Source organism: Salmo salar, chromosome ssa16 (assembly GCF_905237065.1).
Source record: "Salmo salar chromosome ssa16, Ssal_v3.1, whole genome shotgun sequence".
NCBI lineage: Eukaryota > Metazoa > Chordata > Actinopteri > Salmoniformes > Salmonidae > Salmo > Salmo salar.
The window spans coordinates 9,288,954-9,577,311 of NC_059457.1; the positions used below are offsets into that span (position 1 = coordinate 9,288,954).

Genomic DNA, 288,358 nt, shown 5'->3' on the forward strand with positions numbered 1-288,358 from the left:
CAAATTTAAAAAAGGACGCAAAAGGACTAATTTCATGGAACAGACCAGAAGATGCCATGACAGTAGCTTACTTTTTCTTTAATATTCTCCAGACTAACTCCAGCATCTAATCTTATTCTGATACATTGCTTGGAGCCCATTGCTTGAAAACCCAGATGTAACTGGGTTTTCTGAAGGACATATTCATTCTAACAAATGAATGAGATCGCATACCCTTTTGATTCAAATAAATTGACATAATTGCAGAATAGGTGATTTCTTTGAAACCTGCCTGCTAACAAATTGGTGCGCCATTATAGATGTAGTCGTTTATGTCTCCGCAAATCGGGTTGCCACAATATGCAACCCGTGTAAGTTTTTGAAGAGGCTTGTCAGTATGGAAATGACGCACTCCGGGATGTTTGGAGAGTCCATAAAGGATTCTCTCTCGCTAACCAACGTGTTCTCATTGTCGGGATCAAGGCAAGGACAAGACAGCCCATTTGCTGCGGTCTGTGTTGTGTGCGCTACATTGTGTGATAGTTGTTTGGATAGTGGTCGCAGCTCCGGCTTGGAGACAATTTCACACCAGTGACATCACCTCTGCTCTGCGCATTTCCAGTCGGCACAAGCTGGGACAGTCAGAACAGAACTAGCGGTCATCCTCGAGAAAAGGGGAAGCGATAGGACACAGGTGCAGTGAAATAAAACTGGCGGTGCTCTTAGGATGCAGAAGTCACCCGTGGAAGATGCAAACTTCCTCTCCAAATATTTCTTCTGGTAAGGAATGATATGTTTTCTTCATATATGTCGTAAATAAACACTTGAATGGTTTGCCAGAGGCTGTTGCCAGATATGGAGAGCGCATTGGTGAAAGGAGACAGTCAGTTTTTCGACAAGTCAGGTCACAGGAATCGTATTATTTTATAAAGGTTTCAATGTTGACTTTTAGTAGATTCTTGTAAATGCTAAATACGAAAGTGCAAATATGCTCCAAGGACAGTTTCTGTGTGTTTTGCTCCGAGATGAAATTCCAGCAGCCCTTTGCGCTCCATCTTTCAATTATGATATCTTTGTATGAAATGAGTCAATGATACTGAACATCTCTCGTCATTTGTCCTGCCTGTTAAATACATATATAGTGTCATGTAGGCTACAATACTCACCACACGCGTCCTGTCATGGGAAAAGCCCATGTCATCCCAAAACTCATTATGTAACAGATTTAGTATTCCTTATATTATTATTATTTTTTACAAATTATGCAGCTATCTAAATTGTAAACCTAGGCCTAATTATCCTGCTACATGCATGCAGCTGATATATTGCTGTATGATTTTGCCACCCTATATGACTGCATGGGCGTTTGGTTAATAAGATGTATTCATTTCTTGAGTAGGCTTATCTGTGGTCAACTTCAGAGGAGATTGGTCTACTGTAGGTACCTCAGAAGCAGGGGCGGTTCTGGGGGGGGAGGGCCAGTGCCCCTGTGACAACAATTTTGGACCCCCTTGTGGCCCCCCTAAATGTGGAGTAGGAAATATTTTTTACATAACTAATTTTTGCTATCTTTCTTTTTTTTACATCTGTTATTAGACAGTGGCAACGCGGAACACTAATGATTATGAACATGGTCTTTTGCCTGCTAATGCCTGCAACGCAGTGAAGAAAACGATATGGCAACAATAACGTCTAATGTAACTGGCCCCTCTAACAGTACAACTGGCCCCAGCTTGGCCCCCCCCCCCAGTTGAAATGGTCTAGAACCGCCACTGCTCAGAAGTAGGCTATATTATATACTTGTTACCAACCAAACCTCCCATACTCATCCATTCTGTTGTTTTGCAGGTGGACATCTCCACTGTTGAGGAAGGGCTTCAGAAAGAAGTTGGATTTGACAGATGTTTATAAAGCACCGTCGTTTGATCTCGCAGACAATCTTTCTGAACGACTTGAAAGGTTTGCATCAGCCAAAGTTTCTCCCTTTATGAACATTTAAGGCATGTTGAACACACCTGTGCATCCTTGGAAGTTACTCAATTCTAAATTACTTTCTTTTTTTAAATTCCACACATGTTCGCACATACTGTACTTTGATTGCCTATTTTAACCACTGTCCAAATTTGATTCCAGCCATTTCAATGATATAGAACACAAACAAATGTCATAAAGGATCAGCCCCAGGCTATAACAATAGATCAAAGTGCTCCTGTTGGTGTTGTTGGTCCCTTCTTTGTTGTTGTCTTGTTGAGTTGAGAGAGTTGAGAATGGATGTTTCTTACTGCCCTTCAGGGCTAAAGTGTATTTACTGTTATAACCCCCCATTCAATGATCGCAATGATTAGCTAAGGAACTGGAAATTCTAGATTACCCACGGTAACCTAAAATATGGGATGGCCTTTGGTTGGAAGTGGGCAGACAAACATAAACCTTGGCATGTCCCAAACCAACACACCGGAGACGGGATGGGGCAGGCTGGGCCCTCTCTGTAGTGTCCTCTCTCTCTCAATCTCACTCTCTCTGCTTTCGCTCTCTCTTCTCTCAATCTCTATGCACTTTTCCTATTTTTCAATCTCATTCTCTTTCTCTCATTCCTCTCACCACTCTCTTTCTCTCTCTAATTCATTCGGTCAATTTCTCCTCTCAATCTCTCTGGCCCTTTCTCTGTCTCTCCCCTTTCCCTTCACTCTATGTCCTTTCTGCTCTGTCCCCGTTCTGTAATGTGTGTAAATGTCACACCTTTGAAAGGATTGTAGAAAGAAAAAAGGGAAGGATCTTAGGCCACCTGTTATATGCCACGCGTGTTTTTGTCCCCGAAACGAAATGCACACAACCATGTCCCATGCTGGGCCACTAAGGGGTGAGGGTAGGGGCAGTGTCACAGTAAAGTGTGCCAGCGGCCCTCTGAATGGGTGTAAAAGTTGACCTTTGAAAGGGCCAGATGTCTGGAGGGTGCTGAATCTTTTTTAATCTGCCAAATTCTGCTGGTAGCTGCATGGGAATTTGAACTTTACCTTGAATTAACAGGTTGGTAAGGTCCCTCCATCTATCATGCACAACCACACATTCTCTTACCCTCTCTCTGTCTCTGTCCCTGTCTCTCTCTCTCTCATCACCTTTTTTTCTCCTCCTTCTGCTTTTTTCCCTCCCTCCGCTCTCTTTTTCTCACAAATTCTCAAATTTCTCTCTTACCTCTTTTTGTCCCTCGTTCGTCAAGGTCTCTGCACTCCGTTTAATAAGTCAGCCAAATTGCCCAGGTTATACACCAGTGCCCTGAACAATGTGCCCCTACTTTACTTTTGCTGTGTGTGTGTGTGTGTGTTTTTTTTTTAATAGATTCTAACTTCTCTGCTATGTTTTCCTGGTGTAGAGAATGGGACCGAGAAGTGGCATCGGCCAAGAAGAAGCCTCGGCTCCTGCGGGCGCTCTCCCGTTGTTTCCTCTGGCCTTTTGTGTTCTACGGAATCCTGCTGTACTTTGGGGTGAGTCCATCTCTCCACATAAAGCACAGGTGTCCTGGTTGCAGCTTACGGTTGCAGTTATTAAAAAAAAAAATGTGTTTCTCTAGTCTAACTAACCCACATCAGTCAAACTCTATATAAAACCGAATAACAATCTATTTGATCAGGTGTATTAGAGCTTGGCTAGAGCAAAAGCCTGCACACATTGTGGGCTCGCCACAACCGGAGTTGGCCACGATTATTATAAAGGCCTGCATACTTTATTACTACAATACCAGATGATGAACAACCTTGTATTTAAATGTGGGTCACCATTTGGGTGTTATTATAGTGTTATTTTGCCCCTTTTAAGTGCATCTGTCTCTCAGACAGTATCCCTCATATGAGAACATATCATATATTGTGACAACAGAGGTGTTATGCCGTTGATAGGGTTGTGTGTGCAGTCAATTCCATTTCAATTCAGGAAGGGAATGGACGTTCCAATTCTAGAATAAAAAAAACGGGACCTTTTGTCAATGGGGAGTTTCTGTTTCTCATTCAACACATGAACTGAGTTCAAATTCAGTTTGTGAATTGGAGGGAATTGGAACCGGAATGAAACTGAACTCAACCCAACCTAGGCTAGCTGTTAGCCTGTTCTGACCTGCACGCGTGTGGTACTTACTAGTGAATTAGCGGCATGACCATAGTATGGAGAAGAAGCATGTTTCACTGCAGTGTGAGTATCCCAGTTTCCTCCGCTCGGTGAGGAAGTTTGACGTCAGCAGCAGGTCTTGCGTAACCTGGTGGTGTGAGGTGATCCCCATGGAACCTTCTAGGAACGCCCATCAGTTCAGGGCTTATGGGAGATTAAGAGTAGAGGTATCAAGGTATATCATTAAGATCATGATATCAAAGTGCCACCAAATTCAGTTTTGTAGGGCAACTTTTTCCCCCCGCACCCCTCCCCCATACTGGATATGTTTTTCATTATACAGGCTACTTCAGATTTCCAGGAACACACTGATCATTATAGCATGATAGATATATTTTTTTTCTCTCTTTTCTTCCAGGAGGCGTCGAAGACAGTGCAGCCCCAGCTCCTGGGTCGTATCATTGGCTCATTCGACCCATTTCATGCCCCGGAGCGGGAGCAGGGCTACTACTTGGCCCTGGGTCTCAGTCTTCTCTTCATTGCTCGGTTCCTGCTCCTGCAGCCAGCCATCTTCGGACTGCACCACCTGGGCATGCAGATACGCATCGCTCTCTTCAGCCTCATCTATAAGAAGGTGCGTGTGGTAGGGAAGTGGTGTGTGTGTGTGGGGGGGAGGAAGTGATGTGTGTGGGAGGGGGAAGTGGTGTGTGTGGGGAGGAAGTGGTGTGTGTGGGAGGGGGAAGTGGTGTGTTTTTGTGTGCATCTGACATGCCACCACCTAGGCATGCATGCAGATCCACATCACCCTCTTCAGTGTAGCCACTCTCTGGTGTGAGGGTCAGCTATGTAGCTGCTACATCCTCTTAGTGTCACACTGCAGCCTCTCCTGTGTCACGTTTTTAACCCTTTGTGTCCGTCCTAACCCCTGACCTTCAACCCCCAAGACTCTGAAGCTGTCCAGCCGGGTCCTGGACAAGATCAGCACAGGTCAGCTGGTCAGCCTGATGTCAACCCACCTCAACAAGCTGGATGAGGTAAGAACCACCCAACTCATCTGCTGTACTAACCCTAACCTCAACAATATGGATGAGGTAAGAACCACCCAACTCATCTGCTGTACTAACCCTAACCTCAACAATATGGATGAGGTAAGAACCACCCAACTCATCTGCTGTACTAACCCTAACCTCAACAATATGGATGAGGTAAGAACCACCCAACTCATCTGCTGTACTAACCCTAACCTCAACAATATGGATGAGGTAAGAACCACCCAACTCATCTGCTGTACTAACCCTAACCTCAACTATATGGATGAGGTAAGAACCACCCAACTCATCTGCTGTACTAACCCTAACCTCAACAATATGGATGAGGTAAGAACCACCCAACTCATCTGCTGTACTAACCCTAACCTCAACTATATGGATGAGGTAAGAACCACCCAACTCATCTGCTGTACTAACCCTAACCTCAACAATATGGATGAGGTAAGAACCACCCAACTCATCTGCTGTACTAACCCTAACCTCAACTATATGGATGAGGTAAGAACCACCCAACTCATCTGCTGTACTAACCCTAACCTCAACAATATGGATGAGGTAAGAACCACCCAACTCATCTGCTGTACTAACCCTAACCTCAACAATATGGATGAGGTAAGAACCACCCAACTCATCTGCTGTACTAACCCTAACCTCAACAAGCTGGATGAGGTAAGAACCACCCAACTCATCTGCTGTACTAACCCTAACCTCAACAATATGGATGAGGTAAGAACCACCCAACTCATCTGCTGTACTAACCCTAACCTCAACAATATGGATGAGGTAAGAACCACCCAACTCATCTGCTGTACTAACCCTAACCTCAACAATATGGATGAGAACTAAGGACCCAAATCATTTTCTTACACTGAACAGAATAATAAAAACGCAACATGTGACAATTTCAAAGGCTTTACTGAGTTACAGTTCAGAAAATGAAATCAGTCAATTTAAATCAATTAATAAATTCCTAATCTATGGATTTCACATGACTGGGAATACAGACATGCATCTGATGGTCACATATACCTTTAAAAAAAAGGTAGGGGTGGGGATCAGAAAACCGGTCAGTATCTGGTGTGACCAACATTTGCCTCATGCAGCACGACACATTTCCTTCGCATACTGCAGAGTTGATCAGGCTGTTAATTTTATCCTGTGGAATGTTGTCCCACTCCTCTTCAATGGATGTGTGAAGTTACTGGATATTGGCGGGAACCAGAACACGCTGTCGTACATGTCGATGCAGAGCATCCCAAACATGCTCAATTGGTGACATGTCTGGTGGTAGGCCATAGTAGAACTGGGAAATGTTCACCTTCCAGGAATTGTGTACAGATCCTTGCAAAATGGGGCCGTGCATTATCATTCTGAAACATGAGGTGTTGGCGGCGGAAGAATGACATGACAATGGCCCTCAGGATCTCGTCACGGTATCTCTGTGCATTTAAATTGCCATCGATAAAATGCAATTGAGTTTGTTGTCTGTAGTTTATGCCTGCCCGTACCATAACCCCACTGCCACCAATGGGCACTATGTTCACAATGTTGACATCAGCAAACCGCTCGCCCCCACGGCGCCATACATGCCATCTGTCCTGTACAGTTGAAACAGTGATTCATCCGTGAAGAGCACACTTCTCCAGCATGCCAGTGGACATCGAAGGTGAGCATTTGCCCACTGAAGTCGATTACAACGCCAAACTTCAGTCAGGTCAAGACCCTGGTGAGTACGACGAACACATAGATAAGCTTCCCTGAGACGGTTTCTGGCAGTTTGTGCAGGAATTTTTCGGTTGTGCAAACCAAGTTTCATCAGCTGTCCGGGTGGCTGGTCTCAGATGATCCCACAGGTGAAGAAGCCGGATGTGGAGGTCCTGGGCTGGCGTGGTTACAAGGAGTCTCCGGTTGTGAGGCTGGTTGGACATACTGCAAATTCTCTAAAATGACGTTGGAGGTGGCTTATGATAGAGAAATGAACATTAAATTCACTGGAAACAGCTCTGGTGGACATTCCTGCAGTCAGCATGCCAATTGAACGCTCCCTCAAAATTTGAGACATCTGTGGCATTGTGTTCTGTGCCAAAACTGCACATTTTAGAGTGGCCATTATTGTCCCCAGCGAAAGGTGCACCTGTGTAATGATCATGCTGTTGAATCAACTTCTTGATATGCCACACCTGTCAGGTGGACATATTATCTTGGAAAAGGAGAAATGCTCACTAACAGGGATGTAAGCTTTTTGTGCGTATGGAACATTTCTGGGATCTTTTATTTCAGCTCATGAAACATGGGACCAACACTTTACATGTTGTGTTTATACACTGAACAAAAATATAAACACAACATGTAAAGTGTTGGTCCCATGTTTCATGAGCTGAAATAAAAGATCCCAGAAAAGTTCTAAACACACAAAAAGCTTATTTCTCAAAAAATGTTGCTCACAAATTTGTTTACATCCCTGTTAGTGAGCATTTCTCCTTTGCCAAGACAATCCATCCACCTGACAGGCATGGCAGGGTAAATACATTTGAATTCACTTTTTGACAGCATTTACATTTACGTCATTTAGCAGACGCTCTTATCCAGAGCGACTAGCATCCCTTTTGATTTAAACAAAACTTTCCATACATGTTCACCCATGTAAGAAGTGGTCAGAAAGTGACTTTTTGGACCTGAATGCCAAAAACATTCAGAAGATAAAGGTGCTCAAAGTTGACCCATTTTGCATAACCCACCATACCATAAGACATCCACGTCTTCATCACTGTTGAATTTGATATCACTTAAAAGCTTACAAACAGTATTGTGTTCCTGCATCTCTCTTCATCCATTCATGTGTGTTGCAGAGCCTTGGCCTGGCCCACTTTGTGTGGATCACCCCTCTGCAGTGTATCCTGTGTGTGGGTTTGATCTGGGAGCTGATAGAGGTGAATGGTTTCTGTGCCCTGGCTGCCCTCACCCTGCTGGGCATTGTACAGGCCTGCCTCTCGCAGAAGATGGGGCCTCACAGGTAGGTACTGGACTAACATTCTACCGCTAATAAGTAACATTGCATCGTTAAATGCGCATCAATTGACACAAAATAGTAAGAAAAATGTAATCAATATGGTGGGTTTGATATTGGACACACAGATAACAGAAAGAAACTGATCAATTCAGACAAGGTTTTTTTTCCACTGCCTGGAAAGTCTTCTTCTTCGGTGGAGTTTAACGGCGGTCGGCATCCAATATATTGCATTACCGCCACCCAACTGAAGTACAATATACAACCATTCAACTTGACCCTACCCCAGGCCAACGACCAGTGTGGACCAGACACTACCACTCAACACACCCTGTAACTCTTCTGAGGTCAAATCTCGTACTTCTCTGCAGCTGCCACCACAACATCTATTTTCTGTGACATACGTTCCATCTCTGCGGTACAGTTGATATCCATTGCTATTGAATGCTAAGAAGCCAACCTTACTGAAACATATATCACTCATTGGCCTATCCCTCTGTTCTGACACAGATCTACTTTTCACAGGGATCCTCTCAGAATCTCTCACCCTTGATCCACCCTCCTCTGCTTTCTTCACTGCCTCAGCATACAATATCTTCTCCACTACTCTGACCCTGGCCACCTCATCCTGCCTCTCTCGCACCGGACACCTCTGATCCCCCAAAACATGGGCACCCCTACAGTTGACAACTTTTTCCACCAAAACTACACCTTCCTCTGTCCCATGTCCTCCTGCACACATCAAGGAATCTCCCTCCTACACACTGCTGTGACATGCCCATAAACGTGACACCTATAACGTCGCAGTGTATTCGGCACAAAAACTTTTTTTTACCCAGGAATAAATCATGTTAATTAACAGGCAGACTCATCAAGTTTGGATGTTTATGCTCAGCCATCTCTCTGAACTTGGAAATTCATTTTAACATCTGGCGTGTGTATCTGTGTGTGTGTGTGTGTGTGTGTGGGGGGGGGGGGGTCCTATAATCAGGCAGAAAAGAGCAGGGATGATCAGTCGTCGCCTGGCTCTGACCTCAGAGATCGTAGAGAACATCCACTCAGTGAAGGCCTACGGCTGGGAGGAGGTGATGGAGACTATCATCAAGAACATCAGACAGTAAGACACACACACAAAACCCTCCATAACCTAACTACAACCTAATACTGTACATCGGGGGTGTCATACTCCACGGCGGCCGAGTGTCTGCAGGTTTTTGTTTTTTCCTTTCAATTAAGACCTAGACAACCAGGTGAGGAGAGTTCCTTACTAGTTAGTGACATTAATTCATCAATCGAATACAAGGGTTGATGAAAACTTGCAGACATGTGGCCCTCTGTGGAATGAGTTTGACACGTGCTGTACATCAACAGAGCCAAGTGACCTAACGAGCAATTTTTAAGGCAATTCAGCAAACATGACTCCATTGGCCCCATGTTGGTATTCAGTGGGCAAGGTGGGCACTGGCTAGCCCACACCAGCCCGACACAGGCTATCCAACAACAAGCCCAACACAGGCTAGCCCACACCAATCCCACACCAGCCCAACACGGACCAGCCCACACCAAGCCCAGCATGGGTTAACTCACACCAAGCCCAGCTAAAGGCGTTTTGGTGGCGTTTTCTGCACAATTATTTTTGCGCAATCATTACTGAGTGTGTCATTCCAGTTTTGGTGTTCTAAATAGTAATTAAATAAATTCCTATTAAATAGAAAAAGTACATCGGCCCAATCTGGGCACCCTACATGGGCCCACAGTATTAGCATGCATTGGGCTCACATTGTGTCACTTTACAATAAATGTCGAGGGTCTTATACTGGTGACAGGATGGTCGATGCTTGACTGCCGTTTGACAAATAAAAATAATCTAGCTCTTTTGTCCACAATAATCTCATTATATAGGCTTATTCAGTTGAAGTCGGAAGTTTACATCACTTAGCCAAATACATTCAAACTATTAAACTACTACTAGAATTATTTATTTCAACGTGTATTTCTTTCATCACATTCCCAGTGGGTCAGAAGTTTACATAGTCGTGGCCAAAAGTTTTGAGAATGACACAAATATTAATTTTCACAGTCTGCTGCCTCAGTATGTATGATGGCAATGTGCATATACTCCAGAATGTTATGAAGAGTGATCAAAGGAATTGCAATTAATTGCAAAGTCCCTCTTTGCCATCCAAATGAACTGAATCCCCAAAAAACATATCCACTGCATTTCCGCCCTGCCACAAAAGGACCAACTGACATCATGTCAGTGATTCTCTCGTTAACATAGGTGTGAGTGTTGGCGAGGACAAGGCTGGAGATCACTCTGTCATGCTGATTGAGTTCGAATAACAGACTGGAAGCTTCAAAAGGAGGGTGGTGCTTGGAATCATTGTTCTTCCTCTGTCAACCATGGTTACCTGCAAGGAAACACGTGCCGTCATCATTGCTTTGCACAAAAAGGGCTTCACAGGCAAGGATATTGCTGCCAGTACGATTGCACCAAAATCAACCATTTATCGGATCATCAAGAACTTCAAGGAGAGCGGTTCAATTGTTGTGAAGAAGGCTTCAGGGCACCCAAGAAAGTCCAGCAAGCGCCAGGACCGTCTCCTAAAGTTGATTCAGCTGCGGGATCAGGGCACCACCAGTACAGAGCTTGCTCAGGATTGGCAGCAGGCAGGTGGGAGTGCATCTGCACACACAGTGAGGTGAAGAATTTTGGAGGATGGCCTGGTGTCAAGAAGTTCAGCAAAGAAGCCACTTCTTTCCAGGAACAACATCAGGGACAGACTGATATTCTGCAAAAGGTACAGGGATTGGACTGCTGAGGACTGGGGTAAAGTCATTTTCTCTAATGAATCCCCTTTCCGATTGTTTGGGGCATCCAGAAAAAAGCTTGTCCGGAGAAGACAAGGTGAGCGCTACCATCAGTCCTGTGTCATGTCAACAGTAAATCATCCTGAGACCATTCATGTGTGGGGTTGCTTCTCAGCCAAGGGAGTGGGCTCACTCACAATTTTGCCTAAGAACACAGCCATGAATAAAGAATGGTACCAACATATCCTCCGAGAGCAACTTCTCCCAACCATCCAGGAACAGTTTGGTGACAAACAATGCCTTTTCCAGCATGATGGAGCACCTTGCCATAAGGCAAAAGTGATAACTAAGTGGCTCGGGGAACAAAACATGGATATTTTGGGTCCATGGCCAGGAAACTCCCCAGACCTTAATCCCATTGAGAACTTGTGGTCAATCCTCAAGAGGCGGGTGGACAAACAAAAACCCACAAATTCTGGTAAACTCCAAGCATTGATTATGCAAGAATGGGCTGCCATCAGTCAGGATGTGGCCCAGAAGTTAATTGACAGCATGCCAGGGCGGATTGCAGAGGTCTTGAAAAAGAAGGGTCAGCACTGCAAATATTGACTCTTTGCATCATCTTCATGTAATTGTCAATAAAAGCCTTTGCCACTTATGAAATGCTTGTAATTATACATCAGTATTCCATAGTAACATCTGACAAAAATATCTAAAGACACTGAAGCAGCAAACTTTGTGGAAATTAATATTTGTGTCATTCTCAAAACTCTTGGCCACGACTGTACACTCAATTAGTATTTGGTAGCAATGCCTTTAAATTGTTTAACTTGGGTCAAACATTTCAGGTAGCCTTCCACAAGTGTCCCACAATAAGTTGGGTGAATATTGGCCCATTCCTACTGACCAAGCTGGTGTAACTGAGTCAGGTTTCTAGGCCTCCTTGCTCGCACATGCTTTTTCAGTTCTGCCCACACAGTTTCTATAGGATTGAGGTCAGGGCTTTGTGATGGCCACTCCAATACCTTGACTTTGTTGTCCTTAAGCCATTTTGCCACAACTTTGGAAGTGTGCTTGGGGTCATTGTCCATTTGCGACCAAGCTTTAACTTCCTGACTGATGTCTTGAGATGTTGCTTCAATATATCCACATCATTTTCCTCCCTCATGATGTCATCTATTTTGTGAAGTGCACCAGTCCCTCCTGCAGCAAAGCACCCCCACAACATGATGCTGCCAACCCTGTGCTTCATGGTTGGGATAGTGTTCTTCAGCTTGCAAGCCTCCCCCTTTTTCCTCATAACATAACAATGGTCATTATGGCCAAACGATTATATTTTTGTTTCATCAGACCAGAGGACATTTCTCCAAAAAGTACGATCTTTGTCCCCATGTGGACTTGCAAACCGTAGTCTGGCTTTTATATGGCGGTTTTGGAGCAGTGGCTTCTTCCTTGCTGAGAGGCCTTTCAGGTTATGTCGATATAGGACCCGTTTTACTGTGGATATAGATACTTTTGTACCTGTTTCCTCCAGCATCTTCACAAGGTCCTTTGCTGTTTTTCTGGGATTGATTTGCACTTTTCACACCAAAGTACGTTCATCTCTAGGAGACAGAATGCGTCTCCTTCCTGAGCGGTATGACAGCTGCGTGGTCCCATGGTGTTTATACTTGCGTACTATTGTTTGTACAAATGAAGTGCGAGGGACAGCTTTGTACGCGTCTTTGTGTGTGGAGTAAAGGTGGTCTAGAATTGTTTTCCCTCTGGTTGCACATTTAACATGCTGATAGAAGTTAGATAAGTGGTCATGCTTTGACTCTAACACAGGGATGGGCAACTCCAGTCCTCGGGTGCCGGAGTGGTGTCACATCTTTTCACCATCCCTAGCAAACACATCTGATTAAACTCATTTCATTCTAAACTGAAGATCGTGTTTAATTGATTATTGGAGTCATGTGTGTTAACTGGGGCTGGGGCAAAAGTGTGACACCAATCAGGCACCTGAGGACTGGAATTGCCCACCCCTCCTCTAACGTATAACTCTAATGCTCTGAGGTGAAGGGTCATGGTAGGAACACCATCCCATCCACCAGAGATCTTCTGGGAATCAAAAACTGTTAGCTGGGATAGATGACCTGTGATTTTCATTAATAAATAAGGTTCCCATCAAGATATTTTCACTTAAATTCCGTTAAATATGAGCCGAAGCTCAAAGGGAGGATTAATTGCCGTCTATGATCATGACACATGACATTCACAAACAAAGCCAATCAGAGAAACACTCCTGCATTGTGTAGTCTAGTCAATCCTTGAGTCAATTGCCAATGTTCAATGTTTAATCCCTGTCTGATTTGGGTGAATTGGGCCTAAATGCATAATTGGATTCCCCTGTTGATGTCTGTCCACCTATTGATGGCTCTGCGTCAAGACCTTTGACAAGACGTCTTGTGACCTTGGCTTTCTTGTCTAGGCAGAATTTGGCATAAACAATGTTTTTTCAATGAGAAAACCGAATAATTCCATTGAATTAGAAAATGATTTAAGATACAAATGTAAGAGAGGTTACATAATAGTAAGTATTCTATAAAATGAATCCCCCCACCTCTTACAGGGATGAGATGTCATTGACGAGGAAGATTGGCTCTCTGCGTTACTTCTACAGTGCCTCCTACTTCTTCTCTGCCATCCTGGTCATTGTGTCAGCCATTGTGCCACACGCCCTCAGCAAGGTACTTTTTCCACTGGCCTTTATAAATGTATATACATTTTTATTTACTTGTGATGTTTTTTATGAGGTGAGTATTTGTATTGTTTGTTATTTGCTATGACAAAGTACGACCAATGAATTTCCCCTTGGTGATTAATAAAGGACATTTTCTTATCTGTTTTACTTCAAAACATAGAAGTGCACCATTTTCACATACACTGCATTCGGAAAGTATTCCCACATTTTGTTAGATTAAAGACTTGTTCATTTTTTAAAATCAATCTACACACAATACCCCATAATGACAAAGCAAAAACAGGTTTTACATTTATTTTGCAAAACAATTTATAAAAAAAAGACCCTTTAACTCAGTACTTTGTTGAAGCACTTTTGGCAGCGATTACAGCCTCGAGTCTTCTTGGGTATGACGCTACAAGCTTGGCACACCTGCATTTGGGGATTTTCTCACATTCATCTCTGCAGATCCTCTCAAGCTCAGTCAGGTTGGATGGGGAGCATCCACTCAAGGACATTCAGAGACTTGTCCCGAAGCCACTCCTGCGTTGTCTTGGCTATGTGCTTAGGGTCATTGTCCTGTTGGAAGGTTAACCTTCACCCCAGTCTGAGGTCCTGAGCGCTCTGGAGCAGGTTTTCATCAAGGATCTCTCTGTAGGGCTTCCCAAGTGGCACAGCGGTCTAAGGCACTGCATCACAGTGCTTGAGGCATCACTTCGATCTCGGGCTGTCACACAGACGGCCGCGACCGGGAGACCCATGAGGCGGCGCACAATTGGCCCAGCGCCGTCCGAGTGAGGGGAGGGTTTGGCCGGCCGGGATGTCCTTGTCCCGTCACACTCTAGCGACTCCTGTGGCGGGCCGGGCGCATGCACGCTGACACGGTCGCCAGTTGTATAGTGTTTCCTCCGACGCATTGGTGCAGCTGGTTAAGCGAGCAATATGTCAAGAAGTAGAGCGGCTTGGCAGGGTTGTGTTTCGGAGGCCACATGGCTCTCGACTCTCGCCTCTCCTGAGTCCGTATGGGAGATGCAGCGATGGGGCAAGACTGTAACTACCAATTGGGGAGAAAAAGGGTAAAATAATAATGGGTGTAAATAATCATTTTAAAAAGTATCTCTCTGTACTTTGCTCCGTTCATCTTTGCCTCGATCCTGACTAGTCTCCCAGTCCCTGCCGCTGAAAAACATCCCCACAGCATAATGCTGCCACCACCATGCTTCACCGAAGACATGACGCTTGGCATTCAGGCCAAAGAGTTCAATTTTGTTTTCATCAGACTAGAGAATCTTGTTTTTCATGGTCTGAATCCTTTAGGTGCCTTTTGGCAAACTCCAAGTTGGCTGTCATGTGCCTTCTACTGTGGAGTGGCTTCCGTCTGACCACTCTACCATAAAGGCCTGATTGGTGGAATGCTGCAGAGATGGTTGTCATTCTGGAAGGTTCTCCCATCTCCAGAGAGGAACTCTGGAGCTCTATCAGAGTGACCATCAGGTTCTTGGTCACCTCCCTGACCAAGGCCCTTCACCCCTGATTGCTCAGTTTGGCCAGCTCTAGGAAGAGTCTTGGTGGTTCCAAACTTCTTCCATTTAAGAATGATGGAGGCCACTGTGTTCTTGGGGACATTCAATGCCGCAGGTATTTTTTTGGTACCCTTCCCCAGATCTGTGCCTCGACACAATCTTGTCTCTGAGCTCTACAGACAATTCCTTCGACCTCATGGCTTGGGTTTTGCTCTGACATGCACGGTCAACTGTGGGACGTTATATAGACAGGTGTGTGCCTTTCCAAATCATGTCCAATCAATTGAATTTACCACAGGTGGACTCCAATCAAGTTGTAGAAACATTTCAAGGATGATCAATGGAAACAGGATGCACCTGAGCTCAATTCCGAGTCTCATAGCAAATGGTCTGAATACTTATGTAAATAAGGTATTTCTGTTTTTAATTTTTAATAAATGAGGCAAAAAAAATCTTAAAACCTGTTTCCGCTTTGCCATTATGGGGTTGTGTGTGGATTTGATGAGGAAAAACAACTATTTAATGAATTTTAGAATAAGGCTGTAAAATAACATGTAGAAAAAGTCAAGGGGTCTGAATACATTCCGAATGCACTTTATGTAAACTCTGACATTGTGCTGGACATTGAGGTTAAACTCTGACATTGTGCTGGACATTGAGGTTAAACTCTGACATTGAGGTTAGCAATCTGTGGAATACTCCCAATGGGGATTAATAAAGTACAATCTCAATGTGATCTCTACAGGGCATTATCCTGAGGCGGATCTTCACCACTGCCTCCTACTGCATGGTGCTCCGTATGACCCTCACTAGACAGCTGCCCGGCTCCATACAGATGTGGTACGACACGCTGGCGCTGGTCACAAAGATAGAGGTGAGGCGCTTTTGTGTACTTGGGCACGGGAGTAAATGAGGGAGTGGGAAATGGGGGAAGGATAGGGGGAGGGGAGAAGGATGGATGGGATTTGAAGGTTCATCTAGATGTGGTACAGTACACTGGAACTTTGAGTCATTGTCGAATTGGGCATTTTACTTGGGTGAAATCTGGTCGAGGGCTGTAATGGTTGGGATTGGGGGAAAACTAAATGAAGACGTTGGATGGAGTTGGGTTGGAGGAGCACCTGTTGTAGTCATTGATACTGTATGTAATGTACATTTGCCTGTGGAATGTACAGACTTGAGGAGAGGAAGTGGAGGGGAGAGGAGTGCTTGTTAACATAGGTTGATGATAACTCTGGTTTTGTTAATGAGCAATTTCTTTAAACATTTTTTACATTTGGTGGTTATGTAAGTTATTCTCATCATGTCTGAAGAAGCCAATAATTGGCTTATACAAACACACCCACATCCTCACACCAGACCTGGGTTCACATACATTAGTATTTGAGTACATGATTATTTGGACTCATCTTCTCAGTCCAACATCTGGAATCCAAAACACGCCCAGCCCCCCCTCCCCACCCCGACTGCACCCCAAGACACACACATGCCCTTCACACCGCCTTGCCGTAAGGCACATCAAGAAATAGACAGAGAGACAGACACACATGTCATCCTCAGCCAAAAAGGCCATCACAGTACCAGTTGTTGTATCAATCTTATCAGTAATTCCTCTCGGTCTCCTGAACATGCTGTCTATTCTGTCTTTATACTGTACAGGACACTACCGTCGGACAACACATGCTTTGCATTCGTCTTACACTACTGTTTATATTTATACCAAGAATAAGGGTGTGTGTGTGTGTGTGTGTGTGTGTGTGTGTGTGTGTGTGTGTGTGTGTGTGTGTGTGTGTGTGTGTGTGTGTATTGACTTGAATTGTTGTTGCCAAGATAATGTTCTTGTTTTGTTATCCATTGTCTATCCTGTAGGAGTACCTCTGCAAAGAGGAGTACAAAGTATTGGAGTACAACCTGACCACAACTGAGATAGAGTTGGTGAACGTGACCGCCTCCTGGGATGAAGTACGTGTGTGTGTGTGTGTGTGTGTGTGTGTGTGTGTGTGTGTGTGTGTGTGTGTGTGTGTGTGTGTGTGTGTGTGTGTGTGTGTGTGTGTGTGTGTGTGTGTGTGTGTGTGTGTGTGTGTGTGTGTGTGTATTCTATTCTTCCTGAGAATGATCCTACTACTATGTAGGAAAAAGGCAATTCATTACCACAGAATAACATTATCAGTTTGAAATGTCACAGGCAGTATATTTCATTTTATGGATACATTTTATGACCATCCCAAGTAGGCAGAAAATCTTTTGTGTTCAAACACTGTGCACTAATTTAGATAAGCAACAACAATGCTATGCTAGACGGTGGTAAACTATTCTAAACCCAACCAATTTCTATGCTGGGAAAATCACTACCCCATAAAATGTCACCCAGGTCAATGATTAAACAAACCACCCACTCAGCCACCCACCCTCGCACGGCAAGTCTATTTCTATGGGCACAAGCACCGTTCATGATACAAACTATTCACACCCCTCTTTTCGGCGGAGAGAACGTTTTGCAGGTTTAAAGCTAATTATATTGCAATTTTGCCGTGTCTAAAGTGTATGCATGTGATACAGCAACATCTATGGACTAAAAAACCTAGCTAACTTCGTTAGGTGACATGGGCTGGTTGATCTGGACATTTCTGACAAGTTCTAAATAGCTCTCTATGGTACACAAGGACTGACATGACAAGAGGAACACTGATGATGCACCACCCAATTTACAACTACCCAACTATTGCAACTTTCGCACTAGGGGGAGGGCATGCCCCACAGTTTACGAACCACTGTCCTACAGAAGTCTCACTCTCACCAGTGATTTGATTCCAATGGAAATGTTGATGGATTAGGGGGCTATAATGACATTTGAGTAATATACTGGCAAGAGTCTCCTATTTCTCAGTGATTCCCAGAATATTGAAAATGTTCTCGGCCGCATTTCAGCGTAAAGCCTTCGTTAGAGCATTTTCTCACCAGTCTGTTTTCCACTTTATGCCCAATTAGTATTCCTATTACAGCCAGAACTGTATGCACGTGAGCTCACTTTTTCAGACAAGCTGGTCTAGTCATATTGTATGAGAGAAAATTCGATGTAATATAAAGCTCTTTCTCACCCTCTCTCTCTCTCTCTCTCTCTCTCTCTCTCTCTCTCTCTCTTTCTCTCTACCCCCTTCTCTCTTTCGCACCCTACTCTCTCCCCCCCCCCTCCAGGGTATCGGGGAGCTCTTTGAGAAAATTAAGCAGGAGAACAAGGCTAACGGCCAGCCTAACGGTGACGCAGGGTTGTTCTTCACAAACCTGTATGTCACACCCGTCCTCAAGAACATCAGCCTGTACCTGGAGAAGGGACAGATGCTGGCCGTGGCTGGATCCACAGGCTCTGGGAAGGTACCACCACCACTCACTTTCTGGGAACACTGGGGTGGACGAACAAGGTCTGGGGCTTTGTTTATTTGAATTGGCAGGAACAATGTACATGAATCAACATTTCTGTAAATGTGCCAACTGTAGTCCCTGTAACGGCCCTGCTACACTACAGCCATCGGCCATCAGCCATTGAGAGAATGCTTACTTTTAAATCGACGAAAGCTGCTATACTGCTTGAGTTGGTGGCCTCCGTTGGTGGCCTCCAATGGCAGCGTCCAAACTCAAGAATCGCAGAGGTTCAATTCTTGATGGCTGATGCACGCATGTTCATTCTATCTTGTGAATTAAAATGGTTTGGTTTCCGTGTAGCAGGTAGAACATCACAACAGAGTGTGCACTTTGATGTAATGTAGCTGAAGTGTGATTCTCATATCTCGCTATGTCATAGGGTGTTTCAATATGTTTCCCTTTACTAAGGATCCACAGGCTCAGGGAAGGTATTGGACCACTCACTGTCTGGGAAGAATGACAGGGGTGGATGGAGTGTGGGGTGTGGGCTCCTCATGTCTCAATGGGTCATACTGTGTCTTAATAATATTATTGAGACACAGGAGGCACCTTAATTGGGGAGGACGGGCTTGTGGCAATGGCTGGAGCAGAATGAGTGGAATGGTATCAAATACACTACATGACAAAAGTATGTGGACACCTGCTCATCGAACATGGGCATTAATATAGAGTTGGTCCCCTCTTTGCTGCTATGACAACCTCCACTCTTCTGGGAAGGCTTTCCAGTAAATGTTGGAACATTGCTGCGTAATCTGGCTTCCATTCAGCCACAAGAGAATTAGTGAGGTCGGGCACTGATGTTGGGCGATTAGGCCTGGCTCGCAGTCGGCGTTCCAATTCATCCCAAAAGTGTTACATGGTGTTGAGGTCAGGGCTCTGTGCAGGCCAGTCAAGTTCTTCCAAACCGATCTCGACAAACCATTTATGTATGCTTTGTGCATGGGGGCATTGTCATGCTGAAACAGGAAAGGGCCTTCCCCAAACTGTTGTCACAAAGTTGAAGCACACTGTAGAGTTAAGATTCCTCTTCACTGGAACTATGGGGCATAGTCCGAACCATGATAATCAGCCACAGACCATTATTCCTCCAACCACCAAACTTTACAGTTGGCAATATGCATTCGGGCAGGTAGCGTTCTCTTGGCATCTGCCAAACCCAGATTCGTCCGTTGGACTGTCAGATGGTGAAGCGGGATTCATCACTCCAGAGAACGCGTTTCCACCACTCCAGAGTCCAATGGCGGCAAGCTTTACACCACTCCAGCCAACACTTGGCATTGTGCATGGTGATCTTAGGCTTGTGTGCAGCTGCTCGACCATGGAAACCCATTTCATGAAGCTCCCAACAAACAGTTCTTGTGCTGACGTTGCTTCCAGAGGCAGTTTGGAACTCAGTAGTGGGTGTTGCAACCGAGGACAGACGATTTTTACGCGCTATGCGCTTCAGCACTCAGAGGTCCCATTCTGTGAGCTTGTGTGGCCTACCACTTCGCAGCTGAGCCGTTGTTGCTCCTAGACATTTCCACTTCACAATAACAGCACTTATAGTTGACCGGGGCAGCTCAAGCAGGGCAGAAATATGATGAACTGAGTTGTTGGAAAGCGGTGCCAATGTCTGGAACGGAGAAAATAGAAAGGCATCAAACACATGGTTTCCATGTTGAGACAAAGTGAAAGACTTAATATTATAAATATCTCACTTTTGTGTCTATGCCTCAATTCCACCTCTACTGGTGCTATAAAGTGCAGTCAATCCGAGGTTTTGAGATTAGTGTCTGCCCCCCTACCTACCGTTACACGCCACCCCTTCCCCGGTGAGCTGAAGTGAAGAGCATATCATAGAATACATTATTATTCCTCTCTCTCCAGGGTGTAATGTTGTACATAGATTAGGGATGCACATATACAGTATCTCTCCCCTCTCTGCATATTTTTACTCCATAGTGTTCAGAGGTGTTCTGACATTTCTTCCCTTTATAACAGGATTAACACACACCACCAAGCTTATCTCCTTTATGGTGCTGGGAATTACTTCCCCAAAAATCAACATTGCACACACAATTTTACCCCATGACATTTATTGTGCTCGACGCTTCAGATATTGTGCCCCCCGTCCCCCCATCCCCCCCCTCCACCAGAGTTCCCTGCTGATGATGATCCTGGGGGAGCTGGTCCCGTCGGAGGGGAAGATCAGACACAGTGGGCGGATCTCCTTCTCCCCCCAGACCTCCTGGATCATGCCCGGAACCATCCGTGACAACATCCTGTTTGGTCTGACCTACGACGAGTTCCGCTACACCTCTGTCATCAAGGCCTGTCAGCTGGAGGAGGTACGGTGGAGGGAAATACGCTGTCGCTCTGTCATATTGTGTGTCGGCTGTTAGCTTGGTTAGAATTGTTTTGGTCTCAGGTATGGTCTTTGACGTTGTCGTGTTGGATGTTTCTCTACTTCTGCTTTCCTCTGTCTTTGCTTTATTTCCGTCCACGTGACCTTTTTTTATATTTTCTCCCCTCTTTTCACCTGATGTTTTTTTTCTTCTACTCTCTCTACCTCCCCATGTTCTCTTGCTAATCTCTCATTCCTAACCCTATTCTCTTTTCCTCCCTTGACTCATATGTTCTACCTGGCTGTCTACCCAGGAGCCTTTGTGAGGAGTTGAGATGTCATATTTGTCCAGTTGACACACACACACACACACACACACACACACACACACACACACACACACACACACACACACACACACACACACACACACACACACACACACACACACACACACACACACACACACACACACCTTCCGTCCCTGTGTGGAAACCCAGTGTTGAGTGTCGCGCAGCAACGTTTGACTGTGTCACTGGATTACTGTCCCTGACACTCCCATTGCCATGGACACCCCACATTATGTCATTGGGACGGAATATCAGCTTGCTCAGTCCCAAGCATGGATGTAGACTAGACTAGACTAGAGTAGACTAGACTAGAGCATTCATTGTCAATCTGTGTTTCTGTGTATCTCTGTGTACATGACCTGACCAGAAAACTCTGTGCAACAGAGCTACTATACAGTAGCATTTATCAGGGGGTATTGAGGATTTGGCACAGATCATTTGGATGGTGTGTTACCTTAGGCCTCTTGAGGCACTGTTTGAAATCTGCGCCAGCCCACCCCACAATAAGTGCTAAGTAAACCGCTGCATTGAAAATGGCTGTTACAAAAGATGTTATGGAACAGCTCTGACGATGTGCCATTGCAACTGTAGGTGCTAGGCCTAAGTGTGTCGTTGCCTGTTTTGAAGCAAACACTACTGCATCCACCTATTTTAACCCTTTGACAGCTCACAATGAGCACCTTTTGACCTGACCTTTCAACTCTTATGTAACCGCGTAATGTTCACCTGCATCCAAACTCTCAACAACTGAGTGACTTCAGAGGAGTCATGAATATTCCATCTGTCAAAGAGAATATGACAAAAGCAATCTGGTATACGTGGTCTGAGACAGAGAGGATAAAGAGACACCTGTGAAAGACATCTGTGTTCCCAGATGTATCAGACTGTGTTTAGTGGGCTTGTGATCCTGCTCCAGTCTGTTTTTGCCTCTCCTAGGACCAGAAAATGATCATGATCATGGGTGGGCTGTTTCTTGTAAACCCCAATCATTTTAAATGTTAACAGTTAGCTAGCTTGTAATCTCAGCACCCAGAACCAAGGTTTATGGTGAGAGAATAGTTAGCTTGTAGCGCTAGCCACGCTTTTTTTTTTTGTCAGTGTGAGACACACAAGGTGCCTTTTCTCCACTTGCTGTGTTTTACGACCTGTTAAACAACCTCTTAACTCAATTCCCAACGCCTTCCGTTTGGATAGCAGAAGTAGCGTTTCAAAAGGTAGGAGGTTTTATGTATGACTAAATTCATTCTTTCACATGTTGGTTTTACATGTTTCAGACATTTGTGTTTGAAATCATCTAGCTATTAAAGGGTGACTGCACTTCCTGATTTGGCCTCGTTTTAGATTTGGTTCATTAAGAAACGCTAGTGACCGTGACTGAATTCAAACGTGAGATGGTTTCGGGGTGTGGTTTGATGTGAGTGTCTTGGGTGTGTGTTCGCAGGTGGGAATAGTTAGACAAATTATTTTGCCAATTAGCTTCAGCCGGCTGGTGTGCAACAGTGGCAAAGTCGGTTTGACTATCTCCGGGGCAAGTTAGGGGCCATCAATAAATTATTACACAATATAAATGAGACAATATTTTGTTCTTTTTAAATGTTTTCAATATTTGTATATGAATTTCTACAATTTATATTTTGTTTGAGGTTTTTAAGTCATTGAAATTTTTACATATTGTCCCATGTACATTGTGTTATTAACCAATCATCCCTAACTAGTCCCATAGTCAATCCAAATTTACCACAGGGATTATGATCAGGTTGCTTGCAGCTGCACTCCAAATTGATGATTACTTGTGCGCTGCCAGCTGTGGGCATGCGGGCAGATTTGAAACAAACCCAACCTTCATTTACGTTGTGATGCAGTCACGACCACAAGTCTAAAAAAATATTTTAAAAAAATATAAAAAATCCTATTTAACCTTTGTAGTCAATTTTGACAATAGAGTACATGTTTCTGACTCATATCGATGCCACATTGGCTTTTTTCTAAATGAGAAGTCGTTTTTTTTTATGGGCATTTGTGAAGTTTTTCATACTCCTTCGATGTTTCAGTGTATCTTGTTTGGTATGTTTGATGTGGTGGAATTAAACTTCTCAAATGCCACCTTTCTGTCTTTAAGCTACTGTACTTAAAGCTGTAACTGCAGCTTTAAGTACATGTGATTTGATTGCTTTGCAGCTGTATAGCAATATGAAAAAGGAATTGGATTTCCAGAACTCAGTTGTTTAACTGTCACACAGTACTTTACATCATCTTTTAACCAGACCCCAGGTTATTTTATTTCACATTTAAACACTTGACTGAAAAACTAAGGGACGTTGAACTGAGTCAGTACCCAGTTTGTTAACAACCTTCTTTCAGGAGTAATAGACATAAACAAACTGTTTGTTTATATTTTTGTAGCTGCCATTTCAGTCTGTTATGTCTACCAACACTGAACTTTTCTCTTTGTTTTCCCCAATACATTTCCGAGTGCTTTGACATTCATACTCCCCTACCTTTCATGTTTCTGTTTTTGTGTGTGGGTGTGCATGTCTATGTCTCGAACATTTATCTAACCCTCCCCTGCTCTCCCCTCAGGATCTGGCCCTGCTGCCGGAGAAAGACAAGACGCCCCTTATGGAGGGAGGGGTGACCCTAAGTGGAGGTCAAAGGGCAAGGATAGGCCTGGCCAGGTACGTACCGGTACACACACACACACACACACACACATGTCTCTCAGCGTGTGTGACCTGTGGCAACACTCATTCAACACCGAAGATATATAACCTACTGTACTTGGCAGAACACTGTGGTTGATTTTATTAAAGTCATTACTCGTGTTATGGCTTTGAAATGCTACAGCACGGAAATGTCAGTGGAATATGACATGACACTCTTGAAGGAAGAATGCATCTTGTGTTGTTTTGCCCATGAGACTGCTGTTATGTGTATGCATGGATCGTGTGTATTCCGATACTTACAGTACTTTCTAAAATGGAAATGTCAATGGAATGTGACATGACTACAGGAGAACCGAGCACACCCCAATTCTCATCGACAGGGCTGTAGTGGAGCAGGTTGAGAGCTTCTAGATCCTTGACCATGACCATGGACTACAGGAAAAGAAGGGCAAAGCACGCCCCCATTCTCATCGACGGGGCTGTAGTGGAGCAGGTGTCCATATCACCAAACTATCATGGTCCAAACACACCAAGACAGTCGTGAAGAGGGCACGACAAAGCCTATTCCCCCTCAGGAGACTGAAAAGATTCGGCATGGGTCCTCAGATCCTCAAAAAGTTCTACACAATCGAGAGCATCCTGACTGGTTGCATCACTGCCTGGTATGGCAACTGCTCGGCCTCCGACCGCAAGGCACTACAGAGGGTAGTTCATAACTGGGGCCAAGCTTCCTGCCATCCAGGACCTCTATACCAGGCGGTGTCAGAGGAAGGCCCTAAAAATAGTCAAAGACTCCAGCCAGCCTAGTCATAGACTGTTCTCTCTGCTATCACACGGCAAGCGGTACCGGAGCACCAAGTCTAGGTCCAAAAGGCTTCTTAACAGCTTCTACCCCCAAGCCATAAGACTCCTGAACAGCTAAACAAATGGCTACCCAGACCATTTGCATTGACCCCCCCTACAGTACATATTACCTCAACCAGTGCCCCCGCATATTGATTGACTCTGTACCGGTACCCCCTGTATATAGCCTCACAACTGTTATTTTACTGCTGCTATTTAATTATTTGTAAAAAAAATTGACTTAACACTTATTTTTCTTAAAACTGCATTGTTGGTTAAGGGCTTGTAAGTAAGCATTGACTGTAAGGTCTACACTTGTTGTATTCGTGTGACGATCGTCGTAAGGAGTAGACCAAGGTGCAGCGTGTTGAGTGCTCATGATAAATATTTATTATATTACTCAGAACACTAATACAAAACAATAAACAAAGAAACACGAACGTCACGTTCTGCAGGCTTCACTGAGCAATACAAAACAAGATCCCGCAACACCAGGTGTTAAAAAAAAACAACTTAAGTATGATCTCCAATTAGAGACAACGAGGACCAGCTGCCTCTAATTGGAGACCATCCCAAACAAAACCAACATAGAAATAGAAAACTAGAACATGAACATAGAAATAAAAAACATAGAAAAACACCCCTGTCACGCGGATCCTCCAACAGAGGCGGCGGCTCTGGTTCGGGACGTAACCCCCGCTCCGCCAGCTGATCCCTCTGCTTCTGTGCCACCGGACTGTGGATCATCGCCGGAGGTTCCGGGCTGCAGGCCGCCACTGGAGGTTCCGGGCTGCAGGCCGCCACTGGAGGTTCCGGGCTGCAGGCCGTCTCAGGAGGTTCCGGGCTGCAGGCCGTCTCAGGAGGTTCCGGGCTGCAGGCCGTCTCAGGAGGTTCCGGGCTGCAGGCCGTCTCAGGAGGTTCCGGGCTGCAGACCGTCACTACAGGCTCCATGCCATGGATCATCACTGCAGGCTCCGCGCCTTGTATCACCACTGGAGGCTTTGTGCCATGGATCATCACTGGAGGCTCCGGGCCATGGATTATCACTGGAGGCTTCGTGCCATGGATCATCTCTACAGGCTTCGTGCCATGGATTATCCCTACAGGCTCCGGGCCATGGATTATCCCTACAGGCTCCAGGCCATGGATCATCCCTACAGGCTCTGGGCCATGGATCATCACTGGAGGCTTCGTACGTGGAGCCGGAACAGGTCTCACCGGACTAGGGAACGTCGTTGGAGGCTCCGGACTGGGGAACGTCGCTGAGAGCTCTGGACTAGGGAACGTCGCTGGAGGCCGGGTGCGCAGAGCAGGCACAGGGTATACTGGGCCGTGGAGGCACACTGGAGGTCTGGAGCTTATGGCTGGCACAACCCGTCCTGGCTGGATGCTTACTTTAGTCTGGCAAGGGCGGGTTGCTGGCACAGGACGAACTGGGCTGTGCAGGCGCACTGGCGACACAGTGAGTAGAACTGGCACAGGATATACTGGGCCGTGAAGGCGCACTGGGGGTCTGGAACTTATGGCTGGCACAACCTGTCCTGGCTGGATGCTTGCTTTAGCCCGGCAAGTGCGGTGTGCGGGCACAGGACGAACTGGGCTATGCAGGCGCACTGGCGACACAGTGCGTAGCGCAGGCGCAGGATATCCTGGACCGAGAAGGCAAACTGGAGACCAGGAGCGCTGAGCCGGCACCACCCTTCCTGGCTGAATGCTCAACCTAGCACGGCGAATGCGGGGCGCGGGCACAGATCGCACCGGGCTGTGAATGCGCACTGGCGACACAGTGCGCATCACCGCATAACACGGTGCTTGCTTCTTCACTCGCTCCCCATGGTAAGCACGGGGAGTTGGCTCAGGTCTCCACCCTGACTCTGTCAAACTCCCCATGTGCCCCCCCTCCAAAAAATGCGGGGTGCCTCTCGTGCTTCCGTCGTTGCCGTGCTCGATCCTCGTAACGTTGCCGTTCTGCTCTCGCTGCCTCCACCTGTTCCCATGGGAGGCGATCCCATCCAGCCTGGATCTCCTCCCACGTACAGTATCCCTTTCCATTCACAATATCCTCCCAGGTCCACTCCTGATCACGCTGCTTGGTCCTTTGGTGGTGGGATCTTCTGTGACAATCGTCGTAAGGAGTAGACCAAGGTGCAGCGTGTTGAGTGCTCATGATACATATTTATTATATTACTCAGAACACTAATACAAAACAATAAACAAAGAAACACAAACATCACGTTCTGCAGGCTTCACTGAGCAATACAAAAACAAGATCCCACAACACCAGGTGGGAAAAAAATACCTACTTAAGTATGATCTCCAATTAGAGACAACGAGGACCAGCTGCCTCTAATTGGAGACCATCCCAAACAAAACCAACATAGAAATACAAAACTAGAACATGAACATAGAAATAAAAAACATAGAAAAACACTCCCTGTCCCGCCCTGACCTACTCTACCATAGAAAATAACATCTTACTATGGTCAGGACGTGACAATTCGGCCCATGTGACAATGCTTTTTTCTATTTTTATTTTGATACTATTGAAGGGAGAATGCATCTTGTGTTGTTTTGCCCACGAGACTGCTGTTATGGAACAGTGTATGCATGGATAGTGCATCCTAATGATCATATTGCCCTATGAAAAAGATGACTCCTACCGAATCAATATTTTTTTTTCATTTGGCTGTTAGTTCAGCTCCTGTAACTGTGGTGTTCTATGATCTAATTTGTTTTATTTTTGTTGCTTCAGCAGCCTCAACCTAACTTTATTACTACACATTGCATCTTAATGTAAAGTACCAGTCAAAAGTTTGGACACACCTATCGTACTCATTCAAGCGTTTTTCTTTATTTTTGCAATTTTTTATGTTGTAGAATAATAGTGAATACATCAAAACTATGAAATAACACCTATGGAATCATGTAGTAACCAAAGAAGTGTGAAACAAATCCAAATATATTTTATATTTGAGATTCTTCAAAGTAGCCACCCATTGCCTTGATGCCAGCTTTGCACACTCTTGGCATTCTCTCAACCAGTTTCATGAGGTAGTCACCTGGATGCATTTCAATTAAAAGGTGTGCCTTCTTAAAAGTTAACTTGTGGAATTTCTTTCCTTTTAAATGCGTTTGAGCCAATCAGTTGTGTTGTGACAATGTAGGGGTGGTATACAGAAGATAGCCCTATTTGGTAAAAGACCAAGTCCATATTATGGCAAGAACAGCTCAAGTAAGCAAAGAGAAATGACAGTCCATCATTACTTTAAGACATGAAGGTCAGTCATTGCGGAAATATTTCAAGAACTTTTAAAGTTTGTTCAAGCGCAGTTGCAAAAACCATCAAGCGCTATGATGAAACTGGCTCTCATGAGGACCGTCACAGGAAAGGAAGACCTAGAGTTACCTCTGCTGCAGAGGATAAGCTCATTAGAGTTACCAGCCTCAAATTGCAGCCCAAATAAATGCTTCACACAGTTCAAGTAACAGACACATTTTAACATCAACTGTTCAGAGGAGACTGCGTGAATCAGGCCTTTATGGTCGAATTGCTGCAAAGAAACCACTACTAAAGGACACCAATGATAAGAAGAGACTTGCTTGGGCCAAGAAACACGAGCAATGGACATTAGACTGGTGGAAGTTTGTCCTTTGGTCTGATGAGTCCAAATTTTAGATTTTTGGTTGCAACCGCTGTGTCTTTGTGAGACGCAGATTAGGTGAACGTATGATCTCCGCATGTGTGGTTCCCACCGTGAAGCATGGAGGAGGAGTTGTGACCAGCATGGCTACGACAGCATTCTGCAGAGATATGTCATCCCATCTAGTTTGCGCTTAGTGTTATTGTCATTTGTTTACACAACCGCCAGGCTGTGTAAGGGCTATTTGACCAAGAAGGAGAGTGATGGAGTGCTGCATCAGATGACCTGGCCTCCACAATCACCCGACCTCAACTCAATTGAGATGTTTTGGGATGAGTTGGACCGCAGAGTGAAGGAAAAGCAGCCAACAAGTGCTCAAGATTGTTGGAAAAGCATTCCAGGTGAAGCTGGTTGAGATAATGCCAAGAGTGTGCAAAGCTGTCATCAAGGCAAAGGCTGGCTACTTTGAGGAATCTCAAATATAAAATATATTTTGATTTGTTTGACACTTTTTTTAGTTACTATACGTATGTGTTATTTCATAGTTTTGAAATCTTCACTATTATTCTATAATGTAGAAAATAGTAAAAATAAAGAAAACCCTTGAATAAGTTTTCACTGGTACTGTATATTCCAACGTTCCGACATATTCATTATTTATTGGTTTTATTGTACTGGGTGCCCATTTGCTCCCACTTAACAAAAGACATAATTGTCAGTTTGGCTATATTGTCATTGTAAATGTATCACTTAAACTGAGTTGAATCCCACAGGGACTGAACTTCCTCATTTAAAAGCCTATTTAATTTATGACTTTTTTCCATTCACGTTTGCGTGTGTGTGTTTCTCTGTGTGTTTGTGTGTGCTGTTACAGAGCTGTGTATAAAGACGCCGACCTCTACCTACTGGATTCACCTTTTACCCACCTGGACATTGTGACTGAGAAAGAGATCTTTGAGAGGTCTGTCTGTGGCTCAACACTGAGCCTTTCATATTGGCCGGGGCCTGGAGGATGGGGGAGGGTTGGTATGGGCTGGGTGGAATGAGCAGGGTGAATGGTTAAGGAGAGGAGAGAAGGTTAAGGTCAAGGCTGTGTCTTTCTTGTTGTGTTTGACCTAGTGACAACTTGGATTAGTTGGTGAAATGTTATTTTGGTCGATCAAAGGGCTTTTCATGGAAATGTAACTTCCTGTCTGACATTCATGACCTTTGATCTAATTTCTGATGTTTGTGTTATCAGCATCTTCCCACCCAGAAATGAGGGCAAGCACATGATTGAACACAAATGCCTAAGGTAAAGTTTGATAAACTAAACAAAGGATACATGTATTTTCTCCTGCCAGGTGTCTGTGTAAACTTTTGTCCTCCAAAACTCGTATCGTGGTCACTAGTAAGCTGGAGCACCTGAAGAGAGCGGACAAGATCCTTCTGCTTCACAACGGAGTGTGTTACTTCTACGGCTCCTTCTCCGAGCTACAGGCCAAGAGACCAGACTTCAGCTCCCTGCTCCTGGGCCTGGAGGCCTACGACAACATCAAAGCCGAACGCCGCAGCTCCATCCTCACCGAGACCCTCCGACGCGTCTCTATCGATGAATCCACCGTCTTCCGTGGCCCCGAGCCCATCCACCAGTCCTTCCGCCAGCCCCCGCCACCGATCATCTGTACAAACAACGGCCCTCAAGCCATCACCATTGCCGGGGGCGACGGTCTCACAGCAGCGGAAAAACGTAAACAGTCAATTATCCTTAATCCGTTAGCGCCGGCCCGTAAATTCTCCTTCATCGGTATGGGGCCCCAGAAAGCCCAGGCTCCTCCACCCGGGTCCACCACTATCGAGGATGCCGTGCGAGAGCTGTCAGACAGGAAGTTCTCAGTGGTGCCCGAGGACGATCAGGTGAGGCTGCTTCTCTACTTATTTTCTTTGACTGAGGGGAGGTTTCTCGCACACCTGGACAAAGCAATGCTTTCAATGGAGAATCTCTGAAAATACTTTTTAGTCCAGGACTAGGCTTTATCTGTGTCTGGGAAACCGGCTCAAAGTATTCTTATTGTGCTGTTTATCTACTGTTTGAGAGGAGAGCTTGCATTTCAAGTAAGCATTTCATTGCACTGTGTATACTACTATGCTGTGTCCTGTGCATTTGACTAATCCATTGATTTGATTGCAGGTGCATCTACTAAATGAGGTGTGTCTACTAATAAGCATCTGCTAAATGGCATATATTATATTATTATTTATTATAGGTTGAAGAGTCGCTGCCGCGGGGGAACCAGTACCATCATGGCCTGCAGCACCTGAGCGGGCAGCGCCGCCAGTCCGTGCTGCAGTTCATCACCAACGCCCGGGGGGAGGGCAGGAGGGAGCAGCTCCAGACGTCCTTCAGGAAGAAGCTGTCCATCACGCCGCAGTGCGAGCTGGCCTCTGAGCTGGACATCTACGCACGACCCCTGTCCAAAGATAGTGTCTATGACATCAGCGAGGATGTGGACGAGCAGGACATGGAGGTAGGTTCAGTGAAGGGTGCTGGTTGGGTTCAAGGCAGGTTGGATGTTTTCCTCTGTAACTGCTGGTCTTCATGACAACATTGAGGTTAGGGTAAGGGTTAAGTTTAGGGTTATGGTCAAGGAATAGCCCAGGGTACGTCACAGGAAGTGCACCAGTGTTTGAACCACCTTTTTCAAAGCAAAGTTTGAATAGAGGCATTTGAAGACAAAACACAAAGAACAGCTAGGTTTGAGTATTTCATTTGACATGTGTCTTTTGTCTGTTCGCAGCAATGCTTTGCAGACGAGCGCGAGAACGTGTTTGAGACGACGTCGTGGAACACCTACCTGCGTTACATCTTCACCAACAGGAACCTCGTCTACGTCCTCATCTTCATCTTCCTCGTCTTCGCTGTAGAGGTAAAGAAACGGTATTAAATGATAGCATTAGATAATCCCTGTCTTGGAGATACAGTACTGTTATTGATTAGTATAGTATTAGAGGAAATCAGAATCTGAATCATCTTTTATGCATGATACAGATGTATAAACAATTTACAATGGATGATGTGCAATGGAGCGGAACTATATACTGTATATATATTTTATATTTTATATTTTATATATATATATACACTGCTCAAAAAAATTAAGGGAACACTAAATTAACACATCCTAGATCTGAATGAATGAAATAATCTTATTAAATACTTTTTTCTTTACATAGTTGAATGTGCTGACAACAAAATCACACAAAAATAATCAATGGAAATCCAATTTATCAACCCATGGAGGTCTGGATTTGGAGTCACACTCAAAATTAAAGTGGAAAACCACACTACAGGCTGATCCAACTTTGATGTAATGTCCTTAAAACAAGTCGAAATGAGGCTCAGTAGTGTGTGTGGCCTCCACGTGCCTGTATGACCTCCCTACAACGCCTGGGCATGCTCCTGATGAGGTGGCAGATGGTCTCCTGAGGGATCTCCTCCCAGACCTGGACTAAAGCATCTGCCAATTCCTGGACAGTCTGTGGTGCAACGTGGCGTTGGTGGATGGAGCGAGACATGATGTCCCAGATGTGCTCATTTGGATTCAGGTCTGGGGAACGGGCGGGCCAGTCCATAGCATCAATGCCTTCCTCTTGCAGGATCTGCTGACACACTCCAGCCACATGAGGTCTAGCATTGTCTTGCATTAGGAGGAACCCAGGGCCAACCGCACCAGCATATGGTCTCACAAGGGGTCTGAGGATCTCATCTCGGTACCTAATGGCAGTCAGGCTACCTTTGGTGAGCACATGGAGGGCTGTGCGGCCCCCCAAAGAAATGCCACCCCACACCATGACTGACCCACCGCCAAACCGGTCATGCTGGAGGATGTTGCAGGCAGCAGAACGTTCTCCACGGCGTCTCCAGACTCTGTCACGTCTGTCACGTGCTCAGTGTGAACCTGCTTTCATCTGTGAAGAGCACAGGGTGCCAGTGGCGAATTTGCCAATCTTGGTGTTCTCTGGCAAATGCCAAACGTCCTGCACGGTGTTGGGCTGTAAGCACAACCCCCACCTGTGGACGTCGGGCCCTCATACCACCCTCATGGAGTCTGTTTCTGACCATTTGAGCAGACACATGCACATGTGTGGCCTGCTGGAGGTCATTTTGCAGGGCTCTGGCAGTGCTTCTCCTGCTCCTCCGTGCACAAAGGTGGAGGTAGCGGTCCTGCTGCTGGGTTGTTGCCCTCCTACGGCCTCCTCCACGTCTCCTGATGTACTGGCCTGTCTCCTGGTAGCGCCTCCATGCTCTGGACACTACGCTGACAGACACAGCAAACCTTCTTGCCACAGCTCGCATTGATGTGCCATCCTGGATGAGCTGCACTACCTGAGCCACTTGTGTGGGTTGTAGACTCCGTCTCATGCTACCACTAGAGTGAAAGCACCGCCAGCATTCAAAAGTGACCAAAACATCAGCCAGGAAGCATAGGAACTGAGAAGTGGTCTGTGGTCCCCACCTGCAGAACCACTCCTTTATTGGGGGTGTCTTGCTAATTGCCTATAATTTCCACCTGTTGTCTATTCCATTTGCACAACAGCATGTGAAATGTATTGTCAATCAGTGTTGCTTCCTAAGTGGACAGTTTGATTTCACAGAAGTGTGATTGACTTGGAGTTACATTGTGTTGTTTAACCTCCCTGGGCAAGGTGGGACGCTTGCGTCCCACCCTAGTCAACAGCCAGTGGAATCGTGTGGCGCGAAATACAAATACCTCATAAATGCAATAACTTCAATTTCTCAAACATATTATTATTTTACACCATTTTAAAGACAAGACTCTCGTTAATCTAACCACACGGTCCGATTTCAAAAAGGCTTTACAGCGAAAGCAAAACATTAGATTATGTCAGGAGAGTACCCTGCCAAAAATAATCACACAGCCATTTTCAAAGCATGCATATATGTCACAAAAACCAAAACCACAGTTAAATGCAGCACTAACCTTTGATGATCTTCATCAGATGACACTCCTAGGACATTATGTTATACAATACATGCATGTTTTGTTCAATCAAGTTCATATTTATATCAAAAAACAGCTTTTTACATTAGCATGTGATGTTCAGAACTAGCATACCCACCGCAAACTTCCGGTGAATTTACTAAAGTACTCACGATAAACGTTTACAAAATACACAACAATTATTTTAAGAATTATAGATACAGAACTCCTTTATGCAATCGCGGTGTCAGATTTTAAAATAGCTTTTCGGCGAAAGCACATTTTACTTCGAAGCATGCCAAACGCTGTTTAAAATCAATTTTTATGCGATTTTTCACGTAAAATAGCGATAATATTCCAACCGGGCGACGTTGTATTCGTTCAAAGACTGAAAGAACAAAATGGAGAATTCACATGAACGCGCATCTCCAGTGTCACTGTCCCCAGGCAGGCCAGTAAGAAACAGAGCTGCAGTACTTAGCCCAGAGACTGCAGAGCTCTCATTCCACTTTCTGGCGCCTTCTGACAGCCAATGGAAGCCTTAGAAAATGTCACGTTACAGCAGAGATGCTGTATTTTTGATAGAGATAACCTAGAAGGACAACAAATTGTCAGACAGGGCACTTCCTGCATGGAATCTTCTCAGGTTTTGGCCTGCCATATGAGTTCTGTTATACTCACAGACACCATTCAAACAGTTTTATAAACTTTAGAGTGTTTTCTATCCAAATCTACTAATAATATGCAAATATTTGACTCTGGGCCCAAGTATTAGGCCGTTTACTCTGGGCACGCTTTTCATCCGAAATCGAAAATACTGCCCCCTATACCTTGAAAGGTTAAGCATATTGCATATTCTAGTTTCTGGGCAGGAGTAGTAACCAGATTAAATCGGGTACGTTTTTTTATCCGGCCGTGCAAATACTGCCCCCTAGCCCCAACAGGTTAAGTGTTCCCTTTATTTTTTTGAGCAGTGTATATTATGCTACGCTATTGTTGAATACTCGTTTCTGATTTGCTTGAAGGGCATTCTAGAGTGGGCATTATTTCCCTTTAAGATTGATTGGTTGACAGCCATGGTATATCAGACTGTACACCACTGGTATGACAAAACGTTTATTTTTACTGCTCTAATTATGTTGGTAACCAGTTTATAATAGCAATAACGCACCTCAGGGGTTTGTGATATATGGCCAATATACCACGGCTAAGGGCTGTGTCCATGCACTCCGCGTTGCGTCGTGCATAAGAACAGTCCTTAGTCATGGTATATTGGCCATATACCACACCCCCTCGAGCCTTATTGCTTTAATAATGCAAGGCAATATTCAATGGTTATGAAGTTCATTCTTACTTGTTCACCGACAAAAAAGCATGTTACGTACCTTTCTTTAGTATTTTACGGATAGAAAGATGAAAAAAGTATTTGTCCACAATCTGCTATGTATAAGTTCGGTCATGGAATGTCATAACAAAATGAAACCAAAATATTTAGGCTGACTTCATCCAGTGTCCGGAAAAAGTGGATATTTGTGAAATGCAGATAGGTGCATATTTAATGAGAAATCACATCATTTGCTTATTTTAATAAAATATTTCTGAAAAATGGTTATATTTGGGTCCACGTTCAACTGGTAAAAGTTGTAATATGATTAAGGGGAAGACAATTGCCCTATTAGAGTGTTGTGCCTGGCCTTAAACAACAACAATACTGTATAAGGGGAAGATTCTATATTAACCCATAACATTTACATTTACATTTACATTTAAGTCATTTAGCAGACGCTCTTATCCAGAGCGACTTACAAATTGGTGCATTCACCTTATGATATCCAGTGGAACAACCACTTTACAATAGTGCATCTAAATCTTATAAGGGGGGGGGGGGGTTAGAAGGATTACTTTATCCTATCCTAGGTATTCCTTAAAGAGGTGGGGTTTCAGGTGTCTCCGGAAGGTGGTGATTGACTCCGCTGTCCTGGCGTCGTGAGGGAGCTTGTTCCACCATTGGGGTGCCAGAGCAGCGAACAGTTTTGACTGGGCTGAGCGGGAACTGTGCTTCCTCAGAGGTAGGGGGGCCAGCAGGCCAGAGGTGGATGAACACAGTGCCCTTGTTTGGGTGTAGGGCCTGATCAGAGCCTGAAGGTATGGAGGTGCCGTTCCCTTCACAGCTCCGTAGGCAATCACCATGGTCTTGTAGCGGATGCGAGCTTCAACTGGAAGCCAGTGGAGAGAGCGGAGGAGCGGGGTGACGTGAGAGAACTTGGGAAGGTTGAACACCAGACGGGCTGCGGCGTTCTGGATGAGTTGTAGGGGTTTAATGGCACAGGCAGGGAGCCCAGCCAACAGCGAGTTGCAGTAATCTAGACGGGAGATGACAAGTGCCTGGATTAGGACCTGCGCCGCTTCCTGTGTGAGGCAGGGTCGTACTCTGCAAATGTTGTAGAGCATGAACCTACAAGATCGGGTCACCGCCTTGATGTTAGTGGAGAACGACAAGGTGTTGTCCAGGATCACGCCAAGGTTCTTAGCACTCTGGGAGGAGGACACAAGGGAGTTGTCAACCGTGATGGCGAGATCATGGAACGGGCAGTCCTTCCCCGGGAGGAAGAGCAGCTCCGTCTTGCCGAGGTTCAGCTTGAGGTGGTGATCCGTCATCCACACTGATATGTCTGACAGACATGCAGAGATGCGATTCGCCGCCTGGTTATCAGAAGGGGGAAAGGAGAAGATTAATTGTGTGTCGTCTGCATAGCAATGATAGGAGAGACCATGTGAGGATATGACAGAGCCAAGTGACTTGGTGTATAGCGAGAATAGGAGAGGGCCTAGAACAGAGCTAAGGGGGACACCAGTGGTGAGAGCGCATGGTGCGGAGACAGATTCTCGCCACGCCACCTGGTAGGAGCGACCTGTCAGGTAGGACGCAATCCAAGCGTGGGCCGCGCCGGAGATGCCCAACTCGTAGAGGGTGGAGAGGAGGATCTGATGGTTCACAGTATCAAAGGCAGCAGATAGGTCTAGAAGGATGAGAGCAGAGGAGAGAGAGTTAGCTTTAGCAGTGCGGAGAGCCTCCGTGACACAGAGAAGAGCAGTCTCAGTTGAATGCCCAGTCTTGAAACCTGACTGATTAGGATCAAGAAGGTCATTCTGAGAGAGATAGCAGGAGAGCTGGCCAAGGACGGCACGTTCAAGAGTTTTGGAGAGAAAAGAAAGAAGGGATACTGGTCTGTAGTTGTTGACATCGGAGGGATCGAGTGTAGGTTTTTTTCAGAAGGAGTGCAACTCTCGCTCTCTTGAAGACGGAAGGGACGTAGCCAGCGGTCAAGGATGAGTTGATGAGCGAGGTGAGGTAGGGGATAGGTCTCCGGAAATGGTCTGGAGAAGAGAGGAGGGGATAGGGTCAAGTGGGCAGGTTGTTGGGCGGCCGGCCGTCACAAGACGCGAGATTTCATCTGGAGAGAGAGGGGAGAAAGAGGTCAAAGCACAGGGTAGGGCAGTGTGAGCAGGACCAGTGGTGTCGTTTGACTTAGCAAACGAGGATCGGATATCGTCAACCTTCTTTTCAAAATGGTTGACGAAGTCATCCGCAGAGAGGGAGGAGGGAGGGGGAGGAGGATTCAGGAGGGAGGAGAAGGTAGCAAAGAGCTTCCTAGGGTTAGAGGCAGATGCTTGGAATTTAGAGTGGTAGAAAGTGGCTTTAGCAGCAGAGACAGAAGAGGAGAATGTAGAGAGGAGGGAGTGAAAGGATGCCAGGTCCGCAGGGAGGCGAGTTTTCCTCCATTTCCGCTCAGCTGCCCGGAGCCCTGTTCTGTGAGCTCGTTGTGAGTCGTCGAGCCACGGAGCAGGAGGGGAGGACCGAGCCGGCCTGGAGGATAGGGGACAGAGAAAATCAAAGGATGCAGAAAGGGAGGAGAGGAGGGTTGAGGAGGCAGAATCAGGAGATAGGTTGGAGAAGGTTTGAGCAGAGGGAAGAGATGATAGGATGGAAGAGGAGAGAGTAGCGGGAGAGAGAGAGCGAAGGTTGGGACGGCACAATACCATCCGAGTAGGGGCAGAGTGAGAAGTGTTGGATGAGAGCAAGAGGGAAAAGGATACAAGGTAGTGGTCGGAGATTTGGAGGGGAGTTGCAATGAGATTAGTGGAAGAACAGCATCTAGTAAAGATGAGGTCAAGCGTATTGCCTGCCTTGTGAGTAGGGGGAGAGAAGGAGGCAGAGAGGAATGAGTCAAAGGTAGACGTGGGGAGGTTAAAGTCACCCAGAACTGTGAGAGGTGAGCCATCCTCAGGAAAGGAACTTATCAAGGCGTCAAGCTCATTGATGAACTCTCCAAGGGAACCTGGAGGGCGATAAATGATAAGGATGTTAAGCTTGAAAGGGCTGGTAACTGTGACAGCATGGAATTCAAATGAGGAGATAGACAGATGGGTCAGGGGAGAAAGAGAGAATGTCCACTTGGGAGAGATGAGGATTCCAGTGCCACCACCCCGCTGGCTCGATGCTCTAGGGGTATGCGAGAACACGTGGGCAGACGAAGAGAGAGCAGTAGGAGTAGCAGTGTTATCTATGGTAATCCATGTTTCCGTCAGCGCCAGGAAGTCTAGGGACTGGAGGGTAGCATAGGCTGAGATGAACTCAGCCTTGTTGGCTGCAGACCGGCAGTTCCAGAGGCTGCCGGAGACCTGGAACTCCACGTGGGTCGTGCGCGCTGGGACCACCAGGTTAGAGTGGCAGCGGCCACGCGGTGTGAAGCGTTTGTATGGCCTGTGCAGAGGGGAGAGAACAGGGATAGACAGACACATAGTTGACAAGCTACAGAAGTGTTGTTTCTTGTATTATTGTCTCTTGTGTCTTTAGAGAACTGTTTCACTTTGATATCCTTTTTCTTCTGTCCTGATTTTCTCTTTCTTTTCTTCTGTTAACTAGATATTCTTTGTTGTTCTTCGTTAGCTAGCTAGCTTCTTCCAAAAGAGTCCCTAGCAACTAACAATACTGTATAAGGGGAAATATTCTATATTAACCTATAACAATACTGTATTAGAGGAAATATTCTATATTAACCCATAACAATACTGTATAAGGGGAAGATTCTATATTAACCCATAACAATACTGTATAAGGGGAAATATTCTATATTTACCTATAACAATACTGTATTAGAGGAAATATTCTATATTAACCCATAACAATACTGTATTAGAGGAAAGATGTTACATTAACCCATAACAATACTGTATTAGAGGAAAGATGCTATATTAACCCATAACAATACTGTATTAGAGGAAATATTCTATATTAACCCATACCAATACTGTATAAAGGGAAGATTCTATGTTAACCCATAACAATACTGTATTAGAGGAAAGATGCTATATTAACCCATAACAATACTGTATAAGGGGAAGATTCTATATTAACCCATAACAATACTGTATAAGGGGAAGATTCTATATTAACCCATAACAATACTGTATTAGAGGAAATATTCTATATTAACCCATAACAATACTGTATAAGGGGAAGATTCTATATTAACCCATAACAATACTGTATTAGAGGAAATATTCTATATTAACCCATAACAATACTGTATAAGGGGAAGATTCTATATTAACCCATAACAATACTGTATTAGAGGAAATATTCTATATTAACCCATAACAATACTGTATAAGGGGAAGATTCTATATTAACCCATAACAATACTGTATTAGAGGAAATATTCTATATTAACCCATAACAATACTGTATTAGAGGAAATATTCTATATTAACCCATAACAATACTGTATAAGGGGAAGATTCTATAATAACCCATAACAATACTGTATTAGAGAATCCTAACCTCAACTCCAGCCTTTCTGGAATTCTTGAAGGAGAATACGGAGTGACGTAGTGCGAGACTACAGGGTCTCTCAAAAAGAAAAAATCCAACGCGTTTCGGCTGCATTTTAGCCGAAACGCGTCGGATTTTTAAAACTTTGTTTCTATTGAACACGCCATACAAATAAAGGCATTTTAATTCATTATATGAAGAGTGCCTTGGTCCTCCTTTCTTTTTGATGACCAACTCACCCCTTTTACCAAAGAGCACCTTCCGTGTCCCAAAATGTACTATTGTGTACCTTAGTAGCGCTTCCCTTCCTCCTCTTTCTACTACAGGGTCTCTGTTGGATCATAATTGCCTAATTATATTGCCTATTGACAATATAATTACAGTGCATGGTGCCACCCTCAGTCTAACTGTGTTTATCATGTGCTGCAGGTTGCTGGCTCTGTCCTGGGGATATTTCTTATCACAGAGTAAGTTGTTATTTGTTTCTACGTGTAATATTCATCACAAGGCTCTAGGATGATCAGCCTACAATCAATTGTGAACAAGTAGTATCCCCCACAAGACACCAAGATCAGCCTGATAACATATAAACAGCCCAATACAAAGTACAGTACTCAGACAAAAGACCACCATTCAGATACCATTGTAACCATTGTGCTTTCTTCTCTCCCTCCCAGTAAGATCTGGACAGAGGAGGCCAACCCGTCGGCGCCTAACTACGTAGACCAACAACACGCCAACGCCTCGTCACCCGACGTCCAAAAGCCAGTCATCGTCACGCCGACCAGCGCCTATTACATCATCTACATCTACGTGGCGACGTCGGAGAGCGTTCTGGCGCTGGGGTTCTTCAGAGGCCTGCCATTGGTCCACACTTTACTAACCGTGTCCAAGAGGCTGCATGAACAGATGCTGACCGCTGTGCTCAGGGCCCCCATGGCCGTCCTCAACACAATGAAGACTGGTGAGCGCAGCTGCTGAAACCCCTGGCTTAACCAAGGATTATGTATCAGCTATAGATACATAGTGTACATGCATCTACCAGTATCTGAACACTTTAATGGCTAACCTATCAGTCAGTTGTCTATGCAATCTCACAGCCTATACATCAATCAGTCAGTCTGTCAGCCATTCAGTGAGTCAGTACGACCACCAGCGGCAGTCAATTCTCCATGCGTGTGTTTTTCTGCCCTGTACTTTAGGTCGGATCATGAACAGGTTCACTAAAGACATGGCCACCATCGACGACATGCTTCCCCTTGCACTGTTTGACCTCATCCAGGTAGGTGACTGGCTGCTCTGCCAGTCTCAGTCTCTATCTATCTCTCTCTCTCTCTCTCTCTGACTTTTTCATATTCTCTCCCTCTAGTTAACTCTGATCGTGCTGGGTGCCATATTTACTGTGTCCATCATGAGGCCGTACATCTTCATTGCCGCGATCCCATTGGCCGTCATATTCGTGGTTCTGAGGATGTACTTTCTGCGTACGGGACAGCAGCTCAAACAACTGGAGGCTGAGGGTGAGACTGGGAGGGGGATTGGATGGGGCTGTTGACGGATTAACCTGGGGCTGGGGATGGAGAACTCTCAAATACTGGAGGTGTGCGTGATTCGTCTTGATTGGCGAGAAAGACGGGCAGTGTTTACACATTTGGAACTATTCCAGAAGTTACATTGTACTATGCAAGTAAGGGTTATACATTCTCCCTCACCACAACAATTCCCAACATTCTGATAACATTCCATACATTCCCCCCTAACTTACTTAGTGAGAAAGAAGTGTGTGTGTGTGTGTGTCCCGTGCCGGGGCTTGGGACATTCCGACATTACTCCTCCTGATCCTGTCATTCCGAGTGTGTCGCCGATGGCAACAACAAGGCCTTCCCGCAGCCATGGAGAGCACGAAGGGGTCAGAGTGAAAATCTGATCAGGGATTTCCTCTGGCTCCATCCTGGCATCGCTCTCTCACTGCCCCTCACTGAACACACACAGACTCACTGTCCCCAAAAGGACAAAACTCTCTCCCTGTCTCCCACTACACAACTAGACAAAAGGCCCCCCGCACCTTTCTGATTCAGAGGGGTTGGGTTAAATGCGGAAAACACATTTCAGTTGAATGCAGTCAGCTGTGCAACTGACTAGATATCCCCTTTCCCTTTCGTTTCCCAAAACACCCACGACTAAACAAAACACCCACATTCTCTGTAACTGTTCCTTCCTGGACAAAACACACAAACACGCACATTGTCCCCAACAGGACAAAACACACACAGACTCTCTCCCTGTCCCCTTTGGACAAAACACACACAGATTCTCATGTATGTTTGTCTTGTTCTACATTTGTCCTTTATTGGCGGAAAGAAGCCCTTAAATCGACGTAGATTCATATAATACCCCTAAGAAAGAGGGTTTCACTCACCTGTTTGTGATCAAAGTTACTGGAGAGCAGAGAGGCTGTCAGCTTCATTCATTCCTTCCTTCCCCATTTAGTCCATTTCCTGCCTGTCTGTCCATGTCAGACTGTTATAAGAGATACAGGTGTAGGATCTTCATTTGTATTGTCATAGCAAATTATCCAGCAGCAACAGAATTTTAACGTTTGGTCCAAAATGTTGCCTGATTGGTGGTTAGGCTATTAGCTGGTCAAAATGAGGCTACATGAAAAGTGGAATCCTGTTATTATAACCGTGTTAATGTGGGTTTTCAGTGAATTTCTGTAAATCACGAAGCTGATCTGTATTTCCTACGTCTGTACAGGAGAAACGTCAAGGTTAATCTCATAACAAGAGCCTTGGTTTTATACAATGTGGCATGAGAAAATACTGTATGCTCTTTATTGTTGTGACACTGTCTCGTATCAATCAAATCAATCACATTTATTTATAAAGCCCTTTTTTACATCGGCAGATGTCACAATGTGTTCATACAGAAACCCAGCCTAAAACACCAAACGGCAAGCAATGCAGATGTAGAAGCACTGTGGCTCGGACAAACTCCCTAGAAAGGCAGGAACCTAGGAAGAAACCTAGAGAGGAACCAGGCTCTGAGGGGTGGCCAGTCCTCTTCTGGCTGTGCCGGGTGGAGATTATAAGAGTACATGGCCATTAAGGCCAGATTGTTCCTCAAGATGCTCAAACGTTCATAGATGACCAGCAGGGTCAAATAATATTCACAATGGTTGTAGAGGGTGCAACAGGTCAGTACCACAGGAGTAAATGTCAGTTGGCTTTTCATAGCCAAGCATTCAGTGGTCGAGACAGCAGGTGCGGTAAAGAGGGAGCGAGAGAGAGGGCGAGTTGAAAACAGCATGTCCGGGAGGAGGTAGCACGTCTGGTGAACAGGTCAAGTTTCCATAGCCGCAGGTAGAACAGTTGAAACTGGAGCAGCAGCAAGTCAAGGTGGACCGGGGACAGCCAGGAGTATTCAGGCCAGGTAATCCTGAGAGTCCATGGTCCAAGGGCTCAGGTCCTCCTGGAGGGAAGGGAGAGAGGGAGAGAGAATTAGAGGGAGCATACTTAAGTTCACACAGGATCCCCGGCACATAGACTTGAAGCATGGTACACTTTTGATTCTTGGTGACTCCTCACATAAACATGCCCCCTCTGAAACAGCAAACTCTGATGTTTTCTAGCTTTTGTGACTTACTATAAGTCAGGGTTGGGGCCAGTAAGTGAATTGAAATTCCGTCAACAAGTCTACATCAACCATGCGTTTTGGTGAAGAAGTACATAGATACTATGTCGGACCTCCTGTGAGTGATTGACTAATGCTTCTGTGTTTCTCTTCTCTCCCCCCTTCCTGCCTCTCTCCATTCGTTATCTCTCTCCCCCTTTGATCCATTTTTTTCTTCTTCTTCTACACACTCTTTTTCTCTCTCTCTCTTTCTCATTCTGTCTTTCTCCCTCCTCCCAGCCCGTAGCCCTATATTCTCCCACCTCATCATCTCTCTGAAGGGTCTGTGGACCATCCGTGCGTTTGGTCGTCAGTCCTACTTTGAGACGTTGTTCCACAAGGCCCTGAACACCCACACGGCCATATGGTTCCACTACCTCGCCACGCTGCGATGGTTCCTCTTCCGCTGTGACATCATCTTCGTCTTCTTCTTCTCCGCCGCAGTCTTCATCGCCGTGGGAACCAACCGTGAGTGACACATACAAATACGTTTGGGACATAGTTAGGAGATGCAGATTGCATTGCATGTACACATATTTACTTTAGACCTGCATAACTGCCAGTACGTTTGCATGCGCCTGTAGTGTTGTGACAGAGAATGTCTCAATGGACCACAGTGTTTATGTTGGGAGTGAATTTAGAGGTCATTTGACCGCGTTCGCTTTCATTAACATCTGTGCGTTTGTGTGTGTATAACATCAGGTTGCAAATGAAGTGTGCTATTACCCGTGTGTGACTGCATGCTGACACTTTGTTTGTGATACTGCTGACTGTGCAATACGAATGTGTGTGACTGCTGACTGCCCATTGATAATGTGTGTGACTGCTGACCGCCCATTGATAATGTGTGTGACTGCTGACCGCCCATTGATAATGTGTGTGACTGCGGACCGCCCATTGATAATGTGTGTGACTGCTGACCGCCCATTGATAATGTGTGTGACTGCTGACCGCCCATTGATAATGTGTGTGACTGCTGACTGCCCATTGATAATGTGTGTGACTGCTGACCGCCCATTGATAATGTGTGTGACTGCTGACTGCCCATTGATAATGTGTGTGACTGCTGACTGCCTATTGATAATGTGTGTGCCTGCTGACTGCCCATTGATAATGTGTGTGACTGCTGACCGCCCATTGATAATGTGTGTGACTGCTGACTGCCCATTGATAATGTGTGTGACTGCTGACCGCCCATTGATAATGTGTGTGACTGCTGACTGCCCATTGATAATGTGTGTGACTGCTGACCGCCCATTGATAATGTGTGTGACTGCTGACTGCCCATTGATAATGTGTGTGACTGCTGACTGCCTATTGATAATGCGTGTGCCTGCTGACTGCCCATTGATAATGTGTGTGACTGCTGACTGCCCATTGATAATGTGTGTGACTGCTGACTGCCTATTGATAATGTGTGTGCCTGCTGACTGCCCATTGATAATGTGTGTGACTGCTGACCGCCCATTGATAATGTGTGTGACTGCTGACTGCCCATTGATAATGTGTGTGACTGCTGACCGCCCATTGATAATGTGTATATGACTGCTGACTGCCCATTGATAATGTGTGTGACTGCTGACCGCCCATTGATAATGTGTGTGACTGCTGACTGCCCATTGATAATGTGTGTGACTGCTGACTGCCCATTGATAATGTGTGTGACTGCTGACCGCCCATTGATAATGTGTATATGACTGCTGACTGCCCATTGATAATGTGTGTGACTGCTGACTGCCCATTGATAATGTGTGTGACCGCTGACTGCCCATTGATAATGTGTGTGTATTCCACAGAGGACAAGCCTGGGGAGATTGGCATCATCGTGGCCTTAGCCATGCTCATCCTTGGGACATTCCAATGGGCTGTCATTACCAGCATCACTGTGGATGGACTGGTGAGTACACACACACAGTTTTGGTCAATCATCACTAGCATCACGGCAGATAGACTTGTATTTGCATTCACATACCACATTACCAGTGGTCAGTCGTTAGTAACACAAGCACGCGCTCAGTTGGTAGAGCATGGTGTTTGCAACGCCAGGGTTGTGGGTTCGATTCCCACGGGGGACCAGTAGGAAACAAACATGTATGAAATGTATGCATTCACTACTGTAAGTCGCTCTGGATAAGAGCGTCTGCTAAATGACTAAAATGTAAAATGTAAATATGAATCACCTTGGCTTTGCTTGTGCGGGATACTCTACTTGTTTATTGTTAGGTAAGAATATATTCAGATCTCTAGTGTGTGTGTGAGTGCATATGTATTGTTGTTGTTGAAATGAGCTGCGTTCAGCCTCAGTGATTCTGCTAATCACAGTGCAGGACATGTAGTTCTCCTAATGCTCACAGAGCAAGAGGAAACATTCACTGTTATTGTCAGACTGACTGACACTACTGTGTGGGAATAGAACTCATTAACCAGGACAGGGGAGCTCACTACTCAAACATACCGTCACACATTCCAGGGTAGTAGGTAACACACATGTACTTATTTACAGATTGTTTGTTATTCTCTCATGACATGTGCACAACACGTACACACAACTCCCTCCTATCTCTCTCATCTCTCCATCCCCTATTCCCCCAGATGCGATCGGTAGACCGGGTCTTCAAGTTCATCGACCTGCCTCAAGAGGAGCCCAGACCCAGCGGTGGAGGCGGTAAAGGAACAGACCTGGTGATCGACAACCCCCACGCCCAAGACTGCTGGCCCAACCAGGGCCACATGGACGTCCAAGGACTGACCGTCAAATACACAGAGGCTGGACGCTCCGTCCTGCAGGACCTCTCCTTCACTGTGGAAGGAGGACAGAGTGTAGGTCACTCTCTGTGTGTGTCTGAGCGTGCGGGCGTGTGGCTGATGAGGGGCTGATGGTCCTGCTCTCAGGCGGGCATTCAGTATATGAATCTCTCTCGGGCTGTTAGGAGGCTAGAGAGACTCAGACTCCCTGTGGTATGTCTTGAGAGGTAATTAGGATAGATACAGCTCCTAGTAATGAGGCCTGAGGGAGACTATCTTAGTGTCAGCACTTTAGCCTACCGCCCTAGCCATTAGCTAAAGCTTCCCGTTAATGGCCTAACTGTCACTGACGCTCTGGCCTGTGCGAGAGTGGTTCTACACAGTGTTTTGGAAGCTACTCTGAAAATATAGTTTACCAAGTTACCAATTACTTCTCACTGAAAGAAGTTAAGCTATGCTAAATCTACCCATAAGAAAAATCTAGTTGACTTAAGGAAAGTTACTTTGAAAAAGTAGTTCACTACAAAAACTACTTCCTGGAAAATGTGCATATCTAAATCTGAAACGTCATAGGCTAACAATCAGAAGAACAGATCTGGAGTCAGATGTAAACAGAATGTGTCATCTATCCTTTTAAACACAACAACTATGTTTCAAGTGAGAATTAAGCAGGTCTGATGCTGAAAAATAAAGGGAATTCTGGCCTATTTCACCCAAATCTTCTTTTATTTTTGTATTTCCAGTAGTTAGCTGCAAAAAAAAGCTATTAACTACTGAAAACACTACCTAGATTTGAGTTTAGTTAAACTACCACCAAGCTACTGCAAGTTCAATTACTGGTTGAACTACATGTGGTTCACTACTCCCCAATACTAATTCTACAGTAGTCTCCCGTTCCACATAGTGTCGGTTTATCATAGTAAAAATGCTGGCTGAAGATCTGTATTTGTGTGTAGGTGGGTGTGTTGGGGAGGACGGGTTCAGGAAAGAGCACCCTGCTTTCTGCCCTCCTGCGGCTGGCCTCTACAGACGGAGAGATCTCCATCGATGGGGTCTCCTGGAACTCTGTCACCCTACAGACCTGGAGGAAAGCCTTCGGCGTGGTGCCACAGGTAAATTCCACCCCGCAACTAGACTTAGTGCTCAGATGTTCAATGGTATTTGGCTGTGGTGAATGTATGCCCTAATATTATTTTCTTGACAGAAAATCTTCATCCTGACCGGTACATTCCGTATGAACCTGGATCCACACGCTCGCTACAGTGACGAGGAACTGTGGCGGGTGGCTGAGGAGGTGAGACACGATATTCACATCAGTCACACTGGTCTCCGGTCTAAGCCTAACCCTAGCTTCATGTCCACATCCCTGTTCAACCCTAACCCTAGCTTCATGTCCACATCCCTGTTCCAACCTAACCCTAGCCTCAACCCTAACCCTAGCTTCATGTCCACATCCCTGTTCCACCCTAACCCTAGCTTCATGTCCACATCCCTGTTCAACCCTAACCCTAGCTTCATGTCCACATCCCTGTTCCAACCTAACCCTAGCCTCAACCCTAATCCTAGCTTCATGTCCACATCCCTGTTCCAACCTAACCCTAGCCTCAACCCTAACCCTAGCTTCATGTCCACATCCCTGTTCCACCCTAACCCTAGCTTCATGTCCACATCCCTGTTCCACACTAACCCTAGCCTCAACCCTAACCCTAGCTTCATGTCCACATCCCTGTTCCACCCTAACCCTAGCTTCATGTCCACATCCCTGTTCCACACTAACCCTAGCCTCAACCCTAACCCTAGCTGTATGTCCACATCCCTGTTCCACCCTAACCCAAGCTTCATGTCCACATCCCTGTTCCACCCTAACCCAAGCCTCAACCCTAACCCTAGCTGTATGTCCACATCCCAGTTCAACCCTAACCCTAGCTTCATGTCCACATCCCTGTTCAACCCTAACCCTAGCTGTATGTCCACATCCCAGTTCAACCCTAACCCTAGCTGTATGTCCACATCCCAGTTCAACCCTAACCCTAGCTTCATGTCCACATCCCTGTTCCACCCTAACCCTAGCTGTATGTCCACATCCCAGTTCAACCCTAACCCTAGCCTCAACCCTAACCCTCAACCACAGCCCTAAGCCTAGCTTCACGTCCACATTCCAGTTCAACCCTGTCCGTACCCTCAACCCTAACCCACAGCCCTAACCCTAGCTTTATATCCACATCCCGGTTGAACCCTAACTCTAGCCTCAACCACAACAGGTCCCCTCTATCACTGTCCTCTCTCTCTCTCTTCACCTTTCTCCTGTCTGTCTGTCCGTCCTTCTGTCTGTACACTGCAGAGAGTCCCGCTGACCCCTTTCCTACCATACTGTAGTAACCTCGTTCTGACATGCTATGCTGATGGTAAGGTGCTGCTGTGTTCGTGTACGTCAGCAGGGCAGTGACACCATAGCCACACCATACAGGTAGTTGCATAGTAAGCACAGCCAGACGGGAAACAGGAATCACATGCAAGTCTGCTTCGCTTGACCCTGTGACCATAGCTCATGTGAAGTTGCTCTCCTCTAAATTGATCACCTAGCGCACGCACTGTATTTGTTTTGGCTTACAACGACGGTGGTAGAACTAACCTGAGATCCACATCAGACTCCATGTCACCTGCTTTGCCCTGCTTACAGAGGTCCGTTGTGGCCCATTGAGTCAGTGCATTTCATTTGATTGGTTGACTGAGATCCTCCGTGTTTCCCGGTTCTATGTGTCATCCAGGTGGGTCTGAAGTCCGTGATAGAGCAGTTCCCAGACAAGCTGGACTTCCAGCTGGAGGACGGGGGTTACGTCCTGAGTAACGGACACAAGCAGCTCATGTGTCTGGCCCGCTCCATCCTCAGCAAGGCCCGCATACTGCTACTGGACGAACCCAGCGCATTCCTCGACCCCATGTAAGAGGAGAGAGTGAGCGAGAGAAAGCGAGAGAGAGTGTGTTGGATTTGGGGTTGGACATGGAAGATCAGTGTATGTACCTGTGGCTAGTGGCACTTTAAATGAGTAAAGGCTGGAACGGAATGAATAGAATGGTCTCCAACACGTCAAACACCTGGTTTCCATGTGTTTGATACCATTCCATTCACTCCATTCCATAAATTATTACGAGCCGTGTCCCCCTCACCAGCCTCCTCTGGTGTGTGTTTGAGGCTGCATTTACACAGGCAGCCCAATTCGGATCTTTTGCCAACTATTTGCATGTCTGATACCTATCTGATCTTTTCGCTAATGTGTAATCAGCAACAACAAAAAAAACTGATTTTTTTTTGGGGCTGTGTTTACACAGGCAGCCCAATTGTGATCTTTTCCATTAATTGCTTTTGACCAATCAGGTCAGCTCTTTTGCCAATAATTGGGCAAAAGATTAGAATTGGGCTGCCTGTGTAAACACAGCCTTTGACTTCCGATTCATACCGCCTCCATACAGTATGTGGATCTGAATCCTGATACAAACCTGATCTCCCATATGTGACCTCTGTCTGGACACTCAAACAGATTTGTTTGCTCTGAAGTGTTTTTTTGTTGTTGCCCATGACCAGTCATTACAATGACAACCACCCCTCTGAGGCTACATCCGTGTGAACGTGCAAATCTGATATGGATCACATGTAAAACAGTGTGGACGTTCAGAAAAAAAGATTGGATATAGAAAGAAAATCAGATTGGGTTCTTATGGTGGCTGTGTAAACACAGCCTAAGTGTCTCGCTGCATATGGTGACAATTCCAGGACTTACTGTAAGTCTTTGACTGTGTGTGTTTGCACAGAATGGGTGTAACCACACGTAAAGACACAGGTCTTTAAGCTAAATGGTGCCTGTCATGAGTGAATTAGTGGTGGTTGATGACACTGGTCTACTTCAGAGTAATCCCAGCAGTAAGTGCACATTGGGGAAGTTAGAGTGAAAGGAGTTTGTACGTGAAGGGAGAATGAGAGACGGCGTGTGTGTGTGTGTGTGTGTGTGTGTGTGTGTTTATATATGTGTGTATGCAGGCCTATCGTTAAACTCTCTGGTTAATTGAGTGTACTCTGGTTTGTGTATGGTTGACTGAAGAACATTGATGGTTGTGTTTTGGTTTGTTTCTGGTTCACAGAACGTTGCAGGTCCTGAGGAAGACGCTGAAACAGTCGTTCTCCAACTGTACAGTCATACTGTCAGAACACAGAGTGGAACCACTGCTGGAGTGCCAGTCCTTCCTGGTTAGCACGCGCACACACACACCTATCTCCCTTTAAGCATTAGGTTACTCTTTGTTAACCTCCTATCTCTCTTTAGGGCTCTACTAGCAAATACTGCATTCACGGTAAAGTCTGCTCAATAGGAAATTACCTTTACATACCTGCTTTAGCGATACAGGTTGAATAGAGCAGTGCTTTCCAACCCTGGTCCTCCAGTACCCCCAACAGTACACATTTTAATTGTAATCCTGGACAAGCACACCTGATTCAACTTGTCAACTAATCATCAAGCCCTCAATGAGTTGAATGAGGTGTGTTTGTCCAGGGCTACAACAAAAATGTGTTCTGTTCGGGGTACTGGAGAACCAGGGTTGGAAAACACTGGATAGAGCCCTTGGTATTTCCCTGTTGGAAGTGAGAATAGAGCACCGACCACCAGCTTTAAAAAAATATATATATATCCTCCATTTTAGATTCAATTCTTCTATCAGTGCGTCACCATTTGATAGCCTCACTGTAAACAACATATTTGATTTACAGTGTCCCATGACTCAGGGCATGGTGTCGGCTGTGTGTGTTGCTACACGCTCCCAGTATAAGTGACCTGTGTTTGTGTTCACACAAGCAGACAGCGTGACAATGCAGGCACGGTGGCATGATGCTGGGTGCTTGACCCTGGAGCATCTTCAACATGTAATTCTATCCGCATTACACAACCTAGTGTCATTTTAACCCTTCGCTGTACCAAATTGTCCGTTTTACTGTGGTTTGTATAGGTTTGAGTGAGGCAAGAGTTGAGTTTAACCCACTGAGCTATTGGAACCAACCAACTCATCTCTCCCTCCAGATGATCGAGGGCAGTTCTATGAAGAGGTATGACTCCATTCAGAAGCTGTTGAATGAGACCAGCCACCTGAAGCAGGCCATGAGTGCTGCTGAGCGCCTCAAACTCTTCCCCCTGCACCGCCTCAACTCCAGCAAGCGACCCCCTCAATCCCAGCAGCCCAAGATCACCGCCCTGCGGGAGGTGGCTGAGGACGAGGTCCAGAACACGCATCTTTAAGGAGCCCCGGATTAACTGGACGCCATTTTGTCTTCTGGAATGCTCTTTCTCAATGAAACTTTCCTCGTTGCCTTGCATCCTCGACTCCTTGTCAAAACACATTGGAAAAGTAGGCCTGAGGGGCCTTGAACCTTCTCCAATATGGTTGAAGAGGCAAGGAGATAGGTTGCAAGGAATCGTGGAAAGATGCGCTGCTGACTCATCCAAGTGCCTCTAGTCAAGATGATAAGAATGTGAGATGTGGTCGGTCCTTATTGGTACACACAGGGCTCTGTTCAATCAAAGGCACAATCCTGGTGTTTCCAGAGTGAGATTTGTTTCACTTTGAGAACATTGGAATGCCAGTTTTGTTTGAATATATAAAGCCATGCTTTTTAAGCAAGATTGTAAAAAGCATACAGTCCCTAAACTCAAAAGCTGCCTGTAAATACAAAGTGGGATGAAATTGCCCAGACACTGATCTGAGGTCAGTTTTGTTTCCCTCCCAATGGTTGTTAGGAGTTGGGGAAGGAAAACTGTGCCTCAGGGCAACTTATATTCAAAGCTATCAATACACAAAACAGGAATGAATGGTGGATGATGCTATGGACAAGTGTTTCTATTTGTATGCACTTTTTCATGGTGGCCTGGTAGGGTAATAGCAAGGAAAATAAATGATCAAATGCTGCATACATTTATTTATTTTTTACGCTTTTTCAAATGTGATTTGTCAAGCTCCCGCTTGTACTTCTGGAACTGGAAATATTTTTGTCCTTTCTGGTCTTTTTATTTGGCACATTGCGCCTTAGTGATATTGGATAACAGTTTTTATAACGATATGATAAAATATGGTACCGTGGTTACTGGTTAGACACCTTGAAATGTAACTGACTACAGACAATTTTGTTTTTGTGTAAAAAAATATTTCTTATTGATAGGAAAGAGACGCATGTCCAAACATTTATAAATCGTTTTGTTTTTCAATTAGAATATTGTGATTTCAATCAATTATATTTCCTTTAAAACGATTTTGAGGAAAGACGAGCGGTCATTGGTAAGACAGTGTTTCTCAACTCCGCTCCTGAAGACCCCCTGTAATGCTGGTGGTTTTCAATTCGAAAAAATGTTTCTCATTAGAGAATTACACCTGTATTCTTGAAGTGTTACCACCTTCCCTTAGAAATTATTTGTGAAGCCTCTATGTAGTGCTTTATAAAGGCTTCATAGAGCATTCATAAGTTGTTTGTTTTAAATTCTCAGTTGAAGGTCCCACATACTGTACCCAGGCCAGTGGTCTGGTATAAGAAGACACGAGGTGGAGGACTGTTGGGGTTAACAGTGCAGTTTTAATGGTTGTTCTTAAAGGAAGCAGGACATTACTTCAGACAGCGATCATACAGATCAACACCAAAGGTTGACTAAAATATCTCCTGTACATTTATCAACAATGGCCATTCAAAATAACACTTTTCATTATAAAATAAAATAAACATGAACAAAAATAAAGCGAACAAACCATGCTGCTTTGAAATTTGTATCAGGCTCCACCTAGTGTATGGATTAATCGAACCATGACTCGTGGGCAGAATTGTGGGCAGTTTAAAGTATTTATGGCTTACCGTCAAAAGCAAAAAAAAACTGTTTGCAATTACATTTACTTATTGCCACATTCCATTCACTTTGAAACAAGTGAAAAGTTATGAACCAAATTCGCATATTATCATCATCATTACAAACAATATGTACATGGTTTTTTTTTCTTCAGCTTTTGTTTTTGAGTTCTTACTGTACAAGCATAATACCACATACACCAATCTATATACCATTAAAGTTACTAATTCTTATTTACAAATATTTGGTAAAACCCTGATTAGTTTCAACAGTATTTAAACCAACCTTGCAACTATTTAAACATAAAACACTTGAATATTAGAAAAGACCTAATTGCAAAAACAACCTGCCTGCTTCTTTTCTTTGATCCAAAACGCTTTCACCGCAAAAGGTAAATCCTGTCTTAAATACTACTTATTTTTCTTTTGACATAATTCCCTGCGAAATGTCTCTTTTTTTTTTTTTACTTCTTTCAATACTGTATAATATCATAAAACTATGGTCCCCAAGTACACAATTGTTATACAGTTTAACAAGTACGGATAACAAGTACAAATACTAAAAGGCCGTCATAAACCAAACTACAACATGGAGGGATATAACAGCGGAGAGGTGGGAGGAAACGAAAGAAGGTGGAAGAGGAGGAAGTTCCTCTACTACTTCGTATTGTTGTTGTCTTCATGCAGGTCTCGGTGTAGGATCCAAATGTCCTCGTGTTGTTGGTTGTTTTCGTTGACGTTGTTGTTATGTCTGGTTGGGGCCTGCCTTGTTTTGCTGCTGCTTGGTTCAGTTCTGGTGGCGTTGCGGTTAGCGGTCATAGTGGGTGTTCGTGGTGCAGTACTGCTGCTGTTGGCTCGTGGCTGCGGCCCCCTGCTGCTGGGGACGGGGAGCTGAGATTTGGGCCGGGACGCTGATCGCCTCTCGTTGCTAGGGGCGGGGCTGCCTGGGGCGGCGCTGGGAGTGGAGTGACGGCTGCCGGTCTGTAAAGGGGGAGACAGACAGATGGTTGGGAAACACTTGCTCATCTCGCTACTGGAGGACCACCAGACAGTTCACAGTTTTGTTCTAGCCCTGCACGTGATGAGCTGAACTGAATAGGTGTGTTAGTGCTAGGCCTTTAATTTCAGCCTTTAAGCGCGGTTTGACTCACCGTCTGTGGTCGAGCGGTTGCTTCATGGTCGGTCTTCCGGCGGGGCGATTGTCCACTTGGAGAGCCAGAGAAGACAATGAAGTCCTCTTTGGACCGAGCAATCTGCAACGCAGAAAAATACAGCCGGCGGAAAAGGTCAATCTCGTGTGTGCGAGAGTGTGAGAGTGTGAGTGAGTGAGTGAGTGAGTGAGTGAGTGAGTGAGTGAGTGAGTGAGTGAGTGAGTGAGTGAGTGAGTGAGTGACTGAGTGAGTGAGTGAGCGAAAGTGAGAGAGAGAGAACGTTACCTTGCTGATGTCTGGCTCTGACTTGCTGGAGCACATGGTCTGCAGCTCCCTGATCAGATCAGTCTCATCGTCACAGCAGAGAGACAGACTCACAGGGTCCCCATCTACAACACTGCCATCACACACACAGTACAACATCAGTATAATCCCACACAGTACAATCACGTACAGTACAGTTCAATCCCACACACAGTACAACATCAGTACAATCCCACACACAGTACAATCCCACACACAGTACAACATCAGTACAACCCCACACACAGTACAACATCAGTACAATCCCACACACAGTACAATCCCACACACAGTACAACATCAGTACAATCCCACACACAGTACAATCCCACACACAGTACAACATCAGTACAATCCCACACACAGTTCAATCCCACACACAGTACAATCCCACACACAGTACAACATCAGTACAATCCCACACACAGTACAATCCCACACACAGTACAACATCAGTACAATCCCACACACAGTACAATCCCACACACAGTACAACATCAGTACAACCCCACACACAGTACAATCCCACACACAATACAGTACAAACAAACACACAGTACAAACAAACACACAGTACAATCCCACACACAGTACAGTACAAACAAACACACAGTACAGTACAAACAAACACACAGTACAGTACAACAGTACGCACTTAGATAAAACCACACACTGACCCCTGCTGGATGCTCTCAGCAATACTCTATTCTATCACGTTGCCTAGAGGCTAGAACACAGCATAACACATCGTCTAAATAACAAACTGGAGCCGGCGTCACGTTGACACATTTCACTGCAAAACATCAATAAATGGACACTTCCCAAAAGTGTCAAATAAACGGCTCAGGTTAACGTCACTCACCTTGGAGCGTTGCCGTTGGTGATAAAGTGGACATCAGTGTTGGACAATGACCCTGCGGGCAACAGAAGGACAACATGAATATCCATTATGGCTATTCTAACTGCAATCGCAGGGGAAGACACCGCTTCATCCTTACCTTCTCTGAGAGAACCTCCACAGGTCCAGTTGGAGGTGGGGCTCCCCTTCTTTCGTGGGCTGGTATTAGCTCGTCTCCACATGCCGCTGTCCCGCCCCTTCCTGCCACCACTTCCTTTACAGGAGCCAATGGCTGAGAGAGGGAAGGTCCCGCCTTGGAACTCCAACAGGTGCCTGTCAATCTCTGATGAGGGAAAGACATTAACCTGTTAGGGCTAGGGGGCAGTATTTGCACGGCTGGATAATTTTTTTTTACCCGATTTAATCTGGTTACTAATCCTACCCAGTAACTAGAATATGCATATACTTATTATATATGGATAGAAAACACTCTAAAGTTTCTAAAACTGTTTGAATGGTGTCTGTGAGTATAACAGAACTCATTTGGCAGGCAAAACCCTGAGACATTTTCTGACAGGAAGTGGATACCTGATGTGTTGTATTACCTTTAAACCTATGCCATTGAAAAACACAGGGGCTGAGGAATATTTTGGCACTTCCTATTGCTTCCACTAGATGTCACCAGCCTTTACAAAGTGTTTTGAGTCTTCTGGAGGGAGATCTGACCGAACAAGAGCCATGGAACGATGATGTCCCATTAGACACCTGGCGCGCGAGTTCATGTTGGGTACCCTCGTTCCAATACGTTATAAAAGAGTATGCATTCGTCCACCTTGAATATTATTCATGTTCTGGTTAAAAAAGGCCCTAATGATTTATGCTATACAACGTTTGACATGTTTGAACGAACGTAAATATATTTTTTCCCCTCGTTCATGAAGTGAAGTCCGGCGGGCTTAGATCATGTGCTAACAAGACGGAGATTTTTGGACATAAATGATGAGCTTTTTTGAACAAAACTACATTTGTTATGGATCTGTGATACCTGGAAGTGACATCTGATGAAGAGAATCAAAGGTAATGGATTATTTACATAGTATTTTCGATTTTAGATCTCCCCAACATGACAACTAGTCTGTATCGCAACGCGTATTTTTCTGGGCGCAGTGCTCAGATTATTGCAAAGTGTGATTTCCCAGTAAGGTTATTTTTAAATCTGGCAAGTTGATTGCGTTCAAGAGATGTAAATCTATAATTCTTTAAATGACAATATAATATTTTACCAATGTTTTCTAATTTTAATTATTTAATTTGTGGTGCTGACTTGACTGCCGGTTATTGGAGGGAAACGATTTCCTCAACATCAATGCCATAGTAAAACGCTGTTTTTGGATATAAATATGAACTTTATAGAACTAAAAATGCATGCATTGTCTAACATAATGTCCTAGCAGTGTCATCTGATGGAGATTGTAAAAGGTTAGTGCATCATTTTAGCTGGTTTTATGGTTTTGGTGACCCTGTCTTTGAATTGACAAAACATTACACACAACTCTTGTAAATGTACTGTCCTAACATACTCTAAATTTATGCTTTCGCCGTAAAACCTTTTTGAAATCGTAAAACGTGGTTAGATTAAGGAGATGTTTATCTTTCAAAGGGTGTAAAATAGTTGTATGTTTGAAAAATTTGAATTTTGACATTTATTTGGATTCAAATTTGCCGCTCTTGAAATGCACCTGCTGTTGATGGAGTGCACCACGGGTGGCACGCTAGCGTCCCACCTAGCCCATAGAGGTTAACATTTAGTAGCATTACACTATTGTCTTTATCTACCTCCCGCCCAACCAGGCAAACACGTAGCCAACCAGTCTATCATCCATCCAAAAAAGATAAGACAAATACACATACAATCCTGATTCACATTAAAAAAGGGACAAACCGATCCAAGCAAGTCGAGCTGTACTGAGCTGGCCCGGTAACACATCCACCATAGTTGCTGGACCCGTGCTGGAAATGACCATGTGAAAAGAACATACGCGAACCAGCGCAGTTCAGTTCGGGTCGGCCCTATAATGTCCATTTTTGCCTGGCTACCCATCCACGTCGCTGGGGCCAACTGACGTTTCCTCTTCTTCCTCCCTCCCTGACGATTTCTAGAATGTGAACACATTCTGACCTTTCTGATTGGTCCCAGACACCGATGGATTGGGCCAGAGCCGGCCTACATGCTGACGTTATCAACTTCGAGACACTGATTGGTTAGATTTGTTGGAAACAATCCAATCGCTGATGAATTTGTTTTGTACAACGGCCCTCATTTTGAAGACACACAAACGACTTCCAGGAAGGCAGTTTCCGACAGAACGCATGTAGCGATCCATAGTGCAGCGGAATGAAATTCAGGGTGAGTTGTCAGGCAATAGTGAGGTGTGTACCCACCGTGACGTGGCAGTGGGCATCCCTGCAGGACGGCCTTGTTTAACAGGATGCTGAGGGCAGCCTTGACCACCGCCTGCTGGCCCGAGCTCAGGCGCAGGTTGCTAGGCGACACCCGCTGCCCGGAGGAGCGCTTAACCGTCACCCGGGAGACGATGGACTCCTCCACGCGAGGGACCACCACCATGTTCCACAGCCGGACCAGCCACCTGGAGGAACACACAGGTAACGAAATACAGAAACAACACAGAATATTGCTGCTCCCTTATCACCTTAGTTTGCTTCAGAAACACACACAGTCATACATAGTCTAACTTAAATTAAGCTTGAAACATAAGTTTGCACACAGACACCCCCCACACACACACACACACACACACACACAGGTGCATACTTGACGATGGCCTGTGTGTTGTTTGGCACCACGGGGCAGGAGAGGAATAGCTGGGGTCCTAGCAGGGCCTCGTGGGTCCCCAGGCGAGACAGACAGGCATTCAGCTGCTGCCACACACAGCTCACCCAGCACACCGTCCTCTCCAGCAGGCCCTCGGGAGCCTGACCACTGCCACCACCCTGCGTCTGGAGAGAGAGAGATTTAAGGGAAATCCCAGCTTTCCAGAGCATCACTAGATTTCCAATCTTATCCGAGAAAGCCAAGATGGCCGGCTCCCACTTGCGCGAGTAAGATGAATGATCTAAGGTTAGTTTTGTGATTTCTGCCCGAGCGGATCGAGGGACGGATACAATGATTCTAGGTCTGTTCCTAAGGGAGCAGTGTGTTCCTGTGACTGACCTTGTGGAGCAGCTTCCTGCGGAGGTGCCTTCCCAGAAGGCCGTGCAGCGGCTCCGAGTCCCAGCGCAGCGTTACCCAGCGGAAGTGCTGTTGGAGGCGGAGCTCTGAGCCCTTGAGGCGGGACTTGGACAGCGTGCCAATCAGAAAGCCTCCCTCCTGAAAGTGGTGCGGGCCCATCTGGCCTGTTGGGTGGGTGGATGATGATAATGATGGGGGGGGGTGTAGTTAGACACCTGTTCATTCTGTCATCTATTCATTCCTTCATTAATTCTTTCACTCCCTCGCAGTTCATCCTCTCATTCAATTGCTCACTCGGTCACACGCTCGCTGGCTCACTCGCTCCCCCCCCCCACACACGTACTCTCATTCATTTATTCATTCAGTCGGCAAGTCTATGTCCAGTAGGCCTCACCGTGGAGTAGGTAGGCCGTGCCACGGTTCTCCAGGCCTTCACACAGGTCTCCCAGCAGCTCAGTCAGAGAGAGGGCCTTCTCTAGTCCCTCCAACACCACCACCACACACCGCCCCACCCTACTACTACCGCTACTCAGAGACACACCACCTACTGGGACCAGGAACCCTGCAGGGAGACGAGGGACAAATTGATTTTTGAATTTCATTGAACCTTTATTTTTGACAGGGAGTCACGTTGAAAACCAAGGTCTCTTTTTCAAATGTGCCCTGTAAATACAAAAAATACACACATCAAATACAGTGAGAGGGGGAGAGAAATAAAAAAAAGAGGCAAAAAGCACAAGCTGTAGATTCTATAAACATACAATCCAAGCTCCCTGAACAGAAACAAGGCAAGTATATCTATATTGCTATATTATAAACTGGGCGGTTAGAGCCTTGAATGCTGATTGGCTGACAGCAGTGGTATATCCGACCGTATACCACGGGTATGAAAAAACATTTATTTTTACTGCTCTAATTACGCTGGTTGCGTCCGGCCTAAGAACAGCTCTTAGCTGCGGTATATTGGCCATATACCACACCCCCTCAGGCATTATTGCTTAAATAACACATAGAACAATCCAATAAGGGTGGAATGTGATTTCTATGCATTTACCACAAGTTATGAAGGTGTCCAACAGCTGTTGTTTAGTCAGACTCCTGTCTACCTCCACCCTGATGATGTCACAGGCCACACCCAACACTTCCTGCTTGGTCTTGATGCAGCGGGAGATCTGATTGGCTAGGTACTCCTGACAGCTCCCCTCCAGCCCGTGGAAGATAATGTTACGGTACTGTTCCACCTGAAGAGGGATGAGTGGAAGAGAATATAACAAAGTGACACACGAAGCTCCAAGCGGTTTCAGACACACTTACGGTAGGCAGAAATGGGGGACACAGGAACTCAGTCACCACATTCTCATGCTAAAGGAGATGTGGCCAGTAGAGGGCATACTAACATGCATAAAAATACTAGACCCAAAATCCAAGTGACCTATTTTGGGAATCCATATAATGATATGAATGTTCTTCTTCTCCTTTTTGTGTGTGTGTGTGTGTGTGTGTGTGTGTGTGTGTGTGTGTGTGTGTGTGTGTACCAGGCGGACGTAGTTCTGCAGCAGCTGAAGGGGGATAAGAGATTCCAGGGCCAGCTCATCCAGACATGACTCTGACAGACCTGTCAAGAAACGCAAAACCCACATGGAAATGAGCAATCATAACACACACACACACACACACACACACACACACACACACGCATAGATATATGCAGGAAGACAGACACACATACACACACTTGAATATCCTCCTGAGAGTTTAACTGTGCTTTGAGCTTCAGATACAGTGTTTCAGTGTCAAAACTAGAGGAATCTTCCCTGCGCTGTCAAAACACACTGTTCTAAGCAGACTGAAAATGAGCCTGCCAATAGAGCTGACAGCGTCACGAAAAAACGATGTGCGCGCTTCAAAGGGGCAGAAGGCTGGATGGCCAGATGGTTAGGAATAATGACTAGAATCTGCCATGTGGGGAATCGTAGGTGGCTCGTTTCAGCTAGTTCTATCTTGTTCTTTATAACAGGTCTTGTTTTGAGGTGTTTTGACTGACGTCATGTCTATGCTAATACGGCAAAACATTTGCTAGCTAGCTAACCAACAACTGTAATGATGTATTTGAGACAACAAGTGCTCATTGTGCAAATGTATTGATGGAGACGAAATATAGTCAACACTAAGCCAACCCTGTCTGTTTCGCCCCATAGTTGCACATGCGTCGGTTTTGTTGCTAAACAACCAACCCATCTACATAAACACAGCAGAAAGCGAAAAAGCTAGCTAAAGGTTCCCTGGCAACGTGTCAATACACTGGCAGTGGGTGGACAGGGGCTCGATAGAGACACACACACACACACACACACACACACACACACACACACACACACACGGCAGAGGAGAAAAGAGAAGAGAGGAAAAAAGAAAAGAAGAGAGCTATATTCCAAGATGATCCGGGTTGCCAGATTGGTACCTTTGAGTCTGATGGTGATGTGCTGGCTCGGTGGTTTCCTGACCAGGTCCCATGGAGACAGAGACAGCTCCTGACCTGGCAACCACACAGTGTCACCTACAACAACAAGACAAGTGACATGTTAACAACAGCGCCACACACTGTATTGAAGACACACACAATACATGCTATACTAAAAACGCACAGACATTTGCATACCAGCAACAAACGCAGCATACAAACGTAACCTAAAAAACGACACACTGTAGCCATGTCTAGACAACTTTACATCAACGTCACATTTATACAGTTGATAATACGGTAAAGGTTCTGTAAGCACACACACGGTGTTGCACCCACCCACGCACACACTCCCTCAGAGGTGAAAAGAAAGACGAACCCAAAACCCATTGAGGGCGCTGATCTTCACACAGAAATCAGACATTTTCCCCGAATACGTCAAATTCTCCCCCTCCCGGTCTCCTTCCTCCTCTATCTTTCCATACCTCATCCATAATGCATCCCCAGTCTCCACTGTTCTCTTTCTCGCTTTCATCCCTCCCTTGACCGCGGATTCCCTTGCGCTCTCGTCCTTGAGTTTTTGGAAAAGCGTTTGCGTCGGCATAATTCCCACTAACGGTTTCACCTTGACGTGTTAAACAGAGGACAGACCCATTCGCCTTTCCTTTGTCTGAGCTCAGCCAGACAGACTGGATTATCTTTCCCCTGGCTAGGCTAGACTTCACTAAGTCGGTTCAGACTATGTACTAAGCCAATCATTCGTTAGTCTCTTGTGACAGACTTAACATTAACATGTTAAAAATGTAATAGGCGATTTTGGTTCTCGGTGCCGAGATTAGTCATTCATAGTAGACAGGACACACGTTAGGGAGTTTGTCCTAACAATGGGACCGGGAAATTACCTCCTTGGAGTGTGTGTGTGTGTTGTGTGTGTGTGTGTGTTCATTCTGGGCAGGCTCTGTGTGAATGCGGTGTGGTGTGATCGGGCCAAGCTCAATTAGGCTCATGTCCCAGCCCTCTCCAGCTTGGCCCGATCACAACTTTGGACAGGACCCAGGGATGCGTGCCATCCAGCAGAGCTGCAATGTGTGGTGGATGTGCGATACAGAAACAAAAGAGAGAGGGCGAGCGAGCGAGTGGGCGTGCATGCTTGCGTGTGTCTGTGTGAGTGTAACCTTTGCTAAACCAGCTGCAAAGCCAGGTGCCTGGAATGAGCCCTGATGTCAATAATCATCTAGGAAGGAGTCAATTCATTCCCAAACGATTCATCCAACAGTCACTGAAATTCAGCTTTTAAGCTGCGAATGTGAATAGAACATAACTAAACCCTACTGACAGTTACTCATAAGGGGACTCATCCTGACAAAAACGTCTGTTACGTTTTATTTTACGGCCTGCTCTTCATTTGCCATTTACTCCTAAATGTCCAAGTAAAATAGTGAAGATATAATTATGTGGAAATTGAGAGATATAAAGGGCCGGTGATTCACCTGCAACTAATCAAATGCTCATCCAGAGGCGGGGCTCCTAGTGGCCGGGGACTTTAATGCAGGGAACCTAACATCCATTTGACCTCATTTCTACCAGCATGTTACATGTGCAACCAGAGGAGAAAAAATACATTTAAAAAAACTCTACACCACCTTTACTCAACACAGAGAGACGCGTACAAAGCTCTCCCTCGCACTCCATTTGGCAATTCTGACTATAAATCTAACCTCCTGATTGCTGCTTAAAAGCAAAAACTAAAGCAGAAAGTACCAGTTACTCGCTCAATACGGAAGTGGTCAGATGACGCAGATGCTAAGCTATAGGACTGTTTTGCTGCACAGACTGGAATATGTTACTGGATTCTTCTGATGGCATTGAGGAGTACACCACATCAGTCACTGGCTTCATCAATAAGTGCATCGATGATGTCATCCCCACAGTGACTGTACATACATACCCCAACCAGAAGCCATGGATTACAGGCAACATCCACACTGAGCTAAAGGGTAGAGCTGCCTCTTTCAAGGAGCGGGACTCTAACCCGGACGCTTATAAGAAATCCTGCTATGCCCTCTGACGAACCATCAAACAGGCAAAGCGTCAAGATAGGACTAAGATTGAATCCTACAGCACAGCCGTGAGCTGCCCAGTGACACCAGCCTACCAGACGTGCTAAATTACTTCTGTGCGTGCTTCGAGGCAAGCAACACTGAAGCATACATGAGAGCACCAGCTGTTCCGGACGACTGTAATCACGCTCTCTGTAGCCGATGTGAGTAAGACCTTTAAACAGGTCAACATTCACAAGGCCGCAGGGCCAGACGAATTACCAGGACGTGTACTCCGAGCATGCGCTGACCAACTGGCAAGTGTCTTCACTGACATTTTCAACCTGTCCCTGACCGAGTCTGTAATACCAACATGTTTCTAGCAGACCACCATAGTCCCTGTGCCCAAGAACACCAAGGTAACCTGCCTAAATGACTACTGACCCGTAGCACTCACGTCTACAGCCATAAAGTGTTTTGAAAAGCTGGTCATGGCTCACATCAACACCATTATCCCAGAAACCCTAGACCCACTCCAATTTGCATATCGCCCCAACAGATCCACAGATGACACAATCTCTATTGCAGTCCACACTGCCCTTTCCCACCTGGACAAAAGGAACATCTATGTGAGAATGCTATTCATTGACTACAGCACAGCGTTCAACACCATAGTGCCCTCAAAGCTCATCACCAAGCTAAGGACCCTGGGACTAAATACCTCACTCTGCAACTGGATCCTGGACTTTGACGGGCCGCCCGCAGGTGGTAAGGGTAGGTAACAACACCTCGGTCATGCTGATCCTCAACACGAGGGCCCCTCAGGGGTGTGTGCTCAGTCCCCTCCAGTACTTCCTGTTCATCCATGACAGCATGGCCAAACACGACTCCAACACCATCATTAAGTTTGCCGACAACAAGTGGTACGCCTGATCACCGACAACGATGAGACAGCCTATAGGGAGGAGGTCAGAGACTTGGCAGTGTGGTGCCAGGATAACAACCTCTCCCTCAATGTGATCAAGACAAAGGAGTTGACCATGGACTACGGGAAAAGAAGGGCAGAGCATGCCCCCATTCTCATCGACGGGGCTGTAGTGGAGCAGGTGTCCATATCACCAACGAACTGTCATGGTCCAAACACACCAAGACAGTTGTGAATAGGGCACGACAAAACCTATTCCCCCTCAGGAGACTGAAAAGATTTGTCATAGGTCCTCAAAAGGTTCTACAGCTGCTCCATCGAGAGCACCCTGACTGGTTGCATCAACCCCTGGTATGGCAACTGCTCGGCCACTAGAGGGTAGCGCGTATAGCCCAGTAAATCACTGTGGCCAAGCTTCCTGCCATCCAGGACCTCTATACCTGGCAATGTCAGAGGAAGGCACTAAAAATTGCCAAAGACTCCTGCCACCCTAGTCATAGACTGTTCTCTCTGCTAACGCACAGCAAGCGGTACCCAAGTGCCAAGTCTAGGTCCAAAAGGCTTCTTAACAGCTTCTACCCCAAGCCATAAGACTCCTGAACAGCTAACCTAAACAGACCCCCCCCTCCATTTTTACACTGCTACTACTCTCTGTTATCTATGCATAGTCACTTCAACTCTACTTTCATGTACATATTACCTCAATTACCTCGACTAACCGGTGCCCCCACACTGACTCTGTACCGGTACCCCCTGTATATAGCCTTGTTACTGTCATTTTATTGTTGCTCTTTAATTGTGTCATTTTTCCATTTTTCTTTTTATTTATTTATTGTTTACTTCAGTTAATTTAGTAAATACTTGAACACTTGTTTTTTGTCTTTAAACTGCATTGTTGGTTAAGTAAGCATTTCACTGTAAGGTCTACACCAGCTGTATTTGGCGCAGGTGACAAATAAAATTTGATTTGAAAACCATTTGTCTAAGAACCATACTTTCCATAGAGATTCCAATGGAATGAACTCATACTGTAGTAGCGATTCATTGTTGAGAATAAGAGAGATTCATATTCATATAAGCGATTCAGTTCAGCAGGGAGTCGTTGGTCTCCTCTTGGGTGCCATCCAGGGAAATTCAAACTTGAACCCGGGGCGGTCGGGAGGCGTTCAGAGGCAGCAGCTGTTGCATTGTCGCACAAAATAGGCCGCAACACCTCTGCAAACGTGGCTCAGGTTGGGAGATGTGGCTTTAAAAAAAGACAGACAAGGCCCTGCTCGCTGCCTGCAACAGCAACCAGGTGCATGCTCTCTGTTTGGGATATCCTTTAGAGACAGCGGGCTAGGCTACACTTCGGTAAACATACCACTAGCTAAGGCAATGTCAAGGTGTTAAAGTCATAACGGTATTTATTATAAGCTAACTAGTAAATCAATTCAACAACAACCATTGCAGCTCCTTACCTATGAGGATGGAGGACATGCTAGCGGGGGTCAGTCCCAGGTGTGTGTGTTGGTGTGTGTCATTTCTGGTGGGCTGGTTTGTGTGTTGGTGAGTGTGTGTGTTGGTGTCGCCACAGAGCAGCTGGAGGTGAGAGGTCAAGGCTTGGCCCAGGGCGTAGTTCAGCTCGGCCCAACGCGTAGCCCGGTGAATACACACACCCCCCAGCACGCTCACACACACCCCATCCTTCAACACCTCCACTGGACACATGGGCTCTCCTGAGCCACTGGACTGGACACACACTAACACCCTGTAGGAGTCTGAGGGAGGGAGGGAGGGAGGGAGGGAGGGAGGGAGGGAGGGAGGGAGGGAGGGAGGGAGAGAGTGGGGCATAAAAGAACAATAAAAAAGAGAGAGGGGGAGGCAGAGAGAGATAATTCGTTTTACACTGAACAGAAATATTAAAATGCAACATGTAAAGTGTTGGTCCCATGTTTCATGAGCTGAAACCAAGGATCGCAGAAATGTTCCACACGCACAAATTTGTTTACATCCCTGTTAGTGAGCAGTTCTCCTTTGCCATGATAATCCATCCACCTGACAGGTGTGGCATATCAAGAAGCGGATTAAACAGCATGATCATTACACAGGTGCACCTTGTACTGGGGACAATAAAAGGCCAATATAAAATTGCAGTAGTGTCACAACACAATGCAACAGATATCTAAGTTGAGGGAGCTTGCAATTGGCATGCTGACTGCAGGAACGTCCACTAGAGCTGTTGCCAGTGAATTGAATGTTCATTTCTCTCCATAAGCCGCCTCCAACGTAGTTTTAGAGAATTTGGCAGTAGTGGGCATTGGGTCGAGAAGCAGTGCGGCTTGGATGGGTTGTGTTTCGGAGGACGCACGGCTCTCTACCTTCGCCTCTCCCGAGTCCGTACAGGAGTTGTAGAGATGAGACGATTGGATACCACGAAATTGGGGACAAAAAGGGGTAAAAAAAAAAACTGTCAGAAACCGTCTCAGGGAACCTCATTTGAGTGCTCGCCGTCCTCACCTGCAGTTCGGCAGTCATAATCGACTTCAGTGGGCAAATGCTCACCGTCGATGGCCACTGGCATGCTGAAGAAGTGTGCTCTTCACGGATGAATAATGGTTTCAACTGCACTGGGCAGATGGCAGCCGTGTGGGCGAGCGGTTTTCAGTTCTCAGCGTGGTGGACAGTGCCCCATTGTGACGGTGGGGTTATGGGACGGGCAGGCATAATTTACGGACAATTGAATTGCATTTTATCAATGTCAATTTGAATGCACAGAGATACCCGGACGAGATCCTGAGGCCCATTGTCGTGCCATTCATCCGCCGTCATCACCTCATGTTTCAGCATGATGATGCACGGCCCCATGTTGCAAGGATCTGTACACTATTCCTGGAAGCTGAAAATGTCACAGTTCTTCCATAGCCTGCATACTCACCAGACATGTCACCCATTGAGCATTTTTGGGAGGCTCTGGATCGACGTGTACGACAGTGTGTTACAGTTTCCGCCAATATCCAGCAACTTCGCACAGCCATTGGAGAGGAGTGGGACAACATTCCACAGGCCACAAACAACAGCCTGATCAACTCCATGAGAAGGAGATATGCCACATTGCAAGAGGCGGTGGAGGTGGAGGTGGTCACACCAAATACTGTCTGGTTTTCTGATCAAAGCCCCTACCTTTTATTTAAGGTATCTGTGACCAACAGATGCATATCTGTATTCCCAGGCATGTGAAATCCAATGATTCGGGGCTAACGTTGCGTTTATATTTTTGTTCAGTGCAGTATTATTACAATGAATTGATCGCGTGTAATGGAAGCCAAATACATGTTACCATAAGACTGAAAATGGGGATGGAGAACTCAGTCAGAAGAGCCACAGTTGAATCAGGTGCTAGGATGGAACAGAAAACAAGTGCACACACCCTGGTGCTGGTACTCACATAGGTTCTCTAGTAAGTCTTTACAGTCATCGGTGGCAACATCATGGATGGTGCGGTTCCACTTGTCCCTCCTCTCTATGTCCTGGTCACTGTGGCTACACAACACCTCCAGGCAGTCCTGACAACACACACAAAACATATACATACATACACAGTTGAAGTCGGAAGTTTACATACACCATAGCCAAATATATTTAAACTCAGTTTTTCACAATTCCTGACATTTAATCCTAGTAAAAATTCCCTGTCTTAGGTCAGTTAGGATCACCACTTTATTTTAAGAATGTGAAATGTCAGAATAATAGTAGAGAGAATGATTTATTTCAGGTTTTATTTCTTTCATCACATTCCCAGTGCGTCAGAAGTTTACATACACTAAATTAGTATTTGGTAGCATTGCCTTTAAATTGTTTAACTTGGGTCAAACGTTTCAGGTAGCCTTCCACAAGCTTCCCACAATAAGTTGGGTGAATTTTGGCCCATTCCTCCTGACAGAGCTGGTGTAATTAAGTCAGGTTTGTAGGCCTCCTTGCTCGCACACACTTTTTCAGTTCTGCCCACAATTTTTCTATGGGATTGAGGTCAGGGCTTTGTGATGGCCACTCCAATACCTTGACTTTGTTGTCCTTAAGCCATTTTGCCACAATTTTGGAAGTGTGCTTGGGGTCATTGTCCATTTGGAAGACCCATTTGTGACCAAGCTTTAACTTCCTGACTGATGTCTTGAGATGTTGCTTCAATATATCCACATAATTTTCCTCCCTCATGATGCCATCTATTTTGTGAAGTGCACCAGTCTCTCCTGCAGCAAAGCACCCCCACAACATGATGCTGCCACCCCCCAAACTTCACGGTTGCAATTTTTAAAATGTATATTTATTTTACCGTTATTTTAACAGGTAAGTTGACTGAGAACACTTTCTCATTTACAGCAACGACCTGGGGAATAGTTCCAGGGGAGAGGAAGGGGATGAAAGAGCCAATTGTAAGCTGGGGATGATTCCGTGACCGTGATGGTATGAGGGACAGCTTGGGAATTTAGCCAGGACACTGGGGTTAACACCCCTACTTTTACGATAATTGCCATGGGATCTTTAATGACCTCAGAGAGTCAGGACACCCGTTTAACATTCCATCCGAAAGACAGCACCCTACACAACACTCTTCCTATAGCTGGCCAACCAGCCAAACTGAGCAGTGAGGGGAGAAGGGCCTTGGTCAGGGAGGTGACCAAGAACCCGACAGAGCTCAAGAGCTCCTCTGTGGAGATGGGAGAACCTTTCAGAAGGACAACCATCTCTGCAGCACTCCACCAATCAGGCCTTTATGGTAGTGGCCAGACGGAAGCCACTCCTCAGTAAAAAAGCACACGACAGCCCGCTTGATTTGCCAAAAAGGCACTTAAAGGATTCTCAGACCATGAGAAACAAGATTCTCTGGTCTGATGAAACCAAGATTGAACTATTTCGCTTGAATGCCAAGCATCATGTCTGAAGGAAACCTGGCACCATCCCTGCTGTGAAACATGGTGGTGGCAGCATTATGCCGTGGGGATGTTTTTCAGCGGCAGGGACTGGGAGACTAGTCAGGATCGAGGCAAAGATGGATGGAGCAAAGTACAGAGAGATCCTTAATGAAAACCTGCTCCAGAGCCCTCAAGACCACAGACTGGGGCGAAGGTTCACCTTCCAGCAGGACAATGACCCTAAGCACACAGCCAAGACAACGCATGAGAGGCTTCGGGACAAGTCTCTGAATGTCCTTGAGTGGCCCAGCCAGAGCACAGACTTGAACCCAATCAAACATCTCTGGAGAGACCTGAAAAGACGCTCCCCATCCAACCCGGCAGAGCTTGAGAAGATCTGCACAGAAGAATGGGAGAAACTCCCCAAATACAGGTGTGCCAAGCTTGTAGCGTCATAACCAAGAAGACTCGATGCTGTAATCGCTGCCAAAGGTGCTTCAACAAAGTACTGAGTCGGAATACTTATGTAAATGTAATTTCATTTATTATAATTTTTTATATAAATTAGCAAACATTTCTAAAAAACAGTTTTTGCTTTGTCATTATGGGGTATTGTGTGTAGATTGAGTGGGGACATTTTAATACATTTTAGAATAAGGCTGTAACGTAACAAAATGTGGAAAAAGTCAAGCGGTCTGAATACTTTCCGAAGACACCGTATGTGTCTGTGTGAAGCTACATGCATACCACGCCCACCTCAGGATTCCTCTCTATCCAGCATTTAAATCCCTGTTTTTGTACGGTGTAAATTAACTTGCCACAATTGTTGCTGGATTGATTCACATTTCAATAGAGAACCAATGCATATTCCAATTCTTGCTTGTACAAAGATCATTTTCCAATTGATTTTACAAATCGCGCCAACGTCTGTTATGACTGCTCAAACATGTCGGTCCCCTTCAAAATGTCAAATATGGATTTTGATCTACATAGTTTACAACACCGACCCTTGGATGGGGATTAAAGGAGAAAGCGTTCTTTGCACAGGTGAGTGTTCCTTTTTTTTGTACAGTTTAAAAGAAGTTCCCGGTTTTATTCAGTTGAAATGTTCAAAGTAACTCACTACAATGGAAGCCGCCCTTGAAAAGCAACGGCCTAATCTCATAAACGGGGCTTTTGATCTTGGACACACAATGTAAACCATTTGTGCATTGGTCAATTCTAGAGAACCGTGTTTAGATTATAAAACGGGGGGTATCATTTTCTTAAACGTAGTCTCCAACTAATGTTGAATATGCAAGAGGATTTTACAAAAACAATCATGAAATCCATGGTGAAAATTACAGGAGTTTAGGAGGGGGATTGTGAGGGGGCGGTACCTTTGAAAGACGCTGGTTTGAAAGAGGGTCATTTCATGCAAGTGTATTTGTAAATGAGTTATTTTCAAACATTGTTATTCTATCAATATAATTTAAAAAACACATAGGCCGTATATGGTTGGAAAATGTTAGCATGGGTCGTTTAAAATCATATTTTTTTTTCATATTTGACAAAGTTGAAAACAGTATTTCCCACACAAACTGGTGGATTACATTGACTTTTTGTCCGTCACTATACAATTGTTCACGTGCTATAATTTAGTCAATATTTGACAGGGATTTTTTTATTTTTTTATTCAGAAAGTGTTAAGTATCTCACTTCATAATGCAGCAGTTACATTTAGCAGAACTGTATGTGTGTGTATGTGTGTGTGTGTGTGTGTGGGGGGGGGGGGGGTTCTGCACAGCTACTATATGTGTAAGCATGTGCATTTTTGTTTGTCTCCAATTAACAAACTGAAAAATATGGTCAACGTGTCTATGTGCATACATACAGTAGGTCTACATTGCTGTGGGCTTACAGTACATGAGTCATGTCCCAGTACCTTGAAGCCCCTGGCAGCAGCGATGTGAGCAGCGGTCCAGCCCTCACAGTTTGCCTGGTTCAGCAAGGTGCTGGATAGGATCGGGACCATGGCGGGACCAGGGCTATGGTCAGAGCTATGGTTGTGGTCAGGGTCATGGTGCGTGGGGTCAGGGGGAGGGTGGCAGAGGAGAAGCCGCAGAGTGTCCACATGTCCCGAGCTAACCGCTGCGTGGAGAGCCGTGCAGCTGTCCTGTGGATCACACACACACACACACACACACACACACACACACACAGAGAGACATAAGCCACCTGCATACCCTCCAAGCTGTTCCAATTTAAAATGCACACAGCATTGGAAATACTTTCTGTGAAATATAGGTTAATATGACTTCTGCAAATGTGATGTTGACCAAAATAAAAATAGCTCAGCGGAGCTGCATTTGTATGCAGTTGCCCTAGGGACAACGTGGTGGCACAGAGGGGCGTCACCAAGACATTTAGACATAGCTGTCTAAATACATAACTAAGCAAAACACATTCATGAATAATTGGCAACATCAATACTGTGAGTAATTAGTCATATCCTATATGGTTGCTTTAGAGATACAGGAAATCTATAAGTGAAACACTAATCGGCAGGTAGAGCGTTGGGCCAGTAACCGAAAGGTTGCTGGATCGAATCCCCGAGCTGACAAGGTAAAATAATCTGTCGTTCCGCCCCTGAACAAGGCAGTTAACCCACTGTTCCTAGGACGTCATTGTAAATAAGAAAGTGTTCTTAACTGACTTGCCTAGTTAAATAAAGGTTCAATTTAAAAATATATATTTTTTAAATGATCACAGACTAAAAGGCTCGGATCTCTTGCTTTCTGCTCCTACGCCATGTTGTGAAGCTCCATGTGTTGTGATGCAACGTGAAAAGTGAATTCCCTTGGTGTTCTGAAACATGTGTGTTCTAGGGACTGACTGCACGCCACGACTCGCCTTTCAGACATTAAAACCCAATTAGCTTTCTGTGATCTTGATTGACTGGGGGAAAAAATGGCAAATGATTTCAGTCCTGAGTGTGACAATAAGGGCCAGTTGAGGACCATCTGGAAATAGGAGAAATGTAGGACAGGGGAGGACAATGAGGCACGGTTGAGGACATCTGGCGCCAGTTGGGGACTTACGGTGGTGGATCGTGAGCGGTCTGCCCCGGCGTTGAGCAGGGCTCTGGTACAGTCCAGCCTGCCAGCTCCGCTGGCCACGAACAGAGGGGTCTGTCCACCCACAGCCCCACGATCCACATCAGCCCCACCAGACACCAGGGCCTCTACACACCTGGACATGGGACAGACACACGAGAAGAGGTCAGGTTACACACACAGGGGCGGTTTCGTGGTTTTTGAAGCATCCTCAGGTCAGCACCAAGCGCACATCGTTCATTTAATTAGGCTTCACAAAGATGGACTGGTTAGTCCTTATTTTAGTCTGGGACTCCCTAGTCTAGAACACACATTTAAGTTGAATTAGTCTTGATTTATATTAAACTCTGTCCGGGAAACAGTCCCATAGAGGTAGTGAAACTCTGTGAAACTTAAAAGTTATGTAAACATTTCTACGCTGTCAAACGGTCACCCTTTTTCTGTATTGCAGACATAGATCAGTGTGTGTGCGTGTTCGTGTGTGCGTGTTCGTGTGTGCGTGTTCGTATTAGCCCTGGCCAGTTGGTGAATGTGCAGTGTTGTAATATCTGATCACAGTAGTATTAATAGTGGGGATAGCTGATCGGCACGCTGACAGTCACTCACACAGAGTGGCGTTCCACTGTCTCAAAACGTTTACTGTAGCACTGGTAACATGCATTCCAGTGGGGGCTGGTAGGAGGAGTTATAGGAGGACGGGCTCATTGTAATGGATGAAATGGAATAAATGGAATAAATGGAACGGAGTCAAAGGTGGCTTCCATATGTTTGATGCCGTTCCATTTATTCCCATCCAGCCATTCAAATTATCCCGTCCTCCTATACAGCCTCCAACCAGCCACCACTGTTCATTCCTAGGTCAGGGCTAAGGGCTACTTCACTCAGGATGCCGCTACACTCAACAGAGGATTGTATAGGGCAGGGCTGGATGTGTGCCCAGCGCAGTATGGCTCACATAAAGGACAGGGCATCCCCAGCTGCTCCTGTCTCGCGTCACTCTGCAGGTGTCCACAGGGGGGCGCCAGAGAAGTAGACAATTACAACTGCCCATAGACCAGGGGTGGGAAACCCCTAATTAAAACCTGTTAAAGGATTGGACCCTTTTTTTTTCTTCAATTTTCACCTAAAATGACATACCCAACTAACTGTCTGTAGCTCAGGACCTGAAGCAAAGACATGCATATTCTTGATACCATCTGAAAGGAAACACTTTGAAGTTTGTGGAAATGTGAAATGAATGTAGGAGAATATAACACATTAGATCTAGTAAAAGATAATACAAATAATTGTTTTTTTTGTTTTTTTACCATCATCTTTGAAATGCAAGAGAAAGGCCATAACGTATTATTATAGCCCAGGCAAAATTTTGATTTTGGCCACTAGATGGCAGCAATGAACCATTGCATATCTGTTCAAAATGTTGTATCAAGACTGCCCAAATGTGCCTAATTGGTTTATTAATACATTTTCAAGTTCATAATTGTGAACTCTCCTCAAACAATAGCATGCTATTCTTTCACTGTAATAGCTACTGTAAATTGGACAGTGCAGTTAGATTAACAAGAACGTAAGCTTTCTGCCCATAGATATGTCTATGTCCTGGGATTTTTTGTTTTGTTACGTACAACCTCATGCTAATCACATTAGCGCAAACATCCCGCGGGGGGGGGAACAGCGATCCCGTAGAGGTTTTAAAGGCACATTTCAAAATTGTTCAACTTCATATTCATCTCCAGCAGCATCCCAACATATGTAAAAATTGCGCGTTATGTTTAGCGGTAAGGAAGATAAGTGTTTCGAATGACATCGGTGTGCATCGTGTAATTATAACCAATTATGTGTAGGGTTTGTCTACTAATTGGTTGATGTCATCTTCCTCTATCTTTTTTTTTTTTTACAACAAAACATAGAAACGCACCATTTTTCACACATGTTTCCGTTGGGGTGGTGCTGGAGATGATGAATATGAAGTTGAAACGTACATTTCCCTTCATGGATTCGGGGCAGGTAAGCTGATCCTAGATCTGTGCCGTAAAGGCAACTTTTACTCTGAGCCGTCAAGTCCATCCAAACACGGAAGACACTATATTTGAGAGGATACTATATTTAACATGTACAGTAACACGATGACATGTGACAACGCTTAGCGCAGGATTTGACAGTTTGCTGTGTGTGATACATATGAGACACAATATCTTGTCAGTTTGTATGCGTGCCAAATACTGAGCCAACAGTTACTGGCAGTGGCTCTATATGGAAGCAGATATTGAGGGGGTGCAGTATATAGCAGTGACTGTTTTTAGAGACAGGTTGATGTAAGAATAGGGGTTGTGTGCGTTGTGCACCAACCTGTGGTGTCCGAACGCAGCGGCAAAGTGTAAAGGCGTAAATCCGTTTTCATCAGAAACATCAGCAGACACCCCTGAAGTCAGCAGCAGCTTAACACAGTCTGAGAGAGAGTGGGAGAGAGAAATAACCATTGATTTCTCAGTTCTCTGTCCTTTCCTTTAAATGAAATGGGTTTTACTTGTTCCTCTGTACATTAGCACTGTTTACGGATCAACAACCATTGAATGACAGAACACTATCAAACGGGAAATCTTGGCTGCAATAGGTATTGTGTGTGTGTGTGTGTGTGTGTGTGTCTGTGTGTCTATTGCCTAAGAGTGGAACAGCAGGGGCTTTTTCTCTGACACACTTGAGTGAGCAGGCATCGCTGTCCCTCGAGGCCTCAATTCCCATGTCTATTTACAGTAATTCTGTGCTTCATATCAATTATAATAACTGTATTGACTAAAATGAATCAATGGATTTGAATATCTTCAGGTGTGTATCATATGGTTTGCACTGACTCTATGCACTGACTCTATGCACTGACTCTATGCACACTCACTAGACTACCCATACCCTCACACATACTACAATGACACACACACACACGACATACGCTTACACACACACACACACACACACACACACACGCTTTGTGTTTATTACCTATCCTGATTGCCTAGTTACCTCCACTTACATGCGCATACTGTATTACCTCTACCTCGTACCCCTGCACATTGACTCGGTACTGGTACTCCTTGTATATAGCCTTGTTATTGTTATTTTGTGTAACTACTTCCTTTTTATTTTGCAAATATTTTTCTTACTTTTGAAACTCTCCATTGTTGGGAACGGGCTCGTAAGTAAGCATTTCACGGTAAAGTCTACACCTGTTGTATTCGGCGCATGTGACCAATAAAAGGTGATGACTGTACCTGTGTGTCCGTTTTGAGCAGCAGAGAACAAGGCAGAGGTTGGGTGGCCTTCAAGGTGACTAATATTATCCGTTGGATCTCGGTTAAGCAGCATTGACAATAAAGTGACATTTCCCTGGGAAGCAGCTTGGAGGAGCAGGGGGCGCCCGTCGTCCAGGGCAACGGGCCCACCGCAGGATAGCGAGGGGACTATGGAGGGACACCAGCCTAATGGGAGTTAAAGGGGACACAAGGTTTAACATGGCAGGGAAGCTGATAGAGAGGAGCTGGAAGAAGAGGGGGAGGGACAACAGCTGGGAGTTCAACAGCACAAAGACTAGTCTAGTTACAGGTCAAAAGAGAAAGCATGAGTCTATTGATAACCAAGTGGATTTAAAGAGTTTGTTCCCTTTTGCTACATATGACCTAGTAAGCAACGACATAGACTAAGTTGCCTTTCAGAACAGGTGGACAAGTCATGGAACCCAGGTGTAGAATAGAGGGCACTTTTGTCATCGCAACCAGGTGACCGCCCAATCGTCCATCCATCCATCCATCCGCCCAACCACAACAATCCCCATTCACACGTGTATTTAATGTCAATCAACACACCAACCTCATCCATGCACAAACCGTTTAGCATGTCAACAACAGCGTTACTTAGCAGGATGTGGTGTGAGCAAAGAAAAAAAGGTAAAGAGGAAACCCTAACACGATTCAGTAAAGGACAAGAAAGAAAGAAAAGCCAATAGCCTACTTTTAATTTGCAACTAAACAGCATAGGCCTAATATAATTCAGCTCTAATCTACCGTGCTGTAAAATGCTAAAAACCCTGCTCTATAGACGGGGTGGAAGGGAAGGCGAAGGCCGTTGTTAGCTACAGCGCTACAAATAAAGGGACGCGGTGGGTTATTTGACACTCCTCAGGACAAACGGGTTCAAAAAGTGGGCCGTGTGGAGCAAAGCGAGCGGAAGACCTTTCGAACACACCCTTGTCTGATAGACTGAAAAGGAGAGGGGGGGGGGAAGGAGGGGGGGTAAGTATATCAGCAGTCAACCGTTTCCAAGACAACGGGTAACAGAGACCACTACCGGTGATATTACAAATCGGGCGGTTAGTTTGGTCTTCCGAGTCGGAAATTCAAATCTGTCTCGCCGCCGTGGAGTCAGACGTTGTATAGTAATATAGTCTTAATAGAAGTGTGTTTTGGAAATGATACAATTACCTCAACATATTGAAACATTGAGACAAATTTGACTTGGATAAACAAAACAAACAACAACAAACTTTGGGACTGAAACTCAGCGAAACTGTACCTCGGTGATCTGAGAACAGGACCATTAACCCAAAAAGCAAATGTATCACTTCATGAAGTAATGTGGGGATTAAAATATTGCAAAATGTCAAAAGAAAACGGCGAAATCTGTACTAAAAACTAATGAGCACCATCACTAGTCTGTTTCAGTCAGTGTAGTTGGAAACACTTCTCTCACAGTGACATAAAAACTAAAAAAGACAACAAAAAAAACAGGACTTGCATCACGCAACTTCTCTACTTGATTGCTTGGGAAACGGTTGTGGGAAACCTTTTTTCAACCAATTGCGACAATAAAACACACGTTGCAGTATAAACAAGTAGTAGAACAGCATCAACATTCGTAGCACTGTCAACATACATATAATAGGTACATCAAAACAGAGTGCTGGAGTTGACACAGGAAGGGAAATGCAATGGTCAGTGGGAGGGGTTAGTGAAGGGTAAACAGGAAATGTGCAGACAGGAAGTGTGCAGGGAAGGTGGAGTGATGAAGAGGAAGAAGGGTCAAGGGTCACAGGTATCATGCTGGTGGACGATGAAGGGGATGAGGGGAGAGAGCAGCCACTGGCATCAGCTTCAGAGATGAGGGTTACTCATAGGAACCCTACACACCCTATTTTGAACAGGGAAAACTAACCTCAAAACCTCAAGAAACAGTGGAGCAACACTCCTAGTTCCTACAGCCGGAGCAAGCTAGCCTAGCATCTGACCCTTTTATCCAGGCACGTGATATTAGCCTGCCACTGGTCTGTTTACAGCTGCTAGCTAGGGGATAACGTGTCAGAATAGGTCTATGGAGAAGCAGGGAGACGACAGGCTCCTGAAGGAGGGGGGAAGAGAATTAAGTATGCGTACAGAGAGATCAGGTCTCAAGCAATCGTTTAGGGCCAGGAGGGACAAGAGCTAAACTTGACTGACCCTGCTCTGTTGTGTTCGCCTCTGGACTCCTGTGGTTAAAGCAGGTTCCCTATATCCCGAACACTGCGCTAAGCTAGGCTAACCTAGCATTGGAAAGATAGTTGGAGCGGAGAGGTAGAGGTAGAGGCAGTAGGGGGAGAGCGGTAGGGGGAGCGTGGTGCCCCTTTACCTGATGCTGTTGCCAGGGGGCTGCCTGGGGCACGGGGGCTACGGGATGGAGCGCTAGCGGAGGAGGAGGGGTTTATGGAGGAGGGGCTACTGACAGTGATGGCGGCGCTGGTGGGGGGGCACTCTGCACATGCGGCCTGGTGCGGCCCCCTCGCGGGGGGGCAGGCACCCACCTGAGATGCCGTCAGGGCTGGGACCAGGTCCAGGGCGGGTTTGGGCGGCAGCTGGGGCGTAGCGGGTTTTAACCCCACCCCGGGGGAGCGGCTGCCGTCCCCCACCACTTTGATGGGTGGGTGGGGAGGGGATGGGGTCTGGGAGAGGCCCGGCTTTTTGGGCGGGATGGGGGGCGGGTTGCCCCGGTCGATCCTGGCCACGGTGGGGGACTTGAGGCCAATGGGGTGGCCCAGGCGGCCGGGGAAGGGGCCCCCCTCCGAGGTGGAGTGGGGCAGGCCGGGACGGAGGGCACTGGGGCCCCCTGCTGGGGGGCTGGTGAAACGCGAGAGGACCTGCGTGACGGTGTGGCGCGCCTGCTGCTTTGCGGCAAAATTGTCGCGGTTGGTGGGGGAGAGATCGCGGGACGGCGGGCTGCTGTGGGAGGCCGTGCCATTTTGGTCCTGCTCCTGGAACTTGTAGCGGGCAGCCTGGACGCGAGGGCTCACCCCCATGGGCAGCGCTGGAGTGGGGGCAGGGGAGTGAAGTCCCCCGTGGGGCGTCTGGCCCTCTGCTCCATTCTCCCCCGTTTGAGGAAGTCCTCCTGAGCTACTGTGGACCAGCCCCCGGCCTGCGCTGGGCGTCTTGGGCAGGCTGAGGCCCGCGTAGTTGGTGGGAGTGGGTTTGACAGGGATGGTGAGGGGGCTCGGCTTCTTCTGCCCCTCGGCCTCTGGAGGGCCGGGATCTGTTTGGCAGGAGGCCGTCCGGGATATGACGGGGTCCGTGGCCACGGCAACAGAGACCGTAGGTTTGGGCGGTGGCGTGTTGGTGGCAGCGGTGGGATCCACAGCAGCAGCACCCGGTTGGGCCGAGACCCTTTTATCATCCTTACCCTCTTCAACATCTTGACCGTCCTTACTGTCCCGTTCAGTCCTGAGCTGCTCTACCAGTCGGCGCAGGCTCAGGCTCTCCGTCTCCTCTCGGCCCAGCCTGGCGCGCAGCTGCTCACGCTCTGTGTCCAGCTCTGACAGTTGCTTCTCCATCTTGGCCTCCAGCTGTTGTCCGCGTTGCCTCTCGGCCGTCAGCTCCTCCTGCAGCCGCCCGGCCGAGCGGCCCTCGTCGTCCAGCCGGGCGGAGATCTCGTCGAAGCGCTGCGACTCCTCCACCACGCGGGTGGCCAGCTGTTTGCACTCCCGCACCAGCATCATCACGATGTGCTTGTTCTTCTCCCGTTCGTCCTTCAGCTGGGCGGTTAGTTTGCGGTGCTCCTGCTCCAGACTCTGCAGTTGCAGTTTCTCCAGCTGCAGCTGAGAGACAAGAGACCACAAGCCAGTCAAGGGAGATGTCGTTTAGAAAAAGAAAACACACACACACACACACACACACACTGTATTGTCAGACACACAGACCGAACAACACACCGCTATCCCAAACACAAACTGTACAAATGATCTCAAACATGGAAACTCAAAAATCACACACACGTTATCTGCACACCCTCACACAATTGCGTAACAACATACACACGCGGTCAGATCACACCTACACCAAACATCACAGATATCAAGCACACATATCTACTACCCTCATCTGGTATATCCTTTGCAAAACATACACGGAGTATAGCAAACACGAGGAACACCTTCCTATTATTGAGTTGCACCCTCCCCCTTGGCCCTCAGAACAGTCTCCATTCGTCAGGGCGTGGACTCTACAAGGTGTGGAAAGCGTTCCACAGGGATGCTGGCCCACGTTGACTCCAATGCTTCCCACAGTTGTGTCAAGTTGGCTGGATGTCCTTTTGGGTGATGGACCATTCTTGATACACAAAGGAAACTTAAGTGTGAAAAACCCAGCGGCGTTGCAGTTGTTGACACAAACCGGTGCGCCTGGCACCTACTACCACACACCGTTCAAAGGCACTTAAACCTTTTGTCTCGCCCATTCCCCTTCTGAACGGCGCACACACGCAATCCATGTCTCAATCGTCTCAAGGCTTAAAAAGTCCTTCTTTAACCCGTCTCCTCCCGTTCATCTACACCGATTGAAGTGGATTTAACAAGTGACCTCAATAAAGGGATCATAGCTTTCACCCGGTCGGTCTGTCACGGAACGAGTAGGTGTTGTTTTGTATGCTCGGTGTACATCATGTCACACTCACGCCGCCACATGATCTACGGCACGTCACATATAACCACGTAGGCCCGGCGTCTCACACACATTAACTTTGCTCCCTCCTTACTCACACGAGAGCGCCTCCCTCAAATCACGGCCAGAGTCGAGAGCCCAGCTCGCCAACACACTGAAATCAATATGCTCACTTTCTGAACTGTGGAGGTGCTCTCTAGGCTCCTTCGCGTTTGTTGAAACTATTTCCTTAACCAACCTGGTCTGAAAAGACTTGAAAACACGACAACCCCTACAACGGAATTAAGATGATCTAGAGCTACAAAGAGCTACAAAACTTTCAGGAAACGCCACTTGGCAATAATTGCAAGCTGACATTGTATGTTCGAAGGACAAGGTGAATAGTAGCGATCAACAAACTGAACAAGAATGAGGAACATTTCTGCTCTCCGTGTCTCTCCCTAAAAGACCACAGAATACAAAACAGACCCATTTGAATTCAGCAATAACAGTCCTCCATTTTAGAATATTGATTTAATCATAATTCAGAAAGCAAAAGACCTCATTTACACAAACAGTCAATATGCAAAATATCACACACACAACGGAGCAGTTATTGGAAGAATGGCGCTCACACGAAATTCAAACATCTGATTGAATTTCGATGACTTGTCAACCCCGGGCGACTATATCTGGAGCGTGGCTGCTATTGTTAGCTGTGCGTTGGCAGCGAGGGTACAGGCTTAGCCGGGCTTTCCGAGCGATTGCCTGCCCCGCTGCTCTAACGAGCGCAAACAATGAGGCTGATATCCACTATGCCTGCCTGCTACCCCCCCCAAAAAAAACGACCCCTTGTAATCCTCACTGGAGCGAGCACACATCTCGGGCTGATCGACTGAGTCCCTGTTACGTCACTCCTATGAAGCTGAATAGCTCCTACGGCATGAAGCTGAATAGCAACAGAATGACATCCTACTGAAATGAAGCACTTCCAACTGTACCATCTGTAGTTCGGTGAGATCTGTTGCCACGAGGAAACACTCATTTCTCCCATTTAGGAGTCGGGTCTTGCTAGAGTAGAGTCTATATTATCCCTAAAGGACCATTTGATTTACTTGTATTGTCCACTCGATGTGTACACCTCACTGGCAAGACATGCCACCTCATGTATTGGACCTGTTCCTAGTGACTCATTCATAATGCATTATGCCAGTACACACACACAGCCTTACCCTCTGCCAGGCAGGTGAGCGGAGTGTTACATACGGATCAATGGCACCGGGCCTTTCAGCTGGCTTTAAAACCCATTCATATTTCAAGAAGCTTACTCAGAGAAACATGACTTTGTATGGGGTCGGCGTGAACATAGTATAGGATAAAAAGTTGTTTCTCATTTTTTTTGTTTATGTTACAGTGTTATTATTCACAGACCAGCGATAACGATTTGTTTGGCGTTCTCGTTGTTGTCATGTTCTGGTTTGTGGCAGATGAAACGGCTAGCTTCATCCAGACAATCGTGTGGCCTGTCACCATGACGAAGGCAGAAGGTTGGGGGAGGTGGTTTATTCCAGGAGGGGGGTATTGGGAAAATGAGCCAAGAGCTTGTAATGTTTTAGACTCTATGCTGTGCTGCTGTAGTGACATTGAGTCAAAATGGAGCGGCTGCAGGTTTCATTGTGTCTCAGTGGCTAAACACAAACAGCAGGGTCATGTTGAGTAGGGCGCACCGTAGCAAAACGTTTTGCAACGGAATTAGCTAGTACGGAACAGGATCCTCTAAATACTCCTCAAATCACCTCTCTCTTCCTCTACCTTCCCCCTTCTTCCATTCTCTCCACATCATCCCCTGGCTGCTATCCAGTCTTGGCCTGGCTGGCTGGCTGGCTGGCTGTGTGTCTCACTGCTTATCTGGAGCACACAGCACAGTGCTGGCTAACAGAGGTGTCTCCGCAGCCACACAAGCCCGGTTGGAGAGAATCTCGGTCTCTGCTGGCTCTGTGACTGGTGGAAGGGTTCAGGAGTAGGACAAGGAAAGCAGTTCTCTCACATCCACACCCTGTCTTCCTCCCAGGCAAGCCCCATTCCACACACACCAACATTCTCTCTAACCATCGAAAAGTATACACTGCCCCTTCACACTCACCCTGCCAACCTCCCATACACACGCCCTTACGCTCAACCCACTCCACCCCTCACCCACTACCTCTGCTGGAATAGCACACAGAGAGGAGGGCGAAACAGGACAGAGACAGAACACATCTGGCCATGGTGGAGTTAAATCAGACAGACAGTCCTACATAGTCCAGGGACAGAGTAAGAGGTACAGCAGATACACACACTTGCTCTCTGACACGCTAACACACACATTCACACACTTGACATTAACCAAATATGGCAAAGCAACTTCAAATGCGTCACACACACACGGTTATCATAGTATAGTATTGTCTACACATAGCCTCCCATACCCTACCCTCTTTTGCCTGCTCTCGGCAGCTTCCAGCTCAGTGGACATCCTCTCCTGCATCTTCCTGCAGTGGGCCATGACAGCCTCCAGGACTGCGATGGGGCTGGAGCCCACCGGCCGGCGCTCCTTGTCCCCCCCGGGGACACAGTCAAAGTCCCTCTGCAGGGCCAGGAAGGGGTCGGTCAGACTGAAGTGGCCGTAGCGCTCCTGGAGGAACACCTCCTTCCGCCGCGCCTACGGAGAGATCGAGAGAGAGGGTTACGTTGAGTACGTCACTGACCAAGAATGATGTTCATACACACACACACACACACACACACACACACACACACACACAGAGCGAGAGAGAGAGACAGGGAGAGCGAGATACACAGAGCCAGATTGATGGAATTCTGTGATTCCTCCGTCTATGACCATTTGATTTGTACAACCAATTGGTTCTTAAAAGCCCGAAGGGCATTAGCTAGGTACACGTTTGACGATTACTACACGAGTTGATTGATTAGCATGTCTGTGGTCCTAAGTGTTACTAATTGCCTGCACACGCAGGGTCTCTACAAGTTAAGAACTGTCCACCCCCTACCCTAGACCCATATACATGTTATTGATGGGACCCAGTCTCGGCTCAGCCCCTTCACTTGCACTCTGGCCAGCCTTAGCTCAGTCCAGCCCCGCGGGTCGTGGGAAAGGCAAGTCCAGACGGTCATGCTGTGCCCACTGTGCCCTCTCTGGCGTGGGACAATTCCTAAGCTCCACTCTCCTGTCCAACCACTCAGTGCTACGGGAGCCATGATGTCTGTTAGATTACATGGGGAGATGAGAGGCAGGGGAAATGGTGTGTTTCATCTGTTAGTAATATCCTGGGTGGTTGTAACACAGACGGGCAGATAGATGAGACGATGGGCAGACAGGTGCCTGGGAATCTTTCCCCCAGTTATTAAGTACTTTTTATTGCGCCGGCATGATTTGGTATCAGGCAAGAGTCTTAATTAGACTTAAGAGCACCGGTGGGTGAATTTGGGGCACTGCTATGAGTAAGTGTCAGTTAGCCAATGCAGCTACGCTAAAGCTACTGTAGCCATTATTATCATCTAGGCCTTCGGGCAACTGTGTTCACCATTGACCACGTAATAACTGACCACGCGATCGTTGAGCTCACGAGCCAGTGACCAAAGGATCACAGACCGTAAACCACTTCAAACCAAACCCCTGGTTAAGCAACGAAAATGGTAAAACGCGGACAGTTTTAAGGACGAATCACTACTGTACATTCCTGGAGAGAAGCCGAAACCCTACATTCCTTCACTGTTCAGAGGAAAACGGGATCTCCCCTAGGCTAGGGCTGAACATGAAGCTCTCTCTACAATGTTACAGCGCTACATTCACAGTGTTCAATGTTCAGGGCATTGAGTTGTGTGTGCACAAGGAAAAAGGAATCATTTATGACAGTTGGTCTTGAAATCAAGCAGAAGGGGAGTGAGAAACAGAGAGAGAGAGAGAGACACACAAAGAGGTGAGAGAACAGACACAGAATGTGTTCCTGGGGGGTGGCTAGCTACTGTGTTCTTGTGGCCGATGCTTCGCCAAAGAAGGAGATGAAATCCACAGAACGCACACGCGCATTAAATAGGAATACTTTGAACACACATAAACAAACTACTGCATAGACTTGCTACACATGCGCGCACGAGCACACACACACACAGGGTAGGAGCAGGGCAGAGATTGATGGCGATCCCCAAACATTCAAAGGTATCTCCCATTACTCTGACCGTTAACTGTGAACATACCACAGAAATGGAGAGAGTGAGAGAGAGAGAGTATGGATGAGAGAGGGATAAGAAAGAAAGAGGGGAGAGAGAGCAAGCGAGAGAGAGTTGGGTGTGGGACATTGAAGATATGTGTGTGTATGAGGCTGCATTTACAAAGGCATCCCGATTCAAATCTTTTGCATATCTGATCTTTTCCCTAATGTGTAAATCAGTATAGATGTGGAGGGTGCAGTGAGGTCACAGACATCTGGTCTTCTCCACTGGGCTTTCACAAATCTCATCCCTAATTACAGGGGATCTACCATACACAGCCCCCGCCTCACTCACACACACGCTCCACTCACGCACACACACAGACGTTTAGACTAGAGGTCGACCAATTATGATTTTTCAACGGCGACACCAATTATTGGAGGACCAAAAAAAGCATTTATTTGTAATAATGACAATTAAAACAATACTGAATGAACACTTATTTTTAACTTAATATAATACATCAATAAAATCAATTTAGCCTCAAATAAATAATGAAACATATTCAATTTGGTTTAAATAATGCAAAAACAAAGTGTTGGAGCAGAAAGTAAAAGTGCAATATGTGCCATGTAAGAAAGCTAACGTTTAAGTTCCTTGCTCAGAACATGAGAACATATGAAAGCTGGTGGTTCCTTTTAACATGAGTCTTCAATATTCCCAGGTAAGAAGTTTTAGGTTGTAGTTATTATAGGAATTATAGGACTATTTCTCTCTATACCATTTGTATTTCATATACCTTTGACTATTGGATGTTCTTATAGGCACTTTAGTATTGCCAGTGTAACAGTATAGCTTCCGTCCCTCTCCTCGCTCCTACCTGGGCTCGAACCAGGAACACATCAACAACAGCCACCCTCGAAGCAGCGTTACCCATGCAGAGCAAGGGGAACAACTACTCCAAGTCTCAGAGCGAGTGACGTTTGAAACGCTATTAGCTCGCACCCCGCTAACTAGCTAGCCATTTCACATCGGTTACACCAGCATAATCTTGGGAGTTGATAGGCTTGAAGTCATGAACAGCACAATGCTTGAAGCACTGCGAAGAGCAGCTGGCAAACGCATAAAAGTGCTGTTTGAATGAATGCTTACGAGCCTGCTGGTGCCTACCATCGCTCAGTCAGACTGCTCTATCAAATCATAGACTTAATTATAATATAATAAACACACAGAAATACGAGCCAAACATATGACCAAACATTAAAATGGTCAAATCCGGAAACTATTATTTCGAAAACAAAACGTTTATTCTTTCAGTGAAATACGGAACCGTTTCGTATTTTATCTAACGGATGGCATCCATAAGTCTAAATATTGCTGTTACACTGTACAACCTTCAATGTTATGTCATAATTAATTACAGCCTTTGTTAGGAATAAATGGACTTCACACAGTTCGTAATGAGCCAGGCGGCCCAAACTGCTGCATATTCCCTGACTGCTTGCACGGAACGCTAGAGAAGTGACACAATTTTCCTAGTTATAAGAAATTCATGTTAGCAGGCAATATTAACTAAATATGCAGGTTTAAAAATATATACTTGTGTATTGATTTTAAAGAAAGGTATTGATGTTTATGGTTAGGTACATTGGTGCAACGACGGATTTGCCGTTTAAATTTCTATATATCTATATATCTATATATCTATCTATCTATATAGAAATTTAAAACGGCAAATCGGTGTCCAAAAATACCGATTACAATTGTTATGAAAACGTGAAATCGGCCCTAATTAATCGGCTATTCCGATTAATCGGTCGACCTCTAGTTTAGACTGTCTCAACATGGGGTTATTAGGAGACTCTGACTTAGGGCTGGGCGATATGGACAAATTATCTAAAAAACTTGTTTCAGCATTTTCATAAACATCTGCATTTCCCTGCACTCATTGAGATCATTCCCACGTAGGGCTGCACGATATGGGCAAACAATCTAGGCTTTATTTTGAACCAAACCTTGCAATTGCGATTTGACTTGTGATTTAGAGCAAAACACTTGGATGAACTGTTGGAATCATGGAAATATAATGAGTATTCTAATTCTATAGTTAGAATATAATATTGGGTACTTTGAATACAGTGTTTGACATGACAACAAATGAAAATGCCAGGGAGTTATTGTGACAGAGTAGAAACCAAAGTGTTGTAACAAGTGTTCCTAGGGGACCCTATAATCTTTATATACATTGAATGTTCTCTCTTCGCTACTTCATGTAGCTAACATATTCTTGCTTCGCGTATGCCTTTGATTTAGAATGTACTGTCAAACAAAAAACATGCAGGTGCAGATCTACACCATCACTGGTATTATCAGGCTATGTGGCTAGTTATGTTCGCTCTGACTCAGTACAATTATTAGCTAGCTTGCGATTAGCATTAGCGATTAGAATTAGCGTCTAACAAGATTTAGACCCAATTCACTAAGACCAACTAGTGGCTTTCAGACGTAAGAAACAAACTAATAGCGTAATTATAAAATGCTAGTGGACTTCTATTAAGAAGCAAAAGTGACAACGCCATCGTTGTCATCAACAGTGTTGCATGTGCTACATTAACCACGCAGAGACTGAACGCAAGTATCTCATGGTCGAGGAACTAGGGCTAGGTCTTTGTGGGTAGCGGCATTGGAGAGAGATGACTCAAGTAAACTATAAAAATTGACTTTACACGCGGCGTATCACATGTAACACACCAAAACATTCAAAAACCCTTATAAAAAGTGAAGTGCATCAATACCGGTTTTTCGTAAAATATGGTATACCGTCCAGCCCTACTCTGACTACTCATCTGGTTTGTATAAAGAGGATAAATGTGGCCAGTTGTTAGCAGGTAAATACATGGGCATTCTACTCTACGATACTCCGTGTTTTGATGCCATTACGCTCTACTCAATACAGTGCTCTTAGGGAAACTCTAGGGCACGTTAAGTAACTAACAAGCGGGAAATGATGTTTACCTCAACAAATAAACAGCCAGTGGCATCTGAGATGAACGCTGGTTACAGATGCCATCTGGGGGGGTGAGAGGAAATGGCTACCTCAGGGTGGCCAGACCAGCACAGGCTAGTAAGCGTCGCATGACCTGCAGATAACCTCACCAGTGGCAGACCCTTTCTACTGTTAATTAATGATTCATAAGTGCTTAATAAATGCTTTCTGTGGTTAATAAGTAGTTAATAAGTATACTTTAAGGAACAGGGCAAGGTCCACAGCTTTATATACACGCAGGTTGGAACACTTGGATGCGGACAGAGCACAAAACAAGACCGAGTCACACTACACCATAGGGTCGGCCCTATAGTGTGAATCTGGAATAAGAGCGCTGCGCTCTAATAAGTCCTGCAGGAAATGGAAAGCTATCTATTTCCTGGTGAGCAGGAAGAGGTCAGGGGGTGTTACACTAATACGCCTCTATGGTGCCGTGAGAGGACCAGTATAGCGTGACGAGAGGGATGGTGGAGCGACCGGTTAGATCCTCAGAGAGCTCATCAGCCTTCAGTCTCCGAGCCCCTCAAGGCCTCATTGGTCCTATTGATACTCTCTACTGGAGGTCCTTTGACAAATGCTGAAGACAAATGTGCTGTTATCATGGCTGTAGTGTCATTTAGAAAGGATACTTAAATACCTCCCCGATACTGTACTTACATAGTACACCGGGAAACAATATGCGTAGGAAAAAATATTATTAGAGTGGAATTGACAGTCGGGGGAGATTTATTGATGGAAAGTTGTACAGGGGGACAATAGTTTTGCTCCCTGGTGTGCTTAAGGATAAGGTGTTTTTTATTATGTCCAAGGTCAGTTGTTTTGACTGCGGGTGGATATACCTGCACGCCTGTGGTATTTCCTAGCAGAGCCAGATGTTTAACACTCCCCATTATGTATGTATGTATGTATGCATGCATGTATGTATGCATGTATGTATGTATGTATGTATGTATGTATGTAGAAGTCAGAAGTTTACATGCACCTTAGCCAAATACATTTAAACTCAGATTTTTCACAATTCCTGACATTTAATCCTAGTTAACATTCCCTGTCTTAGGTCAGTTAGGATCACCACTTTATTTTAAGAATGTGAAATGTCAGAATAATAGTAGAGAATTATTTATTTCAGCTTTTATTTCTTTCATCACATTCCCAGTGGTTCAGACCCATTTGCGACCAAGCTTTAACTTCCTGACTGATGTCTTGAAATGTTGCTTCAATATATCCATATAATTTTCCTCCCTCATGATGCCATATATTTTGTGAAGTGAACCAGTCCCCCCTGCAGCAAAGCACCCCCACAACATGATGCTGCCACCCTCGTGCTTCATGGTTGGGATGGTGTTCTTCAGCTTGCAAGTCTCCCTTTTCCTCCAAACATAACAATGGTCATTATGGCCAAACAGTTCTATTTTTGTTTCATCAGACCAGAGCAGAGGACATTTCTCCAAAAAGTACGATCTCTGTCCCCATTTGCAGTTGCAAACCGTAGTCTGGCTTTTTTATGGCGGTTTTGGAGCAGTGGCTTCTTCCTTGCTGAGTGGCTTTCAGGTTATGTCGATATAGGACTCGTTCTACTGTGGATATATATACTTTTGTACCTGTTTCCTGCAGCATCTTCACAAGGTCCTTTGCTGTTGTTCTGGGATTGATTTGCACTTTTCGCACCAAGTACGTTCATCTCTAGGAGACAGAACGCGTCTTCTTCCTGAGCGGTATGACGACTGCGTGGTCCCATGGTGTTTATACTTGGGTACTATTGTTTGTACAGATGAACGTGATACCTTCAGGCATTTGGAAATTGCTCCCAAGGATGAACCAGACTTGGAGGTCTACAATTTATTTTCTGAGGTCTTGGCTGATTTCTTTTGATTTTCCCATGATGTCAAGCAAAGAAGCACTGAGTTTGAAGGTAGGCCTTGAAATACATCCACAGGTACACCTCAAATTATGTCAATTAGCCTATCAGAAGCTTCTAAAGCCATGACATAATTTTCTGGATATTTCCAAGCTGTTTAAAGGCACAGTCAACTTAGTGTATGTAAACTTCTGACCCACTGGAATTGTGATACAGTGAATTATAAGTGAAATAATCTGTCTGTCAACAATTGTTGGAAAAATTACTTGTGTCATGCACAAAGTAGATGTCCTAACCGACTTGCCAAAACTGTAGTTTGTTAACAAGAAATTTGTGGAGTGGTTGAAAAACGAGTTTTAATGACTCCAACCTAAGTGTATGTAAACTTCTGACAACTGTATGTATGTATGTATGTATGTATGTATGTATGTATGGCACAGTACTGTACTGAAAGTATTAACAGTATAGGCAGTCTATTTCGGAGTGTATCCATGTAGTCCTACTACTAACAGAGTATTTCAATATTCAAAGTGTTTTATTTACCAGTAAGACTGCAGTAACATCAGAGTATATTTACTGCCAGTGCTGTGTGTATACTAAGGCCCCAGTCAGTATTATTAGCATCGACCTTTACAGGCATGCATAGCTAGGTGAGAGGGTTCAGGGAACGCAGCCAGAGAAACAGCACCGTCAGGAGGAGGAGAGGAGGGAGAGAGAGGGAGGGGTGAGAGAGAGAGGAGGAGAGAGGGGAAGGGAGGGAGAGAGAGGGGGGAAGGTAGAGGAAGGGAGGGAGGGAGAGGGGAAGAGAGGGCGAGAGAGGGAGGAAGGGCGGGAGAGAGGGAGGAAGGGCGGGAGAGAGGGAGGGAGAGGGGGAAGAGAGGGAGGGAGAGGGGGAAGAGAGGGGGGAGAGGGGAGAAAGAAGACGTAGGATGAGTGAGAGCAAGACAGAGAGTGGCAGCGAGAGAGCAAGAGAGTGGCAGCGGAAGGAAGCGGGTGTAATAAAATAAAGTTTGAGTGAAAGAGAGAAAAAAAGAGCACTCAAAGCTGGTCAGGAGAAAAAGGATCATATTTTATTCAAAGCCCCATTAATTGTGTATTCATGCCGATCTGAATTTTACATTAGAGGCAGTGTCAATCTGGCCTTCATGCATAAATCAATATCCCTAACAGCTACGGGGGAAAAAACATGTATATACATGTGCAGAGGGGAAAGGCTACCTAAATCTAGAAGGACTTAATAAATGTACATGTTATCTTTTCCTCTACAATTCCTCATAGAAAAAGGATTTCACTTTGAAAGGTAAGGAAGGCCCTTACAAATATTGATACTCAGCTATTGTCTGGTGCTCTGCTAATCTCCCAGATAAAACTCCCAAGAGGCAGATAGAAATGCATTGTGTAGAACAGAGACGTCTGTTACGTAGCAATAAAGAATCGCATCACCATCTCTACATGTTACATTTCTATGTGCAACCCCCCCCTGCAATGATAGCTAGGTCAATACGTCGACTGCTCCACATGTTCCTGATTTCAGCCACAGGGGCTCCAGATCAACATCGCCCACCATAGTCCAACCACGGCCCCATACACCTCCAACCCCTGGCTAAACACACTGACGCTATTGCTCGCCTGTTGTGAGATAGGATGAGTTAAGCTGAGGGTAATTAGTAGACTAGTTACATGGCTATTAGGGTGGGTTTGTGTGATGGTGGGGCCGGGGGGGGGGGGTAAAAAAATAAATATATTTTTTAGCAGGCAGAGAGCAGGACAACCCTGGGATTGGGAGTTTCTGTCGTCAAGGACCCCGGAATAATGGCCGGTTGGAATCATATGCGGCAGGGGCCAAGGTCGAAAGGTCAGCCGTGAGAGAGGCTTTTGTCGACTGTGTGTGGGTGTGTGTAGGACCGTTTAAATTAGACACAGCGAGCTCTTTGTGGTATTTAAAGACTTCCACAGGACCTTCTCCCTTGCCTCTCCTCTCACACACACACACACACACTAGCTTGTTCTTTGCAAGAACCAGGGGGGGGGAAAACGCTTCTGGACCATTAACAAAAAAGCATGTCTGTATGCAAGAGTTCTGCCTCAAAGCTGCACATCGAAGGATCCTGCCTTTGATATTCACATGCACACACACACGACTGGCACGCCTGCCCTGTTCTCATTCACTAAAACACCTCATTTGAATTTCTAGGTCAGCTTAGTGACAACAAACTGAATATATTATGACTGAGGATAAAGCTTTGCCGTGATAGGCTATCTACATTTATGTTCTCTAGAGATACGGAGCGCTTTGGGATATTGGAGGCTTTACTGGAATACTGGCCAGCGGGTGTGTGTGTGTGTGTGTGTGTGTGTGTGTGCGCGTGTCCAGGGGGTGGGGGTAGGGGGTCCCCCTGGGGCAGTATGGGTCCTGGGGGTCCCCCAGATCTCTCTCCCTTCTGTCACACCCACCCAGGCGCTACGATGAACCCCACCGCACATCAACCACCATAAGTCATGACGCGTCAACAAAAAACAACAACACCTAAACCTACTCCTCTGAACTGTCAAAAAGTACCACCAAACAAGTGGCTTCAATGAAAAGGTCTTTCAACCATACATGCACTTCTCATACCAGTCTTTTCCTTTTTAACCCGTGTAACACAAACAATACTAGAGATCTGTTTACCATATGTTCTGTATTTCACGGTGAGGCCATCCCTCCCTCATGAAAGGGAGAGAGAAAGAGAAGAGTGACTCATCCTGATCGTCTCTCTACTCCTTTTCTTCTCGGTGGGGTGGAGCGTACCCTTCACTGTGCTGCAATGCCTTGTGGGAGATAAATATCCATATGAAAAGACCTGGGCTTCCTGAAGGATCATAGGAGATGGATTCAAATGTACAGCAAGGCTGATGATTAGTTGGGCAAAGAGAGGGAAGGTGGATGGAGGGGGTGCATGTGCCCATCACAGTCCGTGCTCTACTAACAAGAGAGAGACGGGTCATCCACTAAACAGTATGGGAATAACGTAATGATCTAGTTAAGAGAGAGAAACGGACACAGAAACAGACGGGCGCGCACACGAACACACATACAGCACGAATCAAATGATTATCTCTTCCCATTTCCAGTATGGTGGGTTGCTTACTGTAACAGAAACAGATCTGCCTTCTGAGACGAGAGAGAGCGAGAGAGAGCAAGAGGAGAGAGAGAGCGAGCGAGCGAACACTGGCCAAGCAAGGCAGTCATGAGGGATTTCACTTTGCTGGAGGGATCAATAAACACATGAGCATTTACCAGCACATGCCTGACAGAGAGAGAGAGAGAGAGAGAGAGAGAGAGAGAGAGAGAGAGAGAGAGAGAGAGAGAGAGAGAGAGAGAGAGAGAGAGAGAGAGAGAGAGAGAGAAAAGAGAGCAGGAGAGAGAACGACGGAGAGAAAGAGCGAGAGAGAGAACAGGAAAGGGAGATTTGTTTGAGGAGTGACTCAGGGGTCTGTAAATGGAATCAGAGGAGAATATAAGGCTGATTTAACAGAAATTTTCACACATGGGTAGACAAGCAGAATCTGTTCATGTTTTAAGTGTTGCTCAATTGGAATGTGTCTGCAACAGCAGCGTCGGATTGGATCAAGTCTTTCGACTAACACAGCTACACATCATGTCTGAGCAAATCCTCCTTGGATCTACAACGGCACTTAAAAAAACCCATCAAACCTATAGTAGGGCATACCAACTGCACCTGCAGAAAGCCTTCGAGAAAAGCCATTTTGAACGCTGTTTGAAGCTTCAAAGTGACTGGCCAGTCTAACCACTTTCTATCTGTGTGTCATATTCTACTACAGTATACAGCTGCAGCACAGTGGAGCCATTCTAAATGGTATTGCCCTTCGGAATAGCCGGGTTTTTAGCTACACTCTCCATCCCTCCGTCTCCAGCTCTCTCCATTTCCACCCATGTCACCCCATCCCTTCTTCACAACATTCCCCATTTCTCAGTCTCTCTCTATGCCTCCAAGTTCCTCCCTCCCTCCCTCCCGCTCGCTCTCTCTGTCACAGCATGTTTGCTTAAGAGTCTATCCTACTGAAATGTGTGTGCCTTGCCTCAGGGTGACGTGACGGCAGAGGAACAGTCAGTGACATTACATTTACATTAGCCGTTAGCTGGTGTTGAGCTTCCACCGCTAGGGACAAACCAAGCCACTCTTATATAACCAGCTGAGCAGCAGGCCAGGCAGGCAGGGAACGTGCGAGTGGCTAATTCGGTCCCGCTACAATGGCATTTACAGTCCTAGATGCCAACAGCGCTAGGCTAACAAGAACAACCCAGCAGGTATGACTGCTCTCTCGGTCAAAACTAAATCGCAAAGCGAATACTCAGGTGACTAATGGGTAAATTGAATAGAATGTGCTCATTTAGGCTGTAAGAAGACTTGTGCCAAAAGGGGAATCCCAAAATGTCAATGCATAAATAAGGCTATGGTATAGCACCGACGTCAGTGGAGGCGGCTGAGAGGAGGACGGCTCTATGTATTAACTTTTTATTTAACCTTTATTTATACAGGTTTTTCCTCATTGAGATAAAATCTATTTTCAAGAGAACTGGTCCGGCAGCAGCAGGGGGGGGGGGACAAAGTTTCAGACAAAACAACTTACATACACTAACGCAACATTGAACAAAACTATAGACACACATACAGTACAATTACATAAAAAAAACACAAATGTCATAACTAAAAAACAGCTGACCTAAAGACAATTATACCATGATATTTATATCGACCAGGTGTTTAAACTCTACCAACGTGACTCATAATAATGGCTGGAACGGCATCGAACACATGGAAACCACGCGTTTGATGTATTTGTTCCACTCATTCCGCTCCAGCCATTACCACGAGCCCGTCTTCCCCAATTAAGTTGCCACCAACCTCCTGTGATTGATGTGATATACACTCAAATTGTATCTATTCGTTACATATAAAAGTTGGGGTCTGGTCCACAAGGATAGAAAGCTCAGAACCCCATGGGGATGGGATGGGGGGGAAGTGTTTTCCATGTGAAGTACTGCATCTCTGGTATTCCCTGTCTGTCATGTGTTTTTGTCCCTTATAGGTACAAGTATGAGGCTACTTGTCAAAATGGTCCTCTACTGTAATGGAATACCAGGGCTTGGGAAGGGGCTAACAGTATTTAGACAAGTATGTGCTTTACATACAGTACGAGTACAAACACAAGCTAAAGAAAACCACAAAGAACATACAAGAAAAGAGACGAACGCACACTGTTTTGTGTGGCCGAAGAACTCTATTTTCATGTCATCCAACAAATGGAAATTCCTGGGGGTTTGCGCAACGTCATTAGCACTTGGATTGTAAACGGTACTAATGGTCAGAAGACATGAAAATCGAGCTCTTTTGCCATGCACACCAGTGGTGAGTTTTGCGTCGAAAAAGATGCATATGCAGAAGATAACTCCACATTATTATAGGACGACTTGGGAGAATGAAAATCTGCAACAGACAGGAATTGAACAATTGTATGGTTGAGAGGGATGAGGCAAAAAGGAATGGCAAAAGCACTGCAAATTGAGAAATCATGTGACTAAAGTGAATAAAAAGAAGAAAAAAACTATACTATGAAACAAATAAATTATATAAAGAATGATAGTAAAAAGCTTCGGAACACCTTAAATGACATTTTGGGCAAAAAAGCAAACTCCACTCCATCAGTGAATCAGATGGCTCATCCATCACAAAAACCCACTGATATTGCCACCTACTTTAATGATTTTGTTAATTGGCAAGAATAGCAAACTTAGGCACAGCATGCCAGCAACAAAAGCCGACCAAATGCCAGCAATAATAATTAACAAAATTATGAAAGACAAGCATTGTAATTTTTTTATTCCGTAAAGTGAGTGTGGAAGAGGTGAAAAACGTATTGTTGTCTATCAACAATGACAAGCCACCTGGGTCTGACAACTTGGATAGAAAATTACTGAGGATAATAATGGACGAAATTCCCAATCCCCTTTGCCATATTTTCAATTTAAACCAGCAAGAAAGTGTGTGCCCTCAGGCATGGAGGGAAGCAAAAGTCATTCCGCTACCCAAAAATAGTAAAGACCCCTTTACTGGCTCAAATAGCCGACCAATCAGCCTGTTACCAACCCTTAGTAAACTTTTGAAAAAATGGTGTTTGACCAGATACAATGCTATTTTACAGTAAACAAATTGACAACAGACTTTCAGCACACTTATAGGGAAGGGCATTCAACAGGCACAGCACTTACACATACGACTGATGATTGGCAGAGAAAAATTGATGATAAAAAGAATGTGGGAGCTGTTTTTTTTTTTTTACTTCAGTGCAGCTTTTGACATTATCGATCATAGTCTGTTGCTGGAAAAACTTGTGTTATGGCTTTACACCCCCTGCTATATTGTGGATAAAGAGTTACTTGTCTAACAGAACACAGAGGGTGTTCTTTAATGGAAGCCTCTCCAATATAATCCAGGTAGAATCAGGAATTCCCCAGGGCAGCTGTCTAGGCCCCTTACTTTTTTCAATCTTTACTTATGACATGCCACTGGCTTTGAGTAAAGCCATTGTGTCTATGTATGCGGATGACTCAACACTATACACGTCAGCGACTACAGCGAGTGACATTACTGCAACACTCAAAGAGCTGCAGTTAATTTCTGAATGGGTGGCAAGAAATAAGAGTCCTAAATATTTCAAAAACGAAACGCATTGTATTTGGGACAAATCATTCACTAATCCCTAAAGCTCAACTGAATCTTGTAATGAATGTGGAAATTGAGCAAATTGAGATGACTAAACTGCTTGGAGTAACCCTGGACTGTAAACCGTTATGGTCAAAACATGTTGATGCAACATTAGCTAAGATGGGGAGAAGTCTGTCCATAATAATGCACTGCTCTGCCTTAACATTATCAACAAGGCAGGTCCTACAGGCCCTAGTTTTGTCACACCTGGACTACTGTTCAGTCGTGTGGTCAGGTGCCACAAAGAGGGACTTAGGTAAATTACAATTGGCTCAGAACAGGGCAGCACGTCTGGCCCTTAAATGTACACAGAGAGTTAACAATGATATGCATGTCAATCACTCATGGCTCAAAGTAGAGGAGAGATTGATTTCATCACTCCTTGTTTTTGTCAGAAGTATTGACATGCTGAATGCACCGAGCTGTCTGTTTAAGCTACTAGCACACAGCTCGGACAGTACTACATAGATCCATGGCAACATGGAACTTGATTCCACATCAGGTAACTGATGCAAGCAGTAGAATCAGATAAAAAAAACAGATAAAAATACACCTTATGGAACAGCGGGGACTGTGAAGAGACACACAGGCACAGACACACACACACATGATAAGACACGCACTTTACATACACGTACACATGGATTTTGTATTGTAGATATGTGGTAGTAGAGTAGTGGCCTGAGGGCACACACTTATTGTGTTGTGAAATGTAATGTCATGTAATATTTTTAATTGTATATAACTGCCTAAATGTTGCTGTACCCCAGGAAGGGGGATCCTCAATAAATACAAATACCTACTGTAAAATATGGTTGTGGATCTTTGATGACATGTGGCTATTTGTGACCCGTTACAGAAAGCTGGGCGTATGACGCACATCACTACTTCACAGGAGAGGCATTTGAATGTAAAAAAAAAGTGTTTATCAAAATGCGTTTTTTTGCAGAAAAGTCTTCTGGAACATGTGAACTTTCATGTGCCTTAATAACAAACTTGTATGTAACCTGTAAATATAAATAAAATGTGAAATCACGAAGCTGTTTAGACACAGAGAAAAGACAGAATCCTGCCTAGCCATGAGATAATGAGGGGGTTGGGACATCCACGAGAAAGAGTCTATTCTGTCACTCAAGGCTTCTCTGTCAAATGACACATCCTGCTCTCTGCTACCATGGATATTTGAAAGACCCATTGGATTTACTCATATGTTCATCATGGACGACAAAGTGTAGCTACAGCTTTCAATACCAGCGTTGTCCTGAACACAGCTGCTGGTATCGACACAGCTATGTCTCCTGTGGCTAAAGCAGTCTAGACCAGTGGAAGCCGAGTGGGAAGAATTATTTTGGAAGTAATCCAAACGCCTGGGATTGTCTACAGGTAAAATGCCAAGAGAGCTACATGTACATACGTTATCGTCTCAACTGTGTCATTTTGATTGCTAGCTATTGTTCGCTATATAGCTAGCTAGACAGTTGCATACAGATACCGTTATAGCTTGCTTCGTCCGGCAACGAGCCATTGTTTACAGATGGCTCGTTGCGGCATTAACCTGCTCTCCGCCACCAGTACCAGGTGACCTATGATGAACAAGCAACACTGAGCATATTGGTTGAACTTGCAGGTCAATTACTGTAAATTCCGGACTATAAGCCGCAACTTTTTTCCCACGCTTTGAACCTCGTGGCTTAAACAATGACGTGGCTAATTTATGGATTTTTACCGCTTTCAATTAAAAAAACGTGCTCAGTTTTTTTGGCGGCATGAAGCTTTCATTAGACCAATGAAATTGCCGAACGAGTTAAGGTCAAACAACTTTTTTGTTTACTGTTTAGATTAAATCGAGCGCTCTCAAACTTCCCATCATTCTGATTACGGTAGTCATTTTGTCACCCTCATCATGGCAAAGACACGGAGAAATGCATATGATGCAGCTTTCAAGTGGAAGGCGATTGATCTGGCTGTTGGAAAAGGAAATAGAGCTGCTGCACGGGAGCTTGGTCTTAATGAATCGATGATAAGACGTTGGAAACAGCAGCGTGAGGAATTGACTCAGTGCAAAAAGACAACTAAAGCTTACTGCTAATTTTTTATTTTTTGTTACAAGCCGTGTTTCGTTAAAGCCTATTTATTTTTGTTACAAGCCGTGTTTCGTTAAAGCCTGTGTAAAGTTCATTTGTTTCAATGTACCGGTAGGCACCTGCGGCTTATAGCAACTGTAGCTCAGTTGGTAGAGCATGGTGTTTGCAACGCCTGGGTTGTGGGTTCGATTCCCACGGGGGGCCAGCACAGAAAAAAAATGTATGAAATGTATGCATTCACTACTGTAAGTCGCTCTGGATAAGAGCGTCTGCTAAATGACTAAAAATGTAAATGTATGTGCGGCTTATTTATGTTCAAAATAATATATTTTTTTAAATTCAGTGGGTGCGGCTTATATTCAGGTGCGCTTAATAGTCCGGAAATTATGGATAATGTTATTGCTAGTATGCAAGGCTTTGTTGTCTGCTTTCCTCCTTTGCAGCTTTAATTGTCTGGAGGCTGGTGTTGTGGCCAAGGCGCTTTCACTCAGATGGAACCAGGTTTCAGCTGCTGTGCATTGTTGACACCTTCCTCCCAGAGATGTGAAAGCATCCCCCAGACTGGACACAACCCGGCAAACATATCATTTTGAGAAGATCAGGACTTCTGCAATGAAAAGGCCATCGACATTGCATGTCCTGCTCCAAAGGGCAGAACAGAAATATGCTCTCAGGCTAGATTCCTTTGTCCATATCATAACCTGAACCAAAGTTACTCAAATTATATAGGGTCTAGATATTGTTTTTACTTAAGCCTTTGTGTTTTATGTTTTTTCTAATTGTAGGCTACTATCTTTAGCACTTTTTTTTTTTTAAGCACTACCTCACTGCTTTAGCACATAGCCACAGTCGCATGTATTTCAATGTGAATGCTTTAAGAGATGGGTGGGTCTAAGGCATTAGAGGATGTGAACGATGCTAAACGGGTGTAAACAAAGAACAGCACTGAAGCTGTTCAACGTGAAAGGTTACCTTTATTTTACAACAATAGACCATTTAATACTGTAAATGGTTCACCTAAAGGGATAACTTGGTGATATAATGTTCAAAGAATCATTTATGGTAATTTGGTGAAAGTATTCCTTTTCTAAATATATATGTTTACCAAGGATTAATGTTGAGCAAGTGTGAAAATCACAGCAAAATGTTTGAACACCCTTTTCTCCTGAAGGGGATTATAAACGTAAAAAGCAGCAATACTTCCCCGTGTTTCCATTTTGAAGCTCGGAGTCGGAGGAAAGTACAAATGTAAAAAAAATATATATATATATAATATTATATAAATCTGGTGATTTCAGATCACAAAGCATGCATTGCCTGCACCCCCCACGAATCTCATAGCGGGGTGGTAGATGCCCAGTCTCCCTTATGGCTCAGCTCAGGCACCCACATACACCATAGACACACATCCTTTGCACGCACACAAAGACAAGTCAGCTTAGATAGATCCAGCTCAGAGACGCCCAGCTCACAAGATTTTACATTTAGAAAAGAAAATGAACAAATGTTTGTGTATCGAACCGTGTCGCATCAGAAGGAAACGCATCGATTCGCTCCTCTAATCAAACAGAATCGCACCGAATTGTTTCAAACTGAAATGTATCGTTCCTGTATTGTATCGGAGCCCGTGTATCTAGATATGTATCCAATCGCCTTGAAAGGGACAGATGCACATCCTTAACATGAATAATATGGAACATTATGTTCAAGCACAATATGTGGGTGGATCTGAACTGAAGCGTGACAAAAGTAGTGCATTATGTAGGGGACAGGGTGCCATTTTGAATGCATTCCAAAACGTAATCCCATATCACAAAATGGCAAAAATCATATCAGGCCACTCATTCTGAATGCAGCTCGGGTCACCCTACACCCAAGCACACACACCCCAAACATAACTGAGGACAGACCAATAACAGTGGGTGGCAAAGGTCATTGCTCCCCATGGCTGGCCAATGAAAATAGGGAATGGTGACTATTGGAACAGAGAATGTAGCAAGACAGACAGACAGACAGAGAGAGAGAGAGAGAGAGGGTTGTTTGAGGTTGGCAGAGTAATAAACCATATGCCTAGAGTGCATTGTAGGCCCTGCTAAAGTTCTCAATGACAAATAACATGTCCTGGAGTCTGCACAGCAGACATTATATGAACCCCACTCTACCAGCACTACTCTGCTGCTTTCAGTCCCAGACACAGGAGATAAAATGGCAGCTGTGGTTTTAGCACTTGTTTTAGAGTGGCGGGGCACTGACAATATATAGCACAAGGTAACAATGCAATTCACTTGTGCACAAACACATCTACACTTCATTTGGTGTGTGTGTGTAGCGCTTGAGAGCGAGGCCGGCCACTCAATCAAATAAACTCTCTCTCTCTCTCTCTCTCTCTCTCTCTGTGTCCATGTCTGTGTGTGTGTGTGTGTGTGTGTGTGTGTGTGTGTGTGTGTGTGTGTGTAGACGGAGGCTGTTGACCCTTCAACAAGTCCATTACCACACCAGGGCATTTCCATCTAAAAGGACCCATGAGCACAAAGTTCATAGGAGCATATCAATTTGGGTGTCAAATGAAAGCTCAGAGTCTATATTTTGGGCATAGTTAGATTTTTCAACCATTTTCCATGTTAAAAAAAAAAAACATCTACCAGAAAAAGTCTTAAACGGTATCAGAAATACATCAAAACACAATAAAAGCTTTGTTGCTATATAGGAAGCCGATTCCAGATTTAATTTTGGATTGGAGATGCTTAATGTGAGCCTGGAAGGAGAGTTTACAGTCTAACCAGACACCTAGGTATTTGTAGTTGTCCACAGTGCCATCCGTTTTGTCACCAAAGCCCCATACACTACCAACCACTGCAACCTGTACGCTCTCGTTGGTTGTCCCTCGCTTCATACTCGTCGCCAAACCCACTGGCTACAGGTTATCTACAAGTCTCTGCTATGTAAAGCCCCGCCTTATCTCAGCTCACTGGTCACCATAGCAGCACCCACTCATAGCACGCACTCCAGCCGGTATATCTCACTGGTCACCCCCAAAAGCCAATTCCTCCTTTGGTCGCCTTTCCTTCCAGTTCTCTGCTGCCAATGACTGGAACGAACTGCAAAAATCTCTGAAGCTGGAGACTCATATCTCCCTCACTAGCTTTAAGCACCAGCTGTCAGAGCAGCTCACAGATCACTGCACCTGTACATAGCCCATCTGTAAACAGCCCATCTATCTACCTACCTCCTCCCCATACTGTATTTATTTATCTTGCTCCTTTGCACCCCAGTATCTCTACTTGCACATTCATCTTCTGCACATCTACCATTCCAGTGTTTAATTGCTATATTGTAATTACTTCGCCACCATGGCCTATTTATTGCCTTAACTTACCTCATTTGCACTCACTGTATATAGATTTTTTGTTTTCTTTTGTTCTACTGTATTATTGACTGTATGTTTTGTTTATTCCATGTGTAACTCTGTGTTGTTGTATGTGTCGAACTGCTACGCTTTATCTTGTCCAGGTCGCAGTTGTAAATGAGAACTTGTTCTCAACTAGCCTACCTGGTTAAATAAAGGTGAAATCAAAGAAAAAGAGGACAGTATATTGTACTGTAACATACACTTCCGCACAGAACTCTACTCTGCTGTACTGCACTATACTCTTCTGTGCTCTGCTGCGCTGTCCAAACTTGTGAAACATGAGGAGAATGACCTTCACATACATAATGATGCATTTCTGTGTAGTACGGACCAGGGACCCATGACGTAATTCCGTGACCGGGTGTAAATCCACTTCACTTACTGTGCTTGAATAACCAAAAAGAGATTTTTATAAAACTCACGGCGCCATGTCATAGCTGACACCCCATTCTTTCTGCAGACATATTTTAAAGGGATACTCCCTTCCCCAGAGCCAGATGAACTAGTGGAAACCATTTTCAGGTCTCTGTGTCCAGTATGAAGGAAGTTCTAGGTAGTGTCGCCGGCCAACGCTAACTAGCGTTAGTGCAAATGACTAGAAGTCTATGGGTATCTGCTCGCATGGCGTTCGCACCTACAAAGTTAATCCGCTGAATTTGTTTCTGTACATTTTGTGGAAATTGTTAGACGTAGTCCATGCGCATCAACTGTGAAATCTATGGATTTTTTGTTTAGCATATATTTTAAAGTGAAAAAACAGAGTCAAAGCATAATTCCATTACTGTGGAATTGCCCACACACACACACACACACACACACACACACACACGCTCTGGTCCTCTTTAATGGTCAGTCTGGACAGGGGCCTCCTAGATCACGTCAACCACACACTGTTCATCGCGCGGTCAAACTCACGTTGGCTAACTAACAACCACTAACTAACTCACTGTAGGTGACACAGGGCTGAAGGTCAAGCGGATCCCCTCAAAAAGTGTGTGTGTGTTTGTGCGTGTGTCTGAGTGGCCTGATTTGCCTCTGGCCTCTTAGTGAGGACCAAACGTAGTGTTTAACCCCGAAACCACAAGGAAGCTATGTTCTGCCCATCACCATGCATTTACGCCAAATACAGACTGACAGCCCTGGTTTCCTTTAAACACACACAGCGGACCTCCCTGGGTACATAACCCACCAGCTTCAGAGACCCCCTTCAACACACACACACACACACACACACACACACACACACACAAGCGGACCTCCCTGGGTACATAACCCACCAGCTTCAGAGACCCCCTTCAACACACACACACACACACACACCAGCGGACCTCCCTGGGTACATAACCCACCAGCTTCAGAGACCCCCTTCAATACACAAACACACACACACACACACACACACACACACACACAGCGGACCTCCCTGGGTACATAACCCACCAGCTTCAGAGACCCCCTTCAATACAAACACACACACACACACACACACACACACACACACACACACCCCTCCACCCGCCTACACCCCCCCCAGCTTTCGCCTTCCCCACAGAAGCTCAGTGTACATACCACGGGTTCCAATAAAATAAGCCCACACTGTAACGACCCCAAAGCGCTCTGCATCCTTTAAAAACAACCACCTCCATTCAGATTGTATTAAAAGTCCCCTGCCTGGGAATATTGCCGCCAACTCAAACCTACCAAATGGAGGAGGGGTTGAGGGGAGGCTGTAAAAACACTATGGGGACATACATTAGATGAGGTGGGTGGTTAAGTAATGTTGGGAGTAGAATGGAACAGAAGAGGCCTGCGATGGGCCAGGAAAGTCCTTACGGCATTGAAGTAACTTGTGAATGACGCCGACTTGTGTTGGCATTTTACTGTATTGAAATAGAGGGCTAACGCGCGACACCAACGGCCCCTCGAAGACCGGAGATACCGACTTTGGAGCGCGTCAGCTGAGAACCCCCCCCCACCACCACCACCCCCAAGTCACACTAAAGGAACCTAACCAGGTTCCAAATGATGTGGGGACCTAAAAAAGGTAGGTAGTCCCCTGACAGCAGGTAGGATGGCAGTGCGAACCGTAGTGCAACCACGAGCGGGACAACAGAGGAGCCAGTGTTGAGAAGAGCAGCTCTCCTCTGATATCCTCTCCTATAGGACAAAGCTGTTTCTGTATAACTACCAGACAGTCCCCCAGACCTCCCCTCCTCACAAGCCAGACGACCCCTAGCCGCAGCCCCAGCCTCAAGGCAGGACTGTACTGAGACAGAGATATAGAAGAGAACAACCTCATTTGGTTGTTTTTAATTACAGACAGTTTCTGAATTTCAGTGGATATGAAACTGACAACACACACACACAGACATTGTTAAACTAGGAAACAGTTTACCGGGGTGGATAGGGCAAGTCCTCCTGATTAAATCTTTTAAAAAAGGCTTACGTTAACATTGCTAAGCCCTCGCCTTGAATTGTGGCAGCGAACTCTATAGCTTTACTGACCACTGTCTGGGAAGCCAGTGGTGGTGGTGATCTATGTCTACATATCAGACAGCGGCCAGGCGTCACCGTCCAGTACGGAGTGTCTCATTGAGAGGGCTGTAGTGGGGTTACTGTCTGCTGTGGGGGGGCACAGGGCACCAGTCCAAATGAAAGCCAGCCAGGCCTTATACAGCATAGACACAGCAGCACTTAAAACACTGCTCTTCCCATCACCTCCCGGCCCTTCCTCAAACCTCACACAGCACTCTCTCTCTCACACACACACACACACACACACTGGGCGTTTCCCAATTCTAACTGCTCCAGTCACATCCCCACGGCTCCCATGGACTGATTGATTGAATTAATATGATAATTCAAATATATATATATAAAGAAACGCTCCAGCTGGAGACGACATTAACATAAACGTAACAATTATGGAGGATTAACACAAAGCCTGACGGTTTATTTCCATTGTGTCAAATCAGTCTGATTTCTGCTGACAGGGTGACGATAGAAGTTCTGTCTAAGTAGTCATTGGGGTCTGTGGCAGCGCTGGCCAGAGTGTCTCTGCTGTCATTGCGGTTTGTGAATTGCTTTGTTGTAGGATTAATTATTTAAACATCTTTTAGTTAGTTAATAAATCATTCTTTCAATTGAAATGGAATGATGAAATTGAAAATGTGGTGAATGACAAGTCATCGTATTCTTTGTCATTAACCTTCCTCTAGTCTAGTACCCTCCCATTCATCATAATTACTCTTACTAAAGTCTGTGGGAGACATCTCAATTAATTATATCCGAGGAGGAACAAACACACACAAACTGGCAGTCCTTTCTCCTCACACAGATGCCTCGTCATCGATTGGTGCTCAGAGCTATCCCGCACTCTTCAGTAAGCGATAATTACAGAGAAAGATTGAGAGAGTACAACGGGGATGAGAGTAGTGATGAGGGAATAAATTAATAGTTAGTTACATATTATTTTGGACAATATATCGACACACACACACACACACGAAGTCGGAAGTTTACATACACCTTAGCCAAATACATTTAAACTCAGTTTTTCACAATTCCTGACATTTAATCCTAGTAAAAATTCCCGGTCTTAGGTCAGATAGGATCACCACTTTATTTTAAGAATGTGAAATGTCAGAATAATAGTAGAGAGAATGATTTCTTTCAGCTTTTATTTCTTTCATCACATTCCCAGTGGGTCAGAAGTGTACATACACTCAATTTGTACTTGGTAGCATTGACTTTAAATTGTTTAACTTGGGTCAATTGTTTCAGGTAGCCTTCCACAAGCTTCCCACAATAAGTTGGGTGAATTTTGGCCCATTCCTCCTGACAGAGCTGGTGTAACTGAGTCAGGTTTGTAGGCCTCCTTGCTCGCACGCGCGTTTTCAGTTCTGCCCACAAAATGTTCTATAGGATTGAGGTCAGGGCTTTGTGATGGCCACTCCAATACCTTGACTTTGCTGTCCTTAAGCCATTTTGCCACAACTGTGAAGTATGCTTGGGGTCATTGTCCATTTGGAAGACCCATTTGCGACCAAGCTTTAACTTCCTGACTGATGTCTTGAGAAGTTGCTTCAATATATCCACATAATTTTCCTCCCTCATGATGCCATCTATTTTGTGAAGTGCACCAGTCCCTCCTGCAGTAAAGCACACCCACAACATGATGCTGCCACCCCCGTGCTTCACGGTTGGGATGGTGTTCTTCGGCTTGCAGGCCTCCCCCCTTTTCCTCCAAACATAATGATAGTCATTATGGCCAAACAGTTCTATTTTTGTTTCATCAAACCAGAGCAGAGGACATTTCTCCAAAAAGTACGATCTCTGTCCCCATTTGCAGTTGCAAACCGTAGTCTGGCTTTTTTATGGCGGTTTTGGAGCAGTGGCTTCTTCCTTGCTAAGCAGCCTTTCAGGTTATGTCGATATAGGACTTGTTTTACTGTGTATATAGATACTTTTGTACCAGTTTCCTCCAGCATCTTCACAAGGTCCTTTGCTGTTGTTCTGGGATTGATTTGCACTTTTCGCACCAAAGTACGTTCATCTCTAGGAGACAGAATGCGTCACCTTCCTAAGCGGTATGACGGCGGCGTGGTCCCATGGTGTTTATACTTGCTTACTATTGTTTGTACAGATGAACGTGGTACATTCAGGCATTTGGAAATTGCTCCCAAGGATGAACCAGACTTGTGGAGGTCTACAATTTTTTTCTGAGATCTTGGCCGATTTATTTTTCCCATGATGTCAAGAAAAGAGGCACTGGTTTTGAAGGTAGGCCTTGAAATACATCCACAGGTACACCTCCAATTGACTCAAATGATGTCAATTAGCCCATCAGAAGCTTCTAAAGCCATTACATAATTTTGGGGAATTTTCAAAGCTGTTTAAAGGCAGTCAATTTAGTGTATGTAAACTTCTGACCCACTGGAATTGTGATACAGTGAATTTATAAGTGAAATAATCTGTCTGTAAACAATTGTTGGAAAAATGATGTGTCATGTTTGTTAACAAGAAATTTGTGGAGTGGTTGAAAAACAAGTTTTAATGACTCCAACCTAAGTGTATGTAAACTTCCGACTTCAACTGTATATTCACACACACACTGCCTTCAGAAAGTAATCATACCACTTGACCACAATTTGTTATGTTACAGCCTGAAATCTAAAAGGATTAAAAATATTTTTTTCTCCCCCATTTACACTCAATATCCCAAAATGACAAATTAAATACAAAAATCTCTCATTTTCATAAGTATTCACACCCCTGAGTCAATACATGTTAGAATCACCTTTGTCAGCGATTACAGCTGTAAGCCTTTCTGGGTAAGTCTCTAAGAGCTTTCCACACCTGGATTGTACAATATTTGCCCATTATTCTTTTCTAAATTCTTCAAGCTCTGTCAAATTGGTTGTTGATCATTGCTAGACAACCAAGTCTTACCATAGATTATTAAGCAGATTTAAGTTAAAACTGTAACTCTGCCACTCAGGAACATTCACAGTCTTCTTGGTAAGCAACTCCAATGTAGATGCGGCCTTGTGTTTTAGGTTATTATCCTGCTGAAAAGGTCAATAGCAGACTGAACCAGGTTTCCCTCTAGGATTTTGCCTGTGCTTAGCTCTATTCAGTTTCTTTTTTTTATCCTGAAAAACTCCCCAGTCCTTAATGATTACAAGCATACCCATAACATGATGCAGCCACCACTATGCTTGAACATTTGGAGAGTGGTACTCAGTAATGTGTTGTATATGCCCCAAACAAAACTATTTGTATTCAGGACAAAAATTAATTGCTTTGCCACATTTTTTTGCAGCATCACTTTAGTGCCTTGTTCCAAACAGGATGGATGTTTTGAAATAGTTTTATTCTGTACATGCTTCCTTTTCACTCTCATTTAGGTTACTATGTTGGAGTAACTACAGTTCTCCTATGACCACCATTAAAACGGTTTAAAGTTACCCTTGGCCTCATGGTGAAATTCCTGAGCGCTTTCCTTCCTCTCCGACAACTGAGTTAACAAGGACACCTGTATCTTTGTAGTGACTGGGTGTATTGATACACCATCTACCAATAGGTGCCCTTCTTTGCGAGGCATTGGAAAACCTCCCTGGTCTTTGTGGTTGAATCTGTGTTTGCATGTTATCTGGGTTTGGACCATCAAATTACAATAACGTCGCGGTAAAGAATAGCAATACATTTCGTATCGGCACCTAAGTTTCATGATAATATCGTGAGGTCCCTAGCTATTCCCAGCCCAAAATGACAGGGGACGTTTTGCTAGTGAGATAGGTAAGGGTTGAGGTAGAGAAATACAGATAGTGAGAGAGATATTTGGAGTACAGTTACAGTCTGTCTCTCTAACATCTCTCTTGGGCTTTCTAACTCTCACTTTGTCACTCTCTGACTCGCTATCCCCTGGTCATCAGGCCTTTTATCCATGGCGAGGGCAACAGCAGTCCTTGCTTGGTTATGTAACAGCTGCTCGCAGCTGCTCCTCTCATTCTGTCACGAGCAACAAACCCCACCGCAAAACACCCACGGTGAATTAACAGTGTGTGTGTGTGGTTAATTTCCTTCTACTGCTAACGAGGGTCCATTCCACTGTACACTCACGCAACGTGCGCACATAACATAGAACTCAGCGGAACATACCATACTGTGCACTAGGGATGTGACAAATGGAAAAACATTCTTAAATGGATATTTCGGGGTTTTTGCATGTTAGACCTCATTTTCCACTTATTTTTTAGTGTTGAGGCATCATCTAGACAGTGGTTTTAGTCAGAGTTCCATTCCTGAGATTTCTTTGGCTGGCTTAGTTGCTTGCATGAGCCATATAGTGGTAGTGGGCAGACAAAAAGAAAACATGCTTCAAAACATCCGCACAAGAAACTCTACAGCCATCTCATGTCTTTGTGGGCACTTGGCTATTTCCACTATCATGAGCATATTGAGAACCATATTTATACAGTGCCTTGCGAAAGTATTCGGCCCCCTTGAACTTTGACCTTTTGCCACATTTCAGGCTTCAAACATAAAGATATAAAACTGTAATTTTTTGTGAAGAATCAACAACAAGTGGAACACAATTATGAAGTGGAACGAAATTTATTGCATATTTCAAACCTTTTTAACAAATAAAAAACTGAAAAATTGGCAGTGCAAAATTATTCAGCCCCTTTACTTTCAGTGCAGCAAACTCTCTCCAGAAGTTCAGTGAGGATCTCTGAATGATCCAATGTTGACCTAAATGACTAATGATGATAGAATCCACCTGTGTGTAATCAAGTCTCCGTATAAATGCACCTGCTCTGTGATAGTCTCAGAGGTCCGTTTAAAGCACAGAGAGCATCATGAAGAACAAGGAACACACCAGGCAGGTCCGAGATACTGTTGTGGAGAAGTTTAAAGCCGGATTTGGATACAAAAAGATTTCCCAAGCTTTAAACATCCCAAGGAGCACTGTGCAAGCGATAATATTGAAATGGAAGGAGTATCAGACCACTGCAAATCTACGAAGACCCGGCCGTCCCTCTAAACTTTCAGCTCACACAAGAAGACTGATCAGAGATGCAGCCAAGAGGCCCATGATCACTCTGGATGAACTGCAAAGATCTACAGCTGAGGTGGGAGACTCTGTCCATAGGACAACAATCAGTCATATACTGCACAAATCTGGCCTTTATGGAAGAGTGGCAAGAAGAAAGCCATTTCTTAATGATATCCATAAAAAGTGTCGTTTAAAGTTTGCCACTAGCCACCTGGGAGACACACCAAACATGTGGAAGAAGGTGCTCTGGTCAGATGAAACCAAAATCGAACTTTTTGGCAACAATGCAAAACATTATGTTCGGCGTAAAAGCAACACAGCTCATCACCCTGAACACACCATCCCCACTGTCAAACATGGTGGTGGCAGCATCATGGTTTGGGCCTGCTTTTCTTCAGCAGGGGCAGGGAAGATGGTTAAAATTGATGGGAAGATGGATGGAGCCAAATACAGGACCATTCTGGAAGAAAACCTGATGGAGTCTGCAAAAGACCTGAGACTGGGACGGAGATTTGTCTTCCAACAAGACAATGATCCAAAACATAAAGCAAAATCTACAATGGAATGGTTCACAAATAAACATATCCAGGTGTTAGAATGGCCAAGTCAAAGTCCAGACCTGAATCCAATCGAGAATCTGTGGAAAGAACTGAAAACTGCTGTTCACAAACGCTCTCCATCCAACCTCACTGAGCTCGAGCTGTTTTGCAAGGAGGAATGGGCAAAAATGTCAGTCTCTCGATGTGCAAAACCGATAAAGACATACCCCAAGCGACTTACAGCTGTAATCGCAGCAAAAGGTGGCGCTACAAAGTATTAACTTAAGGGGGCTGAATAATTTTGCACGCCCAATTTTTCAGTTTTTTATTTGTTAAAAAAGTTTGAAATATCCAATAAATTTCGTTCCACTTCATGATTGTGTCCCACTTGTTGTTGATTCTTCACAAAAAATTACATTTTTATATCTTTATGTTTGAAGCCTGAAATGTGGCAAAAGGTCGAAAAGTTCAAGGGGGCCGAATACTTTCGCAAGGCACTGTATATGAGCCATAATATACCGACGAAGAGCTTTGACAGATAGAAGATGGGGGAAATGGCAACAGGTGAGAAGGGCAGATCGGCAGACCAGCAACAGCATCCAGAGACAGGGAACTGGTGGTGCAAATGTGAAAAATTGGAGAAAAACTTACGGCAATACCAACCGAAGTGTAGTGCGTTTGCTGTTCCGATGGGACTTGATAATGCCAACACTTAACGACATCATCAGTGTCTTCGGCAGTTAACCACATAACAGTCTGTGACAGATCATGCAGATTTCCCAGCCCTTATCAACCCAGGAGTAATTGAAACATTTTTCCATGTCTAAGATCAACTGAAGAAAAAAAATGACCACTGTCCAGAGGGACCAAACGGGCAGCTGTCCATAGAGTAAGTAAACATTTGAAATTGAAATGATCAATAACGTATACATAACAATTTGAACACATTATCTGTTTCCTATAATGATCCCTTATTGATCTTTTCCCCTGTTCCATAGTCAATATTGTCTTGTTGTGTTTCGCATTGCGATGGAATTGGCACTCAAGGAGGAAGCTTGGAAAAGGTAATGCCGTCCTGCGTCGTTGAGGCCATCCGTAGAAAAGGAATCTGAGGACGTACACACCTGCTTCTCCGAACCACTTGATTCTCAAGAATGTGTAAAGACTGAACACGTAATGACACCAAAATGTATTACACAACATGTCTATGGCTATAACCATGTAAATAAACTCACCAAAAAAAAGAAAGAAACGTCCTCACTGTCAACTGCGTTTGTTTTCAGCAAACTTAACGTGGAAATCTTTGTATGAACATAACAAGATTCAACAACTGAGACATAAACTGAACAAGTTCCACAGACATGTGACTAACAGAAATTGAATAATGTGTCCCTGAACAAAGGCGGGATCAAAATCAAAAGTAACAGTCAGTATCTGGTGTGGCCATCAGCTGCATTAAGTACTGCAGTGCATCTCCTCCTCATGGACTGCACCAGATTTGCCAGTTCTTGCTGCGAGATGTTACCCCACTCTTCCACCATGGCACCTGCAAGTTCCCGGACATTCCTGGGGGGAATGGCCCTAGCCCTCACCCTCCGATCCAACAGGTCCCAGACGTGCTCAATGGGATTGAGATCCGGGCTCTTCGCAGGCCATGACAGAACGCTGACATTCCTGTCTTGCAGGAAATCACACACAGAACGAGCAGTATGGCTGGTGGCATTGTCATGCTGGAGGGTCATGTCAGGATGAGCCTGCAGGAAGGGTACCACATGAGGGAGGAGGATGTCTTCCCTGTAATGCACAGTGTTGAGATTGCCTGCAATGACAACAAGCGCAGTCCGATGATGCTGTGACACCGTCCCAGACCATGATGAACCCTCCACCTCCAATCCCGCTCCAGAGTACAGGCCTCGGTGTAGCGCTCATTCCTTCGACGATAAACGCGAATCCGACCATCACCCCTGGTGAGACAAAACCGCGACTCGTCAGTGGAGAGCACTTTTTGCCAGTCCTGTCTGGTCCAGCGACGGTTGGTTTGTGCCCATAGGCGACGTTGTTGCCGGTGATGTCTGGTGAGGACCTGCCTTACAACAGGACTACAAGCCCTCAGTCCAACCTCCCTCAGCCTATTGCGGACAGTCTGAGCACTGATGGAGGGATTGTGCGTTCCTGGTTTAACTCAGGCAGTTGTTGTTGCCATCCTGTACCTGTCCCGCAGGTGTGATGTTCAGATGTACCGATCCTGTGCAGGTGTTGTTACGTGGTCGTAATTTGGAATAAAGGTTATAAAAGTAAAACACACATACAACTCATAAAAAAATACACTTCTGAATAAGTACACTACTACTTCAGCAATCCAACTACCTATATAGCTTCTTCTTGTCATCTAGGCTATCCGTATGCTAATCCCTGTCCTAGCTAGTGACATCTAGGCTATCCGTATGCTAGTCCTAGCTAGTGACATCTAGGCTATCCGTATGCTAGTCCTAGCTAGTGACATCTAGGCTATCCGTATGCTAGTCCTAGCTAGTGACATCTAGGCTATCCGTATGCTAGTCCTAGCTAGTGAAATGCTGCTTGTTTTCCTTATCCGTATTCCTGTATGTGTAGCCACGTGCTCTGTTGACAAGCGAGAGATGACACACCTACTCCTGCTCAGGAGAGCGGAACAACACTGCCAACATACTTCGGCTGAAGCAGCTTGTCCATTTCCTTCAAAAGCACAATTGTGGCTGCTTGCAGATTACTTAATTGTTCTTGTGAGAGTCTGGCGACTACCACTATATGACTCATGCAAGCAACCATGCAAGCCAAAGAAATCTCAGGTATGGTACTGAACAAAACATTTGTCTGGATGATGCTTAAACACTAAAAGTATGTGGAAAATTAGGTCTAACATGCTAAAAACTGAAATATCCCTTTAAAGTTTAAAACAGCAAAAAAAAAGTTGTTTTTCCGTTAAAACAATAAGAAAAATTCTTACAATTCCACATAACTACACAATGTAGCTGCGCTGTCAGATGGTTAAGCATTGCCCATGTACTACCATTACTCTACCTTAATTCCACCCCGCAAAGTTTGCATTTCCTTCTCATTTAACTTCTCAAAGTACTGCCATTCAGGACTTTGCTGCTGTTGCTTGCCTTTCTCTGCCATTTTTCCAACTGTTAACGACAATGACGTAGCGGTGGAGAATCGACTACCAAAATATTTCATTCCTTGACTTCTTGCACGTCGACTCCCATTTCTGAGTGCCAAGACTCCTAAGATTCAGTATTTTTGGAACGGACGAGACGGATTAGTTGCCATACTTCAGAGAACAAAAATACTTGCATTTTTCATAGCGAGCTAGATAGCAAGCGACGGAGAGAGTAAAAGTCAGGTCGGCCACCTCACAATTTGTTGACTTGCAATGTCTCGCAACTTCAGATCCCAATCTCATTGAAATATTTTAAATGTTTAAACTTTCACACCCCTCCTGTGCACACAGGCTTGGTCTTTACAGACAGTAGCCCTGTGCAAACTCCTACAGGCACACACTCTTAGGATTTGTTTTATTTAATCTTTATTTAACTAAACAAGTCAGTTAAGAACAAATTCTTATTTACAATGATGGCCTACCCCGGTCAAACCCTAATCTGGTTGTGATACAGCCTGGAATCGAACCAGGGTCTGTATTGATGCCTCTAGCACTGAGATGCAGTGCCTTCGACCGCTGCGCCCCTCGGGAGCCTAGCCTACCTGGGGCACTCCTACAAAGGCAACACACACACACACACACACACACACACACACACACAGCCAAAAAAAGAGCACACACACAAACACACCAGGGTTTCCATTAGGAAAATGTGGCGCTGGGCAAGATTTTAAATGACCGGCCAGTTGAGAAATTTACCGGACCCATATATGCATTGGGCGCGTAAACCCATTAGGTGGTCCACCAACGGTGCTCAGAATGACAGGAATAATACTTACATCACTTCTGTGATGAAGCAGCCAATACAAATGACATTTTCAAACATTTGCCAAAATGCAATTTGCAGGAAAACACCATTCTAAACAGCGCACCGGATACGAGCGGTTCCATATATGACAGAAGAAAATAAATCTCTGTTAAAAACGGAGAAAGAGGGGGAATCTAAAGATGCAACAACTAGGATGGGTTACTAATATGACTAGGATTGTGCCTTTGGCTTCTGGACAATGAAAGAAAGTTGATATGAAAATAGGCTTGGGAGGGTATACTGTATACCAGGGTATTTGGAAAAAGCCACAGGATGGTTTCCGATACCGTTGAAACTATTCCTGATATTTTTGTTATGAATTAGAATATTTGTAGCTACTTAAGTAAATACCTGCAGTCAACTTGTTAGAACATTGTTCTTCATTTCACCTATCACATTATGAAGCTTACCGTAGTCCCCAGTCACATGGTGTTTGTTTACAAGCACACAACAGTGAGAGAGACCGGAGCCTTGTGAGTCACTCACTATTGTGCAGCATACGCCAGGTGATCTAATTACAGTATGGAATTCCCAACAAAATGTTTGCCAGCTAGATACCTTCCAACTATTTAGTTGACCAAATGTACAACAGTTTTCTAAATTAGCAACTATACTGAACAAACATATAAATGCAACATTTTCAATGATTTTACCGAGTTGCAGTTCATAGAAGGCAATCAGTCAATTTAAATAAATGTATTGGGCCTTATCTATGGATTTCACATGACTGGGAATACCGATATGCATCTGTTGGTCACAGATACCTTACAAAAAAGGTAGGGGCGTGGATCAGAAAACCAGTCAGTACCTGGTGTGACCAACATTTACCTCTCGTCCGCATAGAGTTGATCAAGCTGTTTATTGTGGCCTGTGGAATGTGGTCCCAGTCCTCTTCAATGGCTGTGAGAATTTGCTGAATATTGGCAAGAACTGAAACACTGTCGTACATATCAATCCAGAGCATCCCAAACATGCTCAATGGGGGACATGTCTGGTGAGTATGCAGGCCATGGTAGAGCTGGGACATTTGCAGTTTCCAGGAATTGTGTACAGATCATTGCGACATGGGGCCGTGCATCATCATGCTGAAACATGAAATGGCGGCGGATTTATGGCACGACAATAGGCCTCGGGATCTGGTCACAGTATCTCTGTGCATTCAAATTGACATGGATAAAACGCAATTGTGTTTGTTTTCTGTAGCTTATGCTTGCCTATACCCCCACCATGTGACACTCTGTTCACAACGTTGACATCAGCAAACTGCTCGCCCTCAACGCTATACACGTTGTCTGTGGTTTTGAGGCCGGTTGGACGTACTGCCAAATTCTCTAAAACGATGTTGGAGGTGGCTTATGGTAGAAAAATGTACAGAAAATTCTCTGGCAACAGCTCTGGTGGACATTCCTGCAGTCAGCATTCCAATTGCACGCTCCCTCAAACCGTTTGCAATAGAGGTCGACCGATTAAACGGAATGGCCGAATAATTAGGGCCGATTTCAAGTTTTCATAACAATCGGTATTTTTGGACACGGATTTGCCGAATGTTTTATTTTTTTTATACACCTTTATTTAACTAGGCAAGTCAGTTAAGATGGTTCACTGTTATAAACTAACTTTTTTGATGAATTTAAGCAAAATTCCCCAAATTCCTGTGGCTTAACTTCCCATGGAAATTTACCGGAACGTTTCCGACCCTTTGCAACCCTAGCGGCCGGCAAAAACAGTTAACATGCGATTGCATTTAGAATTGCTGCGCAATGACTGGGCTTCTAAAAGCAGGTTTAACTCGAGCAGCAACGAGATGAGGAACTAGCGCGGAGGTGATATTCCACTTAAAATAGGCTCTGTATGCTGTGCATATGTGATAAGATACATGATGACTAATGAAAATACACATGCGTCAATATAATTCCACCAAATGATGTAAACGAACCTATAGACCGATAAGCATGAGGGTCAAATGTATTTCCATCGACTGGTATTTCCATTAATGAAAAAAAAAGCATTATTATGCAATGGGATAGTTTTTTTCTTCTGGTCAATTTGGCCGGCAAACATTTTATTTATTGGCTTTAAAAAATGTTTTTTTTGTTTTTAAATACAAACACCAGCAATTACCGGCCAACGGTAACCTTGACAGACACACACAGCCAAAAGAAGCACACACACATAGACACACAGCAAAGCCAGATTGAGAAAGAGAGGGGGGCTATTTCGGTGTCCTTCTCCTATTTCATTTGCAATCAAGGTGGAACGACCCTGAGTGAACACATTCGCGCAACGTTAGAGTGATGCCTGACGCACATCAAACAGGCCTGTGCTGCGTCATCCAATCATCCGGGAGACAGTTTACCCTGTAGCCCGCCAATCACCAGAGAGAGAGAGAGAGAGAGCAGCTTCCTAAGACCTACCTCTTAAACCTCTCTCTTCTCCAATCCCTCTGTGTTATCAGGCGGCAGGTAGCCTAGTGGTTAGAGTGTTGGGCCAGTAACCGAAATGGCTGATCCTATGGCTGATCCTGTAAAACAACATTTCACTGCACCTATCCGGTGGATGTGACAATAAAACATAACACACACACAGAGACACAGAGAGACTGCCTGGCTGCCACTTGGATGGAGAGAGAGGACTCCAGTGTGCACTGACCCTCTTCAAGACAGACACTTGGTCAACCACACAGTCAGACTCCATTCTTTCCAGAGACTAACCTGTCTCAGTCTGACAGGGCTTCCAGTCCCCCACCCCTATTAGTGTCAAAATACATTTTAAACAACGCATTTAAATAAAATTAAAAAGTTTACTTTGGCAAAGGGTAAAGTCTACAGATTCTAGTTTTGGAAACAGAAACCTGTATGGAGATAAAAATGTATTAAATAAATCCCCCGGAGAGGCAGAGTGACAGGTGTATGTATGTATGTATATATAGATAACTGGATGTCTACCTTGGCTGGTCTTAAGTCTTAGTTTAACCCTCTTCTCTCCGCCAGACTAGAAAATTAGCTTCCAGCCAACCACCTGGCTCTGATGTCCGCATAGCAACCAGACCCCCCCCCACCACATGGCAATAGAGTCCTCATGGAGATTTGTGGGTCATGTTACAACCCTGCTTTGAATAGCGCCCACCATCATCACCACCCCCACACAATCCATGTCTCAAGGCTTAAATTATTATTTTGAATAAATAAAACTTGCTTGGGGCATCCTGCTATGCTATGCATAAAAGTTGGCTACATAATGCCTCAAGGATAAGGGTATCATAGCATCTTACTCATACAAGAGATCACACGCAGCAGCTCTGTTGTTGGGAGCATGCGAGAGAATGAACCAAAGTCAGTAGTGGGTGGAAGTAGTATACGCCTGGTCTGCTGGACCTGTGCCCTTTTGGAATACTTAGCCTATAAAATGCTTCCTTCCTTACTTCCATGAAATAATCCCTGATCTAACAATTGCATAGGTCAAAATCAGGGGATCCACCATATAGCTTGAATTCTTTACATGAATTATGGAACAAACATCCCTCATGGGAGATTTTTGCACTCTGAAAGAGCATCCACTGTAAAGCTGCAATATGTCACATTTTGGATGCCTGACCAAATTCACATAGAAATGCGAGTTATAGATCTGCCATTCTCATTGGAAGCGTCTAAGTGGTAGAGCTGTTCTATATGCACCATTTCTATGCTTCCAGTGCCTTTTACTTTCAGTTTTGTACACCAGCATCAAACAGCTGAAAATAAAATAATTTGGGGTTATGGAAAATATATTTCACAGCGGTTTAGATGTTACAATGATTCTCTACACAATGACCTCTTGTTTTGTCACCAACTGAAATTAGACAAACTATTAGGAACCAAACCAGGAAATGGTGGAGCGATTTCTGCATATTTCACCTTTAAACTATTTTATTACCCAGTCTTAGGTTAAGTGGTTGCCCGGACCAACTGCTACTAAACCCTGGTTGTTGACAGTTGATCATTGACAGACACGCTCAGCCACCATAAGAATGAGAGTGCTCTGCTGTACTGCTGCACTAATCATGTGACTGGTCTCGTTTGGCTAATCTGTTTACGGCCCTTCTTATTCTCTAAGATGAAACTGATTCGCTGGCTCAGCCAGTTTTAGCCACATGCTAATTAGTCGTTGCCACAAAAGCCTCTTAACACCCAATCACCGCAAACACAAAACGCCAATACATTTGTTTTATTTGATGACTTATTTCATTCCAAGTCATCTTTATAGAGCTGCTGTCTGACAAAAATCACTATTTTAGTAGTTCTTTAAAGTAAATAAGGCATACTTTTATGACTGCTGAATACCAACTATCAATCACTTAGATCATGTACTTTCAGGTAGAGCTACAGCTGCTCTCTATATCACCTGGATTCTTTGTGTAAAAGAAACGCAGACCGGACAAGTAGATGCGCAATGAACAAGGGTCATTTTAGTTAATTACCACGTTTTATGCGCTAAACTATGTAGGATATCAGCCTGCTGAAAACTACAACTCCCTATTACGTCGCACAGTTCAGGCTGGATCTGATGTATCTCTAGAGAAACTGTGTGGTGCTCATTGAACGCACAGGATTTTTTTATTTTTTTTTTACGAATTTCAAATAATTAAACCGACGTCGGTCAATTAGTTGTTTACAACAAAGTGAAATCTTGGTTAAATGGCACAGCACTAGTGGTTGGTTTAAAAGAAGAGGACTTGTCGAACTGTGTGATATCAATGGCTCTAGCCTGCAGCCAGCTGGTCTCCAGATGACACTTTATGGCTCTGTTCGTTCTGGTGATTTGAGGGGACTTTGTCAGCCAAATCTTCTCTGGCACACCGTCCATCCCACTTCCACAGAGGACGTCAGCCTCTCCACCCCTCTCACCTTCTCAAGACGTCAGGACGTGGGCCCCTTATCTCTGTCAACTCTTTATTTCCCCTTCCCATTTATTTTCCTCTCAATTCAATGGGCTTTATTGGCATGGGAAACATATGCTTACAGCGCCAAAGCAAGTGAAATAGACAAACAAAACGGGAAACACTCTCTTTCTCTCAGGGTATAGCCCCCCCCCCCTCCCCCTCTCTCTATCCATCACTCTCCTCCCTCTTTGAGCAGGCTTATCTCGGGGAGAACAAGTAGGTTCTTTGTGTTTTGGACAGTGATCACGATAGTAAAAAGAGGGCTTTATTTATTTTTTGCAGAGATATGATATCCACAGGGAGGGAGCCGGGAAGAACACAAAACCGGCATGAATGCCAGAGAGAAATAATGAGAATCAGAGCGAGAGAAACAGAGAGAAAGAGGGAACGAGAGATGGAAAATGGAAAATATTCAGACCCCTTGACTTTTTCCACTTTGTTACGTTACAGCCATATTCTAAAATGGATTAAATTGTATTTTTCTCAATCTACACACAATGCCTCATAAATAACAAACCAAACACTGTTTTTTAGAAATGTTTGCAAATCCATAAAAAAAGTTAATACTGAAATATGACATTTAAAAATAGTATTCAGGCATTTTGCTCAGCACCTTGTTGAAGCACCTTTGGCAGCGATTACAGCCTCGAGTCTAATTGGGTATGACGCTACAAGCTTGGCACACCTGTATTTGGGGAGTCTCTTCCATTCTTCTCTGCAGATCCTCAAGTTCTGTCATGTTGGATGGGGAGCGTCGCTGCAGAGATATTTTCAGGTCTCTCCATAAATGTTCAAGTCCGGGTCACTAAAGGACATTCGGAGACTTGTCCCAAAGCCACTCCTGCGTTGTCTTGGCTAGGGTCATAGGGTCGTTGTCCTGTTGGAAGGTGAACCTTCGCCCCAGTCTGAGGTACTGAGCGCTCGGGAGCAGGTTTTCATCAAGGATCTCTCTGTACTTTTCCCTCGATCCTGACTAGTCTCCCAGTCTCTGCCACTGAAAAACATCCCCACAAGCATGATGCTGCCACCACGCTTCACCGTAGGGATGGTGCCAGGTTTCCCCCCAGACATGATGTTTGGCATTCAGGCCAAATAGTTCATTATTGGTTTCATCAGACCAGAGAATCTTGTTTCTCATGGTATGAGAGTCTTTAGGTGCCTTTTTGCAAACTCCAAGCGGGCTGTCATGTACCTTTACTGAGGAGTGGTAAAAGGCACATGACAGTAAAGGCCTAAAAGGCACACTCTACCATAAAGCCCTGATTGGTGGAGTGCTGTAGAGATGGGAGAACCTTCCAGAAGGACAACCATCTCCATAGAGGAACTCTGGAGCTCTGTCAAAGTGACCATCAGGGTTCTTGGTCACCTCCCCGACCGATGCCCTTCTCCCCCGATTGCTCAGTTTGGCCTGGCGGCCAGCTCTAGGAAGAGTCTTGGTGCTTCCAAACTTCTTCCATTTAAGAATGATGGAGGCCACTGTGTTCATGGGAACCTTCAATGCCGCAGAAATGTTTTGGTACCCTTCCACAGATCTGTGCCTCGACACAATCCTGTCTCAGAGCTCCACGGTCAATTCCTTCGACCTAATGGCTTTGTTTTTGCTCTGACATGCACTGTAAACTGTGGGACCTTATATAGACAGGTGTGTGCCTTTCCAAATCATGTCCAATCAATTGAATTGACCACAGGTGGACTCCAATCAAGTTGTAGAAACATCTCAAGGATGATCAATGGAAACAGGATGCACCTGAGCTAAATTTCAAGTCTCATAGCAAAGGATCTGAATACTTACGTAAATAAGGTATTTTCATTTTTATAAATTTGAAAAAAGTACAAAAAATCTGTTAACTTTGTCATTATGGTGTATTGTGTGTAGATCGATGAGGATTGTTTTGTTTGTTATTCATTTTAGAATAAGGCTGTAACGTATCAAAATGTGGAAAAAGTCAAGGGGTCTGAATACTTTCCGAATGCACTGTATAGATCCAAACCAATCACAGCCAGTGCCTAGACACAAATAAGAAAAAAATGCTGCCAGAAAACACTGTTCAAGGCCAGTCAGGTCGATAAGGACAAAAAAAAAAACACACTCCATCAAAGAAAAACTGCAATATCTACAGTACAAACCACATTTCTCACCAGCAGAGAACAACGTGCTGATTTCAATATCACTTTCCAGAGGCTAAGAAAAGAGATTGGCCTCAATCCCATCTCCAGCCCTGGTCCCAGAACTACTCAACATTAAGAAACCTATTAAAAAGTTTAAGAGGACAGGACAGCTCAAAGTGGAGCAGCGAGCAAAATACAGTGGTGTGATTCTGACCTAAATACAGCAGAGAGGGGGGGGGAGTGTGTCCTGAAAGGTTCTTCTCACAGAAATAACTTGCTACTTAGCCCCCCCGAGGAGGACAGAGAGTCACCTCAATGCCAGGACACACAACCGAGAGTAACGGAGACCATGTCACCTTGTCTGCCTCGTCTGTCATCCATCGCATCTGTACTGTAGAACCTTCTCAATCCAAATAGAGTAACCTCATCTACTTCATCCCTCCTGTAGAACTTCCAGATTTCGGTCAAAGTGGTCCTTACAACAACGATAACCCTACACAAATAGCATCCTTCCTCCATATCGCTGACAAGTAAACACTGACGTATCACTGTCCGCATATCCATATAGATTTCTACAGCTTGCATCATCTGTAACATCGGTTCAATTCCCAATTGCATTTTCTCATGAGGGTACTGAAAACTTAGGTGTGTGTGTGTGTGTGTGTGTGTGTGTGTGTGTGTGTGTGTGTGTGTGTGTGGTCCAGACTCACCCTCAGGGCTTCTATGACCATGTCCCGGGCCTCCAGCTCTCCCTCCATGATGCTGAGCAGGGTCAGGAGCTCCGGCTTGCTCAGATTATCCATGTTAAACTCACATTTCTGCAACACGCACACACAGAAAGATAAGTTATATTTGCAACATATTCAAATGCTTTGTATAACTAGAACACATTTTTCTCCTGAAATAATTTGACAACATGTTCTATAGAACATGTTTCTATTAATCCTTGGGAAATCCCACATTTTGGGGTAAAGAAGGACATACGTAGAACTTCAGAGCACCAACTTACTGCCAACCGCACCACCACCAACAACAAAACAGTTGGGTTTGCAAGTTGCATGATGACAAACATAACTCATTCCCTCAGATAGTTTCATTGCCTTAATGAAACCTAAATGTCTGGACGAACCTTGAGGCTATTAAGGTCCAATTACATTTAGCCACATCATTAAACGCTGATTTTGCCAGACGGACCCGCAGGGCGAACGGACAGGGAGAAAGAAGGGTAATTGTAAGTAACCGGACCACTTTCTACTGCTGCTTCGATCAATTAAAAGCTTTTCCATCCTCTCTGACTGTTGCCCTTAAAAAAGGGAAATAAAACATCCTTAAAACAAGAAAATGTCAGATTGTACGGTGTTCCTGGGTTTATCCGAATGTTAGCTAGTATGGTGAGGAGCGAGGACATTGGAACGGTGGCTGACCCAGCAGCCTCCTTCAAAGTCCTCTCTTAAATCACGGACAAAATATGGAATATGGAACCAGCTGGTATGACCTTTTAGCAGACTGCTGTAGTTCAAAGTGTCCCTAAATACTGGGCATTCAAATACTATGTCTTGAAGACAAGACACTCAGAGCTTGAAATACCGGTACATCAACTTTTGCGTAAATCACAGGCCAACAATGAGACAGGTTTTAGCCTAATACATATTTGTCAAATAATTGTAGTAGTGCAAGCAAGCGAACCAGGCTACAGTATGATTTAAGCCCTTAGAAAGTACAGCATTCTATTTCATTCTGAACAGCACCAATCAAGACAGGAGGGGGTTAAAAGGAAAGAATCCAGCGATCGATTTGAAAGCTTGAAGAAGAAAAAAAAAAAGAAAATCAATTTCCAACCAACCCCACACAGCATTCTCCCTGACTGTGCTGCCAGTGAGCCATTTGGAGAATCGGATTTGGGAGTCTCGGAAGGCTTGCGCGACACTATCCAAACCAAAGCCTGTCATGTGGGCCCCCAGTCTTCGTCAATGTGCTCGGGTGGCATTTCACCCTCCTGCATTTCTGCACAGTGAGCAGGTGAGGGAAGCTAATGCTAATTTGTTCCATGAGGCGTGAGTTTCAAAATAGCTGTTCTGTGTGGGTGAGTGTGTATTTGCACTATGTGGAGGGAAGGGAGAGCCAACTGCTATTGCTCTGTCCAATAGCCTAATAGGTTGGATTAGTGGCCACATTCAAATCAATTAGACACCCCTCTACAACAAAACAAGTAGTAAAAAATGTATGCGTACGAACTAGTGCTATAGGGTGAATTGGGGGAGGTGACTAGTGTGGCCCCACACCACCACTATTTTTCACCCTCTGACCCCTCTCTAAACCAAGTGAGCCGGTCCTCAAGGACCCTTCACAAGAGAAACTCCTCCACCGAGAGCAAACAAAGGAGGGTCTTGCAGGGGTATGCAAAGAGCTTTATTTAACTGGGGCATAGAAGCGGAAGCCCCCTGAAGAGAGGCTAGCTGGCCTGGCTTGGCCTGGCATGTTTGGCAAGACGGTTCGTGAGAGAGACAGGCAGAGATATATGGCCGAGTCAGAGAGGACGGTTGGTCGCTGTGCTGCGGTGCGGTGCTGTCGTCGCGGGTACCTGTTCAGCAGAACGGGCCGTTAAAGCAAGGAAGGAGTGCAGTGTGCACTGAACGCGCTCAGTAGAGCACGGCTGGCTTAGCTAACACAGTTGAGCTATGCCAGCTGAGTCACTGAAATTAAGACCAATTTAGACATGTCTCCGGTGTACATACCCCCCCCCCCCCCCTTCTCTCATTCGGTCCATCTCTCTTGCTTTCTTTCTACTCTCACTCTGCCCCCTTTCCATCGCTATTGATTTTCTTGCCTTTTTCTACCACCCACATATCTTATCTTCCTCCAATTTCAACAGCTGTCCCTTGGGATCTTCCAGTCAAGAACAGTCCATATTTTCAATAGCCTTTGAACCTCAAACCCAGAACAGTTCTATATATTTCCTGTGCCCTATAGGAATGCTCAATTACATATAAACAAGTGTAGAATATGATGTAGCTAAGGGTCAAGTGGCAAATGGGAGATTGCTTTCTTTTGACCAGTCAGTAAATTCATGCAGAATAGGTGCTGGGCAATGGTCTGACTGAACAGAGCACATGGAACCATCCAAGCATACCACAACCAGGGAAAGGTTGCATGGCCCCCTCCGGCGGGGAAAAAGATTGATTAATTTGCACAGAGGGGGATCAAGCCGGTGCCCTGGCACACATGTTGCAACCTGTCTGCGAGACGAGGGGCCAATGTGAGAAGTCGCAGATAGATGAGCTTAAAAAACAAGTGCAGCTCAGTCCGATTAGTTTGCAGACAAACAAAACACTTTCACTGAGATTCAACATTTCTAATATTGGTCACAGGTCAAATCTGAAGTATTAGTAGGCCTATACAGAATAGGAAACAGTATTCTTGACTGCAAATAGGCTATGCTTTGTGGTCAGACAAGAGCTGCTTAATGTAAGATTGTAAGAGGTTTGGGGTCCTCATAGGATATATAGGGGCCTTCTCTCTTTAACCGTAAAGGCAAGATTTTTCAAACACAAGAGCCCAATTAGGCTACATCTGATAACAATATATTCACGTCGAAGCCTCACTGACACACAGCAATCAACATATTTCGTTTCAACTTGGAGCGTTGACGTAGTGAAAAAAGGGTAAGATTATGCATCGAACTGCCATATACAAAAGCAGCTCGTATTCAGGCGAGTAGCCTACATCCCGGTCTGGTGAAAGCGAAAACCTATAGCCCAAATTGGGTTTCAAATGTAAGTACAGATTGAAACCCCCTTTGTAACCATCGCAAATCAGTGCTTTATAGCCTAACTACGTTTCCCCATATGGGCCGAACCAACGTTTTAGCTATTATCCTATTTGTGATAGATAAACCCCAATTCCTTTGCCTTTCTATAGGATTTTAATTCCCATAAAAGCCTTTGATAATATGTATAGTCTGTGTCTACACAAATCAGAGAACCCTTGTTTTGCTGTTCTCTACATTGCCAAAATAACACATTGCTGTTGCTTCAAGATGAACACTCAAGATTCGTAGAGAAATGCGCCGCCTTTCCTAACTCCTTATTCCCTTTCCTTTATTCCAAAACGGGGGAAACCAACGATATAAACATATAGACCTGGCTATAATATAAAAAGGTCTCACCGCTTCGACACTTCCAAGCACTGTGGTTGCCAGTGTTTGTACCGGAGGAGGCTGCTCCCCGCTCGCTCCCTCCGACGCCATCTTCCTACTGTAGCGGTCTGCTGGAGTACGGGCACCACACAGAACATAAAACAACGCATTCGGTACCGCTTTAACTATTACGCTGCTGAATGCAAATCTCACATACGACTGTAGCCTCAAAAAAAAAACTCTAACACGAGAGAGAAAAATGTGCCTCGGCGTACGAGACAGTCTAGACTAGACCGGACCGTGGCGTTTGTCGGGAACGCAGGTTGGTAGAAGGGGGAATTGTCCGTAGGCGTAGAACCAAGGCGTATTCCAGATGCGAATCGTGCGTTCGCAACTTGAAATGAGGTGCGCTGCACGGTCGTTAAAGAGTGATTGAAAGGAACGCTAAATAGAAGCGGAGCCAAGGCTGCGTCCTATTTCTGAATAGGAACCCCACCGTGTCTACTGCCTAAGTTACCTATTTACCCTTCCTATGGCTGTGGATTTGTGAATCACATAGTCATAAACCTGAGGATTTATTGTTGTTGCATGCCAACAGCCAACAGCCAAAGCCGAGAGGCCTATTTGGATTACACAGAATAGCATAGGCCCCCTAGTGCATTATAAAATATCCAGCAAATGGATACCCAATATTATTTTACAGGTTACATTTTCCTGCCAGTCATACATTATAGCCTCTAATGTGTTTAATTATTAAAGTTAGGCCTATAGACTTGTCATTGTAAGCGAGATGTCTAGCCGATGGATTGCTACATGCTTGGATAGGTCATGTATCAAAGCGATATCTGTCGCCATGTATTTGCATGCTGTCAATAATGGCTCTCCAGTCCACAGATTATCATCATGGATATGAATATAAATATTACTGGGGCGTCCAGATGTGCCATTAAGGATTAGAGGGTGATCCCTAGCCTGCTTGTTGTCGTACAGAACCAGGTCACTGATACGCTATTTGGGTCAAATACAGGATATTGCCAGCGCATTATGATGATGTACTGTAGGCCTATGATAAAGACTGACAGTCGTTTGTGTTTACCCCTGTTTTAAATAGCCAGTGCCATTGCTGCTTTGAAATGACCTGCACAGTAGTATACCTTGGTGACATCACACGCACTGTGGCCCATTTCTTTGTTCAACACTCCCTCAGCTACATCTGTCATATTATAAAAGTATTTATAGTAAAGTACTGTGTTGTCTTAATTATCACATTTATCCTGGGCCCAATCAAAGTGGACAGCTGCCAGTCCTTCTGTGCTCTGTTAAAGGGGACTTCCAGTTGCGCCCAAAATGATTGATTTATGATGTGGCCCAGCAGGCCCTTGGGTCTCAGACAGACATAGCCTATACTCTATTATTGTTCTGTGAAATCCCCAAACTCATGTCTGAATCTGCTGCAGATCGCTGGACGTTGCTGGAGATGTTACGCGGAGATAATCTTTTCCATCCCCTCTTCTCCATCATGGTGCTGAAGGGAAATGTGTCGTTAGTTGGAGATTATGGGGATTGTTTGGTTGAGGGGGGCCCCACTGGCAGTCAACAAAACTTCCACTCGCATTACTTAGCTGTCAAGTTTCAAAATTGATTTCAGGAAAATAATGACTGTGAACTTACTTATTACATTACTTTATAAGCTACATCCTCATTAGAAGGCAACATGGCATTGAGTACCTTTAGCCCAAAATAAACCGCCCTCAGTTACAACCTTTTGCCTCCTCGCTCCCATGAGTTCAACCTCAATACCTTTTTATATTTAATTGTGAGACCGAGGAAAACCAAAGTGGAAGTTTGGTTTGAACTCTTGGTCTTGTTTGTTACTGACAGTTACCCTCTGTGTGTAACTGACCGTGTGTGCTGTGGACACCAGCGGTGCTGTTAGCTACAAAGACACTGCTATTTTTAAACCGCAGAAGGGGAGCTACTGTTACTGCTCAACCGGCCTAATTGAACGCTGACTCCGGGCCAAATCTGGCTAATCATGTTTATGCTAATTGGCCAACCAGCGTTCCCAGGGCATCACAGCAGAAACTATTGATATTGGACAGGCTGGGGCTGGACAGTGGGTGTTTTGGAACAGTAGACCTGACTTGTGTCCCAAATGGCACCCTATTCACTTTACAGTGCACTACTTTTGATCAAAGCCCTATGGGTACCCTATGTGCCCTGGTTAAAAGTAGTGCACTATTAAGGGAATAGGGTGCCATTTGGGAGCAGTAGACCTGCCCTACCTCTCGTTCAGCAGGCTGTGATCAAATTAAATTAGGGCTAGCATACATCTGTGTGTTGCAGCAGAAGCATCTAATGAAGCCTCGTTTCACATGATGTTCATACAGCAGTGCTCATGCAATGTACTGCAGAACAATTAGCCTTAAGCTGAGGTGAACCACAGCACAGGGGCTTAGCAATTAACTCAAGCTTTTAACAATGTAGAATAAGGCATTATGGGATGCTTAAAAAAATTTGTAGAACAATATTATGATGGGGATAAATGCATCTTTGGAAATGTGCTGTAGTTACACTATGCACTAAACCAAAACTGGCCCTTAGGCCCCACAGGTTTTAAGCCTTGTGTAACTGATATCCTACCTAAAAGAAGTGATTCAAAGAAGTCCTCCTGCATGCATGCATATTGACCCAAGGTATATTGACCCTAAGGTAAATATTCAAGGAGGGTAAATCTGATCCTAGATCTGTTTCTAACACACAGTATATGGAGTTTCTTCCCTGCGGGATGTGAGGACACTCAGGACAGCCCACAGAGGAAGTAACCATCAGAGAGAGAGAGATAGAGGAGACCTCTCAGAACTGGATCCCCTGCATTCTTTGTGTCTAGGATTGACAGACAGGTCCTCTGAATTGGATATTAGATTTGAACTCCATGCTGAATGTAAAAAAAATAGTAATATATTTTAAGTAAAAGCAGACCAGAACAACTAGTACTGAGCACTTACAACTTGTCCGAAATGACAGATTGTGCTCTTGGGGGTTAACAGTTAGGTGTATTTTCGTAGCTACAGTATCCCATGCCAAGTGTCATAAGAGTTATCATGACCCATTACATGTACTGTAAATGCAAACCAAGTCTACCATTACCAAACAGGTAGTGCATGTTAAAAAGGTAATCAAACGATGTGTTTACTGTGTCATCTATAACAAACATGTAACATTGGCAGATTGTGCTTCCCGGCTGGGATGACAGCCATGTCCGGTGTTGAAGTCATGAAGTTTCAGTCTGACTTCATCTTTGTGGCATCCATCTGAACTGAAGTCAGGGACTGTTTGGAACAAGGATGTCTTTCTCTCTGACGCTTGGTGCCAGTATCAGGGTCACGACCCTAGGCTAGGACTCACTCTAAAAGCCTGGGTAGGTGGATGGGAGGCGGGGGGGGGGGGTAACCCTCTCCATCTCATTCCTTGCCCCTCCTTACTTGCCATAGTGCAGACTTAGCGTTTTCAACACCTCAATCCATATTGAGATGGGGCCTCTCCTCTTAGCCTGTGTCTATCTCTCCTAGTCTCCTCTCTCCTAGTCTCCTCTCCCTGACTGCCTTAGTGCCTTGCTTTCTATTATTTCCACCTGCTTCCCAAGCTCTCTGTCTCTCTGACAAATTCTCCTCCTTTCCTGCTTTGTGGTTTGTTGTATAATTTCATACCAGTTAAATTGCTATGATAACGTAACAGATGAGGCAGGTGGAAATGACAGATATAATGATTTGTTCACTTTTCTTTTAAACATGGAAATATGGTGGCAAACAAACTTCCCGCTAGCACCTTTGAAAGCCCCAACCCTAACCACAATGACCACTATTAGCTGCTTTCCACTCCCTGTGGTTTGTCAACACTTTACAGACAGTAAAGTGTTGAGTCACACTGCAGTAGTGTTTTACTGTGTGGCTGTAGCACCTGGTCCTCCTGCTCCTCAAACAGAGGATGTTGGTCCAACGTTTTAGGGAGAGAGAGGTCATGAGATTGGGAAGAGAGAGAAGAAAGGACATCAGCAACTTTTGTTCAGTGTGCTCAGAGAGAGAGAGAGGTCTGTTTCAGCCTTTGGCAGCCACTCAGGACAATCAGGAAGAGTTGTGGCCCAGATCTGTCCTCCATCCCCTCCTCGTCTCCTCCCCACATCCTCTCTTCCTTCCCTCTCTCTCTGTTGAGTCACTATCCGGACCCTCTGTGTCTCCCCATTTGAAGCTCTCGCCAGGACGTGAGATTCATCCGGGACGAAGTCATTTTTTCCCGGGCCGCCTGGTCTGTCCGCGGAACGACCCACCGCACGAGCACACTGGAACTAGTGATGGCTGCTCTGCTGCCCAGTGCCCACCCTGCTCTCCCTCCGCCCTCGTCACCAACAGGAAGCCATTGTGCCCGCTGTGTGTATCGACAATGAGCGAGTCACTATGAGCCAAGTCCCTCAAAGTGCTGGGGGGGGGGCATGTAGCATAGCCTCAGGCCAGAACCCCATAGCTGGCCTCATCTATTACTGTCTGTCCAGTCCACACATCTCCGGTTACAGAGGCCCCTCTATCTCTCTCTGTCTCTCTCCCTCTGTCTCTCTCTCTCTCTCTCTCTCTCTCTGATGGTTACTTTGCTTAGTTGATTGTCGCATTGGTGTCAGTCATGAGAGAGACCATCCCCCCTTTCCCTCCTCGAGAGGTAAACAAGGAAAGAGCATAAGGTTTGTACCATATATACCTACCTCACATTTGCCGTAAAGTCAAAATTGGCCTATTACTTTTACCCAATTTCCTCCCTGGGATCAATAAAGTTTATTCAAATGTGAGACTTCACTGTAAATGATATTATGCTCAAGACAGGCTTGATGCAAATGAATGCGTGCTAAACTTTGTTTTATTTTCATTCATTTCATTTGTTTCATTTAATTTCTTACATTTGATTACAGGCAGTACACCTATGTTGCAATTATATCTGGAAAAATAATGAATGATTGTAGAGGATGTCTTCATTGATCACACCTTTGATTACACATTGGATAGATATTATGGAAATTATAGATTTTCTGTAAATTTTGTTGGGTAATGTAGGTGTATTGTCAAATGTGAAAACGGTGTAATCTACTGTAATTTACAGTACTGTAGCATTTTACTTTCAGCACTTCTCAGGGCGATTTGAAACCTGTATCCTGCATTGTTTGCATTGGAACTGGTAGTTAAAACGACGAAATTGAAAAGAGAAAATTATGTTGTGATTTGGTGATTAAACCAATGTTCTTATTATATTTCACAATAAACTCTCATTTTGATTCAATGGTTGTGTTGGTAAGAGATGTTTACAATCCAAATGAATGCACAATGACAGGTTTTGAATGAAAAACTGGCTGCGTTACAAGTGTCACCAGTTTGGAGTTTTGTACTAAAGAGTTGTGAAAATGTACCACATATTTTCAAAGCAACACCAAAAAAAACTGTAACACAGATACTGTCATAGATTTAAGGCCCTGCGTGTGACTTGACCAGGAATACCTCTGGGTTTTCCTGGTCAGATCATGAGGAAGAACTCAGGGCCCTAATCTTGCATGCATAAACAGACAAACTCGTTCAGGAGTTGTCCCGCAGGTAGTATTGTGTGGATCAATGAGTCTCAATACATTACGTGTAACACAAAGCTCATCAGATTTGACTTTGACTCTATTTAACATTTCCGACCAAACCCTTTGAACTAGAATGTGTATTTTTTTGGTCAAGTAGATCAGGTCACAATGGAAGAATTGTGTTTGTGAAGAATGTCTGTTGGGATCCAAGCCACAATGCAGACAGCCGTCAAACTTATAATTGTAATTATGGTAGGGTAATAGCCTACACTTTCACAGCAAGTGATAGCCTCTATTTGGCTTTGGCAGGTAATGAAGATATATTGATCCATCTAGTCAGCTCTTTATCACAACCAAACACTTACTGTTGGTATCTGATTGAAGTGCAAACACTTAAGGGCTCACATTAAGTCATGCAGGTTAGGTTCTGTGCCATGCAAACACTTAAAGCTTGCTAGAAAGGCATTTCACTGTACTTGTGCATATATTAAAAGTTGAAACTGAAACACTTTAACATTTTGAGCTTTTAAAATCAGGTATGGTGATGTGTTCTGTTAAATATATCTTGGTAGACAGTGTCTATAATGTTGATGCACTAAAACATATTCTGGATTCAGATCAATTTCAATGTGGGAGTTCAGGAGTCTGATGATAGAGGTGAAATACCACATTGTGCGATCACAGCAGCAAGATTTGTGACCTGTTGCCACAAGAAAAGGTCAACCAGTGAAGAACAAACACCATTGTAAATACAACCTATATTTATGCTTATTTATTTTCCCTTTTGTACTTTAACCATTTGTACATCGTTACAACACTGTGTATATATATACATAATATGACATTTGTAATGTCTCTATTCTTTTAGAACTTCTGTGAGTGTAATGTTTACTGTTAATTTGTATTGTTTATTTCACTTTTGTATATTATCTACCTCACTTGCTTTGGCAATGTTAACATATGTTTCCCATGCCAATAAAGCCCCTTGAATTGAATTGATAGAGTAGTATACTCATAAATGGGATCACTGTCAAAGCTCTGTGGTAAATTCTCGCCCCCTTGTGGTCGGTATTGGGACTGACAGCAGTTCGAACCTCGGTAGCTAGCGGCAGGGCAGTGTTAAAAATGTTGGTTGGCGCAGACAGTTGTCAGACCTGGGTTCATACTATTTGAAATGTTTCAAATACTTTGAGTGTTTGCTCTAATCTCCCAACAGTGCCAAGTGGGCCGGGTTTACAGTTTTGAAACTATTATTATTATTGGTTCCACTGAAATGATTTCAAATACTATTTGAACCCAGCAGTGGTATCCACACTGCAAAAAAAACATTAAGACAAAAATACAATAAATGTTTAGATGTCGGTTTATTGAAGTTCACTCTGTTTATATTTCAACGGTGAGTCACCAACACATCCTCACGAGAGAGGGCAGAAACACAAGATGTGTGTTTAACACTAGTACAGCCTGTTGAGACATGCCCATAGCAGGCACAGGGGCACTTGCCCCCTATGAATTGTTCTGTTTATAATTTTTAAGTATTATTAATAAAAAATAATATATACATTTATTTTTATTTTTCTGTATCTCTGTAATACTGCTAGCCACATAGCAATTTTAGGAAGTTGGCTTTAGCTAACCCAGATAGGTTCCCAATCTCCCAGCCTCATAACTAGCTACCAAGAAACCATTTCAGGCTATCAATCAAGTTAGAGTGGCTAGCTTGTCGAGCTATCTCAGCTGGCAAGGTTGGTAGACATTAGAAAAGCAAGCAATAAGTAAATGTACCGAATAAGACTCACATTCCTTTCAATATTTTACCCAGATTTCAGCAGAGAAGCATATTTAGTTTCTTAAAAAATAGAACTACCAGGACACAACGCTGATGTGGTTGTCACGGTCGCTGCGGGTCTGCTCGTGGTTGAAGCACAGGGCGCGGAGGAGCTCGTGCTGGGTGGTGCCGTAGTACACACATCCGGACAGGGCCAGAGATACAGTCTGAGCGTTGCCAGAATGACCAGCCTAGGAGTAGCACATGCCATGAGTGGATTGGTTGGACAGCTAGCTATAACAGTGCAATTGGTTTTAAATGTCTCTGTCACATATGCACACACACACACAGACAATAAAAAACACACAAACACACCACACTCACACATGCACACATGCACTCACACACACTGTTATCAGAATTATGTCATGCCATGTAACACAGTTTCATGTCTCGCTGAATTGTCCTAATTCAGCCTGGTTGTGTACGTCATAAAGATCCTCCTATAATTATAGGCCCTATGATTCTATATTTAATTCTATGGTGTACGTATCTGTTGAGGGACATACAGGTAGTGGCTGTGGTTGGTGCACTTGACAAAGTTGATCCAGGAGAAGCTGGCAAAGGACTGCAGACCATGCTCAATGACTAGCAGCTCCCGGAGGCTGGCAGCACACATATGGTACAAAAAATGTTCCTGAGTGTCCGAGGTAGAGTTTTGACTTAAATCAAATTGAAAATCTATGGCAAGACCTGAAAATGGTTGTATAGCAATGATCAACAACCAATTTGACAGGGCTGAAGAATTTTGAAGAGCATTATGGGCAAATATTGCACAATCCAGGTGTGGAAAGCTCTTAGAGACTTACCCAGAAAGACTCACAGCTGTAATCACTGCCAAAGGTGCTTTTACAAAATATTGACTCAGGGCTGTGAATACTTACATAAATGAGATATTTCCATACTTCATTTTTTTTTTTAAACTTGCTACAGAGGGCTATATTGGTCAGCTAATACAGGACTAATAAAGGCCCAGTGCACTACTTTTGTATATATATACACTAATGTTCAAACGTTTGGGGTCACTTAGAAATATCTTTGTTTTTGAAAGAAAAGCTATTTTTTGGTCCATTAAAATAAGATCAAATTGATCAGAAATACAGTGTAGACATTGTTAATGTTGTAAAAGACTATTGTAGCTGGAAACGGCTGATTTTTTATGGAATATCTACATAGGCGTACAAAGGCCCATTATCAGCAATCATGATTCCTGTGTTCCAATGGCACGTTGTGTTAGCTAATCCAAGTTTATCATTTTAAAAGGCTAATTGATCATCAGAAAACCCTTTGTAATTATGTTAGCACAGCTGAAAACTGTTGTTCTGATTAAGAAGCAATAAAACTGGCCTTCTTTAGACTAGTTGATTATCTGGAGCATCAGCATTTATGGGTTCGATTACAGACTCAAAATGTCCAGAAACAAAGAACTTTCTTCTGGTACTCGTCAGTCTATCATTGTTCTGAGAAATTAAGGCAATTACATGTGAGAAATTGCCAAGAAACTGAAGATCTTGTACAATGTTGTGTACTATTCCCTTCACAGAACAGCACAAACTGGCTCTAACCAGAATAGAAAGAGGAGTGGGAAGCCCCGGTGCACAACTGAGCAAGAGGACAAGTACATTAGTGTCTAGTTTGAGAAACAGACGCCTCACAAGTCCTCAACTGGCAGCTTTATTAAATAGTCCCCGCAAAACAACAATCTCAACGTCAACAGTGAAGAGGTGACTCCGGGATGCTGGCCTTCTAGGCAGAGTTGCAAAGAAAAAGCTGTATCTCAGACTGGCCAATAAAAATAAAAGATTAAGATGGGCAAAATAACACAGACACTGAACAGAGGAAGATTGGAAAAACGTGTTATGGACAGACAAATCTAAGTCAGAAGTTTACATACACTTAGATTGTAGTCATTAAAACTAGTTTTTCAACCACTCCACAAATTTCTTTTGGCAAGTCGGTTAAGACATCTACTTTGTGCATGACACAAGCCATTTTTCCAACAATTGTTTACAGACAAATTATTTCACTTATAATTCACTGTATCACAATTCCAGTGGGTCAGAAGTTTACATACACTAAGTTGACTGTGCCTTTAAACAGCTTAGAAAATTCCAGAAAATGATGTGATGGCTTTAGAAGCTTTTGATAGGCAAATGGACATCATTTGAGTCAATTGGAGGTGTACCTGTGGATGTATTTCAAGGCCTACTTTCAAACTCAGTGCCTCTTTGCTTGACATCATGGGAAAATCAAAAGAAATCAGCCAAGACCTCAGAAAATAAATTGTAGACCTCCACAAGTCTGGTTCATCCTTGGGAGCAATTTCCAAATGTCTGAAGGTACCACGTTCATCTGTACAAACAATAGTACGCAAGTATAAATACCATGGGACCACGCAGCCATCATACCGCTCAGGAAGAAGACGCGTTCTGTCTCCTAGAGATGAACGCACTTTTGTGCAAAGGACCTTGTGAAAATGCTGGAGGAAACAGGTGCAAAAGTATCTATATCTATAGCCACTGCTCCAAAACCACCATAAAAAAAGCCAGACTACGGTTTGTAATAGCACATGGGGACAAAGATCATACTTTTTGGAGAAATGTCCTCTGGTCTGATGAAACAAAAATACAACTGTTTGGCCATTATGACCATCATTATGTTTGGAGGAAAAGGGGGAGGCTTGCAAGCCGAAGAACACCATCCCAACCGTGAAGCACGGGGGTGGCAGCATCATGTTGTGCGGGTGCTTTGCTGCAGGAGGGACTGGTGCACTTCACAAAATAGATGGCGTCATGAGGATGGAAAATTATGTGGATATATTGAAGCAATATCTCAAACATCAGTCAGGAAGTTAAAGCTTGGTCACAAATGGGTCTTCCAAATGGACAATGACCCCAAGCACACTTCCAAAACAACAAAGTCAAGGTATTGGAGTGGCCATCACAAAGCCCTGACCTCAATCCCATAGAAAATTTGTGGGCAGAACTGAAAAAGTGTGTGCGAGCAAGGAGGCCTACAAACCTGACTCAGTTACACCAGCTCTGTCAGGAGGAATGGGCCAAAATTCACCCAACTTATTGTAGGAAGCTTGTGGAAGGCTACCTGAAACATTTGACCCAAGTTAAACAATTTAAAGGCAATGCTACCAAATACTAATTGAGTGTATGTAAACTTCTGACCGACTGAGAATGTGATTAAATAAATAAAATAGATATCATTCTCTCTACTATTATTCTGACATTTCACATTCTTAAAATAAAGTGGTGATCCTAACTGACCTTAGACTGAATTTTTACTCGGATTAAATGTCAGATATTGTGAAAAACTGAGTTTAAATGTATTTGGCTAAGTTGTATGTAAACTTTCGACTTCAACGTGGCTATGATGTTTTATTATGACAGAGACAACATGAGAGCGATGTTTGATGATGAGAGAGAAGCAAGAGAGGTTCACTTGTCTTTCGAGAGCTACAGCAAAGATGTTTTTAACTAACCCACTCACTGTTCTATCTGTGGCTACAGCTTTAAATTTTTGAAAGGCCAGAAGGCGGTCATTCAATCCCACAAGTCAATGCGGTGAAGATGGCGGCGGTCTTGGAAAGGAGTTTTATAGAGATATGTGGATTTGAGAGGGAAACCCTACCAAGATTCCGGGAGATAACTGTAAACCCCGGTAAAACTTTGTGAATATTAAAATATTGTTCTGCTTTCTATTTACTGATATGAAAGGTTTTTGTGACTAACGCTGTAGTGAGGTCGTGAGTGACTCACCATTAGGGCCGCTTACGCGCTAACTCAATGTGTTGGTTAGTTAGCTAACGTTAGCTACTGACATCCATGGAGCGGGCGTGTGGTGTGCGCTAATAAGCTAGCAAGCAAGGTAACTGTGTCCTCTGCAGGTTTATTGTGTTGCTCCCGAGCACCACAACCCCAATTTATAGCTAGATACCTCGCTTATCTACACTGTACGCCGAAATTATTTTCAATGATCAGTATCCTCGCGCATAACATAAGCAGGTTGTTAGCTACCGTTAGTTAGCTAACCGCTTTTGACCACGGTCTGCTCGTTTTATAGCATACTGTAGCGATGGCTTCCAGATTCTGAAAGGCAATGTTAAACTATTGGTTTTATATTGACATGTATTCGTATAGGATATGTAATGATTTCTGCTTTTTTGATATATCATTCATTGATCGCTAACGTTAGCAACCGTAGGTATTGGACACAGAAAGTTGTTGGTCAGTCTGGACTCCGGCACAGTCCCAACAAACCTAGCAAGTTGTTTAACCACCTGTCCGTGTCAGACCAACACAGTTTGAGAGTGTCAACAAGCAAAGCCACTATGCAACACTCTATTGGAACTGACCAGATGACATGTATGGTTTCTCAACAGGTCTGAATGCTCTTCCTGGCGGTGTAAAATACCCAGACAGCGCAGGAGGCTTTCATTATGAGGAGAGTGGAAAACTCCTGTCCATCACTAGCAACAGATGCATACACTGGTGAGTTGTGGTATGTAGGTAACTGCCAAAATTAAAGTTAACACTTGAGTAAATTAGGGATCCAAAGTATATTGAAAGTTTCCACACAGGTGTGGTTCCTGGGTTAATTAAGCAGTTAACATCCCGTCATGTATAAAAATAGCTTTTTTTTTGGCTGCCATGGCTAGAAGAAGAGATCTCTGACTTTGAAAGAGGGGTCTCAAAGCAGTAAAGTGTGCTTAAAGGATGCATGTGTCTCCAGATCTCAACCCAATTGAACACTTATTGGAGATTCTGGAGCGGTGCCTGAGCCATCGTTTTCCACCACCAATAACAAAACGGCAAAATTATGGAATAATGGTGTCGAATTCCAGACATTTGTAAAATCTTTGCCAGGGCGCATTGAAGCTGTTCTTGCGGCTCACGGTAGCCCAACTCCTTAAGGCACTTTGTGTTGGTGTTTTTTTTTTTGTCTGTCTGAATGTTCTTATCATATACTTGTTCTGTTTTTTGATCTTTGACAACATACCAGCGTTGATTTAAATCTATAGCCAGACTGTGTTCTCTTGCCAGACTCTGTCCTAGACTAGTCTTGGAGGACCACTGTACGTGACATGGGTTCTATCACACAGTTTCCAGACTGAGAAGCCACACGATGCAGATGGCACTGACCCAGGCTAGCCATGTGTCAATGTCGATTTAATTTGACGTGTAAAACACACACAGCTTCCAGAGGCCTTCATTGGAATTGGCATGCTGTCTCATCTATGTCCTCTCTCCAGGTCCACCTCTGGGGACACAGTTCAGCTGGTGGAGCAGTCTCTGGACACCAACCTACTGAACAATGCTGTTAAACTCAAGATCACACACTGCCCCCTGCTGCCTGGAGGTGTACACATCCAGGAGACTCTCAACAATGTCATCATCCTCATTGTCACCAATCAGACCGTGCACCGGCTGGTGCTGCCACACCCCACACGCATGTACCGCAGCGTAAGTCCCTCTTTTTTTTATTTAGAACGTTTCTAAACCAAAATGCATGAAAAGTATGTCCGAAGCAGGGGTGGAGTTGGGAAAATAATTTGAGAAACATTTTGGTTGACAGCGCAGCACAATCTTAGGCACTCCCTCAAACCACTACATTGTAAGCAAACAAGAAAATGCACATCCAGAGGCGCCGCTTCTCGTGGCCTGTGATTTTAATGTGGGGAAACTGAAATCCGTTTGACCAAATCTTTACCAGCATGTCACCTGTGCAACTAGAGGTGACAACTCTTGATCACCTTTACTCCACACACAGAAATGCATATAAGGGTCTCCCTCGCCTTATGGAAAATCTGATCATAACTCTATCCTCCTGCTTACAAGCAAAAACTAATAAGTCAAGTACCGGTGATGTGCTCAATACAGAAGTTGTCCGATGAAGCGGATGCTAAGCTACAGGACTGTTTCGTTAGCACAGAATGGAATATGTTCAGGGACTCATATAATAACATTGAGGAGTTTACCACATCGGTCACCGGCTTCATTAATAAGTTCATTGACGACGTCGTTCCCACAATGACAGTACGTACATATCCCAACCAGAAGCCATGGATTACAGGCAACATCCGCACTGAGCTAATGGCTAGAGCTGCCTCTATCAAGGATAGGGGCATTAATCCAGATGCTTCGAAAAAATCCCGCTACGACCTCCGGCGAGCCATTAAACAGGAAAGCGTTAATACAAGACTAAGATCAAATCCTACTATGCTGGCTCTGACGCTCATTGGCTGTGGCAGGGCAATCAATCTCTCATAGATTACAAAGGAAAACCCAGCCATGTGCTGCCCAGTGACGCCAGCCTACCAGACATGCTAAATGCCTTCTATGATTGCTTTGAGGCAAGCAACACTGAACCATGCATGAGAGCACCAACTGTTCCAGACAACTGTGATCGCGCTCTCCGTAACTGATGTGAGTAAGACCTTAAAACATATTAACATTCACAAGGCTTCGGGGCCAGACTGAGTACCCTGACATGAACTCAGATCGCGCGCTGATCATCTGCCAAGTGTCGTCCCTGACATTTTCAACTTGACCCTGTCTGTAATTCCTAAAATAAAATGTGTAGGGTTGTCACAATACCAGCATTTTTACTTCAATACCAGGTTTAGTGTCACAATACTTAGTACAATCACTTTACTCAATACCAAAACGATACCATGGGAACAAAAAAAGGCATATTAGCCAAAGTCACAGAATTGCACTTGGTCCAGACGGATAAACTCGGCTACTGCGCTGTTCAATCATTTGGGAATCTTTTGAGTTCAATATCATTACATTATAATTTTATGTAAAACATTTTCAGACAGCCATGTATGCATTCATTGTACAATCATACAATACATTTGACTTAGTTTTACCAAACTACATAACATAATGGTAATTTGAGTGGTAAATCTCTTGATAAAACGGCTAAATCAAGATGTAGCCTTGGCCTATTCACAATACAGGTGAGTGCATGTGCGTGTGCATGCATTGAGTTACTGAGCTTGTTTTGCCTGACATCTGTAGCCCCATGAAAATCTGTAACCCTTCCATTTGGGATTTATTTCATTGTACTGAGCAACAACATTTGCATAGAAGTAGCTTTATTTTATAAAAGTGCACGCTGTTTCTTTAACCAGTAATAACGTCAATCACGAGGCAAGACGGGGGCAGCCCGTCAGAGCCCTATTCAGTCAGTTCGCTGAGGCAATAGATCATCTTTGGGAGAGGTGAGAGAGAGAGACTGATATTTAAGTGAATGAATAAAGTTTTGGTGGCAATCAGCATGTTTTGTGTTATGGTTGGCATATTATCCCAAACAAGGTACTAGGGGTAGGGAATTGATGTTGGCTTCAGCTGTAAGCTAGCAAGCAAAGTTCGACTGCAAAGCTGGAAGCTACCGGTATCTTGTTGTATTGTAAAGTGTTTTAGCCTGTATGGACATTGTTTTGAGAACAGTTTCAAAATGTCTACGTGCTGTGTCCCATTATTCAAGTGTGTTAACTTCTGTGCAGCATGAAGGGAGGTAACATGATGCAGCCCAGACTCCGAGTGCAGGCTAAGTGGAGCAGGCACGGTGTGCTATAAGTGGGGCATTGGCTGCGCTGATAGACTTGATCCGTGAGACACATTTGACAGAAGTACCGAAACTAACAAATTTGACTACCAAACTGTTTTTCATGTTCTAGTATCAAAGTACAGAAGTTTCGGTATCCTGTGTAACTGGTTTCAAGCAGACCTCGGTAGTCCCTGTACGCAAGAACGACAAGGTAACCTGTAAATGACTACCGCCCCATTGCACCCACATCTGTAGCCATAAAATGGTTTGGAAGGCTGGTCATGGCTCACATCAACACATCATCCCAGACGCCCTGTACCCACTCCAATTCACATACCGCCCCAACAGGTCCACAGATGATGCAATCTCTCTTGCACTCCACACTGCCCTCTCCCACCTGGATAAGAGGAACACCTATGTGAGAATGTTGTTCATTGACTACAGCTCAGCGTTCAACACCATAGTGCTCTCTAAGCTCAGGACCCTGGGACAGAGAACCTCCCTCTGCAACTGGATCTTGGACTTCCTGACAGACCGCCCCCAGGTGGTGAGTGTAGGCAACAACAACACATCCGCCACGCTGTGCCTCTACACGGGGGCCCCTCAGGGACATTGAGACGGCTTATAGGGAGGAGGTTAGTGACCTGGTAGCGTGGTGCCAGTCCAGGACAACAACCTTTCCCTCAACATCAGCAAGACAAAGGAGCTGATCGTGGACTACAGGAAATGGAGGGCCAAGCACGCCCCCCATCCACATCGACTGGGCTGGGGTGGAGTGGGTCAAGAGCTTCAAGTTCCTCTGTGTCCACATCACTAAGGAATTTACATGGTCCACACACAACAACACAGTCGTAAAGAAGGCACGACAACGCCTCTTCACCCTCAGGAGGCTGAAAAGGTTTGACATGGGCCCTTGGATACTCTAAGTTCTACAGCTATCCTGACAGGTTGCGTCACCGCCTGGTATGGCAACTGCTTGGCATCAGACCGCAAGGCGCTACAGAGTACATCACTGGGGCTGAGCTCTCTGCCATCCTGGACCTCTATACCAGGCGGTCTCAGAGGAAGGCCCTAAAAATAGACTCCAGCAACCCAAGTTGCCAAGCACGGCAAGCGGTACCAATGCACCAAGTCTGGAACCAACAGGACACTGAACAGCTAAATAGTTAACCAAATAGCTACCCATATCTGCATTGATCCCCTTTGCACTAATTCTTGACTCATCACATACACTGTTGCTACTGCTTATTATATCTATCCTGTTGCCTAGTCACTTTACCCCTACCTATATGTATGTACATATCTATCTCAATGATCTCGTACCCCTGCACATTGATTCGGTACTGGTGCTCCGTGTATATAGCTAAGTTGTCATTACTCATTGTGTATTTATTCCTCGTGTTATGCTCTTTCTATTTTTCTCTCTGCATTGGTGGAAAGGGCCTGTCAGTAAGCATTTCCCAGTGAGTCGACACCTGTTCACGAAGCATGTGACAAATAAAATGAGATTTGTATACAAATATGCTTTCTCCTTCCTCACCTCTCTTCTACAGGAACTGGTGACAGAGCTCCAGATGCAGTCTATCTTCACAGACGTGGGGAAGCTGAGTCTTCAAGACCCAGCCCACAGCGCGGTGATCCCCAGCCCCGTAGGCCAGACAGCAGGCCCCACCGCCTCAGCAGCCTGGCTCAGCCACCAGGGAGAGGCCCACTATGCCCTGGCTTCACCTGCTGGGGGCATCCTGGTCATCACACTGCCCCCACATGACACACAGGGTAGCATGACCGTTCTGGAGCTGAAGAGGAGCTCTGTAATGCAGAGACTCGCTGGCTGGATGCCAACTGCAATCAGGTTAGAAATCATGTTGTTGTCCTTGAATAGGTTGAGTCTGAGTCTGTGCCATAGCCCCATTGTGTAAAGCAACACTGGTTCTATTGTTTGTGTGTGTGTGTTTGTGTGACCCTCCCTGTGCTCCTGTGTCCCATCCAGAGGTGAGCAGAGTCCTGGGGACTTGGCCCTGAGTCTGGCAGTAAGGGAACTGGAGGACGACACCTTCATCTTCGCTCTGTGTCAGGACCATAAACTACGCATGTGGTCCTTTAGGGTCAGTCCCGTAGAAATACTGTGGTCAGTCTGCATTAGCAGCAGTTCAGAAGCATACCTGTGTGTTTTGCCAAAAAATGTCCTTTAGAGGAAGGATGTTAAGCTTAATTTTTCATTTGAATGTAAAAGTAGGCCTCATTGATACCTAAAAAAAAAAGTTTTTGCTAACATGATGTCCCTCCTCCCTCCCTCCCTCCTACAGGACCAGGTGTGTCTGATGGAGACTGACATGTTGGAGTACATGCCAGCGTGCCGCGGTGTGAAGGGTTCCCCAGGGCAGGGCCATCGGCTGCGGCTAGCCTTCTCCCCCTCTACGGGGCTGTGTCTGGCCGTATACCTGGCCGTACCTTCCAGGGGACAGTTCACTGTTCTGCAGCTAGTGGCAACGGACAACAACCGCTACAGCCTGGACCACATCTCCTCGCTTTTCGCCACACAGGTACGTGGAGAGAGGCGGGTTGACTCTGTTAGTGTGACAGAGATTTTTGTTAGCTGATGCGGCTGTAATGTGTGTGTGTAGGTAGGATAATATTTTAAAGGAAAATCTCATCAGTAATGGACTGTTTTGACTGCTGACTGATCTCCTGTATTAATTTGTTCAGGAGACACTGGTGGACTTTGCTCTGACCTCCACGGACATCTGGGGACTGTGGCTGGACGATACCAACCAGACCGTGGTGAAATACATCAACTTTGAACAGTGAGTATTACACTTAGATTATCCTTTGGATAGTGTAATGGACTCTTATGCTTATACACTCAATGGCCAGTTTTCTAGCTACACCACCCCGTTCACGAAAATATATTTTTATTTTACCTTTATTTAACTAGGCAAGTCAGTTAAGAACAAATTATTTACAATGACAACCCACTGTTCCTAGGCCAACTGCCTTGTTCAGGGGCAGAACGACAGGTTTTTACCTTGTTAGCTCGGGGATTCGATCTAGCAACCTTTTGGCTACTAGCCCAATGCTCTTACCACTAGGCTACCTGCCATCCCGGGTCGCACCTACAGACAGGGAGTTACGTGGCTTGTTTATATAATGCAGGCAGGCTGGCATCGCAGCATTCGCCGAGCGAAGCGAGTGACCTAAGAGACTTTGGGTGCGGTATGATCGTCTGTGCCTGGCGCGCCAGATCCAGCATCTCAGAAACGTCCGCCCACTCATGGGCTTTTCACGCACAACCGTGTTTAGGGTTGACTGAGAATGGTGTGACAAACAAAAAAAACGTCCAGTCAGCGGCAGTCCTGTGGGCAAAAACAGCTCGTTGATGAGAGGTCGAAGGAGAATGGCAAGAATCATGCAAGCTAACAGGCGGGTCACAAACAGACAAATGACGGAGCAGTACAACAGTGTGTAGAAGGGCATCTCGGAACACACAACTCGTCGATCCTTGCCACAGATGGGTTATTGCAGCAGACGACCACGGCGGATTTACACTCCTATCAGCTAAAAACAAGAAGCAGCAGCAGCTGCAATGGGCACGCGATCACCAACGCTGGACAACAGAGGAGTGGAAAAACATTGCCTGGAACATGACAGTGAGTTCAGTTTACTTGAGTGGCCTGGTCAGTCCCCAGACCTCAACCCAATAGAGCATCTTCAGGATGAGATGGAACGGACTGTTCGCAGCATGAATGTACTGCCGTCCTATCTGCAGCAACTGCGTGATGCCATTGCGTCAGCATGGACCAACATCCCTGTGGAACGCTTCTGACAACTTGTAATATGCCCCAAAGATTTCAGGTAGTTCTGGAGGCAAAGGGGGGGTCTGACTGGGTACTAGATGGGTGTACCTAATAAAGTGTATATCAATATATCCAAAATAATATTATTTGGAGTGTGGTCATTTAATTTAGATTTTTTTCTATCTAACCTCCTTTATGATATGTCTTAGTTCCACGGCAGGTCAGTGGAACCAGGTTTTTGTGCAGCCTGCCCCTGAGGAGGAGGTCCACATCGGAGCAGACCAGGACCCCAGGGTAAGACAACACCACATCATTCACCGCTGATTTCAATTGTGATTTGAACTGATTAATCAGAATTTTCTATAATTTTTTTTTTTTAAGTATGACTTTGCCCTCTATCCATACATCATTGCAATTGATATGGGGTGTAACGATTCACCAATACGCATCGGTCCCTGGTTCAAATGTTTAAGATGAGATCATCTATCTGCGGGACCCCAAACGGATTCAAATGTAGCATGCATTGGTCAGAAAATCCATTTTAAGACGTTACCAATTGCCGGTTGAATAAAAAAAAAAAATCTCATATTACTTTCTTTCTACCTTCCGAAGATTCCTTTCACAACTGGGGCGCCCTGTCCTTCAGTGTGGATCTAAGCATGTAACTGCGTTGACGGTCATTGATCTTGTTTTACCGGAATAAAAGTAAGCTACTGGAGACAACTCTCGTGAAGTTATAACTGCTGATCTGTGCTTACTTAGGATTTTATTTTTGATTGTTCGGGTTCACCGTCAGTAGTAGTTTTGGTGGTTTTGCTTTAGGAGAAAACGGCGGCACTGGCCGCCACACCACCGTTATTGTTTTTGTTGCAGAGTTGAGGAGCGTTGCTCAACATGGTAAAAAAGAAATCATTACAGTATCTATCGCGCTCTTCTATCGCGTGTGCAATGATGCCCAATAACTCCTTTGTTGTAATATCGCAAACGGACGTGGAGTCCATGTTTAAACAGTCGATATGTCCATTTTTAGATGTACAGGGGAAAGTTGATGATGTCGTAACGGCTCTAATCACTTTCGTGAGCCGCACTGCATGGCCGACGCGGTAGCCCCCTGAGCAAGGCAGTTAACCCACTGTTCCCCGGGCGCCGAAGACGTGGATGTCGACTATAGCAGCCCACCCCCCGCACCTTTCTGATTCCTAGGGTTAAATGCAGAAGACACATTTCAGTTGAATGCATTGTTGTACATCTGACTAGGTTATCCCCTTTTCCCTTTACGTACACCATGGACATAATTTACACAAACACACAAGGAGAGAAGTTAGTTCAGAGAGGCCCAGCTCAGGAGCTCCATCAGCAACAGATTTTAATTCAGAAGGGAAAATGAATGTGTTTATGCATCGTTTCGCAGCGAACTGAATTGCATTGATTCGATCCTCTAAACAAACCGAATCGTTTCAAACTAAAGCGTATCTCATCGGAGCCCATGCTACTAGATTTGAATCATCTTGAAGGGGGAGATCCACGTCCCTACAATTGATCAACTCTCCCAAAACAAGTATCCTCTTTTTCCATATTGTCACTATTGGGCCTCCCCACAAGAATAACGCTACACTTTATAATCAAGCTAATTTGTCTTTGTGTTATGACAGGAGACCTACCTGGACATGCTATTCTCCCCCCTGAGATTCACTGCCTCTGCTATAGTCAAAGCCTTACAGATTTACAGGAGAGGCACAGAGCGAATCGCTGACCTCCCCTGGGAGACCCTCAAGAAAGAAGTGACGGTGGCTGTGGAGAACGAGGTAAGCTAGACCAGCTCTTTGCTTATTCGCTCTCGCTCTCCCCTTTTCCTCCCTTCAACAGACTTAAACATTTTTTTTTTTTAATATCGCCTGGTTTCTGCTGGTTTTTCAATATGTATTCCCCTCTCTCCCCTGATGTAGCTGCAGAGCAGTGTGACAGAGTTTGAGTTTAGCCAGGAGGAGTACAGGCAGCTGCAAGTGGAGTTCTGGTCTAAATTCTATGCCTGCTGTCTGCAGTACCAGGAGGCTCTGGCCACTCCGCTCGGCCTACTGCTCAACCCACACACACACATGGTCTGTTTGCTCAAGAAGGTACGGAAGGAGAGGCACGCACACGTACAGCTCCATGTCTTAAACGCACACATACACACAACTCTCTTATACGTGTCTGTTTGTTTTATGTTTTCTGCGTAGTTTCTTCAGGACCATCTATCCCAAAAGGGACTAAGGGGACCCAGTTTCTATTAAAAATATTTCTGGATTTCTTTCCCGGATTTTTGTCAATCAGTGAATGACTGTGTTTATTCAAGGGCTTTGTGTCGTTCCTGCTGCCCTGCTTTGCTGTGGACCACCTGTACCTGTCCTTTGATGAGTACCTGTTCTCAGAGGAGGAGACGCCTGTCACTGAAGGTAAAGACCCTTCTCCAAACCCTTTTGCTGTCCGCTACTGGTCAGTCCCTCCAGAATTTCACGGGATTTGTTTGTGATATTTGCGGGCGAAATGCTTGATTTGGCTGCGGCAATTCTGACATTTCGCATGGCGATATGCATTGGTTTTGTCCAATTTGTCGCAAAAATTGTGCTGACCGAGGGGGAAAAGTTTGACACGGGGCTTGATTGAACAATATTATGCGGAAAATGTGCGGCGATTGGTTGAAATTGCGAGCTCTCTTTTTGTACTGTGGTGATGGGTCAGTTTTCTGTGATATTATTGTGATTAGAATGTTATGTGCAGTAGAGTGCGACCGATTTAATCGGCATGGCCGATTTAATTAGGGCCAATTTCAAGTTTTCCAAACAATCGGTAATCTGCATTTTTGGATGCCTATATATGGCCGATTACATTGCACTCCACGAGGAGACTGCATGGCAGGCTGACCACCTGTTACGTGAGTGCAGCAAGGAGCCAGGGTACGTTGCTAGCTAGTATTAAACTTATAAAAATAAATGAATCTTAACATAATCACTAGTTAACTACACATGGTTGATATTACTAGTTTAAATAGCTTGTCCTGCGTTGCATATAATCAATGCGGTGCCTGTTAATTTATCATCGACTCACAGCCTACTTTGCCAAACGAGTGATGATTTAACAAGCGCATTTGCGAAAAAAGCACTGTCGTTGCACCAATGTACCTATTTATTTATCTGTTATTTTACCAGGTAAGTTGACTGAGAACACGTTCTCATTTGCAGCAACAACCTGGGGGAATAGTTACAGGGGAGAGGAGGGGGATGAATGAGCCAATTGTAAGCTGGCGATTATTAGGTGACCATGATGGTTTGAAGGCCAGATTGGGAATTTAACCAGGACACCGGGGTTAACACCCCTACTCTTACAATAAGTGACATGGGATCTTTAATGACCTCAGAGAGTCATTAATATCAATGCCTTTCTGAAAATCAATACACAAGTATATATTTTCTAAACCTGCATATTTAGTTAAAAGAAATTCATGTTAGCAGGCAATAATAATTAGGGAAATTGTGTCACTCCTCTTGCGTTCAGTGCAAGCAGAGTCAGGGTATATGCAGCAGTTTGGGCCGCCTGGCTCGTTGCGAACTGTGTGAAGACCATTTCTTCCTAACAAAGACTGTAATTAATTTGACGGAATTGTACATAATTATGACATAACATTGAAGGTTGTGCAATGTAACAGCAATATTTAGACTTAGGGATGCCACCCGTTAGATAAAATACGGAACGGTTCTGTATTTCACTGAAAGAATAGTTTCCGGATTTGACCATATTAATGACCTAAGGCTCATATTTATGTGTTTATTATATTACAATTAAGTCTATGATTTGATAGAGCAGTCTGACTGAGCGATGGTAGGCAGCAGCAGGCTCGTAAGCATTCATTCAAACAGCCCTTTCCTGCGTTTGCCAGCAGCTGTTTATGCACTGTTTATGACTTCAAGCCTATCAACTCCCGAGATTAGGGTGACAATACTATAGTGCCTATAAGAACATCCAAAAGTCAAAGGTAAAGGAAATACAAATGGTATAGAGAGAAATAGTCCTAAAACTTCTTAACTGGGAATATTGAAGACTCATGTTAAAAGGAACCACCAGTTTTCATATGTTCTCATGTTCTGAGCAAGGAACTTAGAAGTTAGCTTTTTTACATGGCACATATTGCACTTTTACTTTCTTCTCCAAAACTGTTTTTGCATTATTTTAACCAAATTGAACATGTTTCATTATTTATTTGACGCTAAATTGATTTTATTGATGTATTATATTAAGTTAAAATAAGTGTTCATTCAGTATTGTTGTAATTGTCATTATTATATTTATTATATATATTGTTTTATTTTGTTATTATAAATATTTATTATTTTATATCGGCCGATTTGAATCGTTATCTGCTTTTTTTTTTGTCCTCCAATAATCGGCATCGGCGTTGAAAAATCATAATCGGTCGACCTCTAGTGTGCAGTGATTGGTCAAATTTGCAAGCCCTTGCATATTATGCAGTATCGCGTTGGGACTGACTGGTTCTCTCATGCCTCTGTATACTGGTTATTTTATGTATAGACCTAGTAGCCATTTTAGATCCAGAGGGCTCTTTACCCACTTTATTCACTGGGTTTATTTTTGTCAACTGTATTTAAAGTAGCCATTTTGGCTCAAAGTACCAAGTTGGTTTTGTTGTTGTAAGGTAGACATTTTTGTTCCGTAACACCTCCCTATACTCATCCTTTCCCTTTCTGTTTAGTTATGTCTTGGCTCTTCTGTGCTCCCCACTGACCTCGGTTTCCCCCTTTACCACGTTTCCCTATGGCCAGACCCAGAAGTTAGTCGTGACGTGCTGCAGCTGGTGCAGTGTCTGAGGCTGGTGAGTGACGCGGTGCCGGGGGACATGGCCTATGAGATGGAGAAGGCCCTGGAACATTTACAGTCACCTGAGAGGGCTGCAGAGATGGTGCTGGAGAACCTACTGGCCAATGACAAGTCAGTACAAAACACACGTCAACAGTTTACCTTTTTTCGAAATGCCTATGTACTGTCTATGGAGGTAAATCTGAAAGTCAATGAATTGACAAATTCTCATTGGCCATTTTTTCGATCTTCATTTCTCATGAATTGAATTTCAACCAACAAACCGTGACCTCCTATGGGTCCTACACATTTAGGCATTGCTGTGTTGTGTGACTGACCGTTACGCATCTTTCATTCCCATCGTAGTGAGAACGTGATCGAGGACATTCAGAACAAGCTGCAGGACATCCGTAACCCGGTGTCGGCCATGGCTGCGCTGATCAGAGAGATGGACCTGGAGACGGACTCCGAGCCAGGAGGAGAGGGACCTCTCACCACAGGTAAACTCCTAGATAATATTAGACCTACCAACGCTAATATCTCAACACAGATTAGCCCTAGATAATGCTATGCGATGTCTGTTTTATCGACCCTTAAGTTTTGATTCTATTGTTATTTGAGTCAACCTAAGCTGAATCCTGTTTGAGCTTAGTCTGTGTTCAAACTGCGGTTAGACTTCTAAATGAAAATAATCGGACTGGTTCAAGGGTAAACTGGTGTGTGCACGTTTTGTTTTTTACGTGCGTGTCTCACTTGTGTGTGTCACAGCAGGCCTGTCGGTGCGTATCAGTCTGTCCCAACTGTATGGCAGCAGTGTGGCGGTGGCTGTTATCTGTCAGGCTGTCTGCCAGATGGCCATGACCAGAGTCCTGTTCTGTAGGGACCTACTCATACTGCAGCAGCTCTACCTACGCCTCGGAGACAATGTACGTACACACACACACACACACACACACTGTGCCCAATCGTACATACTCCAGCATGTAAACACGTGTTACAGTATTTCTTGACGTTTGGACTCATACCATACCCACTTTCAGCCATTCACATCTCAAGCTTCTCCTTTGACTTAAAACGTGTGTGTTTTCCAGGTGTTCCTGGCTGGAGGGGATCAGCTGCTCCAGCTACAACAGGACCTGATCCCCCGCTCCTCTCACCTGCTCTCCTCCTACTATCTCCTCAAACAAATCAGCCAGAGCCTGGCCACTGCCGTGCCCCTCGACATCATGTACGTACACACACACCCACCCATGCTATACAGATACTACCGGCAGCGTATGAGGGTTCCTCAGAGAAAATAAAATGTTACTTGATTTTTCTTCTCCAGAGATGCCAACCTGCAGCACCTGTCAGTCTTAGAGCTGTCTGATTCTCCAGCCCTGGCCAGCAACAGATCAGGTGTGTTTGAGGGGATCACAGCGAGGCACAAAATCACTCATCTTGATCACATAATGAGTAGTTATTAAAAGTCTGACTGCAACGTAGTCGATCTCAAACACGCACTAAATCCTTTCCACCCCCCCTTTAGTGTTGAGCCCTCAGACAGTTGTGGAGCTGTTCTACCAGAGCGTAGCGCGGAAGGCCATCATCACCCAGATCTACTCCCAGCAGCAGAGCACGGCCCTACTCCACTGGCCCCAAATGGTCTCCAGCGTGGTCACCCTGCTGGCTCAGCAACTGTATCCTCGCACCGCTAGGCTAGCTCTAGCGTCGATATATGCTTCAGGCAAAGCTATTCTAATCCTCAAACGCAGCTAGACTGGAGTTGGACTGCTTTATGCTAGGTGTTTCTTCTATTTCACAGGCATTAGCGTACGCTAGGCTAAGATTGATATGCTTTAGGCAAGTTTTGATTATTAACCTCTGAGAGTTGCGATGAGGTGTACTGTATATTATGAAGAAGTTGTCCCTTAACACACTCTCTCTAGTTGGCCTAACAATCCAGGCTTCCAGTTCCCTGAATGTCTGATGGGCAACTGCCAGTACACACAACTGCAGGTGAAAAACTTCCCACAGACTCAACGACCCTCTCACATAATATACTGAACAAAAATATAAACGCTACAACAATTTCAAAGATTTTACAGTTCATCTAAAGACATTAGTCAATTAAATGAACTAGGCCCTAATCTATGGATTTCACTGGGGATAAAGATGAGCGGCTGTTGTGACCATGCAGTACGACACGTCTCTTCGCGTAGTTGATCAGGCTGTTAATTGTGGCCTGTTTAATGTTGTCCCAATCCACTTCAATGGCTGTGCGAAGTTTCTGGATATTGGCAGGTACTGGAACACGCTCTTGTACACGTTGATCCACCATCCCAAACAAGTGAGTATACAGACCATGGAAGAAGAGTGACATTTTCAATTTCCCCACACAACGCCATGCACGCTGTCTGCCCGGTACATTTGAAACTGGGATTCATCCGGGAAGAGCACACTTCTTCGATGGCCACTGTCACGCTGGTGAGCATTTGCCCACTGAAGTCATTTACGACGCCGAACTGCAATCCGGTCGTGACCCTGTTGAGGACGACAAGCACGCAGATGAACTTCCTTTAGACGCTTTCTGAAAGTTTGTGCAGAAATTCTTCGGTTGTGCAAACCCACCTTTTCATCAGCTGTCCGGGTGACTGATCTCCGACGATCCCACAGATGAAGAAGCCGGATGTGGAGGTCCTGGGCTGGCGTGGTTACACGTGGTTGTGAGGCCGGTTGGACGTACTGCCAAATTCTCTAAACGATGTTGGAGGCAGCTTGTGGTAGAGAAATGACCATTAAATTATCTGGCAACAGCTCTGGTGCACATTCCTGCAATCAGAATGCCAACTGCACTCTCCCTCAACTTGAGACATCTGTGGCATTGTTGTGACAAAACTGCACATTTTAGTTGGCCTTTTATTGTCCCCAACAGAAGGTGTAATGACCATGCTGTTTAATCAGCTTCTTGATATGCCACACCTGTTAGGCTGATGGATTATCTTGGCAAAGGAGAAATGCTCACTAACAGGGATATAAACTTTTTTGCACAAAATTTGAGAGAAATAAGCTTGTGCGTATGAAAAATGTCTGGGATTTTTTATTTCAGCTCATGAAACATGGGACCAACAGTTTACATGTTGCGGTTATATTTTTGTTCAGTGTAGTTATGTTAGGTTGTCGTTTTTTTTCTCCCCACTGCATAACCAATTTCCCAATTGGAACAATAAAGATGTATGTATTGATTGAATCTCAAAGCAGATTTGAATGAAAATCATACAAATGCATTTGAAATAGAATCCATTCTCACGCTCTCTCTCTCTCTCTCTCCAGGAGTATGTGCGTCTCATTGGGCCCTGGTGTCAGGTGAACGTGGGCTCCTGCCGCTTCATGCTGGGCCAGTGTTACCTGGCCAACGGAGAGGGACAGAAGGTGTGTATTTCTGTGTTTTTTCCTTTCAGTGCATTTGCGCATACCATTCTGAAATAACTTTGTTTCTGTAGTTCCACGGGCAGTGGCTGTAACTGCATCCTCTGCTTTTCGACCTGTAGCATCAGTGCCTGTTGTGTTCTAATCGCAATCATGTTTGTAGCCGTGTTTAAAACATTTTTTTTTACCCCCTGTCCTGTCATCTTGTTTCACCAGGCACTGCAGTGTTTTCAGGAGGCAGCGACAGAGGTGGAGAAGGAGGAGTTTCTGCTGAGATTGACAGGAGCTGAGGAGGAGGAGGTCACAGCCGCCTCAAGACTACAGTACTACAACAAGGTTACTATGGATTAGTGTTGCACGGTATACTGAGACTTTGGTACTTTTTCGATACTGGAACATAAAAACAAAACGTTTGGTACTAGTACTTTTGGTACTTCTGTTAAATGTGTCATGGATCAAGTCTGTATCAGTGATTTTCCCCCTTATAGCGCGAGCGCATTGTGCCTGCCCCACTTAGCCTGCACTGGGAGTCTGGGCTGCATCATGTTAGATCTCCACTTAGCCTGCACTGGGAGTCTGGGCTGCATCATGTTAGATCTCCACTTAGCCTGCACTGGGAGTCAGGGCTGCATCATGTTAGATCTCCACTTAGCCTGCACTGGGAGTCTGGGCTGCATCATGTTAGATCTCCACTTAGCCTGCACTGGGAGTCTGGGCTGCATCATGTTAGATCTCCACTTAGCCTGCACTGGGAGTCAGGGCTGCATCATGTTAGATCTCGACTTAGCCTGCACTGGGAGTCAGGGCTGCATCATGTTAGATCTCCACTTAGCCTGTACTGGGAGTCTGGGCTGCATCATGTTAGATCTCCACTTAGCCTGCACTGGGAGTCTGGGCTGCATCATGTTAGATCTCCACTTAGCCTGCACTGGGAGTCTGGGCTGCATCATGTTAGATCTCCACTTAGCCTGCACTGGGAGTCTGGGCTGCATCATGTTAGATCTCCACTTAGCCTGCACTGGGAGTCTGGGCTGCATCATGTTAGATCTCCACTTAGCCTGCACTGGGAGTCTGGGCTGCATCATGTTAGATCTCCACTTAGCCTGCACTGGGAGTCTGGGCTGCATCATGTTAGATCTCCACTTAGCCTGCACTGGGAGTCTGGGCTGCATCATGTTAGATCTCCACTTAGCCTGCACTGGGAGTCTGGGCTGCATCATGTTAGATCTCCACTTATCCTGCACTGGGAGTCTGGGCTGCATCATGTTAGATCTCCACTTAGCCTGCTCTGGGAGTCTGGGCTGCATCATGTTAGATCTCCACTTAGCCTGCACTGGGAGTCTGGGCTGCATCATGTTAGATCTCCACTTAGCCTGCACTGGGAGTCTGGGCTGCATCATGTTAGATCTCCACTTAGCCTGCACTGGGAGTCTGGGCTGCATCATGTTAGATCTCCACTTAGCCTGCACTGGGAGTCAGGGCTGCATCATGTTAGATCTCCACTTAGCCTGCACTGGGAGTCTGGGCTGCATCATGTTAGATCTCCACTTAGCCTGCACTGGGAGTCTGGGCTGCATCATGTGAGCTCTCTGCTCATGCTGCACAGAACTTAACACACTACTAATAATAATACAAAACGGCATGTAGAAATTTAGAAATTGTTTTGTGAACAGTAATTAACAATGTCCATACAAGCTAGAACACTTTACAATTCAAGAAGATACCGGAAGCTTCCAGCTTTTGTAGGCCTAACTTTCCTTGCTAGTTTGCAGCTAAAGTGAAAATCTATTCACTACCCATAGTACTTTGTTTGTGGTAATATGCAAACCATAATGCATAATATGCTGATTTCAAAGCTGATATGGCTTATTTCTTTTGCCTCGGTATCGAAGTCAAAATTCTGGTATCGTGACAACAATACTATGGATTGGAAAGCCTTCTTTGAAACACAATGTGGATATGTGTGCAGGTTTAATTGTGTGTGTGTGTGTTAGGTGTTGCGGTTACTGGAGGATGTTGGTCTACCAGAGCTGGTCATCCATCTAGCCACTCTGGCCATAACGGAGGCTGTCAACGACCCCAGGAGTCAGGCTGCCCTGTGGACCCGCATCTTCAAGCACCACCTGGACCTGGGACACAACAGCCAAGCCTACGAAGCCCTCACACAGAACCCTGACTCCAGCAGGCAGTTGGACTGTCTGCGTCAGCTGGTAGTGGTTCTTTGTGAACGCTCTCAACTTCAGGACCTGGTCCAGTTCTCCTACGTCAACCTGCACGACGAGGTACACACACACACACACACACTTTCTCTTTACATTTGGTTAGAGCCCATTATGGACACACTAGATAATTGTATTAGATCAGTATTTGACCCTCCCCTGTGTCCTCCTCTGGCTGCAGGTGGTCAGCATCATTGAGTCCAGAGCCAGAGCAGTGGACCTGATGTCTCACAACTACTACGAGCTGCTCTACGCCTTCCACATCAACAGACACAACTACAGGAAAGGTAAGAGGAGCCTGGGACTTAATGCTTGTAGCTGTTTGAAAAGGGTGATGGTATTTTTAATCGCCGTCCAGTTTGTGTTTGTCCCTCTCTCTGTATGGTGCGTTTTATATAACCGTGTTCTCTCTTCTAGCGGGTACAGTGATGTTTGAGTACGGCATGCGTCTGGGCAGGGAGGTGAGGACCCAGCTAGGTCTCCAGAAACAGGTTAACTGTTACCTGGCCTCCCTCAACTGTCTACGACTCATCAGACCTGATTACGCATGGATCGTACAGCCGTCCTCTGGAGCGGTGTATGAGAGGCCTGGCGCGTCACCGAAGAGGAACTACGATGGAGAGTTTGCTACTGGTCCAGGTGGGACGAGATACGACAGCCGTAGCTGTTTTGCGTCTGTGCTACTATTTGTTGGGTTGTGAAATGTGTATGACAGTGAAGTGATGACGGTTCTGAAGTAGATTGATCCGTGTGTCTGCAGTGAGTGGTCAGATAGACATCCTGGAGCTGAAGGACCTTCAGAAGGAGTACGCCCTGGCTCGTAGCCGCCTCAACTTGGCTCAGCACCACCCGCCGTCCGCTGCCATCGCAGGTACAACACTAACACAAAATTCCTTCAAATGTATGAAGGGAACCATGTCAAGGTGAAATGTCAGTCAGTAAGCTATAGTCAATTAACTGTAGCCTTTGGCTCTTCTTTTAAGTGATCATTTATTCCTGTAGGGCAACTCATCTCTTCACAACTCCCCCGATCTATTTCCAGAAATCTAATAGAGTACTGTGTGTGGTGTTGCAGGCAGTGCCTCTGCAGTAGAGATGGTGTCCCTGCTGGTTCAAACAGGACTGTTTGACTGTGCCCTCTCACTATGCCAGACCTTCAAACTGTCCCTCACGCCCATCTTCGAGGGGCTCGCCTTCAAGTAAGTTGCTAGCTTCGTTAGGGCAGTCTGAACTCTACGGAGTGACTTGAATTTATATGCATATCTCTCGTTGACATTGCATGATTTACGTAAATGCCATAGTTATGCATGTACAGAGCATTCTGAAAGTATTCAGACCCCTTGACTTTTTCCACATTTTGTTACGTCACAGCCTTTGATTACATTGATGAGGGGAAATAAAACAATTTACACACAATATCCTATTATGCCAAAGCAAAAACGGGTTTCTAGAAAGTTTTGTAAATTGATTAAAAATACATTCCATTCACGTAAGTATTCATACCGTTTACTCAGTACTTTGTTGAAGCACATTTGGCAGCAATTACGGCCTCGAGTCTTCTTGGGTATGACGCTACAAGCTTGGCACACCTGTATTTGGGGAGTTTCTCCTATTCTTCTCTACAGATCCTCTCAAGTTCTGTCAGGTTGGATGGGGAACGTCGCTGCACAGCTATTTTCAGGCCTCTCCAGAGATGTTCGATCGGGTTTAAGTTAAGGCTCTCAAGGACATTCAGAGAATTGTCCTGAAACCACTTCTGTGTTGTCTTGCCTGTGTGCTTAGGGTCGTTGTCCTGTTGGAAGGTGAACCTTCGGCCCAGTCTGAGGTTCTGAGCGCTCTGGAGCAGGTTTTCATCAAGGATCTCTCTGTACTTTGCTCCATTCATCTTTCCCTCGATCCTGACTAGTCTCCCAGTCCCTGCCGCTGAAAATCATCCCCATAGCATGATGCTGCCACCACCATGCTTCACCGTAGGGATGGTGCCAGTTTTCCTCCAGACGTGACGCTTTGCTTTCAGTCCAAAGAGTTCAATTGTGGTTTCATCAGACCAGAGAATCTTGTTTCTGAGAGTCATTTGGTGCCTTTTGGCAAACTCCAAGCGGGCTGTCATGTGCCTTTTACTGAGGAGTGGCTTCCACCTGGCCACTCTACCATAAAAGTCTGATTGGTGGAGTGCTGCAGAGATGGTTGTCCTTCTGGAAGGTTCTCCCATCTCCACTCTGGAGCTCTTTCAGTGAACACCAGGTTATTGGTCACCTTCCTGACCAAGGCCCTTCTCCCCCAATTGCTCAGTTTGGCTGGGCGGCCAGCTCTAGGTAGATTCTTGGTGGTTCCAAACTTATTCAATTTAAGAATGATGGAGGCCACTGTGTTCATGGGGACCTTCAAAGCTGCAGACATTTTTTGGTACCCTTCCCCAGGTATGTGCCTCAACACAATCCTGTCTCGGAACTCTATGGATAATTCCTTCAACCTTATGGCTTGGTTTTTGCTCTGACATGCACTGTCAACTGTGGGAACTTTATTTAGACAGGTGTGTGCCTTTTCAAATCATGTCCAATCAATTGAATTTACCACAGGTGAACTCCAAGTTGTAGAAACAGCTCAAGGAGGATCAATGGAAACAGGATGCACCTGAGCTCAATTTCGAGCCTCATAGCAAAGGGTCTGAATACTTACAGTACCAGTCAAAAGTTTGGACACCTACTCATTCAATGGTTTTTCTTTTATTTTTACTGTTTTCTACATTTAAGAATAATAGTGAAGACATCACAACTATGAAAATAACACCTATGTAGTCATGTAGTAACCAAAAATGTTAAACAAATCTAAATATATTTTATTTGAAATTCTTCAAAGGAGCCACCCTTTGCCTTGATGACAGCTTTGCACACTCTTGGCATTCCCACATATGCTGAGCACTTGCCGGCTGCTTTTCCTTCACTCTGCGATTAAACTTATCCCAAACCATCTTAATTACCCTACCTCAACCCAATTGTGGAGGCTAGGTCATCTAATGTAGCACTTCATCACTCTCCTTCTTGGTCAAATAGCCCTTACACAGCCTGGAGGTCTGTTGGGTCATTGTCCTGTTGAAAAACAAATGATAGTCCCACTAAGCGCAAACCAGATGGGATGGCGTGTCGCTGCAGAATGCTGTGGTAGCCATGCTGGTTAAGTGTGTCTTGAATTCTAAATAAATCAGTGTCACCAGCAAAGCACCATCACACTTCCTCCTCCATGCTTCACGGTGGGAACCTCATGTGGAGATCATCCGTTCACCTACTCTGCATCTCAAAGACATGGTGGTTAGAACCAAAAATCTAATTTGGGCTCATCAGACCAATGGACAGATTTCCCAGAGTCTAATGTCCTCTCGTTTCTTGGCCCAAGCAAGTCTCTTCTTATTGGTGTCCTTTAGTAGTGGTTTCTTTGTAGCAACACAGTCTCCTCTGAACAGTTGATGTTGGATGTGTCTTTTACTTGAATTCTGAAATATTTATTTGGGCTACAATCGGAGGTGCAGTAAACTCTAATGAACTTATCCTCTGCAGCGGCGGTAACTCTGGGTCTTCCTTTCCTGTGGCGGTCCTCAAGTGCGCCAGTCATGGTGGTGGATGGTTTTTGCAATTGCAGCAATTGCAATTAAACTTTCAAAGTTCTTGAAATTTCCCTGATTGACTGACCTTCATCTCTTTAAAGTAATGATGGACTCTTTCTTTCTCTTTGCTTATTTGAGCTGTTCTTGTCATACTATGGACTTGGTCTTTTACCAAATAGGGCTATCTTATGTATACCACCCCTACCTTGTCACAACACAACTGAACCCATTAACAAGGCACACCTAATTAATTAAATGCATTCCAGGTGACTACCTCATGAAGCTGGTTGAGAGAATGCCAAGAGTGTGCAAAGCTTTCATCAAATAAAATATATGAATACTTTGGTTACTACATGATTCTGTTATTTCATAGTTTTGTCTACACTATTTTTCTGCAATGTAGTATAAATAAAAACCCTGGAATGACAAGGTGTCAACTTTTGACTTGTATTGTATGTAAATAAGCTATTTTTTAATTAATACATTTGCAAAAATGCAACAGTTTTTGCTTTGTCATTATAGGGTATTGGGTGGAAATTGATGGGGGAAACATATAATTTAATCAATTTTAGAATAAGGCTGTAACGTAAGAAAATGTGGAGAAAGTCAAGGGGTCTGAATGCTATCCCAATGCACTGTATTTAGTCTGTAGTGATCACGACAAAGTAAGCAGTTGTGCCTTGTCTGAACTCTCATGCACATACAGGGGTTTTATTCCTGTTGGTTCATAGTGGTGTGATGCTAGCTTTTTCATTTATACAAAAACACTTTTTAATTTTTTTTAGGTGTATAAAGTTACAGTATGGTGGAGAGGAGAGTCAGAATGAAGCCTGGAACTGGCTGGCTGCCAATCAGCTGTCTACCATCGTCACAACTAAAGAGTCAAGGTTGGTTGTTTTAAATTTGACCACTTCATAGTACAAGTTGGTTGGTAATTCCACTGTGGTGCTGTTGAGAATATTAAACAGTTCATCATAAAAAATATCAAATTGACCAATTAAGCTGAAGTGAAGTCGTGCGAGTGAAAAAATGCTAATAGTTGTACTTTCCCTCCCCAGTGCCACAGATGAGGCATGGCGCCTGCTGGCCTCCTACCTGGAGAAGCACCCTACACAGAATGCTCAGCACCATCGCTGTGTCATCAACAAGCTGCTGTCACACGGTGTACCGCTGCCCGACTGGATGGTCAACACCTACAAGGTGAGAGAGCGCAGTATTTGTGCTAATATTGCACTAAATGCGACGCTGTGCCGTTTGAGATGCAAGACACATTTTCCGAAAAGAATTAGAGCCCGTAAATATATTTTCTATTTGCATTTGCTCCCCTGTATTGTAACATAAGCCTGTTTGCTCAGGGCGTGGACGCTGCAGCGTTGTTACGGCTCTACCTGAACTATGACCTGCTGGAGGCAGCAGCTGAGCTGGTGTTGGAGTACGTAGACGCTCTCCTGGGGAAGGGACACCAGTACTTCGGCATTGAGGTACATTACAGCGGGGGTTCCCATACTTTTTCACTCTGGCCCCCTTCCAGCATTGGGGAACATCCCGCAACCCCCTGGACATTTCAGACAAGTTATAAATAGCTCTCTTAGGTATGCAATGACTGACATGAGGAAAACTGATGCACTACCCAATTTTGCAATTGCACCTTGTGCATTCTACTAATACAACTTTCAAGGGCAAATTGAAAGCTGGACTGAGTTCCTTAATTCACTTCTTTGGGGGGACCCCTCATTACAGCATAAATCACTTGCAATGACTGGTTGTTTTACCCATTTGAGAACTTGAGTTTCATCTCTAAAATGTAATGGGGATTGATAAGATTTAAAGCCAAATGTTTGTCCTAGATGTTAATGGTGTGTGTGTGTGTGTGTGTGTGTTACAGAGGCCCCTCTCTGCTACAGCATCATTGGTGTGGCTCCCATACACTTCCATCGACCAGCTCCTTCAGGCGCTCAACGAGACCCAGACTAACGCAAGTGTAGGTCCATTTAAAATGCTGTTTTTAAAGCGGTTTGACAACCAATGCCCTGACTTTGTCATCAGTTTAAATGTTAACACGCGTCACCATGCTTCTTATGACTGTGTCCTCTCAGATATACAACAAACTGCAGGACAAGCTGAATGACTACCACAAACTGGTGGACCAGACGACAAGGCGAAGGCTCCAGGCCCAGTAGCACCTGTCAGAACACAGGCTCAATCTCAACTAATCTTTCCTCCTCACCTTCTTAACTGTATTGGAAAGAATGTGATGAATCAAGGGAAGACTAATGAAAGAGCCATAGCACTGCCCCTCCATATGGTGCGCTTACTGTCACGACTCTCTGGAAGAAGATAAATACACCTATTTTTGTATTAAGGTTAAATTAAACACTTTGTATGAACTTCACCAGATTGAGTTCAGGAAAAGAGTGCATCTTACCTGCTTGTTCCTCAAATGTACTGTATATATTGTTGAGTTCCAACTAACAATTCAAGGTGTTTTCACCTCTGGAGACAATGTATTTTTTACATTGTAATCATATTGAAACATGTCCTTTTGTACTTTGCTGCCTGAACTTTTACAATCATGTTTGTTGTAAATTGTAATTCAATTAAAGTTTTCCTTGGTATTGAGAAGTTGTCCTAAATGCCATTTTATTAGTATTTGAACACACTGAAAAGGTAGACTCAGCAACATGAAACACAGCAGGGCAACTTCCTTCATAAATCAACAAGCACTCTGCGTCTCAACTTCTCTGAATGTATGCAGGGAAGTATTCAAACCTTACAAGAGCACCATTGGCTCTTACCTAATGTAAGCATGCATTGAAGGTTAAATTGTCATATTGCAGAGTCTAGCTTAAAGGCATTCCAATGTTCCTAACAAGTAGAACATAATTTAGGGCTGAGAGACCAATTAGAACCACACGTACACTACTGTTCCAAAGTTTTATAACACCTCAAAGGTTTTTATTTTCTACATTGTAGAAAACTATGAAATAACGTAACCAAGAGATTCTTCAAATAGCCACCCTTTGCCTTGACAGCTTTGCATACTCAACCAGCTTCATGAGGTAGTCACCTGGAATGCATTTCAATTAACAGGTGTGCCTTAAGTTGTGGGATTTCTTTTAATGTGTTTGTGACAGAAGATAGCCCTCTTTGGTAAAAGACCAAGTCCATATTATGGCAAGAACAGTTCAAATAAGCAAAGAGCAATACAGGAAAAAGTCAAGAACTCTGAACATTTCTTCAAGTGCAGTCGCAAAAACCAAGCGTTATGATGACTGCCACAGAAAAGACCCAGAGTTACCTCTGCTGCAGAGGATGAGTTCAAGTAACTCAACATCAACTGTTCAGAGACTGAATCAGACCTTCATGGTCAAATTGCTGCAAAGAAACCACTAAAGGACACCAATAAGAAGAGACTTGCTTGGGCCAAGAAACACAAGCAATGGACATTAGCCTGGTGGAAATTTGTCCAAATTGGAGAGTTTTGATTCCATCCGCCGTGTCTTTGAACAGATCTCCACGTGTATTTCCCACCATAAAGCATGGAGGTGGTGGTGTGATGGTGCTTTTTAGGTGACACGGTCTGTGATTTATTTAGAATTCAAGGCACACTTAGCTACCACAGCATTCTGCAGCGATACGCCATCCCATCCGGTTTGCACTTAGTGGGACTATCATTTGTTTTTCAACAGGACAATGACCTGGCTGTGTAAGGGCTATTTGACCAAGAAGGAGAGTGATGCATCAGATGACCTGGCCTCCAGAATCACCCGACCTCAATCCAATTAAGATGGTTTGGGACGAGTTGGACCGCAGAGTGAAGGAAAAGCAGCTAACAAGTGCTCAGCATATGTGGGAACTCCTTCAAGACTTTTGGAAAAGCATTCCAGGTGAAGCTGGTTGAGAGAATGCCAAGAGTGTGCAAAGCTGTAATCAAGGCAAAGGGTGGCTACATTGAAGAATCTCAAATATATTTGATTTGTTTAACACTATGGTTAGTACATGATTCCATATGTTATTTCATAGTGTTGATGTCTTCACTATTATTCTACAAAGTAGAAAATAGTCAAAATGAAGAAAAACCCTTGAATGAGTAGGTGCTCTAAAACTTGACCGGTAGCTTATATCAGATGGCATCTGATTTGTTAAAATATTGAGGGATATCAAACTACATCGGGTCCGTTATATAAGGAGGCCCATACCCACAATATCAATATCAAACCTTGTATAATTTGGATAGAATACATGTCATACCTTCATATCTAGTTAGTGCTCGATCATCTAGGATTAAAGTTAAGGGGGGTAAGCATTGATCAGCTAAATACAAACAGAACAGACATTTATTGTGCCAGAATCTACTGTACATAGTCAAACATGAAGTGTACCATGTAATCCTCAGATACTGAAATTACAGCAGCATGTAGTGAATCATAAAAAGGCTAAATGGAATGCTTTGTTCAGTAATACTGATTTGTACCGTGGGTGAGGAGGAATGCAGTCCAGTCTTATTAACATAATAAACAACCCAAATGCACTGTAGAACGGGTGAAGGAGAAGAGGTATTATATTACCATAGGAATAAATTGGTATATGGCAAGTAAGTACCTACTTTGGTCTACCTGAATTCCCTTACAGGTAACCCCACACAAGTCTGTTTATATCTCATTTTAGGACCGCTTTCTGGAGTCTCTTTGCATTTCCAATGTCTCTGTCACCTGTTTCTCTGTCTATAACAAAGGCCCCTGTACAGGCTGCCTTCCCATTTGTTTCATATTTTAAAAAGGGGTTAATAGTAGAAAAAGGTGCCAGGCGGATCAGGTAATAGTCAGACAGTGCTTTTGGTGGGAAGCTCTGTGCTGTTGTGCCGCGTTTTCCTCAACGACCCGTCGTCGTGCGGCCGGGCCTTCTGCAGGTTGGACATGGCGGCGGTGCGCTCGATGTCGATGAAGGCGTAGAGCTCGGTGCGGCGTGTGGGGGTGGTGGGCAGAGGCGGCGAGGTTGGGGTGCGGGGCGTGTGAGGGTTGCTGGTGTCCGAGGACGCACCCTTGGAGGCTGCGGAGGAAGAGGCGGTAGTTTCCATCTCTACCTCGATGTAGTTGAGCGTCTTGGGATGCTCTTGACCCAACGGCCGGCGGAAGTCGAAAGTTGAACACGATGGGCCCGTCGCTGCGGCGGCGTGCCGTGTCGGGGGCACAGCGGGCGCTGAGGGGGGCAGTCACATTCTCTGTGTTCACGTAGTTGTGGGAGGACTCCATGGCTGACAGAGGGGGGGTGGGCCGACAGGGGGTGGGAGTAAGAGTGGTGGAGGAGGCTGTGTTGGTGGTGGTTGAAGCCGTTGAGGGAGGACATCTTTAGCCCCCCTTGGCCTCCACCACGGGGCCCACCGTTGTTCTCCTCCTCCTCGTTGCTGGGCTTGCGGGTCTCCCAGACGGGCGGCAGGGCCGGGAGGTTCTCGTAGTCCAGGAGGGCCGTGCGCCGCTGGGCTGAGTTGTTGACATTCTGCAGGGTGTCAGGGGTGACGGGGGGCAAGAGATGGCGGCGAGGGGCTGTGGCTGGAGCCCCGACAGAGGCAGAGGAGCCATTGGAGTGTGTAGAGGACGGCTGAGGATGGCCCTCTGGTGGGGCTGGGGCCTCCGTGTCTGTGTGGCCGTTGGTCTCTCCCTCTCCAGGCTCCGGGGACTCCGAGTCCTCCCCTGCGTCCTCTTCATCTCCATCCTCAGTCTGATGCTTCCCCTTGGCCATCTTTTTCTGCACAGGGGTGGGCCCCAGCACGAAGCGTACCCCCTGGGACTCCAGCAGTACCTGGGGTTCTTCCTGGAGCTGGGCCTGGGGCTCTGGTCTGGCTACCCGCGGAGGTGGTGGTGTAGGGGGGCACTGGGACTGGGCTGAGCCAGGGCTGTCCAGAGGGGCTGGAGCAGTCAGAGGGCTGGGCTGGTCATCCAGCAGGCCTGTGGTGTTCACATAAGTGTGGACCTGTGAACGGATAGGGAGACAGGGTTAATAGAACATCGTTATCACCCCAACTCAGCAGCTTTTACATCAACTTATTATTTCCCATTGACATCACAAGTAGCACAGTGGATGTCTTCTTTAGTCTAGGATATCTCAAAATGTGCTCTACTGAACATGACCCAAACATTTGTATGGAGATGTCTAGTTTTATCAATAAAGCTATACGTTTTGGGAGTATTTCAGTGTGCAGGGCAGGCCTTATTCTATTCACTCAAATTCGCCACTCATTTGGTGTTAAGAGTTGTTCTCTCACCGCCTCATCAGCCACTAGGAGGGGGTGTGTAGACTCCTCTCCCACTGAGGGTAGTCGGGTGCTGGCCACAGACGGGTGGCGCGTGGAGGGGTGCGAGGGGGCGTCGCCCACCGAAGGGATCCGGGTGACACCATTGTGCACGGTGGGAACAGAGTAGCCCAGAGCTGAATAGACATAGCGAAGAGAAGAACTGGGGGTCAGTGGGGACAACGAAAGGGTTGACTGAAAAACAAGACTTCAGCAGTTATCTAATGAAGGAAGGCTCAGTAGTGAAAGAGTTAGGTATTTGAGAGTGTGACAGCCATATCAGGCAATGGACATTCAAGGGACAGGAACAGGCATTTCTCAGGTCATTGCAAGTGCTGGTAGAAGTATTCATTATGGGGCCTGTGCGAGTCCTAGTTGTAGGATGAATATAGGCTTACCGGCAGGAGTGTGTGTGGCCTGCTGGTTGGTCTCCAGTACGGCCTCCTCCACCACACTGATGCTGTGGTTGTGCATCACCTCCTGCAGCATGTTGAAGATCTCCTCCGCCCGAGCACACTTAAAGGCAAAGATCCCTGAAGACACAGTCAAACGCAGTCAAGAAAAGTCAAACGTGTGGTTGCGCTGCAGAGCTCATCACGACGTTCATCTCAGGAACCACACATTGGGCAGCACGACTGCAATATAGACGTTTGAGAAACAACCATTATCAGCACTGCTCATGCCTTCACGTTTAACAAAGGGTTTTGTACATCTATTGGCTCTTTCAACTTGTCCTTGTCTGCCTTGTAATCAATGATGTAAAGGGACTGGATAGGTGAACGCAACAGAGTGATAGAGATAAAAGGAAGCGAAGTAATACGTCAAGAAGGAACACATAGGAACAACCATAGGTATGGCATCACATCAGGGACAAACTACACAGGATCCTATCACTGAGACTAGTCACACTGCACAGAGAACAGAACACACAACTATGCTCAACTTGTGGGACCAAACCGAAAACCCCAACTCCCTCAAGCACAACACCACACAGAGTCAGACACAGCCATCAATACTGTCACCACAGAAATAGAATCACTAGAGTGGGCTTCTATTCCTGTATTTAAGTCAATGAAACCATTATGATTCTATTTCTATGACTAACATTTCTGGTAATCACATTATTATATCATCATTATCACGGCATGGGAACACAGCAAGCCTGACTTACCAGAAGCCCAGAACCCATAGTACCCCCCCCCAGACCTCATCCTTTTGAAAGCATGGATGGAGTCGAAAAATAACCACACAGACAATTGTGTCATTAGCATTGCAGCATAATCAATATTTCACTGGTTCAAGTCGATATAACAATAAAGCTGATGTTGGGGCCTAATGACCTAGTTGCAGATGTGATTCACTGTATTCTGATGTGGTTTTATCACGGTTCATGTTTGATTCACAACATTGTGTATTAGGCCTACATGTAATATTATTGTGTACCTGTATACCTTACCAACAAATATCTTGATTACCTCACCCCACCCCAAAAAACAAATACTAGCACCCTTGCCTCTGGCACCGACTTTGCTGATATCTGCTTTATAGAGGAAATGTTTTGCTTACTATGACTGATATGTGGTTGTCTCACCTAGCTCCCTTATGATTAACACTATGGATAAGAGCATCTGCCAAATAACTCAAATGTAAAAATGTATACTAATGCCCAGGCAGCTGAGGCACCACATAAGTTAGTTAGGTAGCCTAGCGGTCAAGAGAGTTGGGCCAGTAACCGAAAGAACGCTTGTTGAAATCCCAGAGCTGACTATGTGAAAAATATGTTAATGTGCCCCTGAGCAAAGCACATAACCATACTTGCTCCTTTAAGTCGCTCTGGATAAGAGCGTCTGTTAAATGACCTCAAAGTCAATGGTGCAACATACGCTGAGAATGGTCCTTGAAAATGACAAAGATCAATGAATGAAATACGTGAAATCAATAATTGTGTGGAATGGAAATCTCTATTAATTTACCTTGTCCCGTCTGGCAGCGGCGGCCACTCTCGAAGGAGAAGAGGTTGGAGTCGTAGCCATAGCGACGCAGGCACATGTAGGGCCACTTGACGTCGTCCCGGCGATAGGTGTGGAGGACTAGCTCGACCTCTGTCAGCTCCATCATGCCCGAGCCCAACTCGTTCCCATCGTCATCCACGTTTATCACCTGGCAACAGAACAATAACGTTACACAACGGTCACTGTGTCAGTCGACACAAACAGGTGTACTCTGCAATGCATTGAAGCTGGTCTTCTTTATGCAACCAATATCTCCCATTCATTCAGGTGAGAGGTCTCCATATTTTGACATGTCGCAAAACCTGTCATAACTAGGGAGTAGAACATGGGCTCGGCAATGGATAACCATTGAAGTATGTTTGTTGTAATGGATCAAGAAGACTCACCTTAAATTTGGTTTGATGATTATCTGGGATTGACTCCTTCTCTGGACAGCTTAAACAGCTACCCATGGCTTCTTCAGAGCACCATCTGATGTCTGGATCATAAGGTCATTTCAATTATAAGAGCCAATAGTAATACAGTGAGTGAATGGACATCATTGGCAGAGTTGTAGCTACATTTGATTGATGTGAAAGTGATCATTCAAACTTGTCTAAGAAAGTTTAAAAAAAGTTACAAATATATATATATTTTTACCTAGATCCAACCACCAGTATCCCTGGTTCCATCTTCCGAGCACTCATGTTTTCTTTATCTGCTATGCCAACATAAGATGTGGGCCTGCACACAGATCATTTACAGTCAGCCAAGTTAGGTAGCTGGACGACCTAGTTTGTTATACAACTGGAGTTCGTTAGCTAGCTATTGTGTCTGGCAAGTTAAATGGTTAACGTTGGCCTCAATGGATGTAAATAAGCCAACGTTAGCTAGTAAGGAAAGTTAACGTCGTTACAAGCTAGCTAAAGTTACCTAATTACGCTGGCTAATTCTAGAAGTAGCTTGGGCCAAAGCATTATATTCCCGAATACAAGATTTTGGTGTAACTGGCTTTAATGATATGAAAATATATAGTTAGCGTTATAGCTAGCTAGTTCATCAAATGGTTAGATAATGTCAACGTTAGTAACTTCATCTCTTGGTCAGACGTGGTTGACTAACTACCAAACTTCACCGTTAGCACATTCATTATTGTAGCCAGAAGGATAACATTAGCTAACTACAGTAGCTAGCTCTCGTGAAACGCTAGCAGCCACGCTAGTTAGCTAACGAATTAGTAAAAATATAGAATGCACGTTGTCTTAACTTAACACATTTTTGGAATACTTACCAGTATGGCAAACGGAAGGGGGCAGTTCTTCCAAACTTTTCAGACACAAACGATAGCAACCTAGCTAGCTAGCTCTGCTATCTCATATGAAGCTAGCTCAACTCCACCATCTTTCCTCTGCGTTGTTAGCTAGTAGAGCGCCAAAAAAAAAAAATCACAACTTCTTCCAAAGGTGGCTACCATTCATGTTTTCGACCGCAAGATAATGAAAATTGATATAAATCCATGTATAATCCTTTATGTCTCTCTCTCTATATATATATATACCCCCCCAAAATAAGCTAGTTTATCTTAGTCGCACCGTCTTTATTGCAGCTAGGTAAATCACAGCAACTTCTTGGCTAAACTTCCGAGAGTTTTGAGGCAAACATTTTCAATGTGGTCAATATGCAGCCCACTGCGCATGCGCAAGGATTGGGGGTCATCATCTCCCAAATCATGACTCCATAATAAATGTATTATATGAATAAATAATTGTCAAATATATTTTTTAGTTATCTAAGTATTTTATTGAAACACTCAAATAATATATTAATGCACTCGTCTTGATATGTTTATAGATCTACCTTTATTTTTATTTAACTAGGCAAGTCAGTTAAGAACAAATTCTTATTTTCTACTTAGATTGCAAAATGGGAAACTGCATACAGTAACTACTATAATTTGTGTAACGATTCACAGAATCCATCAATCACTCATATGATTACAATCATGTTTGCCAATGTGTGGGTTGTGGATTTGCACATTGTAGATGTGTGTGATTTGTAGTTCCATGACATGATTTTAAATACATCAAATGATGTGTAAAAAAAGACATAAAATATACACAAAAATCATTATTATCTTACAGGCTACATATATGGATTACACAACATAAACTGTGTGCTTTCATATCTCATATGGTCATCCTTTTGCATGACTAATTTTCTATTCAAGCAATATATCGCACGGGCTGTACAATATCTACAAATAAATGTGTAATGGGTTTATCTACATACATATTTCAGATATTTTTGAATGATTTCAGTGCTTATGAAAATAAGCATAATTTCAAACAGAAAGCATTTTTGTCTAACATTTGACAAAAATGTGACTTGTGAAAGATGCAATAGCCTGTACATTTACTGTAGATATGTGAATACTGTTAGATCATTTTTACTTATGCAGTATCAGATTTTTTACAGTTTTTTTTTACAGGTTTTTGGTCTGTGCCACGTAATAATGTATAAATGGCAGCTTAACAAACAAAATGAAAACACTGTGTACGAAAGCCAATGATGCAAATGTAAAGCATATATACAAACACACATATATAAGGCAAGTATATACAATTCTGTTAATATATATTCTTATATCATTTAATAGCTATAAAGTGTTCTATATTTCATAATATCTAGAAAAGAACAATCAACAGAAATAGTAGAACATTTGAATTGACATGTGTCCCTGCAGTGCTATACTAGTGAAAGTACAAACAGTTCTCTCCTTCAGTAGTCCTTACAATCTTTAACGTCTGGCATACACCATATCTGTAGGCCAAAAACAAACAAAAAATATAATTTGTGATGTCATCCAGTTATCCAACCTCCTAAATTTGTGTAGCTGCGTTTTGTGTTTGAAAGGGTTGCTTGAGTAGCCTGGTCGTATAACTGTAGGTGTTATAGTAATCTCTACTATCGTTGCCATGGCATACACGTTTGCTATTCCAGGGTAGTGGGTTCGATTCCCGGGACCACCCATATGTAAAATGCATGCACGCATGACTGTAAGACACTTTGGATAAAAGTGTCTGCTAAATGGCATATGAATACTGTATTATCTTACTTTAACCCAGACAGGAGTTGGCTAAGCACAAACAGACTGGACCAGGCACCAGGCTAATATTTGATAGGATAGATAATTTGTGATGTCTTCTAAATATGAACTGAGGTACAGAGAGTTCTAAGGAATGTGAGGGCTTACCTCTTTGGGGGTCAGGGTTGACATTCTCATAGATGGGGTAGAGGGGGTTCTCCTGCTCATTGCGAAGCTTCCTGGCTCGGAGGACGTCTCTCATACACTGGTGGAGATACGCATACTGGCACTTTAAAGAAAAGAAGAAAAGAAACATACCCAGATATATCAATGACAGGTTATTACATAACACAGGTTCTGGAGTTAACACACAACTGCACATTCACACAGAGTAACACAGAGTAAAACTCAAACTGCATCTCACACATACACACACACAAACACACACCCGTCTCACCTCAGTCTGCACCATGTGTGAGCGGTGGAGGCGCAGGTCGAAGACAGCTCCGTAGATGTCTACTGTGTCCTTGGTGTCCAGCTGTTGCAGGACTCTGTCCAGGGATATGAAGGTCCCTGTACGGCCCACACCAGCACTGTGACAGAGAGGAGAGAGAGAGAAAGACAGAGGGAGAGAATGAGAGAGAGAGAGAGAGAGAGAGAGAAAGAGACAGACAGACAGACAGACAGACAGACAGACAGACAGACAGACAGACAGACAGACAGACAGACAGACAGACAGACAGACAGACAGACAGACAGACAGACAGACAGACAGACAGACAGACAGACAGACAGACAGACAGACAGACAGACAGACAGACAGACAGACAGACAGACAGACAGACAGACAGAGAAAGGGTTGGAGGGCAAATACAGTTTAGTTACCTTACCTAAACGGAGAGGGGAAATATAATTTGGCAACATCATTTCAGTCAATTTCTTTTGAATTGAAATGGAATTAACCTCAACTCTGGTCATTACTGCAGGCTGTAACTATACTGTCTCTTCAGGAAAGACAAGACACTATATCTCAGTGTGTCCTAGGGAGTTTTTGTTTTTGAATGGGAGACTAGGGAATTGGGGCAGTGACCCACCTGCAGTGAGCTACGGTGGCCCCAGACCCAGGGGTCCTGTTGATATAGTCCCTGACGGTCCTGACGAACTGGATTAGTGACTGGGTGGTCTCTGGGACGCCGTGGTCGGGCCAAACCGTGTAGTGAAACTGACGTACCACCCTGGAGTAGTTCAACTGGTCCTCCTGCATGGCAGTTAAGACACAGTCAGAAAGAGAGACTTACTAGAGGCTGACTACACACAGCTCGCTACTTACCTACTGTATGTGCTGTCACATAATGATACATCAAGACAGCATTAGCTGCACCCAATTATGGTCATATTTCAACAGTGTTGGAGAAGCTACTCTGAAAATATGGTTTAACAAGCTACCAAATACTTCACACTGGAAGATGTTAAGCTACACTAAAGCTACCCTTCAGAAAAAAAGTTTACTTAGCTAACTAAAGTTACTCACTACAACCAAACTACTTTGTGAAAAATGATCATATATACAGTAATCTGAAATGTCATAGACTACAAATTGCAAGAACAGATCACTTTAGGGTCATATGTTAACAGAATGTGAAATTTTGCCTATTAAACACAAAAAAAAACATTTTAAGTGAGAATTAGGCAGGTCTGATACTGAAAAATATTGAAATTATTGCCTGATTCACCCATATTTGCTTATATTTTTGCAAAAGTAGTTAGCCATGCCACTACATGGCAAAAAAGTTATTAACTACAGAAAACACTACCTAGATTTGAATTTAGTTGAACTACCAACAAGCCACTGCAAAATGTAGATAAAGTACTAATTTAACTACATATAGTTCACTACTCCCACTGTATTTCAATATGATAAAAAAAACAATCACTACTATATGTGAAACTGAATTTAAGGCCAACACACACTTTGAAGAAAATAACCTGGTATTTTTTTTTTATCCGTTTCCAGAATCAGTGTCCTGCACACTCACGCTGCAAATCTTGAATTCCCGGATAGTCCACTCTGGCAACACAGACTCAGACAGCATCTGGACTATGAGGTCTCCATAATACAAAGGTTCCTGGTCAAAGGGCCAGTAGTGATCACACTTCACCTGGAAGGACCACACAAAGACACGTAGATAGTAACATTGTAATTGCACTAGTAACAACATTGTAATAACATGTTGTTCAATAGAACATGATAGCAGCACTTGTCCGGACAAAGCAAAAAGGCAACTCCTTCTACCCACCCTGCCTTTCTCCACACACTGCGTCACCATGACAATGTTATTGACATTCTGCTCCCACACCATCTTCCAGAAGTCATCTTTGGTTCCAGGAAGTGGGCCCTGAGTGGCGATGTATTCCCTACGGAAGTTGTTCCCCTGAAACAAGAAGAGATTTAATTGACATTTCGTTTTTCACCTGACCCTTATTACACTAGGTAAGTTTAATGAAGCAGCTGAAAAAGCTGCAAAGGATTGTCCGGCATGGCATGGGCCAACCTTACGCTCCACAGGGAGTGTAGTAAGTAGTAAATCCCAGGTATACTAATTGAGGAACAGGGCTGAGAATCAATCAATCAACCCTGCCCTGAGTAACTGAGTTTATGGCAGGGTTTCCCAAACTAGGGGACGCGACCCCATCTGATTGGAAAATGGGGTCCTAAGAGAACATTTGCGCTTGGTTCATAGAACCGGGGTAACGTAAGTAACCTCTGGTAGAGGCGGTTTTAATGAACAGAGTGGTTTCTGTTTTCTTCCTACAAATGTTTCTCTATCTTTTGAATAGATAGATAGATAGTGAGATACAAAATATTATGACCCCTTCACTGATATATATGACTCTAAGGAACAGGTACATCCATACTGTTTCCCTCTACCATGCCCACAAGCCGTTAGAACCGAGTGGACAATCCTAGGCACTAAATTAGACTGGGGGAAAAAGAACATCTTCAATGATTATGTTCTTTTCTACACAGAAGATCACACACATTATTGTCTGATGATCTATTGAACTTCCCAATACCTTTCTAATGCATCGTCAGATTGAAATACAGTAAAAAAAAATACTCAGACTGTAATAGACTGTCATAGCCCAAATTGCAAAAGTAAACATTGATTACATAACTATTTTTACATGGTGGGGTAACTAAATCATTTTATGTAAAAATGGTGTCGCGGGCCACCCAACCACCTCCAACCCTACCCCACCCCTCCCAACCACCTCCATCCCTACCCCACCCCTCCCAACCACCTCCATCCCTACCCCACCCCTCCCAACCACCTCCATCCCTACCCCATCCCTCCCAACCACCTCCATCCCTACCCCACCCCTCCCAACCACCTCCATCCCTACCCCACCCCTCCCAACCACCTCCATCCCTACCCCACCCCTCCCAACCACCTCCATCCCTACCCCACCCCTCTCAACTACCTCCATCCCTACCCCACCCCTCCCAACCACCTCCATCCCTACCCCACCCAACCACCTCCAGCCCTACCCCATCCCTCCCAACCACCTCCATCCCTACCCCACCCCTCCCAACCACCTCCATCCCTACCCCACCCCACCCAACTACCTCCAGCCCTACCCCACCCCTCCCAACCACCTCCAGACCTACCCCACCCCTCTCAACCACCTCCATCCCTACCCCACCCCTCCCAACCACCTCCATCCCTACCCCACCCCTCCCAACCACCTCCAACCCTACCCCACCCCTCCCAACCACCTCCATCCCTACCCCACACCTCCCAACTACCTCCATCCCTACCCCACCCCTCCCAACCACCTCCATTCCTACCCCACCCCTCCCAACTACCTCCATCCCTACCCCACCCCTCCCAACCACCTCAAGCCCTACCCCACCCCCTCCCAACCACCTTCATCCCTACCCCACCCCCCCAACTACCTCCATCCCTACCCCACCCCTCCCAACTACCTCCATCCCTACCCCACCCCTCCCAACTACCTCCATCCCTACCCCACCCCTCCCAACTACCTCCATCCCTACCCCACCCCTCCCAACTACCTCCATCCCTACCCCACCCCTCCCAACTACCTCCATCCCTACCCCACCCCTCCCAACCACCTCAAGCCCTACCCCACCCCTCCCAACCACCTCCATCCCTACCCCACCCCTCCCAACTACCTCCATCCCTACCCCACCCCTCCCAACCACCTCCATCCCTACCCCACCCCACCCCTCCCAACCACCTCCAGCCCTACCCCACCCCTCCCAACTACCTCCATCCCTAGCCCACCCCTCCCAACCACCTCCAGCCCTACCCCACCCCTCCCAACTACCTCCATCCCTAGCCCACCCCTCCCAACCACCTCCATCCCTACCCCACCCCTCCCAACTACCTCCAGCCCTACCCCACCCCTCCCAACCACCTCCAGCCCTACCACACCCCTCCCAACCACCTCCAGCCCTACTCCACCCCTCCCAACCACCTACATCCCTACCCCACCCCTCCCAACTACCTCCAGCCCTACCCCACCCCTCCCAACCAGCTCCAGCCCCCCACCCCACCCCTCCCAACCACCTCAAGCCCTACCCCACCCCTCCCAACTACCTCCAGCCCTACCCCACCCCTCCCAACTACCTCCATCCCTACCCCACCCCTCCCAACCACCTCCATCCCTACCCCACCCCACCCAACCACCTCCATCCCTACCCCACCCCTCCCAACCACCTCCATCCCTACCCCACCCCTCCCAACCACCTCCATCCCTACCCCACCCCTCCCAACCACCTCCAGCCCTACCCCACCCCTCCCAACCACCTCCAGACCTACCCCACCCCTCTCAACCACCTCCATCCCTACCCCACCCCTCCCAACCACCTCCATCCCTACCCCACCCCTCCCAACCACCTCCATCCCTACCCCACCCCTCCCAACTACCTCCATCCCTACCCCACCCCTCCCAACTACCTCCATCCCTACCCCACCCCTCCCAACTACCTCCATCCCTACCCCACCCCTCCCAACTACCTCCATCCCTACCCCACCCCTCCCAACTACCTCCATCCCTACCCCACCCCTCCCAACTACCTCCATCCCTACCCCACCCCTCCCAACCACCTCCAACCCTACCCCACCCCTCCCAACCACCTCCATCCCTACCCCACCCCTCCCAACCACCTCCATCCCTACCCCACCCCTCCCAACCACCTCCATCCCTACCCCACCCCTCCCAACTACCTCCATGCCTACCCCACCCCTCCCAACCACCTCCATCCCTACCCCACCCCTCCCAACCACCTCCATCCCTACCCCACCCCTCCCAACCACCTCCATCCCTACCCCACCCCTCCCAACCACCTCCAGCCCTACCCCACCCCTCCCAACTACCTCCATCCCTAGCCCACCCCTCCCAACTACCTCCATCCCTAGCCCACCCCCCCAACCACCTCCAGACCTACCCCACCCCTCTCAACCACCTCCATCCCTACCCCACCCCTCCCAACCACCTCCATCCCTACCCCACCCCTCCCAACCACCTCCAACCCTACCCCACCCCTCCCAACCACCTCCATCCCTACCCCACACCTCCCAACTACCTCCATCCCTACCCCACCCCTCCCAACCACCTCCATTCCTACCCCACCCCTCCCAACTACCTCCATCCCTACCCCACCCCTCCCAACCACCTCAAGCCCTACCCCACCCCTCCCAACCACCTTCATCCCTACCCCACCCCCCCAACTACCTCCATCCCTACCCCACCCCTCCCAACTACCTCCATCCCTACCCCACCCCTCCCAACTACCTCCATCCCTACCCCACCCCTCCCAACTACCTCCATCCCTACCCCACCCCTCCCAACTACCTCCATCCCTACCCCACCCCTCCCAACCACCTCAAGCCCTACCCCACCCCTCCCAACCACCTCCATCCCTACCCCACCCCTCCCAACTACCTCCATCCCTACCCCACCCCTCCCAACCACCTCCATCCCTACCCCACCCCACCCCTCCCAACCACCTCCAGCCCTACCCCACCCCTCCCAACTACCTCCATCCCTAGCCCACCCCTCCCAACCACCTCCAGCCCTACCCCACCCCTCCCAACTACCTCCATCCCTAGCCCACCCCTCCCAACCACCTCCATCCCTACCCCACCCCTCCCAACTACCTCCAGCCCTACCCCACCCCTCCCAACCACCTCCAGCCCTACCACACCCCTCCCAACCACCTCCAGCCCTACTCCACCCCTCCCAACCACCTCCATCCCTACCCCACCCCTCCCAACTACCTCCAGCCCTACCCCACCCCTCCCAACCAGCTCCAGCCCCCCACCCCACCCCCTCCCAACCACCTCAAGCCCTACCCCACCCCTCCCAACTACCTCCAGCCCTACCCCACCCCTCCCAACTACCTCCATCCCTACCCCACCCCTCCCAACCACCTCCATCCCTACCCCACCCCACCCAACCACCTCCATCCCTACCCCACCCCTCCCAACCACCTCCATCCCTACCCCACCCCTCCCAACCACCTCCATCCCTACCCCACCCCTCCCAACCACCTCCAGCCCTACCCCACCCCTCCCAACCACCTCCAGACCTACCCCACCCCTCTCAACCACCTCCATCCCTACCCCACCCCTCCCAACCACCTCCATCCCTACCCCACCCCTCCCAACCACCTCCATCCCTACCCCACCCCTCCCAACTACCTCCATCCCTACCCCACCCCTCCCAACTACCTCCATCCCTACCCCACCCCTCCCAACTACCTCCATCCCTACCCCACCCCTCCCAACTACCTCCATCCCTACCCCACCCCTCCCAACTACCTCCATCCCTACCCCACCCCTCCCAACTACCTCCATCCCTACCCCACCCCTCCCAACCACCTCCAACCCTACCCCACCCCTCCCAACCACCTCCATCCCTACCCCACCCCTCCCAACCACCTCCATCCCTACCCCACCCCTCCCAACCACCTCCATCCCTACCCCACCCCCTCCCAACTACCTCCATGCCTACCCCACCCCTCCCAACCACCTCCATCCCTACCCCACCCCTCCCAACCACCTCCATCCCTACCCCACCCCTCCCAACCACCTCCATCCCTACCCCACCCCTCCCAACCACCTCCAGCCCTACCCCACCCCTCCCAACTACCTCCATCCCTAGCCCACCCCTCCCAACCACCTCCAGCCCTACCCCACCCCTCCCAACCACCTCCAGCCCCCCACCCCTCCCAACCACCTCCAGCCCTACCCCACCCCTCCCAACCACCTCCAGCCCTACTCCACCCCTCCCAACCACCTCCATCCCTACCCCACCCCTCCCAACCACCTCCAGCCCTACCCCACCCCTCCCAACCAGCTCCAGCCCCCCACCCCACCCCTCCCAACCACCTCAAGCCCTACCCCACCCCTCCCAACCACCTCCATCCCTACCCCACCCCTCCCAACTACCTCCATCCCTACCCCACCCCTCCCAACCACCTCCAGACCTACCCCACCCCTCCCAACTACCTCCATCCCTACCTCACCCCTCCCAACCACCTCCAGACCTACCCCACCCCTCCCAACCACCTCCATCCCTACCCCACCCCTCCCAACCACCTCCATCCCTACCCCAGCCCTCCCAACCACCTCCAGACCTACCCTACCCCACCCAACTACCTCCATCCCCAGCCCTACCACACCCCTCCCAACCACCTCAAGCCCTACCCCACCCCTCCCAACTACCTCCAGCCCCCCACCCCTCCCAACCACCTCAAGCCCTACCACACCCCTCCCATCCACCTCAAGCCCTACCCCACCCCTCCCAACTACCTCCATCCCTACCCCACCCCTCCCAACTACCTCCATCCCTACCCCACCTCTCCCAACCACCTCCATCCCCACCCCACCCTCCCAACCACCTCCATCCCTACCCCACCCCTCCCAACTACCTCCAGCCACCCAACCCCTCCCAACCACCTCCACCTCCAGCCCTACCCCACCCCTCCCAACTACCTCCAGCCCTACCCCAGCCCTCCCAACCACCTCCAGCCCCCCACCCCACAAAGGTTGGTTCAGATTTGTCCGTTTGTTTGGATAACTTACAGGAATGTAGCTGGCGTTAATGTAGTCAGAGCACGGATCATCATCCACATAGGACAGCTTCACACGGGTCAAGTCGTCTACACAACACAGGCCGTGCACAGAGACATTGAGTTGGCATTTTAGTTGTCATATTGAAAAGAAAGAAATCTCTAAATCCCTTGTCTTTTGTCTATGTATTGAAACCCTGTGAAATCGCATGGTGCATCTGACTCACAGGGAAGGATGTTGTTGTATCGGTTCTTCCCTCTGTTCTCTGGCAGTAGGGCTGTGTCCAGGGGCTGGTTCCTTCCTACGTCTTTCAGGTCCTTACAAAGGAAGTGACACGTTAGGGTTACCAAAGATACCTACTGAACATACAGTGGCAATAAAAAGTATCTGAACCCTTTGGAATTACCTGGAGTTCTGCATAAATTGGTCATCAAATTTGATCTGAACTTCATCTAAGTCACAACAATAGACAAACATAGTGTGCTTAAACTAATAACACACAAATTATTGTATTTCTCTTGTCTATATCGAATACATCATTTAAACATTCACAGTGTAGGTTGGAAAAAGTATGTGAACCCCTAGGCTAATGACTTATCCAAAAGCTAATTGGAGTCAGGAGTCAGCTAACCTGGAGTCCAATCAATGAGACAAGATTAGAGATGTTGGTTAGAGCTGCCCTGCCCTACAAAAAACACTCACAAAATGTGAGTTTGCTATTCACAAGAAGCATTGCCTGATGTGAACCATGCCTCAAACAAAAGAGATTTCAGAAGACCTAAGATTAAGAATTGTTTACTTGCATAAAGCTGGAAAGGGTTACAAAAGTATCTGTAAAAGCCTTGATGTTCATCAGTCTATGGTAAGACAAATTGCCTATAATTGGAGAAAGTTCAGCACTGTTGCTACTCTCCCTAGGAGTGGCCGTCCTGCAAAGATGATTGCAAGAGCACAGCGCAGAATGCTCAATGAGGTTAAGAAGAATCCTAGAGTGTCAGCTAAAGACTTACAGAAATCTCTGGAACATGCTAACATCTCTGTTGACGAGTCTATGATACGTAAAACCCTAAACAAGAATGGTGTTCATGGGAGGACACCACGGAAGAAGCAACTGTTGTCCAGAAAAAGAATTCCTGCACGTTTGAAGTTTGCAAAAGTGCACCTAGATGTTCCACAGCACTACTGGCAAAATATTCTGTGGACAGATGAAACTAAAGTTGAGTTGTTTGGAAGGAACACACAACACTATGTGTGGAGAAAAAAGGCACTGCACACCGACATCAAAACCTTCTCCCAACTGTAAAGTATGGTGAAGGGAGCATCATGGTTTGGGTCTGCTTTGCTGCCTCGGGGCCTGAACAGCTTGCTATCATCAATGGAAAAATGAATTCCCAAGTTTATCAAAACATTTTGCAGGAGAATGTTAGGCTATCTGTCCTCCAATTGAAGCTCAACAAAAGTTGAGTGACGCAACAGGACAGCGACCCAAAACACAGAAGTAAATCAACAACAGAATGGCTTCAACAGAAGAAAATACGCCTTCTGGAGTGGCCCAGTCAGAGTCCTGACCTCAACCCGATTGAGATGCTGTGGCATGGCCTCAAGAGAGAAGTTCACACCAGACATCCCAAGAATATTGCTGAACTGAAACAGTTTTGTAAAGAGGAATGGTCCAAAATTGATCCTGACCGTTGTGCAGGTCTGATCCGCAACTACAGAAAACGTTGAGGTTATTGCTGTCAATGGTGGGTCAACCAGTTATTAAATCCAAGGGATCACATACTTTTTCCACCCTGCACTGTGAATGTTTACGCTGTGTGTTCAATAAAGACATGACAAAGTATAATCGTTTGTGTGTTATTAGTTTAAGCAGACTCTGTTTGTCTATTGTTGTGACTTAGATGAAGATCAGATGAAGTTTTATGACAAATCTATGCAGAAATCCAGGTACTTCCAAAGGGTTCACATACTTTTTCTTGCCACTGTAGATACTGTATGCATTTAATAAAATAATAATCAATCTACGATTTAAAACACTTCAAATTAAAAGATAGGTGTCAGAGCAGCATAATACATCTACACACGTCTGTATTGTTTTCTTTATTAAAGTAAAGTAAATTGGAATATTCCGACTTCCTGGAAATGTACTCTAATGTGTGATCGAGATTGCCCAACGGACAGTGAATGTTATCCAGTCTTACTTCGTACTCCTCAGACAGTAGATAATTGGAGTCAGCCTGGAGTTTGGTGTAGTGGGACTCAAAGTGCATGATCTTGATGGGGCTGCAGCAGGATCAACAGATAAAAAAAGGTTTTAGCAAAACAGAGCGGAGCAAAAGACGAACCAAAACGCACTTACAGTAATTGGGTGAAAATAATAACCAAAGCATTTAAACATACCTTGAAATACGACGGTTACTGGAAAAAAGGGAGATAACGGTATTATTGGCTAAAACGCATTAATGGTCATTTCTTTGTGAGTTTTTATCCTGCCAGGAAACACATTATATTCTATATATGTAACAAATAAAATGCATTAGAACTGATCACAGACTGCTTCTCCTCTTACCCCCTGACGCCCATGTGCACTCCTGATGTGGACCTCTCTCTCCTCATGCTCATTCGGACCACCCGCCGCTCCTGCACACTACTGTAATCACAAGTGTCATATGTAGAGTGTACGTAGAGTGCAAGATCAAGCTAGTATGCCGTGTATAGGTAGGCCAAAGTGTGTGGGTAGGTTACATGAGGCTGGGAGGGCCAGGAACTCACACTTTGCGAGCCTTCTGTCTGCAGATGAGCAGTGCAGTGACTCCCACCAACATGGCAATGAGGAACATGCCGGCACTGATGCCCTCGATCACACCGCTCAGGGGCTCTAGGAGAGGAATAAACAACCAATCAACAGTGCTTCTCATAGAGTACCAATCACTCATAAGCATTTCTCACTAACTACCAATCACACATCAGCATCATACACCATCAACCAATAGGAGTTGTGTGTGAATAGTATCCCACCTGCTTCTGTGACCAGGGGGAGGGACAGGTAAGTGTCTGTGTAGAGGGGTGGGGTGTATCTGCTCTGCTCCTCGTCAAAAAGCTGGGTGAACGCACGCACACTGAGCCTAGAGAGAAGAGAGAGACCAACATGACACCTCACCCAATATGGTCCCACTGTTTGACACCAGCTGAAATGTTGTTGAGTCATTGAACATCTACAAACTATCTTGGGACTATCCAAATAAAGTGTTCCTGAATTACACTCTAAGGCCCCAATTTGATCAACTACAGATAAAGGAAAACCAAACTGTGGGCAATATGACATCATCGTACACAGCGGGGCAAATTCCTGCTTGCAGAAATCAGCAGCAAAGAAACCACAGATCTGTCAAGACTGCGGGCGGAAACTGGATTGATTTAGGCGGAACCCTGTACTATACCTGTATGCAGTTTTGGGTTTGAGTGGGCCATCACAGAAAGGGTTGTCTCTGTGGTCTCTGTGTGTGTCCTGCTCCCTGTCCTGGGCCTGTAGGTGGTCACATGCCCCCCCGAGGGTGTCCATACCCGTACCCAGGCTGATCGCAAAGCTCTGGGTCTCGCTGTCTGATCCCTCTGTGCAGCGGCTGGGGAAGTAGCTGGTCTGGTAGGCCTTGACGGAACTGTTAGATTTGTAGTCCAGATAGGAGGGTAGAGGGTGGTGCTGCGCTGGTTGAACGTTTTCATTGTCTGGAGGGGGGGGATTCATAATCATATCTATCCATGATTACAATAATTCAAAGAAATCAACCTACTGTACATTCAGCAGTTATAGAGACATACTGACACTGGCATAAATCCGAGAGAGAGAGAGAGAGAGAAAGAGAGAGAGAGAGAAAGAGAGAGAGAGAAAGAGAAAGAGAGAGAAAGAGAGAGAGAGAGAGAGAGAGAGAGAGAGAGAGAGAGAGAGAGAGAGAGAGAGAGAGAGAGAGAGAGAGAGAGAGAGAGAGAGAGAGAGAGAGAGAGAGAGAGAGAAAGAGAGAGAGAAAGAGAAAGAGAAAGAGAAAGAGAAAGAGAGAGAGAGAGAGAGAGAGAGAGATAGTTTGTCTATATTGTTCAAACTTTATTCCGCTTACTTTCAGACTCGGTCACCACCACTGTGAAGAACTTGACTGCTCCGTTGATGTCACTGAACCAGCTGCAGTTAAACTTGAAGAAGATGGTGTTTTTGGTGATGAGAGCAGCCCTGTTGTTAACCCGGGTGCTGAGAGAAGGGAGGGGAGGGCCTGGAGGGAGAAACGCAGCAACAGCTATGATTGTACTGGAATGTACCTTAGCCGGGATCATACGTGGACGTTAGGTGCAGAATCCTAGTTTACAGAATATCAGCCTATAACAGCTTCACACCACAGTGGATCATGCATGTTTATAACTGGTTAAAGTGACCTATAAGGACCACAAAATAACTAGAGGAGACAGCAGTGAGACCATACTCAAAGTCAATGGCTTTGGCTGTCATTTAGCCATACAGAGTTGACCGTATCACGTCTCCCTGTGGTCATCATCACACAGTCACTGTGACCACAAGCTAAACACAACCCCTATGGCACTCACGGTCGATCATGGTGACCACGCTATCCTCAGCGGCCTCGCTGGTCATGCTGTCGGAGATAGCCTTGATGGAGACGGTGTAGCGTTTGTGTGGCTCCAGCTGGGTGATGTGGTAGAGGGTGCTGTCGCGGCCCGTACGCCGGGAGTACACCAGTGTGCGGGAGTCCTGGTGGAGGCACTCAATGGTGTAGGAATCACAGTCGGCCTCCGGGGGGCCCCAGGAGCAGGAGATGGAGGTGGAGTTCTGGGGGCGGCAGTGTAGGTACTGAACACGCTCTGGCTCTATGGAGGGGATAAATTGTAGAGGGCGTCAGAGGTAAGAACAGGGGTACAAAAAAACTATAGTCTCTCTAATACAGAGGTCAGCTGAGGCAAATATATTTATAACTAACTCAAGATAGTTAATTTGTGCAGTGGGCAGAAAAAAAGCAAGGAGGTGGGCAGAGCCAAGCATGAGCTAGCATGAGCTAGCGAGATCCTATATTTCCGCTAGGGAACACGTTCTCTGTGAAGTGCGCGTATGCAATAACTCAATTCGCCTTTGCACTCCTTGTAAACAACACAATTGTTCTAAACTTTAACAAAGGGTCACGTCTACAAAATTTGCGCACTCTGTCCGTAACGGATTCTAGTTTTGGGAACAGTAAACTGTTCTGAGACTGGCCTTTTCTTCTATGAGAAAATGAGCAGAATGTCCACCTAATTCCATCTCGTTCAATATTCTCCCACTGTCGGCCACTGGGCTTCCTCTCCTCCCCATATTTGGTGATGCTTATACATCCGGCGAAACATTTGGCACCTTGTTTTATCCGTGTCTGTAGTGCGCACAGGATTTTGTTCCAGCCAAGCAACGACTCGACATCTTCTCAGTCTTGCAATACTTGCAACCAAACAGTGTACAGTACAGCGCCACCTACTGGTTCGGATGCTCTTGTGGATGGGCAGGCTGTAGGCAGGGCTCCCATCCTCACCAACACCACCAACAGCCCCACTGACAGTACGCAGGCTGAAGTTGTACAAGCGTCCGGGGTACAGGCCCTTAAGGATGCGGCTGCCGGAGGTCCGGGTGTGGTAGGGGTTGAACACAGACAGGTGGTCCCGCGGTTCCCACTGCAGGTCAAAGTCGTCGTAGTCGCTGCCTGCAGGACCACTCCAGGTCAGTTCCAGTGAAGTGTTGGTGACCCCGCCAAATGACACAGAGGTAGGGGGTCTGGGGGCTGAAGAGAAGAGGACAACGCAAAGAAGGATAAGCAATTTTATGAACATCCAAGCAAATACTGTACAATAAAAAACAGATTTTAGTATAGAATATATGGTAACTGTGTTGTTAAACATCAAGACATGTCAGGACAGCCCTCAAGAATGCTGTCCTTTCTACTGTACATCTATATGCTCTCTTCACTGACTAAACTAATTCCCCTCAACACCACGTCGACACTCACTGACAATCATCTAGTAAGAGAGGACTCACCGGTCCTGCCCTGAGTGGTGGCCCTGTTTGTGAGCTCTCCACTGCGGGTGAGGATGACAGCATGGTAGAGGCGCCCGGGGACCAGCGTGGGGACGGCATGCTCCGTGGCGTCGGGCCCTAGAGCCTCCTCTGCCTGCTGGGAGCCATCGGGGTTGTAGACAGACAGCAGGTAGCCACTCAGCTCCCCCACTGCACGCTCCCACGACACCCAGAGCACCTCCGACTGGGGACGACTTCGGGCCTGCAGAGACGTCACTGCAGCCGGGACTGAGGAGGACGAGGAGGAGCGATAAAATCAGATGTCAAGTCATGATGTAATGTCAGTGAGCGTGACGGATATAGTTGGCACTTAGTTGTTTGTTTACCACATAGTTTATGTGAAAGAAACACCTTACATATGTGCCATCATGTGACGTGAAACTCACATCTTATCTCAAGTAAGAATTTGTGTTTATCATACCCTAGACTGACAGTACCCCTCCCCAGCACTAGAGAGCACAGATGTTAGATTTTAATTTGATCACTCTGTCATTGCTGAGAATTTTCCTGCGCTGCAGGATTTACATAAATTCACTGTAAACCCACACTAACACACAGTTACATTAACAGGATTCCACTTTTCATGCAGCCTAATTTTGGCCAGCTAATAGACTAACCACCGACCAAGCAACATAAAATTGTTGGAAAAGTGTGAATGGACTAAACGTTCAAATACTGTTGCTGCAGGATTATTTTGCTGCGACAATACTGGTCAAATTAAGATCCTACATCTGTAGCTCTCTCACCAGTCCTGGCCCAAAGAGCTGAGTCGTTGGTCTGCTCTCCGCTGCGTGTTAACACCACCATTCTGTAGGGGGCACCAGGCCTCAGGCCCTGGAAGGAGACCTGCAGCGTGTTAGGCTGGCCGCTGCGCCGGTCGTACAGGGTGTCGTCTCCATTGTACAGGTAGAGGTCGTAACCTTCCAACTCTCCCTCTGGGGGAGACCAGTGGAAGGACAGGCTGCTGCTGCTGTTGGCCTGGATGGAGAGGTCGCTAACCGCCGCCGGACCTGGGGATGAATTATTCAATCAAATTGAAATCAGATTTATCAAAACCCTCTCTCATCAGCAGTTGTTACAATGTGCTTTACCGGAACCTGACCTAGACCCTGAAGAGCAAGCAGAAGCACAGTGAGAAGGAAAAACTTCCTAGAAAATAACATATGGCTCTCCAGGATTAGGGTTGAGCACTTCTGTACTGCACATAATACCACTGGACATTGTTTTCAAGGGACTTGGTGAATAAATCCATGCAGTCTTACGCGTGCGTGCTTCAGCGGTGACCCCCTCGCTGCGGACCCCTCCGCTGGTGGTATGGACCAGGACGTGGTACCTCTTCCCCGGGGTGAGGCCGTCGAAGTGGTGTTGGAGCGGAGTGGACCCAGAGGAGGCCTGGGAGCTGTTCAATTTAATTCAATTAAATTCTATTCCATTCCATTCAATTCAATTGGAGTGGTTCATACAATAAATACAAGAATGCCAATAGAATACACAAATAATAATACCTGTTGGTGACCAGGTGTCCCCTGTCGTCCAGCAGCTGCAGGCTGTAGCCGTCCGCCACTCCCCGGGCCTCCTGCCAGCTCACCTGAATACTGCAGGTGGTGTGTCTGTTGTCAGCCTGCAGGCCCGTCACTGCAGAGGGGACTGAGGAGAGAGGGGACAGTTTTGATTTGATTGATTTGACCTTTATTTAATCAGGGAGTCCCATTGAGGTGAGATGACTTATTTCCTAAGGATACAAATTGCACATAAGCATCACTGTTGACCAATCAGCAGTCGATTAGGGGGTAGGTAAAAAAAAACACATAACCAATCAGCTCAGTCAAATGGACTGATTTCAAATTGTAGATAGCCAAGAACCAGTGAGAGACATCGCTATTCCTTCCCAGTCCACCACCAAAACACCCAAATATACAGTATGAAATGCTAACGCACTGCTTATGAATGCAGTGTACGAGTAAAGAATGTGTTATGAGTCCTTATGTAGCCTCCTCACCGGTGCGTCCGCTGGCCGTGTTGTTGTTCAACAGTATACCACTGATAGACCTTACAGTCACACTGTACAGCTGTCCAGGCTGCAGGGAGTTGAAGACCAGCTGATTTGGGTGTTTGGGTACGGGTCGCGTCTCCAGCATGCGTCCCTCTGGCCCGTCCAGTGACAACGACACAGAGTAGCTGTCCACGTCACCCTGCCCCGGGGTCCAGCTGATCTTCAGGCTGTTGCTCTGCCCATTGTTGCTCACGTGGATGTTCTTGACCTTGCTGGGAACTACAAGCAGGGGGAGAAAAGAAAAGAAGGAGACAGAAGAACCAGAAGAGGGAGAAAGGGGGTGGAAATGGAACGGAAATTAATACTGTTGTCAGTTTATCTTTTGCTTGTGTTAGATTTGTTCGATTCTGTGACATTTTGCTGTGTCCCGTTTTATTAACTAAATTCAACCAATGGAGTAGTCCCAAATGTGCTAACAAATCAAACACAAGTATTTTGAAAGAAAACAAATGTAGCCTCATTTTTTTAACCCAGCGGTTGTGTTGGTTTGGTTTACCTGTCCTGCCCTCTATGAACTGGGCCCTCTGGTTGGGTCCGCTGAAGGTGGAAACGTGGATCTTATAGAGGCGTCCCGGGGTGAGGGAGGACAGGACACACGCCCCCGCACTGCTGCCCAGGGTGATGGGCGGGAACACCTTCATAATTATAGTACATAATACATTCATTATTAATACATTCATTATTAATACATTCATTATTAATTAATACATTATTCATTAATACATTCATTATTAATTAATACATTCATTATTAATACATTATTAATTAATACATTCATTATTAATACATTCATTATTAATTAATACATTCATTATTAATACATTCATTACTAATACATTCATTATTAATTAATACATTCATTATTAATTAATACATTCATTATTAATACATTCATTATTAATTAATACATTCATTATTAATACATTCATTACTAATACATTCATTATTAATTAATACATTCATTATTAATTAATACATTCATTATTAATACATTCATTATTAATACATTCTGCGATATTAAATTACTATACTTTTTTTGAATCACCCAAAGTCACTTTACATAATAAAATCAGTAAGATAAATAGAAATAAAGCAGAGAGTAAATACAAGAACAAAATGAAGGTCATAAAAGTCCTCTAAACATGAAGACAGACTAACCAGGTACTTCTGTAGACTGGACCAGGAGGACTAACCTTCATGTCGTTGAAGAGGAGCTGCACCTCGTAGTGATCCACATCACCCAGAGCAGCCAACCAGGTGACACGAAGGTCCTCCGTGCCCCGCCCAGCCAGAGCTAGTGATCTCACCGCCGCAGGGACTGTCACAGACAGAATCCAGATTAAAATAGATCAACTGTAATGTTCTCAGAGGCAATACATTTTGCAGCATACAAACTCAATGTAAAGCACATACAAAAGGACAGAGGGTGGCGAGAGACAGGTTTAAAATAAGCATGCTCAAGGAAACTGTTTCACCAAAATGTGACAGTTATAAATGTAACTAGCTTAATTATTATTACAACCACCACTATGCTATGCACATATTATATATTCAAAATAAAAAGAGAGATATAGCATAGTACTATTCGTATCACTCACAGGTCCTTCCGTCTGTGGACATGCTGGTCTCATACTTCCCGCTCCAGGTGCTGACGATGACAGTGTACAGCCTCCCGGGCACCAGGCCGTTGAACACACACTCGTTCTGGCTCTTCATAACCGTCTTGTTCTGGTGGAAGATGTTGTTGTGTTTGATGACCACCTGGTAGTAGTCAAAGTCCCCAGCCGCATGGCGCCAGTACACCTTCAGGTAGTCATCCCTGGCCGAGTGGATCGCTGTCGGGTTCTGGACACTAGAGGGCTCTGGGGAGAGGAAAAGAATAGAATAGAATTGAAGAACACTTGAATTGAGTAGAACAGCAAAGCAAGCAGACAATACGTATTTCAGACAGACAAACAGGTAGACATGGTAGACCTACGTGTGCGTTCCTGCACGATGGTGTGGTTTTCGTAGACTCCACTGCGGGAGACGATAGAGATTTTATAGAGCCGTCCAGACACCAGGGACTTGAACACACACTCAGGGCTGGACTTGGACACGACCAGGGTGTGGACGGTCCTCTCGCGGTCCTTCAGGGTGACCAGGTAACTATCCACGTCGCCTTTGGCTGGTCGCCATGACACACTGAGGAAGTCCATACGACCGTTGTTACTGACTGTCACCTCACCTACAGCAGCAGGGACTGGAAGGGGGGATGGGGAGAGAGAGAGACTGATTCAGTCATTCTGTGAATCACTGTCTGTTCACATTTGCAGCTGTGAAGACTATATGAATCAAAATATATAGTTAAACAAATAAAAATAAAAACTTTTATAACTTATTTGTATTGTAAGGACTTAAAAACAACTATTTTTTATTTGAATTCTTGTTATTTTTTTCTCAATAATAATGTGGGATATGTAAGAACATCTCTTACAAGCAACAACAAAACAGTAACTTGGCTGTGTGTTCAATTTTTAAATGTTTTTAATTTAACCTTTATTTAACTAGGCAAGTCAGTTAAGAACATATTCTTATTTACAACGACGGCCTACCAAAAGGCAAAAGGCCTCCTGCTGGGACGGGGTCTGGGATTAAAAATAAAAAATATAGAAATATGGGACAAAACACACATCACAACAAGAGAGACAACACTACATAAAGAGAGACATCAGACAACAACATAGCAAGGCAGCGACACATGACAACACAGCATGGTAGCAACACAACATGGTGTCACACCCTGATCTGTTTCACCTGTCTTTGTGATTGTCTCCACCCCCCTCCAGGTGTCGCCCATCTTCCCCATTATCCCCTGTGTATTTATACCTGTGATCTCTGTTTCTCTGTTGCCAGTTTGTCTTGCTTGTCAAGTCAACCAGCGTGTTTGTGTCTCAGCTCCTGCTTTTCCCAGTCTCTCTTTTTCTCACCCTCCTGTCTCTGAACCCGCCTGCCTGACCACTCTGCCTGCCAACCTGTACTTTTGCCACACCTCTGGATTATTGACCTCTGCCTACCCTGACCCTGAGCCTGCCTGCCGTCCGGTGCCGTTGCCCCGCCTCTGGTTTACTGACCCCTGCCTGCCTTGACCTGTCTATTGCCTGCCCCTGTTGGACTATTAAACCATTGTTATTTCGACGTTGTGTGCATCTGGGTTTTTACCTTCATACCTGATACATGGTAGCAGCACAAAACATGGTACAAACATTATTGGGCACAGACAACAGCACAATGGGCAAGAAGGTAGAGACAACAATACATCACACAAAGCAGCCACAATTGTCAGTAAGAGTGTCCATGATTGAGTCTTTGAATGAAGAGATTGAGATAAAACTGGCAATGCATAGTTGACCCCAACAAGCTTGAGCCATTTATGAGAAATTCATACAAAAGTTATTTAATAAATAAATGGTGAAGAAAGAGAGTAAGTGTCATGAATGGAATGTGACTGCACTAATAGGCTACAGATAATTTAAAAAAAAAGGTTTTAATATTGAACCTTTATTTTATCAGGGAGTCATGCTGAGACCCAGGTCTCTTTTACGGATGAGCCCTGAATTACATACAGTGCATTCAGAAAGTATTCAGACCCCTTGACTTTTTACACATTTTGTTACGTTACAAACCTTATTCTACCTTATTCTATTTTTGCCTCATCAATCTACACACAATGCCCCATAATGACAAAGCGAAAACAAGTAAAAAAAAATAAAACAGAAATACCTTATTTAAATAAGTATTCAGACACTTTGCTATGAGAATTGAAATTGAGCTAAGGTGCATCCTGTTCCAATTGATCATTCTTGAGATGTTTCTACAACTTGAGGAGAGTCCACCTGTAGTAAATCCACTTGATTGGACACCTGTCTATATAAGGTCCCACAGTAGGCAGTGCATGTCAGAGCAAAAACCAGGCCATGAGGTGAGACAGGATTGTGTCGAGGCACAGACCTGGGGAAGGGTACCAAAACATTTCTGCAGCATTGAAAGTCCCCAAGAACACAGTGGCCTCCATCGTTTTTAAATGGAAGAAGTTTTGAACCAAGACTCTTCCTAGAGTTGGCCGCCCGGCCAAACTGAGCAATCGGGGGAGAAGGCGAGGTGACCAAGAACCCGATGGTCACTCTGACAGAGCTCCAGAGTTCCTCTGTGGAGATGGGAGAACCTTCCAGAAGGACAACCATCTCCACAGCACTCCACCAATCAGGCCTTTATGGTACAATGGCCAGACTGAAGCCACTCCTCAGTAAAAGGCACATGACAGCCCGCTTGGAGTTTGCCAAAAGGCACCTAAAGACTCTCAGACCATGAGAAACAAGATTCTCTGGTCTGATGAAACCAAGATTCAACTCTTTGGCCTGAATGCCAAGCGTCACGTCTGGAAGAAACCTGGCACCATCCCTACGGTGAAGCATGGTGGTGGCATCATCACGCTGTGAGGATGTTTTTCAGTGGCAGGGACTGGGAGACTCGTCAGGATCGAGGGAAAGATGAACGGAGCAAAGTACAAAGAGATCCTTGATGAAAACCTGCTCCAGAGCGCTCAGGACCTCAGACTGGGGCAAAGGTTCACCTTCCAACCTGGACAATGACCCTAAGCACACAGCCAAGACAACGTAGGAGTGGCTTCGGGACAAGTTTCTGAATGTCCTTGAGTGGCCCAGCCAGAGACCGGACTTGAACTCGATCTAACATCTCTGGAGAGACCTGAAAATAGCTGTGCAGCGATGCTCCCCATCCAACCTGACAGAGCTTGAGATGATCTGCAGAGATGAATGTGAGAAACTCCCCAAATACAGGTGTTCCAAGCTTGTAGCGTCATACCCAAGAAGACTCATGGCTGTATTCGCTGCCAAAGGTGATTCAACAAAGTACTGAGTAAAGGGTCTGAATACTTATGTAAATGTGATATTTATGGGTTGTTTTTATATACATTTGCAAACATTTCTAAAAAACAGTTTTTACTTTGTCATTATGGGATATTGTGTGTAGATTGATTAGGGGAAAAAAACGATTGAATCAATTTTAAAACAAGGCTGTATTGTGGGAAAAGTCCAGGGTTCTGAATACTTTCCAAATGCACTGTACATTACAGAAAATACACACATCAATATAAATACAAAATACAAGCGGAAAGAAAAACTATTATTACATTATTGTGAGATGTAGGCCTATATCATTGTTCAGGCCTAGCCTACATCTATGTGAAGTGTAGCCCTATATCATTGTTCAGGCCTAGCCTACATCTATGTGAGGTGTAGCCCTATATCATTGTTCAGGCCTAGCCTACATCTATGTGAGGTGTAGCCCTATATCATTGTTCAGGCCTAGCCTACATCTATGTGAGGTGTAGCCCTATATCATTGTTCAGGCCTAGCCTACATCTATGTGAGGTGTAGCCCTATATCATTGTTCAGGCCTAGCCTACATCTATGTGAAGTGTAGCCCTATATCATTGTTCAGGCCTAGCCTACATCTATGTGAGATGTAGCCCTATATCATTGTTCAGGCCTAGCCTACATCTATGTGAAGTGTAGCCCTATATCATTGTTCAGGCCTAGCCTACATCTATGTGAGGTGTAGCCCTATATCATTGTTCAGGCCTAGCCTACATCTATGTGAAGTGTAGCCCTATATCATTGTTCAGGCCTAGCCTACATCTATGTGAGGTGTAGCCCTATATCATTGTTCAGACCGACAGCACAGGAGGGCATAATCTGGCCAAAATAATATTATTGTATGTGAAACTCACATAATATTGGTCTAAATTGGGTGCCATTTTATTGATTATGGCATGATGTAGCCTATTAATTGCTGTGATGCCATAATGAGGTATGTACATAGAATTAGAATGCTCATTGTAATTCTAAGGGGATGCGTTTTCATTGACTATCGTTTTCAAAACCCAGTATCCTGCATCATAATAAAATGATGTCATAATTGCGTTCCAATTCTCGTAGTATGTTCTAACCTTTGTGTTGGAGTGCAAACAGATAAGGCTACTCATAAAGAAAGGACTTGAAGCATACGGATGATCCAAAATGAACTGTGAAATGTGTGAATTATTCGCCACTTCATCTCTCGAATAAGTATGTTCTATCTATGTAGATATATACCAATTGAATATGTCTAATAATTGTAAAGTCTAAGCTAAGAAAATATCCCGAATGATTTAGGCTATATTGCATTGATTGCTTTGTTTTGTGCCATCAAGTTGTCCACATACAAGACAGTCATCATGGACTGTTTCTGTTTGCCTGGTCCAAAGAGAGTACAACTCCTTACTGTAAGTAGGAGCTTCCTTTTTCATGTAACTTATTTGATGTTCAATTAATTGCTACTTCTCAATTTTCTAAGTTCAAACTTCGTCATTGCTATGTCATTTTATGTTCAAATATTTGGTACTAAAACATGTTTTTTTACTTTTATTTTTGAACATGGTGATCTCCTTTCATACATTCATCTTGTTCAGAGGCAGCCCACCAAGTCTCAGAAAGTGGGTCTCCTCAGAGAGAAGGTGACTCTGATTGGGGAGGCCATCAAAGTCCTGAAGAGTGACCAGGAAGCCATGATGGCTCAGCTGAAAAAGAGCCAGAAGAAACAGCAGAAGCATGAGGAGCTGCTGCAGTACAGCAAATGGAAGCAGGCAAAGGACAACCAGGAACTCTGTGTGGTCGTCAGAAGGCTGGAGGAGAAGGTAGATGTGGAGACCAAGACACTCTGGGCAGAGATGAGGAGACTGGGAGAGCTGCTTGAGGAGGTGAGATGACATGATTTCAAACATAAGAGCGCCCAGTTTGAGCACCTAGTGGCCTGGTATGCAGGTCTAAATCAAGTTTGACATTGAGAAAGTTCAATGGAGCCGGAAGAAAAGCCCTGCAGATATTTTTCTTAATTCCACGATATTATAGCTGCAGTATATATCCTGTCATGTTTAATCGGTTGAATGTATGTAGTGTAGCTTGAACAAGTATTCGATTAATTCTATGCCGTTTAACAAAGATGCGCATGCTATAACTACCTAATATTGCTCTGTTTCTTATGCGACAGAACATGAATGGTGTGGGTGACTCCTTAACCTCCATGAAACCTTCTTGGGAATTCCCCATTCCAGTGCCCCCCGCTGGCCAGCCTACGTCAGGACGGCATCAGTACTACCAGAGTGTGTCTCTGACAGGCAGCTCAGGTGTCCTCCCAGCTGGACAGAGACTCCATGGACGCTCTCCTGTCCTACCCCCACTGGTTGATCCTCCCATGCCTATAACACATTGGTTTCCTGATCTCTCTCCTCCCAAACGCCCTCTGCCGTTGCCACCTACTATTCTCGAGGGGCTATACACAGACGCATCCTCGGACCCGGCTTTGAAACAGGAGAAGGGGATTGAGGAGATGATGAAGACAATAGAAGAGGAGAGGGAGAAGGACCGGGCGGAGATACTTGTGGCGGTGGAAAAAGAGATGGAGAGAAAATGGAAGAAGTTGCAGAGGAAGTCTCCAGCAAATATAATACAGAAAACGGAGCAGGACATGATAGAGATGAGGAAGGCGATAGAAAATGAGAGGGAGTTGGATCGGATTGAGATACTTGAAGTGGTGGAAAAAGAGATGGAGAGAAAATGGATGAAGATGCAGAATGTAGGTCAGAAAGAGAAAGCAGATGACGGGGAGGAGGAATTGACAGAGAAGGAACAGTGTATTGGGGATCAGGAAAAGAGGGTCGAACAGGAGGAGAACACGCTGATAAAACAGATGAAAGAGAGCCAGAAATGTCTAGATGAAATTAGAAAAGAAAAGGCTGAGAGGGACTTAAGATTGGCAGAGACATTTGACGAAGAGCGAAAGAAAGGAAAAGAGAGGATGAAGACCCTGGAGAAGTTGCGGAAGGAAAAAGACAAGGAGGATAAACTCAGGTTGGAGGAAGAAAAAAAGAAAGAGAAAGAGAGGATTAAGAACCTGGAGAAGGAGAGGAAAGAAAAAGAAAAGGAGGAGAAACTCAGGTTGGAGGAAGAAAAAAAGAAAGAGAAAGAGAGGATTAAGAACCTGGAGAAGGAGAGGAAAGAAAAAGACAAGGAGGATAAACTCAGGTTGGAGGAAGAAAAAAAGAAAGAGAAAGAGAGGATTAAGAACCTGGAGAAGGAGAGGAAAGAAAAAGAAAAGGAGGAGAAATTTAAATGGGAAGAAGAGAAACAGAAAGAAAAAGAGAGGCTGAAGATCCTTGCGAATGAGCTGAAGGCACAAGAACTGGAAGAGAATCTTAGGTTTGAGGAAGAAAAGAAGAGGATAAAGAACCAGAAGAAGGAGAAAAAGGAAAAAGAAAAAGAGGAGAAACTGAGATTGGAAGCAGAGAAAAATAAAGAAAAAGAGATGGCAAGAAATCGGGAGAAGGAGAGGAAGGAAAAAGAAAAGGTGGAGAAACATAGACTTGAGGAAGAGAAAAAGAAAGAACAGGAGAGGATAAAGAACCTGGAGATGGAGAAGAAGGAAGAAGAAAAGGGGAAAAAAAGGTTGTCTGAAGCTGAGAAAAAAAGAGAACAAGATGAGAAGAAGCGCCTGAAAAAAGAGGAGAAGGACAACGAAAAAGCGGCGAAAAAGTTAGCTGAAGCTGAGAAAAAGAAAGCAAAAGTTGAGAAAAAGGTACAAAAGCAGGAGGAGAAAAACAGAGAGCTTAAACTAAAACTGAAGGAAAAAGAGAAGATAAAAAATAAGCAGGAGAGGAAAGAAAAAGAGAAGCGAGAGAAAATGAGAAAGGAGCAAGAGAAGAAAGAAAGAGAGAAGCGAGAGCAAATGAAACGGACAGAGAAGAGAATAGGAGAGAGTGAGGCAAAGAGGAGGGCGAGACAACAGACATCATCAGAGGATTCAGACTCTGAGGAGTGGGAAGATATTACCTATATTTAACTAGGCAAGTCAGTTAAGAACAAATTCTTCTCCTTCTTCTTCTTTCTTAGATACAGAGAGTACTGATGAGTCTGACTCTGATTGGTGAGTGTTGAATCAGGCTTCATGGAGTCATTTCACCACGAACCTGATCTGTTGAATATCTCTTAGGTTTAATAGATAACCAGATAACCAGGCTCATAGCATGAGATTGGCTTAGATTGTGTCCTAGAACTGATCCCGTGTGACTCAGTAGGTAGCGCATGGCGCTTGCAACGCCAGGGTTGTGGGTTTGATTCCCACGGGGGCCCAGTATGAATATTTATGCACTCACTACTGTACGTCGCTCTGTATTAGAGCATCTGCTAAATTACTCAAATGTAACTCAAGTGAACTGCTGTGTTTGTGTTACAGGGATTTGGACTGAATTACCCAGATATTTTGGAAGAAAACATAACACATTAGAGATGACACACAAGAGTATCAGGAAAGGAGAGAAGAAATGAAAGGAATATGATAAAGCTGAAATACGTTTCAAGATCTACAAGTAAGATCCACTAAAAGAGATCTACGAGGGATACAAGATCTAGAAGACTGATATTCTAGCAGCAGTTGTGTGTATTCATGCCTACCAAGGGAAGCCATTTCAAAAAATGTAACAATGAATAAAATAAAATAAATCTTTCATCTCTCTGTGTTTCATAATTGTACTTCAAATCGCAAGAGGCTGAATGTATCTCACCGGAGAAAGCATCCGGGCGAGCAAAACAGCGCCCCTCTGTCTCTGTATGTGTAGGCCATTTATCTGATGCTGTCTGGTCATAAAGAGTATGACATTGTTGCCGCCCTTAGCATTGAATGCAAGGGAAACCAGTGTGGATTTGGCACATCGCATCAAGAGATGACGGAAACAACCTGAATTGTTGCATCTCATTGTGTTGTTGTCATCCTGTGGCTAGCTATCTAGATAACATTTCCCCTTTCTTAAATTAGCCTTGGCTGGAGATAGGGATTTATACTTGTGGTTTTACTTTTGCCGTACTGGCCAATGATTATAATGGCAATTCTGATCCAACCATAAATGTATACATTGTGCCCCTGGACTGAGAGGATGGAAGTGAAATATGTAGCTAGATGTAGAAGGGTAATGTTAACTAGCAAACGTTGCCCATGAAAAGAAGTTAGCCTAGCGAGCAGGTATTTTAGCCAGGTAGCCTAGGACAACAAAAAATTAAAGTGCGTACTGTACGACAGTCATAGACCGTTTCGTCAACATGAAAGAGGTGGATCGCATTGGTGTTTCTCTACAAGTAGGGTAAGTCAAAATGTTTTTTCTACTTGCACGGACGCACACAAATCAGAACCATGAACAGCGACATCATTTTTAGCTTACTTTGATTGGACTAAATTGTTTTTGGTATCCTTTAGTTGTCACTGTATTAGACTAAGCAGAGGTGATTTAATGATGTTGAAATGGTGCTGGAATGGTGGAGGCAGTTCCTGTTGTCTTTGCGACTTGTGGTAAATAAATCCATTGTTGTTTAGTAGTCCGAAAATGTCGGAAACATTAACTTGCTTGTCCATGCTGTAGGTCATGTAACTGTTTGTTATATGCAATATTCTTTGTGAACTTCACCGGACAGAGGTTGCGCTCAGGTTTTGTGATGAAACAAAGTTGTGGCTGAATTTATATAGGCCTCATATTCCATTGTATATTATTTTCATTTTAAAGCTGGAATCCTTAATGGGGAAACAGACACGTCTGTTTGCGATATTACAACAAAGAAGTTACTGCAAAAACTGTTTTTCCCGTCGGACGCGCAATAGAAGAGCACAATATGTACTGCATATTTTCTTCAACTCAGCAACAAAAACAATAACAACGGTGGTGGGGCAGGCAGTGGGGCTGTTTCCACCTCCATCTTTTAATGAAAATGTTCTCAGATTAAGGTAGCTGGGATTCAACAATACAAAATACTGTAGACCCCAATCCTTTTCCCTTCATGAAGGGAAGTCTTTGAAAGGAAAACCTTGACATGTTTGTTACATAGTCGGATATCCTGGAAATTCCAGGAAAATTCCTGTCGCATCAGATAAGAGCTAAGAAAGTTCTGAATACTATCCTGTCAATCCCAAATAGAATAGAAGACATTCTCTGACATTATTTTGCATAAACTGGTAAGTGTGTTTGTCACACAAAGACAGTTAAAACTGTGAGTGCTTTTAATGGGATTCATATCCATGTGTGCTAGCTAAATCTTCTAACTGATCTATTTTAACATGATAAATTTAAAGTAGGCTACATCTATCAGTCATCATTGTGTTGTCTACCTGTGCTTCCCTCTGCCACGCTCTGCCTGGAGGCTTGTCCGGCCCTGACAGTGGTGACCACCACCCTGTAGAGGGCACCAGGCTTCAGCGCCAGGAAGCTGTGGGCCGTGGTGTGGGCTGGGGCGCTCTCGTTCTTGATCACACTGCTGTCGTGGATGAGCAGCACACGGTACGAGTCCAGCTCGCCGGCCGCCCGCTCCCACTGGGTTTGGAGGCTGTCTGTGCTGCCACCGTTGGTCACACGCAGACTGGTCACCTGCGCCGGGGCTGAGAGGAGACACACAGAGAGAGAGGAACTTCAAAGATGTGAGACATTAACTGGTGTTGAACCCTGTCATAGAGAGACTTTGAAATCATAGTGAGATCATAAAGAAGCATTGAGTCAGAGACACAGCATCAGTTCTGCCAATGGAGAGAAGCTCATTATTATATGACAACAACAACAATTCTGTTATATGACTACAAAACCTGTAAGGAGCAATGTTCTAGTGTCGAGTCTAGAACAAACACATTGGGAAAAGAAAGGTGAAATCCATCACCCTTTGGAACCGTGACTCACTGGTTCGTCCAATCACTGAAGCTGAGCTGTTTAGGCCTCCACTGTTGGTCATGACGGCGATGGCATACTGGCGTCCGGGCATGAGGACGTTGAATGTGCACTCCCTGGCGTCATGGGACAGTGTCCTCTGTGACACAACAGTGTCCCCCTGTCTCAAGACCACGGTGTACCCGTCCCACACCCCCGCGGGGCGAGACCACAGCACGCTCAGAGACGTCTCATCACCGTGACGGACCATCAGCTGCTGGACAGGCCGAGGGGCTGAGAGAGAGGGGGAGAAGGAGTAAAGAGAGAGGACATTTTACATTTACATTTTAGTCATTTAGCAGACACTCTTATCCAGAGCGACTTACAGTAGTGAATGCATACATTTCATACATTTTTTTTTTTCTGTGCTGGCCCCCCGTGGGAATCAAACCCACAACCCTGGTGTTACAAACACCATGCTCTACCAACTGAGCTACAGGGAAGGCTTAAGGGGAGGGGGGAAGAGGCAGAGAGGGGTGGGGGAGAGCGGGGGAAGATTATGTGAATGAGTAGAGAGAGAGAGGGCAAAGGAGGAGGGGTAATCAAAACAAAAATGAAAACTTCAGCAGCCATGGCAATTTAAATAGACATCTTAAATGCTCTTGACAACATACAACCCATAACAACATTGGGTAAACACACAGCAGGGGACAAAAGCGGACGGTTTACGGGCTCCTGACCAATTGTGCTTTTTTGTGTATTTTTTGGTGCTAATCTTAACTTTCCGCCATCGTTTCCTATGTCCAAAAAGAGCTTCTGGACATTAGAACAGGTACACTACATGACCAAAAGTATGTGGACACCAGCTCGTCGAACATCTCATTCCAACATCATGAGCATTAATATGGAGTTTGTCCACCCTTTGCTGCTATAACAGCCTCCACGCTTCTGGGAAGGCCTTCCACCAGATGTCCTGGGAAGGCTTTCAACTTCTACTTCAATGAGTCGAAGGCGAAAGACATATTGATTATCCCGGACCAGGCCCAAATCCCCGACACTCGTAGAATGAGAAAACGTCGCTATAGAGGCCGGCGCGTGGGGACATTGATGAGACTATGGCAGCGATTGAATAAATTGCCTTTACCATCTGTTCTATTGGCGAATGTGCAATCACTGGAGAATAAACTGGATGAGCTCCGTTCATGACTATCCTATCAACGGGACATTAACAACTGTTATCTATGCTTCTCGTGGTCATGGCTGAACAAGGACATGGATAACATACATCTAGCTGTTTTTTCTATGCATCGGCAGGACAGAACGGCCGGTAAGATCCGGGGGGTGGTGTGTGTGTCTCTTTGTCAACAACAGCTGGTCCTCAATCTCTAATGTTAAAGAAGTCTTGAGGTTCTGCTCGCCTGAGTTAGAATACCTCATGATAAGCTGTAGACTATACTAGTTACCAAGAGAGTTTTCATGTGTATTTTTTGTAGCTGTCTATTTATCACCACAAACCGATGTTGGCACTAAGACCGCATTCAATGAGCTGTATAGGGCCATAAACAAACAAGAAAATGCTCATCCAGAGGCGGCTCTCTTAGTGGCTGGTGATTTTAATGCAGGAAAACTGAAATCTGTTTTACCTCATTTCTACCAGCATGTCAATGTGCAACTAGAGGGGGAAAAAACTGTAGATCCTTTACTCCACACACAGAAATACATACAAATCTCTCCCTCTCAAAGGGAAACCAGGCCAAGAGCTTCCCAGTGACGCGAGCCAACCAGACGAGCTAAATGCCTTACATGCTCGCTTCGAGGGAAGCAACACTGAACCATGCGTGAGAGCACCACTGCCCTTTCTCACCTGGAGAAAAGGAACACGTACGTGAGAATACTGTTCATTGACTACAGCTCAGAGTTCAACACCATAGTGCCCTCCAAGCTCATCACTAAGCTAAGGACCCTGGGACTGAACACCTCCCTCTGCATCTGGATCCTGGACTTCCTGATAGGCCGCCCCCAGGTGGTGAGGGTAGGCAACAACACATCCGCCACGCGGGTCAACAGATTCAAGTTCCTCAGTGTCCACATCACTAAGGACCTATCATGGTCCAAACACACCAACACAGTCGTGAAGAGGGCACAATAATGCCTCTTCCCCCTCAGGAGGCTGAAAAGGTTTGACATGGGCCCTCAGATCCTCACAAAGTTCTACAGCTCCACCACTGAGAGAATCTTGACTGGCTGCATCACTGCTTGGTATGGAAACTGCTCAGCATCCAACCACAAGGCGCTACAAAAGGTAGTGAGTACCACCCAGTAACCCTGCACATTGACTTGTTACTGGCACCTCATTATTACTTTTATTGTGTTACTATTCATTTTTTATGTAGCGAATATTTTTCTTTCTTTTTTAATGGGCTGGTCAGTAAGCATTTCACTGTAAAGTCTACATGTGTTGTTTTCGGCACATGTGATCAATAAAATTTGATTTGATTTGAAATACAGTGTAGTAAAAATGTTTAATAGTAACGTACCTAGCCTCCCCTGACATTGAGCGGTGTTGCCAAACAGACCGCTCTCCACCATGACCTGAGCTGTGTAGAGCCTGCCAGGCACCAGCCCCAAGGAAGCTACAGAGAAGGAGTACTGTTTAACCAGCCTGCTCACTGTCTCATTGACTAGAGCCACCGTGCCGTTCAGTAGCAGGACACGGTACTTCTCCCAGTCCCCTCTAGGGGGCGACCATGTACTCTTCAGAGCGCTGCCATCAATGACGCCCACCATGGACAGCTGAGACACCTTGGCTGGCACTGCGGGATGGTGAGAGAGAAAGTGAGAGATTCACATTGTCCTTTCCAGCACTGTTCCAGCAACTATGGTGGATCCGTGACCAGCCAGTACAGCTCAGCTCGGCTCGGCTCAACCTTGCTCAATCATGGGAAAAGGCTAGTTGATTGACACTCCAGAATGACTTACCTGTTCTGCCTGTGGCCACTGCCTCAGTTGTCTGCTCTCCGGCCTTTGACTTCACAGTCACCTGATAGGGCCGTCCAGGGGTCAGGCCGCTGAAGACCACCTCAGTGGCGTTGGGGGTAAGCTTCCTGTCCTGGTTGGCTGAGCCTAGGGTTGCCAGGGAGACCAGGTATGCATCCACACCGCCCTTAGCATTGACCCAGGAGGCCCTCAGGGTGTCCAGACTGCCGTTGTTCTCCAAGAAGAGGTCTGTTACTGACCTAGGAACTGTGAGAAGGAGAAAATATCAGTATTAATTTAAACATGTCGGGAGAAGGATTTAGATCAAGAAAAACAACACAATAACTAAAGATAAGAAAGGATCCTCAGTGTCCTTGAGACAGATAGGAAGCAAATGAGGGAAAAGAGGAGACGCCATTCCTGGACAAGACAGAAATGGATCATAAAAAATAAAACACCGGGCTGAAGGGAGTTGTAGTTTCATTTAAAAAAAAAATCCAACCTAGTTCAACGCAGAAATTAGGTAATTAACTCCAATGACCATCATCCATTGTGCCTATTCTTTCCGGTTCGGACAGAGATGGATACACTTTTACGCTTGCTACTTTAGATTAGACACACACAGACCGCATAGAATGCATGAGAGAGGAATGTACACACAATGATGAGAGAGCGGGATAGATACAGTTCGCGAAAGTATGCCTTATCTATAACCTTTTAAGAACTAATCAAATGATTTTGTCAGACAGCACTGCAGCATATGTAGGTAGGCTAGCCCAGCTAAACAGGATGAACAAAGACAGTACAATATGGGGAGCACAGAGATAACGTTGTCTGGCTGGCTGGCTGCTACTGTCTGAGCAGAAATGAGATGATGAATTGAATCAAATAAAAAACTAAGCAATACACAGAACTGAAATATTTTATTATTTCAAAGTAATTTCCTATTTTTCTATTGACGTCTAGGGGGTGGGGAAGGGAGGGGAAGGGAGCACTCTGGGAGGCCTTGATGGGCCAGCCAGCTGCCGAAAGAGGAAGGGAAGGGTGGGATCGAGAAGCCTAAAATATCCTGGAAACAACGACAGAGAGAAAGCATGTTTGTGACGGTGGTAGAGTGCAGTGTTGGAAAGTAAAACAAATCCCTGCAAACTAAGTTCGATAAATATGTGAGAAACATTTCACCATATCTTGCACCTGTATTGAGGCCACTGAGACATTGAAGCCCTAGATCGCTCTGCTGGCAAACAATGGAACTAAGTGATTGGATGGGAGACAACTTGAAAAATAAAAGACAATGCAAAACAACCTTCAACAAACAACTTTTCTATCAGACACATTGAATAGGATCTAGGGGTTAAGACTTGAAATTGAGTTTTGCATGTCAGTCTTACTAAACTTAGATTCACCACTGTTACACCAATGAGGACTGTCACCACCCACTCAGAGTTACCGTGCCATGGTTCGTAGGTGTTTATTGCTTGCCATACCTGTGAATGCTTGTTTGGAGATGGCGTTCTGGAGGCCTTCAGCCTCGGTCACCACGGTAACAGTGTACAGGGTCCCAGGCAACAGGTCGTCAAGGGTGTGGGAGGTGACACTACTCTTAAGGGTGACGTTCCTGACTAGTGCGCCCTGCTGCTCCCTCAGTAGCACCCTGAAACCCTCTCTCCTGCCTGGACCGGGCTGCCAGGAAACACCCAGGCTGCTGGAGGAGGGTGAGAGCTGGAGGCCGCTGACGGCTGAGGGAGCTGGGTAACCAAGACAGAGTAGTCAGTGTCAGTGAGTACTGATGTCTAACAAGACAAGGTAGATCAGGGATTTCTATGCTATCTACAGTATCATAAATAGATGGTGTACAGCACGGTAGTTGTGGAAGACCGGGCAAATCATACTAGAGCAGCAAGATGATCCCTCACCTGTGGCTGCAGTGGCCAGCACTGGCAGGGCTGTTTTGTTCCCAGCTGTTGCCACCAGGCTGAGGGCATAGAGGGTGCCAGGGGTGAGGGCGGTGAAGCGAGACTGAGTGGCGGCAGTTCCCATGATGCGGGTACTGCGCCTCGTCCCTGTTTTGGTGTCCTGTAGTGTGACCTCATACCAGTCGACCTGCCCACGAGAGCGAGGCCAGGATATGTGCAGGCCATGGGAGCCACTCTGACCCTGAATAGGGCTCTTATACTGGGTTGCCTGGACCTGGTCTGGTAGTACGTCCAACCTGGATGGACCCACTGGGTCTGAGAGAGAGAGAGTGAAAGAAAAGAGAGGACAGAGAGAAAAGAGGAAGGAGAGAGAGAAAGATGGAGATAATGTGCTGGCAATTTTGCTATAGAAAACAAAGATATCCCATAAACCAGTAACCAAGGGGCAGCACCTTGGCAATATTATCTACACCTCAATTAAACATCTATGATATTACATAACTGGGAGAAAAGTGCATGAAGAGTCTCTGTATCCTGCCTTTGTACTTCAGCTGAAGGCCAGTGGTGGCTGCCTGCGATGGAGGGGAGAGATTATATTGTTTTGGTTCTTTAAAGAATGTCGTGTTGGATTCACTGGGAAATCTGCATGCGTCTTAGAGCGAGAGCGAGACGTTACAGGAAACAACAAAAACAAAGAGAGAGAAAGGAGCAGGACGGGGCGAGAGGCCAGTGCCTCCCGTAGCTCAACGCTGAACTTTGACCCTTTCTTCATAATGGCTTCCTCTCTGTGGGCCCTTCATAGCAACCCCAGGAATCACATTGGCCAATCAGCAGAACCCTAAGGACATTGTCCGTCCAATCCTAAAACCAAACTGGCAAGACCACTACTGTATTACACAGTAACTACATTGTATCTGTGATTTCTACTCTATTCAAAATATATTGGATAATGTCAAGTCCAAGTGATTTGGAAATTCCTGAACTGTTATTCTTGAGGATTTCATCCTTCGTAAGCTACTGTCAAAAATGTAAATGTTGTGGTCCACTCACAAGGACCAAAGAAAAAAACTTGGGCACACTTTCAATGCAAAATTGTGAAGTGTACTCTCAGTGTAATCTATCTGTGCCATGAAAAGAAAACATGGAGGCCTCCTGTATCCGTTAGTACAAAGAAACAATGCTTGACGGGATGTGGCTCTGGGGAGAGGGAGATATGTCTGGAAACAAACACGATTCTCTGCAATGTTACTGACCTCTGCCTCAACAACTTTAGATGATTGGAGCTGTGTTCCAAAATGTACAGGGTTCTAATCTAGAGCTTTGAGACCACTGACCAGAGGGGTTCTCTGGCTCCAAGTTCTTGGCAGGACATTCTAAGGTTGTGGCCTTGACAATGTGCAAAGGATTGTACTAAGGTACAGTGGACAAAGTGTACCTACTGGACTTCGGGAGGTGTCGGCAAAATAGCTATCTATTCTCTATGTTCTTCGAAGTGGTGCACAGAATCTATTCACAATCAGTGCAATGCTGTGCAGAAAAAAATAATCAATACTGTAACCAAAAATCAAACAATAAAAAAGGATATGATATCCTGAATAAACATATACTATTTCAAGCCATTTCCCTATAGATCAAATATTACTGCAAAATTGTAAAATGATACATATTGCAAAACTGGAAATGTTTTAACACAATTAAGTATCAACTTTTGTGCTTTTATCCTTTGTGGAATAAAACACCAACAGAGAGAGAACCTTCATGAGCCCTCAGAGATTCAAAGATATATTCAATAAATGATATAACTCTTTCTGTCATAATGTGATATCATATGTGTTAGATCTATTCAATGATAACAAGTTTCTGCCATCGGAGGAGTCATTCACCTTATCTTCTGAAGGGCTTATGATCTTTTTTACGAAATAGAATCAATCGAATGGCATGGTTCAAAATATAAATATAATAAATAGACAGAAAAACATATATTGTCTGATACTGGGGGAAAAAAAATATGTCAGATATCGGTAGCACGTTTGAAATGAATTAAAGTCAATTTAACAGTCTAATATACTTTTGGAATATAATATTATTGATTAGGTTAAAATAGATTAGAATAGAAACGAATTTTGGTTTGAAACGCTTACCTGTTCGCACCGATACGCTGCCCCTCTCTCCATCATTCTTCGATATAACTTCGAATTGGTGTAATGTTCCTGGTTCCAAATCCCTTATATCGCAGATATACACGTTAGTGTACTCCCCATTTTGATAACAATCCGTTATATCGGACCGACTAGTCTCGTAAAACACGGTGAAGTTACACCCTTCTCCTGTTGTTATTAATTTCAGTGCAATAGAATCCGCATTGGCGCTGGTTTCAGTCAGGTTAAATGAACACTTTACTGCTTCAGTGGTCTCGACCTGAAAGGAACAAAAAGAGGCAACAGGTATGCTACAGGTGGAAACGAATGAACCATTTTAAATCTACTTTAACCACGACTCACCTTGATACAACTCCACCATAAACAAAGTATCAAAATAACAGTTGAACATCTAAACATTGCGGACGCTGATTTAGATATGTTAGGTCAATAAATAATAGAACAAATATAAAATATATTCCAACATTGGTTGTCATAATCGGTCCGTGAAATAACAATGTATATTTAGATGCAGAATTTCACAATGGCATGTTGGAGGCGTTAGAGTAGTGACACCCGCCTTACAAAGCGTGGCATCTCTTTCGACGACGCAGTCTCTTCCCATGCTACCATCTCGTCCTTTTCAATCTCTAGGCTGACTCTAGGTTGACTTTCCTGGTTAAATAAATGAAATAAATCTCTAGGCTAAATACTTTTCCTACACCAGTCCTCAATGCTCAGGTTGCACCATCACTGGCGTCAGGTAGACAGGAAATGTATTCCATATCAAAGCATCCACTTCAGCCCTCTGTCTAGAAACTGTCTATAAATTCATACATGGCCTAAATTCTAATCAAATAGCCTACTGTATTTCTCACAGCCCTAACTTTCACTTGAGTCTGGACAACAGCACCTTGAGCAGTCTCCCCTCCTCTTGCCCCACCGCACCCTTCTTTCCTTCCTGCTTGCCTTGGACGTTCTCTTTCTGAAGACCTTATGGTCCACCTAAACTAACATCCATAGGATACAGCAGGCTAAAAGTTGGCATGGGTGTATTTCATAGCCTACTTTTGTGTTTGTAGAATGTTCTCTCTTGAAATACTTTTTGAATATGTCTATATTCTATATTACTGTTATCCATTACCATAGCCCTTCTTTCAGGTTTGTTCAAAGCTTCACAGCCTTTTAATGTCCCCCATCCAAATCTGTATGCAATTATGATCTAGTGCATTCTTTATGGAATTTCACAAACGCTAAATCAATTTAAACGTTCATTTCAAGTGACTGTCATCATCACTCACCTGTTGGGTGGTGGTCAACTCTGTGGTCGTAGTCGGTACTGTAGTAGTTGTTGTTGGAGCTGTTGTCGGTGGGGCTGTGGTAGTTGTGGGTGTGGTAGTTGGGGGTGTGGTTGTGGTAGTTGTGGGTGTAGTAGTTGGGGGAGTGGTTGTGGTAGTTGTGGGTGTAGTAGTTGGGGGAGTGGTTGTGGTAGTTGGGGGTGTGGTTGTGGTAGTTGTGGGTGTAGTAGTTGGGGGAGTGGTTGTGGTAGTTGTGGGTGTAGTAGTTGGGGGAGTGGTTGTGGTAGTTGGGGGTGTGGTTGTGGTAGTTGTGGGTGTAGTAGTTGGGGGTGTGGTTGTGGTAGTTGTGGGTGTGGTTGTTGTGGTTGTGGTAGTTGGGGGTGTGGTTGTGGTAGTTGGGGGTGTGGTTGTGGTAGTTGTGGTAGTTGGGGGTGTGGTTGTGGTAGTTGTGGGTGTGGTAGTTGGGGGTGTGGTTGTGGTAGTTGTGGGTGTGGTTGTAGTAGTTGTAGGTGTGGTTGGGAGTGTGGTTGTGGTAGTTGTGGGTGTGGTTGTAGGTGTGGTTGGGAGTGTAGTTGTGGTTGTGGTAGTTGGGGGTGTGGTTGTGGTAGTTGTGGGTGTGGTGGTTGTGGTAGTTGGGGGTGTGGTTGTGGTAGTTGGGGGTGTGGTTTTGTTAGTTGTGAGTGGAGCTATGGTTGTAGTGGGAGTGGTTGTGGTAGAAGTGGGTGTGGTAGTTGTGGGTGTGGTTGTGGTAGTTGTGAGTGGAGCTATGGTTGTGGTTGTGGTGGGTGTGGTTGTGGTAGTAGTGGGAGGGGTTGTGGTAGAAGTGGGTGTGGTAGTTGTGGTTGTGGTAGTTGTGGGTGTGATTGTGGTAGTTGTGAGTGGAGCTATGGTTGTGGTGGGTGTGGTTGTGGTAGTAGTGGGAGTGGTTGTGGTAGAAGTGGGTGTGGTAGTTGTGGGTGTGGTTGTGGTAGTTGTGAGTGGAGCTATGGTTGTGGTGGGTGTGGTTGTGGTAGTAGTGGGAGTGGTTGTGGTAGAAGTGGGTGTGGTAGTTGTGTTTGTGGTAGTTGTGAGTGGAGCTATGGTTGTGGTGGGTGTGGTTGTGGTAGTAGTGGGAGTGGTTGTGGTAGAAGTGGGTGTGGTAGTTGTGGGTGTGGTTGTGGTAGTTGTGAGTGGAGCTATGGTTGTAGTGGGAGTGGTTGTGGTAGAAGTGGGTGTGGTTGTGGTGGGTGTGGTTGTGGTAGTAGTAGGTGTGGTTGTGGTAGAAGTGGATGTGGTAGTTGTGGGTGTGGTTTTGGTAGTTGTGGGTGTGGTTTTGGTAGTTGTGGGTGTGGTAGTTGGGGGGGTGGTTGTGGTAGAAGTGGCTGTGGTAGTTGTGGGTGTGGTTTTGATAGTTGTGGGTGTGGTTGTGGTAGTTTTGGGTGTGGTAGTTGGGGGTGTGGTTGTAGTAGTTGTGCTTGTGGTTGCAGTAGTTGTGGTTACGGTAGTTGTGGCCAAAGTCTTGGTAGTTGTGGGCAGGTTTGTTGTAGGAGGCATTGTAGTAGTCATGGGTGGGGAATTTGTAGATGTGATTGGAGGGGTTGTGGGTGGAGTTGAAGAGGTAGTGGGTGGGGATGTGGAGGTTGTGGGTGGGGCTATTTTCCTTGTGGTTTTAGCTGTAATCTTGACTGTTGAAGATGTTATGGGAGAAGTAGAAGATGTTGTTGGTGGAGTTGAGGAGGTTGTGGGCAGAGTTGAAGTTATTGTGGGTGAGGCTATGGCGGTTGTGGGCGGGGCTACTTTTATAATGGGATTTGCTGTAGTCATAGTGGTTTGGCCGACAGTAGGAGTAGTAGGAGTAGGAGGGGCAGCGGTTGTCGTAGTCTGCGTTGTTGTGGTTTTGGTTGTAGATGGAACCACAGTCTTTCTGGGGGGTACTTTCCTAGTTGTGGACAATGTTGTGGTATCGGTAGGTGTGGTGGTAGCAGAAGAATTAGAGATGGAATCAGGGGTAGCGGTTGGTAAAGCAACAGAAGTTGGGACTTTAGCATCAGAGGTAACGACTACAGATGCAGAAGTGGATGGTGAATCAGTCATAGCACTTGAGTTGGGCACTGAGGAAATTGTAGAGGAAACCACAGTAGTGGTCGTGGTAGTTGACACCAGCTCATCTACATTAGGGGGTGTGGAACTGGAAGTTGTTTGGTTTACTGATGGAATCTTGGCTTCGTTCCTCGAGTCGAGGAGGGCATTTTTGGTGGCAGCGTTCACCGTTTCGTCCATGGCAGAGTCAGTTGTGGACAAAGCAGGACTGGACAAGATAAAATCATGGCTGTCGTTGAGAGCTGTCCCAGATGTCGCGATGCCCGTTGAGACGGACCTGGGAATGAAACCCATCGTCTGAGTCTTGACGATGTCAGACTCATAGGTCACCACATTGTTGGGCGTTGTGATGGGAACTCTTAACATAGAGATCTGACGGGTGGTCCTACTATGGGTTCTCATAGCGTTTGAGGAAGAGTGAGTGTTTATGGCTGTTACAGGGGCCGTTCGGATGGTGTGGACAGTGCTGGTGTATGCCACAGGTTTGTGTGTGGATAAATACATTCTGGTGGTTGAGATGGTGGTGGTCCCTAGAAGAAAGAGGGGTTATTGTGACTAGAGGTATACACAGATGGTTGGAATAATATAAGAAAATAGCATTGAAATAAATTCAAGATACTGTATGCATTGCAAATGTAATAACTCTCGCCCAGCCTAGGTGTTCATGAAAGGGAAATGAAAGAATTTCCCCCTCAGTTCCTGAACACCTCTGTGCTTTGATGTGGGTGTTGCTTCCTGAGTGAAACGCTAAATGCTCTTTAAATAACATGGTAATAGATGGTTTATTATCATGTTGTTCATCTTTTAACGTAACAAATGTACTTGGGTGAAATAAATAGATGGGTAGGAGAGAGTGTGATAAGTTGAGCCACCCTTGTTTCGAGGAAACCATACACAAAATTAATCATTTGACCAATATTTTGGAGGTCATCATTTCATGGAGTCTGAAGGAAGAAACCACATGGAAAAAGTGGTAATTTAGTCCAAAAAAACAGATTTTCACCAAGTCAAATTTTTTATTTCATCTTTATTTAACTAGGCAAGTCAATTAAGAACAATTTCTTATTTTCAATGACAGCCTAGGAACAGTGGGTTAACTGCCTTGTTCAGGGGCAGAACGACAGAATTTTACCTTGTCAGCTCGGGGATTCGATCTTGCAACCTTTCGGTTACTAGTCCAACGCTCTAACCACTAGGCTACTTGCCGCCCCCTGTTAGAGGTTTCATGATGCTTGTATCTAAACCACAGTAGATCATTTTAAGGTTGTTCTATGCATTAGTTGGGGTCTCTATAAGCTTCAAAATGAGGTGGAGCATGAAAGTGCATCCTTGTAGCTGTGTTAGCTAATATAGTCAAAATGTTTGTCTTGCGGTAAGTTGAGCCAATGGCAAGTTGAGCAAATTTAAGTGTTTTCTTCCCAGGCGTTTATCGCTGGGATATGAGGTAACAACAGGGCCTGGCCTATTTTAAAAGTGTAAAACAAAAGTACAAAGTGTTTGTTAGGTTTAAAGACTGTTAAAATATGCTTAAATGATTAAAATACAAAAAAAAGTGATTGTGTTGAATTGTGTTTGGGAAATAAAGATAGACATGGTAAATCAATGGACTGGCTTTCTTGATGTCTATAGTATTCTCTCTGGTATGCAATCTGGTTTCCGCTCAGGTTATAGATGTGTCACTGCAACCTTAAAGGTCCTCAATGATGTCACAATTGCACTTGATTCTAAGCCATGTTGTGCTGCTATTTTTATTGACTTGGCCAAAGCATTTGATATGGTAGACCATTCCATTCCTGTGGGCCGGCTAAGCAGTACCCAGTTTTATGCTGCTACCATGTTGTGCTGCTGCCATGTTGTGTTGCTACCATGTTGTTGTCATGTGGTGTTTCTACCATGCTGTGCTGTCATGTGTTGCTGCCATGCTGTGTTGTTGTCTTTAGGGCTCTCTTTATGTAGTGTTGTGTTGTCTCTCTTGTCGTGATGTGTGTCTTGTCCTTTATTTATTTTTTAATCCCAGTCCCTGTCCCCACAGGAGGCCTTTTTGACTTTTAGTAGGCTGTCATTGTAAATAAGAATTTGTTCTTAACTGACTTGCCTATTTAGATAAAGGTTAAATAAAATAAAAAATAAAATAAAAATGTGTCATTCAGTAGAGACATTTGTAGGTGGTTTAACTTACCTGATACCGACCCTAATATCACAGACCTGTTTGTTAAATGTAACATGCATCTATGCACCTTGTATCATTGCCTGTAGGAGTGTGCTGAGATACAAAGGTTTTGGAGCTCAGTACTGCGCTATAGCTCTGAGATTACCGTTACCCCAATACCAGTGATCCCAACATTTTGCATCCTAATTATTTACCCAGAAAACAGTACCAGTACCACTCAAAAGTTTGGACAGACCTACTCATTCCAGGGTTTTTCTTTAAAATAAAGAAAAACCCTGGAATGGTTGAAAAACAGTAAAATTGTATTTCTGTAAGTGTTGAAAGCCCAACTTGGAACTAATAAATAAGTGTTAAAAAAAATACCCAGGCTAAGTTGTGCCAAGAGACCACTTTTTTTGGACAAGCTATGTTTTCAAAACTGTAATATTTACATAAATTCTGATTATTTCCAGGGATACACAACATCCTGAAATATATGTAGATATCTTTGTGAGAAATAATACTGTACCCCACTCTCCCCTATTGGTTTCATGCATGGTTGTAATAACAGGTGGCCTCTATCGACTTGGTCTAAATAAATATTAAACAATACCTGTTACATTGTGGCATGTATTTTTCATCAAATGGGACATTGAGAGACACTCATATGTCCCCCGAATGGCCATATTGTCACAGGAAGAACATTGACGTTCTTCCTGACTGACTGGGCTGATATAACTTGACAACCATGTGCAGGGAAGTCAGTATCAAGAGTGTCATCCTCTGCCTTTCCTCATGCACTCACACCAGACCAATGTCAGACAAGTCCAACATTGACATGGTGTGGAGTCATTTGTAGGAGTTTAGCTACAGATTTGGTCCGTGTGATTATTCTGTTTTCCCTGGTTTAAAATGACCATCGGCTACATTACTGTAAAGAAAAACAAGGTCATTTAAGTCATAATGGGTTTGTTGGGCCCATAGAGATAGGATACTATTCTGTGGTTGGGCCTTATCGTTTTACAAGATTATGTTTTCTTATCAAACTTCAGCGGAGGAAATATTATATAGTCATAATGTTCAAGGCTACTATTACTGCTAAGGTAGTTGACTTCACATACATAACTGTGACTATGAGGCTATAAACATTTTCAAATAGCCGAAATAAATACATCAATAATTCGCTGAATGCAAACGAAGGGATAGCCCAAAGCCAAATACACAAATATATTTAAATACTGTAGGCCTATATGACTGGTAAACCTAATTTCATCAGTAGAACGTAGCTAAACACAGAGGGCATAGCCCGATAATTCCTCAAAAGACCACTCACCTTTACGCGAGCATAAATGTGTCATCACCTGTCCTCCTCCTGAGTCGACTTCTTCGTGCTTTGTCCAGTTGGAATACCTCGGATCTCCTCTAATCACAACGCGTATACCTTGTTTCTTCAGGTACATGGGCTTCTCCGCTAACCCGAAAGTCCCTTGTTCGTCGTAACATTTCCAGGCATGTGCGCTGTCACAGTTGGTGATTGAGGCCAGGCGAGCGTGCAGAGGTATCGCACTGCTCGTGTTGGCCCAGAGACACTTCGATGATTGCGTGTGATGCAGCTTCATATCGTCCGTCCATTCCCATTGTTGATAGGGACTGGCGACATTGCATTTTCTAAGGATGACGGCCGATTTGTGGGTAGACAGGCACATTTTCTTTGGTGTGTGCACAATAAGGAAACTGTCTAAATGGGAGATGCAAATTGAAGGTGAATTAATAGGCCAGGAGACTAACAATCGTTGAAAGACTGAAGAACTAATGTTCCAAAAACGAATTAAGAGCCACATTATTAATATTTTGAAAGCAGGTTAGTAATGTCATTTTTTTTAAATGCATAAATCCAAACATTTCTCAAATAGCTACGGCCTAAAAAAGTCTACAGGTTTACACTAGGAATTTTCATTAGGTGTTGCTAAATAAAACAGGTGAAAGTAATTTGTTATTGACGTAATTTGTTATTAATTAACAATCCACATCTCAAGCCTACTGGGTGAATTTAAATTGTATTTATTTTTTTAGGCTACCTGTAAAATGGTATACGATGGTCAATATAAAATGAAATACATATTTTCTATGCCAAAGAAAGAATGAACTATGTATTGTTACAGTGAGAGACTACGTTGATCATAATATTTGAAATAACCTCAATCAAACATTCTTTCACTGACTGACCTCCCTGTATAGATGAGGATTAACTAAAGTTTCCGTTGTTAAATATCTTCAGGCCTACGCACAAGAAAGTGGTTGTTACTCTAATAATAAGCAAGTAAATTAACCGACATCTTCACTTTAAAAGTTAGTCTACTTACTTGACGAAGTACATCGAAAAAGTATAAATATAAGGAAAAACAAAGTATCCATTTTAGTCTACAACTTGTAATGGTTTGACGCGTCCGGTAGATACAGACAGATGAGCTGAGGCGTCAAAGGGAAGTGGCCTTCTGGGGAGGAAAATGTCAGTGACTTGCGTTTCCTTCTATTCAATAGTTTCATAGTAAAGTAACCATCTGCACTGGGCATTGACAGGGAAACGCTCTTTTATCGGAAATTCCAAAGAACATCGCAGATGTTCAGATAGAAGGCAAACAAATGCAATGAGGGGACACCGGTTTATCAAATCAATTCACATTTTATTGGTTGCACAGAGATACAGGGCCTTCACACCCCTTGACTTTTTCCACATTTTGTTGTGTTACAAAGTAGGATTAAAATTGATTTAATTCGCTCTTTTTTGTCAACAATCTACACAAAATACTCTACATTGTCAAAGTGGAAGAAAGATTCTAATGTTGGTAAAAAAATAAATAAAAAATAAAACACTATATCTTGATGAGATAAGTATTCAACCCAGAGTCAATATATGTTAGAATCACTTTTGGCAGCGATTACAGCTGCAAGTCTTCCTGAGTAAAGCTCTAAGAGCTTTCCGAACCTGGACTGTGAAACATTTGCCCACTTTTCAGAATTGTTTAAGCTCTGTCAAATTGGTTGTTGATCATTCCTAGACAACCATTTTCAGGTCTTGCCATAGATTTTCAAGCAGATTTAAGTCAAAACTGTAACTTGGCCACTAAGGAACATTCACTGTCTTCTTGGTAAGCAACTCCAATGTAGATTTGGCCTTGTGTTTTAGGTTATTGTCTTGCTGAAAGGTGAATTAATCTCCCAGTGTCTGGTGGAAAGCACTGAACCAGGTTTAAAGCTAGGATTTTGCCTGAGCTTAGCTCTATTCCATTTATTTTTATCCTGAAAAACTCCCCAGTCTTTAACGATTACAAGCATACCCATAACTGTCACGCCCTGATCTGTTTCACCTGTCTTTGTGATTCTCTCCACCCCTCCAGGTGTCGCTTATTTTCCCCGGTGTATTTATCCCTGTGTTTCCTGTCTCTCTGTGCCAGTTTGTCTTGTCAAGTCAACCAGTGTGTTTTTTCCCGTGCTCCTGCTTTTTCTTATCTCTCTTTTGCTAGTCCTCCCTGTTTTGACCCTTGCCTGCCTTGACTCTGAACCCGCCTGCTGACCATACTGCCTGCCCTGACCTCGAGCCTGCCTGCCACTCTGTACCTCCTGGACTCTGACCATGTTATGATCTTTTTGCCTGTCCACGACCATTCTCTTGCCTGCCCCTTGGATTATAATAAATATCAGCAACTTGAACCATCTGCCTCTCGTGTCTGCATCTGGGTCTCGCCCTGTGCCCTTATAATAACATGATACAGCCACCACTATGCTTGAAAATATGGAGAGTGGTACAGTAATGTGTTTTATTGGGTTTGCCAACATAACACTTTGTATTCAGGACCAAAAGTAAATTTCTTTGCCTTTGAAATATGTTTATTTTGTACAGGCTTCCTTCTTTTCACTCAAGGAGGTGATGGAGTCCAGGTGAGTGTCATGAGGCGCAGGTGCGCAAGACGATGGTGACAGGTGTGCGGGACAATCAGCAGCCTGACGACCTAGAGGCCGGAGAGGGAGTATACGTGACAATACATATCTCCCTGGCATATTACATCATTTATGCAGCAGCATACAAAATGTTTTTGGACTCACCTTGTTGTGCTGTGCTGACTTGAACAGGAAGGTGGCGCGGCAGTCCTTTGTGTCATCAAATCTGGCATTCTCTGGATTTATGTTGCTTTCAAGACAACTGAGAACTCTGAAAAAAACAAGGTTTAATCATGATGAGGTCAGCAATTTCAGAATCCGGAATATAAACATATTGAACAAAAAAATAAACGGAAAAAAGTAAAGTGTTGGTCCCATGTTTCAAGAGCTGAAATTAAAGATCCCAGAAAGCTTCCATATGCACAAAAAGCTTATGTGACGTCCTGACCAGTAAAGGGGTCATTTGTAATTGTAGTATGGTCAGGGCGTGGCAGGGGGTGTTTGTTTTGTGTGTTTTGTGTTTTTTTGGTTCTAGGGGATTTTGGTTCTAGTTTTCTATTTCTATGTTTCTTTTTCTATGTGTGGCCAGGTATGGCTTCCAATCAGAGGCAGGTGTCTTTCGTTGTCTCTGATTGGAAGCCATACTTAGGCAGCCTGTTTTTCCTGTGTCTTTGTGGGTGGTTATTTTCTGTATTGCCTGTGTGCCTTATGGAACTGTTTGTCAGTTTGTTATTTTTTGTTTAAGTGTTCACTTTATTTAAATAATAAAAGAAGATGAGCACTTTATCCGCTGCGTTTTGGTCCCCCTTCATCGACGCTTGTGACAGCTTCTTTCTCTAAAATGTTGTGCACAAATGTGTTTACTTCACTGTTACTGAGCATTTCTCCTTTACCAAGATAACCCAACCACCCGATAGGTGTGGCATTTTATTAAGCTGTTTAAACAGCATGATCATTACATAGGGGCACCTTGTGCTGGGGACAATAAAATAACTCTAAAATGTGCAGTTTTGTCACACAACACAATGCAACAGATGTCTGAAGTTTTGAGGGAGTGTGCAATTGACATGCTGGCTGCAGGAATGTCCACCAGTGCTGCTGCCAGAGAATTGAATTGAATCATAAATAGCCTCCGACATTTTAGAGAATTTGTCAGTACACCCAATTGGCATCACAAACACAGACCACGTGTAACCACACCAGCCCAGGACCTCCATGTAATGTATACGCAGGGTGTCAGGAAACAGGTGCAGAAGGTGAGTTTAATAATCATCATCATCATCATCATCATCATCATCATGAAGCTAATACAAGACAGCAGAAGCGTACTGAACGTAACCCAAACCAATACTGCCTGATGACTGAGACTTACTGAGGGATATATGAAGGGAGAGTAATCAGGGTGGTGATGAAGTCCAGGTGTGTTTAACGATGGGGAGCAGGTGTGCCCATATGATGGTTGCCAAGTGTAATGTGGGTTAGTAGACCGGCGACATCGAGCACCGGAGTGGGGGAGCGGGAGTAGACTTGACACTCCAAAGCCGGCTTCTTCACCTGCGGGATCGTCTGAAACCAGCCACCCAGACATCTGATGAAACTGTGGGTTTGCACAACCGAAGAATTTCACCTGCTCTTTCCACATTTAAATGCCTTTGAACGGGGTATGGTAGAAGGTGCCAAGTGCACTGGTTTGTGTGAAGAACTGCAACGCTGCTGGGTATGGTCCAACACACAAAGAACATCCAGCCAACCTGAAACAACTGTTGGAAAGATTGGAGGCCAGCATCCTTGACGAATTGAGGCTGTTCTGAGGTCAAAAAAGGGGGTGCAAGTCAATATTAGGAATGTGCTCCTAATGTTTGGTATACTCAGTGTATGAACTCAGCAAAAAAAGAAACATCCTCTCACTGTCAACTGCATTTATTTTCAGGAAACTTTACATGTGTAAATATTTGTATGAACATAACAAGATTCAACAACTGAGGCACCTGCAAGTTCCCAGACATTTCTGGGGGGAATGGCCCAAGCCCTCACCCTCCAATCCAACAGGTCCCAGACATTCTCAATGGGATTGAGATCCGGGCTCTTCGCTGGCCATGGCAGAACACTGACATTCCTGTCTTGCAGGAAATCACACACAGAACGAGCAGTATGGCTGGTGGGATTGTCATGCTGGACGGTCATGTCAGGATGAGCCTGCAGGAAGGGTACCACATGAGGGAGGATGTCTTCCTTGTAACGCACAGCTTTGAGATTGCCTGCAATGACAACAAGCTCAGTCCGAGCTTGCTGTGACACACTGTCCCATGCTGTGACACGCCGTCCCAAACCATGACGGACCCTCCACCTCCAAATCGATCCCACTCCAGAGTACAGGCCTCGGTGTAACGCTCATTCCTTCGAAGATAAACACGAATCCGACCATCACCCCTGGAGAGACAAAACCGGGACTCGTCAGAGAAGAGCACTTTTTGCCAGTCCTGTCTGGTCCAGCGACGGTGGGTTTGTGCCCATAGGCGACGTTGTTGCCAGTGATGTCTGGTGAGGACCTGCCTTACAACAGGTCTACAAGCCCTCAGCCAGCCTCTCTCAGCCTATTGCGGACAGTCTGAGCACTGATGGAGGGATTGTGCGTTCCTGGTGTAACTCGGGCAGTTGTTGTTGCCATCCTGTACCTGTCCCACAGGTGTGATGTTCAGATGTACCAATCCTGTGCAGGTGTTGTTACACGTGATCTGCCACAGCGAGGACAATCAGCTGTCCGTCCTGTCTCCCTGTAGCGCTGTCTTCGGCGTCTCACAGTACGGACATTTATTGCAATTTATTGCCCTGGACACATCTGCAGTCCTCATGCCTCCTTGCAGCATGCCTAAGGCACGTTCACGCAGATGAGCAGGGACCCTGGGCATCTTTCTTTTGGAGTTTTTCAGAGTCAGTCGAAAGGCCTCTTTAGTGTCCTAAGTTTTCATAACTGTGACCTTAATTTCTACCGTCTGTAAGCTGTTAGTGTCTTAATGACCGCTCCACAGGTGCATGTTCATTAATTGTTAAAAGTTCAATGAACAAGCATGGGAAACAGTGTTTAAACCCTTTACAATGAAGATATTTGGATTTTTACGAATTATCTTTGAAAGACAGGGTCCTGAAAAAGAGATGTTTCTTTTTTTGCTTAGTTTATTCTCCAAACACCGGCTTCAAGTGCAGTATCACTTTTACATAAAGGGTTACCAACATATTCAAATAATGATTGACATATTTTCATTAAAACCGTTATTTAGATGAATATATTCATACTATTTCATCCTTGCACAAATCTAAGGTTGCTAGAGACGCGACCCAGTCCTTGTCTTTTTGTTCTGTATCTATGGATGCGACCCAGTCATTCTGTATCTATGGATGCGACCCCGTCATTCAGTCTTTTAGTTCTGTATCTATGGATGCGACCCCGTCATTCAGTCTTTTAGTTCTGTATCTATGGACGCGACCCAGTTGTTCGTTTTAAATGTTCAATCGCGATAATGGCTGGCTACGTTCTTATCTCTTGCTTGCTAGCTAGCCAACTATGGCTAATTTACCCTCACGTCAAAAATTGCAGCCAGAATAACAGAAAAGTAGCTGCATTTGCATTTGTTTAAGCTGTTTTCTAGTGACAATTATTTGGATACATTCATAACAATGAGCTAATGAGGCACAATTTCGCCTGGAATAGAAAATGTGCTCACTCATCAGAACACTGTTGTTCAGAGGAGCTAGTTAACAACACAGCTAACACAATCACTTCAAACTAAAGCTGGAAAGACTGCAAATTAGCTGCGCTTTATTGTACATTTTGTTCAATATATATTTTTTGTATATATCCATAAAAATGATGCCAGCTGATTCATGATTTCGACTGGCTGAGAAATGCTGCCTGTCTGTCTGTCTGTCTGTCTGTCTCGTCCCGACTCTCGACACTTTCATTACTATGGGACAGCAGGAGATCGATTTTCAATATTGAAACAATGTTGCAAACGTCTGAGAAACAGACAACAAGTTTGATACAAATGTTAGTCTAAAAGAAATGTGAGATAATGTCTAGATGCTTTTTATAGTGGAGATCAAGTTTATAAATTGCCTGGCTGGGCTGATGAGACAGTGGATTGCTCAGGCAGATGGAACAGATTAAATATGTATTTTAATGTCATAGATTTAACCGATGGTAACTTGTGGAGTAGACACCGGCTGGAATGCGGTTGAAACCAATCAGCATTCAGGATTAGACCCACTCGTTGTATATTTTTAGTTAAACCCTGGGTTGAATTGATATAATACCTGTTAATTACTTCACAAATGCTATATAGGCCTAAATAGTATCATTGGTGATATACTGTATGACTTACATTTCATTTGCTCTGTTAAACCTACCCTTTGGAATGACTTCAATAGCAACAGTGAATCTATTTTCTTATTAGGTGGAGATCTCTCAATAATCGTTCTCACGTTAACACATTGGTAGTAGTCAGTGACAAATGTCAAAGCTAACTAGGGCTGGGCTTGGTTTAAACCCTGGATGGGAGACCAACGGGATAGCTGTAGCTAGATCAACTCTCCAGTAGGAGGTGCTGCCAAACCTATAATTTTTTTATGCTAGTGGATATAACATTGAAAATCTCACGTTGTTTCAAAGGTGCAAATTCAACATATTTTATACAAGGTTTGACTATGTTGAAAATTGGTTACCATGACATAATCCTGTGGTTGAACATTCACCCTCAAAACAACACTTGATGACCTTTTTCAAATCCAATGTATTTTCCAATCACAATAATTTGACAAATTACAGTGAAACAATGTTGATTCAACCAGTTTGTGCCCAGTGAGTCATGGCTTCACAGACTTGAATCATGCCAGCCCTCCACACAAACACATATTACCATTGGCCTCGAGCCACAAAATACAAGGCAGTTGAAACATTGGCAAGGTATCTGTATGAGTGAGAACACCAATCTGCATAAAGATGATGGCACCCATGATTTTAGGGCCATCGGAAGGCATAAGTTAGTAAGTCAAATGCTTCCATATTTTGTTGACATGCATGTCATGAAATAATTGATGGTGAAAAGGTAATAGAGAACGGAATGGACTGGCGAGTGGTAGAGAGAGAGTGAAGGAGAGAGAGAAAAGCTCAGAATAAGGGCGACAACACTCCTGGGGCACCAGAGAATTAGGGTCTTCGCTCAGGCTCAGCTCTTTTTTTCTCCTGCTCTTATCTCCAGCAGGAGTGGGTCCTTCGTGGGATAGGGCCCTAAACCAACCCTGTCTCTCCTGACCTCCCGTCTCGTCCCTTTCCCCTGGGGAACACTCTACCCCCTCCCTCACATCCTGTGCTAGTCTGGGGATAGTGGAAGGGAGGAGAAGGATGAGGAGCGGGTGAGCTCCTCTCTCTCTCTCTCTGAGCAGGACATCTCCTCCACCCTTCTTCCACATCCTCCTGTCGGCCTCCACCCACTGTACCTTCAACCTTCACATGTCATTGACACGTGAAGCACTGACCTGTCCTGGACCTTCGCTCATTGACACAGAAACAAATGTTCTTAGAAAGCCCACAGTTGTTGAGGTTTTTTGTATGTAATTTTAAGAGAACTTATAAGTGAACAGTTAGTTTGTTGCTAATGCTAAATGAATATAGGGGAAACACTGATACTGCTCTATCTGAACTAAACAGCAACAACCCACAGACACCCAGCACTGCAGTGGTGACTTCTGCATTGATATTGTCTTCTAGCCTGGCTGATGCGACCCATATGACTCACAGCGCAAGGTGAGTTGTGTCTCATCTGCTTTTACACTCTTTAAATAAAAATAAAAAATAAGGCTGTCACTCCACTACAAAAACCTCCACAAACCAACCACACAACAAAAACAGCATACAAAGAGACCCTCTGGCTGCTGTACACAAAGACAGCTTCTAGAACTATGGTCGGCCATAATTTCAAACTGGAAATCTTTACCATTACCATCTCACTCACATTCTGGACCTGCATTGCATTTTCTGTCTGTCTGTCTGTCTGTCTGTCTGTCTGTCTGTCTGTCTGTCTGTCTGTCTGTCTGTCTGTCTGTCTGTCTGTCTGTCTGTCTGTCTGTCTGTCTGTCTGTCTGTCTGTCTGTCTGTCTGTCTGTCTGTCTGTCTGTCTGTCTGTCTGTCTGTCTGTCTGTCTGTCTGTCCTGTCTGTCTGTCTGTCTGCCTGTCTGCCTGTCTGCCTGTCTGTCTGTCTGTCTGTCTGTCTGCCTGCCTGCCTGCCTGCCTGCCTGTCTGTCTGCCTGCCTGCCTGCCTGCCTGCCAGCCAGCCAGCCAGCCAGCCAGCCAGCCAGCTAAATGTGTGTCCTCTCCTCCTGTTTCTGGTATGTCCTGGTTGGGTCCCTAAAGTCCCCTTATGGTTTCATTCTCATCTCTGCGTCCAGCCAGACACCACATCACCCCACTGGCAGGTGTGCAGCTCAGTTTAGTCCAGTGTTTCCCAACCTGGTCCTCCAGTAACCCCAACATTATACATTTTAGTTGTTGCCCTGGACAAACATGTTGAAAAACATAATTCCACTTTGACATTATGGGGTATTGTGTGTAGGCCAGTGACAAAAAAACTCAATTTAATCCATTTGATATTCAATCTGTAACTCAACAAAATGTGAAACAAGTCAAGGGGTGTGAATCAGGGCATAAAATGTACTTTTTGGTCCACGAGCCACTACTAGTCAGGAGACAGCGGAGGGGAGGAGGAGGAGGAGGAGGAGGGGGAGAGCTCTCTCTCTCTCTCTCTCTCTCTCTCTGAGTAGGACATCTCTTCCTTCCTTCTTCCACATCCTCCCGTCAGCCTCAAATCACCGTACCTTCAACCTTGACATGTAATTGACGCATAAAGGACTGACCTATCCTGGACCTTCAATTGTTGGCACCGTAACAACTGTTGTTAGAAAGCCCACAGTTGAGTTTTTTGTATATCATTTCAAGAAAACTTGTAAGTGAACAGTTAGTCTGTGAGAGTTTGTTGCCACTGCTACAGTAAATGAACACTGATACTGCTCTTAAATATCTGAACTAAACAGCAACAACCCACAGACACCCAGCACTGCAGTGGTGACTTCTGCATTGATATTGTCTTCTAGCCTGGCCGACGTGACCAACGTGACTCACAGCACAGGGAGAGCTGTGACACACTATACTGGAAAGGAGGCTGTTTATTAATGCAATATTCACTCAGAAATTGAGAGACGGGTTTGATTGGTTCTCTCAAATGAGACCTCTCATTGTTTGGATTTGAATATCCAACCATTGTAATGGAAGGGGGCAGCGCTCAGGGGCTGTGTGTGGGTTGAGTGTTAAAGACACAGAGGAGAACCGACCAGTAAAAGCACAGCTCCCTTCATTATCAACGTACTGTGCCAACAATATCAAAGAGCCATTTCAGACTCTGAAGTCAGGAGGACTAGATGTTAGCCAGACTAACTGTCCTCTGCTTTACAAACGGAAATCATCAAACGGAAACTAAGGCTGTCACTCCACTACAACAACCTCCACAAACCAACCACACAACAAAAACAGCATACAAAGAGACCCTCTGGCTGCTGTACACAAAGACAGCTTCTATTGTTTCAGAGAACTATGGTCGGTCATAATTTCAAACTGAAAATCTTTACCATTACCATCTCACTCACACTCTGGACCTGCATTGCATTGCCCGTCTATTTGTTTGTCTGTGATTTTGGTTCCACATTTTGTTACGTTACAGCCTCATTCTAAAATGGATTAAATAGTTTTCCCCCTTCATAAATCTACACAATACGCCATGATGACAAGCAAAAACTGGTTTTTAGAAATGTTTGCAAAATAAATAAATATAAATATTACGTTTACATAAGTATTCAGACCCTTTACTCAGTACTTTGTTGCAGCACCTTTGGCAGCAATTACAGCCTTGAGTCTTCTTGGGTATGACGCTACAAGCTTGGCACACCTGTATTTGGGGAGTTTCTCCCATTCTTCTTTGCAAATTCTCTCAAGCTTTGTCAGTTTGGATGGGGTGGTCACTGTGCAGCTATTTTCAGGTCTCTCCAGAGATGTTCGATTGGGTTCAAGTCCGGGTTCTGGCTGAGCCACTCCAGGACAATCAGAGACTTGTCCCAAAGCCACTTGTGTGCTGTCTTGAGGTCCTGAGCCCTCTGCAGAAGGTTTTCAGCAAGGATCTCTCTGTACTTAGCTCCGTTCATCTTTCCCTCAATCCTGACTAGTTTCCCAATTCCTGCCGCTGAAAAACATCCCCACAGCATGATGCTGCCACCACCATGCTTCACCATAGGGATGGTGCCAGGTATCCTCCAGATGTGATGCCTGGCATTCAGGCCAAAGAGTTCAATCTTGGTTTCATCAGACCAGAGAATCTTGTTTCACATGGTCTGAGAGTCTTTAGGTGCCTTCTTTTGGCAAACACCAAGCAGGCTGTCATGTGCCTTTTACTGTGGAGTGGTTTCTGTCTGACCACTCTACCAAAAAGGCCTGATTGGTGGATTGCTGCAGAGATGGTTTTCCTTCTGTAAGTTTCTCCCATCTCCACAGAGGAACTCTGGAGCTCTGTCAGTGGGACCATCGGGTTCTTGGTCACTTCCCTGACCAAGGCCCTTCTCCACCGATTGCTTAGATTGCCCAAACTTTTTCCATTTAAGAATGATGTAGGCCACTGTGTTCTTGGGGACCTTCAATGCTGCAGACATTTTTTAGTACATTTCCCCAGACCTGTGCCTCGACACAATCCTGTCTCTACGGACAATTCCTTCGACCTAATGGCTTGGTTTTTGCTCTGACATGCACTGTCAACTGTGGGACCTTATATAGACAGGTGTGTGCCTTTCCAAATCATGTCCAATCAATTGAATTTACCACAGGTGGACTTCAATCAAGGTGTAGAAACATCTCAAGGATGATCAATGGAAACAAGATGCACCTGAGCTCAATTTCAAGACTGAATACCTATGTAAATAAGGTATTTCTGTTTTTTATTTGTTATAAATTTGCTAAGTAAAAAAACAACAGTTTTTGCTTTGTCATTATCTGGCATTGTGTGTAGAAAGAAAACGATTGAATCCCTTTCAGAATAAGGCTGTAATGTAACAAAATGTGGAAAAGTCAAGGGGTCTGAATACTTTCCGAATGCACTGTAAATGTGTGTCCTCTCCTCCCCTTTCCAGTATGTCCTGGTTGGGTCCCTAAAGTCCCCTTATGGTTTCTTGCTTATCCCTGTGTCTCATCTCTTTGTCCAGACCGACACCACAACACCACCCTGGCAGGTATGCAGGTCAGTTTAGTCCAGTGTTTTCCAACCCTGGTTCTCCAGTACCCCCAACAGAACACATTTTCGTTGTAGCCCTGGACAAACACACCTCATTCAACTAATTGAGGGCTTGATGATTAGTTGACAAGTTGAATCAGGTGTGCTTGTCCAGGATTACAATAAAAATGTGTACTGTTGGCAGTACTCGAGGACCAGGGTTGGAAAGCACAGGTTTAGTCGACCACAACGTCCTGTTAACGGACAGGGATTTAGGCTGTAGTACTAGTTTCAATAGAGGGATGACAGTACAGAAACAGAGAGAAGGCTGTATGATAGTAAACCTCGACTCACGGTGGTGATGCGTCTGTAAGATCCTCTATCCACTCAATCAGTGCAACATGCTGCAAAGGGAGAAGCACCTGTTCCCCACCAAAAAAATCTGACTTACAGACTCAATTCCTTTGTAAAATATATTTTCAAATCATTTCCAAAAGTCAGATAAAGCAACATACCTACTTTTTGAAGTGTGTCTTGATACAGTGGCTAGGGCGAGGTATATGCTGGTCTCTCCAGGTATTCTCCCTGTTGAACCATTGTTTTCCATCTGGGAGCTGAGAGGTCAGAGAGACTGTGGCAGACCCAGTCCCACAGGGCCAGATAAATGGAGGGAGAGGGTGGAGGGTGTTGGTGCACTCCCATGCTTAGCCAGGGCGGTCCCTGGGTGCCCCCCTCCTCTCTCTCTCTCAGCCCCCTTTCTCCTTCCCTCTTGCTTTCTCTTTTTCCTACCCCCCTTTCCCTCTATCTTTGGTACCCAGCCTTGCCAGTCTGTTCCTGCCCCTCTAGTGCCAAGGTCTAGAGATAAGGCTGGACAATAGCATGCCGTTCCAGTGCCCAAAATGCTGCAAAATATAAAGAAACTCAGTTGCATTAATATGGTGTTCTTAGGCTTTTATACTGTTCAGTGTTGAAGCGTGAGTAAAACTACTACTCATCTTACCTCGGGCCCTTCACTACACACTCTCTGCACAAAATGGATGGATGGGAAGATTTAGTACCATTTCGTGCAGAGAGCGAGCTTGTATACTTAACCCCACTAAAAACAAGCCTGCTGCTAATTGGTGAAGAGGAAGTTCCACCCTCTACAGGAAGACATGCTGTGTAACCCTGGTCTGTCTACATAGACCTCAGAGCTCTGGTCTCTGGACACATGAACCCCCTGATCTCTAGCCCCAAGCACAGAGAAAAAAGACCCAGACCGACAGAGGACCCAGACTACACTGTTCAAGTTGTGTCTACAGTTTCCCAACTAGGTCCTCACGCCCCATGTGTTGCACGTGTTAGGTACCAGCACTAGGCTAGTGAGGGAAGCCTTAATACTCAGTGGACTAGTTAAACAAGGTTTCACCAGGTGTGCTAGTATCATTTGTTCTATTCACCCAGTGATACTTGGTGATTATATACACAAAGTGGATGTCCCTAAGGACTGGGATGGGAAACACTGGAACCACCATCCACATACAATGTTATGGCAGTCCAATAAGAAAACTGTCTGCAGCCGTCTAATTACATACATTTTTCAGGCCAAACAGGGCCCTGTGGTTGGACAAACCGTCTCTTATCACTCCATGTTTGTTTGGGGGTGGCAGGGTAGCCTAGTGGTTAGATCGTTGGACTAGTAATCAAAAGGTTGCAAGATCGAATCCCTGAGCTGACAGGGTAGAAATCTGTTGTTCTGTCCCTGAACAAGGCAGTTAACCCACTGTTCCTAGGCTGTCATTGAAAATAAGAATTTGTTCTTAACTGACCTGCCTAGTTAAATAAAGGTAAAAATGTTATTTCAACAAGTCCTCCTGAACTTGTGGAAAAGACAACTCATCATGTCCCGTGCATTAACCTTGACTTCTACCCCCCCACACACACTTGCTTTAATGGGAGAGTCATAGAGCATTTCCTGCATTCAGTCTTTCAGTCCGGTCCAGGCAGGGTTTGGCTGCTAACGCTAGCAGCTCAGGAAGTCTCCAGTTCCTCTGCAATTTGCCATTTCCTGGTTCAATCAGAACCTGGTGACCTTGAGCATACCCTGACCTGGAGAGAGACGGACGAGCCAAACAAATAGTGCCTTAGTACTAATGAAGTACTTAACATGTTGTCACTGCTGAGGAGCCGTTGAGGTGTACTGCATTACTAGAGATCTGGGAATACGACTTGATTACTTGTCGATAAAACATTCCAGGCATTCTCTGGTGGTAGAAGGAAGAGTGAGGGGACTAGGAAAGAGGAGGTGACGTAGCTCCTCTGACCATCTAGAGTGCTGACTGAGTCTTAAGCACACCTTATATCCTGGTATCTGGGTCAGGAAGCAAGCTGACGCGAACTCCTTTCACGGCCTTTCTCCTCCAGCCTTTTATAATCAGGCAGAGTTGCCCTAGCATGTCTAGGGGTCCTGATAACATCTTTTGTTAGTCTGCAGGACTTCCCTGGGTCCATCTCAACAGGCCAAAGTGGCTTCCACATCTTGACCTTGTGCAGATGAAGGACAAGAGGGGGACGAGGGGAAGGAATACAGTTTAAATAATTGATGGGCCCAACATATCAGTAGGGCCTGGTCTCTCATTTCAGCTATAAGGCTCAAAAGTCAAAGTTTGAGGTTCAGTTTAAGGGGCTGTTAGCATGCAAAGACAGAGAGGTGAACCACGGACAATTTATTGGAAAGAAATGTTACTGCATGCAGCAATAATCAGGAAGATAATAATTACACTGTAACTCGGTAAACATTCTCTCTACTCTACTCTCAGATTGATAACATATCTAATGTTATAACCTGTTATAAGGGGTTACACCAGGCTAGGGCCGTACAGGAAAATGGGCCTGCCCAGCTGTAGTGTTTGATGCTCAAAAGTCATCTCTGACTGGAGTTACAAGGACATACAACCATTTATGGACATCACTCGTCCAAATATCCAGGAAACTCATCACCCTCTGAGGTAGGGAAGCAATGTAATTGGCATTTCATGAGTGTAATGAATGATGAAACTCCCTTTCCAGTAAATGGGCAACAATCGTTCCTCCCAACGTTCAGATATTACACAATACCACCCCCATCGACAGCTTTAGTGGAATACAACTGCAGTGACAGAAATTACCACAAGGTGTCCCATTTTTACAATGTACAGTAAATGTGTCAGTTATTTGTTCATAGCAATTTGAGAGGACATCCAGAGCAACTGTGAGGTTTAAGTGTGGTGGGTGGCATTAGCTGCTGTAACATCACATGACCATGAAACAGATGAAGACTAAACCTTCTGAAGCCATCAACAGGCTGTTGCTCTGTCCTCACTAATGTTCCAGAAAACTAAACATGATTCCTTGGACACCATGGCTGACCACAGACAAAACATTTTATCTTTCCGTCTAATGTCTACTTCCCATGCTCTTGGGTTTAGATTTGACTTAGGACTGTTTCATGAGCTTGCTTGGAGGGAGCTTCACACATAAAGCCTATTGTCAAACATTTACCTGACACTCAGCCTTCTATAGTGTGAAGTCAAGGAGGAAACTGCATCAACAACTAGAATGAATGATATATATAGCCTTGGGAGCATGGTGCATTGAGGAGTCACTCTTTTAAGGGTGTTGCTTTGCTAGTGCACTACTTGCCCCGTTGATATACTGGACGTTGGTAAGAACTATCCTAGTTGCTGAAGAGTATGCAATCTCACCTCCAAGTAGCTCTGCCTCTATCAGTATTAGAACTGTCTCTCACCACCCACTTCTTTGAGAAACAAGGCCTGCAATAAGAGTGGAGGGTTTTAATACACCACCAGATGGCAGTAATGTACATGACACAGTAGCCCACAGTTACACATAGTGGTGTTTTGGTAATAACAATCCAACGTGCGCTCGTCCTCCCTACATCTGTCTATTGCATGAACTTCGTCATGACGCGTAGTGGTACGAATGTCGCTCTATTCTAGCCAGCCAAGACATCGCAAAGTAACCAAGAGAGGATACGTCAAAAACTAGTTTTACAACTGCAAGGTGTTCTTTGAAGAACATTTCTGGGTATGGATATTATGTGTTTTCTTGTAATTATGCTTACCTTCCTGCTTGGAATGTCTGACTCCGCGGGCACAGAATGGACCGCGGTTCTTAAATGACGCCGACACGGACTGCCCGTCCCTTTTGTATTTGTGAAGACGATGGCATGCTTCTGCGGGTGTACTGTGTGGATCTCGGTCTTGCGGAGTTGCCCTCAAGTCTGAGCGTATTTATTGTCTACCTGTACATTTAACTTATATTCATTATAGAACTTGTTTGGTTGCTGGCAGCTGTTGCGAGTGTAAATGTACTGTGTATGGAAGCTCTCCATTCAAGTTTGCACCTGTCTTTTCAGCAAGGGATAAAACACCGAATAAAAAAGCTAAAACAAACTTTATACAGTACATTTAAAATGTTGTATTCCTTATCCTCAACCTTATTTCATCAGTTTACCCCATTAGCCTATATGCCTCTCTCTCTCTCAATTCAATGGGCTTTATTGGCATGGGAAACATATGTTTACATTGCCAAAGCCAGTGTCGACCAGTCATTCAGGGCAGGTGGGGGCAGAGCCACATTTTTAGCAAAAAAATAAATACATGAAAAATGTGTTTTTTGTTTTTTGTTGGGGCTTGCCTGTTTTGCATGTTATTTTGGCATTAATACGTGTCCCATATCAGTTTGAAAACAATGTGTGTATATATATATATATATATATATATGAGTTAATAAAGCTGCATACAAACATGGTCTCTTTTTTTGTTTTCTTGACTGAGGCAGTTCCAAAATGCAGGTGTTTCAGCCTAGCTCAGCGCTTTCTGTGGTGGTTGGACAAGGCAGCAGAAAATACGGAGCATTGCGCAGTGATTGGCTCAGCGTTCTGTCACTCATGGGGACACTATGTCACCCACCACCAAGTATAAGGGTAGACATCGAAAATTCTAGCCCCTTGGGAGCTGCCAAAGAGTTACATTAGAAGTGCCCATCCAAGAAGGCTCAAGGTCATTGGCCACATATAAAATTACATCAAATCATGTTATATGTATCAAACTTTCAAAATCTTAGCTAGCAAGCTAGCAGTCATCATCATGAATCAAGTAGACAATCTACTGGCAAATCATTTTAAATCCTTGTCATATGAAGATAAATAATGAAGAGAAATTATAGATAAAACATATCGGTGCTCATCGGCCATTGGACATAAACATTACACAACAAGTCGGGAAATCGCAAATTCAACAATGAGTGGTTTGGAAGGAATCAGTGACAGTGGCTGTGTGGTCCCAAATCTGGGATGAAGGGGCTCTTTTCCAAATTTAAAATGATAAATATTCAACATTGGCCATGCTGTCAATGAAGCATGATTTGTGCTGCGCTCAAAACAACTGTTAACTAGGAACTGCGAAAACTTGACTTCAGTGAGATCAAGACAACTGGGAATTGCAGATTTTTTTTTTTATCTGACAGGGAAATACATTTTGAACGGTCATCCAACTCAGAATTGTAAATTGTGAACTCGGGCCTCTTTCTAGAGCTACGACATGAATTCGTGATTCGACTTTGTTTTTTCAGAGTTTCCAATTGTCTTGAAAGCACCATAAATCCAGAGAATGCCAGACATTGATGATAGAATTTGCCCACGAAGGACCACCGTGCCACCTTTCTGTTCAAGTGAGCACAGCACAACAAGGTGAGTCCAAAAATGTATTGTTTGCTGCTGCATAAATGATGTAATATGTCAGGGAGATATGTATACTGTAGCTAAGAAAGTAATACTAAGTGTATATTGTGTAGTAAGATGTTAGTAGCCCATGTGCCTCACCCTAATATTTTAGTCTATTTACCCCTCTTAATTTTACCTACTGTTCTGACTTAGTGGTGCACATGTAGCCTATAACCTGTTTTAGAGAAATGTAATCATCGAATTTTGTAAGAGCTTTCATTGTCTGCTTATATGCCCCCATTATTTATCCTACAGTTCTGACTTGGTGTACAGGGAGAACACTGTACGAACGGCCCATGTTCTGAATTCTGTCTCTGTACATTTCAAAAGTGCTAAACAAATAGTTATATTGCAACTTCCATTCTAGCTCGCTCATTAATGTCTTAATTGAAATTACGGTTTGCCTCTTATCCGCTTGTTGTCTCCTTATGTCATAGTTTGTACATCTCAATTGTCATTAGAAACCACATTTGATTAAGCAAGTCAGCCTTATCAACTATGTTTTTTTTTAAAGACAGTGAGGCTGAATTAACTGTTTTGCTGCCAGACAAGGCTCCGCTGATAGCCAGGTGTAGCAGTGGTAAGATGTAGAAACAGCTTTATCTAGGCCCTAACCGTTTGTGGGCACCGTTTGAGTGCAATTAATTTATTGTTTAGTGTTGAGGCTTTGCTGGCATGCATCTCTGTAACGTGTGCGCTGAGTGTCGGGAAGCAAGTTCAGGGAGTGAGTGTTTTAATAAATAAACGCAACTAAATACAAAACAAGAACGCACAGACATGACACTGGAACAGAAACAATGACGCCTGGGGAAGGAACCAAAAGGGAGTGACATATATAGGGCAGGTAATCAAGGAGGTGATGGAGTCCAGGTGAGTGTCATTATACGCTGATGCACGTAACATTGGTGACAGGTTTGCACCATAACGAGCAGCCTGGTGAGGCCAGAGAGGGAGCACACGTGACAATCCCACTTTTTAATTTTTTTTGCCCCACCAAGATTTACATGCTAAAATCGCCACTGGCCAAAGCAAATGGAATAGACAATGAAATAAGTATGAAAGGGAAAATATATAAACAGATAAATATAAATCAAATCACATTTTATTGGTCACATACACGTGTTTAGCAGATGTTATTGCAGGTGTAGCGAAATGCTTGTGTTTCTAGCTCTACCAGTGCAGTAATATCTAACAAGTAATATCTATCAATTTCACAACATATACCTAATACACACAAATCTAAGTAAAGGAATGGAATTAAGAATATATAAATATATGGACGAGCAATGTCAGAGCGACATGGACTAAGATACATTAGAATAGGATAGAATACAGTATATAGATATGAGATGAGGAATGCAAGATATGTAAACATTATAGTGACTAGTGTTACATTCATTAAAGTGGCCAGTGATTTCAAGTCTATGTATATATGGCAGCAGCCTCTCTGTGTTAGTGATGGCTATTTAACAGTCTGATGGCCTTGAAATAGAAGCTGTTTTTCAGTCTCTCGGTCCCAGCTCTTGGTCCCAGCTTTGATGCAACTGCACTGCCTGGTGCAGTTGCCTCTACCATGCGGTGATACAGCCCGACAGGGTACTCTCAATAAGTTGTATTTACAATGTTGTTTGTGCTCCACTGGTTTCCCTTTTCCCATGGCAAAGGCCCACACATCTTGCTACTGTGATTGCTCACTATGGTATTTTGCCTAGCAGATATGGGAGTTTTTTTTTTGAAATTCTTTTTGGGTCTGTGTGATCTGTAGGAAATATGTTTCTCTAATGTGGTCATATATTTCGCAGCAAGTTAGGAAGTGTAGCTCAGTTTCCACCTCATTTTCTGGGCAGTGGGCACATAGCCTGTCTTTTCTCGAGAGCCAGGTCTGCCTCTCAATCGCAAGGCTATGCTCAGAATCTCCACATAGTCAAGGATTTGGGGTCTGTCACAGTGGTCAGGTATTCTGCTAATGTGTACTCTCTGTTGAGGGCCAGATAGCATTCCAATGTGCTCTGTTCTTTTGGGTTGATTCTTTCCAATGTGTCAAATAGTTATCTTTTTGCTTTATCATCAGTTGGTTGGGTCTTAATGTGTTTCTGTCCTGGGGCTGTGTGGGGTCTGTTTGTGCTTGTGAACAGATCCCCAGAACCAGCAGGCTGAGGGGACACTTCTCTAGGTTCATCTTTCTGTAGGTGAGGGCTATGTGGTGGAATGTGTGGGCATCACATCCTTTTAGGTGGCTGTAGAATTTAACAGGTCTTTTCATGTTGATAACTAGCAGATATAGTCATAATTCTGCTCTGCATTGTTTGGGTTTTGCATTGTACACAAAGCATATTTTTGCAGAATTCTACTTGCTGAGTCTCGATTGGGTGTTTATCCCATGTTGTGAATTCTTGGTTGGTGAGTGGATCCCAGACCTCACAACCATAGTGGGCAATTGGTTCGATAACTGATTTAAGTATTTTTAGCCAAATCCTAATTGGGATGTTGAGTTTTAGAAGGTCCTTCTTGCCTTGTCTCTTTGATCGTTCACAGCCCGAGTTACCTGTGGTGTTGATGTTTAGGACGAGGTAGGTATAATTCTTTGTGTGCTCTAGGAAAACAGTGTCTAGATATAATTTGTATTTGTTTTCTTGGCTACTGGACCTTTTTTGGAACACTATTATTTTTGTCTTACTGAGATTCACTGTCAGGGCCCAAGTCTGACAGAATCTGTGCAGAAGATCTAGGTGCTGCTGTAGGCCCTCCCTGGTTGGGGACAGAAGCACCAGATCATCTGCAAACAGTAGAAATTGATTTCTGAGTCCAATAGGGTGAGGCCGGGTGCTGCAGACTGTTCTAGTGCCCTCGCCAGTTCATTGATATATACACTACATGACCAAAAGTATGTGGACACATGTTCGTGGAACATCTCATTCCAACATCATAGGGATTAATATGGAGTTGGTCCCCCCTTTGTTGCTACAATAGCCTCCACTCTTCTGGGAAGGCTTTCCGTTAGATGTTGGAACATTGCAGCGGGGACTTGCTTCCATTCAGCCACAAGAGCATTAGTGAGGTCGGACACTGATGCCCCAGACCATTATTCCTCCTCCACCAAACTTTACAATTGGCACTATGCATTCAGGCAGGTAGCGTTCTCCTAGCATCTGCCAAACCCATATTCGTCTGTTGGACCACCAGATGGTGAAGTGTGATTCATCACTCCAGAGAACGCGTTTCCACTGCTCTAGAGTCCAATGGCAGGGAGCTTTATGCCACTTCAGCTGACGCTTGGCATTGCGCATGGTGATCTTAGGCTTGTGTGCGGCTGCTCAGCCATGGAAACCCATTTCACGAAGCTCCTGACGAATAATTCTTGTGCTGACGTTGCTTCCAGAGGGAGTTTGAAACTTGTTGGAAAGGTGGCATCCTATGACGGTGAAAGTCACTGAGCTCTTGGTTTGTCTATGGAGTTTGCATGGCTGTGTGCTCGATTTTATACTACTGTCAGCAACGGGTGTGGCTGAACTAGCCGAATCCACTAATTTGTCCACATACTTTTGTATATATAGTGTATGTTGAAGAGGGTGGAGCTCAAGCTGCATCCCCGTTTATTGCCAATTTTAACTGCACACTTGTTGTTTGTGTACATTGATTTTATAACGTTATATCTTCCCCCAACACCACTTTACATCAATTTGTGCCAAATTGAGTCAAAAGCTTTTTTTAAATCGACAAATCATGAGAAGACTTTGCTTTTGTTTGTTTTGTTTGTTTGTCAATAAGAGTGTGCAGGGTGTATGCGTGGTCTGTCGTACTGTATTTTGGTAAGAAGCCAATTTGACATTTGCTCAGGACATTGTTTTCACTGAGGAAATGTTGGCGTCTGCTGTTGATGATACTGCAGTATTTTTCAGAGATTGCTGCTGACGCAAATTCCACTGTAATTATTGGGGTACTTTTGTGGATTGGGGTGATTAGACCTTAGTTCCAAATATTAGGGAAGATACCAGAGCTGAGGATAATGTTGAAGAGTTTAAGAATAGCCAATTTGAATTTGTGGTCTGTATATTTTAACATTTTGTTTAGTACACCATCAACACCAGAGGCCTTTTTGGGTTGCAGGGTTTGTATTTTATCCTGTAGCTCATCCAACGTAATTTCAGAATCCAGTGGGTTCTGGTAGTCTTTAATAGCTGATTCTAAATTTTGTAAATTATCATCTATATGTTTTTGCCCTTGGTTCTTTGTTATATGGCCGAAAAGGTTGGAGAAGTGGTTTATCCATCCATCTCCATTTTGGATAGATAGCTCTTCATGTTGTTGTTTGTTTAGTATGTTCCAATTATCCCAGAAGGGATTTGATTCTATGGATTCTTCAATCACAATGAGTTTTCTGTCACGCTGCTCCTTCTTTTTTCTTAGTGTGTTTCTTTATTGTATTAGTGTTTCAACCTAGTGAAGGCGTAAGCTAAGGTTTTCTAGTTCTCTGTATTTTTGGTTGGATAGGATTCTCAATTTCTTTCTTAGGTTTTTGCATTCTTCATCAAACCATTTCTCATTGTTGTTAGTTGTCCTAGGTTGATATGTTAGCTGATAGGTGAAATGTATTGTTCAGGCTTCCTACTGCTAAGTAGGAAGTTTCACTTTTGCAGGAAAACATTTTGTCGGGGAAGTTGTCTAGGAGGGATTTGTTGTTGGCCAATAGTTTTTTGGTAGGTTTCTACACTACCCTCCTTCCATCGATAGCATTTCTTAATAGTGTGCAGTTTGTTCGGCTTAGATGCCTCATGGTTGATTATTGCTCCGCTCAAGTAGATTGTGAATTTTCTGTGATCTGATTGGGGTGTCAGTGGGCTGACTGTGAATGCTCTGAGAGACTCTGGGTTGAGGTTGGTGATAAAGTAGTCTGCTGTCCTACTGCAAAGAGATGAGCTATAAGTGTACCTACCGAAGCCTAACATTGAGTCCCCTCGATGCCTACTATTGACTATCTACATACCCAGTGAGAGAAAGAGCTGCAGGAGTTGTGAACAGTTTTTGTTGGTTATGTAGTTGTGTCTAGGGGGGCATATGCGGGAGGGAATGCTACCTCCAGGTAGGTGTTTGTTTGTAGGTGTACCTCCAGGTAGGTTCCTGCTCTTTAGGTCAAATGCAGTTTACCTCAGGCCTTGGATATTCCAGGATGAGATGGGGAATGTTTTGTGTTCCATAAAGTGTCCAATGTTGTTAGTCGTGTGGTTTGGCCTCAGACTAGTAAGTGTGAACCGACCCTAACCCTACCCACTCGTGAGTTGGGGAAAGTGGAAGAAGCTTTTTCAATCTCTCTCGCTCTCTGAGTTGAAAGACCTACAGACTAACCTCTTGCTGAGCCAGGTCATATACTTGACATTGTTCCAAATATAAGAACATTCTTATATTCTTATATACATACTTTTGGTTGTTCATGTGTGTGCATTTACTTGTAAAGACAAACGCTGATCTGTACGTGCTGCTGCATATGTACTTGTCCATAATAAAGTGATCTCTAAGATGAAAAAGGACAGATTAAAAAAGGAAATGCTATGGATTCCTGACATGCATACAATGTAGCAAAATTAATGGTTAACTGAAGGTTGAAGGCAAAGGGGGTCTTTGCTAGAGACCGGAGGGACTAGGAGAAAGAGAAGAGAAAGAGAGCGAGACATCATCTGCCCCATGCCTCTCTGTCAACACTACTTCCACATTTCTTTTTAGCTGCGAAATGTTAAGGACTACACGCAGAATCAAAGCCTCTGATCAACTCCTCATCACCCCTTTCACCATCATCCATCCTTTATCTCGAAAGGGAACAAATAGCTCCTTACATTTTTACACAGATACTGTCAGCCCTCGTCCCCATATACAAATCTGTAGATAGTATAGGCCTGCTGTACAGTAACTTCCGAAGTCCACTGGTGTTTTACTACAACACATTATAATCCATTCAATCGAACGGAGAACATTTGGTTCTTGCTGGATTGCTGACTTGAACACTCCTCTGCAGTATCGACTGTTTTCCTAAGTGAAGTCCATAGAGTTAAGGGAAGTTTCTAGTGCTTGTTCCTGAAATATGCCAAATGTAGGCCACAATGACCTGACCTTCTGTTAGCTGATGACTGAGTGACCAGTTTAAGATGAATTTGACCACATATTGACCAAGTTATGAAAGAGGACACTATGCACATTGTCTTCAGAGGTCAGGTCGGGGATCACATCTGGGCTGCAAGGTCACAATGCTGCATGGCTTATCCAAAAACCTATGGATAAAAAAAGCAAAATCAATTACATATTTCATAAAGGGTGTTGAATTTCAGATCACAAATCCTTAATCAAGACTCGTTTTAGGTTGTGTACACATGGTGGGGTACCCCAATGTTCGCCTAATGTTCCCTTCAGCCCTACTGTATCAAATCAGGAAGTATGATGACTTTTACAATGTGTGGAATGGACAGCTAAAGAGCCCAGTTGCATGGCCGGACTACCACGTCTAGGGCTTTTGGCATCTACCTCCAGGGTGCCCCCTCACACTGAAATATTATTATTATTATTTTGTGGGAAATTGTTTTATTTTGTGTGTGGAAAACTTCCTGCAATTCTACACATTTTGTGATGGTGCAGGGAGATAACTGTTCAGTTTTAGAGCTAATTTCCTGCAATTCTACATATTTTGCCATGACATTTCCAGTTTTATAGCTAATTTCATGCAATTCTACACATTTTGACATGGCTTATGACATGCTCATATGCTATCTGGGGGTGGCCCAACCATATGTTCATATCAAATCCAATAAAATGTTCAGTAATCCGGCCCTGCCCGGTTGTGGTGTGGGGCTAACACAAATGTCACACTAACCCACTGCCTCTGTAACACACTGCCATTTGTTCTCTTTTCTCCTCCCAACAGAGATCTGAGCATTAACAACCTCACCCTGTTACCCAACGGGGCCTTCTCCAACTTATATGTCCTCCAAGAGCTGTGAGTAATGGTTTAGTACGGCACCCTTCTTCAAACAATGGGACTGATTATACCTGCTGTTGCTCTTACATTCGTTTTGATACCGAATTGACCCCAACCCTGGTGGTTACCAATCTGTTTGACTAAGGTCCATAAACAGTCTGCAATGAAGCCCCAAGTAAAAACCCCAGGGATAGCGTCTGATCAGTGCTGACTGTTCAAAAACCCCTCAAGTACTATTACCCAGGCATTAAATACGTAGTAAGGAAAACTCCAAGCCAGGAGAGACAAACACAACACAGAAAGATCATTTTGGCTTAATAGATGAAGTAACAGAATGGGCCAGGAGCACTAAACATGTTAAAATTAGACCCTTCTCTTTACTTTCCCCTCAATGAAACAGCCAGTGTAGCCTTATGTGTGAGCTGTTAAAAGGGAGTCAGGATATTTAAATTCAGTAACAACAGGCTCAGGTTTCAGTTTGAGGCAGAGTTGCAAAGAAAAATCCATATCTCAGACTAGCCAATAAAAAGAAAAGATTAAGATGGGCAAAAGAACACAAAACACTGGACAGAGGAACTCTGCCTAGAAGGCCAGCATCCCAGAGTTGCCGATTCACTGTTGACATTGAGACTGGTGTTTTGCGGGTACTATTTAATGAAGTTGACAGTTGAGGACTTGTGAGGCATCTCTTTCTCAAACTAGACACTAATGCACTTGTCCTCTTGCTCAGTTGTGCACCGAGGCATCCCACTCTTCTTTCTGTTCTGGTTAAAGCCAGTTTGCGCTGTTCTGTGAAGGGAGTAGTACATAGCATTGTACGAGATCTTCAGTTTCATGGCAATTTCTCACATGGAATAGCCTTAATTTCTCAGAACAAGAATAGACTGACGAGTTTCAGAAGAAAGTTCTCTGTTTCTGGCCATTTTGAGCCTGTAATCGAACCCACAAATGCTGATGCTCCAGATACTCAACTAGTCTAAAGAAGGCTAGTTTTATTGCTTCTTTAATCAGAACAACAGTTTTCAGCTGTGCTAACATAATTGCAAAAGGGTTTCTAATTAGCCTTTTAAAATTATAATCTTAGACTAGCTAACACAACATGCCATTGGAACACAGGAGTGAGGGTTGCTGATAATGGGCCTCTGTACGCCTATGTTGATATTCCTTTAGGGGCTAGACATCCCGCTAACGGGACAACTTCCAGTGAAACTGGAGGGCGCGCAATTCAAATAAATAATCATAAAAATTATGGATATTAAACATCTAGGTACATACACGTGTCTTATATCGGTTGAAAGCTTCAATTATTGTTAATCTAAGTGCACTGTCTGATATACAGTAGCTATTACAGCAAAAGCATGCCATGCGATTGTTTGAGGATGGCGCCCCACATCAAAATATTTTTCCATCGGCACAGGTAGCGATTAGATATTCACTTACTTTTTGAAAATCTTCCTCTGATTTGTCAAAGGGTCCCAGCTATAACATGTAGTGTCATTTTGTTAGATAAAATCCTTCTTTATATCCCAAAAAGTCTTTAGTTGGCGCCATCGATTTGAGTAATCCACTCGTTCAACATGCAGAGAAAGGAATCCGAAAATCTACCCCTAAACTTAGTTTCAACAAGTCAAAATACATTTCTATTTACTCCTCAGATACCCTAAAATGTAATCAAACTATAATATTTATTACGGAAAGAAGTACGTTCAATAGGAAACCGATTTTAGCAGGTGCGTCTCGTCTTCATGGCGTGAGCAAAGACGAATTTCCAAGACTGTGTCCTTGTACTAAAACTGATATTTCATATTCCTTTTGGAAGTTACAAGCCTGAAACCTTGAACATAGACTGCTGACACCTTGTGGAAGCCACAGGAATTGCATTCTGGGAACTAGAATTGAGTATGCCCTTATACTTGCCATTGTAAGAGCATGGTCTCTCTCTCAAAATAAATTCTGGTTGGTTTGTCTTTGGATTTTGTCCTACCATATCTATTGTGTTACATTCTCCTACATTATTTTAACATTTCTACAAACTTCAAAGTGTTTCCTTTCCAATGGTACCAATTATATGCATATCCTGGCTTCAGGGCCTGAGCAACAGGCAGTTTACTTTGGGCATGTCATTCAGGCAGAAATTGAGATAAAAGGGGCCTAGCCCTAAGAATTATTAAAAATCTGCCATTTCCAGCTACAATAGTCATTTACAACATTAACAATGTCTACACTGTATTTCTGATCTGTACTTTCTTTCAAAAACAAGGACATTTCTAGGTGACCCCAAACTTTTGAACTGTAGTGTATATTGGGAGTAGTGCCTTTCCTCAGCCACAGTGTGTTATATGTGCAAAAGTACTATCTCACAACTCAATGAAACCTTCACTCTTGCGCAGACATTTAGAAACGTAACATCCCAATTTGAAAAATAAGCCACAGGAGTTTTTTGAGTGAGAATTAAGACGACTTTCGAGTAGTAAGACATGTATAAAAGCAACAGATACCATTAATAAGAAGGGGCTAGAAGCATCTTATATGGTGAGCTACCGAGTGGCTAGGAAAGGCAAGCCCCATACTATTGTGGAGGCCTTATTATTCCTGCTGCCGCGGATATGGCTGAGACAATGCTGGGGGAAAAGGACAAAAAAACTATGCAGACAATGCCTTTATGAAACCACACTGTTTGTGTGTTATTAGTTTAAGCAGACAGTGTTTGTCTGTTGTTGTGACTTAGATGAAGATCCAATCTAATTTTATGACCAATTTATGCAGAAATCCAGATAATTCCAAAGGGTTCACCTTTCTGGGAAGGGGGTTCCACTAGCGGAACACCTGGCCTACAGCCAGTGAAATTGCAGGGCGCCAAATTCAAACAACAGAAATCTCATAATTAAAATTCCTCAAACATACAAGTATTATACACCATTTTAAAGATACACTTCTTGTTAAACTCTTGCGTCCCACCTACTCAACAGCCAGTGTAATCCCGTGGCGCGATATTCAAATACCTTAGAAATGCTATTACTTCAATTTCTCAAACATATGACTATTTTACACCATTTTAAAGACAAGACTCTCGTTAATCTAACCACACTGTCCGATTTCAAAAAGGCTTTACAACGAAAGCAAAACATTAGATTATGTCAGCAGAGTACCCAGCCAGAAATAATCAGACACCCATTTTTCAAGCTAGCATATAATGTCACATAAACCCAAACCACAGCTAAATGCAGCACTAACCTTTGATGATCTTCATCAGATGACAATCCTAGGACATTATGTTATACAATACATGCATGTTTTGTTCAATCAAGTTCATATTTATATCAAAAAACAGCTTTTTACATTAGCATGTGACTAGCATGTGACTAGCATTCCCACCGAACACTTCCGGTGAATTTACTAAATTACTCACGATAAACGTTCACAAAAAACATAACAATTATTTTAAGAATGATAGATACAGAACTCCTTTATGCACTCGCTATGTCCGATTTTAAAATAGCTTTTCGGTGAAAGCACATTTTGCAATATTCTGGGTAGATAGCCCGGCCATCACAGGCTAGCTATTTTGACACCCACCAAGTGTGGTACTCACCAAACTCCGATTTACTATTAGAAAAGTTTGATTACCTTTGCTGTCTTCGTCAGAATGCACTCCCAGGACTTCTACTTCAATAACAAATGTTGGTTTGGTTCCAAATAATCCATAGTTATATCCAAATAGCGGCGTTTTGTTCGTGCATTCAAGACACTATCCGATGGGTGACGCCCGACGCGTTTCGTGACAAAAAAATTCAAAATATTCCATTACCGTACTTCGAAGCATGTCAACCGCTGTTTAAAATCAATTTTTATGCTATTTTTCTCGTAAAAAAAGCGATAATATTCCGACCGGGAGTGGTTGTTTTCGTTCAAAAAGAGAGAAAGTAAACATGGTGTCGGCTCGGGCACGCGCCTCCAGTCTCATTGTTCTCAGATCGACCACTTACAAAATGCGCTAATGTTTTTCAGCCAGGGCCTGCAAAGCCACCATTCAGCTTTCTGGCGCCTTCTGAGAGCCTATGGGAGCGTTAGAAAATGTCACGTCATGCCAGAGATCCCCTGTTTTGGTTAGAGATGGTCAAGAAGGCCATGAAATGGCCAGAGAGAGCGCTTCCTGTTTGGAATCTTCTCAGGTTTTGGCCTGCCAAATGAGTTCTGTTATACTCACAGACACCATTCAAACAGTTTTAGAAACTTTAGGGTGTTTTCTATCCAAATCAAACAATTATATGCATATTCTAGTTACTGGGCAGGAGTAGTAACCAGATTAAATCGGGAACGTTTTTTATCCGGCCGTGCAAATACTGCCCCCTACCCCCAACAGGTTAATCCAACCACAGTGACCGATTTCAAAAAGGCTTTACGGCTAAAGCACACCATGCGATTATGTTAGGACAGCGCCTAGCCACAAAAAAACATACAGCCATTTTCCAAAGCAGGAGAGGTGTCACAAAAGTCAGAAATAGCGTTAAAATGAATCACTAACCTTTGATGATCTTCATCTGGTGGCACTCCCAGGACTCCATGTTAGACAATAAATGTTTATTTTGTTTGATAAAGTTAATCTTTATGTACAAAAACCTCATTTGAAATTGGCGTGTTATGTTCAGAAATGCATTGTCTCAAACAAACATCCGGTGAAAACGCAGAGAGCCACATCAAATTACAGAAATACTCATCATAAACATTGATATAAGATACAAGTGTTATACATACGATTAAAGATACACTTCTTGTTAATCCAGCCGCTGTGTCCGATTTCAAAAAGGCTTTACGGCTAAAGCACACCATGCGATTATGTTAAGTCAGCACCTAGCCACAAAAACCATACAGCGATTTTCCAACCAAGGAGAGGTGTCACAAAAGTCAGAAATGGCGTTAAAATTAATCACTTACCTTTGATGATCTTCATCTGATGGCACTCCCAGGTCTCCATGTTAGACAATAAATGTTTGTTTTGTTCGATAAAGTTCATCTTTATGTCCAAATACCTCCTTTTTGTTTGTGCGTTTAGTCCAGTAATCCAAATGCACAAAGCGGGGGCACAAAGTCTAGACGAAAAGCCAAAAAAGTTCCATTAGAGTTCTTAGAAACATGTCAAACGATGTTTCTAATCAATCCTTAGGGTGTTTATATCATAAATATTCAATAATGTTTCAACCGGACAATACTGTTTTCATTAGAAAGGAAAGGGAACGGAGCTCGCGGCTAAGCGCGTGACTAAACTAAAGGCTTTCAGCTGAGCACCTGCTTAGAGTGCTCTTATTCGCTCCCCTTTCACAATAGAAGCCTGAAACAACTTCTAAAGACTGTTGACATCTAGTGGAAGCCTTAGGAAGTGCAATCTGACCCCACAGACACTGTATATTGCCTATAGGCATTCACTTGAAAACGACAAACCTCAGAATTCCCACTTCCTGGTTGGATTTTTCTCAGGTTTTCGCCTGCCATATGAGTTCTGTTATACTCACAGACATTATTTTAACAGTTTTGGAAACTTTAGAGTGTTTTCTATCATGCATATTCTATCATGCATATTCTAGCTTCTGGGCCTGAGTAACAGGCAGTTTACTTTGGGCACGCTTTTCATCCAAACTTCCCAATGCTGCCCCCTATCCCTAAAGAGTTTTTAATATACATTTTCTTGCCACTGTATGTGAGAGTGGATTCTCGCACCTCACTAACGTGACAACTAAATACAGGCACAGACTGTGTGTGGAAAATTATTTAAGACTGACTCTCTCCAATACAACCCAACATTGCAGTTATGTGCATCCTTTCAAGTACACCCTTCTCATTAACCTGTGTGGTGGTTCATTTCTTTACTATCAAATGAGGAGAGACAAAGTTATCACACAAGTCAGAGTTATACTTAAACTAAATCTTTCATCACTCTATTCACTTATTAATAAGGGAGCAGGTCAATAAAACACACACATATAAAGTGAATCGATTGAGTGCTCTACGATAATGATGGCTGGTCTACGAATCACCCTCAGATGATTTGTTGAGAGCCCCGAGACAAAGGTACAAAGGTCTTTTATAGCCAAGATACACCCCCTTCATTATGCATGACAAAAAAACAGATGTATAGAATGGGTCACAAGGTTAAGATTTGTATGAAAGATACTTATATATGAAAGATACTTATGGGTCCGCGGTCAAACGACCACCCCTCATCACTGTCAAACGCTCACAAAAACACTTCAGCGAGCAAGCCTTTCTAATCGACCTGGCCCAGGTATCCTGGAAGGATATTGACTTCATCCCGTCAGTAGAGGATGCCTGGTTGCTCTTTAAAAGTGCTTTCCTCACCATCTTAAATAAGCATGCTCCATTCACAAAATGTAATACTAAGAACAGATATAGCCCTTGGTTCACCCCAGACTTGACTGCCCTTGACCAGCACAAAAACATCCTGTGGCGTTCTGCATTAGCATCGAATAGCCCCTGCGATATGCAACTTTTCAGGGAAGTCAGGAACCAATATACTCAGTCAGTTAGGAAAGCTAAGGCTAGCTTTATCAAACAGAAATTTGCATCCTGTAGCACTAATTCCAAAAAGTTTTGGGACACTGTAAAGTCCATGGAGAATAAGAGCACCTCCTCCCAGCTGCCCACTGTGCACTGAGGATAGGAAACACTGTCACCACTGATAAATCTACGCAAATCGATCATTTCAATAACCATTTTTCTACGGCTGGCCATGCTTTCCACCTGGCTACCTCTACCCCGGCCAACATCTCAGCACCCCCTGCAGCAACTTGCCCATTCCCCCCCCCCCCCGCTTCTCCTTCACCCAAATCCAGACAGCTGATGTTCTGAAAGACCGTCAAAATCTGGATCCCTACAAATCAGCTGGGCTAGACAATCTGGACCCTCTCTTTCTAAAATTATCAGCTGAAAATGTTGCGACCCCTATTACTAGCCTGTTCAACCTCTCTTTCGTATCGTCTGAGATCACCAAAGATTGGAAAGCTGCCGTGGTCACCCCCCTCTCCAAACTGTTATAGAGCTATATCCATCCTGCCCTGCCTTTCTAAAATCTTCAAAAGCCAAGTTAACAAACGGATCACGACCATTTCGAATCCCACTGTACCTTCTCCACTATGCAATCTGGTTTCCGAGCTGGTCATGGGTGCACCTCAGCCACGCTCAAGGTCTTAAACGATATCATAACCGCCATCGATAAAAGACAGTTTTGTGCAGCCGTCTTCATCGACCTGGCCAAGGCTTTTGACTCTGTCAATCACCGCATTCTTATCGGCAGATTCAATAGCCTTGTCTTCTCAAATGATTGCCTCGCCTGATTCACCAACTACTTCTTACATAGATTTCAGTGTGTCAAATCAGATAGCCTGTTGTCTGGACCTCTGGCCGTCTCTATGGGGGTGCCACAGGGTTCAATTCTCGGGCCGACTCTTTTCTCTGTATATATCAATGATGTTGCTCTTGCTGCTGGTGATTCTGTGATCCACCTCTACGCAGACGACACCATGCTGTATACATCTGGCCCTTCTTTGGACACTGTGCTAATAAACCTCCAAACGAGCTTCAATGCCACACAACACTCCTTCCGTGGCCACCAACTGCTTTTCAATGCTAGTAAAACTAAGTGCATGCTCTTCAACCGATTGCTGCCGGCACCCTCCCGCCTGACCAGCATCACTACTCTGGACAGTTCTGACTTAGAATATGTGGACAACTACAAATACCTAGGTGTCTGGTTAGACTGTAAACTCTCCTTCCAGACTCATATTAAGCATTTCCAATCCAAAATTAAATCTAGAATCAGCTTCTTATTTCGCAACAAAGCCTCCTTCACTCATGCTGCCAAACATACCCTCGTAAAACTGACTATCCTACCGATCCTTGACTTCGGCGATGTCATTTACAAAATAGCCTCCAACACTCTACTCAGCAAACTGGATGTAGTCTATCACAGTGCCATCTGTTTTGTCACCAAAGCCCCATATACACTACCAACCACTGCAACCTGTATGCTCTCGTTGGCTGGCCCTCACTACATATTCATCGCCAAACCCACTGGCTCCAAGTCATCTGTAAGTCTTTGCGAGATAAAGCCCCGCCTTATCTCAGCTCACTGGTCACCATAGCAACACCCACCCTTAGCACACGCTCCAGAAGTTATATTTCACTGGTCATCCCCAAAGCCAACACTTTGGCCGCTTTTCCTTCCAGTTCTCCGCTGACAATGACTGGAACGAATTGCAAAAATCACTCAAGCTGGAGTCTTTTTTTCTCCCTCTCTAACTTTAAGCATCAGATGTCAGAGTAGCTTACCGATCACTCCCTTCCGTCTCGACGTAGACTTTGATCTGAAGCCATTATTGTGATTTTGCTATTGTAAAATGTTTGTAGGCTTATGTAGACAAATTGTATCTCTGATCACACTTTATCCATTTGTTTTTTGTGTGCTATTTTAATGAGAATTAACCAACGATATCAGGCCACACCTGGCCATGATTACAGACGTGTCTTTTGACACTATATAAATGAGTCATCCTGCAGTGTTTGTCATTATACTCTGATGAAGACAGCTTGTCTATCCAAACATTGGACATAAATATTTTTGCATCTGAGCTCCTAGAGTGTGCGGCTCTCCTTTATTTTTTTTAAGTGTCCCACTCCGCTAGCCAGCACCTCGCCTAAATAGCTGTACGTTTCTTTCGACCTCTAGGCCTTGAAATACATCCACAAGTACACCTCCAATTGACTCAAATGTCAACTAGCCTATCAGAAGCTTCTAAAGCCATGCCATCATATTCTGGAATTTTCCAAGCTGTTTAAAGGCACAGTCAATTTAGTGTATGTAAACTTCTGACCCACTGGAATTGTGATACAGTGAGTTATAAGTGAAATAATCTGTAAACAATTGTTGGAAAAATGACTTGTGTCATGCACAAAGTAGATGTCCTAACTGACTTGCCAAAACTATAGTTTGTTAACAAGAAATTTGTGGAGTGGTTGAAAAATGAGTTTTAATGACTCCAACCTAAGTGCATATTTAAACTTCTGACTTCAACTATGTTTTCAGTCCACTTGACAAGCACCTCTGACCAAACCCACTGAAAGTTTACATCGTAAATAAAGACAGGACATCATTTCATTAGATAATAATTTAATATAAACATTTTCAAATTCAACATACAAAAACTGTTGAAACACTCATCCTTGGCTCCTCTCAAATAGTCTAATCATTGTAATATATTGTTGACAAAAACAAAATTGCACATGAGAACATTTAAACTAGATGTTTGTGACTATCCTCGCCTGGTGATGTGTTTAAAGGGTCTTCCCCGCTGATTGACTGTCTGGCAGAGAGGATATCACAGCATTGAGCAGTCTCAAAAATACATGGGACAATGATGAGGGGCCAAATAAATACTTTTGCAGGCAGCCATTTTGACGTCACCATGGCCAGCCCTTTAATTTTCATGCGATTGTTAATGTTTTTTTAATCACTTCTTAAAACAAATAGCGAAATAAACAGGTAATTTTATCGCTTCCCTTGGGAGACATAGGAACAAAAAGTAACATACTGTAGAAGGCAGCAGCGAGCGTCACTATTTGGGGAAAACCTCCTTTAAAAACACTCAAGACAGACGCACATCAACATCCCAGTTAGGATGCCATAGTCAGTCAAAAGTCTTCAACCCCGTACGTAAAGGTAAAAGGTCAAAATAAAATTAAGTGACATTATGAGGGGAAAAAAGGAAATGTAAATTAAAAAGGGAAAAACAAAGACGTGTCACTTAGTTAGCAGGTCTATACTTACGTACATGATGTAAGGTGATAAAACCCTGAGTGCGTGGCCCAGAGTTTGGACAGGGAGGGAGTTCATTCATTGGCTTCGGTGATGAGCGAGCAACCGTCCTGCCCACAGGCGTCTCCCGGCTGGAGACAGTCCTACTGCGGGAGGGTCTGCCTCTAGAGTCTGCCCCCCTCGCTCTGGCTAACCTAGGCAGTGGTCTGATTGGACTTAGATTTAACGGGTTTTTTTTTTGAGGGGGTGGGGGTGGTTATCCTCAGTGATCCTCTCCCTCCATTTTGCTCCAGCCTAAATTTAGGGGCTCACTTAGACTCACTCCCACCTCTTGACATTTGTCAACAAGTTTCCTCAGTTTATCAGTTTTACCTCCCTCCGTAGCTTCAAACAGCAGGCGCTGGAAGGGGAGAGAGAGGAGGGGGGGGGGGGGGGGGTAGGTGAACATGCGTGCATTATCTCCCAGGTGGAACAAAAAACTAACTTTTTTTTTGTTGTTGAGAAGTATGTGTGTTTCAGAGAGATAGTAACTGAGAGGGAAATTACATCTTTCCATAGGGTGGCACACAGTGGAAGCTTTTGCAGGGCTTGCTGATAAAGAAGCCGGACCTACAAAAACAAACAAAAAAACACCAAACGCGGGAGCCACATGTCAGTTTAGCGGAGGACAAGGACAAAACAGGAGAAAGAGCGTGGAATGACGTCAGTGGTTTTAGTAACTAGTTTAGTTTGTCTCTAATAGACCAAACTGTTACCGAGCAACAAAATCCAACCATTCCATTTTGTCCAACGTCAGTTGTAAGCCGTTTTAACTGTCATACATTACATTGTGGCGAACACTGACAATAGCCTGTAGGGAAGAAATAGATTACAACAAAATGAAGGGAAGATTATGGGACAGCTGGGTCAAGGTACATATGCAAAGCGAAACACTGACAAGGGGTTGGGACAGCAGCAGAGTCATCAACATGTTAACAGAGCAACATACATGATATACTGTACATCCACACAACCCCCTGCTAACTTACTGTCATATCCCTCTCCCTGAACTTTAACCTTCACCCATCCACTCCCTTACCAGCAGGGCTCTACAGTGAATCCATTTTATTCGCGTGTGCACCGAAATATTTTGCTGTGCGACGAGCACCAGTTCACCGATTGCTGCAATGATTATTTCACTGTACCGCAGCCCGAGTGCCATGGAGAATACACTGAGCGCAGATTCATGACCACCATGCTTGCACCATTACTACAAAGAAAACCGCTTGTTACTTCAAATGTTTTTCATTGTGGTCCTACATTTGTGTGCCCCTACATTTTCCAACTTAGGCGCACACGTGTTCCTTTTAAAATAGGTCAGCGTAGAGCCCTGACCAGTCTTTTGCGCTTCTATTTTTGCCCAACTAGTCTTTCCTTTTTTCACTCGCCCGTTTCACTGCCCCTACCCACGTCGCTCATTGCCCCCTGCCCACCCACCCCTACCCCCCGCTAACTCACCTCGGAGCGCTCCTTGAGTTCCCTCTCCACAGCGATCGCTCTGCCGGGAAACACAGCAAAAAAAAGCCTGTCAGCTATTCCCGCAATTCAAGTGCAGCGGCTTTTCAAAGCTGCGATTGAAGCAGGACAGAAGCTGCATTTTGTATGTGAAAAAGGGCATTTGAAAAGTGCATCAGAACAGTGAGAAACCATCTAGAAAGATAATCACCGTATCATAATAATCCACAGCGCAGGAGAAAGTTTGGACTTACATTTTCCAGTTGGCCAGATAGTTTGGAACGCTACTGCTCAACATTCTGGCCTGGAATTTCAGATGTTCTATATTTCCGTCCTGCCATTCTTGATGCAGCAACCTATACAACAACAACAGCAGCAACAAATCTGACCTAATCGTCTGGAGAGTACAGCCTAGACAACAAAATAAGACCGGAGCCGCAGTTCTAACACTAACCTAGATAATAGAATCCACAAGCAGATAACTTGACATAACAACCAGTAACTAACATAGAGATTAAACAACAATAACAAGGCTCTAAATCAGTTCCACCTTCTATCACCATCTGTCCATGTCAAAGCAAGCAGGACTAGTTTACAACAGGTTTAGGCTGGTGGTGTCGGGTGCTTTGGGTACCTCAGGGCCAGTTCAGCGTTGGTGGGCATGGTGTATTTTAGTCTCTCCAGGATATGGGGGTGCTGGGACGGGGGCAGACAGCTCAGGTAGTGGAACATAACCTGAGTGTGGAGAAGTTTGCAATTGCACATTTCAAATACCACAAACGCTAACAAAAAGGATTCCACTTCATAGACCCTTCCTGATCAACATTGGCTCTCTGGATTTATTTTTGTCATTGAGGCTCATCTGATCAGTCGTCATAGTGAAGACAAGTCCAGTTGCGGTTCTATTACCTTGTTGTGAAATCTGAAGCAGCTCCAGTACTGGGCCGAGCTGAACGGAACCTCCAGCCTGGAAGGGACAGTTACTAGGCAACGCTGGACCAGGTCTGAAAACATCCGGAGCTCTCTGCCGTTGGAGGGGCTCCCAGCTAGCTTACTGCTGGTAAAAAGGAGATAACTGGAGAGAACAGTAAAAAGGTTAGTTAGGTTAGGTCTCTGGGCCTACCCCTCACCTGGACGTTTGCTAATGCTAAGGCAGCCCCTGTCAGAAGATGAGTGGAGGATAGCTGCTAACCAACCACACTGTGGTTCCAACCACACTGTGGTTGGTTAGATGGTAAGGCCTTCTGATTGGATGCAAAGTCATCCCGATGAAAGCCTGTGCTCCCACTTGGGAACCCTTTTATTGTACGTGTGCCTGTTTCTCATCGCTAGAAGGAGCATTAGATCTGGCTTGACCCTCATCAGATGTGGCCCCTTCATCCCATGGGACGATAGTACTATCCTTATGGCGATACTGGGTGAGAAGATGAAACAGATGCATGTTAAGGAGTTGGTGTAAGACATTGTAAGACTTGACTCACTCCATCCATAGCTTTTGAAGGACATTTAGCTGCATTACGGCTCCCAGCGCGCTCTCGAAAGCATCGATCGCCTCCCCAACACTACCGTGCCCCCACTGCCACAGACTGCAAGACACCAGAAAACACATCACTGTCTCGGACTGTATGAAATGACTTCAGGAAGCCCGACTGTCATGTTTTATTGTGTTGATGAATGAATTAATAACCTAATTCTAAAAGCCTTTATGAAAAGGTAACCGTATTATAAACTGTTACCGGTAAATGTTAACAATGGTGCATTGAACCGCCATATATGAATAAGAACTGAGCTTATGTGTAGTGTAGGGTCAGCCAGCGTGTCACAGCGCAGTACAGCACAATACTTACCAGTGGACGAGGTTCAGGTAAGGCTTTTGGTGACTAAGCTGCTCTTGAAGTTGCTTTTTGATAACTGGGCCTCTTAGGATGTCCTCTGTTGGAATACCAAGGATGTACCTTTAAAAAAAAAAATGGAGATTGCATTAATTCATTGAACCATATACCCCCTCTACAAAAAAAGGTAGCAACTTGGTTTACAAAAAGTCATTAAAAGAAAATATATATATTAAAGTTAAGAGAGTAAGGACATTAATTCCTGCTTAAGTTCTGGGAGGAAATGTCCTACCGGAGCACATCCACAGGTTTCTGTTCACTTCTCTCCCCATCACAGAAAGACAGGACAAACTCCCGGAACAGAGGAGTGATGCAACTCGACTTCTCCTGTTCAGAGACACATACAGTGCCTTCAGAAAGTATTCACACCCTTGACTTTTCCCACATTTTATTGTGTTACAGCCTGGATTTAAAATGGATTCAATTGAGATTTTGCCACTAGCCTACACACAATACCCATAATGTCAAAGTGAAATTATGTTTTGACATTTTGACAAATTAACTCAAAATGAAAAGCTGAAATGTCTTGATTCAAGTATTCAACCCCTTCGTTGACAAGTTCAGGAGAAGAAAAAAATGCTTAACAAGTTGCATGGACTCACTGCGTGCAATAATAGTCCTTCAAAAATCATGTTCAACACTAACTAATCTCTGTACCCCACACATACAATTATCTTTAAGGTCCCTCAGTAGAGCAGTGAATTTCAAACACAGATTTAACCACAAAGGGAGGTTTTCCAATGCCTTGCAAAGGGCACCTATTGGTAGATGGATATTTTTTTTAAAGGCATCTAATATCCCTTGGTGAAGTTCTTAATTACACTTTGGATGGTGTACCAATACACCCGGTCACTACAAAGATACAGGCATCCTTTAACTAAGTTGTCGGAGAGGAAGGAAACCAATCAGGGATTTCACCATGAGGCCAATGGTGACTTTAAAACCGTTAGAGTATAATGGATATGGATGGACCAACAACATTGTAGTTACTCCACAATACTAACCTATAATGACAAAGTGAAAATAATAAAAATATGTCAAAACACACATCCTGTTTGCAGTAAGGCACTAAAGTAAAACTGCAAAAAAACGTAACAGATTTGACTTTTGTCCTGAATAAAAAGCATTATGGTTTGGGGCAAATCCAACATCACTGAATACCACTTCATATTTTCAAGCAAGGTTGTGGCAGCATCATGTTATGGGTATGCTTGTCATCAGCAAGGACTAGGGAGTTTTTCGGGGATAAAAAGAAACAGAATAGAGCTAAGCGCAAGCAAAGTCCTAGTGGAAAACCTGGTTCAGTCTGCTTTTCAACAGACAACGGGAGAAGAATTCATCTTTCAGCAGGACAATAATCGAAGGCCGAAAATATACTTGAGTTGCTAACCAAGACGCCATTGAATGTTCCTGAATGGCCTTATTAGTTTTGACTTAAACCGTCTGGAAAATCTATGGCAAAACTTGAAAACGGCTGTCTAGCAATGATCAACCAACTTGACAGAGCTTGAAGAATTTTAAAAAGAACAATGTGCAAATATTGTACAATCCAGGTGTGAAAAGCTTTGAGACTTACCCAGAAAGACTCAGCTGTAATTGCTGCCAAAATTGATTCTAACACGTATTGACTCAGGGGTGTGAGAACGTATGTAAATTAGATATTTCTGTATTGAATTTAATACATTCGCAAGATTTCCTAAAAACATGTTTTCACTTTGTCAATATTGGGAACTGTGTGTAGATGGGTGAGAATGTTTTATATTTAACCCATTTTGAATTCAGGCTGTAACAAAATGTGGAATAAGTCAAGGGGTATGAATACTTTCTGAAGGCACTGTAGGTTAGCTAGGTCATGAAGAATCTTAGTGCAAAAAAAATAACACAAAATGATGTCACTACATGTAAATTGACTATGCCCTTTTTAATTGCATCTAAAGGGATATATAACATTTGAAATGACCAGGAGTGCCACCCAACCCACTAACAGACAGACTGACCTGTGCCATAAAGAACTTGCAGGTGTGGTAGAAGACCTCTGCATTGTGTGGACACTGGGACAGAGCCTGTAGCCACACGCAGACACCTTGCTCACAGTCCCCCTTCCCCACGTAGAGCCCTGACAGGGCATCTAACAGGACACAAGACTGCGGGCACAGCGCCAACAGGGACTCACACAGCTCCAGGCCCGCATCGTACCTACGGGGTGCAAGTCAGTTTTAAGTTAAGACTAGCAAGTAGATATTAGTAGAACGTTTAATGACACACACAGCCACCCAACCACATAAGCACACACATTAAGACCTTTCTTGTCCAAACACAAAAGTAAGGCTGGGTGATAAGACCAAATGTCATGATATTTGAATAACTTATTTGACAATATTTTATGTTTTTTAATAATAAAAGTGAAATATTTATGAGTAGTTCATGAACCTAGGATGGCAACACGCACCATCTACAGTACCAGTCGAAAGTTTGGAGACCTAGTCATTCAAGGGTTTTTCTAGATTTTTTCCTACATTGTAGAATAATAGTGAAGACATCAAAACTATGAAATAACACATATGGAATCATGTAGCAACCCAAAAAAAAAAAAAAAAAATTAAATAAAAGTGTTCAACAAATCAAAATATATTTTATATCCTTGAGATTCTTCAAAGTAGCCACCCATTGCCTTGATGACAGCTTTGCACACTCTTGGCATTCTCTCAACCAGCTTCATGAGGTAGTCACCTGGAATGCACTTCAAATAAACAGGTGTGCCTTGGTAAAAGTTAATTTGTGGAATTTCTTTCCATCTTAATGCATTTGAGCCAATCAGTTGTGTTGTGACAAGGTAGGGGTGGTATACAGAAAACAGCCCTATTTGGTAAAAGACCAAGTCCATATTATGGCAAGAACAGCTCAAATAAGCAGAGAAATGACAGTCCATCATTAGTTTAAGACACGAAAGTCAGTCAATCAGCAAAATGAAGAACTTTGAAAGTTTCTTCAAGTGCAGTTGCAAAAACCATCAGGCGCTATGAAACTGGCTCTCATGAGGACAGCCACAGGAAAGGAAGACCCAGAATGACCTACGCTGCAGAGGATAAGTTCATTAGAGTTATCAGCCTCAGAAATTGCAGCCCAAATAAATGCTTCAGAGTTAGACATCTCAACATTAACTGTTCATAGGATACTGCATGAATCAGGCCTTCATGGTCGAATTGCTGCAAATAAACCACTACCAAAGGACACCAATAAAAAGAAGAGGCTTGCTTGGGCCAAGTACATCAGTGCACAGACCAGACTCTGCCTCCCAGTGAGAGAACCCTGGTCTGTCTAACACAAGTCTAACACAAGCAATGTATATTAGACTGGTGGAAATCTGTCCTTTGGTCTAATGAGTCCAAATTCGGGATTTTTGGATCCAACCGCCGTGTCTTTGTGAGATGCAGAGTAGGTGAACGGATTATCCGTACATGTGTGTTTCCCACCGTGAAGCATGGAGGAAGAGGTGTGATGTTGTGGGGGTGCTTTGCTGGTGACACTGTTGCCGATGTATTTAGAATTCAAGGCAGACTTAACCAGCATGGCTACCACAGCATTCTGCAGCGATACGCCATCCCATCTGGTTTGCGCTTAGTGGGACTATCATTTGTGTTTCAACAGGACAATGACCCAACACACCTCCAGGCTGTGTAAGGGCTATTTGACCAAGAAGGAGAGTGATGGAGTGCAGCGTCAGATGACCTAGCCTCCACAATCACCCGACCTCAACCCAATTGAAATGGTTTGGGATAAGTTAGACTGCAGAGTGGAAAAGCAGCCAACAAGTGCTCAGCATATGTGAGAACTCCAAGAATGTTGGAAAAGCATTCCAGGTGAAGCTGGTTGAGAGAATGCCAAGAGTGTGCAAAGCTGTCAAGCATTGAAGAATTTCTAACAGAAAACACTGCATAATTCCATGTGTTATTTCATAATTTTGATGTCTTCACAATTATTCTACAACGTAGAAAATATTAAAATGAAAGGAAAAACCCCTACTGAGTCAGGCTTAAATCAACCAACATCAGCGCCTGACCTCACTAATTCTCGTGACTGAATGGAAGTAAGTCCCCGCAGCTATGTTCCAACATCTAGAGAAAAGCCTTCCCAGAAGAGTGGAGGCTGTTATAGCAGCAAAGTGGGGACCAACTCCCATGTTAATTCCCATGATTTTAGAATGAGATGTTCGACGAGCAGGTGTCCACATCCCATCGCTGCGTCCCTGCCCAGTCATGTGAAATCCGTAGATTAGGGGCTAGTTCCTTTGTCATCTAGTGTACATTATAAGTGATTTCAAATGGGGCTCTATCCATTCTGATCGCTTTATACTGTTCAACTTAAGCCAAGTGCTCGAGCAATTCTACTCTTCTTGACTGACATGGGGAAGTGGCATGCAGAAGGAGAGTGACGACCCAAGTAGCAAACCCATAAACTACACTGAACAAAAATACAACGCAACATGTAATATTGCGTTTATATTTTTGTTCAGTATGTAAAAAAAAAAGACATTACACACGTCGGAAGTTGCATATCACAAACCAAACACTGAAATACCATTATAGAAGGTAAAAGTAAAAACCCAAACCGGTCTGTGCATCAATACCTGTATATAGTCAAATACGGTATACCGCCCAGCACTACACACAAGACAGATTTTATTGGGGGCCACACACACACACACACACCTAGCTAGCAGAATGTTAGCGTTGAGCTTACTTTCCCAGCAGGCTGTAGCAGGCGATGAGGTTTGTGTATAGAGGCAGACAGACCAGGGTTCTCTCACTGGGAGGCAGAGTCATGTCTGTGCACTGACGTACTGCATCTAGCGTTGAAAAAACAAGAATGAAATCAATGCCCCTCTCAGCTGTAAACAACATTTACATCAATGTGGCAGTAATTGTAGAAAAATGTAATAAGTAACTGAGTGGAAATAGTCAAACTGGAAGCGTAACATTTTTAGGCTTGCAAGCAAACTACATTTGCCATGAGTAACTGCGGACAAAGTGAACATTTATAGACTGTGTGAAAAAGCTAAGTAAAAGACCTGTAAAGAGTCGTTGAATCGTGGCGATGGTGAAGGCTCACCTTCGAACACAGCGATAAGTGTATCAGGCTCGGTGCGGACGTCGAGCGGCTTTCTCCAGGGGAGGGCGAAGGACTCTGTGCTTACCACCCGGGAAGGGTTGGAGTTGGCTGGGTCATACAAGCTGGCCGGCAGGCGGTCAAACTCTGTCAGGTGGATGAAGGCCAGCCAGACTAGGCAGCGGTCACTCGCGGTCAGGTGGTCGGCAATGCACTGCTCAGTGACCGACTTCAAGGCATTCTGGAATGAACAGGGATGCCAGAGAGGTGATTGTTTGCCCTTGAGCATCGTGTGCATTTTGTGTAGCAGTAGCTAATCCAAGAGGTATTAAATCAGTTTGTCCTGACGGTGGGAAAAAAAAGATGCCATATGACTAGGAATTGCCCCGGGAATTGAGGTGTGCAGTTAGATTGTTGGCGCTCTCGGTTTATTTCTTTGCAGTTGCTTACCTGTAGGATGGCCAGGGCATTCTGTAGCCGGCCGGTGAACACGCTGAGTTGGACCCTGTAGAGTAGAGACTCCAGCAACTGGAAGGACAGCCTCTCAGAGAAACCACTAGTCCAAGAACAGTCTAGTAGGTACTGCAGCAGACGACCACACACATAGTCCTTCCCCTCAAACGAGCTCTCCATGGTTAGGTACTGTGTGTAGGGGGGGGGTTAGTTTAGACCTAATACACTATAACAGCATATTGGCTACATGCCTGGCCTGCCAATATTATTCTTCTCAGACCAGTTTATATTTCAGAACTCGAGCTTTGATAACTAAATTGATCAGTTGGTGTAGGTGCTTGCGAGGCACAGCGGAGCGTAAATTGAAATAATTAGCTTTTTTATTTGATTTTACTGGATATGATGGTCCTGGTGCTTTCAACACAACTGGGAACTCTGGAAAAAACAAGGTCAAATCATGACATCAGTGATCTTCAGGTTGGAAAGTCAGAGCTCTAGAAACATGCCCGAGTTGGATGACCATTCAAAAAAACGATTTTCCCCCAGTCGGATCCCATTATTTTCAGAGTTCCCAGTTGTTTAGAACGCACAGACGTCGGAGATTTTCCCAGTTCTCCAGTTGTTTTGAACACGGCATTAGTCTCAGCGGAGGGAGGGAAAACAGCAGAGGGTCCGCTCTCTCACGGTCCCTGCTCTCGCCTTCCTTTCCTCCGGTGAAACCGACCCAATAGGGGACCCGTCTTCCACCTGATGGCAAAACTCGAGTCGCACAACATCTGTCCGTGCACAAATTCACGTTGTTCCTATGACCAGAGAAAGTGAAATAGGCCGACTCCTCAATATTAAAATAGACACGACGAGCTGCTAAGAATGATTCTTTTTAAATGGTGGACTATCGAACACTTGACTCCTCATTCATTGCAGCTGCAGTGGAAGTAGTTAGAAGCATGTTATGTTCGGTAATAGTGTTGAATAAAAACAGTGTTGACAGTACTGAAAAAAACGTACACATGAACTCGCTCATTGCTCCCGAGTGGTGCAGTGGTCTAAAGCTCTGCATCTCAGTGCTAGAGGGGTCATTACAGAACCTGGTTTGATCCCAGGCTGTATCACAACCGGCCGTGATCGGAAGTCCCATAGGGCGGCTCAGAATTGGCCCAGCATTGGCCCAGCATTGTCCGGGTTAGGTCGTCATTGTAAAATAAGAACTTGTTCTTAACTGATTTGCCTAGTTAAAGAAAAAGGTACATATTTTTTTAAACAGCAGCCCTTTGCTGTATTCTTTGACAGTCTCTGGTCATGGTTGTAAAAGTAATGAAATCTCACGTAGGCTAGTATTAAACTTTGCTGTGGCCGGGGTTGTGGAAGCTGTAGGTAGGCGTATCGATTTGAGCTATCCGATTGGCCAGCGCAGTAGGCGCACTCGATTTAGCCACAGACCTCCATGTCTGCCGGGTAGGCAGAGTTGGACTTTTCAGACAAATTGGATGGTTCAAAATGCCAACACTTTGCCTACCCGGTGCGCAGAGCTTCTGATGACTTAAATGTAAATGTAAGTGCACCTACCGCCTTCATGCTTTTATCGTTGGCTTTTCTACAGAAATGTTTGGTGATCGACTAGGAACGCCTTGAAGATCGACTGGTTGGTGAACACTGCTGCAGAGGGTAGGTTGGACATGAGAACTTACACTCCACCAGACTTGGTAGTCGGGGGCGTGCTCAACAGCCATCTCACACATCTCCTGCACCTCGCCCCTCTTCCCGCGGCGGGAGAACAGAGACAGGTAGTGGCACCAAATCTCTGGGTTGTCCCGGTTGTCCTCCAGGGCACGAGACAGCGTGTTCAACGCAGCATCCAGACACTCCGCCACTGAGCTACAGGGACGCAACATAATACAATACTTATGTTCTATTACAAAACATACAGTACCAGTCAAAAGTTTAGACACACCTACTCATTCAAGGGTTTCTTTACTTTTACATTGTAGAATAATAGTGAAGACATAAACTATGAAATAACACATTTGGAATCATGTACTAACCAAAAAAAGTGTTAAAAGAAATCTAAATATATTTTATATTTGAGATTCTTCAAAAGTAGCCACCCTTTGCCTCGATTACAGATTTTCACACTCTTGGCATTCTCTCTACCAGCTTCACCTGGAATGCTTTTCCAACAGTCTCGAAGGAGTTCCCACATTTGCTGAACACTTGTTGGCTGCTTTTCCTTCGCCGGGGAATCCAAATCATCCCAAACCATCTCAATTGGGTTGAGGTCGTGTGATTGTGGAGGCCAGGTCATCTGATGCAGCATTCCATCACTCTCCTCCTTGGTCAAATAGCCCTTACACAGCCTGGAGGTGTGTTTTGGGTCATTGTCAGGTTGAAAAACAAATGATAGTCCCACTAAGCGCAAACCAGGTGGGATGATTATCACTGCAGAATGCTGCGGTAGCCATGCTGGTTAAGTGTGTCTTGAATTCCAAATAAACTCACTGACAGTGTCACCAGCAAAGCACCCCCACACCACGTCCTCCATACTTAACGGGGGGAACCACACGTGTTCACACATATAAATCACACACATAAATTCTGGAACTCCAATTTGAGCAGCAGCAGCTGAAAAATGAGCTCCTACAAATATTGAAATTTACATGGTTTTTAGAGTGAAGTACATCGGAAAAAAGCAAAAGAAAACTGCAAGACTGAATAGGAGAAAAAACAAGCAACAAACAAAGAAGATAGGCTTTTGAAAAATAACTATTTTTCATAAAATTGTAGTTATCTTAGCAAGCTGAATTGTTTACCAGTTGCTAAGCAGTTGCTAGGGACTCTTTTGGAAGAAGCTAGCTAGCTAACGAAGAACAACAAAGAATATCTAGTTAACAGAAGAAAAGAAAGAGAAAATCAGGACAGAAGAAAAAGGATATCAAAGTGAAACAGTTCTCTAAAGACACAGGAGACAATAATACAAGAAACAACACTTCTGTAGCTTGTCAACTATGTGTCTGTCTATCCCTGTTCTCTCCTCTCTGCACAGGCCATACAAACGCTTCACACCGCGTGGCCGCTGCCACTCTAACCTGGTGGTCCCAGCGCACACGACCCACGTGGAGTTCCAGGTCTCCGGCAGCCTCTGGAACTGCCGGTCTGCAGCCAACAAGGCTGAGTTCATCTCAGCCTATGCTACCCTCCAGTCCCTAGACTTCCTGGCGCTGACGGAAACATGGATTACCACAGATAACACTGCTACTCCTACTGCTCTCTCTTCGTCTGCCCACGTGTTCTCGCATACCCCTAGAGCATCGAGCCAGCGGGGTGGTGGCACTGGAATCCTCATCTCTCCCAAGTGGACATTCTCTCTTTCTCCCCTGACCCATCTGTCTATCTCCTCATTTGAATTCCATGCTGTCACAGTTACCAGCCCTTTCAAGCTTAACATCCATATCATTTATCGCCCTCCAGGTTCCCTTGGAGAGTTCATCAATGAGCTTGACGCCTTGATAAGTTCCTTTCCTGAGGATGGCTCACCTCTCAAAGTTCTGGGTGACTTTAACCTCCCCACGTCTACCTTTGACTCATTCCTCTCTGCCTCCTTCTTTCCACTCCTCTCCTCTTTTGACCTCACCCTCTCACCTTCCCCCCCACTCACAAGGCAGGCAATACGCTTGACCTCATCTTTACTAGATGCTGTTCTTCCACTAATCTCATTTCAACTCCCCTCCAAATCTCCGACCACTACCTTGTATCCTTTTCCCTCTTGCTCTCATCCAACACTTCTCACTCTGCCCCTACTCGGATGGTATTGCGCCGTCCCAACCTTCGCTCTCTCTCTCCCGCTACTCTCTCCTCTTCCATCCTATCATCTCTTCCCTCTGCTCAAACCTTCTCCAACCTATCTCCTGATTCTGCCTCCTCAACCCTCCTTCTCCTCCCTTTCTGCATCCTTTGATTTTCTCTGTCCCCTATCCTCCAGGCCGGCTCGGTCCTCCCCTCCTGCTCCGTGGCTCGACGACTCACTACGAGCTCACAGAACAAGGCTCCGGGCAGCCGAGCGGAAATGGAGGAAAACTCGCCTCCCTGCGGACCTGGCATCCTTTCACTCACTCCTCTCTACATTCTCCTCTTCTGTCTCTGCTGCTAAAGCCACTTTCTACCACTCTAAATTCCAAGCATCTGCCTCTAACCCTAGGGAAGCTCTTTGCTACCTTCTCCTCCCTCCTGAATCCCCCCCCCCTCCTCCCTCTCTGCGGATGACTTCGTCAACCATTTTGAAAAGAAGGTTGACGATATCCGATCCTCGTTTGCTAAGTCAAACGACACCACTGGTCCTGCTCTCACTGCCCTACCCTGTGCTTTGACCTCTTTCTCCCCTCTCTCTCCAGATGAAATCTCGCGTCTTGTGATGGCCGGCCGCCCAACAACCTGCCCACTTGACCCTATCCCCTCCTCTCTTCTCCAGACCATTTCCGGAGACCTTCTCCCCTTCCTCACCTCGCTCATCAACTCATCCTTGACCGCTGGCTACGTCCCTTCCGTCTTCAAGAGAGCGAGAGTTGCACCCCTTCTGAAAAAACCTACACTCGATCCCGTCGATGTCAACAACTACAGACCAGTATCCCTTCTTTCTTTTCTCTCCAAAACTCTTGAACGTGCCGTCCTTGGCCAGCTCTCCTGCTATCTCTCTCAGAATGACCTTCTTGATCCTAATCAGTCAGGTTTCAAGACTGGGCATTCAACTGAGACTGCTCTTCTCTGTGTCACGGAGGCTCTCCGCACTGCTAAAGCTAACTCTCTCTCCTCTGCTCTCATCCTTCTAGACCTATCTGCTGCCTTTGATACTGTGAACCATCAGATCCTCCTCTCCACCCTCTCCGAGTTGGGCATCTCCGGCCTGGCCCACGCTTGGATTGCGTCCTACCTGACAGGTCGCTCCTACCAGGTGGCGTGGCGAGAATCTGTCTCCGCACCATGCGCTCTCACCACTGGTGTCCCCAGGGCTCTGTTCTAGGCCCTCTCCTATTCTCGCTATACACCAAGTCACTTGGCTCTGTCATATCCTCACATGGTCTCTCCTATCATTGCTATGCAGACGACACACAATTAATCTTCTCCTTTCCCCCTTCTGATAACCAGGCGGCGAATCGCATCTCTGCATGTCTGTCAGACATATCAGTGTGGATGACGGATCACCAGCTCAAGCTGAACCTCGGCAAGACGGAGCTGCTCTTCCTCCCGGGGAAGGACTGCCCGTTCCATGATCTCGCCATCACGGTTGACAACTCCTTGTGTCCTCCTCCCAGAGTGCTAAGAACCTTGGCGTGATCCTGGACAACACCCTGTCGTTCTCCACTAACATCAAGGCGGTGACCCGATCCTGTAGGTTCATGCTCTACAACATTCGCACAGTACGACCCTGCCTCACACAGGAAGCGGCGCAGGTCCTAATCCAGGCACTTGTCATCTCCCGTCTGGATTACTGCAACTCGCTGTTGGCTGGGCTCCCTGCCTGTGCCATTAAACCCCTACAACTCATCCAGAACGCCGCAGCCCGTCTGGTGTTCAACCTTCCCAAGTTCTCTCACGTCACCCCGCTCCTCCGCTCTCTCCACTGGCTTCCAGTTGAAGCTCGCATCCGCTACAAGACCATGGTGATTGCCTACGGAGCTGTGAAGGGAACGGCACCTCCATACCTTCAGGCTCTGATCAGGCCCTACACCCAAACAAGGGCACTGCGTTCATCCACCTCTGGCCTGCTCGCTCCCTACCTCTGAGGAAGCACAGTTCCCGCTCAGCCCAGTCAAAACTGTTCGCTGCTCTGGCACCCCAATGGTGGAACAAGCTCCCTCACGACGCCAGGACAGCGGAGTCAATCACCACCTTCCGGAGACACCTGAAACCCCACCTCTTTAAGGAATACCTAGGATAGGATAAAGTAATCCTTCTAACCCCCCCCCCCCTTAAAAGATTTAGATGCACTATTGTAAAGTGGTTGTTCCACTGGATATCATAAGGTGAATGCACCATTTTGTAAGTCGCTCTGGATAAGAGCGTCTGCTAAATGACTTAAATGTAAATGTGGAAAATGTCCGTTCACCTACTCTGCATCTCACTAAGACACAGCGGTTGGAACCAAAAATCTCAAATTTGGACTCCGACCAAAGGACAGATTTCCACCAGTCTAATGTCCATTGCGTCGGTTTCTTGGCCCAAGCAAGTCTCTTCTAATTAGTGTCCTTTAGTAATGGTTTCTTTACAGCAATTTAACCATGAAGGCCTGGTTCATGCAGTCTCCTCTGAACAGTTGATGTTGAGATGTGTCTGTTTATTTGGGCTGCAATTTCTGAGGCTGGTAACTCTAATGAGTTTCCTTTTTTTCTGCAGCAGAAGTAACTCTGGGTCTTCCTTTCCTGTGGCGGTCCGCATGAGAGCCAGTTTCATCATAGCGCTTGACTTTTTTTGCGACTGCACTTGAAGAAACTTTCAAAGTACTTGAAATGTTCCGGATTGACTGACCTTCATCTTAAAATAATGGTGGACTGCCGTTTCTCTTTGCTTATTTGAGCTGTTCTTGCCATAATATGGGCTTGGTCTTTTACCAAATAGGGGTATTTTCTATATACCACCCCTACCTTGTCACAACACAATTGATTGGCTCAAATGCATTAAGTAAAGAAATCGCACAAATTAACAAGGCAGACCTGTTAATTGAAATTCATTGCGGGTGACTACCTCATGAAGCTGGTTGAGAGAATGCCAAGCATGTTCAAAGCTGTCATGTCATCAGGCAAAGGGTGGCTAATTTGAAGAATCTTAAATATAAAATATATTTAGATTCGTTTAACACTTTTTTGGTTACTACATGATTCCATATGTGTTATTTCATAGTTTTTTATATCTTCACTATTATTCTACAATGTGGAAAACAGTAAAAAAATCAAGAAAAACTATTGAATGAGTAGGTGTGTCCAAACATTTGGACTGGTACTGTATAATACACATCAATCTGATACACATTCGTCACCCAAGAAAACAACAACTATTTAACACACCAGATCCAGATTCGAGTATGACCTGAGTAGAGGGTCATACATACACAGACACTTACGTTTCTTTCTGGCTGAGGTATTTGAAGGCCAGTTTGATCCACAGCTGTGCGTCGCGGGGGCTCTCCAGGACACTGGTCTCCAAGTTGGATATGTCGTCAGTCTCACTAATGAAGTACCGCTTGTCGTCTGGGGTCACACACACATCCATGGCAGCAGACAAACTCCTCTTGGAACACCCGTCTATGACAAGGATAAAAAAACGACAAAGAGCAAAAAGGATAAAGGTAAAACTCTCCAGGAGAAAAACTCAACCGGTTGTGTTCATTTACATTGCGCTTCAGATCAAGTTGTAATTCTGCTCGTCCGTTGTGGTTTGTTGTTGGGAGGCGAACCTACTGACTGACTCACCGTATTTGACCGGACCAGGGTTGGCGTCTGCACACTCGTCCCCGCTGTCGTCCCCTGCGCTTGGGCTGGCCTGGCGAGTGGGCTGAGGCCTCCACCTCCGGAGATCCTTACACGTGGTGAAGGGAGGGACTAGACAAAACACAAGTTAGACTAGAGTCAGAATGCTTCTATTGTGGAGTAGGTTCCTTAAACTCGCAATATATTGTTGAGTGAATAGGAGATAAAACAAAAGGAAGGAAATCTCACCATGTCTTTTGCTTTCATTCACTTTGCTCAACAGTAGGACGGCCTTCTGGTCCATTCCCATGCGATCCTTGTTTGTCCCAAAGAGCTTTTTTAAATACTTTTCTGAAAATAGGGACACAAGCAACATTGGCACAACTAACATTGTCAGTGAAAGCCTCAAACACATATTTATCATGGAATAAGAGGTTCAAGATTAAAAAACGTGCATTATTAAAAATCGCCAAATCCATGAATTCTAAACTCAATGGCATTTCAATATTGCCAGATGCAGTGTGGTTCTGTTACCTGTGGCAACACTGATGTCATCAGTAGTACTGCTCTCCGAGCAGCCAATCAAGGCCAGGTTGTACGACAGGATATCCTGGAAAAGCTGGTTTCCACTGAAAGTGCAATTTCTCATATGCTGCCTAGAAACAGAGCAGGAGAAACCAACATCAGATCACCCAAATGAGGTGGGGTGATTATAATGAAACAGAAATGAATACAGACTCACATGCATGTTTACACACACACACACACTAAGAAGACCGACTTACCACTTGCAGTCATCGTCATTGCATGTGCCTGTGAGGTCGAAGCGGCAGAAACACTTTTTGGGCACTACAACGTTGCTGTAAGACACAGAGCTGAGTGATAACTTCTCTTTGGTCCGAAAGTACGGACTGAACCTGAAGAAAGGCAAAAAAACAAGAAGAGGAAAAGGCGAGAGGTTCTTATTGAAAGGTCATTCTTAGCACTAGCCATGTGTAATTGGGAGAAGGCCTAGCAGTGAAGTCGCCACCTACCTGTAAGACTTGAAGACCAGGAGAGGGCTGCGATATTGTCCGAATGGGACAGGCTTTAGCTCAGCACGGCTTGACTGGGCAGCCATTATGTCTACATCCACCTCTATCACCTGAACATTAAAACATGTCAGTCTTACCATGGAGAATGAATGGAAAACAGTTCCAGACAGGACGTGTGTGTTGGATGCTAGTCCAGAAACTGTACATAACCATCTAAGTAGCATTTAAAATCACAACAAAAGGAAATCTGAATTCAGTGCGTGGAGGTTCCAGTTAAACTATGCTTTACCTTCCCAGCTGGAGGTTTCTCCACAGTGCCACCTAGCGCCCGTAGTTCCCCGAGCAGCAGCTCTCCAAGGTTGGCCTGCTGCTTGTCCATCGTCTGCAGGGCCTCCACCTCCAGCCCTAAGAACAGCTCCCCAGGCCCAGGGGCCTTCACCTTGGCTGGGCAATCCTTGACCAACCCAGTCCCACCGGGCTCCAGTTTAGGCTTGGTGAAGGCGCCCGTCTCTCTGAAAGAGCGCCTGCGAACACTCTGGGTGGAGGCGGAGGGCACAGCTGCAGCGGCGGATTCCACGTCGCCGTCTTCAGTCTCAGTGATATCCTCACTGCTGACCAGGGTGAGTTTATCCTGGGTGAGGTCATGTAGGGATGGCTGGGGCAAAGGGAAGGGGCTGGTGGGAGGGGCACTGGGCTGGCGAGCCCTGGGGATTGGGGTGGAGGTGGCCTGGGGTGGCGGGGGTTCGGGGACGGCTCCTCGGTTGTGGAGGGCCTGGGCCTCCTTCAGTTTCTGGATCTTTAGGGCGTACTCGGACTCTAGCAGCTGCAGACGCTGCTTCTGGGCCAGGAGGTCGGCGAAGTGGCGTTCAGTCCCGCGGGGGGCGACAGAGACTTCCACCCGCAGACGTTTCACCGGCTGTAGAATGGAGGCAGGGAAGAGAGACTGTTTAGAGAACACTGGCTTTTACTTATGGCTGGGTCGTGTGCAGTTGAAAGGAAATGGGAGAAGACTTTCGAAACAGAGGTGGTGTTACAAGGCGAATAACACACATTTTCCACTTCAAAGCAATTTACAATGTTGTGCCCTACTGGACAAGGCCTTGAACATATTTCTATGTTTTATCAAACAACAAGCAAGGGCTCCAGAAGAGTATAGTGTGGGTCGGTACGTTGTGATGCTCACCGAGGGATGGCTGACGTCGGTGCGTCGTTTCTGACCCCCTGGCTCTCGGCCTGCGGCGGCCTGGGCTTGGACCATCTCTTTCTGCAGCTTCAAGCTGTGGTTCTTCTTCACTGACACACGGAGCTGAACACGATGAACCTATAGGGCGGGAACATACATGACAGACGTTAAAGGGTAGAAACAAAACATTAAGAGCACCTGCTCTTTCCATGACAGACTGACCAGGTGAATCCAGGTGAAAGCTATCATCCCTTATTGATGTCACTTGTTAAAATCCACTTCAAAATCAGTGTAGATGAGAAGGATTTTTAAGCCTTGACACAATTGAGACATGGATTGTGTGTGTGCCATTCAGAGGGTGAATGGGCAAGATATTTAAGTGCCTTTGAACGGTGTACGGTAGGCGAGACACACCGGTTCTTGACACGCACCGGTTCGAGTGTGTCAAGAACTGCAACGCTGCTGGGTTTGTCACACTCAACAGTTTCCCATGTGTATCAAGAATGGTCCACCACCCAAAGGACATCCAGCCAACATGACAACAGCGGGAAGCATTGGAGTCAACATGGGCCAGCATCCCTGTGGAACGCTTACGGCACCTTCTAGAGTCCATGCACTGACGAATTAAGACTGTTCTGAGGGGGAAAGGGGGATGCAACTCAATATTAGGAAGGTGTTCCTCATGTTGGGAATACTCTGTGTAAATGACAGATGAGAGCTAAAACATAAACACGACCAGTATGATAACGCATCAGAACCTTAATTAGCTGAATCAGGTGTGGTGAGAGTGAAAGACATCACACCCATTAGCCCTCCAAGGAGAAGGCATGACCACAGCTGCTATATACACGCGAAGGAGAAGTGAATGAAATCGGCCATATCCTTCAGAGACATTCCTTTTTAGCTTGGCATCTTCCCAACATTCCCAGTAGAAACAATTCCTCCTCCACTGTTCATCTTCCACTGACTAAAACCGCCAGTCAGCCGACTCATTGCTCTCAGCTAGGAGTTTCCTTCAAACTTCATTCCCTTTCCGTTTCACTTCCCCTGGGTTCCTTCCTAACCGACACACCTGTTCCTGGAGCCTGTGGAGGAGGGTCTTGTTGGCGCTGACGATCTTCTCCGAGGCCAGGAGCTGTTCTTTGAGCTTGGCCACCTTGGCCTCAGCTGCCTTCAACGCCTCCTTCTTCTTCTGCTCCTGCTGTAAGAGCTGCCTCAGGATGCCGTCGTCCTTCAGGAGCAGGTTTCTGGGAGAAGGGAAAGGGGAGAAACCATAAGGCCGAGTGATTTTCTAATGTGAGACAACTACTGAAAATACCAATGTGTTTGGGGGCCTCACCTGTGTTTGGTCAGGTTGGTCTCTGCCTCGGTCAGCTGTAGCTTGGCCGCTGCCTTGGCAGCAAAGTCCACATCGGGATCAGAGCCTGCAGGAGAGGACACAGCTCGGGGACTGTGGTCCATCAGAACCTTCTGTTTCTCCCTACTGCAGCCAGTCAACAAATAAAACAGTGAGACATTTTTGTCAGTGTTTTTAGTTTAACCTTGATATAAACCAGGCTAGTCAATTAAGATCAAATTCTTATTTACAATGACGGCCTGGCAACAGGCCTCCCGTGAGGACGGGGGCCAGGATAAAAAAAATACATACTAAGATAAAAATGGACACTGGCAACAGCACAAATACACCAGCAAACAAACAGCGGGTGTGTGTGTGCGTGCAGGAATGTGTGTGAAGTAAAACATGCTTCCTTACATAAGGCGACGCAAACTAGTGGCAACTACATGTCTCAACAACCTGTTCATCTATTTGTCCTTTGAACTCCTCCAGGGACACCAGGTCCTGTTTTAGGTTGGCTTGGAAGGAATTCCAAGACCACGGGTATAATGAATGAAAGGCCCATTCGTAGCCCATAGCGTGCCACCATTCACATTTTAAAGGAACATCCTTCCTCACCTTGGTGCCTTTAGTATAGCTATGCGTGTTAATGAACGGTTGTATCCATCGATATCGCCTGGGTAAGAAGAACGACATCACTATGTCAGGCCATCTTCTGGGGAAACCATACCTGGCTATTTCTTCTTTCAGCAGACGATACTCAGCCTTCTTGGCATCAGACAGAGCCTCCGGAGTTCTGACTGGATCGTTCTCCTCAGACCCCGACGTGGGTTTGGCTTTTGCTGCCTAGACGTTCAGAGAGCGAGCGAGAGAGAGAGAAAAGAAAAAACATTAACTGCCCGTCCCCCTCAGATCATATACAATTAGCACACTCGCAAGCATCTCAAATTAGAATTCTGCCATTCATATATACATTGAAAAGAGGTCCTGGAGGCTAAACTGTTGGGCCACACTCACACACGTACCTCTGCAGACCTGCGGGCCTCCTTAATCATGAACTCCAGTCCTCCGAAGACAAACTGTGTCTGTGTAGAGCTGCTGCAGGTCTCCATGTCCGAGTCACTGTCGTCTGAACCGTTGAGCTGGACAACCACAGCCTTGTGCCGCGGGAGCTGGGGGAACAATAAAAAAAGTCTGAATTTAAAAAATGGGTCATCGTGAGGAACGGGCGCGGACTTCACGGCTCCAAATCAACTCATCGTAAAGTGAGTGTCAATTTACAACCAGATCCCCCCCGTCTTATTCATTATGATCTGAAATGCAAAACTGATCCTATGTCAGCCCTCCCACTCTTGACGCTTAGTGAATACGAGCCCTGGGATGCAGTCGAAGATGAGCTTACTGTTCACGGGCTCTGGGAACATAAGTGAGGCCGGGCGTCATTGGGAACACATGTCCTGCTGAAGGGACCCACGAGTGTTTCCTATAGCAATCACAGCGCGAGTTCTAAGCCATTGGTCTTATAAGACACCACATGGCATTACTGAGGACAAAGATACCTGCGGCTTCCAAAGTCCTGTTTCACACAATTTTGCTGCAACAAAAAAAATCAGAATACGTAGTTCTTTAACAAAAAGTAATATTTTCAGCACATGCAAGATGATCAGAGAAGAAACTCATTTGCGAATCTACTGACTTGTTGCTTCAACATACTTCCATGGCTGTGTTTAAAATGTAGGTGAACAGAATGAATGCCATGCGGAATAGTGTGGTTGAGAGTGTCAAAGAAAGAACGCTATTCGGGACATTGTGGGTTTTAAGAAATGTACATTTTAGTCATTTAGCAGACGCCATTATTCAGAGAGACTTACAGGAGCAATTAGGGTTAAGTGCCTTGCTCAAAGGCACATCGACAGACTTCTCACCTAGTCGCCTTGGGGAGTCGAACCGGCGACCTTTCGGTTACTGACCCAACGCTCTTAACCGCTAGGCTACCTGCCGCCCCAGAACGTTAACTATTTGGAAACCTGCGCTTTTTCACATGGATTTCCTGAAACTGTTTAGGTTTGGTTGGAAAGCCAACAGGAACTAAAATTGACTATGAGGTTGAGATGAACATGTTTACTGGTTACTTCAGTAACAACCATGTATTCGCCTGTAGTATATTATCTACATTGTGTTATTGTCCTTACCACCAGTGGGAGCCTGGAGTGGTGATGCCCGCGGCTGAACTTTTTGTTTCGTGGCTGGGGTGCTGTGTTGAGGCTGACCACACTCCGGTTGCTCATGGGCACCGGCTGAACCAGACTGACCAGGGGGGAGGGAGAGGGGGGGCCGCTGTCAAGGGTCATCTCCTAAGGGGGAAGAAGACATTTTTAAAGCCAGACTCACCAAGCCCACTGTTCAAAGACAATTATTTGCTGTAGTAATGGAAAATATCATGATTGAGTTGCCCATCTCATATAGCAGGGTAACGAGATAAATGAGCATTGTTCAACACCTGTAAATGAACAGAGTGAAAAATATGCATCTTCTGTTGAGCTGAATTCACTTTCTAGAGTATGACCGACTCCTAAAACAATACAGACAACACGTTCATGTCACTTTACGCTCCTGTGGCGCCATCTAGTGTTGTACCGCAGGAAGTACCACCTTCTTGTTGGCCATGGACATGAGGCAGGTCTCTCTGAGCAGCATCTCCTCCTCCTCTTCCTCGTCAGCGAACGGCGGCTTGGGGGGCGGCTCTAGCTCATCCGGGGGTGGGGGCATTGGGGGTAAGGGTGGAGGGGGCGCGGACGGAATGACAGACAGGAAACGCGACTGACCCAAATCCTGGAAAGAAAGAGGAAAGCCGTTTAGTTTCACCTAGAAGAGAAGCATGGTTTAGAGTTTAGAGTGGAACGTACAATTCTGTATTGAGGGGGGTCCACGGGGAAAGGCATGGGCATGTGAGTGAAACATCCTGGGACCTCAAATGGATCATGTACTGGAGAAGACGCTGGAAAGAGACAAGAACAGAATTTTAGCCAATCAGATTCTGACAGAAATAAGACTGTCAAACATCACAAAAGCGGCATGGATTGATGACCATGTCCCTACATACAATCGCTTCCACGATGTAGGATGGGTTCTATATAACACCTTCAGAAAGGTTCAACAGTGCTGTGAGTGCATTCGCAGGTGAGCTGATTGCTCACCCGGAGAATTGGTCTCACTGTCAGTATCCATGGCAACCTCGTCGTAGTTGTCATACTGGTAAAGGTTCCCTGAGGTGTCCAATCCCTGTTTACCAGAAGACTTCCTAGTGTGGTCGCTGTCTCTGGACTGAGAGGGACAAATAGACATTTTTACTTCAACATTTTCTCAGTCTTTTTCTCTTATCTGGGAAAGTGAACATTTCTGACACAGATCCCAATCACTGGCCCCTGCCTCATAACCACTTGTGTAGATCTGTAACGATTGGATAGCTTAAAAGCAATATGGTGAAAAATTCACCAAGTTTTTCAGAAGGCAAGGTAGAGCCACCTCCATATTACATACTCATATCCAATCCTTTCGAAGCTACTTGAAGTGCCTAGGGAGTAGGGGCTAGGGCATTCTGGACTGCAAGTGGTTTGAGTAAAAATAAAATAAACAATTTTAAACATTAAAATGACTAAAACTAAATTGAAACGGTAAAAATGATAATGAACCAACATTTATAGTCTCTTTACTATGTCCTGATTGCTAACAGTTATCAAAACGAAAGGTAGATAGTCAGGAAACATAAAACAATTCAAAGCGATGGATAGAGAATTTATATTTTGCCATTTTGACAGCAAGGAAATGTAATAGATTTTAAGTGCGGCCCTCCGGACCTCGTTGAAGACCGAATGCAGCCCGCAGGTGAGTTCAACACCCCTGGGCTAGGGTCTAGGATGGGTTTATGGACAGGAACTCTCGCTCTCTCCCTCTTACCTTGCTCGGATTGCGCGGCAGTGGCGGCTTGGAGCCCCCGACCAGCTTCATGAAGCGGTTGTACTGCTCGTCCTGATTGGACAGATCCCGGATCTTGCGGATCTCTTCCTCCCTCCTGCGGCGTTCCTCCTCCTCCTGTCTCCGCAGCTCATCCTGGTCTCTCTGCTGTTGGAGCTTCCAGGTCCTCAACTGCTGCTTCCGGAACGCCTGCTTGGCCACCGAGCCTGGGGTACAGGAATCAAGAGGGGGGACATTTTGGGGGAAAACCCTAAGAAAACCCTCAAGTTTGAGCTTTAGAAATCTAATGAACTCCATGTTGGCACCAAATGTTCCAAGATTAGAATGTCAGTTACATGGAATGTTTGGTGCCAACATTGAGGACAGTTTGTATCTGACTAAGCAGAAAGGCCCTCCTCACCTGGGCTGACCATCTTCCTCCCTGGATACCCCTTGACCGGAGCTTTGCTCTTCTCCACTGGAGGCTTAGCCCCAGCCTTGGCCTTTTCCTGGGGCTTGTTGGCCAGAGCTTTGGCCTTCTCCGAGGCAGCAGAGGAGGCGGACCTGGTAGTGACTCTGCCTCTTTCGGCTGGGTTGGATGCGCTGGATGTAGAGCTGGAGGTCTTCTCCTGGGAAGGCTTGGCGTTGGTGATTTTCTCCTTGCTCGCCTTCATTACCTGCTGTTCTTTCTGCTGCCACTTCCTGCTGGCTGACTGCAAGGCCAAGAGACGCAGCTGCAGCTCAGACAGCTCCTCGTCTTCATTGCTCCCTTTCACTTTAGGCTGCGGAGGAAGAGGGGGGGGGTAATTATAATGGGATTTTAAATAGGTATGGCCTAAGGGCCAGATGACCTGGATCCTAACTTGACAACAATGCAACTCAACTTTCGCAAGTGTGCATTGTGTCAATGGACATTTCCACATCTCAAGTCAACATTTGTGACTAAACCATTTTAAACTAGATAAAGCCTAATGCCTTGACATAAAACATTTTAACTAGGGCTGTCAAACCATTAAACTAGTGAATTGAGGTAATGGCATTAATCACAACTTTAGAATTTGCTCAAATTTTGCAATAAAGAAAGATCTTTCCATTTAAGAATCAGTATATTGAGTTAGACATACCATGTTTTGATTGTAAGGGATGGAAACACAAAATAATCTACATCGGAATGTTTGAATAGCATTTTCACCATAAACACAAAAGTAACAGTAATATTCAGCTAGCTGTTAATGCTCACAATGTTTAAGTAGGCCTACTGCCTCTTAACAATGTTTAAGTTTAACACTTGCGCACAACACACACAGGGGTCTTTTCACAGTCCCCCAAATCCAGAACAAATCCAAGAAAGCGTACAGTATTATATAGAGCCGTTATTGCATGGCACTCCGTTCCATCTCATAATGCTCAAGTGAACAGCAAACCTGGTTTAAAAAAAAAAAAAACAGATAAAGCAACACCTCACGGCACAACGCCTCTCCCCTATTCGACCTAGATATGTAGCTCTGTCCTTGAGCTGTTCTTGTCTATTAATGTTTAGTGTGGACCCCAGGAAGAGTAGCTGCTGCTTCTCAGCAGCTAATAGGGATCCTAATAAAATACCATGTACCAAAGCTTCAGGCATACTAAATGAGTGGGACTATAGGAAAAATAACTGGCTCTACGGATACAAAGTACAAAGAGCTTTAAAATCTTGTCCAACAATGTTATGAAAGCACTGCAACCATCTGTAGTGTTCAGATAACTTTACACACATAGGCCTACACTCTCCCACCCTCCCACACATACTCCCACACCCCCCACTCTTGAAGAATCTCTTCGAGTAGCCTATTCCTTTTCAATTTTTCCTGTGCCATCCAAATGTGTGCATAGCCTAACCAGTGGTCAGGTTGCTAGCTAGGTACCATGACTAACTAGCTAAACAATGTTCACAAGTAGTTTAAAACTGCCTGCGACATGCGCAAACAAACAGCGGCAGAAAAAAAAACCAGCTCTGGTAATACTGGGCAGAACTTTATGTGACTTGGGTTAGAGGCACATGGTCTTCAGCGACGTAAAGGCCCAAGCATCGACTGTAGCTGCGTTCCGTGTGGTGTTCTGGCCTAAGAAGGTCAGTGCGGAAACACGCACGCTTAAAAAGGTTTACGCGAGGTGTAGAAACGTGTGCCGATAAACATGTCGCGCAGGATTAGCGCGTTAACTTTGACAGCCCTCATTTTAACAGATGCCTACCTTGACAGGGGACGGAGTGGAGTCCTCTGATGATTCGCTGCAGCACGCACAACCCACTTTCGAATACTTCGTCTCCCCCTCTTTCTTCGGGTCCTCAGATTTGCCGCTGCAGCACACACAGGTTGTTGTGTCCTTCTCCCCTTTCTTGTTCGCCTCCTTCTTCAACCCATCTTTCTCCTCTTCTCCTAAATAGTCAGTAGACAACACAAACAGGGTCTTAACATTGTGGCTGATAAAACAATACATCATTGATTATAGTCAAGTCTGCTTCACAATGGTTCCTTAGTTAATTACCACCACGGTAGCCATTGCTGCAGACTTGTGTTGTATCGTGGCTTTGGTACACACCTTTGGGAATAGAAAACGGGGTAGCGACTGGTTCAACTGGACCTCTTTCACTCTCCACGTCGCTGTCCTCTTTCTCTGGATCTTTCTTTTCCGTTTTCGTTTTGAGTGCATCAATTTCTGCAGGAGTGAGGAGTTTCTGTCGTAGAGGCTTGAGGTTGAACGCCTGAAATACCTTCTTCTCCTCCGCAGCGCTGTCATTGGGAATACTGTTAGTGTCGGGTAATGGCTCGGTCTGGGGATTACCGGCAGAAACCTCAGGCTCGTTCAGAGCCCACAGGTCTTCTTCGGGCTTCAGAACCAGGTTCTCTTCTTTTCTAATACATTCCAGCTCCAGCTGAATCTGTTTGTACTTGGTGAGCAGATCCTCAAAGCTCTCGTTAACACCATTCTCGGTTTTGGCAGCGTTGTGGTGCATCATCTGCTTGTTTCTTACCTGATTCCTCCCCATCATTACCTTCTCTGAATTCATGAAGTGAAGGAAAGGCACAATTAATGAGTTTTATTACGACATACAAAGACTGACACTAATAGCAAAATGTACTTCGATCCAAAATCCATTTCCAGGTCAACAGCACAAAGTATTTTGTCTCTAACTCAAAATACTACCAATCAATTGAGCTTTGATAGCAGGGAGGGAAAGACAGTGTAAAATCAAATGTTACAAAATGGCAGATATATTATTAGCTAGAGGCGATATGGTAACTGCAATCAAGGCTAGTACAACAGCCAAACAGAGAAATATGTTACAATGTGTAGTTACATTTGTTAGGCTTTTACCTTCAGCAACATGGCATCACACACTTTACAATCATACAGATGCCATGAGATGAATGCCAAAAGGATACGTTTGTTTCTCGAGGGAGATTCTTTCTTGTTACTGTGATTCTCTCCGGGCCCATAACGTCCGGGGGGAACCCTACCAGTCTCTCTCCCTCCACCACATCCGTCTCCCCAGCCTCCCCGTCCCCAATCCCCGCGACCGTCATCTTCTGGTTTCCACCGGTGCCTAAATCGACCCAGAGCTGTGTAACTTCGTTCCCAGAAGCTGGAACGTGGGCTCTGGTCACAGTGAGGGCCCAGTGGCGGCGGCCGGTCGGGTCCGCTTTGCTGTCTGTGGTTCGGGGGGAACGGACTGTGCGAATGAGGTCCGCGGTTGTATGGCATTAAGAGTCGAAAATCTGTCGGCTGGCTACCCATAAGAGGTGGTAAACTTCGCGCCGATGGTTTCGATTTCCGTGTATTTCGTGATGAGTTGTTGTTCGTACTACTAGGCCTCATTGTATCCTGCTGTATAAGCACCTTTTCGTCGGTGTCATCATCGCAGATCTCCCCGTCTTCTAGCTCCCCTTCGTCCGTCGGAGACCGATTGCTTGACTTTGAATCCATTTTGTAGAGTAAAGAGGTGTTACACTAGTACTTAAACGCACAACATGTGTTTGCGATTCCAAACGTGGATGTATTATTGTGTTGTTACGCCAACGTTAAAGGACATAACGCTAACTACGCTATTTCTCTCCCTTCTTCTGCTTGAAGCCTGGGGAAGTTCCACCGCAGAAGTTGAGGGGGGGCCGGTGTACATTTGTGACGCTATGCAACACTCCAAATGCCTCGCTTGGGTGGAGCTCCAAAGGCACGTATGCGGACTTCTTCTTCTTCGGTGAGGTTTAACCACGGTTGGCATCCAATAAATGTTGCATTACCGCCACCTACTAGACTGGAGTATAACTCCCTTATACTATGCTTGAAAAAGTAAATAAAAAAAATAAGCAAATACCCTACCATCTAGCAATACACTCACAATTATACATTTTTTTTTAAATAAAAAATATTATTAATAATATATATACACAATACCTCAATATATATACAATCTATTTAGTCCTACTTCAGGATGGGACACCAGCACTCAACACACCCTGTAACTCTTCTGACGTCAAATCTCGCATACCCAAATATCTCTCTGCCTGTGCCACCACAAACTCTATTTTCTGCGATTTACGTTCCATCCCTGCAGTACAGTTGATAACCATTGCTATAAATGCCCAAAATGAAATCTTACTGAAACATATATCACTTGTTGGTTTATCCTTCTGTACTGGTACAGTTCTACTACCCCGTGGACCCATCTTCCTCTACTTTCTTTAACGCCTCAGCATATGACAACTTCTGCAGTACTCTAACCCTGGAAACCTCAACCTGCCTCTCTCACACAGCACATCTCTGATCCCCAGCCGCATGGGTACCCCTACAATTAACACATACCACGACTTTCCCCAATTAGGATGGCGCCGGAGGGGAGGGCTGCCGTCTTATCGGCTCTTAACCAACCATGCTATTTTGAAGATCCTGGACTTCATGACAGGCCACCTGTCATGCGAATTACTTTGATAAAATGTTCACCAATTCCAAAAAGTTTAAGAGACCTAAAGAGAAATTCATGTTCAATTGTGTCAAAGGCTTTACAGAAGTCCAAAAATAAGACAACCGATCCGAGTCAATTGAATCTGAATAATCTATAAAGTCCAAGACTAAACAAATGTTAGAGCTTATGTGACAGCCCTTCATAAATCCTGTTTGAGTCTCTTTTATAATGGTATCTATTCCTTTCTTTAATCTTTTGCCATAAAGCAGAGCAATCAATTTGTAATCAATATTTAATAAAGTAATTGGTCTCCAACTGTCAATGAGAGAAGGGTCTTTATCGGGCTTCGGAATCAATGAAATAAGGCCCTGTTTCATAGTGGAGACCATTTCCCCACTTTTAATGCAATCTTGAAACATATTAAAAATCAGGTCTTCTAGTAACTCTCAAAACTGTCTATAGAATTTAACAGACAGGCCATCAGGGCCAGGGGATTTCCCTTTTTTCATTGAATTCAGAGCCTGGTTGAAAAGATGTTTGATCAATACTGAATCAATATGGTATTTAATTCCAAATAATGTAATTATATTCCTGAAAGATTACCTGCGAAATTGGCTAGGTTTCACCAACAAGCTTTAATGGCCTGGAAAATATGTTTTCTGCACAGTTTTTCCCCACATAAAGCTCTTTTGTGGAATAATTCAGATATAACTGTAAGGAATAAATAATTGTTCTACCCCAGCTGGCATGAGAAGAATATTGACTTTGTTCTTGATGTTTTCAACAAAAAGGGTAATATTCTCACATATGAACAATTTATAACATTGAAAGAGTTTCCAATATCTTTCAGAGAGTTTATTTCTGTGATCAAAGCCATTCCCAGTGGTCTAACTACACTAATGAAAACTCATCTTAGCTTTGGTAATGATCACAAAGTTTATCCAGAACTCAGTTTGGAAGGCATGGGCTTACTTGAGAAATCTTGTAATAAATATATCATTCACATAACCAACTTACACCGAGAGGAAAGTTTTTCTGGAACATGCTTATTCCTGACATTGTCTGGAAAAATGCATGGTTAAGGCCTTACAAATATTGTATACCAAACAAAGTTAAGGAAGTGCACTTCAAAATTTTACATAAGATATATCCATGTAATTCTATGATATCCAAATGTGTGGCTAAATTTTATATTTGAGATTCTTCAAAGTAGCCACCCTTTGCCTTAATGACAGCTTTGCACACGCTTGGCTTTCTCTCAACCAGCTTCATGAGGTAGTCACCTGGAATGCATTTCAATTAACAGGTATGCCTTGTTCAAAGTTAATTTGTGTAATTTCTATCATTCTTATGCATTTGAGCCAATCAGTTGTCTTGTGACAAGGTAGGGGTGGTATACAGAAGATAGCCCTATTATGGCAAGAATAGCTGAAATAAGCAAAGAGAAACAACAGTCCATTATTACTTTAAAACATGGAGGTCAGTCAATGCGGAACATTTCAAGAACTTTTAAAGTTTCTTCAAGTGCAGTCGAAAAACCATGAAGCGCTATGATGAAACTGGCTCTCATGAGGACCACCACAGGAAAGGAAGACCCAGCGTTACCTCTGCTGCAGAGGATAAGTTCTTTAGAGTAACCAGCCTTAGAAATTGCAGCTGAAATAAATGCTTCATAGAGCTCAAGGAACAGACACATCTCAACATCAACTGTTCAGAGGAGACTGCGTGAATCAGGCCTTCATGGTCAAATTGCTGCAAAGAAACCACTACTAGAGGACACCAATAAAAAGAAGAGACTTGCTTGGGCAAAGAAACACGGGCAATGGACATTAGACCGGTGGACATTTTTGGTTCCAACCACCGTGTCTTTGTGAGACGCAGAGTAGGTAAACAGCTGATCTCTGTATGTGTGGTTTCCACCGGAAAGCATGGAGGAAGAGGTGTGATGTTGTGGGGGTGCTTGCTGGTGACACTGTTGCCAATTTATTTAGAATTCAAGGCACACTTAACCAGTATGGCTACCGCAGCATTCTGCAGCGATACGCCATCCCATCTGATTTGCGCTTAGTGGGATTATCATTTGTTTTTCAACAGGACAATGATGCAACACACCTCCAAGTTGTGTAAGGGCTATTTGACCAAGAATGATAGTAATGGAGTGCTGCATCAGATGACCTGGCATCCACAATTACACGGCCATAACCCAATTGAGATGGTTGGGATGAGTTGGACCACAGAGTGAAGGAAAAGCAGCCAACAAGTACTCAGCATTTGGGGGAACTCCTTCAAGACTCCTGGAAAAGCATTCCAGGTGAAGCTGGTTAAGAGAATGCCAAGAGCGTGCAAAGCTATCATAAAGGCAAAGGGTTGCTACTTTGAAGAATCTAAAATATATTTTGATTTGTTTAACACCTTTTTGGTTACTACATGATTCCATATGTGTTGTTTCATAGTTTTATTGTCTTCACTATTATTCTACAATGTAGAAAATAGTAAAAATAAAGAAAAACCCTTGAATTAGTTTTGACTGGTACCATACATTTATATAAACTATCAATAACGAAATGTAAATTCAACTAAATCACCCTGCTTTTCTAACAACATTCTAATCAGGTCCCGGCATAGGTTTAGAAGTATCCTGTGAGGGCAGGACATTTTCTGGCGACAGTAGTCCTTGCAGTGCTTCTGCTGTCAAGTCTTGGAGGCCCAAAAACGTATTGGCTGCAGATATAATGATGTCCAGCTTCTTGGACACTTGTGCAGTACAATTAATAACTGAAGCTATAAATGCTACAAAATCCACCTTCACAGTATGTGTGTCCAGATCCCTTGATTGGCGTATATCATTTGCAACTGGTTGCGATGCATCCACCGCCATATCTTCTTCAACACTGTGGCCTCTTGCCCCTTCAACTCTCTTCACCGCCTCCACAAAGGATATTTGCTGTACAGCCCAGATCATTGACACTTGAACCTCTTTCACCTCTTTCAAAGCACTCAGGGAATTCGGGGATATGATCTCCACCACAGTTGCAACATTTTACATTCACAGACTCTTCAATAACATATTCCTTCTGTCTGAAAATACTTGACACATCGCCAAACTTTTTGCAATTCTTGCATTGCATCGGGTTGCTCTCACGGGGTATCTTATATATCCCAGCTTTACATACTGTAGGTTGTTAGATACTCTTCATTAAACATCACTAATACATATCAACTTTGCTCCTTTATCCCATTCTCCATATCAGTCAAGCGACATGTATTAACTACTCTTTGATTTTTTTGCCTAAGATATTGATTATCAATGTTTAATGTTATGCCAGCACCTTTTACCGGTGCCCTGCTCCGAAAATCAAAGTTGTCAACTTCATGCGTCATTAATTTTGTTAGCCACAATGCACGCTCCTTTTGCTCTTTAGATACACACGATATCATATCATACCACACTCCTGGTTACTTAGACTGCATCCACTTGCCCCAGAGCCTTCTTCACCATCCTTGTGACATAAAAAGGGTTTCCCAAATAAACATCTTATCCAAAACACGTACTCCAACAAGCAATTGTTCATCAGACTAATTTCCCACAACAATTTTAGCCCTTTTTTGTCCCATTCTTGGACTTCACTGCTGTCCACTCATATTTCTCACTGTCAGTACTTCACACGCTTTCAGCTTCAAACAACACTTCTGCTTCCGTCATCTCAACCTCCGTCTGTCCTACTTCCGGGTGCTGTTCCCGCCACATGACATGCAAAACAAAAAAGGCAGAACAGCCAAAGGGATTCCACAAAGAAATAACAAATAGGAAAAATAAGTTAAAACAAATCTACATCATATCAAATTAAATACAGACGTGTAGCGAATACATGTTTGAGACATTTTGTTTTGCATACGTTTTAATGATTCTAAATGATTGTCCAAATCATTTTTTTTTTAAAAGGGCATTTTTCTTCATAAATTTTCTTGAACAATTTTCCTAACAAAATAAAGAGATTTATGACATACTGGCGTTCAATTGTGGAATCAGTGTAGTGAAATAATATGTCAAACTTGTATGCATTTTGCTACCAAAATAGTTTCACATCAGTCCAGAACACCTCACTATGCTAACAATTGCAAAATACGTGTTCATATTCAGTTTGTAGTTCACAAAAACTGCATTCACTGGCAACATCGAGTATATACAGTATTTAGAAATCAAGCTATTATAGAGGTAGATTCTATGGATAATCTTTACATTTAAATCTATGGATAATCTTAAATTTATGGTCACCATAAATTTATGTTGAGTGAGCCAAGCATGTTACCATCAAACGATGAAGGCCAACAAAATATAGCAAAAGGAATAGAATTCCTGTAGAAAATATCCCTTAATAACCGATTATTGAATTTCTTATCTAGTAAACCTATGCCATTCACTGGGATATCGCTTACAATAGGAGATTTTCCAGAACATGCTTTATTCTGTAGTAAAGATTTTATCCCACTAGGTATAATTGTTTCTTTCAATAAATGCTCTCTGTGTTAACAGATTCCCACTAATACTAACTACTTGGCTGACTAGGACAATGTTTTTTGAGAACCAACTATGGTAATTACGGTATCGCCCCATTATTCCATATAAAACATTTACGAGGGGAAAAGTTGTGTTTGTACCACAAAGCCCAGCACACTAAAATACTGCTTGTGCAACAACAAAAAAAACGCCAATTTCACAGGACCACATACTCCAGTTGCTGCAATTAACCATCAGCAGTTACACGTCTGCGTGGTAACGCCTGAGCTAACTGCGCCTGCGCTTCCCGGAAATGCGGAAGATGACTTGTCACTGTTGTTGAAGCTGTCAGGCACGTGAGCTGCACTGTGCAACGTCGTCGTGAGTGCAGGCAGGCGATATGGCGGCTGATACTCCTCCCAAGGTACTGAAAATGCACAACTTTTGGAATATCGTCTTTGCGCCTTTATTCTCCGTTTTTTTTTTTTTTTTCGTATTTAGATGCATCTATCACTAAATGTGAATATAACCGTGGGGAAGGAGATTATGTTGATGCAAACGCTTGAGCTGACCCACTTTGTGGTGGTGTCCATCAGCTGTTTTTCCTTGCTAAACTAGCTAGGTAGCCAGCTAACTATCTTCCAGCTCACAACAATGCCACGGAAGCATATAAGTAGATCTCGGTAGTTGAATTTCATGAACCTGTGTGTGTGTTGTAAATAACTACCTGATACTATCCGTTTCCTCTTGCAGTTTGAAAAAACAACCATACATCGGCCAAGTGACTGCTCAGTTAGCATCTAACGTTAGCTCGTTGCAGGTCTAGGTGCTACCTCGCTTGCTCACCCGCTAGCTGACCAGTTAGTTCAGTTCTCTGGATTCCCTAGCTAGCTGTCTGGTGGTCTCTTTTTTTAAAAGTTTTTTGTTGTTGTTGGCCAGTGCTCTTGGATTTAACGTTACTATACAGCTAAATACTGTTGTTGGCTAGTGTATTGAGAGAGAGAGATTAGCATGTAGAATGTAACATAAATTCACCCATTATTACCATAGCTGATTTTCCTGCTGTATTGCATTTTTCTTCAGGTGTTATTTGAACATGAAGGTGTTTTCATACACTCAAACGAAGACGGCGAAGAGCCAGATCTCCTTGTTTCTGGGTTCCTACGGCTCATTGATAAGGTTGATATCAGTGCCTGAGTTGTTGTTGATTGTATTTCAATTCTTGAATTCCAGGAACTTGTATGTATGCTTATTGTGTTTTTAATGATTACCAGGATGGTGAAACTATCGTGGAATACAAACCCTTGGAGGACAGTGTTGATCCATCCAACATGTTGTGTGCTGGCAAGGTTTGACATTTTCTTTTGGAATGTTTAATTCACCAAAATGCCAACCAATTGTTCAGTAACTTTGTGCGGTATATCGCTATGTAAATTGGAAAGAACCTGTAATGCATTTAACTAAGGATATTATCTGACAGAACTTTACTGAAGATTTGTGTGTATTTGTCAAAAGTGTTAACCATGGCTAATGGGGATAGTCTCTTAAAACAGCTGCCTTCCAATAACTTTTCCATTAACCAACATTCCATAAATATTCTTCATGATTCAGCAAAATCAAGAATTCCTATATTTAGCCACACCATTCACACGTCTGTTTTAAGCTTTTAGAATTTGAATGATGATGATGGGAAAAGACCTGATTCATCATGTTATTTACGAGGTGAATCCATTCCGTTCCCCCAGGATTCCAGCTCGGTGATGGAGTGGGCCCAGTGTCCCGGGGAGGAGAGGTCGACTCCTCAGCAGGCTGTGGTAGAGCAGCAGCAGAGCTATGAGACTGAGTGGGACATGATCAACGCAGTCTCCTTTCCTAAGAGGAAACCCTGCTCCAACGGAGAGGGTGGGTGGACAATTGGGTGCATGCCAAAAGAATGCCTCCTACATGTAACATGAGCTTTGTTCAGATGGCTTCACTTAACACACAAGTTCACTTACAGCAGAAGTTTACTAAATTGTGTGAAGTGGGTTTGATATGAGAATCTCTTGCCGAGGTTTGGGCTTTCCTTTTGTAAATTTCCACTATGGTTTATTAAGGACTGAACATAGTTTGAATTGTATGTTGAGGTCATCACCAGATGAGCTCAGAATGGAACTGGATTAATTTCTTTGCTTTCTTCCAGGTGCATTGAACCATACGCATGAGAAAAGCAAGTGGGCCTTCACCTTCAGTGTGTGGGACCTGAGGTCTATCACAGTGAAGGAGAAGGGCTCGTCCCGCCTGATGTTCAGACTGAAGGAGCCCCCCACCTCCCTGCCAGTCCTCCACTTCCACCAAGGGGGTAGTGAAGACTTCCTGGACTGCTTGAGGAGATATGCCTTGATCACTGAGTGAGTGCTTCAGCGTTCTGGTCTGCTAAACTAGTCCAACTGGTTCTGAAAAAAATAAGCTGTTATTTGACGATTGATCAATCAATCCAATTGATTTATGAAGCCTTTTTACATCTGCAGTGGTCACAAAGTGCTTTACAGTAGAAACCAAAGAGCCAGCAGAAGTGGTCAGGAAGAAGTGGCCAGTAAAAAACAAACGTATAGGAACCAGGATCAGACATGAATATATTCTGATTCCATTCGATACCATGGTTATTGCATGATTACATTTAGTTTCTAAGTGCAATCGTGGACGCTAAACGACCTCTGACGATGTTATGTAGGCCTGGTAATGTGACTGTAGTGAGCGCAGTGTGGTGAATCTCCAGCAGAGGGCCCTCTGAGCCCATTTGAATCACAGGATGATTATTTTGTTGATTACTACTGTATGTTCTTCCAAAATAAGTCACTGCTCCTTTAAGGCTTTCGTGGCGGAAGGTGGGCCACCCTTAGTAGCCTATAAAATCTATTGAAACGTTTTACAACCAAAACCTTTTTTGTCTGTATAAAAGATTTCCCTCCAGGGCTCAAATAAAAAATAGATAAAAAAATAAAATAATTATATATATATATATATATACACATACACATACACATACACACACACACACACGGGTCTGGGACGACATATCCAAAATTCATAAAATCACTGCACATCAAACATTTTTAAAAAGCAATGAGGCTGATGCAACAGATTTGGACTGTTTAGCTTAAGATGTTGATAAAGATTTTATTTCTTCATATTATAAATTTCGCAATGCACACATGGCTGTGGGCTACACGCGATGTTCCAAAATGCATTTAATGGGAAAACGCCATTCTCAAAAGCACACCGCATGCGCGAGTGGTGCCCGAGATGAAAATGATTAGTTAGGGGAGATATAAAGATGCATGAACTAGCATGGCTTGTTGATATGACCACGATTGTGCCTTTGGCTGCTGGACAATAAAATAATGTTGATTTTGAAAATCAATAGAACATAAGATAAATGCTGGTTTCAATGCAATATGAAGTGTTTTAAAATTCCCTCAACATTTCTACGGTGGTATTTTGGCTAGGTTAAGCTTCTTTAAAACAAGGTAAGACATGCTTCATAAAATGTCCGTGTCTTAAACAATTAAGTTTGGTTATATAGTTTCAAAATGCTGACCACCTCTCAGATTTAAGGTGGTTGATGTGTGGTCGCAAAATGCACTGTCCTTCACTCTCTGGTCTTGTGACCATTTGATCTAATGTCAAGCCCTGGTGTATGTTTGTATACCGTGTATACAATCCTATTTGTGGAGGATAAATGCCAAAATGACCTGTTGTCGCTATACCCACCATTAGACCAGAGGGGTATACTACGTACCGGGTTTGAGGAGATGGCGAGGTAACTTTGGTCAACTCTGAGTTCAAGTGGCTCACCTTTTTTTTAGGTAGGTAAATTTCTATGGCAACAAATCCTTCTGAACTAACCTGCTCTGGGGCAGGCTAACTCCATTAATCCTGAATGAAGTCTCTGAGCCAGGAGTTGAGGACCAATGAATTCAGATACAATCTTTGTGAGAGGGAGGGTGTTTACATCCCCTTCATTTGTGAAAAACGACTGATTTTAAATAATTTATTAGTTAATGTTTGTGTTAAACTCATAGTGTACCCATGAGTTTAACAGTCAAATTGCCAGATTTAGAGGTTCCAAAAACCTTCTATGGATTATGTCTATGGCCACAATGCAACAAGCTGTTCCACAGAAGGGGCGATTAGTAGTGGGGGGAAAATGGTGATTGTGCATTGATAAGCACTCCAAAGATGGCATTAAATATAAGTAATAAAGACTGCACTTCTATAAACCTATTTCCCACCATAGCCTGCTGAATTTTGCAAGATAAGTTTCTCTCATTTTGATTTAGTCACAAATGTAAATGTGGCACTGACTCGCCCACTCCACAATGCCCTTTCCCACCTGGACAAAAGGAACACCTATGTGAGATTCCTGTTCATTGACTACAGCTCAGTGTTCAACACCATAGTGCCCACAAAGCTCATCACTAAGATAAGGACCCTGGGACTAAACACCTCCCTCTGCAACTGGATCCTAGACTTCCTGACAGGCCGCCCCCAGGTGGTGAGGGTAGGCAACAAAAAATCTGCTATGCTGATCCTCAACACTGGGGCCCCTCAGGAGTGTGTGCTTAGTCCCCTCCTTTACTAGCTGTTCACCCACGACTGCGTGGCCAAGCACGATTCCAACACCAAGTTTGCTGATGACACAACAGTGGTAGGCCTGATCACTGACAATGATGAGACAGCCTATAGGGAGGAGATCAGGACCTGGCATTGTGGTGCCAGGACAACAACCTCCCTCAATGTGAGCTGATTGTGGACTACAGGAAAAGGAGGGTCAAACAGGTCCCCATTAACACCGACAGGGCTGCAGTGGAGCGGGTCGCGAGTTTCAAGTTCCTTGGTGTCCACATCCCCAACCAACTATCATGGTCTAAACACACCAAGGCAGTCGTGACGAGGGCACAACAATGCCTTTTCCCCCTCAGGAGACTGAAAAGATTTGGCATGGGTCCCCAGATCCTCAAAGTTCTACAGCTGCACCATTGAGAGCATCCTGACCGGTTGCATCACCCCCTGGTATGGCAACTGCTCGGCATCTGACCGTAAGGCGCTACAGAGGATAGTGTATATGGCCCAGTATGTCAGTCGAGCCAAGCTTCCTGCCATCCTGGAACTCTATACCAGGAGGTGTCAGAGGAAGGCCCAACAAATTGTCAAATACTCCAGTCACCCAAGTCATAGACTCTTCTCGCTGCTACCGCACAGCAAGCAGTACCTGAGTGCCAAGTCTAGGTCCAAAAGGCTCCTTAACAGCTTCTACCCCAAGCCATAAGACTGCTGAACAATTAATCAAATGGCCCCCCGGATTATTTACATTGACTTTGTTTTTACACTGCTGCTACTCGCTGTTTATCTTTAGTCCCTACCTACATCTACAAATTACCTGTGCTAACATGTACCCCCGCTGATTGACTCAGTACTCGTACCCCCTGTATATAGCCTCGTTATTTGATTTAGTAAGTATTTTCATAACTCTATTTCTTGAACTGCATTGTTGGTTAAGTAAGCATTTCACAGTATGGTCTACACCTGTTGTATTCACTGCATGTGACATAACATTTGATTTGATGTTTCAGCATTGTCTCACAGAAGAATTTGGTGTTCGACTAGCCATGTGTGACATGCACCCACCGTTACAAGCCTGCTAGAGTTAGCAGCAGGCGGATACTGTCTGAGCAATATCCACCGTCATAGTACGCATAACGTCTGACCTGGAGTGTGAAGCTAACTGAAGCTGACTAGATTTATAAAAGCCTGAGTAGATCTAGTATGCTTTGTTGTATACCACTCTGGAATTAATTGGTAGATAGAAGATGGGTAGTTAAGGAATTCTATGTTTTGGCTCAATAGAGGGGGTTTTCACCACCTGAAACACTTGGCTTTTTCATGTGGTTTCTTATCTAATATGCTAGTGATTTGCATAATGTCTACTAACCGGTGCCCCCACACATCCTTGACTAACCGGTGCCCCCGCACATTGACTCTGTACCGGTACCCCCTGTATATAGCCTCGCTATTGTTATTTTACTGCTGCTTTTGAATTATTTGTTAGTTTTATTTTATTTTTTTCTTAACCGCTTTGTTGGTTAAGGGCTTGTAAGTAAGCGTTTCACTGTAAGGTCTACACCTGTTGTATTCGGTGCATGTGACAAATAAAATTAGATTGATAGCAAACACTTGGTTTTCCTCTCCCTATCCCATCTTCTGCCTGACTGGTTAGTGGGCAGTTTCTCCTCCATGAGAGAGCTGGGCTTTCTGTTTGAGCCAAATATCACATCATATAATTCCCCCTATAGAGGTACTGTGCTCCTCTTTCAGTCAGCGCATATAGCTGTTGAAGTTCTTATCAAGGCCTTTCATAATGACTATTTTCAATTAAAGCTGCAATATTTAACTTTTTAGGCGACCCAACAAAATTCACATAGAAATTATAGTTATAGGTCTGTCCTGATTGAAAGCAAGTCGGTAGATCTGCTCTGTGTGTGCTATTTCTATGCTTCCCATTCTTAAGTTTTGTTTTTGCATCTTTTACTTTCAGTTTTGTACACCAGCTGAAAATACAATATTTTTGCTTATGGAAAATATATTAAACAGAGATTTACATGGTAAAATGATTCTCTACACTATACTTTGTTTTGTGTCAAACTGAAATCAGGCGAATTATTCAAAGTTTTGCAACCAGGAAATGGCGGAGCGATTTCTGCATAGTGCACCCACCTTTAAGTGCTGGCCGGCCATTTTCAGCCAGGCATCTGGTTAGAACGGAGAATAGGCAATGAATGATATCTTGCCCTGTACCATGTCTTCCAATAAATATTGTGTTTTTGTGACTGTTAACCCTTTAAGAAATATGATTGAATTTGGATATTGACGCTATCAGGGTGCTTTACCTGCTTTGCATGAAGGAGAGAGCACACTTTAATGTTTCTGAGGATTATGCATTGTCTTGTTGCGTCTCTTCCCCTCATAGAGCCTTGATATGAACACCTTTGTCTGAAATGCATGCTCACTCGTAGGGTCCGGATCTCTAATATACATCATTTCCTCGTATGTTTTCAGGGCCCCAGATGATGAAACCTGCCTGCTGGTCAGCACTCCCAACAGAGCTCTGTCTCAGTCCTTCGAGAACCTTCTTGATGACAACAACTACGGCCTTGTTACTGTAAGAGGCTACTATTGTCATGCAATTAGTTGTCATAGTCATACATATGGCACTTACCTAGCCTGGTTAACCAGAATGACTGGTTGTGAAACGAGCACGTACATCTACAAGGGGGAAAAAAGTTAATTTTTGCCGTCATAAGACATGTTTTCCCTTACAGAAGCTCAAGAATGATCCGTACGTGACGACCCTGGGGGGCTTCTCCAAGGTCACCAACTACATCTTCGATGCGTTCCGTGGCTCAGAGCTGGAGCAGCAGCAGCGGCCCCCGGAGGAGATGGCTGACCTAGACATCCTGGGACTGGGAGAGGTCATCCCTGGCCTGGAGATCAACCAGCAGGAGGAGCCGGGCTTCGAGGTCATCACCAGGGTGAGTGGATGGAGAGTGTGACATAACAGCACCTCTGGCCATGAGCCCTGGCATCCCAAGATGCTGTGGGGGTCTGAAAGGGAAGTAACAGGCCAACCGACCAGCTTGGACAGCTATTGAGTGTGCAGGCTTTGTTCCAGATGTAGTACAGTAGGGCTGTTGTTGTGAGGTGTGTTAGAGTAGACTGGGACCAAATGCCCTTTTTCTGATAACTAGTTCATTGTATCTACCATGGAGCCCATTTTCATAATATTACCGTATGTCCCAGCTGCTTGCTGTAGTTAAGTTGTCGTGAAAAAAACGGTCCTTTATTTTAGGGCATTTTTCACCCTGCCAGCTCCTATTAGTTCTCTTTAGCACGGTGGCACCAACTCGCCTACGGTGAAGCATGGTGGTGGCAGCATCATGCTGTGAGGATATTTTTCAGCTGCAGGGACTGGGACACTTGTCAGGATCGAGGGAAAGCTGAAAGGAGCAAAGTACAGAGATCCTTAATGAAAACCTGCTCCAGAGTGCTCAGGACCTCAGACTGGGGCGAAGGTTTACCTTCCAACAGGACAACAACCCTAAACACACAGCCAAGACGACGCAGGAGTGGCTTTGGCTCAAGTCTCAGAATGTCCTTGAGTAGCCCAGCCAGAGCCCGGACTTGAACTCGATCGAACATCTCTGGAGAGACCTGAAAATAGCTGTGCAGCGACGCTTCCCATCCAACCTGACAGAGCTTGAGAGGATCTGCAGAGGAGAATGGGAGAAACTCCCCAAATACAGGTGTTCCAAGGTTGTAGCTTCATACCCAAGAAGACTCGATGCTGTAATCGCTGCCAAAGGTGCTTCATCAAAGTACTGAGTAGAGGGTCTGAATACTTATGTAAATGTGATATTGCATGTTTTTATTTTTAGCAAAATTAAATTACAAAAATGTAAATTAAATTACCAAAAATGTGTCTAAACCTGTTCATGCTTTGTCATTATGGGGTATTGTAGAATAAGGCGGTAACGTAACAAAAATGTGGAAAAAGACATGAGCACACTCGACACGATCGATGAGCGGATGTTTACTTCCTACATGAGTTGTTATTTTTCAGTTTTGTCCTACAAACTGATTGTAGTGGTAAAATAAAAAGGTTGAAATGTTTGTCACTCCAGTCAGAAGAGGCTCAGCGACAGTTCCTTTCAACTCATTTGCTATGGCATCGCGCTAGTGTTCCAGCTCAGCCAATGTTAATTTTTCAGCCTTGGGTGAATTTTGACTCGTTCTATTGTCCAGCCTAGTTAGAGCAGAGTAGAATCAAGTCTGGACACCCAGTAACTCTTCAGGAGGAGGCTTGGCCAACCCTGGTCTAGTGCCTATGAATGGATTCTTTGGCAGTGGTATCTGTCTTCAGCTGGAGTTTGTCTTTTAACATGCTTACAGTGCAGAAGAGTGCATGATCTTATTGGTTAGGGATTTGTTTGTCTCAGATCGACCTGGGAGCAAGGCCAGAGGTGACGAGGAGGCAGCCACTGTCTGCAGAGGACTGGGCTGAGCACCAGGAGAAGGGAGGAAGGATGAAAAATGTCCCTCACCTCAAGAAAATAATATTCAAAGGGGTATGTTGAATTTATGGAGAGACTAAGAGGACCTGGTAAAGCACCTTCTCCAGTGAAACTCTCTGGGCTTGTTTCCCAGACAGAGATTAAGCCTAGTTCTGGACTAAAGTTACCTTTCAATGGAGAATCTCTATTGAACTGACATGCTTTTTAGTCCCGGACTAGGCTTCATATAATCTGTATCCGGGAAACTGGCCCTCTGTGTATATTCGTTTGTGGTAACTATCAATTCTGGGTAAAGTCATTCTTCTAAATGATGTCTTGATCCTGCAGGGCTTGTGCCATGCGGTGAGGAAAGAGGCCTGGAAGTTTCTGCTGGGGTATTACCCCTGGGACAGCACCTACGAGGAGAGGAAAGGCCTACAGAGGAGGAAAACGTATGTGTGCTTTACACAGACAGACAGACAGACAGACATTTGAAACAGCTGTTTTTATTATAACAAATGTATTATCACCACTAATCAAAGTGGCCAATGTGGTCTTACAATGATGATCAGCCATTGTTGCCATTTTCCTTTGTTTAGCCTATGCTGGTTATGTGAGTGAAATATGAGTCAAGTGTCCTAGTGAGATGTTTCCATGTTGTTTTCTCCCTGGTGAATAAGGGATGAGTACTTCAGGATGAAGCTCCAGTGGAAGTCTGTGAGTGAGGAGCAGGAGAGGAGGAACTCCAGGTTGAGAGACTTCAGGAGCCTGATAGGTAAATGTCGATCCCATTCACCCTGCTGTCTTATCAGGCTGTTCCAGCTGGAGATAACAGTACATACATTACTAATTTGGTTGCACTTGACTAAACATTTTTCTGTGCGACCAGTATTTTTATTTTGGTAGCACCGTACAACAAAATAATTATCGAATAAAAATAAACTCAATGCATAACAATATTTCTCCCCAATTCTCTTCTCTTCACTGCTCAAACAAGACAGGCTGATACATTGTTTACAAATCATAACCAATCATAATGCTACAAATTCTTAAACGTAGCTAATTAAACCAATCGCAGGCCAGGCACAACCAATCCTTTTTACGCAAACTTTCCCTCCAGAACTGTGCCGCCCCTTTTTGTCAGCTAAGTAATGGCATTAGCTAGCAAGCTAAACAACAACAATGAAACGCAGCGGATTTTACATTTACGTCATTTAATTTTAAGCTTTCTCTAAC

The 288,358-nt window shown here is 44.6% G+C and overlaps 8 protein-coding genes and 1 non-coding gene across 13 annotated transcripts in view; 3 read left to right on the forward strand and 6 right to left on the reverse strand.

Moving 5' to 3' along the window:
* Positions 1 to 441: 441 nt before the first annotated feature.
* On the forward strand, positions 442 to 51,623 carry LOC100136364 (cystic fibrosis transmembrane conductance regulator I). The gene is given in 29 exon segments (NM_001123533.1): positions 442 to 759; positions 1,828 to 1,938; positions 3,350 to 3,461; positions 4,496 to 4,711; positions 5,022 to 5,111; positions 7,976 to 8,139; positions 9,125 to 9,250; positions 13,556 to 13,673; positions 15,935 to 16,063; positions 17,059 to 17,151; positions 18,385 to 18,561; positions 20,748 to 20,939; positions 23,866 to 23,960; positions 29,307 to 29,393; positions 29,776 to 30,328; positions 30,679 to 30,939; positions 31,210 to 31,338; positions 39,680 to 39,717; positions 39,928 to 40,214; positions 40,453 to 40,532; positions 40,620 to 40,770; positions 43,163 to 43,390; positions 44,719 to 44,819; positions 45,515 to 45,742; positions 46,624 to 46,779; positions 46,872 to 46,961; positions 48,436 to 48,608; positions 49,805 to 49,910; positions 50,737 to 51,623. Coding segments are annotated over 29 exon segments (4,560 nt in total). The 5' UTR covers positions 442 to 706; the 3' UTR covers positions 50,953 to 51,623.
* A 634-nt stretch (positions 51,624 to 52,257) lies between these two features.
* On the reverse strand, positions 52,258 to 124,626 carry cttnbp2 (cortactin binding protein 2). 3 transcript variants are annotated; one of them, XM_014147842.2, is made up of 22 exons: positions 124,105 to 124,624; positions 120,650 to 120,757; positions 81,897 to 82,124; positions 77,148 to 78,603; positions 74,762 to 74,968; positions 73,845 to 73,944; positions 71,481 to 71,631; positions 70,325 to 70,555; positions 66,936 to 67,053; positions 64,969 to 65,268; positions 60,545 to 60,640; positions 59,619 to 59,698; positions 59,138 to 59,324; positions 58,478 to 58,645; positions 58,066 to 58,247; positions 57,667 to 57,851; positions 57,276 to 57,481; positions 54,994 to 55,176; positions 54,858 to 54,909; positions 53,978 to 54,089; positions 53,693 to 53,794; positions 52,258 to 53,522 (listed from the first exon to the last, which is right to left on the reverse strand). In XM_014147842.2, the coding sequence occupies exons 1-22, from the start codon at positions 124,183 to 124,185 to the stop codon at positions 53,199 to 53,201; spliced, it is 4,857 nt and encodes a 1,618-aa protein (XP_014003317.2). In that variant the 5' UTR covers positions 124,186 to 124,624; the 3' UTR covers positions 52,258 to 53,198. The 3 variants fall into 3 exon arrangements, 1 of the variants encoding a protein (XP_014003317.2); XR_001321272.2 differs by lacking the exon at positions 52,258 to 53,522 and adding an exon at positions 54,651 to 54,722 and having other exon boundaries at positions 53,643 to 53,794; positions 124,105 to 124,626; XR_006759662.1 differs by lacking the exon at positions 52,258 to 53,522 and adding an exon at positions 54,673 to 54,722 and having other exon boundaries at positions 53,770 to 53,794; positions 124,105 to 124,626.
* Positions 124,627 to 135,035: 10,409 nt separating this feature from the next.
* Positions 135,036 to 159,568, forward strand: LOC106573125 (nuclear pore complex protein Nup160). Its single transcript, XM_014147844.2, has 30 exons — positions 135,036 to 135,179; positions 135,901 to 136,009; positions 136,771 to 136,981; positions 140,630 to 140,928; positions 141,067 to 141,181; positions 141,383 to 141,619; positions 141,783 to 141,880; positions 143,080 to 143,164; positions 144,523 to 144,675; positions 144,817 to 144,987; positions 145,206 to 145,305; positions 147,688 to 147,853; positions 148,088 to 148,221; positions 148,490 to 148,647; positions 148,813 to 148,949; positions 149,049 to 149,119; positions 149,250 to 149,400; positions 149,650 to 149,719; positions 151,034 to 151,132; positions 151,346 to 151,465; positions 153,124 to 153,411; positions 153,530 to 153,635; positions 153,766 to 153,987; positions 154,109 to 154,219; positions 154,424 to 154,547; positions 157,735 to 157,836; positions 158,008 to 158,149; positions 158,305 to 158,430; positions 158,835 to 158,930; positions 159,046 to 159,568. The coding sequence occupies exons 1-30, from the start codon at positions 135,089 to 135,091 to the stop codon at positions 159,127 to 159,129; spliced, it is 4,176 nt and encodes a 1,391-aa protein (XP_014003319.1). The 5' UTR covers positions 135,036 to 135,088; the 3' UTR covers positions 159,130 to 159,568.
* Positions 159,569 to 161,268: 1,700 nt separating this feature from the next.
* On the reverse strand, positions 161,269 to 166,879 carry LOC106573128 (fibroblast growth factor receptor substrate 2). The gene is given in 9 exon segments (XM_045696903.1): positions 161,269 to 162,089; positions 162,091 to 162,207; positions 162,272 to 162,919; positions 163,212 to 163,375; positions 163,637 to 163,771; positions 165,212 to 165,398; positions 165,637 to 165,728; positions 165,890 to 165,973; positions 166,521 to 166,879. Coding segments are annotated over 7 exon segments (1,635 nt in total). The 5' UTR covers positions 165,703 to 165,728; positions 165,890 to 165,973; positions 166,521 to 166,879; the 3' UTR covers positions 161,269 to 161,771.
* Positions 166,880 to 167,069: 190 nt separating this feature from the next.
* LOC106573126 (receptor-type tyrosine-protein phosphatase beta) lies at positions 167,070 to 204,279 on the reverse strand. 2 transcript variants are annotated; one of them, XM_045696902.1, is made up of 34 exons: positions 203,736 to 204,279; positions 203,376 to 203,652; positions 201,235 to 201,549; positions 200,806 to 201,066; positions 199,322 to 199,585; positions 198,880 to 199,155; positions 196,376 to 196,636; positions 195,817 to 196,083; positions 186,548 to 186,811; positions 186,168 to 186,431; positions 185,763 to 185,887; positions 185,066 to 185,204; positions 184,516 to 184,788; positions 184,022 to 184,163; positions 183,779 to 183,915; positions 183,263 to 183,526; positions 182,478 to 182,744; positions 181,924 to 182,223; positions 181,010 to 181,288; positions 180,532 to 180,681; positions 179,860 to 180,145; positions 179,438 to 179,544; positions 179,192 to 179,297; positions 178,989 to 179,066; positions 178,820 to 178,837; positions 178,621 to 178,702; positions 176,646 to 176,736; positions 176,432 to 176,508; positions 170,612 to 170,746; positions 170,351 to 170,473; positions 169,409 to 169,572; positions 168,772 to 168,907; positions 168,483 to 168,603; positions 167,070 to 168,049 (listed from the first exon to the last, which is right to left on the reverse strand). In XM_045696902.1, exons 1-34 carry the CDS (start codon positions 203,790 to 203,792, stop codon positions 168,027 to 168,029), a joined length of 6,129 nt encoding a protein of 2,042 aa, XP_045552858.1. In that variant the 5' UTR covers positions 203,793 to 204,279; the 3' UTR covers positions 167,070 to 168,026. The 2 variants fall into 2 exon arrangements, with proteins under 2 accessions (XP_045552858.1, XP_014003320.1); XM_014147845.2 differs by having other exon boundaries at positions 178,989 to 179,069; positions 203,736 to 204,278.
* trnat-ugu (transfer RNA threonine (anticodon UGU)) lies at positions 196,773 to 196,848 on the reverse strand. The gene has a single exon. It is a non-coding gene; the product is annotated as a tRNA-Thr (tRNA).
* LOC106573146 (uncharacterized protein PB18E9.04c) lies at positions 204,262 to 212,892 on the reverse strand. The gene is made up of 4 exons (XM_014147857.2): positions 211,262 to 212,892; positions 210,232 to 210,636; positions 205,847 to 207,279; positions 204,262 to 204,357 (listed from the first exon to the last, which is right to left on the reverse strand). The coding sequence occupies exons 1-4, from the start codon at positions 211,311 to 211,313 to the stop codon at positions 204,262 to 204,264; spliced, it is 1,986 nt and encodes a 661-aa protein (XP_014003332.1). The 5' UTR covers positions 211,314 to 212,892.
* A 31,133-nt stretch (positions 212,893 to 244,025) lies between these two features.
* LOC106573129 (zinc finger C3H1 domain-containing protein) lies at positions 244,026 to 272,806 on the reverse strand. 2 transcript variants are annotated; one of them, XM_014147850.2, is made up of 35 exons: positions 272,019 to 272,806; positions 271,174 to 271,632; positions 270,826 to 271,010; positions 269,015 to 269,375; positions 268,597 to 268,820; positions 267,855 to 267,963; positions 267,546 to 267,637; positions 267,292 to 267,471; positions 266,832 to 266,993; positions 265,665 to 265,811; positions 265,370 to 265,485; positions 264,643 to 264,786; positions 264,376 to 264,550; positions 263,304 to 263,441; positions 262,410 to 263,036; positions 262,121 to 262,230; positions 261,872 to 262,003; positions 261,621 to 261,742; positions 261,336 to 261,437; positions 261,090 to 261,218; positions 260,741 to 260,921; positions 255,321 to 255,507; positions 253,630 to 253,821; positions 253,183 to 253,420; positions 252,814 to 252,919; positions 250,071 to 250,269; positions 248,306 to 248,400; positions 248,029 to 248,136; positions 247,663 to 247,767; positions 247,091 to 247,256; positions 246,816 to 246,916; positions 246,436 to 246,537; positions 246,185 to 246,224; positions 245,234 to 245,296; positions 244,026 to 245,087 (listed from the first exon to the last, which is right to left on the reverse strand). In XM_014147850.2, the coding sequence occupies exons 1-35, from the start codon at positions 272,557 to 272,559 to the stop codon at positions 244,950 to 244,952; spliced, it is 6,276 nt and encodes a 2,091-aa protein (XP_014003325.2). In that variant the 5' UTR covers positions 272,560 to 272,806; the 3' UTR covers positions 244,026 to 244,949. The 2 variants fall into 2 exon arrangements, with proteins under 2 accessions (XP_014003325.2, XP_014003324.2); XM_014147849.2 differs by having other exon boundaries at positions 267,837 to 267,963; positions 272,019 to 272,805.
* A 5,498-nt stretch (positions 272,807 to 278,304) lies between these two features.
* The window catches only part of LOC106573130 (TBC1 domain family member 15), a 21,834-nt gene continuing 11,780 nt past the window's right edge, over positions 278,305 to 288,358 (forward strand). The window contains exons 1-10 of the mRNA XM_014147852.2: positions 278,305 to 278,457; positions 279,117 to 279,212; positions 279,308 to 279,382; positions 279,779 to 279,935; positions 280,216 to 280,423; positions 285,132 to 285,234; positions 285,395 to 285,604; positions 287,069 to 287,197; positions 287,471 to 287,574; positions 287,803 to 287,897. Of these exons, the coding sequence (XP_014003327.1) occupies positions 278,434 to 278,457; positions 279,117 to 279,212; positions 279,308 to 279,382; positions 279,779 to 279,935; positions 280,216 to 280,423; positions 285,132 to 285,234; positions 285,395 to 285,604; positions 287,069 to 287,197; positions 287,471 to 287,574; positions 287,803 to 287,897 (1,201 nt within the window). The 5' untranslated portion in view covers positions 278,305 to 278,433. The remainder of the gene's footprint in view (positions 278,458 to 279,116; positions 279,213 to 279,307; positions 279,383 to 279,778; positions 279,936 to 280,215; positions 280,424 to 285,131; positions 285,235 to 285,394; positions 285,605 to 287,068; positions 287,198 to 287,470; positions 287,575 to 287,802; positions 287,898 to 288,358) is intronic.

Coding starts and splice junctions, on each gene's coding strand:
- LOC106573146 (XM_014147857.2), bottom strand. CDS start 211,313: ATGGATACTTTGTTTTTCCTTATATTTATACTTTTTCGATGTACTTCG. Junction 210,637..211,261: donor TTTTCGATGTACTTCGTCAA/GTAAGTAGACTA, acceptor TCTCCCATTTAG/ACAGTTTCCTTATTGTGCAC. Junction 207,280..210,231: donor ACATTTATGCTCGCGTAAAG/GTGAGTGGTCTT, acceptor TCTTTCTTCTAG/GGACCACCACCATCTCAACC.
- cttnbp2 (XM_014147842.2), bottom strand. CDS start 124,185: ATGGCGTCGGAGGGAGCGAGCGGGGAGCAGCCTCCTCCGGTACAAACA. Junction 78,604..81,896: donor CCGAGAGCAGGCAAAAGAGG/GTAGGGTATGGG, acceptor CTTGTCTCTCAG/CTGCAGCTGGAGAAACTGCA. Junction 59,325..59,618: donor TGCAGAACTACGTCCGCCTG/GTACACACACAC, acceptor ATCCCTCTTCAG/GTGGAACAGTACCGTAACAT.
- LOC106573125 (XM_014147844.2), top strand. CDS start 135,089: ATGGCGGCGGTCTTGGAAAGGAGTTTTATAGAGATATGTGGATTTGAG. Junction 141,881..143,079: donor AAATACATCAACTTTGAACA/GTGAGTATTACA, acceptor GATATGTCTTAG/TTCCACGGCAGGTCAGTGGA. Junction 158,431..158,834: donor ACCAGTACTTCGGCATTGAG/GTACATTACAGC, acceptor TGTGTGTTACAG/AGGCCCCTCTCTGCTACAGC.
- LOC106573126 (XM_014147845.2), bottom strand. CDS start 203,792: ATGTTTAGATGTTCAACTGTTATTTTGATACTTTGTTTATGGTGGAGT. Junction 185,888..186,167: donor GTCCACAGACGGAAGGACCT/GTGAGTGATACG, acceptor TGTCTGTGACAG/TCCCTGCGGCGGTGAGATCA. Junction 180,146..180,531: donor GGTGGTGACCGAGTCTGAAA/GTAAGCGGAATA, acceptor CCCCCCCTCCAG/ACAATGAAAACGTTCAACCA.
- LOC106573129 (XM_014147849.2), bottom strand. CDS start 272,559: ATGGATTCAAAGTCAAGCAATCGGTCTCCGACGGACGAAGGGGAGCTA. Junction 264,551..264,642: donor ACCAACCTGACCAAACACAG/GTGAGGCCCCCA, acceptor CCCTTCTCCCAG/AAACCTGCTCCTGAAGGACG. Junction 261,743..261,871: donor AATGACGATGACTGCAAGTG/GTAAGTCGGTCT, acceptor CTCTGTTTCTAG/GCAGCATATGAGAAATTGCA.